The sequence below is a fragment of the Bombyx mori genome, chromosome 4 (genome assembly GCF_030269925.1).
Source record: "Bombyx mori chromosome 4, ASM3026992v2".
Taxonomy (NCBI): Eukaryota; Metazoa; Arthropoda; class Insecta; order Lepidoptera; family Bombycidae; genus Bombyx; species Bombyx mori.
The window spans coordinates 12215298-12427875 of NC_085110.1; the positions used below are offsets into that span (position 1 = coordinate 12215298).

The 212578-nt window shown below is 37.0% G+C and overlaps 7 protein-coding genes and 3 long non-coding RNA genes across 13 annotated transcripts; 7 read left to right on the plus strand and 3 right to left on the minus strand.

The window, feature by feature from the left end:
- The first annotated feature begins 8370 nt into the window (after nt 1–8370).
- LOC101739700 (large ribosomal subunit protein uL10m) lies at nt 8371–9643 on the plus strand. Its single transcript, XM_038010676.2, has 3 exons — nt 8371–8595; nt 8679–9185; nt 9318–9643. The coding sequence occupies exons 1-3, from the start codon at nt 8577–8579 to the stop codon at nt 9542–9544; spliced, it is 753 nt and encodes a 250-aa protein (XP_037866604.1). The 5' UTR covers nt 8371–8576; the 3' UTR covers nt 9545–9643.
- Nucleotides 9644–13489: 3846 nt separating this feature from the next.
- LOC101739555 (homeobox protein Mohawk) lies at nt 13490–29789 on the minus strand. Of its 3 annotated transcripts, none has more exons than XM_062668272.1 (5): nt 29603–29789; nt 16404–16521; nt 15663–15787; nt 15337–15496; nt 13490–14427 (listed from the first exon to the last, which is right to left on the minus strand). In XM_062668272.1, the coding sequence occupies exons 1-5, from the start codon at nt 29668–29670 to the stop codon at nt 13867–13869; spliced, it is 1032 nt and encodes a 343-aa protein (XP_062524256.1). In that variant the 5' UTR covers nt 29671–29789; the 3' UTR covers nt 13490–13866. The 3 variants fall into 3 exon arrangements, with proteins under 3 accessions (XP_062524256.1, XP_062524257.1, XP_004930972.1); XM_062668273.1 differs by having other exon boundaries at nt 15663–15921; nt 29603–29626; XM_004930915.5 differs by lacking the exon at nt 29603–29789 and having other exon boundaries at nt 15663–15921; nt 16404–17010.
- Nucleotides 20428–44041, plus strand: LOC101739424 (large neutral amino acids transporter small subunit 2). Its single transcript, XM_004930914.5, has 7 exons — nt 20428–21272; nt 27108–27406; nt 33029–33154; nt 34910–35051; nt 38738–38861; nt 39527–39727; nt 42446–44041. The coding sequence occupies exons 1-7, from the start codon at nt 21130–21132 to the stop codon at nt 42848–42850; spliced, it is 1440 nt and encodes a 479-aa protein (XP_004930971.1). The 5' UTR covers nt 20428–21129; the 3' UTR covers nt 42851–44041.
- A 1700-nt stretch (nt 44042–45741) lies between these two features.
- Nucleotides 45742–47273, plus strand: LOC101739282 (NADH-ubiquinone oxidoreductase 49 kDa subunit). The gene has a single exon (XM_004930913.5). The coding sequence runs from the start codon at nt 45858–45860 to the stop codon at nt 47232–47234; it is 1377 nt and encodes a 458-aa protein (XP_004930970.1). The 5' UTR covers nt 45742–45857; the 3' UTR covers nt 47235–47273.
- A 1472-nt stretch (nt 47274–48745) lies between these two features.
- On the minus strand, nt 48746–49985 carry LOC134198799 (uncharacterized). Its single transcript, XR_009972999.1, has 2 exons — nt 49837–49985; nt 48746–49638 (listed from the first exon to the last, which is right to left on the minus strand). It is a non-coding gene; the product is annotated as an uncharacterized LOC134198799 (long non-coding RNA).
- Nucleotides 49986–50759: 774 nt separating this feature from the next.
- LOC101739143 (sorting nexin-20) lies at nt 50760–58208 on the plus strand. The gene is made up of 4 exons (XM_004930912.5): nt 50760–51380; nt 52234–52455; nt 53205–53398; nt 55064–58208. The coding sequence occupies exons 1-4, from the start codon at nt 51165–51167 to the stop codon at nt 55185–55187; spliced, it is 756 nt and encodes a 251-aa protein (XP_004930969.1). The 5' UTR covers nt 50760–51164; the 3' UTR covers nt 55188–58208.
- Nucleotides 58209–66749: 8541 nt separating this feature from the next.
- On the plus strand, nt 66750–68005 carry LOC101738994 (uncharacterized). The gene is made up of 2 exons (XM_004930911.3): nt 66750–67089; nt 67730–68005. The coding sequence occupies exons 1-2, from the start codon at nt 66857–66859 to the stop codon at nt 67962–67964; spliced, it is 468 nt and encodes a 155-aa protein (XP_004930968.1). The 5' UTR covers nt 66750–66856; the 3' UTR covers nt 67965–68005.
- Nucleotides 68006–95907: 27902 nt separating this feature from the next.
- LOC134198800 (uncharacterized) lies at nt 95908–125614 on the plus strand. Its single transcript, XR_009973000.1, has 3 exons — nt 95908–96429; nt 96529–96707; nt 124109–125614. It is a non-coding gene; the product is annotated as an uncharacterized LOC134198800 (long non-coding RNA).
- Nucleotides 125615–140929: 15315 nt separating this feature from the next.
- On the plus strand, nt 140930–183905 carry LOC101738862 (T-box transcription factor TBX20). 2 transcript variants are annotated; one of them, XM_004930910.3, is made up of 7 exons: nt 140930–141623; nt 145579–145864; nt 170810–171083; nt 171356–171520; nt 181921–181997; nt 182461–182535; nt 182616–183905. In XM_004930910.3, exons 1-7 carry the CDS (start codon nt 141380–141382, stop codon nt 182989–182991), a joined length of 1497 nt encoding a protein of 498 aa, XP_004930967.1. In that variant the 5' UTR covers nt 140930–141379; the 3' UTR covers nt 182992–183905. The 2 variants fall into 2 exon arrangements, with proteins under 2 accessions (XP_004930967.1, XP_021206839.1); XM_021351164.3 differs by lacking the exon at nt 182461–182535 and having other exon boundaries at nt 140987–141623.
- LOC105842304 (uncharacterized) lies at nt 166518–168197 on the minus strand. Its single transcript, XR_001139999.4, has 2 exons — nt 168069–168197; nt 166518–167054 (listed from the first exon to the last, which is right to left on the minus strand). It is a non-coding gene; the product is annotated as an uncharacterized LOC105842304 (long non-coding RNA).
- Nucleotides 183906–212578: the final 28673 nt, after the last annotated feature.

The following is a 212578-nucleotide window of genomic DNA, read 5'->3' on the forward strand; positions in this document are numbered from 1 at the left end:
CAGCTCTGCTTTTTCGTCATCATCAAACGCCGCGAGTCGACCTGAGGGGCCTACGAGGGGGGGCATAGTTACAACCGTATCCGATTTGAGAGTACGAGCTAAACGGTAGTAAGACCTTTGAGAGGGCGCGAGTCCTTCTAAGAAATCAGACCACCTAGCATCTCGGATTTCGGCGATGCGAGACTTTACGTCGCGTTGTAGGGCACGCATTCGAATACGATTTTCCATGGTAGGATACCTATCGTAGGCGCGGATCGAAGCGTTCTTAGCTCTAAGGAGTTCCCTAATATCGTCGGGCAATTCGAAGCGGTGAAGGAAGTCCTCCGCTACAACTTGCTTCGATGACCTATCTAATGTCGAGGTAATGTGTGACGTTAGGATGTCTATGGCTTCAGCGGTATCCTGAAGAGACGGGGTAGAGTCCGGGCTAAACGGGAGCGATGGTGGATCAGATTCAGCCAGGCTGATGCCCAGCGTGTGCCAATCCACCACAGTCCTCGTGACGGGAACGGAATCGGGAGCGCGACCGAGTTTCATAACGACGGGACGGTGGTCTGAATCTAACTCTGAAACTACTTCGATCGAGTGTAAGCGCAGAGCTACGTTTTTTAATAACGCTATGTCGAGTATATCCGGGCAATGCGCGATATTTAGCGGGTAGTGAGTCGGGGTTAGCGGAGCGATGATATCGAAGGCGAGATCATCAACTAGCGCGTCGAGCCGCCTGCCATTAGGGGTTGTGGTGTGAGAATTCCACCTGATGTGTTTACAATTTAGGTCGCCCGCCAGAATGACAGAGCTTCCCATGCTGAGCAGCGCCTCGATATCACTGCTTAGAACAATCTTATCCGGTGGAAGATAAACGGACGCGATAACGATCGGCGCGTGTCCCGTCAGTGAGATTCGGCATACTGATGCTTCGATGTTAACGAGCGCGGGGGGATCGAGCGGGATGCAGTGCAAGGCTCTTCTGTAGTAGATGACGGTACCACCACCACGAGCAGTGAGCCTGTCGTTCCTAACCATGTTATAGTTCGCGATTTTAGGGTCGCGGCGCGCGGGCTTAAGTAGAGTCTCCTGTACTAAAAATATGTCAATTTGATGGTCACGCAAAAAATCACAAACCTGATCACGTTGATTTGCGAGACCGTATGCGTTAAAAAATCCTATTGTTACGGATAGGGGTTTCAGCCTACTTTTGTACGCCATTGATTACCGGCGGAGTGAGGGGAGGACGTACGTATTTAACGACGCGTATACGTCGGCGTATTCTTGCACAACGGCGATGAAGTGCTGTGCAGTGGAGGCGGCGCGGATGGCGTCACCTAAAGCGTTAACGCGCTCAAAGTTAATCGATTGAAAGAAGTCGATCGCTAGAGCAAGATTGTCGGACGCTGTCGGAGGGCAATTCGCGGGGGAGGGGCGTATCGCGGGGGCGGGACGAATCGCGGAGGAGGGAGTTGTAGCCGTGTTCGTGTACGGCAGCGGTTTCGCCCAGGCCGAGCCACTGGGCACCGGCGCCGGAACGAATGCTGGCTTAGCCTGCGACACAGAGGGTGCCGAGGCTTTGATGTCTGGGTGGGAAGCTCGGAGGCGGTTTTGGCGGGCGACGCGGCGATTTATTTTCGGGGCTCGGGGGCATCCGCGGTAATTTGCGGGGTGACCCTGTGTTCGACACAGGACGCAGCTAGGCGGTTCCGTCGCGGTTTTTTGATCGCGAGTGCAAAAGGCCGTAGCGTGATCGCCTAGACACTTGACGCATCGGGGGCGCGCGTGACAGTTACGGGAAGAATGCCCGTACAGTTGACAGTTATGGCACTGGCTAGGAGTGCCTTTTTTATGGGGGGCTTCGACGGCGATACCGGAGAGCCTACAGACGGTACGTATGTTAAAAATTTGCTTACCCTCGGGGGTAGGCTGGAGGGCGACTAGAACCATATTATATGGCTCCCTACCGCGGCCGGTGTGCATGCGGTGCACTGAATTTACTGGTAGGCCTTGTTCCAGAAGGTCGGCCTTGACGAGTTCGGCATCCAACTCTTTAGGGATGCCACGTATGACGGCACGAAGTTCGCGCTCCTCCTGGAGCGTATACGTATGGAAACTTATACGCTCCTTACGGAGGTAAGAAGAGAGGGCCCTATGGTCGTCGGGTGTTTGAACCTTAATTTGAATGCCGTTCGCGAGGTTACGGGCATTCGTGAAATTAATATTTTTGGCCTTAAGGGCCAGGGAAACTCGTTCCCAGGCTGCCTTCTCTTGAAGGATTACCGGGGGAGGGGCTTGGATTTTCTTTTGTACTACCGGGCGCGGCGACGGTGTAGCACGGGCAGGGGGAGCAACGGGGGTCGGTGGACGGAGGCGCGACGCGTTCGCGGCTCTGCTTACTTTGGCGGCCGCGGGAGCTCGGGCTTCCGCAGCGCGCCTCTTACCTTTTTGGACTACTGTGAATCCATCAGTCGAGGGGGCGGGGGAAAGATCGACCTCCATGTCCGACTCCGAGTCGGATGAAGAGGAGGGCGCGGGCGACCCGCAGGCGGGCGTTTTAGAGGGCGCGGGGTTGACGGTCGCGACGGAGGCCACGGACAATCGCTCGGGGGCAGAGGACGGCGCGGGCGCGATGGAGGCCGCGGATGAACGCGTGGACGCGACGTGTGCTGCGGATGAGCGCAGGGCTGGAACCGAGACCGCAGCGATCGACGCGGGAGCTTTGCTCGCGAGTATTGGGGACACGGGAGCGGCGGGCGCGACGGAGGCCGCTTCTGAGTTCGCGGCGTGATTGGCCTTAAATTCTAAAAATTCGGCCGATAATGTCGGGTACCTCAGACGGAGGAATTCCGCGAACAGATCGATCGTGGACTCCATTGTAACTGTCACGTGCCCAGGGGGGGCTACCCCGGGACTTTAAACACACTCGCCTTACGGCGAGGCCCCAAAACTATAATAATCACGATTAATTACGGCACACAACCGTCCGTTCACAAACGGGCCACTAAGTTGCCGAACGAATTCCAGGAATTTAGGGGTCCGCCCGTTCACAAACGGCGGTGCGACGCAATTAGCACAGGTAGTCACTTCCGAGAAAACACTTGGACGCCAGATGTGCCACGAACCGAGGTCGGGCGATCGAACGAACAATGAGCACGTCAGCACGCGGCGAGTGCTTGGATCGGAATGAATATTCCAAAGCTGTTCCTTGGTGGAATGCTGATTGTGACCGCGTAGTTTTACAAGCCAAAGTTGCTTTATTATCGTACAAGCATTATCCAAATATGGAAAACTATATTATTTTTAAAAAGCTGGACGCTTTGAAGAAAAGAACTTTATATGAAATAAAACGTTCAAGCTGGATGAATCTTTGTTCATCATTCAATCGAATGACTTCGAGTAAAATTATTTGGGATCACATTCGTAGATTTAAGCACGCTAAACTCAATAATATTTCTACGTCTTCAAGTTTTTTTCAAAATTCCGCTAATGCATCTTTGTTTTTGGATTCGATAGCTGGTTCTGAGAATGAAATTTCCGAATCTAAGTTACAAGATTTTTTTAACAGCCACGGAAAACCGGAGGCTCAATGGCTGGTAGACCCATTCTCTATGGGCGAATTTGCGACTGCGTTAGAAAATAAAAAGGAAACCTCCCCTGGTCCTGATTTCATCCCTTATAAAGTAATCAAAAATCTTCCCCAGTATGCCAAGGAAATTTTATGTCAAATATTTAATGATCTTTGGCAAAACAACTGTATTCCTCCGATTTGGAAAACTCAACATGTAGTACCGATTTTAAAGCTTTACAAGGATCCCAACTGTATCAATTCTCACAGACCCATTTCTTTAACTTCTTGTTTTTCGAAAATTTTCGAAACTATGTTAAAAAACAGGTTAGAGTGGTTTACTGAAAATAACAACTTAATACCAAGTACTCAATACGGATTTCGTAAAGGTAAAAGTACAATAGATAACTTAAGCTGTTTGATTGGCGATATTAAAAATAACTTCCTTAATAATCAATTTACATTAGCGGTATTTTTGGATATTAAAGGGGCTTTTGATAATATAGATCATTCCTACCTTATTGAAAGTCTACATTCTTTAGGCTTTCCAGGACATGTTCTGTTCTGGCTGTACAATTTCCTGAACAAGCGCTCTATGTTTTTGAAAATTAAATCTAGTTTATTTGGTCCTAAAATTTCTACAAAAGGTACTCCTCAAGGTTGCGTTTTATCACCTCTCATATTTATACTTAGTTTAGTATGTTTCACAAAGAAAATTCCAAATTCTGTTAAACATTTATTCTTTGCTGACGATCTTGTTCTCTATGTAAACTGTAATGATATTAAAAGTGGTGAATCGGTTATGAATAGTTGTTTGCGTAATATTTACGATTTACTTACAAATTCCCTAAAACTTGAGGTCAATATTTCCAAAAGTTCTGCAATTTTATTTTCCCAAAATGGATTGCATTACCCTAAAGTTGTATACAATTATGATATTATTCCTGCTCAATCTTTCGTAAAATATGTTGGTCTTTCTCTAGATTTTGATCTTTCGTGGAAAACTCATATTGATGTTATTTGTAAAAGGGCTGAATTAGGTTTGAATATATTAAAATCGCTAACTGGAATAAAATGGGGAGCTGATCCCAAAGTTTTAAAAACGATTTACATTGCAACAATCCGAAGCCATTTCGATTATGGCTGTATGTTCTTTTCGGACGCAAATTTTTCTATTCTTAAGAAATTAGATATTGTGCAAAATAGAGCATTACGAATAATTACTGGTGCTATGATGTCGTCTCCAATTAATTCCTTGGAAGTTGAGGCTGGTATTGTTCCTCTATTCATACGAAGAAGTTTTATATTAGATAATTATTGCCTTAAGCTTATTAGCCGTGATAATCAAGTAACTTACAGGTATTTGAAGTATGCAAATATTCCAAATTATAATTTAATTCCGCTTCCTAATTCTTCATCCATATCCAGTGCCTTAACGTACTTGAATTTTGAATTTCAGGATGTGGTATTTTGGTCTACTCTATTGCCTTGTTTCGAATATAACTTTCATGACATGTTGAGAGATGTGGCTGTTGATCTAATCAAGTTTAAATCTAAAAATGATTTTCTGGAGTTCCTTGAAGATAGGACTGATTTTGTTAAAGTGTATACAGATGGCTCTAAAACTAAAGATAGAACTAGTTTTGCATTTTTTGATTCGTCCATGAACATAGGATCAGTTTATAAATGTAGTAATTTTTTCTCTGTTTTTTCGGCTGAAGTACTAGGTTTTATATATGCTTTAGAGCACATTCGAGTAAATTACTCTGCAGGGGACAAAATTCTAATTCTATCTGATTCAATGAGCGCCTTGCAAGCTCTTAAAAATAAATGTATTAGTGCATCTGTAAATTATTTAATTTATAAGTTAAGAAGTTGTTTGAGTTCTTTGTATTTCAGAAATATATTTATTGAATTTTGCTGGGTGCCAGGTCACTCTGGTATTGTGGGTAATGAATTTGTTGATAAATTAGCCAAATCTACAAAAGATATAAATATTTCCGATTTTAAAGTTCCGTACTCAGATTTAGTTTATTCAATTAAACAAAATATGATGAAACGTTGGTCTAATTACTTGTCTAAGTCCAGAGAAACGAAAGGTAAATGGTTAGCTGAAATAGTCCCAGTACCTAGTACTAAATCTTGGTTTGATAATTTTAGTTTCTTCCCGGGAAGAGCCTTTATATCGATTATTTGTAGATTACGTATAGGCCACGGCCATTTTCCTGCGCATCTTTTTAGATTAAAGTTAAGTGAATCAGCTGCATGTACTTATTGTAACTCTGGCATGTGTGATCTAGATCATATTTTTTTTAATTGTCCTGAATTCAATCAACAGAGATTATTGTTTAATGCATTATGTAAAGACACAGGCTTAAAATCTATTCCTAATTCCATTCAAGGTATTTTAAAGCTTCCACAACTATTCTCAATAGTGTATAATTTTGTACTTCACACTATAGAACGACTATGAATGTATAATTCATGAATGTATCATAGGTGTCCTGCTTATGTGCAAGTTTAATTATTTTTTATAACGACTCATGTTCTTTTTTTGTTGTTTGTTGAAAGAAAACTTGTAATTTTTTATTTTTTTTATAGTAAGTTCTTGCAATTCATTTTGTCATTAATTTGTTGTTTTCAATGATTTGTAATTGTTTCTTGGTTTGGTTTGTTTCTTTTATTTGTGTTTTTATTGTAAGTTCTAGTTCATGTACTATTTTTTTGTAAAATTAGTTTAAGCTGATGGCCGTGTTGCCAATGCTTTCAATAAATTAAAAAAAAAAAAAAAACCTTTTTACCGCCGAAAATTTAAAACGGACAAAAAAAAAAAAATATATACAGTCAAAATCTGTTATAACGACATCGAAGGGACTGCTCATATTCAGTCGTAAAAACCGATAGTCGTAACAACCGGTGATGTTTAATGTGTATCGTGCAAGTACAAACAAATCGATAGGGAATTATTGGAAAAATATATTTACATAATACGCGATTTTTCTTCAATATTAATTTGGTTTCTTTTTCTTTGCGACATTTTGAAAGTTTCACGAATAACTCCACAAAGTTTTGGTGCGTCTTTTGTATAGATAAGTAACGAATTAACTGAAGAGATATGAAGAAGCGGGCTTTGACTCTACCGCATGCACGTGTTTTGTTTCTAAGAATTAGAAAAGACCCTACACTAAACTAAATCCTATTGTTTTCTTTCCTGATTTTAATAGCCATTGAAGGCAAATGTGGATACCTATTCAAATTGTAAACAATTTGAATAGGTATCCACATTTGTCTTCAATCGTCTATATTTTTCCAATAATTCCCTATCGATTTGTTTGTACTTGCGGGATACACATTAAACATCACCGGTTGTTACGACTATCGGTTTTTACGACTGAATATGAGCAGTCCCTTCGATGTCGTTATAACAGATTTTGACTGTATATATATATATTTATTTATTTATTTATTTATTCATTTATGTACACACAGAAAACAAGATACAGTACAGAGTAATGAGAAAATTATTTACAAAGGCATATAATGTGTTATCTTAGAACTGTTTATGCCGCTAAAACAATAAAAACTCCTATTGTTTCAACTGTGTTAATTACATAAAACACTATTTTACGGCGAAATAAAAAGGGCTTCTATACGGACTCCCTCTAACTCAAGAAGCCACATGCAGGAATATATTTTCATTTTCCTAAGCTTTCGCAAGTACTAAATTATGATCATGAGGCCACTATTATTACACGCTTAAACCCCAATACTGAACAGAATGAAATAATCACAACGACAAACTCTTCTTAAAATTTACAATTGGTGAGATCATTAACCGAATAAATTAATTCCTTGTTGGATAAATTTTGCATCTGGACTACTACGTTAGTGACTTTTTTATTGCCGTTCTAGGCAAACCTGCACACGGCCCACCTGAAGGTGCGTGGTTGTTATCATTCTGTCAGCACTGCTAAGGGCAGAGTCAAGTCGTTGCGTATCGAACCTATTTGATTGGATGATAAAAAATTGTTGTAAATAAAAAGTTGATCCGGAATGTATGCGAATAATATTCCATGCAAATTGGTGGTGTGTCAGTTAGTGGTAACGGAAAATAATGATCAGAATTCGAATTTTTTTTTAAATTCGACGAAACCTGTTTTCACTGCTTTTAACTACGACGTCACTTATAAGTTAGATCATCAATTTAATCTTATTGACCTGTTAAACTGTAAAAAAGTATTTAGCACCCGAACAATAGAAACCTATTGATATTGATTAGGAGTGAATTTGGTTCACAGAATCTAAATGTTCTACATTGAACCGAGAGTAGAGAAAGTGGAAACTGTGGCTTAAGTAATAGTGTCCTGTGCTGTGGCTTATTGTCATAAAAAATAGCGGCTTTTTGGCGGGAACGCGAAGACTGATGTTCTGTGATTTGTTTTATTTTGTCTATTTAGTGTTTCTTCGGGTTTAAATGTGTAATAACGGTGGTTTATTAACTGTTCAATATCTGTGAAAGTGCACAAATGTGGGAAAATGAAACAAAGCGGCTGGACGTAACTTCTTGGGATCCTCCAAAAAGCCTACTGAAGATATCTCAGTAAATGACCACCATTTTACTGAGATTATATGTCATCCCATATCATCTTATTTAATTTATTCCCAGTTGATTAAAGTCACAAATTAATCACCTTGATTTCATTTCATTTTACTCCGTAATATCATTTTTCATAGAAATAAGAATATAAATTAAAATAAGACATGACCTGGTATAAAGGTCTTAGTTACCAGGTCATAAAATCCCTTAAAAAAATAACTTAGAGGTTAGGTTGTCACTTGTCACTGTCAAAAATTTACGATATGTAATGGGTAACTGGAAGAAAATTGAGATAAATTCGATTATTTATAGTAATTTCAAAAATATTCCTGTTTGGTATTTAATAAGCACGTAACGCTCGTGTTTAGAACAATTATCCTCTAATACAATATCAACCCACATCTACAACCACTAAAACTGAGAATGTCATCATTAAAAAAAAGTAAAACAACTCATATTTAATAATGCCGAAATAATTGTAATAGTCTCGTAAAACTGCTATATATTATCATTCATAATTTTCAGTTCTTTTAGAGCCTCGAGCATGTTTAGTCACAGCAAAGAGGTTTCGAGGGAAAATAAATATTCAAAGGCCAAGGCTGCCTCATTTCGAACGGCAGCTACTACTTGATCTATCAAAACCTAAATATGGTCCGCCCAAGTACACATTACCCGACTTTTTACTTTGCGACAGAGGAGAGAAAAAGAATAAAACAGAAATTGACAATCCCTTCGAAAGGATTTTGGCCAGAGAATGTTTGGAATGGTTTAATACATCCAAAATGATTGTGTTCTTACATGTAAACCCAATAACAATGGAGGACAAGACGCCAGTTTACGCTGCCTTAAATAAGAATAAAATGTATTTAAGAACCTATGGAAAAAAAATTGTAAGCCTTGCGACAAAAGGAACACGCTACGAAGTTGTCAATGAACTGTTTACCTCACATCAAAATATTATATTCGGTCAACCTGAAAATGCTGCAAAAATGTTTAAAATTTTGAAAAAAGCTCCACAGTTGGTTGTCATGGGTATGAAAATTAATTCACTTTTAAAAAATTACAAAAAAACTGGTTGTAATATTATTGGTTTATATACACTGTTCCTTCAATTAAATTTTATATTTTCTGTAACTAAATTATATCATTTAAATTTTCTTTCAGCTGGTGTAGTACAAGATCGTCTACTTTCAAAGAATGAACTTTTAGAGTTCAGCCAACTTCCAACCTTAGATTTGGCCAGAAGTAAGCTGTGTCAGGTTTTAGACAGTGCAGGCTCAGGTCTGGTCAGTCAATTGAATCGGAGTCAGCAAATTTTGGTATCCCATTTAGACAAACATGTTGAACAACAAAATTCAAGTATAGAAAAAAATGAAAACCAAGAAAGTTAAACATTTATAAGCCTGTTTTAAAGCAAACTACCTTACATTTAAGGGGGTAATATTTCAATTACTCCATTTAAAAAAATATAGGATTTTACCATAGAATTATTTGATAGTTTGTTTTCATTTATTTAATTACAGTTCTCCAAATGGCTAAGCACAAAACATAATTAAAAATACTGTAGTAATCATTTTCAAATACAGTAAAATTACATATCGACGCTTGAAAGGCAAGCGTGTCTAAGCGACAATAACTGCTTTGTACATAAATGATAGGCAATAGCCATATTCGATGAGCAAAAAATATATATTTCTAGGTCTATTAAAATCATTTCAACCCTACAGCTAGATTCGTTAAAATAGAATTTTTTTCAGGTATTTCAACTTTAAATTAGTCTACTGCAAAGTTCACACATTGTCGCTTAGTCATGTTTGCTTTTCAAGCGTCGAATATTATTTATATCACTGCAAATATTATCAGAAATAGGTAAAAATTTAGCAAAAGCCTAAAAATTTTGTCAACAATTTACTTATTTCTTCTGGCTTCCAATGGAGTACTGTACCCATCTTTGGGTTGGGGGATACTGGTTATCAGCAACTTCCATTTGACTCTATGTAGAAGAGAGTCATTCGAATCATCCACAATCCCATTTTCATAGACTATTTGGAACTTTTGAGTCTATGGAGGGACATTGGTTCTCACTCATTCCCGATCCTGCGGACAGAATGGAAAGCAGTCGACGTCGCCCAAAACACGTCATCTTGGATCCTCCCGATCCATTAACGGTGCTTTTAGGTACTTCAAGTACCGGTCACCGTTCTCGTCGAACCCGTCGCTTGCGACGAAGGGCTCGACGAGTAAATTAACTCTCAGACACAGCCCACTGAGTTTCTCACCGGATCTTCTCAGTGGGTCGCGTTTCCGATCCGGTGGTAGATTCTGCGAAGCACGGCTCTTGCTAGGGTTCGTGTTAGCAACGTCATCAGGTTTGATGCCCGTGAGCTCACCTACAAACGTTTGGGTTATGCTGAAATAACCTCTCAAGGCTCTCAGCTTAGGTAGGAAAAAAAAACCAAAAAAAAAAAAGGTTCTCACTGTGTCTTTTACTGTATGTTTTATGGGAAGTGTTCTGAAAAATCATTTGAGATGATCCCATCATCTCGTTTTTGTCATTGCATAGATAAGTTCGCATATATACAAGTTCCGAACAACAACGTTCAGACCGTCGGTCTACCGAGCAAATATCACCCGCTCGGTGGAAGATCTTCCCTTTGTCGTATACTCCTAAAGTAATCATAATACATTTATTTATTCGAGTGAACAGGATAAGATATGGTATTATGATACTGTGAATTTCAGAATTCACGTGGGCTATGAATATGTCCATCACTCCCATCAAATTGAAATGCACTATCATTTGATATTGCACAAAGCAAACATAATATTAAAAGCATTATCTGAGATGGGAAGAGATAATGAATTTTGTATGAGCAACTTTGTTATAAGTTACTGATAATAATCCTATAATGTAGGAAAAAAATCCCTAGCTGATTTTACTCTCAGTGATCATGTATTACTATAAAAAAATTCATAGTAGTTTTTTTTATTATACTAATAATATACTGTACTCTCAAGTTAATAACCCTGGTCAAGGTTCTCGCCGAACCCATCGCTTGCGACGAAGGGCTCTGTGAGTAAATTAACCCACAGACAGCCCACTGAGTTTCTCGCCGGATCTTCTCAGTGGGTCGCGTTTCCGATCCGGTGGTAGATTCTGCGAAGCAAGACTCTTGCTAGGGTTCGTGTTAGCAACGTCGTCAGAATTGAGCCTCGTGAGCTCACCTACTAGTTAAGGTTATGCTGATATGGTCTCTCTAGATCATCAGCTTAGGTTGGAAAAAAAAACGTGTTTAACATACCCAATTCTTGCCGTAAATAAACATGCGCAATACGAGCACGACAGTAACTCATGTAATGATAGTTTGTATAGCAGCAAGCAAAAGAAGTAGGTATATCTATAGGGTCGCTATTACGAGATAAAGGTCGAGTCTATTCGTTCACACCTTCGTAAATGTTATTTTCATTTATGGCGCTAGGATAAGAGTATAATATTATTTTAACGAAAGTTTGACAATATGTAACGGGCGGATGACAAACGAAAGGGTAGGAAATGAGGTAGTAGGTAGAAATGAGGAGGATCCCTAAAATCGAAGTATAGAGTGACTCAAACGTGAATGAAGGTGAAACGGAGCGAGATATTAGGACTATTTGACCGTTATTCTTTCGATCTAACTTTAAAACATTAATTGATACAAAACTCGCAAGAAAGTTCAGATTAATTTTGTTTAAGGAATTTCCGTAATATATTAAAATAAAAAGAAATTTATTTAATTTTTTTAACAACGGATGCACACAAGAGTGAAAGGCGATTAGTTATTTACGCTATCAGTGTATTTATATTGCTATATTTATCGGACTTTTGAACGATTTAGTCCAAGTTCGAACTTTGAAGACCACAAAAAGAGCCAAACCAAAATTATCGCACCCTTAAAAAAAAAACAGTCCTTCAGTTAGAATCGAGAAAAATTCAGGCACGCGAGATTTCGGTTTTTACTAAGGCTGTAAGCGGAAAAAAGTAACAATGAAAAAAACTATTTTTGAATATAGTTCCGATAAACGAAACGATAAACTATACCGTAAACAGTGAAGAAGCCAGCAGGCATAAAGACAATACCGTCTTTACCATAAGGGCACACGGGGCCCGTGCCCAGGGCCCCCATTCTCAGGGGGCCCCGAAAGACCGACAATTTCTCTCACACGTTTATTCTCAAAACATTTTTGTCGGGCACATTACACTTTTTTCACAAATCAGTAATCAGAAGGTATTTACAAGGCATATACTATGCCTATAATAGAAGATTTTGCTCAACAGAAATCCCGAAAGAAACCGTTATCGAAATCGTAACCAAAAAACCAGCAGCATTCTAATATCATTAATGACATATTATATTCTATTTGATTACCTATAATAAATGGTCATACTCAGTAAAAAAATGTTATTATAATTCGCTTTTTTTACTTTCCAAAAGAGCCTCAAATTCATGTGTGCTCTAGGGCCCCATCCTAGTTTAAGACGTCCCTGCATAAAGAGCCAGTTTGGTTATAACCCTTGCATCATTCATGGTTGGCGAAAGTTTCAGATTCTGGCCCGATTGAGGTTTTTGTGAAATAACAAAAATCTCACCAAACTTTTTCACAAAAAACCTCAATGTGTGTTTTTGTGAACGAACGTCTATGAAAATACCTACAATCAATATAAAATATGTAGAAACTATTTCTCGAACAATGATCGAAGACAGCACTGCCTATTCCAAAAGTTTCAGAACTAGCTGGATGGAGCGATCCAGGAATCAACTAAATCAGGTACAATTTGTGGATTCTCCGGCTTTGCGAATCAGGCCTATGGAATTACACAGCTTGTAATATATTTATGACCGAAAACTTAAAATCGACTTCAGCAGAATGTGCAGTTTTTAACTTCCTCAACGTTGTACCTATCAATCTACATTCAACTACGGTTGTTTTCTTATACAGCATTCATACAAACATGAAAAGTCTGAAAGTATTTGTGATAGAACTTAAGACAAGAAAGATATTTTATAATGAAAATTAAGAAAAATTCATAAAATAAATAAAAAATGAACCGGGAAACATCTGTATTGCTTATTCTGTTTCCATCCATATGGAAACGTGTTCTAATGCTTACTATATATTAATAATATTTGTATAAGAAAAGAGATTAACGTACTATCAAAAGTCACATTACTTTTCCAACAACTATAAAAAAAAGTACTGCAGAGTCAAAATAGCCACTGAAAATATACGCTAATTGAGGAAATAAATTAAGTGCGTGCGTTTCGTCGTATGGGAGGATCGTAAGTAATAAAATTATATTTATGTGTAATAAAAAAACTTAATTTATTAAAATCTTTGGCAAAGGAACTAATTAAAACTAATTACAAAGAGATCAAAAAATATTAAAATCTACAACTTTTACATACCATAACATACTTTTTATTTGAAAAAGAGTTTCAAAATTTAATACTTATATAAACGTTAATAATACTTGAGCAAGATTCCAGTGTAAATGGTATGTGCTTTGGGTACAAAGGTTCCTAAATGGATATTAAATGTTGACTTTAGTTTGATTAAAATACAATAAGTTACAAAAGTAACAAGTTTTGACTAAGAATCTATACCAGGTTTAGTGGTTTTTCAACACTGTATCAACATAACAATCTTCGTACATAGTCATTTTAATTCGATCGCTTTATGGTGCTGTTATGCGCGAAGAAGCCGTTGCGAGGACCGTGAGGGCAACTGCTGCCTCGACCTCGTCTCGATCGTGTCGTATCATATTATTTAGTGCCACCCGCTGAGCCTTAGCTTCTGGTCGACGTCGTTTCTCGTCTGCCCACCACGAATAATTGATTTCGCTCGGTTGGAATCTAGCTGCACTTTCTAACCACTTACTTAAAAGAACGGGGCTCGTCACTGCCTTAGGATTCTTCTGAGGACTGTCGTGATCGAAGCTGTATGAATTATTGTTCAAGTTATCGCAGCGGTCTTTAAGTGCTGCTTCTGTTTCTTTTTCATAAAGTCCGGAACTAGGGCTGTCGGTTAAAATGACTTCGTTTTCTAAGCTGTTTTGGTCTGGACTGCACAGTTCGGGTTCGCTCCAGATGCTGTCGTCAGAACAAATACTAAACTGCTCAACGTTTCCTTGAGCGCGATCGTTGTAAGTACGAATAAGATGGCCCCAAGTCAAATGGTGACGATCGCCATTCGCATTCTTCAGTTTCCTTCGCCAGTTAGCAAACCAATTACAAATCTAAAAAAAAAGAGCCGTAAAAGAGTAAATCATTGTGTAAGTTAACATTATTCCGGGATATTGGGCACCCAAACACCCAGAAAATATAATAATCTATCAAGCTGATGGCAATAGGACGAAGTAGTCCTGCGTTCTAGTTGGAAAGGAACTTGTTTTGATAAAAATACTAGTGACATTGAAATATTTTTTATTTATTTTATTTATTGCCGTTGTAGGCAGACAAGCATACGGCCCACCTGATGGTGAATGGTTACCATCGCCCATGGACTTCAGCAATTCCAGGGGCAGACCCAAGCCGCTGCTTACCGCAAATTACATCAGGATATATAGAAATAATTTGTCCAAAATCAAGAGAGCAATTCAACAGTAACTCATAAGCACCATAGCTTACTCATTAAAAAATTATAGCAAATATGCGGAATGTAATCAAAATTCGAAAATAAACTTTTTCTCGCGAACTACATCAGCTAAATGGAATCTAGACTGTAAATCATAGCAGTGAATTTAATTTCAACAAAAATCTAATGAGACCAGTCAGGGTACGTATTTGTATTTTTTAAATAAAAATAAGTAGGAACATCAAAAAAATTCGATTATCCAACAATAGTGTTTTTCCGTTCCGTTAGGGTATCAACCCTAACGTGGGAGTCAATTTCTCAGAACAAACTACTAGGACTACTACTACTACTACGGCTTGGCAGTTCTCGCAAATTTAATTTAAGTACATCTGTTCACCACGAAGACGAGGAATTTAAATGCCGAAGGATCGACAAATATAGTGCCTCTTTATGTACAAAGAGCAATTTCTGGCAACTATCTAGATAGGTTGTTCGTAGAAACAAACACGACACCTGATACTCCAAAATCAAGTAAAAATATCAAACCGTACAAAAAATAATACAAACTCACTTGGATATATGTAAGTCCTGTTTCGCGTGATAAATATTTTTTTTCCTCTCTGTTGGGATACGGATTATCTCTTCGGCGTACCAGCCAGTCCTTCAAATACCTTTTTATTTCAGGAGTGAAAAGTCTCTTTTGTGGTCGATGCCCGGCCACGAAACTATGTCTGAAACATTTAAAACTATTTAGAATAAAAATGTGTTAACGTCATGAAATCAAAGTGCCTCAATAAATAGTTTCCTGTTTTCAGTGCAAAATAATTATTGATGACGCACAAAGACAATCGTTTACCCTTTCTTTCAGATTAATATGAGTCACATTACAACACTAACCTCGCATATCTTCTGTTCCTTACGGGTCTTGCAGGTTTCTCGTTGTTCTCTTTATTGGTGAGCCGATCCATTGCGTCAACCTTTGTATCACAAGATCGTTGGATGAGAGTCATCGGCTCGAACGACTTTAGATTAGAAAACAGTGAAGCTTGAAGTTATTTATTAAGTTGCCAAGTATCTACTGCACGTGTAGGGGCACCACGGATTGCGACACGACTCGTGTCTCGCACCACTACCGACGCGGGGGATGCTCCGTGATCTATTAAAAAATAAGGACATGATGACATAAATAGATCGTCTTTCGAAATAATACAGCACACTGTCTAATTACTGCGAACGGATTAGATAGGTAACAATACGCTCTGTACGTACGTTGATGTAACCGAAACATGACGGTCACATTCTTTGGTTCGCTTTTAGATGTTATTAGTCTTCGATCTGAACTAAATGCATGTAAATACACAGTATGTCGGCGAAATTGTTACATGTGTTTTAAGCTTTAAATTGGCGCTTTATTGTGGTGTTTTATATTCAGTAATCGTGATTGTGAACAAAAAACATGTTACTATTACGTGTCGTGTGTGTGTGGGTCATTGTGCTTGTTTTTGAGTGCTAGTCTTTTCCGTTAGAAATTACATCAACTACTGTAGTTTACGAACGGTACCGGTCTTCGACAATTTTATGTTTTTACTTTTATTTTTGTTAATTAAATTTTATTGATGCGAAAATTAATGTACATACCTGCGTGCGGGAAAGCTCGAAGAGTGTGAAAATGGCGGATAAGTGCGACGGTAGCGCCGCGGCGTGGGCGCATTCATGCCGCAAAACTGTGTTATTTTCAGGATGTCTCCCGCGATGTCTTCAAACATCATTACAATAGATAACATTTAAAATCAGGTAGGTACGTTTATTTTTATGTTTAGACGGAACAATAAGCAATAACTTTTAATTTACAGCACTGGTTCATTTCATAAAACGTTTGGTCCATTAAAAATGAGATCTATACTAATATATAAATCTACAGGTGTTTTTACGAATGTTCCGTTATAACTATTGAACCATGCATCTGATTGACTTGAAACTTGGTATCCATGTAGAAAATACATGTACGTACTTAATGGATAGGCTAATATTTAGAGTGTTGGACTCCCTAATAATAATGACAATAAATAATAATGCTAATTTCAAATGCCCAGCGAAGCGGGCGAATACAGCTAGTAACTTATAAATTTACGCAAGAAAATGTTTGCTGTAGGTATGAACTGAAAAAATAAATAAATGTTTTCTTCCACGTTCTAGTTAAAGTAGAGTCATGATTTAATAAATAAGATACCCAGCCTAAGCGTACCGGGTGAGGCGAATCTTAACGATTATATTTTTTTCGGAGCCTGGGAAGTCAGGTAAGTATCAATTTTTCTGTGCAAATATGTATGTAACACGTAGATATGCATGGGAAAAAAGGTATTCGCGAAAGGTTGTCTGGTGTAACACTGTAACACATAAAAAAAATCAAATTCGCAGTTTGTAAATAGAGTTGGTTTTTTAATGTGAGCCCGTGCTATTATAAATGAACTCCGGTAAAATGTTCAAGCTAAGAGGACCGTGTATTCGTCAGCTAATCAAATGGCTACTTCGATAAGGCTCTGCGTCATCATAATCGCCTTATCGTTGCGGCCGCTGACTACTCCCGGAATCCTGATCACGCAGGAGCAAGTCACCGTCGTCGCCCTAGACACGTCCTTACGGATCCATCAGATCGAATAACTCTTGCATTAGATACCTTCAGCTCTAACACTAGGAGCAGGCTGAGGAACCCCGGTAACCGTACTCGTCGAACTCGACAAAGAGGTCGCAACCTAACCCATGCATCAGCCCGCTGAGTTTCTCGCCGGATCTTCTCAGTGGGTCGCGATTCCGATCCGGTAGTAGATTCATTCGCGAAGCAATTGCTCTTGAGTTGTTAGGTCTCTTTCGGAGGCGCTCGGGCAGTTGTTAGCAAATCCTGGCTGAGCCTTTGCTCGCCCACCTGTCCTGGTGAAGCTGGAAAGGCCTCCGGGCCTCCAGTAATCTTTCAATCAAAAAAATTAAAAAAAGATATAAAAATAAATGAAAGTGTTAAAGAAGTATTTACCGTGGCCTAAAGGATACAAGGGCCGGTGTGAGTACTCTTATCAAGCGATGCGAATGTTCTCGAGGGGCGACCCCCACTGAAAAACGCAGCATGGGTAGGCCTATGGGTAGGACTATAGATCTACTAAATATGGCCCATGGGTAGGACTATGGATCTACTAAGGGTTGCGGCCTTGAGCGAAGCATATCTTCGCCTGTGATGATGATGAATAAGAGTGAAGTCAAAACAGTAAATTATATTTAAAAGAAAAACACAAAAAGCTTTCACAATGAAAAAGTAACAAACATATTACAATAAAATTGAAACCCGCCCAATATAATTAAGCATAATTAATAGTGGCATTGCGTATTCGGAAACTCTTTCATTGAATCCGGTCACTGTCCTCGCCGAACCCGTCGCTTGCGACAAAGGCCTCGGAAGAGTAAATTAACCCATAGACACAGCCCACTGAGTTTCTCGCCGGATGTTCTCAGTGGGTCGCGTTTCCGATCCGGTGGTAGATTCTGCGAAGCACTGCTTACTAGGGCAATTGTTAGCAACACACCAGTTTGAGCCTCTTGAGCTCACCTGCACGTCAAAGAGAAGCTGAAATAGCCTCTCAACACGTGTGAGTGTCGGTATTTATGTTGTGATGCTTATGGAGTGGCTGTGGAGCACTGGCTTCCACTGGACCTGGCGATAACTCATCTACTGCAATAAAAAAAAACAAAATCTATGTAACCACAAATAAATATGACCGTCGATATTAAGAGAAGGAATTCGGCTACGTCAACTAGGTACTATTACTTCGCATCTATATAATAATAATAATAATAATAACCCTTTTATTCCATACAAATAGTAGGTTGCATACATATTTTAAATATAAAGAAGAAAAGAGAAGAAGAAAAAAAGTACTGATGTTATTACACGTGTTTCACTTAATTTGCTTCCCTTCTCTCTCCCTTCCGTTTCCTTACAAAAGTATAAATCTAGACAACGTTTTAAAAAATATATAGTAGTTTGTTTGCATGGACCCCTCCTCAAGTGAAGGTGAAGGCCTCCTCTAAAGAATAACAGCTGTTTCATTATTAAGTTCTGACGTTGTAAGTTACTATGTAAAGCTGATCTTTCTTCTCTTTAGTTGAGTGAGATATTTCTTGGGTTTGTGTTCCATTTTCTTATTATTGAAGAAGTTTGAGATATCTTCCTTAGAGGGTTTTGGTCTTGATCTTCCACGGTGACCAGCCGGATTGGAAGATGGTTTTTGTTGCTTCGTTGAAATTAATTGAATGTTGCATCGTTGAGGGAGGGAGCAGTTGGTTGCTATGAATGTAAGTTATTGGTTGTATTGTCGTTGGTTTGGTTATGTGGTGTGTTGACGTTATTGCTTACTAAAATAGCTTAGAATACTAGGTTTTAGAACTCCTTCTGAGTCACTGTTTGATCTAGGTATAGATGAGTTTGCTTGTTTTATTTTGCTTTTCTTAGTGGGTCTTGTTGTACTTTTACGCACTAGTGCTTGAGAATTGGGATCTGACTCTAGTGAAGTCATCAGTTGTTTGATTTTAATATAACAAGTTTATCGTATTTTATCGTGACTTTATTTCCTATCTCGCGCTCTTTATTTGCTTCTTCCTGTAGTTCTTTCCTTTTTTCTAATATGTATTTAGGGTAATCTTCGTTCAAGTAGTATTGGGTATCTATTAATAATCGTCTTTGCTTGAGAATGCTGACCTTTGAACCAAGGGTAGAAAAGGTTAAAATTATTGGTCGCGGTTTATCACTTTTTTTTCCCCACTCTCCTTATTTCTTGAATATCTCTACAATCCAATTTTAAGGACAATTTTTCACTTATGAATTCGCATCTATCTACTTCGCATCTACCAACCGATAAATATCACATATTCGTGCATTCTACTGTATAAGGTAGTCCATCGAGTTCTCGGAACACCCGATATTCAGTTATACACCTCTTGAATAACACTGTCCACATTAGCACGTGTGTCACTGTAATTACAAATGCAATGGAAATTTCGGTTACATGTATCAACTGGGATGCCGACATGTTATATTATTATGTACGTGTGGTTTACGGGTTCAAGTTAAGTCCGCCTTTATACTGTCAAGTATATAAAGTTAAAAATAAATAAATAAATAAATAAAAGCGAGCACCTTATCCTAGTGTGTATTATAGTCTATATCAGTGATTCTTAACCTTTTTTTTGTTGCGGCACATATTTAACGATTTCAAAATTTGGCGGCACACAAAAAAAAAGATAAAAATTATTTACTTACTACAACACACTGCATAAATAGTTTATCAAAAAATTTTAATATTCGAAAGAAACTAAAATATACTTTTTTTTTTTTTGTGGATTTAAATATATATTCATTTTTAAAATATTTTTCTTTTAAAATGATATAATTTAATAATATTAACATTATTATATATTCGCAAAATTTGGCGGCACACTTTTGAAATTTGGCGGCACACAAAAGTGCCGCGGAACAGTGGTTGAGAATCACTGGTCTATATTGAAATTCACCGAAACATTTTCATACACTGTGCGAAACTAAAACAAGCCTAACTAGTGATTGATGACCAGTGATAAGCTAAATTCTGATAAGATAAATGACGGTTAGCCTATCTTTCATTTACTCCTATAGTAGGTCAAAAACAAATGAGAATTCACGAACCGTGAAATTCGTGAAGTTGTTATTTTCCAATTAGTTATAGAATGAAAAAACATTGATAGTTCTTGTTAACAAAACAAAAGAGAATTTAACACATAAAATTTCTTGTTCTTATATTATTTCGAAGAACATGATGCAACATTTTTTCTGTGTGTCATCAGAATTATTAGCTAAAATCAGACAGAGCAGAACAATTTTGAATTGTTGTAGTTAAGTGTAGTTATCGGTGTACCGAGGTGATCAATAAATGATTATTAAAGTAAACACGCATCAGGTAGTCGTCCGAAATTCATTAACTTGTGGAACTTTGTTTTGGCGTCGTCTTGCCATCCCTTTCTGTTGCTCTCGTAGTTGCGTTGGGTGTCTCTATCGGTGAGTCGCGGGCTCCCCCATGCCGAGCGTTCTATAAGTTTGCCGAGAGACATGCGCGGCGACGTCTGCTCCGATTGCTCGACCGCCGCGCGGCACTAGTTCGCTTGTCTGACGTCAGCAGCAATCCACCTATTCCAGTTTCGCAGGTTGATTATAACATGGTAACACAAAGTGATTCAGTCGAGTGAGATATCTTGTGGCGGTCTGTTCGGCGGACACAGTTGTGATAACGCGCGGCTCTATCCACGTGCGTGCGTTTACCGGCGTGCGCGATTGATTTTTTGCGGAATGGGTGAGGAATCTCAGGCCGGCGATGGAAAAGTCGTATTAAAACGTAAAATAACCTTATTTAATGGGGTGGGAATCATTATAGGAACGATTATTGGATCCGGAATATTCATATCCCCTGCTGGAGTTTACTTGTACACAGGGTAAGCAGAATTATTAAAAATTCCCGCTTTTTCGAACACAATAAAAAAATAGTGAACTGTGTGTATTTACTAGTTGCCGTGATTTATGAAATAAATTCACAATTTAGTAATTTTTTGTTTGTTTAAAACTTGTTTTTTGATCTCGAACGATTGATTAAATTAATTTTATAAAAATGCAAATTTTGCACGTGTAATTGAATTTTTCAAAACGGTTAAATGAATTTTTATTACCTATATTTAGACTTTAACTAAATTTGTAACTAAAATTAGGTTTATTTCTGGAAAGTTTTTATCAATCTTCTACTTTCAGGTATACATTATTTATGATCACATAATCAAATTAGGCAAAAATAAATGATATAGTGTGATAATCAGAAAGATCTAGGACTGGCGTAACAATGTTACTGAAATGTTATTCGTTATCCCAGAGTGCTTAGATTTGGTTTGAATAAATCATTGGCTGTGTGATGTGCGTGGATCTGTTATGTTATCCGAATCAGGCACATAAATTAGTGACAGACTCTGGTCAGTCGCTGTAGTGTATGATGGATAAATCTTGAGTTGTTAAGTCTCCTCTGGAGGCGCTCGGGTGGCTGTAAGCAAATACCACCCCTCCTGGCTGAGCCCTTGCTAACTCATCTGCCCTGGTGAAACTGGAAAGGCCTCCGGGCTACCAGTAATCTCTTAGTCATAAAAACAATGATGAATAAAAATTTTGACAGAAATAGAATTTGCTCAAAGATGAGCAGGTCTGTCGAATTTTAGAATAATCAATTAAAATATACACGTGAAACTTTATAATTTTCGGTTATATGTATTTAAAAAGTTTATGTGAATCTTTAAATTGACCACAATTATTTGAGAATTTTTCTAAACTTTCGCGGCTACCTACGTAAAAAACACTATTAATTAAAGGATTCCTAGCACTATTTTACTTTTAATGAGTTCTCGATATTTCGGCTGTGAGCTTGTTGATCACGGGAGATAAATAGTGCTCATTATGAAATGGTCTAATGCAGTGATTAACGTAGTGGTCTACGTTTGTTAATGAGGATTAGTCATTAAAACGTTGGTTGTAACTAGCAGTAGAATTAAAATCGAAATACAATATATAACCATTGATTGTGTGCTGAAGAAATATCTTGAAGATTAGAACGAAAGTAAAAAAAAAGAGTTTAGAAAACACATTTTACTTCTTTTCGATGTATTGATATTTGTTGTTCTTGAAAGCGTGGTAATTTGCCTTAAAAATATTACGAAGAGATGGATTTGGTAAACTTTACTGATGATACAAAAGCATGTCACATATATATGTTCATGTTGGTTCATGCTCATATTATGCTGGGCCTACTTTTCCTAAGTTATTTATTTTTACTCGCGTAACAGAAAATACAAGCTCACGACCTACCTACTTGGTATTAATTGGTTACCGGAGTCTATGGAAATCATACTATGAATATTGTTATCAACCTTGAAGCAAGAATTCGGTACAGAGCCCCGCGGCAGTCTGAGTAGGCGGCAGAAATAGAAATGTTCATTTGTTAATACCACCGAAAGCTACAACAACGGTAATATAATGCTGCCTTGTGTTTAATTTAATCTTTGAGAAACGTTATCGTTGCAAATTGACGTTAACACGGAAGTAATAAATACTATTTAGTTTTTTATACATTTTATTTTCCTTATATTATTTCAATGTCAGTGACGGATAATTATAGACACGCCTACAACCAATTTATGAATTTCTTTTAAAAGATAAGATTGCTGTACAATACACGTTATTTATGTATGTTTTGACGCCTGTGCTATCTGTAGAGTTATATTGGCATTTAAAATGTGTTTTAGTTGATGAATCAGTATTGTTTGTATATTTTTTATCTAATTTTATTAAGTGTACTAGTTTAAGGAAAATGAAAAGATAATTAAGGGTTTTAGATTGTTACTTTTTAAATTTTGCTCTCGACGCTTCGGATGCTGTGATTTAGCGGTCTCAGATACTCTAAGACGCATAGTCATCTAAAAAGGCGAGTCGTAAAAGTTTCCTTACGAAACTAAAACCTTTACTTTTATTTATCAAAATGAAATTGCAAAGTACACTTGCGAGACTCAGTGTTAAGCTGTTTAGTGGCAAGGCGATAAGGGGGCATACTGTCATAGAGCATTGAAGGTTTGCAATCATGGATTCGGTTTGATATCTGTAATGGGTCTATAAATAAATGTTATAACTCTAAGGATCAAGTCCTAGCGGCAAAGATCTCTAAATATCAATAACCTTCTAATAGCTACTAGTCTACTAATAGTTTCTAATGGTATTTATTAATTACTATCGCGATTATACTACATAATAATATTTATAGTATAGTAATTAGTAACTATCAGTTAGTCATATTATATTATTTTAAACGTATTAGAATGGTACACGAAAACCGGATTCAATTTTCATAATGTTGTGCAGGTCATAGCTAGAGAGTTGTTTACATGTTTTTGTATCTTTTTTTTAGCTCCGTGTCATCGCAATGACAGTGCGTCACTGTCGAGAATGTTTTTATGTACAAAACGTTTTTGTTACAGTGCAATTTGCAATAATAATTCTATCAATAAAAGTTATTCTTATCTCTTTGAATAAAAATAAGGGTGGTATTAATTTAACTGTCGCCAAAGCCCCTCAATGTCTTCGATAAATATTTAATTATTGCGTAAATCGTTGCGTTATTACGGTTTGTTATTTTATGAATTGTTTTAGGTCTTCTAGAATTATCTTCCTCTGACATTCTACTGCCTTCAAGGTCAACCAATCTTGATTGAACAGCTTCCGAAAGCGTTGGTTCAGCATGTCTATGATACAGTGCTAGTTTTCCTTCTTTTATTGGACTCCGGGCGACAGCCTGCATAAAATAAAAGTATGTAGTTAGTGTCACGGATATTTCTGCTAGTGTTACAGGTCTTCTTCTTCTTCTTCTTAGTCGAATACTTCATTGCTGAAGGTCGTGTCCTTGAAAGCCCTTCGTGGCTCTTTGTACCCTCAGTTTCCATTTGCTTCGGTTTTCGGCTTCTCTCAGGGCGTTCGCAACAGAGAGTCCAGTGAGCGCAGCTATCTGATCCGACCAACGGTATGGTGGCCGGTGGTGGTGGTGGTGGTGTTACAGGTATTATGGTATATATAGATGATAGATACCTAAGTGACTATACAAAAAATTGATTTACTCTAGATGTAAGACGAGCTTACGTGGTATTAGGTGTATGATAAAGATCTTTCGCTTCAAACTTCATTAAGAGGAATTACTATAAATTACATTGTTGTTGACGTCCACACAGTTATGAACCATAAATAAAATTATCGTGGTATTATAAAAATTATGATCATGTAAATCGTTGTTCATTCTATGGAGTTTAATTTTATAGAAATTAGAATAACAATAACGTGGTTAACGTTAACAATCTTCTTGCCGACGTCGAATAGTCAATCGATTGCACGTACGAAGCTGTAATGTATTCCAGTTTCAAGCGTGGCATAGCCATTATACAATAAAATTGAGTATTCGACCTCATTTCTATGGGTGGCGATGTTTGCTTTGATTTATCTATATTGGGTAAACGCTTAATCAGATGGTCAGTGAGATCGTCCTGTTTTGCTAAAATCGGTCGATAAGTGGGTTAATGGGTGGCAAAGTCTAGGCTGGTGTTAAGTGGTTACCGGAGTCCATAGACATCCACAGCATAACTGCCACCACCTACCTTGACACATGAATGAGTAAGTCTCAGTTTTATAGTACAACGGCTGCCCCATCTTTCAAATACAAATGCATTACCTATTGCTTCGCGATTACATAAATGGAATATTAATTTAGAGAAATTGTTAAATGCCCTATCAATCACCGAGACATAATCAAAGCTGTTTTATTTTCCTTTCTATAAAATAACTTTATCAGGCCAACAATGAGTTTTGTTCCCAGGAAATATTATAATATAACTATGATTTCTGGTTCATATAACCATAGATTATGTCAGATGACCAAGAGCCTTTCTACTTGCTGTCTGAATGACATTGCTTTCATTTTATTCAATGCTTCATGCTTCTATCAACACCGGTCAACGAAGTGATGCCGTGTGAATGAGGCTTAATAATAGTGATTGACATTATTGAGTTAATTTTCGAACCGCTTCAATACTAGAGAACCGTGACACTGTAACCTGTATAAATGCGTATAAATGGTGAGAAGGCGGCCAATCCACTCGAGTCAATTACATGCGCATAATAATGTGCAATGAACTGTAATACATAGGCAGTCTTTAGATGTATCCGTTTCAAGGAATATTAGTGGTAGGCCGCTAATAAATCGAATGCTCGTTTTTAACGGCGTAGTTGGTACGGAAAAATGATGACTTCCGAAGTTACATTATCTAACGGCTAACTATTCTGAAAATTGAGACTTTGTGTCAGAAAAAGGCTTAAGTTTTTCCCTTCCAATTTGCTGGTAGCCTAAAGAGTTATTCCAGCTTCGCACAGACGGGTCACCGTCCTCGTCGAACCCGTCGCTTGCGACGAAGGGCTCGACGAGTGAATTAACTCATAGATACAGCCCACTGAGTTTCACGCTGGATCTTCTCAGTGGGTAGCGTTTCCGATCCGGTAGTAGATTTTGCGAAGCACTGCTCTTGCTAGGGCCAGTGCTAGCAACACTCTCGGTTTGAGCCCCATCAGCTCACCTACACGTCAAAGAGAAGCTGAAATAGCCTCTCAAGGCTATCAACATAGGTAGCAAAAAAAAAACCGACGTGTAAGTGAGCTCACGGGCTTAACCTGAGAAATTTTGCTAACAGTGTGGATCTTTCACAGCCGGATTTTTTCAGTGGGTCGGAATAGCGACAACCTGAAAAGACCCAGCGAGAAACTTACTAGGCAAATGGTTGAACATTGGTTGATCTACTATAAGTTAACCATAAGTTGATTTTTTTTTAAATCTCCGAAATACATTTTACTATTATTTTCGAGCAAAAAACATTTAAACGAAGCGTTTTACGCGGGCCCACTCGTATTTCGTAGATAAAATAAATAAAATAATGAATTGTTAAATTACAAACTATCAGAAAATACGTGTAGATTCATTTTAAAAATAATAGTACTATAAATAAATTGTTATAATAATATAAAGTAATTGTTATATTGTGTTTTTCCTCAATATAATATTGCTTATTTAGAGCATGTTACATTCATGGAAATTGTTTGCAAAAATCTTACACTCGTGTGCGCGGTGATTTACAATCACATAAACTTCAATTGGAGCATGCCACATACCGTACGAAATGGGCATTCACCTTGTATTGCGCTGGCTGAGAAAATGGATAAATTTGTGTATTTCGGGTTCCGGCTATCGTAACGATAAGAACTTGACTGCCAACTACATTTTCAAGGAACCAAGAATTGATACTTTAAATACATAACTTAAGACGATATACAAATAAAAATGTCTATCACACGAATGTTTGCCTGCATTGGGAATCGAAACCACGACCCTTGTCTCGGACGTAGGAGCGTTAACTACGCTACGCTACCAAACTGTCATAACAGTCAAATTATATTATGACCTTTTGAATTTACACAAACAAATAAACTGAAAATTTCATTTCACTGGACATACACACTTCTGAATTTCATAAAAGTTTGTTAGTACCCACACAACGTAAGTATTATGAAATATGAACTCGCCAGAGTCAATTTCCATGTGCACAATTGGAAGTCTCTCGAGAAATAAAGACATGTAATATATCATGTCTTATCACACGACTACAATGAATGAGCGTTAATTATAATTTATTATATTTTCATTGTTATAGGTCAGTGGCTGCCTCGTTAATAATATGGCTTGCGAGCGGACTTCTGTCCACGCTGGGAGCTTTGTGCTACGCCGAGCTGGGTACATCGATCACAAGATCAGGAGGAGACTATGCGTACATATATACAGCCTTCGGACCGCTGCCGGCGTTTTTGAGGCTCTGGATTGCACTGCTCATTATCAGGCCTACCACCCAGGCGATAGTGGCGCTCACCTTTGGAAATTACGTTGTCAAACCCTTCTTTCCGGAGTGTGATCCACCGGAGAACGCTGTCAGACTCCTTGCTGCAGTATGCTTGTGTGAGTTCCCTTTACTAATAATGAACAGCTGTTTGTTTATACAGGGTATGGTTCTTGTTCAAAACAGAGTCATTTTTATGTAGGTATTTACCAAAATCAGTATTGTCAAGTTATTGAATATTAAGTGCCTATTTCTGCCGTGAAGCAGTAATGCGTTTCGGTTTGAAAAGGGGGGCGGCCGTTGTAACTATACTTGAGACCTTAGAACTTATATCTGAAGGTGGGTGGCGTATTCACGTTGTAGATGTCTATGGGCTCCAGTAACCACTTAACACCAGGTGGGCTGTCAGCTCGTCCAACCATCTATGCAATAAAAAAAAGTGCAGGTGGTACAGCTAGAATCAATTGACGGGGTCAACCATACCCTATGCCGAGCCTTAAGCGTGTTTTAAGCTTACTAAACTTAACCGCACTAAATGAAATTGGGGGAATCAATGTTGTTTTCTCTTTGATTGCATTATGTTTACCATGAGAATATTTTCCTTTAGTCCTGGTATGTATATTACATTAAAAACATATGAGAATGCTTGTAGAATAAATTCTAGCGTAAAACACTGCGCTCATTTAGTTATCTCTATGTTTTTTTCGTTTTCCTCAACGTAAGGGCTTTGTTGAGATTATTGTTCCACAAACGTGTTCGTGCTGGAACTTTCCATTTCACACCTCAATACGCTTTCTATTTTACTTTTACTTTAATTCGGGTTGTGTAATAACTTTTTTTAAATTACATATAATATAAAAAAGACAATTGTTTTTTGAATGACATTTGATTTGAAATTTTAAATATCGATTCTTATTTTTTTTGGAGGGCCTTTTGGCAAGCGATTTCTTAACAGAAAATAATTGTGAGTTAGGTACTTGTAATGTACTGTCAGATATGGTATTATGTAGTCACTTAACTACTGCTACTTGACATTCGGTACTCACCATTGTTCAGTCCAAAGAAAACCTACATAGTTGAAATTTTACGTAGTGCTTCTCATTTATAAACAAAAAGAATAAAGTAGAACATTTGAAATTTACGCGGGAATACTGAGATTTTTTTTATTATTATCTGTAATCTCATGTAATCTGGCTGGCCATTACTATAGATAAGTTTTATGTTTTTTTATTATTCTCTTGGAATAGGTCGTGAAATATATCGACAGGAAAATTAATGAATTGCGCACTTTACTACAGTGTACAGCGTGAGATGATGGACCAATTTATTATAATGCAGCATTGTTTTGATACCATTGCATGGATCATCGCTAAAAGCGTCTACAATTTTTTTTTAGAGAATACTTAACATGACGATGTTATGATGATATTGTAACGAATTGAGAGATAACGCCTACATCTAGGGATGTAGATGTTTGAAACTTGTACGAAACGGATGTGAATTGATTAACTTATAGGTGTGCTAATTATTTTGATAATTTTAAAATCTATGCTAAATGGGTGAATGTACCCATGATCCGCTTGTTGTTAAGAGGTTACCCAAGTCCATACACATCACAGTACGAATACCGCCATTCGTCTTGAGACAGTCTTTGAGACTTAAGGTACCTGCACATGCGGGCTAACAATACGCTCTACCATCGTTATGCAGATTGATAAATTGTTCGCATTTGTTTCACATTTATTTTCTATGAAGAAACTATTGTGTATACGACAACTACATCATGCAAATATGTAATTCATGTGTTTCATCAAAAGAAAAGTAATAGTGTGTTTTGTTATTTTGCGACGAAAATATGAAATGCTATAATCACTTTATTGCACTTAGGTACATCAAAATAACGACAATGTATAGATAAAGTCAATGAGAACAATTAAACTTCTTAACCTAATAGGTGTATGGCTCTAATAAAGAACAAAAAAAAAAACTAAAGTACAATGAGCGGGTTCATCCCTGAAAGAAAAAAGGGAAAGGTTATTGAATCCAGATGATAATAACCTTTCCCTTTTTCCTCAACATTGACATAATATATTTCATTATTTTAGACAAGAATACTTAAAAATTTAAAATGATCTTAAAATTTTATTGTAAACGTTTTAGATAATATGTAATTAGACTACAGAAGTTAGATTCAATTATTCTTATAAACGAGGCCCAAATTTTGACAACCAAGAAAACAATTTTATTGAAAAAAAAGTAACATTCTTTTCGCGCGTCGCTGTTTTTTATGTTAAGGATAGAGAGAGAATACTCACGTCCAGGTGACAGAGACGGTCATCAAAGTTTTTACATTATTATTATATTCTTTTTTGTAGGCGAACATTAATAATTGAAGTACCTTTTTTAACTGACATAAAACAAAAACTAATTAAATAAATCGAAATTTCTCATATATATATGAACAATAGGAATACGTTGTTGGCAGTTAACATGCAGACCACAATGATAAGATTTCATACAAATTGATTGAATTTCAACCGAAAACCATCATTTAGCACGTACAATTTACAGTAGGTCGACAGTAGAGAAAATATTAAAATTCAGCGGACTGTATCCAATGGAACAAAATGTTTCGGAATTTGAAAACATTTTATACGCCTAAAACAACTTTTGTCTAAATAGATGTGTGAATAACTAAATGCCTTTGTAAGATATGTGAATTTCCGCATTCATAACTTATTATAATTAAGTGTAAATGGACCTATTTGGTACAATGACGTCAGCGTTCAAGAGTGCGATACTTATACTATACGAAAACTGACGATCTGCTACCAGCTAAGCCCTTGAGTTCGCCCTTCTTCCTGTTGAACCTGAATAGATCTCCGAATCTCACCATCAACCCTTTGATCCTAAAAAAGGCGCATTCAATCCAAGGCCTCATATATGAAGCTATCATCGTCCATAATATCTGGAACCGCTTCGTTCATTGATAGTGTCCAGATATCTTTTTTGCCATTTAGCATCATGTTTTAGAATAAACTCCCCACCACGGTGCTTCTCGTGTGCTATGACATTCCTTCTTTAAACGAGGCTTGTGGAGAGTACTGACTAGTAGGCAGCGACTTGTCTATGCCCCTGACATTGCCGACATCTATGAGGGACATAACCACTCACTAACAGGTAGGACGTACGATTTGTCTGCCTTTGTAGGCCATAAAAAAGTCGGTGTGCTCTAAAATGCTCTGGTAATTCCACCAAATCTGACGTCATCTTACGGGCCTTTTGCTTGCAATATATATAGAAAAACGATTTATACCCAATTAAAACAAACCATATTCAGGAAAAAACATCAAGGCTAGAATGAACACAAACAGAGTAGAGTACTACTAGTGAAGTAGAGTACCTACTAGTGTGATACATATATACATATGTATGTATTATACTGATTATACATTACAAGTTTTCCTTATTTCAGCTTGGTTAAAACTCATTTAATGATCTTCTGCACGTATAAAATATTATATTCACCAATCACGTAGAGCAGAAACATTATCTTACCAGCAATCAACTATCAAGGATAAACCTAACCTTATCATAAAAACCTCTCCGTGTCATTACCTGATCTACTGTTTTAATTTAACTCAAGTCTCGAAGTGACTGGTTTTATTTCAACGGAATTTGACCCTCGATTAAACTGTGCGGGCGACCGTTGTCTCTACATACTGCAATGATTTAGTGTCATTGGAAGCTCTCGGTTCGTTAACCAAGAATGTCTTCTTGTGGAAAATAACCAAATTAATACGATTTGGATTATTAAAACTAAAATGATTACTAGCATAAAATGTTTAAAATTTGTTTAAAATTTACTTTTAAATTGTTTAAAATTATTCACTATAATTTGACGTTTAGCAAAAAAAATCAAGCAAAAATGAAATGGAAGCGAATAGAGGGAAACTTAGACTGATAAACTTTTCATTATTCTAGTCTAGATAAACGTTTATCACTACATAGTATAAAACAAAGTCGCTTTCTTCTGTCCCTATATCTGTCTGTCCTTATGTATGCTTAAATCTTTAAAACTACGCAACGGATTTTGACGCGGTTTTCTTAAATAGATAGAGTGATTGAAGAGGAAGTTTTATATGTATAATAACATTCATTAAATACTGGAAAAATCAATAATAAATTACAGTTTCTGAAGCGAAGCGAGTGCGGGTCGCTAGTTAAGCCATAAACGGTAAAAAGAAGCCGATATCCGGTAATTCACAGATAGCAGCGTCTCCGGCGGGATAAGAAACGGAAACTTCCACTTAGCCTAATTATCCGGAACAGGGGCGGCCACTCCGCACACTAACTAAACCCACTTCTCAAACTAACACAATTGTAAATTATAGAATATTGTGCATTAGAACACGCTGATTTGCTGCTTTATCAAATTGTCAACGTTTTTCTGTTCGGGCGCTTAATGTGAATGTATATTAAAAATGCATTAGATGGCTTGGCAACAAATTATTATTACTATTGAAAAAAATTCTGTATCAGTGTCTATAAATTTCCATCGTACATCTTGACCTTGACTTTACCGCTTGGCTAGGACAGGTTGATATTTGGATTGTGCGATTGTTATTAGTAAATTTGAACTTATTCCTATTACATATTTCAAAAAACTACCAAAATCAAAGTCGGGTCATAAATTTATTCTTTTTACAAGGAATTTATGTTTCACAAAATCATAAAATATTAGTAGCAAATCAAGTTGAAAGATACGACGCACCACAATAAAACATAAATATCATGAAACCGCAACGAAAACAATTCCATTGTCCACGAAGTGAAATCAATTAGTTCCAATCACTTTGTGGAGTGAAGACCCATAATTTACTCATTAATGGTGCAACCAATTACTGTAATGTACCTAGTTATGTAATGGTGGCCAAACAACTGTTTCCTGTTTATGAATATACCTACAAATACTTGACCTTTTCCCCAATAGGTTTTATTACAGAAATTTTAGGCAGACTATCGTGTTATTTATTTTTAGAAGTGTTGTTTTTCACAAATCTATGTCAATGTCTATCATCGGTATATTCGTATCATAGATATTTGCAATGTGTTCTAAAGTCGTATGACAAACTATGTTAGTAATGTACGATTTCTATGTATAACCTTTATATACACTTTATCATTATACACTTTATAATTATTGAGAAGATTTTGTATACACGTTTTAGCAGGTTATTAAAAAGTTCATCGTTCGTTCGTTTTTGAAATGCAAGTTCGCGTCAGTGCATTTTCCAATTAGCTGTCAATATCAGAACCTCAGATATTACTATATAGGTCTATGTCAAATATTAAGTGATCTATGAACAGAACCTAAGCTCTGCCATTCATCTTGAGACACGAAATCGAACACACGATTGAGATGTATAATATCTCTCTTTGACTTTGAAGCATAGATAATACACTTAATATTTACTTTGTAGCATAACGCGTGCCGGATCGGGGGTAGGGTGGTGGTACCCACCTACGATGCGGTGGTGCGAGCATCTTTCCTCAATAGAAAATATCCTCTAAATATTAAACGCCTCATTATTAATCTAGGAGTAGTCTTAACGCGTTTTCAACAGTCCACTTCAAACGGATGAAAACTGGATTTGAGACCTTAAACTATAATATAATATTCAGGTTATAATTAACAGATGTTTGAATGATAAAAATTAAACAAGTTTATTTTTGTTCAGGTGTACTGACTGCGATAAACTGTATCAGCGTGAGATGGACCATGCGCATCCAAGATGTGTTTACAACGTCAAAGCTACTGGCTCTAGTCGTCATCATTATTTCGGGACTCTACTATATTTGCATAGGTACGTATTGTGATTATGTACGGGGATTTCTTAGAATATATTTTCAGTTGAGTTCATGATTTACTTGGTCACAGGTATCACGATTTCAATGCCGCTGGCTTCCTTCAGACATGAGGTCTGATTCTCAATTGTATTTTGCGGTGACGTCACACGTTTCAAACTGGAATGAATGATGCCAATAGTACCTATTATGAAAAATTTTACAAATTAAATTTAACCGAAATACAAAAAAAAAATTAACCCGATGTACTTTATTTAATTATTGCGGTAGATGAAGTTTTGTTAATTTTTCATCAGGTTTGAGCCCCGTGAGCTCACTTACAAAAGTTAGGGTTACGCTGACATAGCCTCTCAAGGCTCTCAGCTTAGGTAGGAAAAAAAAAAAAAAAAAAAAAATGTTAATTTCTGTGTAATCAAACGAAGACAATGATCGAAATAGTTTCGTAGTTCAATTAATAGTGACCGCAAAACTAAAATTATGTATTTGAAACACCCAAATTTTTATTCGAAGTGCTTACACAGACAGTTCGTGCTAATTAAAATTTTTGTTCATACTTTTTTATTTATTCAACTTAGCATTATTTATACAGTCATAGTTACTTTTAAAATTTATTTAAATAAGTCACATTCAAATTGAATATCTTTTGTTTTTAATTGTAAATGAGTTTTATCATCGAATTGAAATAAAACAGTTTGATATCGTTAAATACATTTCTAGTATAGAGTTGTGATGTCAGAATATCAGAATCACAATTCGAAGGCAAACATCTCTTGGACAAATAAATCATTCTTTGTTTTTTTTATCTCGGAGCTGCGAGTCCAGATGTCCCTATACGTCAATGGAAAGATTTTTTATTAATAGATTTCAATAAACTATTGATTTATCGTATATTAAAATGTGGGTATTACTAAATATAATTATAAGATGCCATTTTCATCATTTCATTGTAGTGAGATCTGAGGAAATTGAAATATCCGTAATTTTTTCATGTATAATAATTTAACTTCTCTAATTAAGTTATAAGGTAATGTTAGGAGATTACTATATCACATCCACGGTCATTAGGTACTATATCTATACTTCTATACTAATATTATAAAGAGGAAAAATTTGTTTGTTTGTTTGTATTGAATAGGCTCCGAAACTACTGAACCGATTTGAGAAATTCTTCCACTGTTTGGAAGCTACACTATTCCCGAGCGACATAGGCTCTAAATCTTTTTTGAAAAATATTTGGGATCCTTACTAAAACTCCAATAATGTAACCGAAGGTGTAAAAAAATTACCTAAAATATTCTTTATATCGCGTGCCCTGCGAAAACTATTGATAATAGAATAAAATAATGTACTACGACTTTGTGAAACACATTATTATTTACAAAAAGTGCCGCGGCAGTATATGTCTAACTAACTATTATAGTTATGCCGCAATAAATGTTCTTTTAAAAAAATAAAACAACGTCAAATATCGTTGAAATTTTTGTTAAAGACCCGAGCGGAGTCGGAGCGGGCCGCAAGTATATATATGTATTTTCCCTACCTAATCGTTGGTAGCCTAAGGGGCTATTCCAACTTAACGAGGACCGGTAGGTGAGCTCACGGGCTCAACCTGAGAGAATTGCTAACACTAGCCCTAGCAAGAACGATGTTTTGCTGTATCTACTACCGGATCGGAATCGCGACCCACTGAGAGTACAATATAGTTTACTTAATATAGTATACCCTACCCAATTCAATAAGAAGTCTGCTTTTAGGTAACACACAAAATTTCGAGAACGCATTTGCTGGAGAATATAGTGCTGGTAATATTGCGCTAGCCTTTTATTCGGGCCTCTTCGCTTTTGGAGGTTGGAATTATCTCAACTTTGTAACCGAAGAACTCCAGGATCCTTATAAGTGAGTTTCGTTAATTGATATTATGTCTATAAAATTTGGTGGTGGTCATTTTATAGGGTTAACGTAAAGGTTTTCCAAGGGTGGTTTAGGTAGACTACTGAATTCTAGTTTCAAATTATTATTGAAGTACTTACCTACAAGTTGTGCTCCTCGGTTTTACCGGTGTTAAATTTGTAATTTACAAAGAAGGACACATGAGGCAATGTTTCGCGGTAAAGCGTTGCTTCTTTCGCTACATAATTGATTCATAAAATACTAGTTGATTTATAGATATGTTGGTACGTTATATTATGAACCAGTGGACACATTGCGCCATATTTACCTATTATAAAAGTCGCCCGGGTCACTTACCATGATAAAAGTATATTTACGTTAATCCAGATTATTTATAAATATTAATTTATGTCTGTGCAACCTTTATTCTGATCCGTTGAGCCCTTTTGCGTAATTATATACAAACTTTCACAGTTAAAATAAAACATTAGTCTAGAATCCGAGATTTATCGAAAATATTTTCTGCGCTATTTAGGTTTTGGCCAGATTTACGAACAAAAATATATAGTCGTAAAAATATGCATGGTATACACCTAACGGCTCTAAGAAAAAAAAGGCAGCATCTCTGTACCTAACAGGCATCATTATCTTTAAGCACGTCTCTCTCGTTTGTATAAAGAAAGTTGACAATGCCTTTATGGGATTATTCGACAAATTCAAACTCAGAATCGAGACAAAGCTGTAGTTTCTTAAAGTACATCAGTATTTCCGTGTGTCTACCTATTGAAAGACTATGTGATTCTTTCACATAAAGATGTCAAGGACGACTCCAATTTGTAATAGTCTCGATTACGTTAGATCGATTCTTAAATCCTCTGCGAGTGGTTTCGTCGAGAGAATGACAAATAGCTTTTAGTTCATTCAATGTGTACAGAACTGTTATCGTCACAGGCTATTTCTTCTTGGGCAAACACTAAATTGAAGTGTTTTACTCAACATAGTGGACACAGGAGAGAAAAGTTTTGTGTAAATTCTCCAAAAAATCTCGTTTTTAAGGAAGCGTCTGTTTTCTGTTTGGAAAAATTTAGCAGTTTTTTTATATCCTTCGCCTCGAAAATTAATTAATTTGCGGCAATAAAGCGGTACTTCTTAATGTTTTGGTCACGTTATCATTGGACATCCGTGATTATGCGGTAATCATCTTATACGCTACGGTTTTTTTTTATTGGCACCGTAGGGCAAACCAATTCACCGTCCCCACTTGTCATTGATGCCCAGCGGTACCACAGCCTCGTTGCCCGTATTTAGACGTGAAATTGATATATATGGTACAATGGCTGTTCTACTTTTTAAAATCGAAAAGCATGACTGCTTCGCATTAAGAATAGGTACAATGGTACAGACATACAAACGCTCTAATTACCTATAGGTAGAAATTAAGGGGCGTATTAGACTGAAAAATAAAGGATGATGAATTTTTTTTTTATTGCCTAGGTATGTGGACGAGCTCACAGCCCATCTGGTGCTAAGTGGTTACTGGAACCCATAGACATCTACAACGTAAATGCGCCACACACCTTGAGATATAAGTTCTAATGTCTCAGTATAGTTACAACGGCTGCCCCACCCTTCAAACCGAAACGCATTACTGCTTCACGGCAGAAATAGGCGGGGCGGTGGTACCTACCCGTGCGGACTCACAAGAGGTCCTACCACCAGTAATATAGATGAATATTATAATACATAGTACCCAGCAGCTCCAGCTAGCTTACCGGCTACTTAGCGATACCTTGCTAACCCGTATTTTTTGCTTTGCTGTTGTTAGTGTTTCTCTATCTGTACATATGAGAAATAATACATAATATATTATATAATAAATATGAGAAAGCGAGATAAATGCCGTTTGAAGGAAAATAAACGAAATGCTTTTTGCTTTATTGGATGAGATTCTTTATTCCCGCATTCATTCGCACTCTCCCTATTGAATGTTTTATTCATAAAGGAATTTATATTACTCTTGACCGGGAATGTAGTGAGGCTCATTTTCTCAGCTCGTTGTTTGGTAATAGAGAGAATAAAACAATGTCGACTTAGGTTCACGATTTTTCATTATTCAATCTTTATAGATTTTTGTAAAATTAGATGAGAAAACGTTTAGATTTTGTTCTTTTAATATAGAAAATAATGTCAGCATTTTTATTTGAAGTGTTTATCTATATATTATATGCTTTTCAATCCATAATAATATCATATCATATGCGATTACAATTTAAAGACACGAATTAAAATGCAATATCATTTTTAAAAGCTTTAATTACAGTTTAAGACGAAGAATTATCGAACACAAGATAGGTGCCTACCAAACCCATTGCAACACAAATTATTAAATTTAAATTGAATTAAACATAATCCTGTTTCGATTTTCCGTAATTTACAATTAATACTATATTAATGAGGTATCATTATTGAATGAAACACAGTTTTTTTTGTAATCATGGTTTAATAAACTCACCGCCCTGTGTTAAATTCCTGAAGCCCATAGATATAATAGATCTGAATACCGCTACCCGCCTTGAGACAGAAGGACGAATATTCTACGGCTATCGTATAAGAACTATCCCACCCTTCAAACTAGAACGCTTAAGCGATTCGTGGCAGAAACGGGCAGGACGATTGTACCTATCCGTGCTGAACTACATTACGAATAGATTTACAGAGCACATTAGGTAGGTATACGGGGTGTGCTGCAAAGGTTTTCGGAAATGAAAACAGCAGAGGGGTAAACTGGTAATTTTCTAAAATATAAAACTAGTAAAATCACAGTCCAAATGTTGTAATTCCAACAAACCTACCCGTCTCAATTTCAATAAAATCGATTTGTAAATTTGCCATTAATTCGGCAACTTTTTAAATTTTCCTAATCTTGAATTCGGATTAATATGAACATCGAAATGAAAAGTCAAATCGGTAAAGTTGTTCTAAATGAAGCTCTTACCAATAAACGGCATTCTCTTAAAATGGATTAGCACTTTTAGGTACGTAGGTACGTACGCTATACGATCGGATCTGTCAGAGGAAGGTTACTTTCGCATTGGTACCAATATTCCAATATTAAACCTGTAAGAGTTAAAGATTAGCATACTAATTAAACATTGATTTCCGGTTCGTAATACATCCTGTCAAACAATAATTTTAATGTAACATTTTTCATGCGGTACCTAGATAGGTTGCAACTTTGCGATGCGATAGCTTGTTTTTTAATTTAACATCAAAAATTCGAATACAGGTTGCAATAACGACGCGAACATTATCGTGTTAATTAAATAAGTAATATTACTACATAAATTCAATTATTAAAACAACACAGGATAACTTTGTTTATGAAATGAACTAGGTTATTTTTTTAATGACTACCTATTTGGTTTCCTGTTAGATAATATGTGTATACTAGCCACAGGTTCTAGTGACGTTTTGGTAAAACGGCTTATTTTTGATTAACCAATAATTTTTTATTTTAAATTTGACTAAAACGTTGTTAAATTTGTGGTTTTACTAATTATTATCATCATTATTATACTTAGAAAATGTATTCATGTTTCCGTTGTGTGCAAGATGATATGACATGCCACGATTCGTAATGGCGCTGGCAATATAGATTAATTAACGGGTTTCATATTGTGATGACATTTCAGGAATCTTCCTCGCGCGATATGGATCGCTTTGCCTCTGGTTACGATTATCTACGTCATGGCAAACTTGGCCTACTTTGCGGTCGTCACTAAAATGGAAATGATGGCAAATCCAGCCGTTGCTGCGGTGAGTTTTTATGATGTAAACGGCGAAATGTGGTTGTGGGGCGAACTACTAATCAGTGTTACCAGAGTTCATAGATGCCAAAACATGCATAACACCATCTATATTGACAAGTGAATTTATTTTCTCACATTTGCTGTATTAAAAATTGTTTTTCCAACTTTTATACAGTAACGAATTAACACACACACTTTTATTTATTTATTTCGCAAGACTTTTATCTCTTATTCATTATCTTTATTCATGTTCATCAGTCGATTATAGAATTGTAACTTGAATGATAGGATAATGTAATATTTCTTATCAAAGCGATGCGTTCACAAGGAACTGAAATGAATTAATGAATATTGGTTTGATTAAATAAAGGTTGAATTCATCTCTGTCTGTGATTTCGCTGTCATTCGATTACACCTTTTGACCTAATAAGAAAAATAAACCCACACGTAAACATTGAATAGGTAATACGTCTGTTTATTCAGATAATATTATTATTTGATTGTAGAGATTCTTAAATTACCCTTATAGTAGGTATGTACACAATATACTAGTTCTAGTTCTTTTAGTTTCTTCTTGTTAGCGTCTATGAGGTGTACTATTTAATCAAAAGTAACAAGTTTAAGAATTTTGTTTTGGGTACAACCTTACATGATTTTTGTAATGAATTTCAGATATTCGGTGATCGCCTCTTCGGAAACTGGAGCTGGGTGATTCCAGTGTTCGTGGCGTTGTCCACTTTTGGAGGCGTCAACGGTGTCTTATTCACGTCAGCTCGTCTATTCGCCACCGGCGCCCAGGAGGGACACATGCCGGCGTTCTTTTCACTGTTCCACGTCGATAAACAAACTCCTATACCCTCTCTTATATTTACGGTAAGTTTTGTTGTCCCGGTAGACTTTTTATTTATTGCGGGTCAATCGCAACAGCTATCTGCGGCTGTTTGCCTCGCGGATGGATCTGGACTGCCCAATGATGCAGCACTGGACGCGTGTGCATGTTGAGCGCTCTGGATCCAAACCAGCCTTTAGGTTAAGATAGTTTTGATGTTAATTTTGAGTTTTTGTTTTATTATTATTATTATTATTATTATTTGATTTTTTGTTTTTTATTATTATTATTGCTTACTTATTATTATTATTGCTATTATCACTTTTATTTTATCCCGAGATTGTGGTTATTATTTTTATTTAATTCTGGTATACTATATGAAATATTAATGAACGTAATATGGATGCAAAATCTGAAGCAATTGAAATAAATCAATAGGTAGACGAACTCTCGGCCTGCTTAGCGTTAAGTGGTTACCGGAACCCATATATGTACATCAACAACTTAAATGCCAACCGCCATGAGTTCTGATTCTCAGTTTTACAGTACAACGGCTGACCCACCCTCCAAACCCAAACACATTAGTGCTTCACGGCAGAACTGTTTCTGCCGTGCACCTGCAGAGCAGGGTGGTGGTATCTACCCATGTGGTGTCTCACAATATGCTTAACCACCAGTATCACAAGACGCCCTGCCATCATTAGCATAAACCACAGATTATTAAAAAGTTTTTTTTTAACTTTTTTTGCACTGCTTGTACCTAGATATATATGGTCTCACGATCTACTTATTGTTAGATTACTAGATCCAATAAGTTACCTTTGAAACCCGAACGTAATAATGTTTCGCTTGAATAGTACTTGAGATGAGGCATCGGTTTGGGCTCGAGTTCGTAATAATATAATAGAAATAGGTACGTTTGTCCCTTTCTACATGGCAACCATGAGTACTCAGGAATACTCTACGTTATGTATTCTAAATAATTTCACCGAGAAAACTGAAACCATAGACAAACATGTGCTTATTCTCGAATCTGAGATGAATTTAAATGACACGCACGCGCGATACCGTTGAGAAAGGATTCCGTTGTTTCTGGGTTTCTGTGTTTGTGTCATCCTGTATGATTTAAAGGATTCATTAGCAATGTAGTGATAATAATAAATACATTAGTAGACGCAAGATCAAACCATAAAAGTAGTTTTAAACACGTCTGTGACTTGCGAAAACCAAAGAAAGTACTTTAATACACTCGTAGTTGTTATGTACAGTAGTAATGTTAGTGTGTCAAATTGGAAAACCTATAATTCTACAACTTCTTGTGTTGCAGTTGTTGTAGTAGTAAAAAGCAGATTGAAAGTTTTTTTTTTCAATTATTCGTATCGAAAGATTCATTATTAATTCAGGAAAAAAACTGGTCACATTATATCAAAGATATTTTTATCTATGTTTAATATCAGTTTAAAAATACGCTGCATTGAAAGATCATTGGGCGTTTTTTACCCGCTTTTTTTAAAGTCGCGAACATAAACCAAAACACTTTTAAATCATAGTGCTTCCAATCATATTTAATATTATGTGGTTATTTTAATTCATAACAATGGGAAAATGGAAATAAAAGTAAAATGAAATTCATATTTTAAGTTGACTATTTGTCCTAATTACTAAATATGACCGCTCAGTAAGTTAAAATATCTATTAAGCTATTTTATATTATAAGCTATTTTTATTTACCTTGGGAATATACCATTTGAAATTGGCCAAATCTTATTGCCATGAACACATGCGGCCAAACGGAGTGTATATAATGGAATTATACCATCGCAGAGAGTTGGTAGAAAATAAAATATTAATACGAGGCAGAATACAGTCTCGTCACATAAGAGCAAAACGCTATTATACATATATACTAATAAATCCGGCATTGCAAGGAAGACAAAGCCTCGAAGGGTATTACTGTTCCTGTATACACGGCCGCCGCACTGTAGGGAGTTGCGCGCACATCGCCAGTGTGGTATACTTTTTATCTTGGGCTATATATCAAGAAGAATTTCACGCACCTGCGGCGTTTTTAGACGAAACTCTTGTAGATTTGGATGCGGCAGAATAAAAGTAAAGAGAAAAACATGTTTTTTTTATTCCTTTTTTCCTCTTGAATTATTGCACAAAAAAGTAAAAAAAAATATATTTTTTTAATGTCCAGTTTCTCCTTATTCCCACGGCTCACAGATATGGGACCTATACCATTGTAAACTAGATTCAATTGCCTATCCACCAGACCTAATTTCATTTTTGTTCGCTGTAGGTAAGTGTCCCATACAAAGGTGCCCGATGTCCTTTGAGCTCTAAGTTTTTGAATGTATTTGTACTTTCAAGTATTTTCTTTTTCGAATAATTTCTCTATTCTGAATTTATTCATTTAAGACTTTTTTTCAACATGAGCGCCCCGTCATCTTTAGACGGTAGAGTCTGCGAAGCACTGCTCTTGCTAGGGCTAGTGTTAGCAACGTCGTCAGGTTTGAACCCCGTGAGCTCACCTACTTATTAGGTTACGCTGACATAAACTCTCAAGGCTATCAGTTTAAGTAGGATTTAAAATAAATAAATAAAAACTTTGGACATACATCATAATAATAATATTGGTGAAATCTTATATATATATCGAAAGTGTTAAACGAAAAAAATTATTGTGTTATTAATAATTGAATTATTTGCAAATGCGTTACAAAACGGATACCTATTTTATTAATATTGTTTGTTTTCAGTGTTTCTTCTCGTTACTCATGTTGACAACTAGCAACGTTTTCGCCCTTATAAACTACTACTCGCAGATACTTTGGCTTTCCGTCGGCGCATCTGTCGTTGGAATGTTGTGGCTTCGACGAACGAAACCTGACCTGCCTCGGCCAATCAAAGTCAACATAGTTATACCGTACATATTTCTCATCGCTATTGCGTGTTTAGTTATAATTCCGGCGATTGTACAGCCCAAGGATACTGCAATAGGTATTGTTATTTTACTCTCTGGCATCCCTGTTTACTATTTGTGTGTAAAATGGCAAAGGAAACCAGAAGCGTATCATTCGTTCTCCGGTGGCATTTTGAGGTTCCTACAAAAAACATGTTCCTGTATTTATCTTGATTCCACAGAGAAATTGTCTGAGAGTTAGGTGAATGTAAACAGAATAGTTTCAAAAATGTATTTCTCGTCACGTAGGCGGTGTTTACTCGAACAATGAACCTTGAAAAATGTATAATATATCGGCTGTATTGGACCAATATTGTTATATTATTTAAAAGTGTTAAAAGAAGAAAAAAAAAATGCTTCTTGTTTGTGATCTTCGTCGTATTTAAAGGAGTCAGTGATGTCAACCGCCCTTTATTAGCGGGAAACATAAAATAATGTTGTCACTTCACTTGTCTATTTAGTACATTTGCTCTGTCTGCTTAAAAACTGTCATGTGTACATATAAGTTATTTTTTCTTTTTTAAATAATAGAATATTAATAATAATATTATCAAATTAATCATATGTCATTATCATTAGTGACTTCTGTTTGAACACGCATCGACATTCTTGCTGCTTATGATATGGGTTAATGGCATGTTTGGGATATTCGGAAATATACCAAATGTTTGGACCAAACACAGCGGCACTGCTACTCATGTACGCTATAAGTGAAGTGCCATCTAAAATAAATATTGCGTATTTGAAAAATGTACCACTAAAGGCTAAACTCCTCAGTATTTATACATTTACGATTATAATGAGCTTAAGTATATTTTATGAAACGTTTTAAACGTGTATGTACTCTCATTAGTATTTTGTAATTATTCAAACTATGTTTAGAGGTATGAATTATAATTTAATTTTTTTAAAATTAGTATTACTTATTTATTAAGTTAGACTGATAATAATTATCACATTACAATCAATGGTTTTATTTTTAACACGCTTTTATTACATAGCTTGACCCGTGTAACGGAATCTTTCACAAAATTCAAGGCTTTCGATTAATTTGAAAATTTTAACTATGAAAGACCTATGATGAAAATAGTTTTTAATTTTGCTTCCTGTTAAAGCGTGTTTTTATTCGTATTTTTTAAACTATATTTTTACTTCTTATCTTAATTTAGACCGACGTATTTAAATGTTTTAGTGTAGAAATTTTCTGTCCACATTAGGAAGCTGGAAACCGTTCGAAGTAATCCTAATAGCTCTCTTATATTTCGTAAAGTGAATGTGATTTCCTATAACCTATAAGTCCTATTTATTGTGAATAATCTATTCAATATAAAGGCGCATTTAGCCCAATTATGGAATAAAACAAAAATAGCTATATAATAAAAATTTGACTGCTTTTCGTTGTTCGTTATTTGATTTCAGTTCTTTTATAAATACATACATATATATATTTTTAATGTACTACATACGAAGCCGATTTTACGGCCAACAGTGTGAAGTGTTATATGATCTCATAGAAAGCGTAAACTGAATGCCATCGTGTTGAGACATAAGGGCACTCACAATTGAATAAAGGCTGTCCCACTCTGTAATTTGAAAAACATGAGTGCTTTGAGAAGAGTGCTTCGAGATGATCTCTTTAGCTCTTTTATACCATCACACCTCCCGTCACCGGAGGATGAGGCAGAGTTCAGAGGCACCTGGAAGCGCTACATTCATCGACGGTGTGTTTCCAGAGATCTTTTCTGCCACGTACCATCCGGTTTTGGAATGAACTCCCCTCTACGGTATTTCCCGAGCTCTGTGACATGTCCTTCTTTAAACGAAGCTTGCGGAGTGTACTACTGAATGGTAGGCAGGGACTCGGTGGTGCCCCTGGCATTGCTGACGTCCTTGAGCGACGGTAATCTCTAACCATATTCGCATAAGGTGGTCCGTACGCTCGTCTGCCGACATAGGCAATCTAACTCTATACCTATATAAAAATGAATTGCTGTTCGTTAGTCTCGCCAAAACTCGAGAGCGGCTGAACCGATTTGGCTAATTTTGTTCTTGAATTATTTGTGGAAGTCCAGAGAAGGTTTAAAAGGTAGATAAATATAAAAATGCTCGGAATTTAATAAAAATAACAATTTTGTTTTCTCTTTGACGTGTCCCCCGTCGGACGGATTTCTTTCTTTTATTTATCGATTGATGCACTATGGAGTCTGCCGGGTCAGCTAGTAGGCAATAAATAAGGCTTTTTTGCGGCAGCAATTATTTGCTTCGGCTTGGAGGGTGGGGTAGCTGTTGTACTATAAAAATTTAGACTGAATTCTTGTTTTGTTTTTAGGTACCTCAAGCACCGGTCATCGTTCTCATCGATCCCGTCGCTTGCAGCGAAGGGCTCGACGTAAATTAACCTACAGACACAGCCCACTGAGTTTCTCGCCGGATCTTTTCAGTGGGTCGCGTTTTCGATCCGGTGGTAGATTCTGCGAAGCACGGCTCTTGCTAGGGTTCGTGTTAGCAACGTCGTCAGGTTTGAGCCCCGTGAGTTCACCTACTAGTTAAGGTTACTCTGATACGGTCTATCTAGACCATTGGCTAAAAAAATGTTTTGTGGTGGATAGAGGTATTTACCTTATTAATGTCTATGGGCTCTGGTAACTACTTAACACCAGACGGACTGGAGGTACGGCCGCTTCTCTATAAAAAAACGATAGTGGTACGCACACGTGCAGTTTCTCAATTTACCATATTACCAGTTAGTTTTGAGAAGCTGCCGGAAAAAATATAATTACGTTAAAAAGAGGATGTTATGAAGACTAACCTAACTTAATAGGAGCTCAGGATTACGATAACAATCAAGAAAAATAATTAATATGTACCTATATAAGTTAAATCGCATCTAGTATGAAAGAAATTATTTTAAATTAAAAATTTTATATTTCGGTTTTGGAATTTTATTGAATTTTATTTTCAGTTTGTTTTTTAATCATATTAAAAGCTTTGGGTATTGTGTAAATTCAAAGGACTCGATAAGTACCTACTTATTACGAAAGCATGCCTTTTTTAGAAATAGTTATTTTGTGTCTCTTTGTCATACTCCTGTCATGAACTCGAACAGTCAAACGTCAAACGCAATGGTTTTGACTTAATATCAAACTCCATCAAAGATTGTTGTACAACTATTTTCTCTGAGTAGTTAATTATATAATATTCATTGGACAATGCTTAATCTTCGTTTCTTGACAACGTGTAACAGTATCTTTAATTTTTCTAGAAGAAACATAACGTTTTACGCACCGCTGTCTGCGCACAGGTGGTATCCGGATCCTGAGTTTGTTAAGCAATTCAACGGTCCCGTCATGTATCCCACACCAGAGACCAACAAATTTTATAAAATGATCTACAATTCTAAACTAAGGCCTCTGGAACGGAAACTACAGAATATGTGGATAAATTTCGGTCCCCAACACCCCGCGGCGCACGGCGTACTCCGTCTCATACTGGAGCTCGACGGGGAAATGGTTGTACGGGCCGATCCCCATATCGGTTTTCTTCATAGAGCCACAGAAAAATTAATGGAATCCAAACATTACAACCAAAACCTGCCCTACATGGATCGATTGGATTACGTATCCACGATCTCCAACGAAACATGCTTCGCTCTAGCTGTCGAAACGCTCCTGAACATTGAAGCCCCCCCACGTGCCAAAGCTATTCGTGTTCTTTGCGGTGAATTATGCCGCATAGCTAATCACATGCTTAACGTATCAGGCACGGTATTGGATGCTGGAGGTATAACTCCTTTTTTTTGGATGTGCGAAGAAAGAGAAAAGATTTACGAATTGTTTGAAAGGCTTTGTGGCGCGCGTGTTCATTGCGCGTATGTTCGACCTGGGGGTGTGTCCCAAGATTTACCTATTGGGTTTCTGGATGATGTCTATGAACTATGTATGAAATTGGGTGAAAGATTTGACGAAACTGAAGACGTGGCAACGGGGAATCGATTATACTATGCTAGAACAGCTGGGATTGGTGTACTTACCGCCCACGAAGCCATGAGTCTCGGATGCACAGGTCCGATGTTGCGATGTACTGGAGTTAAATGGGACTTGAGGGTAGCGCATCCTTATGATGATTACGACATGTACGACTTCGATGTACCCGTGGGAACATTTGGAGACAGTTATGATCGTCACCTTTTAAGATTGGAAGAAATGCGACAATCGCTACGCATCATCAACCAAGTATTAGATACAATACCGCCAGGGGAAATTAAAACCGACGATTCGAAAATATGTCTTCCTTCAAGAGTCGAGATGAAAACATCCATGGAATCATTAATCCACCACTTTAAGCTATGCACTGAAGGATACCCGGTTCCGCCAGGAGCCACATATACTGCTATAGAATGTCCAAAAGGCGAGCTAGGACTGTACATGGTGGCCGATGGTACATCCAAACCCTATCGGATTTTTATTCGCCCTAGTTCTTATACCCATTTGATGAGCCTCTCTTTATTAGGTAAAGGTTTAATGCTTGCCGATATTGCTGTTCTCATTGCTACCGTCGATGTTGTGTTCGGTGACATAGATCGCTAGACGATCGATTTAACTTTAAATAAATAATGTTTACTGACAGTAGTTTTTAACAATAATCATTCGAAAAGATTGCAAATCGACTTTATTTGTATTTAAGTTGAAGCGGATAAAGGTTTACATTAAACAGATGACAAACCACACCTCTTCTCTTGATGGTTTCCGGCCATTTTTTCCTATTTTTTATTGGCAGTCTTTATTGCGGCTGGTTTTGCCCAAAAGTAAAAGTTGAGGGATATCACACGATACACATTGCATTACCTGCGAGCTAATCCAGGCTTCGGTAGGTATATCTAGTCTGTAGAGATTGACTGCCCTTCGACCATGGTTTTTTTACGAGCTTTCTTGTTAGGTAGATAGGTAGTCAACTTTTCAGCTTCGCTGATTAAAAAAATAAAAAGTTTTCTTCGTTTTGTTTTGATTCATACTTTTTGGCGGGAACGTGAGATGTCAGGTTAATTTACAAATGTAGTACTTATTTCTTATAATTTAGACGAGTAATAAACGTGGCTTTGTAACCAGTTAGTATTTGTGAATGTGTATCAGTGTTGAAAATGAAGCAAAGTAGGTGGATGTAACTTCTCGGGATTCTTCCCAAATGCTCACTGCAGTTTTAGTACATAATTTCCCTCTATTTTATTTCACTTCAGCATATGCAACCTCTACTCGTTTTATCTTATCTCATTTTAGTCTATTTCATTCCAAATCTCATGGTTGCATTTTTGAAGTGAAAACTTCTTTAGAATCGTTGTGATTTCAAACCGGATGCAACGGAAAAAACGACAGGTAAGAGACACAAATACAAAAATGTGTAGGATGAAGCCAGCAAAGAATGAGACAGAAATATACATACTATTTAATACAGCGCCATCTGTGAGATTTTTGAAAGCTCTTGTAGTGATCTATGAATCTATGAAAGCTCTTGTAGTGAATTTTAATTTAGGATTATACGTGAAATATATAAATTATACGTATAATATAAAATATCAATTCACAGAGGGCGCTACCTTTCAATTATTTACTAATGACAAAATTTTACATATACTTAAGACGTTTCGGATAATTGTATTTTAATTTTGGAAGGTTTCACTTCTACCACGTGTGAATTGCACACATGTTTTTTTTTTTTATTGCTTATATGGGTTGGATGAGCTCATAGTCCACCTGGTTCTTATGTGGTTACTGGAACCCATAGACATCTACAACATCAATGCGTCACCCACCTTGAGATATAAGTTCTAAGGTCTCAGTATAGTTACAACGGCTGCCCCACCCTTCAAACCGAAACGCATTACTGCTTCACGGTAGAAATAGGCTAGGTGGTGGCCTACCCGTGGGGACTCACAAGATTTCCTACCACCAGTAAAGTTCAGATTTTTTCAGTGTAGTTCGTTTTTTTTTCGTACTTACTCTTCGATCAATAATAGTACTAGATTAAGGATCAGGAACAAAAATAAGACGCTCCAGTGGCCACGTTTGCAGACACGAAAACATCTTCATTTCTTAGAAAAAAGTTTAATAATGTTAACGACTTCAGTTTATTATAAACCTTAATGCTTAAACATAAAGTTTAATTACCATTGCAAAATATATGTATTTAGGTCCTTTCGTCAGAAAAAGAATATTATGGAATAAATTTAAAATGTCACTTGAACATAAAAAGTCATCAGTACAAAAATATTTATTCTAAAATGATACTTAAAGCCTAATTTATAAGGTTAAAAATATTTGTTTAAAATTTCGTGCTTATTGTATTGTGGAACTAGATGTAGTTCTTGGTGTTACATTTCAATGCTCAGAACACAGTAAGTATTGAGAGACATAGAGTTGCAGAATATACATATTTGTTTTAGGTTTGTTTTGTATGGTCGCAACTATTTTTGACCGATTCAAAAAAGTAGTAGATAATATTTTACATTGCCGCTATTACAACAAATAGGTGATAAAAAATAAAATTGAATAAAGTAAAAAAAAATTTGAAAGGAAACACGAAACATGTTTTCCACGTATTCTTTACACAGAAGTAATTAAAACAATAATGTAGGTTTAATTATCTTTAAACAGATTCAGTTTGTTATAAAGCTGTCTTTTAGAAGTCATTTTTATATGAGCGGTTTCTTTTTTACAAATATAATGTAATCTTATATCAATGAATTTTTCTATAATCAGTTTAATTTAGGCTTATTTTATGGCTGTGTTCGTTTCCCCCAGAAAACAAATCCTTTTCAGCATATACGCTTCAAATATTTACACATACATATAAAGTTTTTTTAATACTTTTTTGCATTGATTTGCCACCACCATTGAACAATTCTAGAATTTTTATAAAAGTTCTATATTTCTTCTCCTCTTTCTTTCACGACAATATATATCCATTGTGCACAGCGACAAGGGGCTACTAGGAAATCTACAAACAAAAATAACATTATAAAATAACAAAACTACTCTATGCATTCCCTGTCCAAGAATAGGTGATGTTTGTTACAATAGTTGGTGCCTTGTTGCAAACTTTGGCCAAACAATTACAATATTCGTAAATTGTGTTTTATTTACAATATAATTGTGTTTATTATTTTATGAAAAACACTTAATAATATAAATTTACCAAAAAAAGATATTCCTTCCAAAACCTTGGTGTTACGGTGGTTTTTTACTCAGTTTTTGAACGCGCATTGCAGCGTTTGACGTCTTAGTCTTGGCTATGATTGGACCATACTAATTTGAAATAAGACCACAAATTTATTTGTGGTCTTATTTTTCGGGCCGTTTTTGAAGCGCTAATCGCGAATCTAATAGTATTATTGATCGAAGTACTTACTACAAATTTTAATATGGCTCCAATTTTTTTTAACAAGACGTTTGGCTGTACACCTCATACCATTGCCTTTCCTGCATTGAAAAAATAAAACTACAAAATATGTTTTTTACCTTTACTTCAAAGAAATGACTCAGCTTAGAGTTGTGCTAGCAAAGGAAAAACACGACTCGAGTTGATTCGATTTGAAATAAACGTAGCCTTGCATTGACCGGCCTAATGGTATAATAATATATTTTTTTTCTTTTATAACAACGAGAGGCATACGAGCAAGACGGGTCACCTGATGGTAAGTGATTCACCGCCGCCCACGGTCACCAGCGTTTACGTCAGTGCGTTGCCTACCCTTCAGGTAAGAATATGCTCTTTTCTTGAATATATGTAGTATAAAGTCACCACCGCTTATGGAAATCAGCAATGCCAGCCAAGCACAACCAAGCCACTCCTATGAGTTAGTATATTCCTTTTTTAAATTTATATTTCATGTAGCCCTCCGTTTTCATTACAGACCTACTCAACTTAGCCGGTAAGATTAAAATGTAGTTCAGGCCCTGGTATTATTTTATTGTGGAACTATTTTATTTTATTTTAACCAATATTAATAAGAAAAACTAACAAAAGCTTACCATAGACAAGCGCTTCGCTGCGGCGTGGTCTCAGAGCTTAGGGAACTGGTCACTACTCGTCAGCCGTACTGCGGGCTATCGAGAGGATGCGATCCTCGAGGATAGGGTGAACCACGACCGTGGACTTCTCACCTTCCAGTTGACGCAGGTGCTCATGGGTCAGAGAATATTATTATGCCTATGGCAGACTTAGTATCATCGTCCCTGTCATTTGGTTGATACATTTACGGGAATATAAAATGCCGAGACGAGCTATAGTGCTTTCGCTTACTTGTATAAATCGTTCATTATCAGTGAACTCAAGCATGAATTATCGAAAAACCGATTCGAGATTACTCGAACTACGCGTAACTCGAGTTAGAAATCGAATTGAACAATTGCTAACTAGCGCAACATTTTGTTGTTTTCATTTATCATTGTTTTGTTTTGCTTATAGTGTCGTTGTATTTAAACGCATATATTTTCTATTATTAATGTAACAAAAGATTAAAAATGTTGCGATTCAAAATTATTTCGTCACGGACAGTGGATAGTTCTGAGACCGAGAAGAAATTTGTAGCCTACATGGTACAGGTGAATCGAGAAACGGATTTGGCTGATCAAGATCCTGCGAACGTTGAAAGAAGATACACCCATTTTTTGGATCTATATAATGGTTTAAAAAAGGAACAACCGACGCTGCTTAATAATTTATCATTTCCGAGAAAGGTAGATTGTTTATTTGGTTCTAATACTGTGTTGTAATTAAATATTACCGTATTCTCTATAAGTAATGCGTCTCGTGAAATTGAAAATCATCCGAAAAAGAGGCGTGTTTGCGTAATGATCTCATCAAAATGAAAGAACACGTGAATCACAATAGCATTAAACTAAACCAAGAATATTCGGCGTCCTTACAAAGTGTAAATTTACCATAAACAAGGCTAGGTATGGTTTTTTTAGGTTCGGGGCTTACCACTAAACCATGATTCATTTTATTTATTTGGAAAATGATTCATTGTGATGCTAATTGCCTACATACATTTACAATTTGCTTAAAGTGTTAAAGGAGACATTTTAAAATCCTGATGGCAAAATACATAGTTTTGATAAATATTGCAATCAAGGATGAAACAAAGCATTGTAATTGTAATCACATTGTGTAAATGTCACATGATAAGGAAGTTCACTGAATGATTAATTAGCAATAAATATATATAGTTATAGTTGATAAGTTTTACTGGTGGTTGGGGGTCTTGTGATCCTGCAGGTCCACCAACCTGCTTCTTTTGGGTGAATCAGTAATGTGATTTAATAATAAGGGTGGGAAGGCTGTTGTAGTGCATTGTTGATGTCTATGGGCTCTGGTAACTAAGCAAGCAGTATTAAATATAATAATATTTCAAAAGCTTACAGTTATTACAGTTTCAATACTTTTCAGAGATTGTTTTTTATTAACTAGCATAGGGTGTGTTATGAAAAATATAAAGGTATAGATATACTAAGATCACTGAATCTCTGTAAAGTTTTATAATGTAAAAAGAAGTAGAATTGTATGATTTTGATTTTAACTTCTTTTCAGACTGTAGTAGGCAACTTTGATGCCAATTTAATATCTACTCGTTGTGCAGCATTTGAATCACTGTTGGATTTAATGAGCAATGACTCAAGACTCCGAGATTGTCCGGCAGCAATCACATTCTTCCAGGATGTGGAATTGAGTGAAGCCAAGAGACTAATTAATGAGGGTAAATTTGACCAGGCACTGTCCATACTAGAAACAAGTTTCAAATTATTAAATAAGGTAATCATTTTTTTGCATGCTTTTCTTTCATTAAAAAACAATATTTTCTTCTATATTGTGGGTACACATATGGAACAAAAACAAGTGTACGAAAAATGAAATAACTAGAGAAATATTGACTGTCATTGTGAATTAAATCGGGAACCTGGACTGGACTGGACTGTACAGAAGTCAGTATCTGATGGTACAGTACTACTTACTACCCACTAGGCAAACAACCTGATTTTGCAGCCAAGCTATTCATAATTTCATTGAAACTATTGTACATTTATTAATATTTTTATTTAATTTTGTTTGAAGTAATTAGTATCAGTATTAGCTTACATAGCTTACTTCTACAATTTAGAAATTGAATTCAAGTTCAAAGGATTTTTTTATGTTACATAAGTAAAGCTTAATCTTTTGGAACTATATAGGTTGCAATATTTACACTAGTCTATGAGTAATTGCCAAATACTAAAAAAGTGACAATTTTTACTGAACAGATTTTTAAATCATGAGAAATTAAATTATATTCATGTAACAATAGTATATTTATAATTATCTGTATCATTTATGTACTTTTCATATAATTTGTGGACATTGTGGAGCTTATTCGTTACTCATTAGTTAATTGTTGTTTACAGTTTTGTTCTGTTTATAAAAAACAGGTGTATCAATTTCAGATTAACTACATTCCTAAATCAGATTGAGCATATTTATAATAAACCTTAAATTGTATAAAGTCTGTTTCAAACTATGTGTTTCAGGTTTATACAGACAGATCAAGGGTGGTGCTTTGTGCTCTTTGTCGGATTGTGGCATGCGCTGGAGCTAGTGATGGTACATTAGCAGGGCCAGTGGAACGGTGGGCACAGCTTGCATTACGAAGATACGAAGCAGTCAGTGATTCTGATTTACTCCTGATATACATACCATTGCTTCACACTTGCATAAACATTTGGTAAGACTTGAATTGTACCTGCTAAATATTTTCTTTTTTTTATTGCTTAGATGGGTGGACGAGCTCACGTCCCACCTGGTGTTAAGTGATTACCGAAGCCCACAGACATCTATAACATACATTTTCCCAATTTTCTATGAAATTTGATTCACAAAAAGATTGTCTATTATCGCAATTACTATCTAGATCAGGCCTGGGCAAATGGCGACCTGCGGTAGAACTGTCTCTGGCCCGTGAAGCATTGTATATATTATTATTAAAAACACAAATATTAGTTTTTGTCTATCATAAATTTTCTTTTCAATTTTTTTATTCATATGACTTGATAAATAAGTATTTTGATTCAAAAATGTTGGTTTTAAAATTCATTAATTGACATCCTTAGCAAAAACTATAAAATTTTCATCTGCAATGCGGCCCGACTATCAAAATATTTGCCCACCGATGATCTAGATAGACAAGCCCAAATTTTGATAATGTGTTAATTTGAATTTGTTTGATTAAAGCTTCTTGCTAGATAAATTTTTGGGAACTAGGAAAAATCTATTCGTACAATAATAGCACCAGTTTTATTATTGTAAAAAATGTATTTAATTAAAACTGTCAACTGATGTCCACAGTCGAGATTCTAGCGTGACTCAGAACTACTTGACTTGATTGACTTCGATTTGGATTTACGAAATAGGTACTTCCTGAACATGACAGTTATTGTCAGTAAAACTAATGAGTGAATATAGATAATAGCCATTGTTACAGTATGTAACAAAAGTAGTTTTTCGACTTTAATAATTGGAAATATGTACCTACTTAGTTTGCCGTATATTTAAATATTGTTTATTATATTATCATATTATATGTGATTTAATTGTAAATGTATTGTTCAATATCAATGTCACTGCATTATCATTAACTTAACTGTATTTTTACATAGAAAACAATAATCATAAACACATTATAATTGTATGATTTGAAAGTATTTTACTTCCATTTTTCATCCATTTACAATAATTCATTAATATATCATCTTTAGTACATTGTGTACCAAGGGAGAAAAGTAGGACATTTCCTCCAGCGTGTAAAATGCAAAAACGGGGCATGAGATGTCCTACTTTTCTCCCACGGTGCACATACTATTTTTTCTCCTACCAGGCCCAAAGTTCGTGGAGTACCGAGCCGGGCTCCAGGGGCGAAGCCCTGGCCGGCGGTAGAGGGGGGGCCAAGCCCCCCTATTCTCATAAAAAAACAATTTAACTGTTTTTTTTATTTTTAAATAAACTACTACTAATTGAATAAGAACTGTCTGATGAACTCATATTTGTTTAATACTTCACTATTAAATTTTATTGCCTTTTGTTTTTCACTTTTACACTAAACACAATAGTGCAAATTACCCGAGCACAACAATGACGGAGAATTTTAGGTGCGTGGGAGCAGACGTAGACACTAACGCGCATGCGCACTTGTACCCAGGGAGGAAAAGTTAGACTTTCTTCCCTGTACAGCGCGAGGAAAACCGAACTTTCGGCGTAGGTAGGAGAAAAAATGTATTGATAAATAAACTTAGTGTTAATGTAGTATATAGTATTAAATAGGCTAACAGTAAAGTAATTAGCATTTTACCAACATTCATGTTCTATTAAAAAGCTTTCCTTTCCTTTATTCCAGGGAAACACTTGGTAGAGATAAATCGAAGTTAGTTGAAGAACTAAATGACCTTCGCAAACGAGGAATGAAGGTGGATTCCGTGCCCACATTAATGGAAGCAGTCGACACTTTAGACACCATGTAATTATTAAACATCAATATATAATGACATATACCGAGAGGTATTTAAAGGAATCATCATTATTATTATGATTTTAATGTTCGGTAATGTAGACTCCAGCTTTGATGTAATTATGAAAGTGTCCTTTGTTATTTTTTGTGTTCAAATATGGCAACCTAATTTTGTATGGTGATGAATAACCCCGCTGTAGTCTATGTTTGAATTGCCTGCCACGTTCTCTATTGTCTTCGGCATATAAATTTATCTCTAAAGGCTGATTGATATATATATAATATCATCTCACTGTAGCTTTCAATATTACTATACACAAGTAAATTGTATTGCTTCCTAGTATAATATTATTGTAGCTATTTACAATGTAAGAATAACATTTATTTTTATTAAGAAAACTATAAAAAAATTACAAACACACAATGCGATATTAGTTTTAAGGGATTGCATATATCGAAGTTATAGTAGGTAATTTTTTGACAACTATTAATTTTATTAAGTTTTTGATGAAAAATAATAAAGATTGACCGATTTTCATTCGAATTGAAAGTCTAAATGAAATCGAATAATTAATGCCACGTCTTTGCGCCCAACCTAATGATGAATGAAATATGTAATGCACCGGTCCTTTGACGACTCGCTCCTCATCTATTGTACGTGGATAGAAGCCAGGAACCTTACTCTTAAGTGCCAACTTTGACTGTGCAAAGTTTTCAACTATTGCAGCTATCACACGAAGAAATTAAAGAACCTCTAAACATAAACATATTAGCTGTACCCGTCCGCTTCGCTGGGCATTTAAAATTAACATTATCATTTCTCACCCCCACAAAGATTCTCATCATTAACGCCCCCGCAACTGGTGTAGGGAGTCCATCACTCATATAATTATTAGCCTATCCATTAATAACGTGTATTTTCTACATGGATACCAAGTTTTAAGTCAATCGGATGCATGGTTCAGTAGTTCAGGAACATCCGTTGAAGTCGTCGTGGCCTAAAGGATAAGACGTCCGGTGCATTCGTGTTGAAGCGATGCACCGGTGTTCGAATCCCGCAGGCGGGTACCAATTTTTCTAATGAAATATGTACTCAACAAATGTTCACGATTGACTTCCACGGTGAAGGAATAACATCGTGTAATAAAAATCAAACCCGCAAAATTATAATTTGCGTAATTACTGGTGGTAGGACCTCTTGTGAGTCCGCGCGGATAGGTACCACCGCCCTGCTTATTTCTGCCGTGAAGCAGTAATGCGTTTCGGTTTGAAGGGTGGGGTAGCCGTTGTAACTATACTGAGACTTTAGAACTTGTATCTCAAGGTGGGTGGCGCGTCTACGTTGTAGATGTCTATGGGCTCCAGTAACCACTTAACATCAGGTGGGCTGTGCGCTCGTCCACCCATCTAAGCAATAAAAAAAAAAAAAAAAAAAAAAAATCCGTAAAAACTACTGTAGATTTATATATTATATATTAGTACTAGCTGACCCGGCAGACTTCGTAGTGCCTCAATCGAAAAATAAAAGACAAAGTTTTGTATAAAATAAACTTAAAACAAACAAAAGGAATTTGTCCGACGGGGACACATCAAAGGAAAAACAAAATTGGTATTTTTATTTAATTCCGAGCATTTTCATATTTATGTAACTTTTAAACCTTCTCTGGACTTCCACAAATAATTCAAGACCAAAAGTAGCCAAATCGGTCCAGCCGTTCACGAGTTTTAGCGAAACTAACGAACAGCAATTCATTTTTATATAAATAGATAGATAGAAGATAGTTAAATAAATAATTGATTGTCTACCATTTTGTTAGTTTTTTATACAGACAAAGGATTAATTTTGACAAAAAATAAAAACATTCACATCACAACAACATTCACACGTGGTTGAAGTGAAACCTTCAAAAAATTTGGCTTCAAGATAATGAGACGAATGTAAAATTTCGGGAAGAGGATAATTATTATTGGACGTTTTAGTAATGATCATAGTGATGCAAAGTTTGATAATTATTTTGCATTTTATTCGTATATATTACATATATGTATTCAGAACGTAATAAGTACGAATATCAGATACGAAGCAGATCACAAAGAGAACCTTTTTTTGTGTTTGAGAGAGTGGCAGGTGGGCGAGCACAAAGAGATACACTAATTTTAGAAACGCTTTATAATGTTTTCTATCTCATTTTCTCCCACGTTAAATCATAGAATTTATGTGTCTGTCTCTTTTTACTGTCGCTTTTTCGTTTCATCGACTTTCAAATCACAACGATGCTAAAGAAGTTTTTACTTCAAAAATCACGTTACCATTCATAAAACTCAATCCGTAATGCGTTAGGTTTTAATAATATCAAAGAGTGGCAGATCAGTGCAGTGATTGTGTTAATTAATTTTAAAATATGTAACTGTCAGTACACCTTATGTTGTTTAAAAATTGTTTTACTGCAATTCTTTATGGTTAACCATATATTATAATTTTTCAATAGTAACGAAAACGCTTTAATTATAAATTTGATAATAAATACGGTTTTAAACTCAAGAATATTTTCTAATCGGCTTGCTATTATAGTTGAGTTCTTTTTGTGTGATGTTCGAATTAACTGTTTATCTCAAAAACATTAAAAACCTTTGTCTTCTTTTGAATTACAAGGCTTATGATGTAATAGAATTATATTATTTACATTCTTATTGTAAAATATTATACAAATTGTCTAGTCTTTGATAAAAGTTTATTTTGACTCATAAAATCTTTGAATCTTTTTATAAATTATGTTGATCAATTTGTTCGATAATGTGTATATTTGTTTTGAGTTTATATTTAAATTAAAATCTTATACTGTATCATAGAATCTGTGTATAAATTTTGCACGTTTGAAAAATAATGAAATATATTTTGTAATAAAATTAAATCATAGTCAATTTATATGATGCAAGTATTGTAGCGATATTATTGAAATATTTATTTGTGTAGCTTCTAAGTAAGGTGACTGATGTTTTATACATTTTAGTGATATTATAATAGTTTAAACTATTTGATCAATTGTTTTATTTGTCTTAATGAATTATTAAAACGTTAAGTCTCTCACAACGTTTACTCTGTAACGACCATATGAATACAAAGAGCAGTTAGATATAATGGACGATAGTTAAAGACGGAAGAAATAAATAAAAAAGAAAGCAAAACAATCTTAGCCGATGTCAAATGCAAAGAAAAAAATAATAATTAATGAATAGTATGTACCTAAATATGAATTACCTAAGGTTTTTTAATAAAGGCTTCTTTATCTTTATCTTTATGGTTAAAGACGGAATGGCGTGAAGTAGACTAAGTATATAAGATTATTTCGTTCGCCCATAGGGTTAGGTACTTACGGTTAGCGCCATTATTTTCTATTCAATAGGTTGCGACTTCCAACTGTCACTATGTCGTAATTAGTTTCTCCAGAATTGTTGCAGAAGGTTTTAATTGAGAGGTACTTACTGGTGGTAGAACGTCTTGTGGGTCTGCACGGGTAGGTACCACTGCCCTGCCTACTTCTGTCGTGAAGCAGTAATGCGTTACGGTTTGAAGGGTGACCTTAGAACTCGTATCTCAATGTGGGTGGCAGGATTTACGTTGTAGATGTCTATGGGCTCCGGTAACCACTTAACACCAGGTGGGCTGTGAGATAAAATGTGAGGCAAAAATTATTAAATATATTGAATTTTTTTACTGTACCTAAGTAATGTGTGTTAATTTAATTCGATATATTTAATCGAAGTATTGCCCACTGTTGTGAAATTCGTTCGCTCGCAGTAGAGGCATGCTATATTTTAATCCCTGTCTATTCGCTGGTAGTTTTAAGAGGCTATTTCAGCTACGCCCGGACGGATAGGTGAGCTCACGAGCTCAACCTGAGAAAATTTGCTAATAAGAGCTACACTAGCCCTAGTAAGAGCAGTGCTTCGCAGAATCTATGACCGGATCGGAATCGCGACCCACTGAGAAGATCTGGCGAGAAACTATGTGGACTAAACCGTTTTCCATCGTTTTGGGTGGCATTTGAAAATTTTCTATAAAAAAAGTTTCCCAAATTCCGTAAAACCGAATGGAACAAAGTCCATCCATACCCAGGTGGGTATGATGGGTGATGGACAGTTTTCCGTTATGACTTAGTTTGAGACGTTCGCTCTGCGGTGTGTTGACGAAAGGAACAGGAGCTATTGACGAACCTTCGTTTGTCAGCGACCTAGTCCATCGCCACTTGCAAATTATTCAAAAAACATATACCTAGCTAGTACAAAAAAAGCTTGAAGGTCCCAAAGAAGCAAGGTAGAAGAACTAACGACGCAAATAGGAATATTGAATTTCCTTCATACGTGCTTATGCGGCTACAGTTTACTAATACCGGATGTAAGGGAAAATCGTTCCAACACGAAAACAGGTAAGGTGGTTCCGTGTACAACAGAAAGTTTAGATGTTTTTTGGACAGCACCAACTTAAACATTAACCCAAGAAGGTGGCGGACCGTAAGAGATAGCTCTTCCAGCCCCACGTATGCGTCACTGTTGAGTCAAGAACAGGTGGAGGGTTTATTCCAGCTCCAGTCCTGATAAAAGGCAGCTTCCCTCAGTAACAACTCGAAACGATGGGAGAGTTCAATGGCGCGTGGCGTGATACAAGCATCGGCGTGCCGCATGTTGATTTTACTGAGGGAGCACTTGGGGGTATATCGTCGTTCTCTGACCCGAGAGGCTGGTTGTAGATTCGTTTTCGCCCACGACTCGATCAGCGATCACGGTTCGTTGTCTGTGATTGCGTCAGGAAAGCCGTTTAGTCGGTGGTTTCGGTAGTCCCAACTACACCGAGTGCCCCCTCGCCGCCCCTACCTTGTAGGAAATTAGGCCTTGGTAAAAAAGAAGCGAACGTAAACTTCTTGTGCTTTAGATGACCGATTCATAAAATATTAACTTCTTGAAATAATAAGCAAAATGTAGATAGATGGACACTGATTTTAGTTACAATGACTGACGTGAACATATAAATAGGTAGGTACGTATAGTTTTATTAAGTTCATCTAAGCCTCAATCACATTGACTCACTCTGCAAAGCGGAACGCATGGCTGCTTTGCGGTATAAATAGTGGTACCCACCCGTGCAGGCTCATACGCTCTACAGCAGTGAAACTTGGCTTTTTACATTATACATATAATACATAAACGATATGTGTACTAATTTTATCGTATATTTTTTTGAAACTAAACAAATTATAATGCTGCAAAAGAGAAACGTCTCTCGTTTTCATGTTATAAATTTGAAACAATTTATTTGATTGATTGGGGATTCACCAAAGCAATTTGCCGTTAGTAATGATGCATTATATCCCGGTTCGTCACACGACATCGTGTTCGCGTTGTGGTGGCTAACGAATCGACATAATATACCTACCTACGTTAATTTCAATGGAAATTTCAAGATATTTTATTATAGTAAATGTTTTTATTTTCTTCGTATTCTTCTTCTTGTCTAGTGAAGTAAGCAATTCAGAAAATGTCTATAGAAATCGTTATAGATAGATAATTTTTTTCGAATTCAGACGAGTATCAACTGCACCTAATGGTGAGTGATAATCATCACTCTAGAAGATCACTAATGCCAGAGCCCAGACCTTCAAACCTCGTTTGAAGAAGGTCAAGTCATAGTACTCGGTAAATACTGTGGAAGAGAAAAAGTTTTGCATGGAAACGGATGAGCGGTCTCATTGAATTTAGCTACGGTGGCGAGCGGTGCGATGGAAAAATGGAGATGAAGAGATTGTCTTCAATAATTCCTCAGCTCACTCACTACCTTTAAGAAACATTTGGCATTTCAAAGACAGCGAAGTTCACTTTGGATGGTGGGCTTCCAATGGCTCCGTTAATTGCAATTATACTGTCATATGACAGAAGTCTGATTGCTACTAGGTAAAAATTAGGACGGCAATGAGGACTAATGAGGGCTCATGCCGATCAACTATCAGTATCATACGTCCTTTTAGCTAATTTAGTACCCAGAAACAATAAAGAAAAATATTGATCATTCTACAATATCGTAAAACCATAACGCTAAAGTACACAATTGTTATTAAACATAATAGAGGTGGGTGGCACGCGAGGCAACCCTCAAATCACCTAATTGATTCGCGTGGTATGTCTCCTTAAGACGGTCGCTTTCAGTTATAAGGCTTTAGGGAATTGCCGATACGGGACTCCCAACCTTGTTAACTCCATGACTAACTTTATGGTATGCGGCACGCGATTTATAAGTATTGTTAAGTACTCTATTAATGAGTGAAATTACAAAAAAATCCAATATTCTTTTAAATCTTGAATTTACCTAAATTAGACCGTACAATTTGAGAGAGGAATGTAGTTACGAAATTGGTTTTCGTAGTAATTTACTTTTCACTTCCAATAACCACATAAAAATCTAACCTAAAATTAACAATAAAGAATAAATCAGTTCAGAAAATTATTCTCGAAATGCAATGTTAAGGGTGTTTAGATGTGGTTTAGATAGATAATATTTGGAGGTATTTTTTTTTTATTGTCGTCACTTGGAAGTACATGCAAAGGAGTCTTTAAGGAACAAACTTTGTTTTAAGCGCGTCCCGTGCCCGCTATAAATCAGACGTTCAGAATTTACGAGGGCCCTCCGCAAATCGGTTTATATTTTCGATAAATAAAATTGGCGCGGGTTTTGCGAGGTAAGCAGAGGCCGTTAGGAGCGCGTCGCCTCCCGGTGACGCCAGCTGCCGCGTGCACATAAACCCGACTACCCTCGCGTTTTCTTGCTGACAATTTTTTCCCGCTCCGGTCATTACGCAGCTGGGCCCCGAGACAAAACGGCGAATCGTTTAAGCCCTCTCCGGAGACCGTCCAATTTTATTGTGTGTACCTAGTCGAAATTGATATGCCACGCGAGCGACGAGTCGTCGGCTTCGTCCGTATGACGGACACAGGTTCCGCGCCGGACCATTTGCTGGCTCGCAAGTCAACGACAGGAAAATTTACATACTTCCATATTGGGTTTTTAGACAAGAAAAAGGGAAGATAAGAGAAAAGAACCAACGACTAATCTTGATAAGCAATGAAGTAACGTTGACAATTTAAGGAATACATGACACGTTTTTAAACGAAAGTTCACAAGTTCACCTACTGGTCATAAAATAAGTTTGGAAAAGTCGCAGTTCCAAAAAAAAAGATTAAATTTAAAACGTCGTCATCAACACACTTTTAAGCTAGCTTTTTCTATAGCTATTAATGCTAACGTATCATTCCATAGACACAGCCGATTGAGCCTCTCACCGGATTTTCTTTAATTTCCCTACCTATTAGTTGGTAGCCTAAGAGGCTATTACAGCTACGCTCGGAGGGGTAGGTCAGCTCACGGGCTCAACCTGAGGGAATTTGCTAATCCTAGCCCTAGCAAGAGCAGTAATTGGCAGAATCTACCAGTGGATGAGTGGGCAGTTTTCTTTTAAAAACACCACGGATTTTCCACTACCATTATATTTATATACATTATTTATTAGTATTAGTATTTTAAGGCCTACGGCTCAGATGATTTATGGTCAGGTGTAGGGTAGCAATCCTAGGAACATGGTCGCTTCGGGGCGACCTGAGGAGGCGAGGACGTGCGGTGCGCCACCAGCACTCTGGAGCGTTGCTTGAGTGCTGTTGTACAGAACTGCTGCGTTGAAGAGCGGTTAACGGTGTATCGCTTCCGTCCTGGCAGGTTGGTTCTGGTCCAGCGACGTATTCCGAGACACCAGCCTAGGGCAGCCATACCTTGGTGGATGACGGAAAGTCGTCGACTATCGCTTTGATAACTCTGTCGGCCGGGCGTTCTCGGTGAGTACGCATTTGGTTGTAGTGTAAACCGCGGTATCAAATCTACCTTGCACGGTTTTTGTCTCGGACGGGGTTCAGACGAGAGTGCAGGGGAGTCGTTTATTATTCATTGTTAACATCTACGGCCACCGAGACCTACATATCCCGCGCGCCCCTAGGTGCGGGAAGCACGCAGAAGATTTGACCAAATAAACCAGGTCATGCCCTTACCTAACGCCGAAGACGCTCTTTAAGCCGCCATGTCTTAGGCATGCGGCCGTAGCGTTCGGGAAATATCTTGAAAGGAAGTTGAAGAAAAACTATTTCTGAAAACACATTTATAATGCAGTAGTTCTAAGAAAAAGGTATGATCTCTGCTCCGGTGCCGGTAGTGAGATATTTAAATAGAATTAATGAAATTATTATTAATAAATTGAAATTGGCGGTAGTTCTTTTGACGTTCAACAAGTATGTACTTTCATTTATGTTGAATACATTTTTTTTGATTTCATTTGATTTGATTTGATTTGAATAAATTGCCTACATTGCTTAGTTAGGCATTATCTATCTATATAACTAGTCAGGTCATAAGTATTGTCACACAGTAAAAACTTTTCTTTTAGAATGCTGGCCACAAAAAAATTTATTGAATTCGAATTTCGAATTGTTCATGAAAATAAAAATGTATACTTTTAGAATTTTACTCATTTTTAAATATGGAGTGGACGCTTAAAGAAGATCGTGTTGCAGTTATTGCGTTGCATCGTTGCGGTTACGCGCCAATTCAAATTTTTAATATACTGAAAAATTTGAATATAACCAAAAGATTCGTTTATCGTACCATCAAACGACACAATGAAGACTCTAGTGTAGATGACAGGTCAAGAAGTGGTCGCCCTCGGTCTGTTAGGACTCCAGCAGTGATAAAAGCTGTGAAGGCGCGAATTCAAAGAAATCCCAAACGTAAGCAGACACTGTTGGCCCTTCAGATGGGGTTAAGCAGAACCACGGTGAAAAGGGTGTTAAATGAAGACTTAGGGCTTCGGGCATATCGAAGAAAAACAGGACATCGTTTGAATGCTCGTCTAATGGACCTGAGACTGAAGAGAGGCCGCGCTTTGTTGAAGCGGTACGCGGGAAAAAAATATCGGGAAAATCTTTTTTCGGATGAAAAAATTTTTACTGTAGAAGAGAGCTACAACCAACAAAATGATAAGGTGTACGCACACAGTAGTGAAGAAGCGAGCAACCGTATTCCGCGTGTCCAACGAGGTCATTTTCCATCCTCGCTCATGGTATGGTTGGGAGTTTCTTATTGGGGCTTAACAGAGGTACATTTTTGTGAGAAAGGTGTAAAAACGAATGCAGCTGTGTTTCAAAATACAGTCCTGACGAACCTTGTGGAACCTGTTTCTCATACCATGTTCAATAACAGGCACTGGGTATTCCAACAAGATTCGGCGCCAGCTCATAGAGCGAAGAGCACACAAGACTGGCTGGCGGCGCGTGAAATCGATTTCATCCGGCACGAAGATTGGTCCTCCTCCAGTCCAGATTTGAATCCGTTAGATTACAAGATATGGCAACACTTGGAGGAAAAGGCGTGCTCAAAGCCTCATCCCAATTTGGAGTCACTCAAGACATCCTTGATTAAGGCAGCAGCCGATATTGACATGGACCTCGTTCGTGCTGCGATAGACGACTGGCCGCGCAGATTGAAGGCCTGTACCGGTAAAATGGGGCGATTAGGGATTGAGAGGCGAATCGGGAAAAAACCGGGAAAATCTTTCGACGCTCAATATAAGTTTTATATTCGTTGCAAAATCTTCCATTTTTTGTAGTTTAATAGTAGAATGTTGAAAGTTCACAAAACAACTCTGAATATGCATGATAATAGCTGCTAACTTATAAAAAATCGCGTTTCAAATTAACTTCCTGTGGTGGTAATTATTGTAGTGCTAGAAACTTTGCTCTCTTTTATTTATTTGATAATAATAGAAGACGACTATGATTTATAAACGTTATTTAGTGTTTGAACCAGCATATATATTAAAGGTAAGTCTCAGTTGTTATTGGTTTTAATGTATTTGATTAAATAAAAATACATGTAAAAATCTGTTGTTTTTGGGGATATTGGGGACGTCTTAGGTACAAATAACAACGAAAAAGGGGTCAATTGGGATGAGAATACGTGAAATGGAAACGACCTAAGTATAAATAGGTACAGGTTTGTAGGGTTGTCTATGTAGTTATAACAATATTTTTTAAATTTGTTGTTAAAAATCTGGTTTATTCGAAGCGAAATTGGGAATAAGTCTTTAGTTGAAATAGATAAGCAATTTAATATAAGTAAGTCGATTTTGCAGAGATATGTAACAAGATCAATGAAATCTCAAGGTGGACAAAAATGTCTAAGTAATATATTTAATATTTGAATAATAAATATTTAATATTTGTTCAGAGTGGGGGTATTCATCTGATTAATCCATGGAATAACCGACACGACACACCTAATCTCTTAACCCAGATAGAAATATCAGCACTGTCGATTGCACCTATAATTGAGGTGATGTCTGCCATGTACTTTTGTCAGTTTTTCAATTTTTTTTATTGATGATCACTTTGTTGTTGCAACTAAATAAATAAATAAATTAAAACTATATATAAAAATAAAAGTAGTGCCAACCCTAGCAAATTTCTCATTTCGTCCCAATTAACCGCAATTTTCGGGTAAATAGGGATTACACCTATTTTTGCATTTTTTGCTTAAACTGGAATGCTAGTTGCATAATTTTAAATTAGACAACAAAGATGCCCCCAAGACTCAATCATTTTGATCCTGATATAGCATTATATACATCAACAACTACCTTAAAATTGCTCATAAAGTTGGAATTTGTCCCTAATCGCCCCATTTTACGGTATTCAAAATCACGGAGGTCATTTTGAATAAACTTTAGTGTCATAAGAATCTATGTTTTGTTAAGTTCATTTTGGTATATGAATGGTTACTTGAGTCGTCTATTATCAAAGGTGGCAATCTGTGCATTTGGAGAAAATTTTTTTATTGATATGTCAATACAGATTGATTTGAATATAGTCGTCTCCTTCAAAGAATACGGTTCAAAACCTGCATTAAATAAAGGTTAATAGTTAACCTGTTATTTATCTAAGATGTCGTTCCGAAGAGTTTTGTGACTGCCAATGAAATACAAAGTCAATAATTAGTTTTTCTGATTTACCAATCATTGTCCAAAAGTCAGATTGCCGGCTTTGATAATAGTCGACTCACTTAATGAATAAACTTGTTTCAATTATTTTACATTAAACATGTGACAGAATTTATGACCTGACTAGGTATATATATAAATGAATTGCTGTTCGTTAGTCTCGCTAAAACTCGAGAACGGCTGGACCGATTGGCTAATTTTGGTCTTGAATTATTTGTGGAAGTCCAGAGAAGGTTTAAAAGGTATAAAAATATGAAAATGCTCGGAATTAAATAAAACTAACAATTTTGTTTTTCCTTTGATGTGTCGCCCGTCGGTGTTTTATTTATCGATTGAGCCACTACGAAGTCTGCCGGGTCAGCTAGTAGTTTATAAAATAGGTACGTATTTTACGAACATTGTGCAAATGAAATGTGTCTTTCGAGTCCCTAGTTTTTAGCCACAAAACCACGAAGAAGGCTTTAATTTATTTTTCTACGAAATTCTATTTGTTTTGGAGTTTTCTGACAGCTTTGTCAGATAGAGTATTTAGTGGTTTAATAAATATAATCATAGCTGTTTAGAATGTTGGTCTCAAAAATTACGTTTTTCATTAATTATGTCTGATAACAATGATTGTGACGCGGCTGCAGTGTTTCTAGCCGTGTTGGTATTTGCATTGCCGCTAACACTTTTGATCCCAGGGTTTTCAGTGTGGAACGTGGTGCCCAAGTTTCGAGTGACCAGGTTCCATTTTGTTAGCCAAGATGTTACCTGGTTACAAATTAATGCCGGAATTATAACAGTACTAACCATTTTCTTCTGCCTGTATCTTGAGATACGGAAAAGAAAGTAAGATTTATAGTTGCTTAATATTAATATTCACGGTCATTCATTTTTACTTAGTACTCTCTCTTTACTTAGTAGTCTCTATTTAGTAATTATAAGATGTCCGATTAAGTTGCAAATACACACATATCAAGAACCGATGACTATACAATATTTTCTTTAATTTTGCCTGATATATCTACTGACTAGTGTTGGGATCAGTAGTATAAATAATTCATTATTTGAATTTGATATTGGAGTGAGTTTTTTTTTGTTTTTGAATCTTCTGGATTTATAAACAATCCTCTACTTGCTTTATTATACGCATTCCATTTCCGAGAAAACTGTTTGTGTTCGGTAATGTGGTTTAGGTTATATTAGTTGTTTTTTGACTATTGAGATTTCTGTTTATGTACAAATCCACAGCGTCCCTCTTGTTAAGTATTCGCCGGAATTTATAGACATTAATTACTAAATAAGTAGTAAATAAGAAAATTAAATTGATATGAAATCATGGCTGCTTTGCACTTTTACGCCAGAGTAACAATTTTGGAGACTTAATCACCACAACATGCTTTGGGATCGGAACGAATATAATCTGAATAAAACTTCAATTAATAAAAAAAAAGATCTACTAATGTGTTTGTGATGTTTTATTATTTAGATTAGACGATATGGTTGAAAATGTTCTTACGGTGAGCCAAGCTACCGATGCCACATTGGAGGTAGAACGTGGTCGTCAAGCCGCGGCGGTGAAGGTCTGCGTGGAGCTTCTCGATGCTTCCACTGAACATTACGAGCAATTAGCACTGCTGCGAGATGAGCTGCAGAAACGAAATGTAATGAAAAGGCAATACCCACCCGCCATCGAACTGAGTTCCTCAGAAATGTGTGCATGAAATATTTTGAAAGATTCGAATAAAATTATGATTTAAATTAACTTATTTTTCTTCTTCTATGTTATAACCAAAGCCAACTTATTGCTACAGTAGGCTAGGCTTTACCGGTCCATCCATAATAATATGTCAAGTGATGCTATAAATAATTGCAGCTCTTCGAAAGCAGCTATGTCACAAGCTGTGCCTATGTGAATTGTGCGAACATGTAATTTTGTGCTTGGAAAAAGTGTAGCATAGCACTACCCTTAAGCATCAAACAATCGTCCTCGCTGGAAATTTTCAAGTTCAGATTAAAATCGCACTACCTTGCACAATAATATGGCTCCTACGATATAACTGTACAAGTTGCTACTTATTTTGTATTTACTTGCATATTTTTAGTATTTATTTGTATTTGTATTTTGTAGTCGTCGTGGCCTAACGGATAAGACGTCCGGTGCATTCGTGTTGAAGCGATGCACCGGTGTTCGAATCCCGCAGGCGGGTATAGTAACCGGCAAACATCGTGAGCAAATGACCTTGACTGCGCAGAACCGAATTTTAGATCACTTTGGTGGTGAGGGTGAGGCGCGACGGCAAGGGAAATCGTATCGAGCGCGTTATTGGTAGATCAGTCGAACCTTGCGTCCCGCACCTCGCCTTCGTTCCGCTTGCTCCCAAAAGTACGCTTGCGTACAGTGAAAAGTCTATCGTTACTAATCGTTAAGTTATATTTTGTTATAATTGCTTGTTGACTTTGTTGCCATTGCTATTTGTTGAGTGTTTGTTGATTTTTTATAAAAAATACACTATGCCGCGACAAACTGGTGTAGTATTCAAAAGAAAGGGTAGAAAAATTGTGTACGACGTATATTGCTTCATTATAAAACAGGGGAAGAATGATATTATGGAAAAAGTAAAACAACTTCGGAAGCAACAAAAACATCAGTGAGTACTGTTAGGTGCATTATTAACGAAGCTAAAGGCTCTGGCTTGCTCATCGTGCTTGGGACTCCGGGTAAGAAAAGATCAGGGAAGAAGAAAGTTACCGGAATGGATAGTTTCGTTCAATCTGTAATAAAAAGATGTAATCATAATAACTACATAACAAGCAGCGAAACTCCGTACCGTAGAAAGGCTTCGAAAATTTTAAAGAAGATATACATTTTAATGGCTCGGAATGAAGTTTACGACGAATTATGAAAGAGCTAGGCTTCAGATGGAAAAAAAAAAACAGAAAATAATCGGAAGCTGGTAATTGAAAAAAGTAACATTCGATTACTACGAATCGAATATCTTCAAAAAATAATTAATTATAGACAAAAAAGAAGATCGAACCGACCGAGTCGTAAACTACACCGATGAGCCCTATGTCGACTTATCACGATGATGGCGACTCGGGTGATGAAAACAGTGATGATGATAATGGTCAAGATTATGATAACGAAAAAAAATTACAAATACCAGCTTCGCTTCAACTGAACGAAGACCTGGCAACAGCTCTAGTTTTGACTTAATAGAAGGAATATCTATTTTACCCCAAGACTAAATTATTATAATTATTAACCTATATTTTTTGTTGATGTTCTAATAAATATATAAATAAATACATATGTTGATTTTAATAATTTAATTGCATTATGACGCAGAGTAAATAAGGTTTTTGCGCGTGAGTGTACCATGCGCAAACTTACCCCCACTACGTCAACAAATGCTCAAGAAGTTTGCCGGCTATTATACCAATTTTTCTAATGAAATACGTACTCAAGAAATGTTTACGATTGACTTCCACGGTGAAGGAATAACATCGTGTAATAAAAATGAAACCCGCAAAATTATAATTTACGTAATTACTGGTGGTAGGACCTCTTGTGAGTCCGCGCGGGTGGGTACCACCACCCTGCCTATTTCTGTCGTGAAGCAGATGCGTTTTGATTTGAAGGGTGTGGCAGCCGTTGTAACTATACTTGAGACCTTAGAACTTGTATCTCAAGGTGGGTGGCGCATTTACGTTGTGAATGTCTATGGGCTCCAGTAACCACTTAACACCAGGTGGGCTGTGAGCTCGTCCACCCTTCTAAGCAATAAAAAAAAAAATCGTATGTAAGTCCATCTTATATTGTATTTATTTTTCACATGTGTATATAACATGTAAGTATAAGTGTAATGTAACGTGTAAGTATATATTTTTATGTGAGTTTATTAAGATAGCACCGTCCATGCTAGTTTGCTTATTCCTCTCCCTGCAAGGTTGCCTGGAAGAGATCGCTTTCAGCGATAAGGCCGCCAATTTATGTCACCGTCTATTATTTGTTTTATATGCTTACTCTGTACATGTGGTGTTAAATAAAGAGTTATATTATTATTATGCTTATGTTTGTTTGTGTATGTGTGTGCCGTTTATTTATCCATGCACTTACCTTCTTGGCATTATTTTTGGATGACTGATAGAGAATTACTTAGGCATTATACAAAATAAATAAATAAATTGATATACAAAGTTGGTTGTATTACGTACATACTTATTGGATTGAGTCTAGCCATTGGCAGATAGAAGTGTTCATTTGAGCTCCCGAGGTTCCCACGGGACATTGGCGACGAGAAAAACTAATCTAGAGCTGGCAATTATTGCAAATGACCTAATTAGACGATCTTGGTTCGCCAGTATCGTTATAGGAATGGTTTTTTCCCGACTTTTTTTGTTGTGATGTAGATGGCCAAATGATGAAACCGTATTCACGAGTATGCATTTAACTTAGCTAAAAATATTGTGTGAAAATGATTAATATCAATTGTTCCTGAAATCAAAAGAGAAAAAAGTGTATTTTAACATAAGTGGTGTATAATCTTTATTTATTAAGCTGTAAATACTGATGGTTTTATGACGAGATTATAACCACGCGTCATGTGGAAACCTTTTGCAAGTGTTTACGCAGTCATTATGCCTATTTTTGTCACAAAATAAGCTTGCTTTTCGATCTGAAGAACTGAGTCTTAAACCGCATATTTATACGTACCTAAGCGACGACATGTTGTGGTAGATTCCGTCAGCTATAGAACCTAGTGAGCGTAATTTGTCGATCTAAAAGCATTAGAAAGAAATGTACTTTACTAAAAGGTATAAGAACAATAAAAACTTTATTGATTTAGTTTTAAAAGTGCGACCATTCGCATTCGTCTCTGTGGCAGATATTCGTTTGCCGGTGCGATACGTTTTGCGGTAACACGTCTTCCTGTATTTTCATTAGTCGGATCCGGTGGGACCGGATCAGGCGCTCGCAAAAATAAATAAAACTGTTATTGAGATAAGCATCTGCGCTGTGAGGCTTTTCGCTAAGTCCCGCTGTGTCGCGTCGAGCAAAGTACCGAGATGTGTTCGGATTACAGCGCGCCGCATCTACGCTCTCCTCGACTGGTTTTCTTCAGTGTTTTGCAGCTGAAACTGTTTTACATAAAAATTGTACTAAACTATTTCCAACTCAGATTACAGTATTCAATAACGCTAATGTTTGATGGGGTTTTTTTTGTTGCTTAATGGGTGGACGAGCTCACAGCCCATCTGGTGTTAAGTGGTTACTGGAGCCCATAGACATCCACAAAGTAAATACGTCACCCACCTTGAGATATAAGTTCTAAGTTCTCAAGTATAGTTACAACGGCTGCCCCACCCTTCAAACCGAAACGCATTACTGCTTCACAGCAAAAATAGGCAGGGTGGTGGTATCTACCCGCGCGGTCTCACAAGAGGTCCTACCACCAGTAAAATTACATAAAAATTGTATTAAACTATTTCCAACTCAGATTACAGTATTCAATAACACTAATGTTTGATGGTCTGTATAAACGTGTGTTTAAGATTTTAGCTATGCAGTAGGCGCTTTGAATAAATGTTGTACTTGTTGGAACACAATCGATTGTTACCGCTAACAAGATCTACCCACGCAAAGGATCATCTATGTATTCTTTGCCATAAAAATTGCATCGGCCCTAGAGCGTTTCGTAAATTGATACTAATTTGGTGTAAATTATACCTAAATGAAATTTAATAAATTAGATTTTTTGCCATAAATGAGCTTGATGTATAATTGAGGATTAGGTTGCAATTTGGGTAGACGCTCTAACTGTTTGGGCGGCTTATGGTGGCGGGAAATTGGTCGAGCATACCACCTGCGACAACCACCTGGATTAATTTCTCATCACAATCCCGCCTTCCCAAGAAAATAATGAAGAGGACATTCTTAAAGAAAAAAAATATCCACTAAGCCCAGGAGGACGTCAGTTTTGTTGATTAATAAACTCTCGGTACGGCTCTTGTACCGCAGTTACACTTTTTACGACACTGGTTTACGCTGAAATAGGGACGAAAAAATATGAAACGAGTCAAGGAAAAATATATCCATAGACATTTCCCGGGTGCATTGGGAGCTCGCCTATTCGCCAAAACAACAGATAAAACTCCAAATGTGATTGTTTAGAAACAGTGTAATAAGCAGTCAACAGCGTTCGCGACAGAAGGAACAATTTCACGGTTCACAACCTCTTACCCTGCAGTATCCCATATTGTTTTTTATTACTTCGAATCATCTAAGTGAGTGCGAGACGAGGAAAACGCAATCTAGATGTAGGTGGTACATGTATTAAAAACCAAAATGTTTTTTTTTTATTTCCGAATAGAAGAAAATTTGTTATATGATTATGAGAATGATAGGTAGTACAATGGAATTTTATGTGATCAAGATAATGATCAAAACTCATTTTGTATATTACCTACGCAATTTAAATACGGTTTGGACGTAGCCATGATTGAGCTAATTCGTTAAGTTTCGTTCGTCATCACATTATTCACAAGATAGTTCGACTTTGAGCGGTTGCCGTAATTTTGGGCGCATTAAATATTACCGAAATTTGATTTTAAACGGCGATATTGTGACCGCAAAGTCACGAACGCGACATGCGATACTTTTGTCGCGGCCACAAGATTGCCGGGAGCATCTGTCGCTTTGTCGCTCTTTTCATTTAAATTACAATTATTCTCTATACCTCATTGTTGCGGTCGCGGTGGACCTATGTTTACATGACACTTTCTTTTTTATTTTATTAACACGCAACAATGTAATGTTTTATAGAGAAGTACAATATAAAACTTGGTGTTGTTATTCCGTATAGAATGATGGGTGTCGTAATGGCTATAAATTTTCATAATAATAGTATGCTCTCCACAGATCCGTGTCCTTAGCACGAACCAGCGTCGCGAGTACAAATCATTCAATTTAAACATGAAAATGGGTCCTAGAGAACAGTGGCGGGTATGGTGTATACCTATAAATTTAAATTGTCTTCTGTGCCTGTACTGGGAAGAATTTATGTCACTATTTATTGTATTAACATAAATTGGACATGAGTTATTTTATTAGGTTGAATGTAGTGGATGCTTTGTACAAAGGTTTTGATTGTGTATAGATCTGTCATAGATCGTAAATGCTGCGTTTGTTTACCCGAACGTATCTTGGAAGAAGCGAGAATCAATACATTTATTATTTAACATCACGATGATCTCTTGATAATAATAGTGGATCATGTGTACGATACATTAGTTTTAATGGGCTAGTAATTAATCAATTCAAAAGAGCCGAGTCCATCTGTCCCGCATGGGTTGAGCATTGTCAATGGTCAACGTTATTGTTTCTACTGTGAACCATATACGGATGGCGGGCCAATAAAATTAATTATATTTCTTTGAATTAATTTTAGCCGTAGCTTTAACATTGATATTAACAGCGATTCTTCAACTGTGCTATGATGGCAGTTAATGTCATATTTATCTTTGTTTATATTTGCTATTTTAATTCCATTGACGAAATACGTTTGAGTGAAATTCCTTTTTAATTTAATTAAAAAAAAAGTTGCTATACCAGACTTCCATTCAACTTTGGTGGTTCAATTACGACATACAGCAACTTTTGTTGTTAAATAAGTGTTCTGTATTGTAACATGCACTCGATCATTCTTGTCCAAACATTGAAAGCGCTTAATTCCTTGTGGTTCTGTTTAATAAACCCTGTGGCTGCTGGACTGGACCCAAACAGCAGGGGGCCAGGGCTAAACGATGTCCCTAAATTTAATTTAATAATCGCATAACTGGCAACACCGGTACACATTCAGTACGGTACCATATTTGAATACATTGACAGGATTCAAATAATTTCGATCGTTTATCTTCGACAGAGTAGTCCGAAGTCTGTTCGAGAATCAAATAGGTATTTCTTAAACTAAATATGTGAAATGGGCTTTTCGTTTGCCCATACACTCAATAAGTGACTCGAGTGATTTGTGACCTAGCCTTTTTCATGCGAAAAAACATTACCTAAACTAGGGCTTTTAAAAAAATTAATGTACAGTCGGTTTCTAAACACATTAAAAGTATTTTGATAATTTAGAAAATAAACATTAGAACTATTTATCGTTTGACTACTCTGTGTTATGTTTAGTATAATGGTGTATTGTTATGGGAACTGGCGCCATTGGGACAACTGATATCCTTTAGATATATGCGCATAGATGTCAGATGTCCTGTTGATCTAAACGTCATCTACAAACCAATAAATTCATCATAATATTTCAAAACATAACAAATACGATCTTGTTACAGATAACGGTAAACTATGTACGAGTACCTACCAGTAAAAATCAAAAATGTATCTACTAATAAAATTTAAATGTAAATAACATAATAATAAACCAGCTTCGGACATGAATAATCTTCAAATGTCTCTATAGTGGAGTACCCTCATTTCGTTTCATCGTTAACGACAGGGCACCAACAGCTTCAAGCCTTTTCATCTGTCAAGTTGTAACTGCCATGGCATCGGGTCATAATTTACGATTTTATCTTGTCCGGCACCCTGCATAGGGGCAGCGGTCAGCGCGGTGGCCAGAGAAAAAAGTCGCAGTGGGGTGATACTGATAATGGTCATCGGTGACCGCCCGCCACGCCTGCTCTGTTGTTACTTGCCAAAATAGAGTCGTAATAATGAGAGATGAAACCCGTAAGCTGCTAGCTTATTTAGTGCGTATTCCTAACGAGCGTTGAGGGTCTTTATGTAGCTGTTTGTGTGGTAAGCGCCTCCCTTATACTGTCGATACCGGAATGGTTCATGTTAACTATTATTATCAATTTTACGTCCACTTCGCGTTGTCATGAACACCGTTTAGATGTTTAACAAAAAAACTAGGGTGAGCGCACAAAGGCGCATTGTAAATCATGAATGATTAAGTTCACGCTAAGCCGAGAGTCTAGATTGATACTGGTCGCTCGCCAGGCCCTGACAAATAGTTGGTCTAACTGAGGCGTCTGAAGACGTCTTCCCATAAATAAGGATTACGTTTCTGACCACACAGTCTTGGGGAGTGGACGCAAAACGGCCTCTTGATGGAGCTCGCCACCACTCAGACTACGAGTTCACGTCAAACGTCTCTTAGTCCGCTCGATTAGCGAGAAAATCATTGAGATTAAACAAATGACATTACGTAAATTTTGGGAATCCCCGCGTCGTTGGATTGTATCAGAGTTGCGAATTTGCGTTACTTCGTCGCTTAAGTATCGCGTCAGGAGTTGGAAGACGTCAAGTTCGGGGAGGGAAGCGTTAAGCCAGCCTGTTTTAGGCTCGGCGGCGATGTTTCAATCGCAATCGGGCTCGCGGCTTATGGGCTCACCCCGCCAGTGAGGAGTCGTCGAAACGCGTCAAACCCCCATTTCACTTATCCTGTTCTCTCTGTATTTGCTAACGTTTCCAACTTCTCGACAGTATTGCCTCCTAATGCTTATCTCTACTGTTTGTAATTTACGATAAGACGCATTTCGAATGGCGCACATTTGTGTATTTTGCGTGAATTTGACAAATTTTTTATATAGGTACATTCATTTGTATTTCGATTGTGAACAGGCACAAGTTAAGCGCTTTAAAGCTCCTTAAAGATTTAAATAGTTCCATCGCACTTAATTACTTATATTTAGTTTTTTTTTATAATTTCCAATTTTTTGGTTTCCTTGTACAACATGAATAGTCATTAAGTGAAAAATTGTACAATAGCGGTGTAATCGCGGGCTTTTGTAAGTGCAGTTTAGGGATAATGTAAAACAGTTAATGTTATATAATTTCGTCTACGGCGGGACGTTATCTTACGGCGCGTACGTGTTCACCCTATTTCATAACCAGGAGGTCGTAGTGTTATCTCGTGAAATCTCCAATTACGCAGATGCGGCGGCCGGTCAGGTCCGGACCGGATTAGCCGATGGCCAGTCTTCTCACGTCGTGCCGACCGCCGGGTTTCAATTAGTGCAAACTGACCACCACCCGTCAAACGACAATATTGTTTTATGAGTATCCCCTATCTCCGCATTATAAATACACCAGTATTATAAATAGAGAATCAAACAGAGAGAACTAGCTACAGAGAATCGTGTTTTGTTTTTATTTTTACTTTAGGTGTTGGTGGTAGGACCTCTTGTGAGTCCGCGCAGGTAGGTACCACCACCCTACCTGTTTCTGCTGTGAAGCAGTAATGCGTTTCGAATTGAAGGGTGGGGCAGCCGCTGTAACTATACTTGAGACCTTAGAACTTATATCTCAAGGTGGGTGGCGCATTTACGTCGTAGATGTCTACGGGTTCCAGTAACCACTTAACGCCAGATGGGCTGTAAGCTCGTCCACCAATCTAAGCAATAAAAAAACTGTGCCTTTCAGAAACGTAACGTATTACTAGCCTTATTTGAATTAGAGTAGTAGCAAAACAGAAACCTTGTTACACGTATTCAAACGTTTTCATAATGAACAAGAAATAAAAAAAAACATATTATGTATGTATAATCTGTGATCGTTCTTTATGAAAAGCGAAACAAAATGTGTCAGTTAAAAGGGTAGAGTGACACCTACATATTGTAAATTCGTTATTTTTAAATGCTTTAATCACGGATCTACATAATAATGTGGAACGGGACTTCCCTTCCATCCGACAACTTGATTGATGTGCTTTCCTAGATTTATTTGCCCGAAAAAAGAAACACGCCACACGTCCGCAAAGCTTTTACGATACGAACGCGGCATCTGTAATACCTTTGTTTTTTCTTTTTTGGTTTTGTTTAAATTCGGTCCTTTCATAATTAGCGTAATACATTATAAAATGATAATAATTCGAGGGCCGTTCTTGTGAAGCGATTTAATGCCGCGCGTCGGGGGGCGCCGCTGGCGGCGACCGCATGTCAATCACTCTCCGAATGTAGAACAATTCTTATTTTGAAAAAGAATAAAAAAAATGCCTATCACTTTTATAGTCCGTCCTTTTCGATCTAATCCTCGTGACAGTCGAGCGAACGAAACAGGCAATGATATCGGTCTTATGGCAACATCTGTGCTTAATAATAGACGCTTACGTAGGTTTCTTTTCGGGGATTCAGTACGAGCCCGGTGGGATCGCTTTAACATGATTGATCTGTTTATTTTACATTTTAAAGGAGCATTTTTACGGTTGCTTGTCAACTTAATAACAAAGTGTTTTATTTCATTCGAGACACATTAAGTTCGGTTTTATTGATAGGTTTCTTTTCGCGTTTTTTTTTTTGTTTTGGGTTTTTATTGTTGGAAGATATGACGCATCTTAAACGATTTGAAACTGTTTACGTAGGTACAAGTTAATAATAATTATTTAACATTTGATTTCAAACCGGGGATTCTGAATAATAAAATAAGATTTTAAATACGTTTAAATAATATAACGTATTGAGAAAAAATTCTCAATATAGTGTATTAAAAATTCAAGTAAAAATTTACTTAACCCAAAAATTAAGATGGTTTTAAGTATCACACGCCTAGGCCATTGTTGTTTAGTAAAACAGGAGTTCATAAGCTTAAGAGCTTCTAACATCCGAAGAGGTTTAAAATTAAAACTGTGTCAAGTGAAGTAGTGTAGAAGGCGCCAGACGTCACAAGTGCTACTGTTTTCGAAGTTAAGCAATCGGTTACTTAGCCGCAACTTAAACCTCTTTCAAGTCGCCGTCGGCGTTCAATCTGTGCGTAACACTTCTATTGCAGGTGGCGTTTTGTTTTTAAGCATTTGAAAGACTTTATCTATAAACCAATCTGGCTTTAGAACAAATCATTGCGTTGCATTCTAGCTGTGTAGGTATATACGATTTTATCGATATAATAAAGCTATACTGTGGTACGATCGAATAAAAACTTTTTTGTTTATTTTGTTCATTTTGTTCTTCTAGCTTTTGTTATATTGTACGTGATTAAAACAATCGTGATTAAACCTTTTAAATTGTGTAATCGAATTTAGAATATCGATTATTATTATCGATTATTAGTCATATGTACTTCGTTTTACTGGGTAAAAAAGCGGGAGTCGTTCACCTCGATGCAGTGTTTGTATTGAGACAGGATCTTTAAAACGACGAAGGCGGTAAAAAAAACGAGAGAGTTACCGAGCAGACGCGCCGCCTTATCGGAAGCAATTACACGTTGTTCACTTTATTAATTTCCATAACTACCCTCGTGACATCAAAGGATGCCGCCGGCTCGTGTGCTTCGTCTCTCTAGAGTGGCCCAAGTTAAGTGATTCAAGTGAACTGATAATAAAATAATTGATGGCGTCGCTCTGTTATAACATTACATAAAATACGTTACATAAAAAACGTTGTGAAAGTCATCAAAGAAATTTCGATTTAGAAGTAAATTCAACAAATTTTAGTTATAATATCATATTATTATGAAGCGATGAAAACAATGGATTGTAATGAGTAGTAAATTTTACTAAAACTAGCGATAAAGTATTATCATAATACTCTTGCAAGGCCATCTTATGTATTATGATTTAACATATATTTTTATTGCCTTTATAGGCAGACGAGTATACGGACCACTTGATGGTGAATGGTTACCGTCGCCCATGGACTTCAGCAATCCCAGGGGTAGAACCAGGCCGCTGCCTACCGTTAAGTACTCTCTACATTCCACGTGTAAATAGTAAAACGTAATTTTATTTTATTTTATTTTTATTGCTTAGATGGGTGAACGAGCTCACAGCCCACCTGGTGTTAAGTGGTTACTGAAGCCCATAGACATTTACAACGTACATGCGCCGCCCACCTTGAGATATAAGTTCTAAGTTCTTAGTATAGTTACAACGGTTGCCCCGCCCTTCAAACCGAAACACAATACTGCTTCACGGCAGAAATAGGCGGGGTGGCGGTACCCACCCGTGTGGACTCACAAGAGGTCCTACTACCAGTAATTATGCAAATTATAATTTTGCGGGTTTGATTTTTAGTACACGATGTTATTCCTTCACCTTGGAAGTCAATCGTGAACATTTATTAAGTACGTATTTCATTAGAAAAATTGGTACCCGCCTGCGGGATTCGAACATCGGTGCATCGCTAGATACGAATGCACCGGACGTCTTATCCTTTAGGCCACGACGACTTCAAATAGCCGCGATATAATGAAACATGCGATCTTAAAAGTGATCAGACTAATTATATTTGTGATACACGCTGCCGCTTATGCCGTGCACCAGAGTCTAGGCTACTGTTTACCGCGCTGAAACCCTTGAAGACATTTTAACAACACTCTTGCTCTGGCACATATCGTCTTTGATCTTCCGCGAGACTTGTCATCTTCTTCAGCCTTTAAAACATGTTTATCACTGCGTTCGTCTTAATTGCTACAAAGTAATAAGTATTTAAACATTCAAATACATATACCATAAACAACATTGTTAGTATAATAAAAACACATTTTCAGGTAATCAAATAATAAACGTCTATCTATAAAATTATAAGCCTTATAAAGTAGATAAAAAAAAGGAAATGATCGAATACGGAAATACGGACATACAACGTAAAAAAGCTGAAAATCCTTGGAGTACAATAAATCTGTTTTCCAAAACAACGGATATTTGCATGCATCGCAAGAGTTGAACAGCGGAACAGAAGAGAGACTTATCTCGCTAAAACGATTCCCACATAAATAAAGCTCATCGGATATGAAACTGTATTTACATAAGAAAAATATAAAGAGGCCTAAACGATAGGTCCATAAGGGCGGCGCGGGACGTATCGAGCACTCGGGGACTCAGCTCACGTCCGCGGGGAGCGCTGCGCCTTTAATAACAATACGAAATATCAGTTCGTTCCTCCGATCGCAAATCTACGTCAATAACATATCCAATAGTAGCGCTCAATTCATTTCGACATAATCTAATATAGCGGGGCACGTTTCCCGGCTAAATCTCCCGCCACATGTCGCCAAGATGGCCGTCCAGCCGAAACGCGAAACTAAACAAAAAGGAGATCACGAATCGGTAATATCTTTCGAGTCCATAAACTTAAACGTTTATTTGCAGCGATATTTTGTCCTTTTGCGGATATTGCTTTACTGTGTAACCATCGGATCGGTTTCAGATTATTGTTAGTGGAATATTGGAGTTCGAAAGAATCGTTGTTTCTGATGTTAAAATCCTTATGTCGTTAGCCTTAATAACGCGTTTATTATTGAACATTGAAAAATGTAAGACGAATAGATATTCTAAAGGGGAGATTAAAACGCAACTCCAACTCGTGAAAACTCAAGAAGATACATACATAGATTTTTGTTTAAAAGCAATGCTTTTCTAAAATTCTTAACTGATAGCACAATTATTTAAATTTTTATATAAAATGTTAGGGGCGTGTCGAAGTACGCATAGCGAACTGTATTTAACGTGAACGTTGAAGTCTAAAATTCAAAGTAAAAAATGAAGTTACATATTTATCTGTGTGCCTTTGCTTTAACCGTGTGTATAACACGTAATTGAATAATCTTATCCGACAGCGAAAAGCTGGAATAACCCTTAGGCTACAAGCGATTAGGTAGGGCAAAAAATATATAAAAATTTAATAATCTCAAACATCTGAAAATCTAAACATAATAATTCCTTCGAATCCATTTGCGTAATTCCAATTACGTACGTATTAAAATTACGTCATTATAATCTCAAGCTTCGATTGCCAAGCGAACTCTAAAATAGTAAAAGTTACATTAATTCTGGAAAATTTTACCATTTTCCATTTAATATCACCGATGTAATACGTACTTTAATTTCGCTATTGGCGAAATACAATACGAAATCACAATTTGAAAACATAATCGGGACATCAAAATTAAGCATCAAGAATCGTTTTCACGTTGACACGAATAAAATAATAATAATTGTTTTTCTTTTTACTTTGAAAATCCTTTTTTGTTCCATCCTTTCTTTGGCAAACATAATTTTCCTGATCGTTTAGTTGATTGTTGATAACAACATGATTAAAGTGGTGGGTATACTCGTAGTAATGTCTTTAATGACAAACGCTGTTGAATTAGTGCTAATGTCTTAGTTGCGTCGGCACTAGTTTGGTTTATGAATTTTTTAGTTTTTATGTTATGTAGGCAGGTGAGCATATGCTCCATCTGATGATGCATTGTTATTCAAGGACAGCAGAAATACCAATGGTATATTGAAGCTGCCGTCTACCGTTTAGAATACCGTGTAGGGGAGTTCATTCCAGAGCCGAATGGTTTAAGGCATAACAGACCTCTGAAAGCTGTGAAGTCTAGTATTTCCAACTATTGTGGATGAGCTTCGATAATGTTTCAATTCCAATTTCAATTCCAAAGAAATCCTCATGGAACATACCGTACAAAAATAGGGACAACCGGAGTCCTTCCATAGAGTTACCTGAATAGTAACTGGAGGGAGTAAAGTGACAAAGGTTGTGAACCCCAATACTTTTAACAATAGTTAGACAGAATACTATCATTGTCGGGGGTCAATGAAATATATACCAAAGCTAGGGTGCTTTGGTACATACATACTTACATAGAATCCAAGGCAATGACTGTCGTATACAATCGTATAATACGACGCAAACATAGCCGTAAGGTAAATTACAGATAGGTGTAATTTGGTTGGCCGACTGCGGTTGTCAGTACAAATAAACGAAATTGCCGCGATTAGGCGGCTTCCTAATGCATTGATTGATCAATCACCGACCACCGGTAATCGAACGTGCCTCTTTGTCTTTGTAATGCCGCATTTTCTGCAGACGTGCCCTCTCAAACAACTCATAGAGTAAATCTTTCATGCAAAGTTTCGTGTTTTTTTTATTATTACAAAAATCAGATTTATTGAAAATAGCAATGAACATTTCCATTAGCTTCGATTTTATCTACTTTTGCGGAATTTAATAAAAATGTTATTATAGTACACCTTTGTAGGTACATTGACGAATTTCATAATATGTATAAATACGAAGTGGTGTTCGTGTACGTATATATAGGTACATACGTAATTCAATGTATCTAAAATCATCATCATTTTTGTCAGTTTGTTTTAACGTCACCTAAATAGCAATTTTGATAATAGACTTTGATCTTAATAATGGCGAGGAAGAGTGCGATGACTTGCGAAAGATTGGCAATATTGATAAGAAAGACCGAAGACCGGACTCTGTGGTGTAAATTGGGAGAGGCTTATGTCCAGCAGTGAATGACTGTGGGCTGATGATTATGAGGAAGGTGGCTGGTGGTCTAGCATTATAATAACATATTTTTCATATCAATCAAATGCCAAGTTCAAAAACACTGGACTCCTAGGCACGCCTAGTGTGTCATTACCGGTCACGGCCCTTGTCGAACTCGCCGATGCCGACGAAGAGTTCGACGAGTGAACTAACCCACAGACACAGCTCACTGTGCTTCTCGCCGGGTCTTCTCAGTGGGTCGCGATTCCGATCCGGTGGTATGGTGATGGTTTCTTTGAACCACTGCTAGGAGGGTTAGTGTTAGCAAATTCGCTAGGCTGATCTCCGTGAGCTCGCCTACACGTTCGCTGAAGCTAGTGTAAGCCCTCAAGGAACACAGGTAAGCAAAAAAACATTAGGGCTAGTGTTAGCTAATTCTCTTAGGTTGAGCTCCTGAGCTTACCAACCCGTCCGGGAGTAGTTGGAATAGCCCTTAGGCTACCAGCGAATAAGTAGGGACAAATAAAAAAAGGGTTTATGAATATATATATTTTGGTGGGTGAACAAGCTCAGGACCCGCCTGGTGTAAAATGGTTACCGGAGCCCGTAGAATCACAACGTGAATACCGCAGCTGACTTGAGACCTCATGTTGGATCAGGCCTGAGTCTCAATAGTACTGTATAGCGACTGGAGCATCCTTCAAACAGGAATGCATGAGTAGGTACTTGGTGGCAGAAATTGACTAGATGATGGGCCCTACCACCGGAAAACTTGTTGTTTGAGTAATATGCAAATAAGATTGCTTTAATTTGTACACAAATCGATATTGAGCGATTCTTTCTTTTAAAAAATTGACATAATCTATATATCATGCTATATAATACATATTGTTCTAAGCTGCTATACTGTTATTTCAAACATAGATATTAATTCGTCTTATAAAAATTTCAACATCGGTTTAATAAAAAACAGTACATTTTTAGTTAAATAGTTTTGTATCGTGTGTGAATCTTAAGATAGTTGTACGAGTATAATGTTGAATCACACATATCTTTTATTTAATAATATAATCTATGTTATTGACACGATTTTGAAACTGCATTTAAAAAAGTCATACTGAAGTTGTGTATATACGTATATTCTTTTTTTTTATTGCTTAGATGGGTGGACGAGCTCACAGCCCACCTGGTGTTAAGTGGTTACTGGAGCCCATAGACATTTACAACGTAAATGCGCCACCCACTTTGAAATGTAAGTTCTAAGGTTTCAGTATAGTTACATTTAATTTATTCTAATTAAAGTTATTATACTTAGTCTGGCCATAAATACTGTTACAATTAATAATAATAATAAATCTATTGCAAATAACATTTATTACTTTTACAGTGTGTTAGTTTAATACATAAACATAAAACAATTTAAAGTATAAAAAGCTTATTCAAAGTGGTCTCCATTGGCTGCAGTACAGTCCTTTAAACGTTGAGGCCAGTTATCAATAGAAGCACGCACTCTTTCCATGGGAAAATTTTTCACTGCCAATCGTACGGATTGTTTTAGGGACTCCAAATTATCATGGCGTTTAGAGCAAGCCGTACTCTCTAAAACTGACCATAAATCATAATCCAGCGGATTAAGATCGGGACTAGACGACGGCCAGTCTTCAGCTCTGATGAAGTCCGAAACGTTCGTTTCCAACCAAGACTACGTAGACCGAGCTTTATGACTTGGCGCTGAGTCTTGCTGGAAGGACTATTCTTGATTATTGAACATGATGTTGTTAAGGGGCTTCACTACCTTCTCAAGAATGGTATCTTGATACACTTGTGCCGATGTTTTGATACCTTTTTCACAAAAGCATGGCTCAGTCACTCCTTCATAGCTAATACCCCACCAAACCATCAATGAAGTCGGATAGTGCCCACGTTGCACTCTGTCGACTAATTGGGAAGCTTCCTTAGACCTTTGAGCATAAATACTCATCCGTAAACAAAAATTTTCTATGACCTCCCTTTGCGTACCGCTTCAGTAGTTATTTCGATTTTATCACCCTATTCTCTTTTAAATTATCAGTTATGAAATTACCAGTACGTCTCTTATAGGCTGCAAGTCCTAAGTCATCTTTTATAATACGCGACATGGTTCTAGGTGCTATCTTCATCTCCCGAGATAAAATCTTTTGCTTTCGGACAGGATTTCTTCGAATTCTTTCCCTTACTGCTTTGATCACCTATTTCGTACGAACACTACGAGGACGGCCAAATCTTTTTCTGTCACAAACAGAGGAGGTCTCATTGCACCTATTAATAGCCCGGTACACAAACATTTTACTAATACCAAGCGTATGGAGAGTTTTAAAAAATGCATTTGGCTCCATACCTACTTTGTGTAATGCAATCACAGCGATTCGGTTCTCTTTATCACCCCACTCCATTTTAATATCGCAAAATATTGTACAATGTATTGGCTCCAAAATGAGAAAACTCAATGAGCAATCATATAAAAATTACAGATTCCAAATTCAAATGTAATATTTTGTTTATTTTTAATTGTAACAGTATTTATGGCCAGACTAAGTAAATAAAAATAATTTTAATTAAAATTTCGATTAAATGTTAAATAGAATTCGGTAATCCAAATAATATTGTTTTATTATTACGCATAAGTTGTACCTTCGAGCGAGAATCAGTCGGCAAGACGTAAGGGTCGTCGTCGGTCACGTTTTGCGATTTCTATTGATTTCCATTTAATTCAGAGCGTGCTCCCGCTGTCCAGCGCCTACTGGTGGTGCTCATCAAACGAAAATTGCCGCTCCGGCCTTCATTCCGACTGATTGAAGGGCGCGTTCGTTGCATGGCCCTGCAATTTGGGATCATCGTTATTGAAGTCGCAAGACTGTAGCTGTTTCTAAGTAGTTTTATAAGTAATATAGATATTTGCAAATCTTTTTTTGAATTTGAATGGTGAATTACAAAAATTAACGATTTTTATCTATATATAAATACGTGAAGCAAAAACTTTGTATCCCTTTTTTTCGAAAATTGCGCGGACGGAGGATTATGAAATTTTCCACACTTATAGAGAATATAGAGAAGAAGTGCACAATGTTAATTTTTTTTAAAAATAATGCATAAATGATACATTAAATCAATAAAGAAAACATTACACACACTACCATGTATTTGACGCACACACGCATGCATACTATTTATTTATTGTCAAAATTTTGTTTATTATTAATTATATTAATTATTGTCGAATTTCGACTACCGGGCGAGCACTTGTTAAGATAATGAGACGAGTCGTCTTCGAAGAAGTAATAGAATGCATGATTCGATATTGTGATTCCTTCTGTTTGATACGCCCATGTTGCAATGATTATATAGAATTGCCTTGATTTAAATTGAACCATTGTGTTCGATTACACGATAACTGTTGGCTTTTACAATATTTCTGTTATATTCATAGAAAATTACTAACCGGAAAAAGAGCAAAAAAATCGAAAAACTTCTGACAAAACCTTTTTCTTGATCAATTACGTTTTAGAATAAATTGTTTTTTATGGAACTCGGTAAATTTCGAGATGGCTTACGCTGCCCTAAAAATTAATTGATCGGATCTCGTTTCTCAGAGGAAACAGCGCGGAAGAGTTTTAATTAGCGAGAAAGAAAAAAAAAAAACACCAAAAAACTTCCGACGTAAAAAACCGGGAGACAAGGGTGGGCGTAGCGCGGAATAAAACTCTCCCGCTCGTAATGCGGGCAACATTTGTGTGAGGAAGAACTCTCGGTAATGGAAGACAAATTTCAATATAATTTGCAATACATAAGCGTGTTACTTTAATAGCCCAGAACCACCCTTCAAATTAAACGGGGCTTAAGTTTTATTTTTTTCCTCCTCTGTTTGATCGTGTTGCGGGCGCAAAGCAACCACGGGAGCTACGGGGAGCATCGCGGGACTCGCACAGGGCGCTTCCAGAGAAAAAAAATATAATCCGACCAAATTAATTGCTCCTACAGGCAATAGTGGCGAGGCTGCGATGCCGCCAAATCAAATTAAGGACGCGCTATAAAAACCAAATTAGTGCCCGCTTTAACCGTGAGGGTATTTAGTTACAAGACGTTAGTTCAAATCCCACCATTTTCATTAACAATAAATATCCCCCTGCAGCCGCGCGGAATCCTTATTGTTTTACTTTTTACACCCTTGTGTCCCGAGTGGGATATAGAGCGCAGACGACGGCGGTGTCTTGTACTGAGGCCGGCTAATTTGTTCTCTTTGTTTACTTACTTACCGAGCGAAGGTAATAAAAATTTGTGTTGCGCGAATTGTATGGACTTTAAATTTTATATAGCCGCCGGTGCCGGCCGAGTTTTGCATTTAATTGGGAAAAATTTAGGGTCGACGAAGAACTTCTGTGCGGATTCTTAAACTAATTGGATGGCCGTTACAAAGTTTTTTCGTTTTGAAACGTGTACGCAACGTGAAGTTGAAATAATAAAGTTTGGGGCTTATATATTTTTTATTATTATTATTGCTTAGATGGATGGACGAGCTCACAGCCCACAGCGGGACAGCCGTTGTAACTATAGTTGAGACCTTAGAACTTATATCTCAAGGTGGGTGGCGCATTTACGTTGTAGATGTCTATGGGCTCCAGTAACCATTTAACACCAGGTGGGCTGTGAGCTCGTCCACCCATCTAAGCAATAAAAAAAAAAACATGGTGTTAAGTGGTTACTGGAGCATATAGACATCTACAACGTAAATGCGCCATCTACCGTGAGATATAAGTTCGAAGGTCTCAAGTATAGTTACAACGGCTGCCCCGCCCTTCAAATCGAAACGCATTACTGCTTCAAGGCAGAAATAGGCAGGGTGATGGTACCTACCCGTGCGGACTCACAAAATGTCCTACCACCAGTACAAGTCGGAGTTTTTTTCCCGTAAAGTATATTCAAAGCGTAGTTCCGTGAATAGATTCAAGGTTTCTTGAAGACGCGTTCTGTCCGTTACTCAATTATCCGGCTCATATATTTTCATAGAGATGCAATTTATCAGAAAAGGGTGAGTTTGATGTGTTTTTATGTCGGGGTGAGCCTTAATTACAGGCGATGGAGTAAATTAGAGGGCGGCAGCGATCTAAAACAATAAGCACACCCATCATTAAGTCGGCGGCCGTCGCAGATTGCTGCACCTTCGTAATGTGACGACATTTATTCTCCCGATGCTTAATTTTGTATTTATGACCCTCAAACCTTAGAGATGTGATTACGGCATGGAAATATTATAGTCGCATTAATAACGTCGACCGATATAATGTACTTCAATTAAACATAATAGTTTAATTATAAAGTAAGCTTTATCGTTTGTATTTTACGAATTAATGTTTGACGGATATATTTTTTTATCTTTTAAGTTATTGCGTAGCTTTTATCGCGGTTTTTAGCGAGGCGACCGAATTAAGAAATTCCGTAACGAAAATAAACTCTAACACCCCCACTCCGCCTACCATGTAGATCGCGTTCAACACATTCACACGTTGCGCTTGTGTAGTGTTTGTAAATAAGCGCGCGGCGTGACGTCGCACTACATGCGCATCTCTCTCTCGCGCGGTCTAGCTTATGAGTGTGAAGGGGACAGTTAATGTTTTGCTTTTTTTTATTGCTTAGATGGGTGGCTGAGCTCACAGCCCACCTGGTGTTAAGTGGTTACTGGAGTGCTTAATGTTTATAAATATAACGTAGTTTTATTTTACTGTTATTGTTTTAATATTAAATTATTATTGTCTAATTATAATTGCATAAGTTGATAAAAAATGCTATGCTATAGCTTTACCGCGGCAGTCCCCGAGTGCCACACGTGTTTTTTTTATTCAGTTTATAACAGAAACACTGAAACAAGCATTTTCGAAATTCTCTCTAGCATTTAATAGATTCGTCAATCGTAACAGTCCACTGGAATGTTGAAAACTAAAAGAACACGAGTTATTTTTCTTTAAATTTCGATACGGCCACACAATTCATTAATGCTATTTTATTTCAATAGGTATTACATTTTTAATTTAAGCACCTAACAACTGGTTGTAGGCTAAAATGTCAACGCCTGTCACATCGTATTCATTTTTCTGAAGTACTTTATTGTATAAAGCTGCTTAATTAGCACGGGAGAGCATTGACGATCGATTTTTGTATGTATTGTAAAATGCCATATTTAAATGTAGTACACAGATAGTTTTTTTTTTTGTATTGCTTAGATGGGTATACGAGCTCACAGCCCACCTGGTGTTAAGTGGTTACTGAAGCTCATAGACCTCTACGACGTAAATGCGCTGCCCACCTTGAGATATAAGTTCTAAGGTCTCCGTATGGTTACAATGGCTGCCCCACTCTTCAAACCGAAACACATTACTGCTTCACGGCAGAAATAGGCCCGTTATACCCGTGCGCACTCACAAGAGGTCCTACCACCAGTAAGTAAGTAGATTGAAGTATGTATGTTGATGTATGGGCTTAATTATTTAATCTGCTCAGTATAAAAAGCTTCACTTGTCGATTTATTAAGTCGTTCTGAAATACATATGTACACACGATACATAACACAAGCCAGTCTAGATTTTCAACTGTCATGAGATCAATCTCTACATACGGTACTCAATCATAAACTGCTTTTAATATTTTCTTTTCTATAAATATTCGTTTTAATAGCCCGAAAGCACCGATACAGGAGAATTTGAGAGTTATTTATGAACTAACCAAATAACAAACGATAATATAAGTAGGTAATTAATGATCGTGTTAACTTTTGACAATTGCTGAAATGAATAGTTGCAACGTAAAAAAAATGATTAAACATTTTTTTTAAAATTCGTACTAATATTGTTACGTTTCGTATTAATTCTATTCCTAGATTATTCCTAGATTGTCATTTGATATTAATTAAGACTGAAACTTGTGTTTTTGATAATGACAAAAGACATTTAAAATATTCACATCGATGTTGATAATCTGAAAAAAAAAAAAAAAAAAAAAAACGAAGTGGAAAGCACTATGCAATACATTGTGTTTCGTAATCGTCAGTTTGTTTGTGTCGACGGCCATTACGTGGCCGAAATGCCGAATATCGTAATTATATTATTAAAATTACTACGACGATTGCAGGAAACATGTTATTTAACGTTAGAGCGATAATATCTTATCGACATCGGATCCTAATACTGGACGTGTGGATATTAACGTATCTGACGAAATCGACCGGATACATTGGGGATATTCGACGCATATGCTCTCCTCACTTATATTTTTATAGGAGGTGTTTTTCAACATTAATTACCGATTAAAAATACGATTTTGTAGTAGCCCTTGCCGTAGGAGAGTAATGTTTTTCGAGAGTATGTATATATAACTCATAGGCCCGCTCTACAGTCTAAATCTTTGAGCGATTTCAAGATACCTATAAGGGAATGAAAAAATAACAAAGAAATGTGGAATAAAATATGTAGTTTAATCTACGATACAAATAAAATATGGCTGCGTTAAAAATATTAGCTAAAAAACAAAATATAATAATGAATAGACTGTAATATAAATCTAAGTTGAATAGTCAATGTATTTGTAGGTAAGGAAGACAAGCAAAGAATTTAAAAATATTGGTGTGTAATTTTAATGTATTCATTTGCTGTTTGGATAATATTTCTTTAATGATTCGGGTATATCGCCCATTACTAAGAGTGACGATACAAAGGTAATAAGTTCCCAGGCATAAACAATTAGTTCTTTTTTTTACCGGAGCCCATAGACATCTACAAAATAAATGTGCCACCCACCATGAGATATAAGTTCTAAGGTCTCAGTATAGTTACAACGTCTGCCCCACCCTTCAAACCGAAACCCATTAAGTACTGCTTCACAGCAGAAATAGAAATATTCGTTACTGAGTGAAATTTATGTTTAATTTGTCGTTTCTATATCTTAATTTTAATTACTGTTTTAACTAAATTTTAATACGTCTGGCGATTCATCAAAACGTCACGAAAGTGCAAATACAGGAACACGAGCAGGCGATTTTCGGAGCCGACTGTATAACGCGTTATTATCGAGACAATGCCGCCTGTTTGCCTATCACGATAATCTGTGGACTACTTACTCATTTCAATTCCGTGTTGTGTAAACGCCCTAATGGACACTGGTAATGTGACACGCTTGACGATTTTACTCACAAATTGTTGTACGAAACTCTATTACAATCTAATGACAGCCACCGTCTAATTGCAAGGTTATTACGTTTTGTTGTGCATGCGGCTTAATGATAGTGCCGGGTAATTATTGGGTGAGGTGAAACACTGAAGATGTGTTGAATTGAAATGGTGAGCGAGGAATGAGAATGCGCTAGATTGACTGTGCTTTAAATAAAAATTAAGAATGTATACCTACGTCATTGAATTTCTATTGTAATTATAGTTGCCAATCTCGGGACTTAAAAGACATTAGGCGAATTATGAAGGCAGGTGATAATTATGGAAAAAATATTTTAACAATATCGACTAGATGCTTTAAAAAAAAGTGGTCATTTTTTTAAGGTTTAAACTGCTGGTTCAATTGAAAAAATATTATTATAGCTCTCTGCTCTCTCCTTAAGCAGTTTATCTTATTGGGTTTACTGTGGGGGACAAACGAAGCGAAAGCGTGCCACCTAGTGGATGCGAGTCGCAACTACTCGTCAAACATCGGCTCACTTCAGGTGGTATGCTTCGGCAGAGTCGAAGTATCATTGCTCGGGTTGAATCGAAGCACATTCGTTGTCGGACTTAGGAAGAGTGAAGACGTCTCGGAGCTATCATCGTTTTGTGCTGCGCAATCTCTTTGCACGATTACCTACCATACTTGTTTGAATTAGGAAGAGCGAAAGCATCTCGAAACTGTCATTGTTTTGTGCTGCGCAATCTCTTTGCACGATTCCTCATTATACGCCCCCTATGTCATAAAATGGGATATCGGCCCATTCTGCGACATATGATTTCGTAATTTGAATTGCTACCTTGATTATTAGTGAAGAGCTCACGGTTTAACCGGTGGTGAGTCGATAAGCCCATAAACATCACAACCTACATGCCGCTACCCACATGACGTTGAAATCTCAGCCTGTATTTTATTACGGCTGTCCCACACTCCAAGGAAAAGGTAGCTGCTTTGCGGCAGAAATTGACCAATATGCCGAAAAAGGTAAGATGGTATTGCCTAGCCGTCAGAGCTCACAATACGCCCGAACACCAATAAATTTTAATATAATTTTATTTGCCCCATTCTTTTGATTCTGAGATGAACTCTCTTCCACGGCGTGATATGTCTGTCTTCAAACGAAGCTTGAAAAGTGCTCTCAGTGGTAAGTAATAGCTTGTCTCTGTCCCTGATATCCACGAGGAAAGATAACCACTCACTACCGCATGGACCGTCACGTCTGCTGCTTAAGGTAGCAGAAACATACACCAATAGTAATTTCAAGAACTGACAGATTTCTTGTTGTGAACAAAAGGTTTAATATTGTGTAGGAATTGTCGAACGCGCTTAGAATTTCGTGAATAGTTATAATAAGTAACTATTACGGCCGTCACAAAAAGCCACGCGCCATGAAAATGGAAACACGCGTAATTCACCATATCGGCACAATCGCGCTGAAGATCTGGAAATGTTTCGTGAATAATTTAACAGACAATGGTCTGTCAACAGTATTATCTTATTATCTCTGTGCGGTATTGCGATACGTGAAAGTGCCTTTGTTCACGACATTGTCACTAACATACCTAAGGGTTTTTTTTGTCTACCTATGCTGGTAACCTCGAGGGCTCGGTACAAGGTTTACCGAACGTGTAGGTGAGCTCACCGAGCTCAGCCTAACGAATTTGCTAACTAGCCCCAGTAAAAGCAATGCAGCAGAGAACCGAGAAGATCCGGCGAGAGACTCAGCGGGTTGTCTTTTTTTTTTTTTTTTTGTTGCTTGGATCGTTGGACGAGCTCACAGTCCACATAGTGTTAAGTGGTTACTGGAGCGCATAGACATCCACAACGTAAATGCGCCACCCACCTTGAGATATAAGTTCTAAGGTCTCAAGTATAGTTACAACCGCTGCCCCCCTTCAAACGCATTACTGCTTCACGGCAGAAATTTTTGTTTTGAAGTCTGTGAAAATAACGTTCAAAGATTCCGTTGCAAAGAGACATACCTACATATTAAAAATGTTAATAAAAACAAACAAGATAATGTGATATTTTCAATGCTTAAATATTTCTTAGTATTATTAATATATTCAATTAATTATTGTTGTAATTTCGCTAACGCCAGTTTATGCACTGATCAAAATAATAAACAGAAATACCAAGATTTTGCATGTACTTGTTATTGTTTTTATTTTTTTATTTACTATATATTAAGTTTAGGTATGGCTTAGTAATGTGATTTTCTATCTTGAGATATGTAGTCAGATTTAACCATCAAAGTCAATGTATAACGACTCTCTTTCAATATGAATGGCTTGCGGCAGAATTACGTTAAATGTGAGTTTACACGGATTCATTTATACATCCATGACGATCTGTAAAATCAAGTTTTATCATAATAAATAGTAAAAAACAAAACCGCATTATAACAAGTTGTATTGGTAGTTCAAATTTAACGTAATTTTTTATGTGATTCCTGATTTTTTGTGTTAAATTAGACCTTCTAGCGTCTTTGTGCGGTCAGGGAAAGCCGTGTGTGACCTTTTATTTTGTCGTGTCGCCTGAGACGGCCCGGATTGATTTAGTGTAGTGAGAGACGTTTCCGACCCGACCCGGGCTTACATCTAACTAAGCTTTGCGTCGGGGATTACGCAAAACACACGCCGCTACGCCGTCACGTGTGCCGAATTGAAAGTAGACCCACGTCGAGTAATGATGCCCCCAGTTCAGGGGACCTAAAAAGGCTTTCAACGAGACCGGACTGATGAGACAAGACGTTGTTGATGCCACGATGAAACACGTTCCGAGCCGTTGAGTTTGGAGCATTTACTCATTTATAATATGTTGTGTTGTGGCGAATTCTTGTGGTTTAAGTGACAGTTGAAGATTCTTTGAATTTTTGAAGAGTCATTACTAATAATCGTCAGACCGACGGTAATATAAACGTAGAACTTATGTTTCAAAGTGGAGGACAGCACCCAAGCTTTAAAGTATCTATGTAAATTTTGAAAAGCTTGTATGTCCTTCCGATGGAGAAAGCCCTTCCCTGTTGATTGCTTTTGATTGATTGAAAGAAACAATAACCTGTGACATTGTATTTGGAATTATAAAAATAAAGTGATCCAGGTACTCGCTGCCTGAAATGTATACCTAGAATATATTATATAAACAGGTAAAGATTAGTTAATAAATTGGCAACTAAGTTGTTTCTCAACCGATTTTTTTTCGTGGTGGTTAGCTATTATACATATTTTTTATGTATTTAATTCATTTGTCAATCAATAACAAAGCAAAAGAGAAAATTTTACATATAAAATGAATCTAAATTTTGAGATCCGTTGAGTCCGTAATTTAGTATTTTCTACGGTTTTCGCGAGAAATAGACAGTTAAAATGACTTTCACGATTAAATTTCGCGTTTATTATTTTCTAAGTTTCGCTGAAGTGGTCACCTAGGACAACTAAGGTGCTATTCATCGAAGTTGGAATATTATGCTAACTAGTTTTAAAAGTAAGCTTCGATCATTGGGCGAACACTAGTTATAGCAATTGCAAAAATATGTAATTTACTTAACTGCTATGATACACGTCTTATTACACTTAAATATCCGGTGTTTGTAATCTCCATTATCAATTGGTGAGATCGTGCGCGACTTTAATAAATCTTTTTTTATATAAGTTATTACTCCTATTAAGCGAGAACTAAGAAGACACGTCCTGCTATTAAAGGCACTCTTAGCGGCGGCGAGCAGAAGCACAGGATATTATCGCGCCGCTTGTTGCCCGCGTAAAATAATAATGGCCGAACTTCCGGTGCCGCCGGCGCGGAAAACTTAAGCGAAAAAGGCGGGAAACGCCCTCGGCCATAACCGCTAACTTTGCTAAACGCTCGGATGTGACGTCACTTAATTTATTAACACATTCCTACCTCCACGGAAAGGTAATTCCTGCGTTTTACGACATTTCTCCACTTTTCACTCAGTGTGCTATAATTTGACACACATGTCATTGAAGATACTTCTATCCAAAACAAATTTGTAGATTGATGTCAAATTTAAATTTGTAATATATCTTATTTCTTAACATTAGAAACAAAAGTTTCGGTGTATATTGTTTAAAAATTCGTATTCAATTCTAACGTATTCAGTTCTTTCTTTAAATTATTGATCTGACGATAAGCGGTGTGTACAAAATGTACATATTTTCACGACAGTATCGCGTCTACATATATCCGATCAATCCGTATTAGGTTTGGTAAGACATAACTATATCTATTTAAGTTGATTCGTTGTACTGGTTTTCCCCAAAATATTTGAGATCATAAAAATTTTGATTTCTTCAATGTTCGATTTATTGAGTCTAAATACAAATACTATGAGCCGTTCGGCTTCGTTTCACGGTGGTAGATGTATTGTAAGCGTACACGGATAAATAAGGTTTCCTGCCCATTTCTGCCGCAAAGCAGTTATGCGTTTCTGTTTTTGTTGACAATTGCGACTTCGACATCTCAAGATGAGAGGTTGCATTCAAAATGTCATGTTTCTGAGTTTTATTGACCACTTAAAACTAACCGGGCGGTGGGGTTCTTCGTTAATTTATTCAATAAAAAAAACGAAATCGTATTTTATATATTTTTTGGGGGTCTGTATATATTCGTCCTTGTATCATGCGTTTTCAGTAACAATCGGAGAAAACAAATTGGATTCCTTGGACACGAAACCCGTGTTATTTAAATTACGTTCAATTCAAAAATAGCCTATAAACAATCAACGGAAAATCAATAGCCAAAACCGCAATGAGAGCAATCGAATAAATACACCTCGCCTATTCAATAAAGCACGTGAATCGTTCACAATTAAACCTTTAAATCGGCAATAGGTGTTGCCATAAATCCGGCTGGAAAACAATCAGCGGACGCGCGTCGTTCGCAATTAGCGCTACGCTGCTCGATAAATTTACATTAATGCTCTCGAAAAATCCGGACAGCAATAATTTTAACGCGCCATGTCCATAGCGAGTAGTGCGGGGACGTATGGCACTTTCGTACCCAGCAGCTGTGTATCGCCGGTACCTGGTCCCCCGTTTGGCCGGTGCCAAACAATCTTTCACGTCTCAGCGTTGTTTATTCTAGGTCTCTGTGTATTTTTGTTGTTTTTGTTTTTTTAAGCAAACACGAAAACTTATGCCAAGTTTTGTTTGCAGATTTTGGAATTTATATCGCCACAAAACCTAGATGTTGATGATCTTTGGGAGTTTCAACGATTTTAATAGATTTTGGGATAAAAGTACTACGTTTTAAATACGGCTTAAGTGGAGGGAGATGTAGTACAGCAAAATCCTGGTGCGATTCATCAATAAAAATATGTAGTCGATAAATTGCATTTGTAATCATGACTTAGATTTTTTTCAAAATTATCCTATCTATAGTAAGACCGGGTTGCGGAATAATCTAGAATTTAACGTTTTAGTTTCTTATAGCACAATATTATTAAGAATAACGCACCTGAACTAATAAGAATGAATATGAACTATAAAATTATGGGCAGATGGCAGTTACTCAATAATATTGTTTCCTTTAAAATAAATTCGTTTTGCATTCGTTACATATGTACTGTTGGTACTTAAATTATATGCAATACATTACGGACTTATTGTGAATTTTCATGGCTTCCAGTCGGTACCACTGTCTAGCCTATATCAATTACGAAGCATTGGTGCCTTCGGTTTGGTGGTAAGTGTATCCTTGATTTCAATTAATTCCGCGACCCACCCCTAATTAAGACAGCAAACGGCATAAAACATCTATTGTTCACGTGTAAATATATTTCAGGGTTGTCGATTTACGCGGATACTCGCGTGATTTACGTAACGCACCCCGCCTCAGTGCACTTTACACTTTTGCAGCTCTGCTCGCACGAACGACTATTAATTGATATCCAACGAGACAGCTCCACTGGACTCCGTGAGTTGTTCCATGAAAATTCTGAAAACAAATAACTAACTACTAAGGTAAATTGAAACTGTTTATTTTTGTGTTGAACCGTTTCAAGGCACAGAATCTCAATTCTTCGTCTGTCGGCTATTAAATAGTAGGTCCCGTACATAAACAAAATCTACTGATATAATACTTGAAACAAGCCAGGTTTTTTTTTTTTTTTTTTTGTTGCCCTTGTAGGCAGACGAGCATACGGCCCACCTGATGGTGAGTGGTTACCGTCGCCCATGGACTTCAGCAATGCCAGGGGCAGAGCCAAGCCGCTGCCTACCGTTCAAGCCGCTGCTTACCGTTGTAAAAATAGCGTGAGCCATTGCTGGATACCGGGGCATTGCGGTTTGGAAGGAAATGAGAAGTAGCTGATAAGATAAGCTGGCCATAAAAAGCGCTGAGAGACTCTCGAGTGGTCCTGAACTGATTTGAGGGAATCCATCAAAAGCAGTTCATCTGAGGGGATTAAAAAACGTGCATATCAAAGAAGCTCTCAGTCTGTGTCCTAATAAGATAACTTATTGTAAGGACTGTAACGATGGATTCTCGGTTGCGAAAGCTTGTGTCCGCTGTCTGCAGATGCTGTGAGAAGGAAGAAGAAAATTCTCTCCACGTATTGTGGGACTACTGCGCTATAGACAGCAATAAATACTTAAGTCGGAAAGAAGATTATCTGCAAATTATCTGTCCAAGTGTTCCATCACGATGACTTTGGAGCTAGACCAGGATAAATGTTTCGGTGATCATAATAGGTATATACCTACCTTTATGGGTTGCAGTGAATTAAAGTGCATCCCTCCTGATCTCTCTATAAATATACCTATTATAATACTAGATCTACTACTCTATTATCATTCCACAGAAGCATTCTCCTCAACTATTTCCCTACGTACTTATTGTCAGTCCACTAGTTTAATTTTGGCATTTAATGGTATATGCCTTCGGGTTCGAAGGACGGGATAGACTTTATACTTTATTGACCCTTCGACCTCATGTTCCAATGCGGGAAAAGATATTGACATTGTGAAATCTGTGAAGATTACCAGGTAGCACTATACCTCATTTATGTTTTTTTTAAAACAATTTTGAAATAGAGCCTACTTACTTATTCTTTATAGATAATAATTTCCCTGCTTATTCTACCGCGAATCATTTTATATGGTGAGATGATGAGAGTATCAATTTGATACTTTAATCTTGGGTCTTAAGAGGAGCTAAGAGAGTCACGAACAAGACTACCAATCGTATTCTTTGTAAAATGTGTTCCGTAAGATGATTCCGCTTGAACATTGAAAAAGAATGAAATAATGTTAAACAAATTATACAAAAAAAAAACAGACGAACGATAAAAATAGAAGAAACGACACAGTCAGATCAGACATTTTAAATGAAATTAAGATTGCGTCCCCTACAAGTTGTGACATCTGTTTAAAACTATATGTTTTATCGTTTTTTAACAACTTTATTAACGTCTATTAATTGGATATCGCGTCGATGTATGAATATTTAAAAGTTTTATCGTTCACGATACGTAGGCGGCAAAATCAATTTGGCATGCTAATGAGGCAGCCTCCTGTAGAGCTAATGAATCTTGTAATTCTTTGGCGCCCACCTTTTATTTACACGCATCTACTTTACCGGTTCGTTAATGATTTCTACTTTATTCGATTAGATTATCTACTATAAATAGTTTACGGTATATCGCCGTTTAGTTTCAACGATACTAATTTGGATATTAAATTACTCTTAAACTCACGCTGAGATGCGTTTTGAAGTTCAAGTCACAGAATTGAAATTAATTAATTTTGTTCTGTGAGCATTTTAAATTTATTTTAAGAAAAATGTTCATTACTACTAATACATATTTCACTGTATCTAAATTAATTAAGAAGAATGTGCATCAAAATATAGTTTAAATCACGATTTAGCTCCCTTATTTCATACCCGATCCTGTAGACCGAATGGTAAACAGTCGACGTCGCCCAAAACACGTCATTACGGATCCTCTTGATCCATTAACGGTGCTTTTAGGTGCCATAAGCACCGGTCACCGACCTAGTCGAACCCGTCACTTACGACGACGGGCTCGACGAGCGAATTAACCCACAAACCCAGCCCACTGAGTTTCTCGCCGGATCTTCTCAGTGGATCGCATTTCCGATCCGGTGGTAGATTCTGCGAAGCACTGCTCTTGCTAGGACTAGTGTTAGCAATTCTCTCAAGTTGAACACGTGAGCTCGCCTAACCGTCCGTGCGTAGCTGGAATAGCCCCTTAGGGTACCAGCGGATAGGTAGGAAAAAAGGTGTGTTGAACATGAAACATTGGTGAGGAAACTACATCACTATGGTATTAGGGATGGTGCATTGGAACTTATTACTTCCTATTTATCAGGACGGATACAAACAGTAGATGTGAAAGGTAATAGATCTTCAGGTACCTTGTTGAAAATGGGTGTACCTCAGGGTTCCATTTTGGGTCCTTTTTTATTTCTAATATATATAAACGATTTACCTAGTTTTATTGAGTCCCGACACGAGGTCGTATTATTCGCAGATGATACATCTTTATTATTTAAAATTAAACGACAATTACAAGTCTATGACGAAGTGAATGATGCGATTTCGTGTGTGGTTCATTGGTTCCGTATCAATAACCTATTATTGAATAGTAAGAAAACTAAATGTATTAAATTTACTTTAAAATGTATTAAACCATCTTTAAATGTGAGACAAGTGGATAGTGATGTAATTGTTTCTGAGGAATCATTGGAGCTTGTTGAGTCAACCGTATTTCTTGGTATAACAGTGGACTCCAAACTGCAATGGGGACCTCATATTCATAAATTGGCGAGTAAGCTCAGCTCTGCAGCATACGCAGTAAAAAAAATTAGAATGTTAACAAACGCGGACACGGCTCGTTTAGTTTACTTCAGTTACTTCCACAGTGTCATGTCCTATGGCATTTTGCTATGGGGCAATGCGGCCGATGTAGAAACGATATTTATTCTGCAGAAAAGAGCTATACGCGCTATTTATAACATGCACTCAAGGGAATCCCTGAGGGAGAAATTTAAAGAAATTAAAGTTCTCACTATGCCATCCCAGTACATTTTTGAAAATTTGATGTATGTTCGTAAACATATTGAGGAGTTTCCTAAAAAGTCGGACATACATAATAGAAATACTAGGAACAAACACAAGCTTGTTGTGCCGATGAGTAGGTTACATAAGATAAGAAATTCATTCGGGTGTTTGTCTGTGCGCCTGTACAACAAAATCCCACAAGATGTTCAGAACCTACATATACATAGGTTTAAGAAAACTGTTAAAGAACATCTGTGCAATAAAGCTTACTATAAAGTCAATGATTATCTAGAAGATTGCACAAAGTGGGAATGAGTTGCTCGCTCCGGGCATTTCAATATTGTAGTAATTGTTACGTTATAATACTCATTGTAAAAAACTCATATTAAAAAAAAAAATGTAATATTAAAAAATTAATAAATAATAATTGCTTATTAAAAAAAAAAAAAAAAAAAACATGCCCGCTGAGTTTCTTGCCAATTCTTCTCAGGACGGAGGCTAGTTCTTGTGAATTGGCGGTAGTTCTTTTGACGTTCAACAAGTATGTACTTTCATTTATGTTGAATAAAAATTTTTTTGATTTGATTTTGATTTGATTTTGATTTGATTTGATTTGATTTAAAAAAAGATTTACATTCGCTTACGATAAATCGGTATCATGTCGTCGTCTCTAAAAGTATTTCTTAAATGTCGAGCGAAATCATGTATGTATGTAAAACTTCGCGTTACTTTATAGCTTTTTAATAGTATATTTATTTAAAACGAGAACTTTTCGATATTTGTCTCAATCGTTAACGCACAAACAGAGACTGGAGAGAGGGAGACAGGGTAAAAAAAATATATCGTGCTGCGCTTTAGATATTTCTTAACTTAAAGTTCCTACTAACGTTCGACCATTGAATTAAACAATTGTGTTATTTGAATTCCATTGATCCGTTTCAAAACTCTAGGAGACCTCGGACCTGTCGTGCGGTCAGGATGTCTTGTGTTTTATAGTAATTTTAAATTATTGGACGTTTTATTATAAACACCCATTGCGTTTTTTATCATCCTAATGTGTTATTCACGTTGTATATTTTACGACAGCGCAGTCTATTAATAATAGTCTATTGTATAATTTAGAAGGATCTTGTATGTTAATGGTTATTAACCAGATGATACGAGTTTGCTGTTTTTAAGGATTTGTCTATGTGAATCTAATGTTTTGATTGCGGGCCGCGACAAGGTACACCGAAAAAAGTGTTACTTTAAAAAAACGGCCCCCGTTTGCAGTGATTTTTGAGGTACTTCGAAGTTACTCAGGAAACCGAAACTTTTTTAATTAACTGAATTTCCTGTCAATTTGGAGATTATGCAAAAATATTTCATAAATTTGCAATAAATTAAATAAAACAGTAAACAATTTTTTTTCACTAATATATATCCCACCGAAAAAATATTCGCAATTCAAAACTTTACTTGCATTTATGTATATATTTAATGTTTAATTATTTTATATTGACTTTTCATTTTTTGTTTAATCATTATGTACGTAGTAATAACAGACACAAAAAAGGAAATCCGTTCCAACCGGGTGTGTGTAAAAAGCTCTTTCTTTTTTTTTTTTTTTTTTTATTGCTCAGCTATGTGGACGAGCTCACAGCCCACCTGATGTTAAGTGGTTACTGGAGCCCATAGACATCTACAACGTAAATGCGCCACACACCTTGAGATATAGTTCTAAGGTCTCAGTATAGTCACAACGGCTGCCCCACCCTTCAAACCGAAACGCATTACTGCTTCACGGCAGAAATAGGCGGGACGGTGGTACCTACCCGTGCGGACTCACAAGAGGTCCTACCACCAGTAATTACGAAAATTATAATTTTTAGGGTTTCATTTTTATTACACGATGTTATTCCTTCACCGTGGAAGTCAATCGTGAACATTTGTTGAGTACGTATTTCATTAGAAACATTGGTACCCGCCTGCGGGATTCGAACACCGGTGCATCGCTTCAACACGAATGCACCGGACGTCTTATCCGTTAGGCCACGACGACTTCTAAAGATACTAAGCGGTGGATATATTGACATCACAATTTGAATACCGTCACTCGCCTCGTCACTCTCCAAACGTGCGGTTAAAGTTGCAATTGGAAAACCGCATAAAGTGGCAGAAAGACACACTCAAAGAGCGCTGTTGCTAGTTCTTCGATGACTCCCTCAAGAAGACACGAAAGTTTTAGTCTAGTCACTTCAGATCTAACTCATAAGTTGAGCACTAGTAAGAGGGCATCTTGTGTAAGGAGCGTGGAGATTTACGTTATGATGTCGCAGAGCTCCAATAACAACTTAACACCAGATGCGTCGTGAGTTCTTTTACGCGTCTACGCAAAAATAAAAAAAAGCATGATAAGGAAAAATAACGGTAGGCAGCGGCTTGGCTCTGCCCCTGGCATTGCTGAAGTCCATGGGCGACGGTAACCACTCACCATCAGGTGGGCCGTATGCTCGTCTGCCTACAAGGGCAATAAAAAAAAAAAAAAAAAACTTAGACTACTTGAGTTTGTAATTAGATACAATTGTAATTGTATCTATGAGTTTGTAATTGTATCTAATTACTAGACTACTTGAGTCTAGTAATTAGATACCCAAGTTACTGCTCCATGGAATACGGGCCAAATTCCCGATGTGAGCATTCACAAAGATTATATCCTAGGGCCGCTGGGTATTGAAACTTGAACTTAACTTAAGCTTTCAGTTTGACGCTAATAAAATTATACCGTCGATAAAACCCAAAACCGTAGCATACCGTACAATAATACCGAAATAAGTTTGTGGAGACGTTAACAGCGATATTAAATAACATCTCTATTATCAATAAAAAAGTGTCATAAAAATCACAGTCATCCGTGGAAGTTGTAAAGTGGGGACGGTGATCGGACTGCGCGCCGGAAGAGCCTCTCCACGGGGCAGGCTCAACTATTATATGAAAATATTCAATTTTATAAAATTCCGTAGCGATAACATCTTCCTGTCGATTTGATATTTTCGGCGGTAATGTGTATGTGAGCGAGTGAATGGAGAATGAACCCACGCTGCGCGCACGCTAACCCGCTCCGCGACTTGACACTTAATCATTTACACGGACACTTTATAGTGTCGTGTAGCGTATGTCTACTTCACGTTCGGTACATAAACTCAGTCTCAATACGTACGATCCGCACTCGAAGTCGTTATGTTTTTTAATAGTTGAATAAATCGGGACTTTACGCCCATCAATCTGATTTGAAGAATTATGTTGCGGTAACGTAAGGTTTTGTGTTTAGCTTATTCACAGAGATCTTTCCGATCTTTCAGAGATACTGCGATATTATTGCACTAGAATATATATATTTTTTTATCGAATAAAAACTTTTTCCAAGTCCGTTCACGCTAATATAAATATTTGAGGCAATTTGATTTTTTTTTCCCTACCTATTAGCTGGAAACCTCGGGGGCTATTCCAGATACGCCCGGACGGGTGGATGAGCTCACGGGCTCAATCTTAAGATATTTGCTAACACTGGCCCTAGCAAGAGCAGTAAGTACTTCGCAGAATCTACCACCGGATCGAAAATGCTACCCACTGAGAAGAACTTGCGAGAAACTCAGTGGGCCGTGTCTATGGTGCAATTTTTACTATTTTAGCGACGTATTGAGATAGCTCGTGTATTTTTTGTTTCATTAAATTTATTCGGAAAATGACACAAAAAAATATTGCATAAACTTTAAAGCACAATTGCAAGAACCTAATCTAACTTCGTTTGTAAGGAGGAAAATATGACGTTATACCATTTAAAAACTTTAATTTGTCAAGAAAGTTGGGGACTTGTGAGATCATAATTTATTGAAACACTGGTGGATTCATGTATTAAACATGGCACTATTAATTAAGATATTGCAAACATACATTGCATCGTAGAAACATTAGAAGTTTACAAGTGTATATTTCTCGTTCAAACAGGATTTAGAAGGCTTTAGGGCAGCTCGTAGCTGATGAGTCTCTGGCGTTGCGAAGCAGTACCTAGTAAGTAGAGTTTCTGGGAGAGACTGCAATTTTTATGGAGAAATACATTAATACGAGTTCTTTTTCATAAATTTATGAGTTTCTATTCGGTAAATACAAATGTAATTTAGGATTTTTTCCCCTACCAAATCGTTGGTAGCCTAAGGAGCTATTCCAACTATGTACTCGTGGACCGGTAGGTTATCTCACGGGCGGGCTCAATCTGAGAGAGTTTGCTAACACAGGACCTAGCATGAGCAGTGCTTTGCGGAATCTACCACCGGATCAGAATCGCGACCCACTGAGAAGATCTGACGAGAAACTCATGGGTGGATTGAACATGAATCTAGTTGGCCGCGAAAAGCTTGTGAACTCCTGAGGTGTAGGATAAAAATATTAAAATCTCACTGGGTCTTCGACCTGTCTTGAGTGAGCAGTGGGATTCATTTTACGTACGACACCAACTTATCCGTGACATAATAAAAAAAATCGTGAAATATTTTTTAAATACGGAAACCTCGGTTTCATTTTGCTTCAAGAAAATCCTAGATTGACATAGCAGACATTATGATTTATAAAAAAAAAGTTTTATTTGTTACATTGACCAATTAAGTTTCAAATACAGCCTATCGAATTGTAGGGTTGTTGTTTGAGGTCTAATAGTTTATTGTATTGCGGACAATAGTTTTAGGAGATAAATAAACTATTATGTTTGTAACCCTAAAGGTAGATGTTGTTAGCAGGCCGCGTCATAAGTCAGTCGGCTGAGTGAGGTAGAATATAAATTAGAGACGTATTGCCGCCCGTTTCTTGCCCAATGTGTGGGCGACGCTGCGACAGAAGCTGTATCTTCATTCATATTCGTTTATATTCAGATACAAGTTGCTAAATTAAAATTAAATATTCAATTTGATAAATTAAATGGATTCATATTTCATGAAATTAGATAATGAAGGAAAAGCTGAAGGCCTATAGTAGAATTATCGTAATTAATTATTCAGGGTTCTCACTAGTGGATAATTTACTTGACTTTGTTTCAGTTTGAACGGTAATGTCCCCGTCTTTGTGGCATGTTAATACTATACCACGTAATCCGTTTTGAAATCAGTATCGTTCTAAGCACTACTATCAAATTTTGATGACTTTTATCCCGTAACATTACTCTCTGCTTAAAGTGGCGGCCAATTAAAATCGCATCTGAAACCCACGTGCCATAATATTATCCATACCAGAATTAACAACCGTGCAGCATACAGTGGCAGGTTACGACTCCAAGTACAAAAAGGTCGTTAGTCAACGAACCGCTACCTACCACGTAAGCCCATAACGCAGTTCATTATTTATATTAACAGTTTAGCAGTCAGTGGCCAGTTCTTTCGATCCGGACTTATGGCCGCGTGAATGTGCGTGGGCATTATTTGTACCCTTGTTAAGCGCTGAGGATATTATAAAAATGATTCCTTTATCCAAGCTATGACACTTGTTGGAAATTGGTCGTTTAATTTATGATGATCATAAAAAAGGATTCCGGCCGCGCGTTTGGTATTTCATTCACAACAAGCAGAGGCGTTCGGGTCTTTATGGATGGATGTTTTCATTAATTTAACTTGGATCCGGTGGATGGCACAGAGGTGTCGGGTGTCATGTGACAGCGGTCACCAGATCCGGAGATAGCGAGGCTCGTGCGGCGACTACCGTTCAGCTGATCATATTCGTCATAACAAGCCTCGTAGTGCTTATATCATTGCCCGCAGTAGTACTTAGTCATAGCCATGGTCCGTTTAAATAACATATTTTTTCTAAAGTACAGTCAATCGACCGAGCCTAAACTGTTACAAGAACGAAGAAGTACATACGAATCGTGATCAAGTCCCGTCATCGTAATTTACATATTAAATCAAACATTCCTAGAGAGTCGAGCGCGTGACTTAATTTATTATTACCATCAATAGGATAGTGACGTTTTCAGAAGATCTAACTTAATTTTCGAACGCGGAAGTAGACTCTAGTAGTGTTGGAGCAACTGGGAGGTTAAGCAGAGCGGTGGTGCTTTTCATTAGGGATGCGACGCGGGCGCATCAGATAAACAATAAGTCGATACACAGTCCATATAAGCCGGCAACGCATTAGTCATCACGGTGACCGACCGACACCGACCGCTCGGCTAATCCACTCAAAACATTCGGAGACATTTGTCGGGTCGCGCCGGGGTACCGGTGATCGATAACGCGACTCGCCACAAAACGATAGATAAAAGCCGATAAGTCAGATGAAATATGACGCGAACAAAATCGGGAGACGTACGTAATAAGATAAAAGTCAAACAATGATTCGACCGCGGATTCGCCGCGGCATAATTTATGTGACAACGCGTGATGGACGAGCGGCGACTTTTGGTAAACTATTTACATACGGCGGCGGCCGCGCTGTCGGATTGGGTTCCGCTTGTGACAGAGGGTGGGGCTTACTACCGAAAACAAATGTCACTGTTATTTATTAGGTTACAGTGCTATTAAGCCTAAGACGGGTATTACGGATCAGGGTAAAGAAGCAATGGACATCGTCGTACCATAAGGTAAACAAATCCAAACGTTTCAGTTTCTTGAATAATGACTTACCTTACCGGTGATGGATTTACGCCTAGGTCTGGGCCTAGGGCTGCATAATTTTAGGTGTCGCAAAACTTTTGAAATGTAAAATATACAGAGACGAAAAAAATAAAAACAGTCTCCTTTGAAACTGATGAGATTAGTTTATATAAAATTAACATAATATAAAGTTATTTTAAATAAAAAAAAATATTGGATCAAAACTAATCTTTTTTTTTCTAAAATTATTGGCGGCGCGATATACAGGGCCTAGGGAGGGCGGCATCATGCCCAAAATCCGCCACTGCACCTTACACGACTATTTTAATGTGTAAGCGGATTTGGCAATTCGTTTATTTACTAAACACTTAAGTTAAAATGGTCGGTTAACATTGCGCCGTTGCTAGTCGTGAGAGGTCGGAGCACTGGTATAGTTCTAATTGAATTAGGAGGCAGTCCCGCCGGCGGAGCGGTCGCCAATTCCCTTAACACGTCGTGTTGGATTGTTTCCTGTTACTACACAACACTACCGGCTTGAGTTGAGCAAGACGTGAATCTCTTAGAAATGTTATTTCGGAGGGTTGTGCGGTTTTACAGTCACTTTATTTTAAATTTGTTTTAGGTTATTGGATATAAAAACACGAAAAATTATTAATATAAGCCCGAATATTTATTAACTATTACATTTGTTCTTTAAAGCTGCAAAACTATAACAGAAGTATCTGTATAATGAAGATGTTAAATCAGTTGACAAATGGAAAAAATATAACACACAAAAACATATATACATACATAGGTACGTAAAGAATGTAAAAAAAACTAAAGATTTAAAACACTAAATGTGCAAAAACTTGAAAAAAAAACTTGTAGTAATAGTAAAAATTGTAGTACTAAATGTAGTAATAAATACATATAGTGATGTGAACGTATTGAAACAATAATTGTAAAATTGTTTGAGTTTACCTGACACCACTAAGAAAAACTATTGAACATTTTAATTTTTAAAATTAATAGTCGAGTTAGGAATGAAGTCATCTACAAAACTAACTCATTTTGAATTATTGTCGAAAATAGTGTGAAATGTTAAAATATTTGAAAACATAATCAAATATCTTTAGATGTATTCATTAATAAGCTTTTATTAGCTTCAGAGGTATGTATGTTTGTAAAAATAAAATAAAAAAAATTTTGAAATTCAACTAAAAATGAAAAATATATAATAGTTTCAAAAAACTAACAAAATACGCTTTTATAGAAAATCCGCTTTTTTTAGTTGGATTTTCTATAAAAGAGTATTTGTTAGTTTTTTGAAACTATTATTTATTTTTAACTCCAGTTTTTAAATACTCTAATGATAAACCATTTAAAAGCAAAAATCATATAGATTTCTACGATTCGTGAAAAATCGAAGAAAACTCTCAAAAAACCATTATTGTTTTAACGCTGTCGAGCGTGTCTGACGCCGCGTCCGTGTCGAGATTCAAATTGAGTTGGTGGATACAAAGGACGGGTCGTAGGTGAAAACATTAGACGAGCGACAATCCCCGCGGAGACAGCGCCGAGGCTGGCTCGGTTTTTATCTACGCGACTCGCTGCGGCCGCTCGACCGTGTAATTGGATGAGAACGGCGCGATCCCAATAGCGCGCCCTTATCTGCTCGCGGCGAAGCCTCCCCGCACGCCCCCGCCCACCCCGCGACGCCTGCCGAACCTCCGGCAATAAGTTTTTAGTGAGTAATTCAAGATAACCCCTTGATGTTGTTCATTTTCACACTTCCTTTCGCGAGAACAGCTCTTTATTGCGTAATATGTAACTGTCTCGTCGCCGACGGCCGTCCCGGGGGGGCGCAGACAAACTTCGCCCCTTTTATGATGTTAATGCGATCGTCTCCAACCCTCCTATTTGGATAATGATAATTGCTTTTTCCAAAATTATTGTTTGATGTTGTCGCTTAACGCAATATCGGGGAGTTACGTAAATGGACTTGACTTCGACGTTAACAGATAATAACTTTAATATTCCATAATTCTAATGATAGATAATTTGGCCTGATTTGTCATAATGCGATTGTCATAATACATTATAACATGAATTCCTTAATTTTTTTTGATGTAAATGAATTATAGATATTTTAAGAATAGAATTATTTATTTTATTATGGCAAGTTATGATTTTGCTAATGTATTTTTGGTGGCAAAACTATACAAGTTTTATTTTTATTCTGGAAGGTTCTCTATCAGAAGACTGCGAATTGTCGTCGTATTAGTCGGTATCAGATGGGCGCCGACCATCGTCCTCCCCCTTAACGTATCTACTGCCACCTCTCACAACTACGAATTTGCAGTTTCAACGTGAAAACGTAAACGAATTCATCCCTTGAAATCGGATTCCCAATAGTTCTATGTATTTGTAATGAATGGTATTTGAAAATGATTAGAATTTAACCGACGATACTTTTTCGTGTTATCATTATTTTGAGAAAAAGTGTGATCATTCTTTTGCTTCACCGTTTTTACTATTTCCAGGTCCAAATATACTATGATATTAATTAATAACTGAAATATTTAAGTTTTAAAACTATTTTCATAAACAGTTTAAATCGTAGAAGCGTACTTCTGTCTGAGTCAAAGTCACTTGAAAGGTTAGATTTTTTTATTGTCCTAACAACTCTCAAAGAGATTTAAACAAAGAACGATAAATAAGAGGCAGAACTAAAACAGTTAGATAGATATCATTTTCTAAAGATTTTTTTGTTTTGTTTTGCTTAGTAACTTTTACAAGCTTTAAGATTTTTGCATATATTGAAATTAGACATTCTAAATATTGATGACAGAACAAAAGAAAAATAAATAAATAAATATTTTTAATCTTTAGGTAGTTTTCACTTTGGTCGAATTTCGAACAGTATAGTAGTAGTACATTTATACTATTCTTTAAAACAGCAGATTTTTTCCTTTGCATGGATGAGCGAGCTCATTATGTGAGGTATCAAGTGGGTTCCAGAGCCGCACTTCACAGGCATGTAAGAGTAATAATAATAAGTAAGAGTTTGAAACCTCAATTGTAACCTAACCTTTAAATCTGATTAACTTGTAACCCTGTCTTTAAAATGTTCTGTCTGTGTTGCCATTTATCTACTTCCGGACGGTTAAGGTGTTTTTTTGTTAGAACGCTTTTTTTATTGTCACAAATACGACTTCTTCCAAATTTCGATGAAAATATTCATTAATTTGAATTAGATTACTGGTGGGCAGGCGTTTTTTTTAATGAATGAGGTATTACTGGTGACCCATAGGCCTTTCCAGTTTCGCCAGGACAGGTGGGTGAGCAAAGGCTCTGCCAGGGGATTTGCTAACAGCTGCCCGAGTTCCTCCAAACGAGACCTAACAACTCAAGAACAATTACTTCGCAAATGAATCTACTACCGGATTTACCCTCGGAGAAGATCCGGCGAGAAACTCGGCGGGCTGATGCATGGGTTAGGTTGCAGTTCGAACTCTTTGCCGAGTTCGACGCGCTACTCGTCCAGGTACCGTGGTCCCTAATTCTGCTCCTAGCATTAGAGCTGAAGACGTCAAATGCAAGAGTTATTGAATCTGATGGATCCGTAAGGACGTGTCTAGGGTGTCCACGGTAACTGGCTCCTGCGTGAATAGGATTCGGAAGTAATCGGGGGCGTTGGGAAGGCGTCTGGTGGGCCCGTAAGGGTAGGTACCACTAACTTATTTCTGCCGTAAAGCACTAATGCGATTCAGCTTGAAGAAGGGTGGGGCAGCCGTTGTACTGTAAAACTATTTTTTTATTTATTGCTTAGATGGTTGGACGAGCTCACAGCCCACCTGGTATTAAGTTGTTACTGGAGCCCATAGACATCTACACCGTAGACGCGCCACCCACCTTGAGATACAAGTTCTAAAGTCTCAGTATAGTTACAACGGCTGCCCCACCCTTCAAACTGAAACGCATTACTGCTTCACGGCAGAAATAGGCAGGGCCACCACCTATCCGCGCGGACTCACAAGTGGTCTTACCACCAGTAGAACTTGAGACTTACAACACATATCTGAAGGTGGGTGGCTGCATTTACGTTGTTGATGTCCTTGTGCACTAGTAGCCACTTGACACCAAGTGGGCCGTGAGCTCGTCCCCCATTTAGGCAATAAAAAAAAGATGTATAGTGTATTTACACTTTTTATCAATTTTACAACACAACTTCGTTTTGGCTCTTTCATATTTCGAACTACCCGCTTTCATGAATATAAATTCTAAGGTTAGAATCAGATACTAGACATAGAGGTAGTTTGTTTATCTTTATCGCAGAGCCACACAGGGCGGCCGGGAGCTCGCGAACTGTCGTCATATTCCAGCGCTATCTGATGGGTATCCGAGGACGTTCCTATCTCCCGCTCTCGGCACAACCACAAGGTGCACATACCGACAAAATAAACTACCCTTTGTTGCACAAGATATATAGGTTCTTAATTTGTCTCGCCAAGTTTTTTTTTTTTTTTTTGTTGCTTAGATAGGTGGACGAACTCAGAGCCCATCTGGTGTAACCCGTGGTGTTATCTGGTGTTAAGTGGTTACTGGAGCACATAGACATCCACAACGTAAATGCGCCATCCATCTTGAGATATAAGTTCTAAGGTCTCAAATATAGTTATAACGGCTGCCCCACCCTTCAAACCGAAACGCATTACTGCTTCACGGCAAAAATAGGCGGGGTGGTGGTACCTACCCGTGCGGACTCACAAGAGGTCCTACAACCAGTAATTATGGCCTTTATAGTTTGGTAGGACAATTTATATTGTACCTTACGGTCCGAAGATCTCATAGTTCAGAACTGGTGTTGTAAGTTTACTGGAACCTAAAGATATCATAAGATGAACGCCGGTGCTAATTTTAAGGCACGATGGGAGAAGTTTTCGTGCACGAATGCTCCATTGAAAACTTCTTACGACAGGCTACAACACTACTTATTGGTTACTTAGGTGAGCTAGCTGCTTAAAATATATGAGCTTAATGCGAGTTCCTTAACGTTCTCGCTAGCGTAAAAGTTAACCCAACTGTAACTGTACACAGTTGGAATAGCGCCTCTAGCGGCAAACGTAGGCAAACGATCCCATTCCATACAAATTAGAGTTAACTTCTTCGTTATCGAGAACGTTAAAAAACTCGCACTAAGCACAATAGACAACGAATACATTTCTAATGCTGGGCGCGTAGGAGCACGCTGCGAGTATTTACAAAATCTTCAATGTAATTTCGTTGTGAATCGATTGAAATTAAATAAAGGTTAAGCTTTCAATAAAGGCAAAAGCAATTTATAAGTTCGTAGAACAATTTCGCCGATCAAAACACGTTCCTACAGCGGGATCAATACGAGCAGGCCGGAGACGTACGGCTCACGTCGCCGGCTCTCATTTAAGGATCCGCCGAAAACTTATTTTTATTGTGTTCATTATTTTGAGTGAAATTGCGAGAGCATTAAGTTGAGTATAGGGTGGGACGCGACGGACCTATTACGTACCGCCTTGTAATCATACGCGCACCGCTCGAGCCCCGCCAACACATGCCGAAGCACGTATCATTAATTTATTGGCGAATTCTTCTTCACTTTCGTAAAACGTGAGATTATCGTCACCTTATTAAGTTTTGTTTTCGTTATATTGAACGTTACTTTCCCTAATACGGTTTTTAAAGTTGACAGAAACACAGTCATTGTTGTGGACATCTTATTGTATCCTAATGTGTCTTCGGTTATACCTGTGTGTGCGGCATATGTGGCCACTCGTCAAAAACTTGTCTGCCCAACTCTATAATTTGCTCCCTAATTATCCCATTAGAAGCCTGTGATGGAAATCAGGATTTGCATAAAATTGTTAATGACAGTTCACGTATTTTATTCGGCGTGTCAAAATTGGCCTCTACCTATTCTAATTTTATTATGGTTCATATTATCGCCGACATCGTTCAAAATCGGTTTCGAGGGGGTAATTTCGCCTAAGCATTTGGCTGAGCAGAAGCTAAAAAGTTAATGTGAACGATATTAGATTCGATTTTTGTAAGGCCAAGCACGTTTGCCTTAATGTGAAATAAAAATGAAAACAATAATAACGTATCTCACGTTCACTATGTATTCGATGCGTTCAAATTTACCTTGTGAAGTTTAATCTGTTTTGATTAAGTTAAAACCGACTGATAGGTAGCGCTGCACATTGCAATACAATTTAGGTGATTCTGAAGGTTCATATGCCATTAAGCAGTGATGAGATCGCAACGAAAAATTGTCATATTTAAAATTTTACTCTTATGCTTGTTATGTGAATGTTATAAGTATACCTGGTCCTAATGGCCATTTTCATTTACATTTACTATTAGACCTAGACCCAGCGAACTATGTTTAACTAGACCGATCCCTTCCTTTCCCGCTCAGGCGTAGTTGGAATATGCCCATAAGCTACCAACGATTAGGTAGGGATCTTCATACCTGCGCTAAATAGAAATAGAAAAGTTACCGGGCCATTGCGTTCATCGAATATGCACCCGAGATAAATATCAATAAATTCAATACGCATTTGAAAATTATATTTTCCAATTTAAAAATATCGATACAAATTACAATCGAAACCGTGAAGCCAAAAACCCTATCATTCTATGACCCAACTGGTGGCAATAATTGCTCATTCTAACACTTTATTATAGCTAAATAATGATTATATGTAGTGTGTAAGCGACCTCGATCGGTGGCGTGTCCTCCGCGGTCTGTAATCTTGAGCCGACCTCCAATCACGCATTTCTCACCCGAGCGCGTTGAAAAAATAATACCTCTAGAGATTTGTCTATAATTTGCCGACGCCGCACGGTAAACGCGCGTGCATCGCGCGGCGGTCGCCCCACACCGTCTCCGAACCATGCCGTAACAGCTGAATCACAATACCTATCTATTCTTTTGTTATTTTATTTAGACAGTAGCTTTCTAATATATCTACACTATAATTTTGGGCGTGTAAGTATAGCCGCCAGAAATGGGAGAATTGTGTTTTATTTAAACGTCACGGATAAATGGAAGTACCGATTCCTATTTTTAACATTCGATCCTTTTATTTTGTTAATTTACATCGTCTAGTTTTAATTCATTTTTATTTTAGTAGTCTTAGGCTGTTAGTATTATAAATTCATATAAGCTATTAAAAATTATAAAAAGGACAAAGAATTTCAAGGCAAAATTCTCGTTAAAATGTTTCTGTTATTTAGCAAAAACATTCTTTATTAAACTAAACATATCCCAAATTCTTGTACAGTTGCGGTAAATTAGGCGGGTAATTCACACGAATCGGTAATATTTTGACATTTGAGTGACAGTTACTTTCAATAAACTACTATACCGTGTCTGACAACTGTCACGAGAGATCAGTCATACTAGGCTTTTGTGTATTCACAATATAAACACAGCGATAAGTCGCCATGATGCTTAACGGACAACATTGCCCCAAAAGCAGAGGCTTAAACTGTTTTCAAACAATGTTTCATGGGTCCTTATTACTCCTTATATATATATGGGTGTCTTAGCGATTACTGCTCATTAATTATTAAACGAAGATAATCTGTGGCGTGTGTACATAGATTATAACAATGTATAATTTTTAGTTTTTACTTCATGCTAAACATAGTGTTGTTCCATATCGTTTTTTTTTTAATGTTGAGTAGACTAAGATCTAAATAATTCTAGTAGTTTTAGTTTACTGACAGGACAGATTTAACTTGGGGCTTAAAACTGACCACACACCTTGTCTGTCAAAGTATGACCGATCACATCCCTCTTTTTATATCAGTTTGTGTCAATTCAGATAAGACAACTTCGTGTCAGAAAATCGATAAAATCTTTGTATTTTTTGATCATTCGACATATATTTAAATATGGAACACAATACAATTTTAATGTACTAAAAACGACTATGTGAGAAACGCTTACAGATTTTTAATCCGTATTAATTTATTATTAGTATCTAGTGCAGACTATTGACAGCGGTGGCGCGCGGCAGGTGAGGGTTTGCTACTGATCGACGCTCGATATAAACTGGATTGACAGCCGGTGTGCAAGGAAAAGTTTCTGCTGTGTCTGTACTTCTATATCTCGTCTGAACTGTGGCATCCGTCCTATCGGGAAATATATCGTTACGAATTTCATAAACCAAATTTAAACTGTCTGAATAGTTTTAATATGGTTTGCTGCTTAAAGAAGAGAGACAATTTGCTTAACTTTTTATTATTATTTTAGGATGACGACCCTGATCGAATTAAGTCTAGAGCTCAGTGGCAGATATAGGAAATGTACTATTTATTCGGCAGTTCATGCCTATCCCTATGAACTGATTATTCAGTTATTGTTTAGGTCTTAATAGTCGAAGTGGTTTGAGTGGTTTTAGAGACATTATTACGTCTACATTCAGATAAACGTTACTTAGAGTCAGATGACAATATTGAAGTGAAACTTCCTTATCGGCGTTGGAAAAAAATTTACCGTCACATTTTTCGGTTACGCGTCACATTTTTCCGTTACGCGCCATCTTTTAATTAACGGCTGTATGTTCTGAAGTATGGATGCGCATTTGAGAAACCGACCTCATGTCTCAAGGTGGGTCACGGAATACATTTTGTAATTGCAATAATCCCAGGTAACCCACTTAATATCACGTGGACCGTGCTATTATTGTTATTACGTAAAATAATAGGAAGAAAAGTACCAGGGTATTATGATATCAAAGAGATGTATTATTATAACTTTACTCTGACGTACAGCCTTCTTTATTAATTAACGGCTGTATGTTCTGAAGTATGGATTCCGATTTGAGAAATTGACCTCATGTCTCCAGGTGGATTACGGAAATCATTTTGTAATTCCAATAATCTCAGGGAGCCCACTTAATAATATCACGTGGACCGTGCTATTTATTACTGTTATTACGTAAAATAATAGGAAGAAAAGTACCAGGGTATTATGATAGCAAAGAGATTTATTAATAATTAACGGCGGTATGTTCTGAAGCATGGTTTCGGATTTGAGAAATCGACCTCATGTCTCAAGGTGGGTCAAACTTCACGAACCTCAGGAACCCCATTTAACACCACGTGGACCGTGCTATTATTATTAATTTATAGGAAGAAAAGTACCAGGGTATTATGATATCAAAGAGATGTATTATTAAAATGCTGTAATAATCTTAGTAGCAAAAAGGTAAAGTGAAATAATTGTATTATTTGTATTCATGTCTATGATAATAAAATCCTTTTGTTTAAACTTTATCTAATTTAACTTTATTTAACCAATTTCTAGAAAGTTGCATGTAGATCATTTTTCGAAAAATAAGGCCATAAACAAGTTTCACTTCTTACGTGTGTACACTAGTACACGCACACATTTTTTTTTTAGTTCTAAGCAATTAGATTTTTCCTTCCGTGCTACCTGTGAGAGTTGCCTGTTGTTGTTAATTAATTATTAATGAAACCTATTAAATAATATTCGATTTGGAATTAAAGGATTTAATTAATGTCAATTAAGAATTGAAGTGGTAACAAATTGCTATGAACTTATGAGTATGAACGAATGGAAGAAAAAAGAAGTTACCCTTTGCAATGATATTTCGTGAACCCGCAATGTAACGTAAACATCAGAGTTCATTCAGCACCATTGATCCCGTCTAATCTGTTGATTTCGATTGTATATACATATACATTGCGTGCAGTATGTATATATATTTATTTAAGTACTATGTATTATGTATGTTATATATACACATAATATATGTTTAAGTAATATCCCCTTCATACTACACCTACCAAGCTTCATCTCTGCACTCCCCTATGGTAGACTGTTAGAGAATGCCTATGGCATTAAGTCCGCCTTTATACTTTCTAGTATAAGAAGTTATAAATAAATAAATAAATAAATATTTTCTCATTCCGTATCTCTGTTTTATAGACTCTGAAACGTGAACAGTTTAAATTGTAATAACGAGAGTATCTGAATCAGGAGTAGTAGTCTCGGTGGCCGGGGCGAGTTCACCACGTAATGTCCCATTGTGTCGCCGTCAAGCGGCCGCGACGGCTGACGGATTACCGAGCTCTTTAGCCGCTTATTGATACATGCGGCTTTTGTGCCGACGCCTTTGGACATGGCCGACATTTGTCGCGGTGTTTCGGGCAAATGTCACTGGAGAGCATAACGACAGTATGAACATCCGATTGTGATGATGAATGGATATTGAATTAAACGATGGGGGATTTATTTTTACTAAATATTTTAAAGCTTTTCAACTGTTTCGGTTTGCCTTAGCATGCGTGTGGCTTGTTTAGTGTAATTTTTTTTTTCTACCGAAACTTGATGGTTTATAGTCTAGAGAGACCATATCAGCGTTGAAAATTATCCAGCGAGAAACTCAGTGGGCTATCAATGGCCGTGGTCGGCCCTTCGAATGTTACCGAAGTTCATAGATACTAAAACGTGAAAGCCAATGCTCATTGTTTAACTAAGATTGAAACCTCAATTGTATTGGTACAACAGCGCTACGTCTGAATTTTAATAAATTGCTCAAATAATGACGATTGATATTTACATTGACGAATTAACTAATATGATGTAGATTATATTGAATTTTCTGAAGTTTGAAGAAGCCAAAAACATAAGACGTCCGATGCAGGTACCCGTATGGTACCGACTATACCAGTGTTAAATCCTGCAAGCGTATTTTTCTAAGCTTCCGGCTTTTTCTAAGGTGACACATATGAACGATAAGGTAGAATGATAAGGTGAACATGTATTCGTGGACGACGTCCACGATGAAGCAATAATATTTTGTACCAAACATCAAGCTCGCAAAATTCATAAATTTGTAATAACTGAGGTGAGGTTTTAAGGTGCTATAATACCGCTTATTTTTGTGGCGTAGTAGCGATTAATACTCTTGAATAGTAGGGGTTATTCTATTCAATTGAGACTTCGACCACATGCTTCAAGGTGAGCTGAGGTAACCTCGTCGGAAGGCCTAAATGCTCCTGCCAGCTCTCTAGACCAAGTAGGTCATTCGTCCATTTAAGCAATAAACAAGCAATAAGCAATCCATATATCATTATAAAAGTGAGAGAGTTTGAAGTTATCACTAGAATCGTCGCGGAAGGTAAATTAAGTCACGTACAATTTAGGTGCAGATTAAGAGTTGTACACCAATGACCCTAGCGATTAGTAGTTGGAGTAGGAAGCGGTCTACGGTTCGAAACGTAAAGCTGCCAGTAATTGCGGCTTCGTCGCTATCCCGTGGAATCCTCACTTATCCCCGTGGATGTTTGTCAGTGACGTCTAATCAATACTAAGTCGGGGAACTCGTAGCTGTGGGTAGAATGCTTGCACACTACCAATGACCACTGTTCGTATCGCATAGCATCGAATCTGTGAGGTTTTTTGATTGGTAAATTTTATGTGATTTGTTTTTTGTTTACAATAATTTTAATGAAATAGACAAATTAATAGGTAATCCTTCCGGGTTTAATTTGTGGTTAATTTCTCGCATGATTGGATTGGACACTGGTGGACAGTAGCTGGATGGGGGTGAGCGTGTTAAATATTCTCCTTTCACTAATTATTCAAACCGAGGAACATGAGTTAAGACTTATGTCGGTAAGCCGAAAAATCCGCATGTAAAACGTACAAAAAAACAAAAAAATGTACTACCCAAAAATACAAGTATTTCCGCGCGGATCGGTGCCTATTTCTGCCGTGAAGTAGTAATTCGTTTCGGTTTGAAGGGTAGGGTAGCCGTTGTAACTATACTTGAGACCTTAGAACTTATATCTCAAGGCGGGTGGCGCATTTACCTTGTAGATGCCTATGGGCTCCAGTGGCCATTTAACACCAGGTGGGCTGTGAGCTCGTTCACCCAACTAAGCAATAAAAAAAACGCTGAAAGTTTAAACAAAAAAAAAAAACAATAGCTGATAAATTATCGAACTAAGTAACTAACTGAATACCGGTGTCATAGTTTTCTTTCACCGGAGTGCTGCTGCGGGTACACGGCTGCATACGACGCGCAAGTCATCCAAAAATCTCGGCGGCGATCACAGATTACAAACAAAAAGTTAGGCGCGTCCTAATCTGACGTCGCATCGACTGATCATCGACTGATCATGATTTACGAACACGCTCAACGCTGATTCGGCTCTCTCAGTTAACAATTATTGACTTTTGTTTATGAACTCGGCTGAGATCAGATTCTCTCACAGCTCGACCACGAGCAGAGCAAGACGTGAGTACCTAATAATATACAGTTCTGCGGCTAAGCAAATGAGTTTATGATAGCCGTGACGCGATCTCAGTTCGATACTAAAATGCCTTGATTCTGCAATAGGTCAGACTACTTATGGAATTCGTAACGAGTTGTGATTTATTATTTCGTTACGCTCCGAATTGGTCGAGTTTTCGATTATAATGGCAACCAGGTTCGGTCCGGTACTGTCAAGCTTGCATTACGAAATACGTAATTGTTTTTTTTTTTGTAATGGCTATATTTTAAAGACCTTAAAAACTAATCCATCAACGTTGTGTTTCAAGTGGTTTTTTTTTTGGTGCGAAGCGAGGATATTGATCGATCACCACGCGACTTTTGTTTAGTGTGCGAGTTCGTGGAGTTAAGACAGCCATATAGCGCAAGCCGCGCCCTACGTCAGCTCACCTGTCCGATTAGCATCACCTCTTTTGTACGGGTCATTTGCTCACCGAATACCACGTCACAAATTAAAATCTGTTTCGTTATGCCATGTCATAGAATCTAGCTGACGCGTAGACATTCCTGCGTGTTAGATGGTGACTAATAGCCATAAAAATTCAACGTTTTTAATGTTGACAGGAGTTGCGTGATACCGTTTCCAATTAGATCGATAAGCACTCAACAATATCGAATGTCCAGTCGTTTTGTTAGATTACAAAAACAATTCGCCGTCCGCAGGGAAGCCCTTGCTTCCTGTGTTCTTGGGTATGTTAATCCAAATTAAAAGCAGCGATGGGTACCAAATGTCGAGCATTAAATGAATGGCCCTAGAGACTCCATTACGGGCAATAAAATGCCTATTATTATCGAGAGCCGAAAAGCTGATGCACGCGATGCAATTACTTGATTGGTGGTGTTCTGGCCGGCTCGGGCAGAGCTGTGATTGATGGTGTACATAATTAGAAAACACTTCAGCGTATGTCTTCATTGAAGCAATCTTAATTGCCAGCAGCACTTACCTCGCTGACTCAAACAGCACACGCTACCGAAATTCAGCTTTATGTTTTTCTTATCGACCGTTTCATGTATGAAAAACACGTTCGGTTTTATACAGAGATAAAATTATTCTATATCATAGTGCCTAACGATTGGCGGATTGGTACGATAGTTGCAATGTGTGTTCCAACAAGAAACGAATTCAATAGTTTTACTTTTCGCTACGGCTTAATGCCTACAATAAAGCGATGATGATATAAATTAAGGAAACTTCTTTTACGGCTTACGGTCTCGCGTTTTTAATTGTCACAATATATTATTTCCGATGTTTCAAACACTTTATAGTTTTCGTGGTCACATACTACTACGATTGAATTTTAATTTGAATAATTTAGTTCAGTAATTTACATTGCTTAGATATATAACTTTAATATCATTCTGAGAAGAGACTAAGCTGGTTTTGCATATGATACAAGCCATCGGGCGGAGAAAGATCTTGATAGCCGACATCGCGCAGATTTATAGCGTTCGAACCGATAACGCGGATATTTCCGGACAATATTGATATTTTCAGCTCGCTACGTATCTGGCTATTAACTTCCAACGCGTTAAAGTACTTTGTAAAGTGTACGCCTGAATCATTCGAACGTTTATTATAAACACATTTTGGTGCGTTGCGATAAACAGTTGGTATTCACAATAAATTGTTATTGGAAAGTTTTGGAAATATTACAGTGGATATAAAGGAAAGATGCACTCGCAATGCTGAGTATTCTTCATGATTTAGTGTATAAAAAACAAAGAAAAAAAACCCAATCATAATAATATTAGGAGTAGCGTTATCTTTATCGCAGTGCGTCCAGACAATCCTGGACGACGCCGCCACAGTCGGCCCACAAGTAATCAACCTATTAATAAGGGGCTCAGTACTAATGCGACCAATTAAAACAGCGACTTCCGTCTTGAGACGCCCGCAGTTTTTGGGTTCGTTCCAGCCGGATTAGGATAGCTTTGTAAAACTTACGATGTATTTTAAATGGTACCGGCCCTTATTCGCACGATTTGGTTTTATTTCGCGTCAATTAGAATGTGCATCTTTATTTATATTATATTTATCGCTTGTAATTTTAGCCGGGAGCGAATATTAAATTAGGAGCGTAACCGTGTTGACAGTACAGAAGGATGAAGCGACGTCAGTGCAGTTTCTTTGATAAATCAAAGGCGTCAGTATATTCCATTGCACAGTTTACGACCAGAGACGCGGCATGCTCTCAGACTAACTGGACCATGGACGCACAACTAAAGCGACATATGATTTTCAAAAGGAATGAATAGCTTAGTATCTTCTTAGGTTTTCGCGAATAACAGTCGTGCTCAAAGTTTTCTTTATTTTAATTTAGAAGTGGAAGTTTTTATAAAAGCTACAGTTTTCGTGGTCAACAATCACACTTTCAAAACGTACGAAAAACTGTAACAGTAATGCATCCGTGATGGTGCGGCAGTGGAAATAAAAAAGTGGAATTATTGAACGCAAGATTACTAAATCACTTGGTAGTTTGTGGTTAAATGACTTTTAAATTTAGAGATCCTTTAGTATTTGTAACAAATTTTCATTAGCCTAATCTGTATCTATATATGTATGTAACATTTCCACAAACTTCAAGTCGTCCGATTGCTTATATTTACACAATTATCAAGAGCTGATGATAATTAATAATTTTATCATTTTGATCCAGGCTCCAAGGGAAACAGCATCAAAAATAATTATATTAATTCTTAGGCTAGCTATTGAAATGTGTTATTATTTTGAAGTATCTAATTGATTGCAACGGTAAAACGTTCAAATAATTAAGTGGCGTGCTGTTTCTGGAAGCAATACATTTAGACTTATTAAGAGGCGATATCGTTTATGCATTATAATCGGACTACCGCGAAGCTCCAACTCAAAAACATGATTCCATCAACGCGGCCATATCGAGGCACGTCACTTTCGATTGCAAATAAACAGACCTTTTTGGTTCTTGCACGTTTTGTGATCATCATTCAAATGTATTATCTATATATATATTAATACGTGAAGCAAAAACTTTGTATCCCTTTTTACGAAAATTGCGCGGACGGAGGAGTATGAAACTTTCCACATTTATAGAGAATATAGAGAAGAAGTGCACAATGCTAATATTTTTTAAAAATAATGCATAAAAGATACATGAAATCAATCAAGAAAACATTACACACACTACATACCATGTATTTGACGCACACAGGCATGCATAGTATTTATTGTCAAACTTTTGTTCTTGACGTCTGTTGTCAAATTGAGAATAGATTAAATATTGTTTGTCTTTATTAATATTTTTTATAGCCTTGGCAAAATTTGTGATTATGAAGTATAAAATACAATCATAATAGTGTAAAAGCTTACAATTCCAATTAATTATAGTCGAATTTCGACTACTGCGGGACCACTAGTCTATACTAATATATAAATCTAGTCGTTTTTACGGATGTTCCGTTATAACTACTGAACCATGCATCCGATGGACTTAAAACTTGGTATCCATGTAGAAAATACGTGTACTTAATGGATAGGCTAATATTTATATGAGTGTTGAACTCGTTACACCAGTTGCGGGGGCGTTAATGATGAGAATCTTTGTGGGGGTGAGAAATAATAATGTTAATTTTAAATGCCCAGCGAAGCGGACGGGTACAGCTAGTTTATTATAACTACGTTAAAATTTTACTTTTAATTACCACATTCTCGATGAGGTTTTCGTTTGAATACATCGTTCTATAATAACGATGTCATGAGACCAAACATCTGCTCGGAAACATCTTTCTTCGCATAAACGGTTGGTGATCACAATTGTCACCAATTAACAGCGTGTGGGCCAACAAAAAATCAAGACCACCTTAGTAGGAAGCACCTTGGTTAATGTGCCAGTTGACAAACCGAAGTGTCGAGGGCGAAAAAACAGTTTCGCCAACCACAGACAGGGACGTGCCAACTTAGCGGCTCATCTGTCCAAACATATGGACCGCCAACGGTGATTCGAAGAGTTACACATTCTGACCGTTTTTTTTACTTTTTTTGCTTCATGTTGTAACCTTATGTCTGGAGCTGTTGATAGACTTCATATTGACTCACATAAATAAAGAATTCGATGTTTCTTGATAGTTTTGAGTTAAGCGAATTACGCGAATTACCTACATGCGAATTAAATTCAGTAGAATTTTCTGAAAATTTAACATTACGCTTTGTTTGTATTTTATCTCTAGGTATTGATTAATTTGTATTGTTTTTTCTTTCATATTATGTTGGTTTAATTTATGAAATCCCAATTTGTATGTTATAGTTTTTAAATACAGCTGATATTTCCTAAAATATATATAACTTATCTATATATTAATACGTGAAGCAAAAACTTTGTATCCGGACGGAGGAGTATGAAATTTTCCACACTTATAGAGAATATAGAGAAGAAGTGCACAATGCTATTTTTTTTTTAAATAATGCATAAAAGATACATTAAATCAATAAAGAAAACATTACACACACTACATAATATGTATTTGACGCACACACGCATGCATACTATTTATTGTCAAACTTTTGTTCTTGACGTCTATTGTCAAATTGAGAATAGATTAAATATTGTTTGTCTTTGTTAATAGTTATAGTGTAGTTTTGGCGAAATTCGTGATTATCGAAGTATAAAATACACACATAATAGTGTACAAACTTACAATCCCAATTAATTATAGTCGAATTTCGACTACTGCGGTACCTCTAATAAATTAGTAATAAGAGATAACGTGTCAGTGAAATAATAAATGGGCACTAAAGTGATTCTTCCTTTAAAATTCACGTTAAATTGCACACGATTACGTTTTAAACGAAGACGTGTCTGATGCTTTTTCAATTGTTCGTAAAAAAAAGTATTTTCAAGTCATTGAACAGCTATTCCTACGACGCAGGGAGTCCGTGAACTTGCAATAAAAATGAGCAATTTCTCTTAAGTCATCGAATGAGCCCACACGGAAACCGACCGCAAACACGCTTATTGTATGGAACGAACATTAAATTTATACTAGGAGACGCCCACGATAACTCACTATTACCTACAATGGGTCTCGACTGAAAACGTCTTAATAGTGTCGCGAGTGAGTTGCGACCCAGTTGCCGTGATAAATGGCCCGCGCCGGGAGCTAACGAGCGACGTATGACGCCGGCAGATGTTGGACACTTCAGGAATTTGCGGTTCCGCTACTAGCTCGTAACGTTTACCCCGAGTACTAGTTTATTTATGGTGTTACCTGCGGTTCTATAAGCGATACTCTCACGACTGCGATGTTTGTGAAGCGATTTGATTAGAATTTTTCATTTTTAGGATGATGGTTATTTTACCAATATCTTACTTAATATAGTTTCAGAGCGAGAGTAATATATTTTCCTTCCGCCAGAGACAGAAGCAGATGGAGAAAGATCGTGCAAGAGAAAGTGATACAGAAGGGTGGGCACGACCCTCAGTATTGAGGAATACGACACAAGGAGGAAGAGGAGGAATATACTTTCATTTTTTTCCACTAGTTAGGAAAATATGGTTAAATTGTGAAATAATTACAAATCCTCATGTATCGAATGATCAAATGAAAATACTAAACAATGCTCTGGATTTAGTGGCAAATCGCTAGTGTTTTTGAAAATAAGTACCTAATTAAGTATCCAACCAGATTTTGCAGAACATTATTAGTCTGAATCGATTTTCTTGTTAAACTCAAATACAAATATGGAATGTGAAGCGTGTACATTGGATGTAGAGACCGAGCGGACTAGATATGTCTTCGTCACAATTTACATAAATGATATATGTGATCCGCCTAATGCTGTGCAGTGGTCATTTATTAAGCTGTAAGAAGGCCAAGTTGTGCTCGTCCCGCCGCATAGCACGCATGCCGGGCCGCATACGTCGACAGCGCTGCAGACATCGGACCACACTGAAACGGACACAATACTAAGGCCTCATCATGAATGAATGCCATCTTTGTTTCTGGGTCGACCTGTTGACACATGTAAATGTGCTCGAACACACGATCGAGATAAAAATTTTCAAGTTATCTTCATCAAAATTCTTTGTTGAGACCACATTCTTTCAAAGATGATACAATTTTTTTTTGTGCAAAATTTATATGTGAATCTCAACAGTTTGTTTGTGTCCACGTGTAATCGCACACGCCCTTCTGAAGTCGGTGGTCGAAGTACGGGTGGTCTCTATGCGTGCCTCCCGCGGGCGGCGTCAGCTTCACACATCTATGAGCTCTTTCACCGAAACGAAACGATTAAAACTCAAATAGATTTTATCTCTCTAGTCATAAGATACAATTTCGTTCGAGACAATAACGTTTAGATGTAACCTTTTCAAATAGTCGTTGCATCGAGCAACTCATTAAACATGATAGCGGGTCTACCGAAAGTAAAGATTTGGTCATAATAACGGATGGGTGTTAATTGCTATCCATAAGGCGTCAATAATTGTTTTTTAGCCACTAATGGCAATGGAAGTTCCGGGTTTTGAAAGTTTTTGTACAGTGTAATCAAGCCGTAATCAGCGGTTTGGTTGGAGCGTGTGAGCTACTCACGACGAGCGCTCTTCTTTGTAGAAAAATTATTGTTTTGGTTATTCTATTCGGGCGCGATTTTGACGAGTCGTGTGCGCATGAAGACATTAAAGATCTATTTGAACGCCTCTGTGTGGGCAATCATCACCATAATGTTCGTTCAAATTATGAGCAGCATGCAGCTTACGCTTCCTGTTCTAAAACTAATTGATTTTCAGAATTCATTGATTTATATTGGATATTTTTTTTTAGTCCAACTATTTGATAAATTCGAAATGCTAGCAGAGGAAAATTGTTTTTTGTTTTTGGAACGAAGTTCCTTATAGGACGATGCGGAGGGAATCCACCCTAACCGGGAAAAAACGTCCGTAACATAAGATTTTTATTAGTTAGTTATGTATAGTCTTAGTATGATGGCTATACAGTGTCTAATGTATAGTCTACGTGATGACGGTTATTATTATTATTATTCATATAAATATGTAGCTGTTTCTTTGTATATTATTATTATATATTTTTTATAAATCATTGTGAACAAAATAAGGTTGATAACTTTGTAATATTTTTTTTTTAAATAAAAAAATCATAATAAAAACTGTATACCCGAATAATTATTTTCTTTATACCTCGAATAGAATTTAAAATTAATATTTTTATAAAAAGGAACTTCGTTTCTAACCGGTGTCCCAAGACACCACACATCGTTTTTTATTGCTTAGTTGGGTGAACGAGGTCTCGGCCCATCAGGTATTAAGTGGTTACCCGAACCCATAGACATCTACAACGTAACCCACTCCGAGACATGAGTTCTAAGGTCTCCGTTTTTACAGTACAACGGTTGCCCCGCCCCTTCAAACCGAAACGCATTACTGCTTTACGGCAAAAATAGGCAGGGCGGTGGTATCTATCCGTGCGGACTCACAAGACTTCCTATCACCAGTAATTACGCAAATCATCATTTTGTGGGTTCGATATTTTATTACACGATGCTATTCCTTAATCGTGGAAGTCAATCGGAAACATTTGTTCGGAAACATATTTCATTATAAAAATTTGTACTTGCCGGGCGAAGAAAGAAGTCATGGCTCCGGAATATCCGGGAGTGGACCGGTATTGCCTCCGTCGAATAGCTGTTCCAGCTGGCTGCTGATAAAAATGAATATAGGAAACTAACGGCCAACCTTCAGGATTGAAGAGGCACTGGAAGAAGAAGAAGAATTACTTGCAGGCGGGACTTAAACACCGGTGCATCGCTAGGTATGAATACAACGTACGTCTTATCCTTTAAGCCACGACATTGATGGGTTTTATATATCAATAGGCCACGACGATGAACCATTTTATCTAGTAAACGTTAATAAAAAACAAGTAAGTACTTATCTTGCGTCGCAAAAAGACCACCGACGACCTCACTGGTGGTAAGTGACCTTGACTTTTACACCGCGGTATCCGTGTTCGATTCCCACTGAGAGTCAATATCTTTATAACAGATATTTAGTATCTTTTGATTTAGATGAAGTTTTTGTGACGTACATAGGTGTTTCCGCCTCTAGTGGCTTCGAAGGAGGTCCCATTTGTCTCCGCGGCTACTTGTTCAAAAGCATGGAACCAATTTTCATACAGACAGAGTTGTAAATGAGAATAGCTGTGGTTTATTACATACAAATTCTTTGGAATAAAATGGTTGTGCTAAGTAACTAAGTTAGAACTAAGTCGAACTAAGTGCCTGGTTCCCCGCTGAACGAGGGAACCGGTGGTCGTGTCGCTGAGGCCGCCGGTCCTGCGTCCGTGGGACGGTGGGATGGATGTAATGTGCTCTGCGTCAACCCTGTCCCGCCGTTTCAATAGCCCCGACTGGGCTCCGGCCCGGTCCGAGGTAGGGCGCCGGTTGTGAGAGGCAGGAGTTTTTAGTGAGGTTCAACTCCCACATACCCCACCTGCCGCGCGGGTGGGGATCCGGCGATTTTCTCCTGTGGAATGAAAAAAAAAAAGTGCCTGGTTCCAACCACCGACCTGTCGTAATGCAGCTCAGTTGTCCCTACAATTCAGACCCAGTCCACGGTGGACTGGTAGAGGCTGAGCACCAGCTTGACCGAAGCCACTCCACCAATCCTCCCCTGTGGCCCAGATTCCACCCTGCCCGTCCAGGACACCGTTCTATCTTCCGCGTTAGAAATGTCATATAAAGAAGTCGAAGTGGAGGACTGCATCCGCCGTATCTGAATATCCCCGGCGCTTAGGAACCTCTTAAGAGTTAGGAACGCTGCAATCTGGGGTTACGATCGATACCCCACAGAGTCAAACCGGAATGATTGCTTCATCTGCAGCCGGATGTTAAATCTCACTTAGACAAAGCCCAAAACGATAAATGGGATAGTTATTTATAAGAATTCCCACCCTCACACCAAGCTTACTAGCGACTAGCTAAGATCCTCAAGTTTTATTTATTTATTGCTTAGATGGGTGGACGAGCTCACAGCCCACATGGTGTTAAGTGGTTACTGGAGCACATATACATCTACAACGTAAATGCACCACCCACGAAACTCAAGTCCGAAACTATCGCCACTATGCCACCCCACGTACGCTCTTGAAACCAACCTCTAGCTTACAATGACAATGAAAAGACAGAGTTACTGGCCGATACAAGAACATTGCCCCAGCAGTACTCCGCGGACTTTAACACACCGAGTTAGTCGACAGGGAGGACGATAGTAGAGCTTCCCTGCCACCTTCCGACGTGTTGCCTCTTATTACCACTAGGGAAGTCGTTGAAGTAATCGAAAGCTGTCGAGGTCTCTGGCCCCGTGACCACGCCTACACGTTCGGCAAAGCTAGCATAGTCTCTCGAGGCAGCTAGCAATAGGTAGGTGTTTGAATTCGGAACGTCAAAGGCGTCAACGAGCGACGTCCGTTATGACGCTTTACCCCTTTCCATTTCCAGCCGTCAAGGGCGACACATCTGTTTCTTATTTCTTATAGTAATTAATTTTAAATTCTTTATTATGTCACTTATAGATAAATAAAAATATCAAACTAATAATACAGTCCACTCTTATTCACAACGCAACAGTAGGCAAAAAAGGAAGATTGTAGTCTACAAGAGCATAGTAGCAGGCTACAGACTTAATTAGCAAGCACAAAATTGAAATGGAGGATCCATTCTGCACATTAACTGAAAGTGTCAAGATGTATTCAAATTATGAATTGCCTACTGAGTTTATCACTGGATCTTCTTAGTAGGTCGCGATTCCGATCCCGTGGTAAATTCTGCGCAGCATTGCTCTTGAAAATTTAGAAAATTTAGAAAGTTAGAAAAATTCTTTTAGGTTGAGCCAGTGAGCTTACCCTTCGTATCTGGAATAGTCCCTGAGGCTGCCAGCAAATATGTAGGAAAAAAAATATGGGCCGTTCTACCGCACCACAGGAATACTATATATACTATATTAGGACTATAGGAATAACATAAAATTTCTAGTATCACATATGATATAATAAAAAATAAAAGAAATAAAATAGCCTACAAATAATATGAAGGGTAAGGGAAATAATCTTACAAACAAAATTTCTGCACAGCGAGGGCGGAATCCGATAGATTCTATCGCAAAACCCACTATTTTCCATCGTATACGGCTATATTTTTGTCAATTTTTCGTCTGACATATCTCATTTCCTATTCAGAAAAACACGGAGTAGACGTGAAGTTGGAAAACAAGGGAAATGGAAAAAGAGCGTCTCGTTCAAAACGACAGATAATCGTGTTAGCCGGCCGCACCGGAGAATAACTGATGGGAGGCGCTCGGTGCACCGAACCCAATGAGATTGCGCTGTTTTTTCCGCTGAGAACCCAACGAGACAAACAACGGATGCAAATTCGTGTTGACACCACGATCCGTCTTGTTCGCCTCTCCGGAGACTAGTTCCTGTACAAATAGAACCGTGATTGAGGCACGCCCCAGCGCTTCATTTCTAAGTAACAACGTTTCAGTTATTTTTCTGGCTACAATACGTAAAAGTACCTATTCTGTTTAAGCAATAAATAAGCTTCAGTGAGAGGTGAACGCTAGCAGTTTAGTTTCGCTTAATCTTGAAAACAAACTGGCGTAGTATCGTAAAATGAGAGCGACACGATAGCACGGTCTGCAGCGCGCAGTTGCCGACTCTGCGATCTGTGACCTTGCCGGATGATGTATAGTTTTCACACAGAGCACTTTAAAAGGATGATCTCAATTAAGTTTATTGTTTACTAGCGATTTTTATGTTACTCGACGTTATAAACAGAATAAAGTTTGGTTTAAAAAAATATTCTAAATCATTTTCTTTCTATTCTATTATTGATGGCAGCATTAATACTATTTAGAATCTGTGTAGTGTACGAATGATCCAGAGGTCGTGTCTCTGGATGCGGCACCGTCCAATAAATATATTGTTTCGCGCAGAGCCAGCTCAGATAAAGCAAGCTCGCGCCTCGCTCTGCCTCGCTGCCTTCGGGTGGGGCTACACGAACAGCGACAATCTAACTTTTTCTATTTCATATAAATCATAAAGTCGTATCGTATAGCTTGTTCTGTATAAAATTAATATTAATAAAACACAAATCATACTGTAGAAGAGTACAATCTCGTACGGCATATTTTTTTCAAGTATTTTAAACACAATAATGCATTGAGAAAACAGATGACTGGAGTTTATTTATTTGGTAGTACGGGTTCTATGAAATTCAATTGTTAAATTAACCTAATAATAACACAAAAGTATTGAATGTTTAAAACTATGCAATATTGTGATAACCGATTTTCATTCGACTTTAATTTTCACTCGTAAATATATTTTGTTGAGTAACAATTTAGTTTAAAATAAATTTGCAACAAGTTGAAAAAAAAATAGACAACACAATTCACTCTAATTCCGTAATAAACTATATAAATAATTAATATTTTTTATATACTGCTTAGATTAACGTATATGTTAATCATATTGAGATCTTATAAACGGTGGAAACTTGAAGAGTGGTTTTAATTAACATCATTGTTCTTATTAACAGCAAAAAGTATTGTTTTATGAAATCATACTTCATACCTCTTCGACTTTCTAATGTAAAACAGTTTTTATACTTCACTTAGTTTTTTTTTTCGTTTAGCATCAGTACGAATACTTATATTACAGTAATTACACATCATAGTAACAATAATACAGCCGAATTTCTTCGGACCTTATCAGCGGGTCGCGGTTCCAATCCGATAGTAGATGCATTCGCGAAGCAGCTGCCCTTGACACGTTAGGTCTCCTTCGGAGGCGCTCGGGCAGCTGTTAGCAAATCCCAACCCTCCTGGCTGAGATATGAATAAATTGACTGAAATGGCTAGGGTGACAGAAGATACACATGCGGACTTACGGAGTAAATAGTCAGCAATAGATACACCTTATACCGAAACTTAGCTAATACCTAACAAGATAATTATTGTAAAGAGAATAAATATCTCCGCTGTTAGAAGGACCACAATGTTAGGTCCCCGTCCGGAACAGTGTCAGCCAAATGCGGAGAGCTTGGCGTTTGCACATTATGACTGTGTATGCTTATATTATAAGGCCTTATTTTTTTTTAATTTAAAAATTCATAATCAGAAGTTTGTAAGCGTTGAAGGGATTGGTTTATTGGTTGACTCAAATATTTAGGAGCAAATGAGTATTACTTTCTTATATATCAATATAATAATTAAGACTAAGTTTAATCTAAATTATAGGACAACGATATATGAATATATCCTATGGAGAATGTATGTACGTTAATTTATCTGTGGTCCTTCATTATTGTATGTTATTTTAATATTTTTTATATAATCATTCCCTTTAAAAATAACACAATACGAATACTTTTTTTTACTGATCGATAATCTTTATCAGGCAAATAAACACAACAGACCTCTTTTAGAAGACATGAAATAAATTTTTCAACGTCCCACAAAAGCCGATTCACTGGTTTTTTCTTCTTTTAAATCTTTGTTTTGCATTGACGTCTCCCAAAAGGATTGCTTCATTTGGAATTGCTGAAGCCACGGCTACATTTTAAAAGCAAGGGAGCGAACAAACGGAGCCTTAGAGAAACCGATACGATTTAGCAGTCCCGGGAGAATGTCCGCTGAACCCGGAATGTATTGTCAACCTACGCTACAGGCTTAAGTACATACGGAGAATTTAATTTGTCGAAATACTACATACATAGTATTGTTGGGCTAATTTTATATTAACTTAATTTTGTATTTTTTTTGTTGTCTATATCTAATATGCAAGTCGTCACTTTCTTTTTTTTTTTCCTCCTACCTAAGCTGATAGCCTTGAGAGGCTATTTCAGCGTAACTTTAACTAGTAGCTGAGCTCACGGGGCTCAAACCGGAGTGATCCTAACACTGACCCTAGCAAGAGCAGTGCTTCGCAGAATCTACCACCGCATCGGTAACGCGATCCACTGAGAAGATCCGGCGAGAAACTCAGTGGGCTATTTCTTTTTAAGGTGTATGTCCGCTATTAAAAGTTGGCCATTAGTACTGCAAGCTTGTCCTTATCTGTCGCAAAGCAAAACATCTGATTTTCAAGCAGTGGTGGTCCATGTGTGTTCTGAGTATTAAGAAGAGTAAGTACGTTCTGATTTAAGAAAGACAAACACGATCTTTATATTCTTCCAAAGACAATAGATTTGCTTTGTAAAGTAAACACAATTTGTGGTGAGCAATAAACAGTCCATTTAGTGATCCCACTTAGATACGCATCCGAAAGCTCTTAATCACGATAAAAGTAGTAGCGTCAAGTGTCACACATTAATTAAAGTCCGACCTTCGTAATTTATTCATGTGATACGGAGAAAGACCCACAATTGTATGTTCTTGTATACCGATACTATTAGGTATCTATAGCAGCATATATTTTTAAATATATACGTTATTAAAATGTGTTTGGTAGTTGGTCGCTGAACGATTTTCAAATATTAAAATGAATGCTTTTTTACTGGATTTGTTAATAAAATATTGGTATCCATAGATCTCTCTAGCAACACATTTAGATGCTCTAGAATTAATAGGAAACTACCCTCTGTATTCCGACCTTTCGCTCAAATCCAATAGTTTTTAAATTAATTTGTCTTGATGATTGAGATTTTGATCTGAACTTTCCGAAATTTTAATCAACCACCAGGAATCATTTGCGGAATTTAACTTATGATTTAGTATTTTCTTTTTTTATTGCATATGGGTGGACGAGCTCACAGCCCACCTGGTGTTAAGTGGTTACTGGAGCCCATAGACATCTACAACGTAAATGCCGCCACTAACTTAGATATGAGTTCCAAGTCTCAGTATAGTTACAATGGCTGCCTCACCCTTCAAACCGAAACGCATTACTGCTTCACGGCAGAAATAGGCAGGGTGATGGTACCTACCCGAGCGGATTCTCAAGAGGTCCTACGACCAGTAAAAATCTTTAAATATTCGTAAATACATACTATATCTGACCTAAGCATACATATTAATTATAGTGTATTGCATGTATATTCAAATTATTATTCCTTAAGTTAATTGTTTTTGGTTTAGTTGTATTCATTTCTAAAAAGGTTTTAAGATATGTCCGCGTATTACAAATCTTACCGGAGTTCTACTTACATTGTGTTTAAGAATAGTTTTAACTTTTAAGTGCCGAAATGTCACTGCAGTCCCACGACAATTAAAAACCAACTTTCACAGTGCCAAGAATTTTTATTCGTTACTTTGACTATTTTTATTATTCTAGATGCTAAGTAATGTAGCAGATGTAGTAAAAATATAGAATGAATGTTAGTATATGTTTTTTTTTTGTTACCTAATGATTTATGTGCGTTTTTTATCCGATTGAGTTGAATTTTTGTAGAGGTTTTCATACTTCAAGGTTTTTTTTCGTGGTACAATCAACACAGGATAAGTTTTTTTTTCCTACCTATGCTGATAGCCTTGAGCGGCTATTTCAGCTTCGCCCTAACGTTTGTAGGGCTCGCGGGGCTCAAACCGGAGAGTTGCTAACACTGACCCTAGCAAGAGCAGTGCTTCGCAGAATCACCACCGGATCGAAAACGCGACCCACTGAGAAGATCCGGCGAGAAACTCAGTGGGCTGTGTCTATGGGCAGGATAAGTGGCGAATATCATTAACAAATAACTATTGTTTATATATTCAGCGATTATTACGATGAAGTGTTTTCATTTTACTGGTTATAATTATTATTTTTATTGCTTAGATGTGTGGACGAGCTCACAGCCCACCTGGTTGTAAGTTGTTACTGGAGCTCATAGACATCTACGTTGTAAGTCCGCCACCCACCGTGAGATATAAGTTCTAAGGTCTCAAATATAGTTACAACGGCTGCCCCACCCTTCAAACCGAAACGCATTACTACTTCATGGCATAAATAGGCAGGGTGGTGGTACTTACCCGTGCGGACTCACAAGTAGTCCTACCACCAGTAAAACAACGTTGCATCGTTCGATATGAATGCACTTTTCCTTCGGGCAACGACGACTTCAAATTCCAAAATATTTAAATTAATAGGCAAATTTCTTAGTATATTTCGTTTTCGACGGTAAGATTACTTATCATCTATACTAATATTATAAAGAGGAAAGATTTGTTTGTTTGTTTGTTTCGAATAGGCTCCGAAACTACTAGACCGATTTGAAAAATTATTTTTCCATTAGAAGCCGACATTGTCCCTGATGAACATAGGCTACTTTTTTTATATTTTTTTTTTTTTTTTGTTTCATGTGTGTTTTAATGTTTCCGAAGCGAAGCGAGGGTGGGTCGCTAGTCTTTCTATAAAGTTACAAACTATACTTCTATAAAGTTCTATAAAGTTACAAACCATACTTCTATAACTTCTATAAAGTTCGAATGTAATACGTGTGCTTACTTGAATAACTTAATATTAAAGTACAGTTGAAATGTACTGGGTTCGTGCTCAGTAGTATCTATCTATCCGTTATGATTTAGCTGTTTCAATAACAGGATGGTGCTAAAATTTTATTGTGGCGGCACAAGCAGAGTTATAAGATGCAGCTGTCTTTGGGATTGTACGTAATAGAATTGTTAGAACAATGTTATTGCCTTGTATCAGTTGCAGAAGTTATAGTTACAGGTGTAATATGTTAGTCTAAGTTTTTGATAACGACATTGTATTTAGCTTCGCGAGTCAGAGGTCACTATGAGAAAGTTCAGAATCTCAAAATGCCTGTTTTTAAACAAGCATTTGTTGTTGTTTTTTTTTATTTTTTTTTTGTTTGTGTTTTCTATACTAATAATATTATAAAGAGAAAAGATTTGTTTGTTTGTTTGTTTCGAATAGGCTCCGAAACTACTGGACCGATTTGAAAAATTCTTTTTCCATTAGAAGCCGACATTGTCCCTGATGAACATTGGCTACATTTTTTAATTTTTTTTTCATTTTTTTTTTTTTGGTTTAATGTGTGTTTTAATGTTTCCGAAGCGAAGCGAGGGCGGGTCGCTAGTATATTATAAAGAGGAAAGATTTGTTTATTTGTTTGTATTGAATAGGCTCCGAAACTACTGAACCAATTTTAAAATTTCTTTCACTGTTTGGAAGCTACACTATTCCCGAGTGACATAGGCTATAATATTTTTTGAAAAAAATTAGCGATCCTTACTTAAAACTCCAATAATGTAACCCAAGGTGTAAAAAAATTACCTAAAATATTCTTTACATCGCGTGCCCTGCGAAAACTATTGATGATAGAATAAAATACCTACCTAATGTACTACGACTTTGTAGAACACATTATTATTTACAAAAAGTGTCGCGACAGCATATGTCTAACTATTATAGTTATACCGCAATATGTGTTCTTTTATTTAAAAAAATAAAACGTCAAATATCGTTAAATTTTTTATTAAAGACCCGAGTGAAGCCGGAGTGAGCCGCTAGTTTGAAATAAGCTTGTGTTAATAACGAAGCTTAGGTTTCTAATTTTTCTGGAGTTTGTCATCGTTTCTTATGCGAAAATTATGAAGAATTACTGTTATCATAAATTGAATGTAATTTTATATAATTATGCATTATTTAAGGTGCATTCACGACTAGTTACGACTGGATTTTTTTGCCTATGTTTATAATGGTTCACATTTCTAATTTAAGGTAGACCGTTTACTAGTTCATCTGTAGTTGCAATTAAAATAAAAAAATAAAAGACATGCCCACTGAGTTTGATTCACCGGTTCTTCTAATGACTGTGGCTCTTCTTAGAACCGATGGCACAGCTTATTTCGAATTTATTTATATTATAGTACTAGCGGTCCGCTCCGGGTCCGCTCGGGTCTTTAACAAAAAATTCAACTATATTTGACGTTGTTTTATTTTTTTAATCAAAGAACACTTATTGCGGCATAACTATAATAGCTAGACATATTATTATGCTGTCGCGATGTAAAGTACATTTTAAGTAATTTTTTTACACCTTGGGTTACATTATAAGAGTTTTGGTAAGGATCTCAAATTTTTTTCAAAAAAGATTATGGCCTGTATCACTCGGGAATAGTGTAGCTTCCAAACAGTGAAAGAATTTTTCAATTCGGTTCAGTACTTTCGGAGCCTATTCAATACAAACAAACAAACAAATCTTTCCTCTTTATAATATTAGTATAGATAATTATTATAACTGAGAGTTCAATTACATCAAAATTGAAATATTTTTTTTATTGCTTAGATGATTGGACGAGCTCACAGCCCACCTGGTGTTAAGTAGTTACTGGAGCTCATAGACATCTACAACCTAAATGCGCCACCCACCTTAAGATATAAGTTCTGCTTCTGCTCCTGCTTGCCAAGATTGCTTCACGGCAGAAATAGGCAGGGTGGTGGTACCTACACGCGCGGACTCGCAAGATGTCCTACCACCAGTAAAAACCACCAGTTGGTTTTGAATGTGTAAAAGAGCATTTTAAAAACATAATTAATCACTCAAATCAGCTTCTAATTAAATTCTGTCGACGCAATCTTAAAAAAAATGTAACGTAGAAATGAAAAAAAAAAAGCTCACTCTGCTCGGACAGTACTTAGCGAGAATAACCTCACTCCCACGTCAACTTGCATTCAATGCACCGACAAGAGCAAACGAATACTGATCCTTACGCTCCGTGCTTAGAGTTGGTATTCATTTACGACATCTTTGTCCCGCCTCTAAGGGGCGTAATTCCCCCTCCGGTCGGTGGACGAGTGCGTTCACACGACTTGTTATTACTTTTAAATTTTAATCACAATTCGTTGGTTGATTTCGGTAAAGAAAAACTGAAACTTTGCCTGACAAGTTTCGAGTCGAATTTCGCGACGTGAATCGGGAATTGCTGTTACGACATGTTAATGGATTGTTTGTATGTAGTTAACGCGAGTAAAAGTCATTTCGAAATTTTTAACCGGCGTCGTTATTATGATTCTTTTGTAGCAATTGTAAGTTACGTCTTTAAAATTATTGACGGGATTTATTACAAAACTTAAATGCGATTTTCTAATATTTATGAACTGTATAATAATTAATAATAGATAATAATGAAATAAATATTTAATAATCAACTTTACAGTATAGATAAATCAATGGCTTGTTGAAAGATCACTCAATAAAATCGTGTTATCATCCGAAAGCGCTGAGAAACGTTCGCTGTTGTATATTATTTGTTATTCGTTACAATAGGAAATTTATTTTTTAGCTAAAGTTATGAAATGTTGAGGAAATTATTCTTTCGGACCTTGCCATGAACAGACGAACTTATGATACGCCGGCACTCTTTTCAACTTTAAATTTACTTCCGAGTTTGCTTCGTGACAGGGAAACGCAAGATTACAAGACCTTGCGTTCACAATTTAAGTATAATTACAAGTAAATAATTAAACATTTATGAGGCAATGAGCAGGCCATATTGGCCGGACAAATTATAAGCCTAGGGGCAAACATGTTCTTGAGTGGAGATCGTGAATTGGCGAACGTAGTGCAGGACTTTCTCAGGCTCAGTGGAGTGGCGATCTATGCTTTTTTTTTCTTCTTACCTATGCTGATAGCCTTGAGAGGCTATTTCAACTTCGCCCTAACTTGTGTAGGTGAGCTCTCGGGGCTCAAACCGGAGTGTTGCTAAGACTGACCCTAGCAAGAGCAGTGCTTCGCTGAATCTACCACCGGATTGGAAACGCGACCCACTGAGAAGATCCGGCAAGAAACTCAGTGGACTGTTTCTATGGGTTAAAAAGATATATGCAGGGGATGGCAAGCCCTGCATGAGAGTAACCGAGGATCGTGCTCAATGGCGTGCAATTGAAGCAACCATGTCCAGCAGTGGACTGCAACAGGTTGATGATGATGATATATTTAAGTAGCCTAGTAGATGAGAATACTAAAGAAGCAAGTGACACATAGTGGCGTCTTCTGTTTACTGTTATCATGTACGTCATTTGGCCGCATTTTCTGAAATCATAATCAGTGGCAACTGTAAAAATGAATAAAATAATAATAATAATAATATAATACGTAGAATAAAATGACAGTCCGATAGTAATAAAATTAGGAAAATCATGGAAGACTGAGTTGGGTGAAGATAGTCGCATGAGTATGTAGGTATTTAATAAGAATGAATATGTATGAATATATTGGTTAATAATGGACGTTTGAATTATTATATCAAAATTAACAGGAGAGAAAAAAGCTGCAAGATGCAGTTACAGTTCTTATTTGTTTGGTGTGTGTGTGTAATCTGGATTCAGTGCTAATTGGAATCAATGCAATTGAATTAGAATGTGTAGATATACCGAATCTGAGATATAACGATATGTTCGGACTATCTAAGCACACGTCCTTACGGATCCATCAGATCCAATAACCTTTGCATTAGACGCTTGCAACTCTAACACTAGGCTTAGGAACCTCGCTAACCGTATTCGTCGAACTCGACAAAGAGTTCGACGTGCAACCCAACCCATGCATCAGCTCGCTGAGTTTCTCGCCGGATCTTCTCAGCGGGTCGCAATCCCGATCCGGTAGTAAATTCATTCGCGAAGCAGTTGCTCTTGAGTTGTTAGGTCTCCTTCGGAGGCGCTCGGGCAACTGTTAGCAAATCCCACCCCTCCTGGCTGAGCCTTTGCTCGCCCACCTGTCCTGGTGAAACTGGAAAGGCCTTCGCGCCACTAGTAATCCTAACATCATTTAAAAAAAAACTAAACTAAAATAATGAAGAATGTAGAACTTCACTATAATTTAGATTGCGAACCCATCATTAAATATATGAGTCAGAATCACGATGGTCATGCGACAATAAACGTCCTAGTTACCGCGCTAGGAAAAGCGTAGGTCATCGTGTTCAACGAGGACTTTTTCTTAACGTCAGCTCATTCAGTTTCTCGCCGGATATAAGAAGGTCGCGATTTCGATCCGGTGGTATTAGCATTCGCGAAGCAGCTGTCTTTTAGCAGTTAAGGCTGCTTCGGTACTTGAGCAGTATTGACGATGCCAAAACCATCGAGTTCTTTCAACCGTCTTCTTGAAGCGGAAAAGACTTCTGAGCGAACAGCAACTCATGAGATCCCTAAGAGCTCTGAATTAAAAAAAAAACTTCCAAAAATATTGCTTTAAATAAAGGTACCTACTTATCAATAGGGTCATTGGTGTATCACTAATGTAGAAATATTAGGTTATTAGAAAAATCAAGGTAGTGAGCAACGGCTTGGCTGTTTGGTATTGCTGGAGTCCATGAAAGACAGTAACTGTTTACCGTCAAATGGATCGTATAATCGTCTGCCAATAAAGGTAATAAAAAATAAATAAGTTAATGTTTTTTCAGTTGACTTGCAAATTATTCACTTTGTGTTTTTATATACAAAGTTAATTGATTTTAATAAACAAATAGGTATTCAATTGATTTCCATCAATTTATTTATCAAATATTAATATTACATTTGATTATGATGAAACTTCTGAATTTCTATTAAATCGTGTACCTACCTTTTTTTTAAATTTTTTTTTTGCTTAGGTGGTTGGGCGAGCTCACAGTCCACCTGGTGTTAAGTGGTTACTGGAGCCCATAGACATTCACACCGTAAATGCGCCACCCACCTTGAGATATAAGTTCTAAGGTCTCAAGTATAGTTACAACGGCTGCCCCACCCTTCAAACCGAAACGCATTACTGCTTCACGGCAGAAATAGGCAGGGTGGTGGTACCTACCCGCGCGGACTCACAAGAGGTCCTACCACCAGTAAAAATGGTTATAATAGGTAATTACACGTTCAGTGAATATGTAAAAAGTAAAGTAAAATGAATTGAAACGGTACGTAACGTACGGTTGCATTTCTGAAAACAAAACTGTAATTTTAGAAGATATTTTGGTCTTTTGGAAGAGTCGATAAAATTTAAAGAATCGTGTGATTCAATTAAAATAATTATTACATGGATTAGTTATGCAATTTGTCAATCTTATATATTCAGTTTTAGTGTTTTTTTCCAAAATTTACTTTTGTTTGTCTATTCAACAGAATAATATTTCAAAAACGTTGAACATTGAAGAAATGCATGTAAAAATAACCACATACGTTTTGTTTCCGTTTAAAATGATATTTAAACAGAATAAAACTTCTATTTATTAAAAGAAAATTATGTTTGCATTGTTCAGCTCACCCTCGACGGAAATCAACAAAATAATTAATGCGATTCGTCACAATTCACGTATCGGCGGCCATTTGTGCGGCCATTACCGACTTACCGTCGATAAGCTTTACTGCCAAACGACATGGTTAGTTTGAGCTCCTGGCACTTAATAAATTATAATAAATACATGCAAACGAAAGAACGTGCGTTTATTAATTTTCCGCAAATTTGATCTAGCGCTATAAATGCGGAGGCAATTTGTGATTAGAAGCACTGACTCCTTGGCTGGTGGATTCATTTGTGTTGAGTTGGTGAACAGGGCGTAAAATATATATGTCCTTCCGAAATACTAAGTTTAATTTTTCCATCGATACAACACGCTAGTTGCTATGTTTTTTTTATATAAGAGCTTACGTGTGAATGTTATTGTGACGATAATTATAAATTATCTCATTTTATACGTTAAAAATACTCATATTATTAACCTATAAAGGTAAATAGCATTCGTTTACTTAAATAGTGATTTTATTCAGTAAAAGTTCATGCGTAAGATGGTAAAAAAGATAAACTACATTCTCAAGCTATCGTGTCCAGCATTAAGCAGTTAATATTTAGCCCTGAAGCGAACGCGTATCGACGTCAGAGCCATTTGCATCGTGCACTTAACTTATTTATTTATTCATGGTATAATAACCACGAAACCCATGTAAGTAATCGGATCGGAAACGGCCCCATCGGCGGCGGCAAGTTCTCACAGTGCATAAACAGCGATCGGAGCATCAGTGCTTCGACTAAAGCGAATAAATACTTCGATACGATCGGCTCACCGTTTAACGAGAGGGCCTTTTCTGCGCCGCGGTGAGTCGTTTAGCGAATTTCAATAGTTATCGCGCGGAGAAAAACTCGCGATAGGGACGGGCGCGAGCGGCAAGCCCGGCGGGAGCGGGACGGAATTCACAAGAAAGAAGTAATAAAAAGTGATGGTGTGTGCGTGGTCGGAGTGTGGTGGCTTGGGCGGTGATGCAGGCCCCTCCCTGTGGCGGGCCGCCGGCCGCCTCGCCGCCGCCTCAGTCGAGTCGACAGCGCTCCAAGCCGCACCGGTCCGCTCTAGCCGCGGACGCGTAAATAGCGCGCGTAAAAAGTTTCTTCTCGCACTTCGTAACTTACGAACAGTCCCACTACATTCCTAAACGCATCGTAAACAATTAATATCAAAGCCTATGCTTGTATTATGTCAAACTGTTCACGTTTTGTGTTACGATTTTAAAACGAAGAAAGTGTTTTAGAAGAGAGATTTAACTATTTGCTTAATACGATAAAACTCATTTCGTGTACTTGTTTGAAGACTTTTTGTTTTATTCGAGATAAAAAAAAAAAAAACTAAAGTGTAATTGAGACATTTCAGTTTAAAAAGGTTTATTTATTTATTTGTAAAGTTGGAACGATTATGGTCCACTCCACCGATGGGATGTTCGGAAGGTGACAAGTTGTGGACTCCGAACGGCGGACTGGGCTCAGAGGGGACTAACTTGATGCTGCTACAAGGCGAGGGTCGAGATCGGCAGGGGCACGCCATGGAGGAAGACTGCTCCGCGCGCCCCTGTGCTACAGACTTCTCCATCGCAGCCATAATGGCAAGAGATAGACAAGAGCGAAGAGAGAGGCGGAGACATAGAGATCCCCGAGAAGATACTCTTACTCCACTAGGTATAACTTTTACATACATACATTTCAACGTAATCATATTCATATTACAAAAACATTAAGCGACATAGGTCTTAAAATGATTACATTTCAAATAATTTATTAAGTACTATGTCATTTAAATCATTTTTAGTAATGTACTATTCATTCATATTTATTTATTGATCGTATTCAAAATCACTTTAATGAAGAATAAAAACTGTTAATTATTTTGTGAATCGCAAGTCACTACCCCTTTAATGGGTACATGAATATTCGACTAATTAAATAATAAAAATAAATCATCCAAGTACAATTAATTAGAACTAATGAAAATTCTGAGTTTTTAATTTACATAAAATAATGCGTAAAATATAATACCCGCCCATTAAATTTTTGAAGAAAATCTTCAAAGTATTATATATAACGAATTATGTGTTACATTAATGTCTTAAAGTCTTCTATAAATCATCATTAAATCTAGCACAAAAACAAAAAAAATACACATTAAAATTATTATTTTGATATTAAACCACTTTTATCTTTACATTATTTTAATTAACTTGTTCAAGAAACAAGATTCTATTTTTTAACTTGTTGTCACCATTAGGATTCTTGCACGGCAGCTTAAAAAAAATTTGTATTCGATTAAATTTCTTAATGAATTTATGATTTAAGTAAACATATTTGTGAAATACGTAGGTATAGCGTTTCACCTTTTTTACGTTTCACGTTAATTGAGAGTGAAGATCAAGGATCAAGACAATTTAATGAAATATATTCAACTATTTTTTATAAGCCTTACCTTTAATACCGAGCCTTACAAAATCGATCTATCTATATAATATATAAAAATGAATTGCTGAGAAAATATAAAAAAGCTCGGAATTATATAAAAACAAACAATTTTGTTTTTCCTTTGATGTGTCCCCTTGATGTGTCTTTTATTTATCAATTGAGGCACTACGAAGTCTGCCGGGTCAGCTAGTAAATAAATATATGCTTAACAGCAATAAAATTATTCATAAAAATATTTATAGAGGAGCATTGAAAAGATGGTGTCTGAAGATAATTTCGAAGGCACTTTTATTGTGATTTTCTAGATCTCATGGTTTTGGTTATCATATCAATCAATCAAATTCTTTCAATTATTTGGTCATCAAATTCAAAATATCAATCAAATTATTGCTGTAAAACCGGTTTTTTGAATTATTTATTGTGATGTTTACATATATATTATCTACATTATTTGTTTTGTTTGATTTTTGCGACTCTTTGCAGAAAGAATCTTACAATTCTACAAATTTCAAATTGTATTGTTCCGAGTCTGTCAGTGAGAGTTTCTTACAAGTAATTTGGTCTCTATCTGAATAAGGCAGGTAGGTCATTTCAGTCTTCTACTACTAGCATTTTTCATCTACTTTCGTTTAATCTCTACGTAATTCTAAATTGATTATAATTGGATTGAAACGTTTTTTACTAAGAGTCCAAGTCATATCAAAGATACCCTGTTGTGAGCACGCATGATAAGACATTCCCTTTACACGAGAAAATATTATTATTCGTTCCAAGTTTTAAGGTTCCAATAGCTACTGTTAGGTACAATGCAATTCAGATTTCAAACTCGCATGTCGCTTCAAGCTACGGTAGGTAGCGGTACGTTTTGCGGTAGGCAGTAGCTTGGCTCTGCCCCTGGCATTGCTGAAGTCCATGGGCGACAGTAACCACTCACCATTAGGTGGGCCGTATGCTCGTCTGCCTACAAGGGCAATAAAAAAAAAACTACCTGCAAGGTAGGTGGCGACTAGTGGCCTTTATGATGTGATTGTTTGTTGATTGGTAATTTCCTAATACCATGGGTTATACCCGTTTACGCAAATCAAAAATAAATAAATATTAACCGCTTCGTTGACATCGTAATAGATAATTTAAAAAAATACTATTTCTGTATTCATCGTTGTTCAAATATAAACAGCATGTCTATCAAATTAACCGACGGAACTTAACGAACCAAAAAACACTGCTATATTTCAGGACAATATGTATTCTATACATCACTGATACTTTATATCAAATTAGATTTAACAAATATTTGTAATCTCCAATAGTTTCTCTCTCGACACGAATTCAGGAAATAGATGTTTTAAGAAATCACCAAGTGTATTGGTTTTGTTCTTCCGCTCGACATAGAATTAACTACACCCGATATGCTGATCATACAATATTAATTACCTTCACTTTTGGATCTGTAAGAGCTTTTGTATAGTGTAAAAAGCTATTATAGCTATATTGTATTATATATGTACCTTAATTCCGAGAATATTGAATAGAGGCTTAAAGCTAGAAAGAATCCAAAAATCTAAGTGCTGATTGATGATCGTCGTGATTGTAGTTTGGAAATAAGTTACAGAATCGAACAAACACAGATTCTCTTTTAATTAAAGACCATTTGGTGTGACAGGCATCTAAGCATTCAGCCCCGCACTAACTGGCAAGTTGCTATATAATACCTACCTATTGTTTGAAATCTGGGTGTAGAAACTTATAAATATCGTGCAGTAAACAAGGTCTTGAATGTGGACGCATTTCGACCTGTTCTTAAAAGAATAGAATAACTAAACGTTGAAAAAGAAATAAAAAAAGGTAAAAAATAAAATGGGTTATTATGGGCACAAAATTAGAGTTCCTAAATAAGAATTGTCTTCGTTAATAGTCGGAAGAATGAACGTTTGAATAATAGAGGGAGAAAGAGAAATAAGAAAAGGAATCTTGACAAAAAAGTCTGCGCTAATGGTCTAATAAAGACACCACCCATAGACACAGCCCACTGAGTTTTTCCTCGGATCTTCTCAGTGGGTCGCGTTTCCGATCCGGTGGTAGATTCTGCGAAGCACTGCTCTTGCTAGGGTCAGTGTTAGAATCACTCCGGTTTGAGCCCCGTGAGCTCACCTACTAGTTAAGGTTACGCTGATATAGCCTCTCAAGACTATCAGCTTAGGTAGGAAAAAAGAAGACACCTGAGATCTGTATTAAGAGATCTTTGTGTTTAAGATTCAGGGCGTCTTAATGAGCCCGACCTTCGTTAATAGATGACGTTTGAAGAAAATTACTTTGAAGAACAGGCCTTCTCTCTAAAAATGAAATTAAGTCAATGAAACGCCGAAATATATTCAAAGTTTGGACATACATTTGTACAAAATGTATTTGTTGAAAATAAATTGGGAATTTAAAAAGATATTCTTTGACAACTACCTCATTTATTATTCGGAATGTACGCGGGAAAATATTTATTTAGTGTGGGATTTTATAAAAATATTCTTTTGATCTCGGAAGATAGGAAATCGGTTCGCGATGATAGTTAGAATGAGGTAACTAAAAACTTACCTAAAAATTGGTGCAGACGCCACGTAATTGGGTGCGAATAGTGTGTTCATGTCATAATTTATTTGTGGTTTTTATATCTTAAGAAAAAAGTATAGTAATATCTGTGTTACTCAATTAAAAAAAATTCTAAATCATTTAGAATAGTAATGCGCAAATGTTCTAAAAATGAAATACGTATTCCGTCCAAAAAGAAATGTTTTAATCAATGATTAGTTATATCTACTATTATGATAGATAGTAATTCTATTAATGTTTCAGTTATTATGCTCAATATGATTTCAAATGAAGCAAGTGTTAATTTGAATTAAAAAAATAAGAAAAAATAAAACGATCTCTCCCAATGATATCCATTTTCTGGCTTTGCGGTTGATGCAACCGCTAACGCGTCTATTAAGCGTGTTTTAACTTTACTAAATTTTGTTGTTGTCAAAAATCCAAGTCTCTTTCAATACAATGATAATTTATTTTTAAATTAAAATAGCTTGAAGATAAGATAATGACATAGGTACAAAGTTATAAAAAAATAACGCGTTAACAATACTTATGTCCTGAATCTCAGTGAGAATTATTTACGATAGTGCTTGTTCTATTACAGAGAAATTCGTAGACGCGACAGCGTCTGCTTCAGGATCGCCGTCACCGCCTCTGGTTGAATTCGAGAGAGACTCTCCGGTGGACGTTTCCTCAACTTCCGAGGCCGGGTCTGCCAGTGGTACCGCTGGCGGATCGAGAGCCGTCTCACCCCCTCCTCGTAATCCGCAGCTGGTTGAGCGATGGTCCAGCGAGGAGATGCGCCACATACAATGCCACCTCGAAACTAAGGAACTTTGGGACAAATTCAACGAACTCGGAACTGAAATGATAATCACGAAGACTGGAAGGTGAGCTGCTTGCTTTCACTTGACACTTGATTTTAGTAGTAATCACTACATAGTATAAAACAAAATCGCATTCTCTGTCCTTATATCCCTATGTATGCTTAAATCTTTAAAACTACGCAACGGATTTTGATGCGGTTTTTTTAATAGATAGAGTGATTGAAAAGGAAGGTTTATATGTATAATAACATCCATTAAACTGGAGAATCACTGGAGAAATCAATAATAAATTACAGTTTCCGAAACGAAGCGAGGGCGGGTCGCTAGTATCCAATAAAATGAGTTTTTAGTCGTAATAGTCACAAAAAATATTCTCTACTGTTTTAACCCGTATATTGATGCACATATCGCGAATTGTATATATGGAAAATCAATGATGGCGGTTCGTAGATAAGACAATATTGTCAGAATACAGTGCTTACGTTTGTTTATGCCTGAAGAACTCAGTGTGCATACGGTGGATCACACAGACATCTCAATGTGAACGTTGCCATCGATTCTAAAATATGAGGTCAAAGTTTTGAGATATATTGCATAATTGCTGTCCCACCCTTCAAAGCAGAAATGTTGACAGCAGGATGTTTTGTGAGCATCAGGTATTTCTATTTCGCCATTCTTACCGCGACGTAGTCATGCGTTAAACACTCATATCTCAAGGGAACATTCGTCTTGTGATATAATCACCGAATATACTTTTTAATTTTATTATTCCATTATTTATTGAATCAAATAAATCTCGAATTGTGTATGACAAGTTCCTTACTCACTCGTATTCAGTTTTATACAGTTTTTCCCTAATATTTCAAATTAGTATTAAATTAAACTGATACTTATCAGTAGGCAGCGGCTTAGTTCTGTCCCCGGCATTGCGGACTTCCATGGGCGACAGTAACCACTCACCACCAGGTGGGCCGTATGCAAGTCTGCCTAAAAGGCCAATACAAAAAAGTACAAAAATATAATCGCTATTAATTGTTCTGTTATACCTATATATGTATGTAGTATGCATCAATCATTAAGTTTAATGTGTCAGACCGCCTGGATAGCTATATTCTTCTGGCCCTGTAAAATCATGAGATTTACAATCCTTTATTGGCAATCTAATTGCTCAATACTTTTACCGTTGTACTTATTAAAATATGACTTTACGCCAACTAATTGATTGCGATCGTAAATCCGAGCTCCTTTTAATGTTAAACATGCGTTATTGAGTTTCAATTTTCATAGCGCGCAGTGAATAGCCACTTAACTTTTGTAAAGAAAAATTAAAACTCTGTGGTAGGTAGGTAATCGAATCCGGCGGTTGTTTCGAGATCAAGGTAATAATCGGCAATGCGTTTCGGTGGCGATAAGGTTGGTAGTACACTGGCGACGTCAGCGGCGCGAGGCGTGTCGGTCGCGCTGCGCTGACGAACAATGGCCAATCGAGCCCGCATTGGACGTTGCACGGTCACCGTGCTTTTTAACTCACGAATCTCAGTCATTACCAGCGCGGAAAGGACCTGAATCTACATTCAAAATTGTACGGCTTTTTTAAGGCTATTTCAGCGTAACCTTAACTAGTACGTCATCTCACGGGGCTCAAACCGGAGTGATGCTGACCCTAGCAAGAGCAGTGCTTCGCAGAATCTACCACCGGATCGGAACCGCGACCCACTGAGAAGATCCGGCTAGAAACTCAGTGGGCTAATGTACGGCTTAATCACTGTTAATCAGCTCGAATGTTCATAAATAAACCGAAGTGATGCTAACATTGACCCTAGCAAGAGCAATGCTTCGCAGAATCTACCACCGGATCGGAAACGCGACCCACTGAGAAGATCCGGCTAGAAACTCAGTGGGCTAATGTACCGCTTAAGCACTGTTAATCAGCTCGAATGTTCATAAATTACCAACTGACGTTGCTTATGAATTGAATCGTAAATCAACGGCCGATAGGAGAGCGAGCGTCGCAAATTTAACAAACCCAATCTTTTGATAACGTCGCCCTTTTAAAACAGAACAAACAGCTAAAACAAGAGCGAAACGTCGACGATAAAACTCATTGGTTCGTTACCGATGTTTACTGATGAAATTTTATTTAATATCAAAATCTATAAAGAAAACTTTGGCGATGGCCAAGCGTAATGCCTAAAACAATGAGCCCTGTCACGGACTATAAAGCTGTATTAATACCGCAGTTATTTATTCGTCGTAATGTTCTCGAGTTAACGACGCCTCGGGCATTCGGTTTTTCTACCACGCACCATAAAATACAACAACGGGAAATATACCCTTATTTGAAAACTAATCGGTCCAGAACGATTTTTGGAATGTTTGTGCCGAGTATACTTTGTAATTGCAATATTAAAGTAAGCCTATTTAATACGAACACCATAGGTCATGTGAAGGTTTTTTGTGCTGGTACGTAAGATAAATCAATGAAATTAAAAGTTAGGAGTATCTAAAGGAGTATTTAAAGTTCTTAAATTAAAAAAAGAGAAAAATCTCGTATTAACTATGAGAAAAGTAATTTCAATGGTACAACGGCAGCAAAGGGAAGCAGCAATAGAGATAATTTGTCTCATATCGTCACGCGAGCTTATCCGGCTCGGCCCGGTCGATTAACATAAATCTCGGCAACTAACCGTCACGAATGTAGGACTGGCTAGGGACGCGGGTAACGGCTAAACAAACTGACGCGAGCGTCGATGCGATCGCGCGACATTCGCGTGTCGCAGCGACGGCCCGCGACGAATCGCGACCGTTGCTAGCCAGCATAAATCAGCATTATCTCGCGAGATAGCCGCGCGTTTGGACCCACCCCGCCATATCACGCGGAGCCCTGTGTCGTTCGAAAAAATTAATGACTCGGAAAAACGATTCGCTTATGAGGGATCTTTCACTGTAATTGAATTGCTCCGCAGAGATCGGCCGTACTGTCGGGAAAACTGCGAGAATCATATATGTCCGAACAAAACGTGCACTCGGTTCTTTTCGACAACTTCATCAAGAGGAATGATTTTTAGAGCACTTCCAACAGCAGGCTTCTTTTATTATTGAGCTATAATAAAACTAATCTTGCCTTAAAGATGTTTCTCGAATTGTTTTCTAGAACAAACTTATTGAAAATATGTACACTTGTTTAATCTGCGCGCATTAGTTGCATTCGCCCCTTCCAGATTAACATAACAAACGTAATAGAATAATTTAAATTATTTACTTTAGTTCGTCGGTCGTCACACACTAATAGCCCCCAGAGCTAACGCGTTAAGCTCCGTTTTTGAAACAGGACTGATCGTTACACGTAGTCTATTCAATTGGACCCATTTTTCATTCGTTCTACAAATATTTTGATACATATCCGATACGCGGATTATTTCTTACTGGACTTAATACATTAAAAAAAATGCATGTGAAAGCGTTTATTTAAAATTAACGTTTTTTGGAACACCAAAAATGTTCTTGATTTTTTTAGAAAACAAAACGCTAGTACGTTCCGTAAGTAAGTGCAGATCTATAAGTGAATTTTTGCAAGTCGCCACTTGATGTTTGAATAGAATTAAATCAAAACTTTAGTCCAAATACTACCCTACTTTTTTTTTTAAACCTGAGCTTGACGTAATCTTAACTAGTAGGTGAGCTCACGGGGCTCAAAACGGAGTGATGCTAGCACTGACCCTAGCAAGAGCAGTGCTTCGCAGAATCTACCACCGGATCGGAAACGCGACACACTGAGAAGATCCAGTGAGAATCTCAGTGGGCTGTGTCTTATCACTGTATATCTGGTTAATTCGCTCGTCGAGCCCTTCGTCGCAAGCGACGGGTTCGACGAGGACGGTAACCGGTGCTTGTGGTACCTAAAAGCACCGTTAATGGATCGGGAGGATCCGTAATGACGTGTTCTGGGCGACGTCGACTGTTTACCATTCGGTCTACAGGTTCGGGTATGGCCACCCTACACAATTTTTTTATTTTTATAGCTTAGATGTGTGGACGAACTCACAGCCCACCTGGTGTTAAGTGGTTACTGGAGCCCATGGACATCTACAATGTAAATGCGCCACCCACCTTGAGATATAAGTTCTTAGATCTCAGTATAGTTACAACGGCTGCCCCACCCTTCAAACCGAAACGCATCACTGCTTCACGGCAGAAATAGGCAGGGCGGTGGTACCTACCCGCGCGGACTCACAAGCGGTCCTACCACTAGTTATTGTTTGTATGGTAAGATACCCGCCACTTAAAGGTTAAATATACGTTTCCCTACAATCAAATACTGCCAATAGAATTTAAATTAACATGTTTTCGTAACACGATCTATCGACGGCCGCGAACAACGGGATACCTAGTGAAGATGTTTTCTGCGTATTACTTGCCAACGCTTTAATCGTTTGATCGCGAAGTTGGCACGCCGATGCCTCTATGATTTACATCTCACCGACTATCTCACAATCGTAAATTTAAGGTATCATAAAACGTATTTCAACTGCCGCGACTTCTCTTTGTTGTTCGTGATGAAGATGAAAAAAAAACTGGATCGTTTAGCACCTAAATCATCAAATATACTATCAAAATCACAGTTATCTTACGAAAATTCACAATGAATTATTGTTTTCTATAAAATATATAACAAAGTTTTGATCGCCGTCATTATTGTGAATAAATATAATGATAATAAACGTTAACTATATTGAATCAGATTTTCTATTAACCGCTTTCTTCTTCCGCATTTAATTCAAACAGCTTAATTAAAAGTCGGTTTTTGTTTGATGAATATTTTTATCAACCGCTTAAAAATAAAACGGATCAATGTAAATTTACATGTCTATTAGATAAAAACTGCAATAAAAACAACGCTTTAATGATAGTTTGTTTAAAAAAAGGTTGTTTATTTCGACCGCACGCAAAACAGAGCAAATCGAATGTATTTACGTAGTTGTAAATTATTTAAGTTACTTCTAACTAAAATACGTATTATTTAATCTTCTTCTTCTATATATATAAAAATGAATTTCTGTTCGTTAGTCTCGCTAAAACTCGAGAACGGCTGGACCGATTTGGCTAATTTTGGTCTTGAATTATTTGTGGAAGTCCAGAGAAGGTTTAAAAGGTAGATAAATATGAAAATTCTCGGAATTAAATAAAAATAACAATTTTGTTTTTCCTTTGATGTGTCCCCCGTCGGACGGATTCCTTTTGTTTGTTTTAAGTTTATTTTATACAAAAATTTAGGTCTTTTATTTATCGATTGAGGCACTACGAAGTCTGCCGGGTCAGCTAGTATTAAATAGTTATCTTATACCTTTAAACGAGCAATTCTTGTATGTTAATATATATGTATAAAATCTGAATCTCGGAAACGGCTCCAACGATTTTCATAAAATTTAGTATACCTACAGGGGATTTCGGGGGCGATAAATCGATCTAGATACGATTTATTTTCAGAAAATGTTGTTGTATTCGTGTTTTCAATAATCAAATCTTACCGACATCTATTGGCAAATAATAATACTATTTTTCTTAATTGAGGGCAACTAACCGCTTTAAAGACATAACAAGATGGCGTTATAAAAAAAAACCGGTCATCATATAGTTATTTAAGTTAGAAATAGCTTAAATAATAAGAAAGATGGAAATAAATTAAGTTTTTCGCAGTGAAGGCTTTGCGGGACATTCAGCGGCTACACGTTCACGGGGGCCAGTTCGCAATTTGTCGCACTCGCGCGATAATTGTTGATATACGATCTCTATCCGACGCTGTAATTGTCAACGTTTAATCTTCTAATTGGATCGCATTTAGCAATGCCAGTGCGTCGCTCCTACCTATTAGGAACGATAGTTTTGCAATTTAAAATAAAATAAAATAAAAAAAATAAAAATTAAACCGTCTTTCGGTAATACTTGTAAAACATAAACCGATGGAGCCATAAAAGCCGGTGGATCGAGCGAACGAAGTCGGAAAGCAATTTGCAACGCCAATTTCAAGAACAGTAAAAAGTGCGATTCACAAGTGCAACTTGAGACGGCGTTTAAGAGCGAACCGGGGCGGCGCCCACCGGGGGCGAGAAAACAATTTGGAATTTTATCGACGGCTAGGAGGCGCGGGGAGGCCGTGTTACCTCTGATTTATGTTCTACATTAGACGCGAGGTGAAATAAACTCGCGAAATGCATACATCCTGAAACATACATACATGCATACATACTTTTACTGGTGCTAGGACCTCTTGTGAGTCCGCGCGGGTTGGTACCACCGCCCTGCCTATTTCTGCCGTGAAGCACTAAGGCGTTTCGGTTTGAAGGGTGGGGCAGCCGTTGTAACTATACCTGAGATCTTAGAACTTATATCTCAAGGTAGGTGTCGCACTAACGTCGTAGATGTCTATAGGCTCCAGTAACCACTCAAAACCAGGTGGGCTGTGAGCTCGTCCACCCATCTAAGGAAGAAAAAAAACGTTCGTTACCATACGGTGTTACTTCAGAAAATTTGACAATAGAAACCAATAACTTTCATAGTTACATATATTCTTAATGTTTTGCTCAGCAATTTGGCAAAGACAACTTGGTCTGCCGACGCAGTGGTTTTGGTGACGACAATATAAAAAACAAAGGATGTTGTTGACGAAATTTCATAACACATTTTCACGGTCAACAAATATTGTTTTGGGGCTTTTATTACACGACGCTTATTCCGAGGAAGTATTATATTATAGAAATTAGTGCCTGCCCGCTTAACTCGAATGGCGGTATAGTCGCTTTTTTATGATTGAAAGATTACTAGTGGCCTGGAGGCCTTTCTAGTTTCACCAGGGTAGGTTGGCAAGCAAGGGCTCAGCCAGGAGGGGTGGAATTTGCTAACAGCTACTTGAGAGCCTCCAAGGAGACCTATCGACTCAAACGTAGCTGCATCGCGAATGAATCTACTACCGGATCGGAATCGTGTATAGTCGCATCACATCATCATATAAGAGTATATTTATATTCTATTGATAAAACCTTAAATCTCGAAAATAGCTATAAAAAAAGTGGACAGAAGATATTGAGCTGTTTTGTTTTTGGTTTTTTATTTGTACATTCCTTTTTTTTTGTAGGCAGACGACCATACGGTCCACCTGATGGTGAGTGGTTACCGTCGCCCATGGATTTCAGCAATGCCAGGGGCAGAGCCAAGCCGCTTCCTACCTTCTTATACACTTCTCGTTAGTCTGCTGAAAGAGATTTGTAACATACTAAAGTAATAAAAATGCCTTGGTGCTCAAATTTCAGTTGCTATATTTTTCTGCGTAGATATACAAACGCAGAAAGAAAATTATAACAAAATTTTGTGCAATTCTAAAAGTTATAATTACAAAATCGAGGATTAATAAAAATCATAACTTCAACACGGCATTACCGACTAAGCCGTGGTGTCTTTCAAATTCAAAAGTTAATTTCCCTAAAACATCAAATGAATCGAGTTGCCCGAAGCTCTCGCGTTATTTAACTTATACAAAAGTTTAAATTGAAAACGCTACCAACTCTTTGCGGAGACGGAGTCAAATTTTGAACTTTGCTACTGAATCGGAAATTTCTTTATAAATATCTTATTAGGCTTAAATTCAGTTGGTGTCACGCTGCTGACATTAATTTTATTCGTGAAAGACGGGAACGGAGCGCTCCCGGAGACCTCGGCTTCGGGGAGCAGTGAAAATGTATGCAAACGGCAAACGCTGTACTTGGCGGGCTGAAAACGACAAAAGAATTAAGGAGCTCTCAGGGCTGCCACGTACAACAACGTATCCAGAACAAGTCGGCGCGGTGACACCACCCACTACTAAACGCGCCTTTTCTTGCTAATTCACAATTAACTTTACATTCTATCTTATTAGAGATATTGTGTGTCAATATATGAACGACCAATTTCATTCAACAATAAATTCTATTTTATGTCGACGGTTCTTTGTGTCTGTTACAAAGAACGCCCTAATCACTCACTCAACGAATGTACGATATGAAAAGTTCCAAGACGTGTAATTATACCGGAAAATTACAAGTTGAGAGCGAACCCTTTCTGTTATTTTTATTGGCCGTTTTTAATTTTCCCTTATTTATTTATTAGCGCAGCCCTATCTTTCTCGGCTATCTAGGTTATGTGAATAGAACACATGCAGCTTATTCGAATACAGGTCGTTATAGATGTGTGATTCATGTAAATGCACGAGTTTACAAATGTAGCGAGGATATCGTGAGCTAATCTCGTCCCCGCGCGACCCCCCATGCTTGCCAGAGGGCAATATGCCTCCGGGTCTAGGGTGGTAGAACTGCTCGAGAAAACGTGTAAACTAATTATGTACATTTTCGTGGCCACTTATTTACATAACCACGGGTTGAGGCCCGCTTTCACCGTGAATATTTCATTTGTAATCTTTACTTTGACGGTTTAATATGACAGCTGTTGTTTTGTTTTGAGGAAACTTTTAATTTTTGTCGTTCTCTTCCGGTACAACCACCCTTTGTGTGCTGTTTTGACGCCTACTTTAATCATAGGCGGTAGTCGAAGAAGTTTTATACAGAAACATGTCTGGGAAACATCGACTGGTGGTAATTTCCATTTTTGATAATTGTTGTTTTACTCAACAAGGCGCTTATTAAACAGATGACTATTTTTTTCATCTAACAAAGATTAATTTAATTTATCCAGCCGTTTAAATATCGATAGATCGACAAAGCTGCGATACATATAGCGGACAATGTTGACATTTGCCAACCATGTCGCTAATTTACAGGAAGCCCTCAAGTAAATCTATTAGTAGGTAATGAGCGAATAGGGCTGTGCGGTGGTGGTATTTATACCGCGCCTTCGCGGTAGCTAATTTATGGAAGCAAGTACGCGGAAAATGTTTAAATACGGAGTTGAGACCCGTCGCTTTGTGCTGTTGACTTAAGGTAGCCATCCAATACGCTGAGCAAAAAACAAGCCGTGAATAACTAACTCATATATAAAATATCTTCATAACGTCACATATGTACACTATTACACTGTATGTGGAACCAAAAAAATCATTAAATATGAACTCTTGAGTTTTTTTATCTGCTTCTAATATATTAAGCAGGTATCTTCTCTATATATAAAAATGAATTGCTCTTCGCTAGTCTCGCGAAAACTCGAGAACGGCTGAACCGATTTGGCTAATTTTGGTCTTGAATTATTTGTGGAGTCCAGAGAGAAGGTTTAAAAGGTTTAGATAAATATGAAAAAATCCCGGTATTAAATAAAAATAACAATTTTGTTTTTCTTTGATGTGTCCCCCGTCGGACCGATTCCTTTTGTTTGTTTTGAGTTTATTTTATACAAAAGTTTAGGTCTTTTATTTATCGATTGAGGCACCATGAAGTCTGCCGGGTCAGCTAGTTAAAACTAAAAACAATTGAACCTTTTCTTTTATACTAAATTCTTAATAGAGTTAGTTTACGAATTCGAAGACTACAAGTATAGAAATTGATTAGAAACAGAGATTATTTTCGATGATTTTTGTATTTATCTGAAAAACACTCGGTTGTTTCAATAAGCAGTTAATATTAAAACAAAGAAACAATTCAAGACATTGTAGAAATTAACATACCTCTGTCAAATTTTTACTAGGTTTATTCTCTTGTTACGACTACTTTCAATTTAGAATATTATGTAGTTATTTATAATAATGCTAATGAAATTAGAGCTCATATTAATGTCATCTATCAAGCAAGTCTAAAAAAAACAGATTCGTAGATTTTCATTTTTTTTTAAAGAAAACCTCAAGCTACTTACTCTTAACACCACAGAAACTTATTTTATTGTTTCATTAGAGTACCTATAAATAAATTAAACCAGATATTACCTATGTCGATAGAATATTTGCCCCAAAATTTGGAATACGGTGAACATCGACAATAAGGCGATTGTCAAAATGAGATCTCTAAACTAGTTTGACCCGTAGTTTGAGATATCTTATAGGTCACGACATTATCACAGAACCTCTTGCCGATTATGGCTCCACGACCCTCCTCCTTCCCTCTCCACGCTGACGTCTAGCGTTTTAACAGCCACTACGTGATCTCTAAAATAGGGATGTCAATATACGTTAGTTATTGTATGCTCTTAATTATTATAGATCTTACATTATAACTGCTCAGGTCTGACAATTGGAAATTATGCGACCCTAGACATCTCAAGCTACTACTATACTAATTTTTACTAAAATTACTATTCTGTAGTAGAAGTATTGAGTATTGGAGCTCTCACCTAAATTTCTACCATAAGTAATAGTTCAAAATGGCTTGTCATTATTGCTTCGCATATAAAATTCGCATCTCACGTCTTAAAGTAATAAAAAAAAGTAAAGGTCAATCACATCGCGCTTTTTTTTATTGCATAGATGGGTGGACGAGCTCAGAGTCCACCTGATGTTAAGTGGTTACCGGCGCCCATAGACATTTACAACGCAAACGCCGCCACCAACCCTGAGTCATGAGTTCTAAGGTCTCAGTAAAGTTATAATGGCTGCCTCACCCTTCAAACCGAAACGCATTACTGCTTCACGGCAGAAATAGGCAGGGTGGTGGTACCTACCCGTGTGGACTCACAAGAGGTCTTACCACCAGTAAAAATCTGCAAAAAAGCTGCAGAACTATTGCGTAAATGACGTTGCATAGATATAATTATACCACATCATAATATACCTATAATCATGCCTTTTATGTTCTTAATAATGCAAATATAAATGTTTGTTTGTGTGTTTGTTCTTTATTTGTTCTCAAACCATTACGACGGTGATTGAATTTGGTATAGTTTATGTTAACACATCAAGGAAGGTTTTTGTCACTGCACCTTCACAGTACGATAGGTTATACACGACTAATTTCAACAAACCCATCTACTGGTGGTAGGACCTCTTGTGAACTGGTGGTAGGACCTCTTGTGAGTCCGCACGGGTAGGTACCACCGCCCCGCCTATTTCCGCCGTGAAGCAGTAATGCGTTTCGGTTCGAAGGGTAGGGTAGCCGTTGTAACTATACTGAGACCTTAGAACTTATATCTCGAGGTGGGTGGCGCATTTACGTTGTAGATGTCTATGGGCTCCAGTAACCACTTAACACCAGGTGGGCTGTGAGCTCGTCCATCCATCTAAGCAATAAAAAAAAAAAAAAAAAAAAATTCATAAATTAGTAATAGTTAGGTACAGAGGAGCTTTCTTGGGTTTTACTACGGAACTATTGAACAAATACCATTTATAACAATTAATGCATAAACCTTTTGTTTTGGTGATATCATTTTCCGATATTGGGTTGTAAAATAACATTATAGATCCATGCGAAGGCATAAATAAGTCGACACTCACACTGCGCTATTTTCCCTGAGTCATATAATTTCTAAAAGAATTATTCTAGAACAATTAAAGGTTTTTTGGGGTTAGTCTAGATTTTACTAAACCATCAGGGAAATCAGTACGCGTATAACCTACTGAAAATCAAGAATTTCTCGGAAAGCTTTTATTGTATTGCTTTAACGTGTGAACGGGCACACGACCCACATAGTGTTAAATAATTACCGGCGCTTATAGAAATAAGCAGCGTAAATATCGCCACCCAGCTTGAGAGATTAATTCTAAGTTTTTTTTTTTATTGCTTAGATGGGTGGACGAGCTCACAGCCCACCTGATGTTAAGCTGTTACTGGAGCCCATAGATATCTACAACGTAAATGCGGCACCCACCTTAAGATATAAGTTCTAAGGTCTCAGTATAGTTACAACGGCTACCCCACCCTTCAAACCGAAACGCATTAAGTACTGCTTTACGGTAGAAATAGGCGGGGCGGTGGTACCTACCCGCGCGGACTCTCAAGAGGTCCTACCACCAGTAATTACGCAAATTATAATTTTTGCGGGTTTGGTTTTTATTACACGATGTTATACCTTTACCGTGGAAGTCAATCGTGAACATTGTTTGAGTACGTATTTCATTACAAAAACTGGTACCTGACTGCGGGATTCGAACACCGTTGAATCGCTACACACGTATGCACCGGACGTCTTATCCTTTAGGCTACGACGACTTCAAACTAAACGGGGTGGTGCCCTATCAGCTGTAAAGTCATATATTTTCACATTTCGATAGCTATTTACAAAAAAGAAGCGAATGAAACGTCAACCCTATTCGTAACCGCCCAGCTCTGGTCACGACAACTGACGACATTAGCAGCCGCAGACACAGGGCACGTCCCGACAAGACGTTCGCATACCTAACTCAAGCACATTATGTCTTATATAGATCAACGAACTGAACACGCTTGCGAACGTGAGGATGTTACATTAATAATCTCCAGAGAAGGTGCCTATACGATGAAGCGAAAAACATTTCATATTATTTTACTATTGAGAAATATTAGTTAAGTAATGTAGAAAAATTCATATGAATTACTTATTGATTTACGATGTACAAGTTTAAATAAGTAGTTAGTTTTAATAAGTTTTTTACGGTAGACAATCTCACGGCGTATTAGATGGTATTCGTTATCCTTACTGTTATCGTTACTGTAGTTTATAGACACCGCGTCCTAAATGCCGCGTCATTTACCTACAGAGAAATAATAAGTAATGTAGAAAAATTCATATAAACTACTCCTTAATTTACGATGTACAAGTTTAAATAAGTAGTTAGTTTTAATAAGTTTTTTACGGTAGATAAGCTCACGGCGTATCAGATGGTATTCTTTATCCTTACTGTTATCGTTACTGTAGTTTATAGACACCGCGTCCTAAATGCCGCGTCATGTACCTACAGAGAAATAATAAGTAATGTAGAAAAATTCATATAAACTACTCCTTAATTTACGATGTACAAGTTTAAATAAGTAGTTAGTTTTAATAAGTTTTTTACGGTAGATAAGCTCACGGCGTATCAGGTGTTATTTGGTTACTGTAGTTTATAGACACCGCGTCCTAAATGCCGCGTCAAAGTCAATTTACCTACAAGGGACGCGTGAATTCCTTGCTACAGAAATAGACAGAACGGTTTTGTGACAAAATATTTTATTCGAAAACCATAGAGAAACGCGAATGATTATAATCAACATCACCTTGACCGCTTGCGGAAAGATTGCAACATATAAACTATTGAGTAAAGCAGAGAAATAATCTGATTATTTGCGTAATTTTGATCTTTGCTTAAGTTTGATGTGCCCTGAAATTCCAGTGGTATAAATAAAGGAATGTTTTGTAATAAACGTCGCTTAAGTTTCTGATTTCGGTGTCGACTCGTGAAACTTCTTAAGTCTACGCCTCGAGCTAAGATTTGTTGGCAGAAGCACACAGGTTCTAACACATATGTATTTACTTTGCGAACGTGTTCCGTAATGTTACATTTGAAACACGGGTTTTAATTAGAATACTTCAAGGCTCTTTAGAAACCTGAAGTGGGAAAAAGCGTGGTTAGCGAAAATCGAACATCCTATCGTAGCATACAGTACTCTGTTCCACCATTATTGATGAACACCATTATTGCAAAGTAATTGAGACATCGACCTCATGACTCAAGATGAGCTGTGGCATCAAAAACGCCCGTTTGTTCTATATTACATTAATCACATCAATAACAATCGAAAGGTTCTTCAAACCTATGATAATTTCGCACTAAAAAGAGACAGCACTGCCTTTTCTCCCTGTCCCACCAGTATTTAGACTGTAATAATGTGTAATCAGGGTCGTTTAGTATTTGTAAAAGCGTCCAATGGAAATTGAGGGAATGAAACGAGATCGCCGGACATGGCTTCTCTGGAAAATTGAGATGATTATTGAAGACCATTTAGTCAACCGACTAAGTTAGATCGAGCAGTCAAAAGCTAAAAGGGCTAAAAAACATTAAAAAGTTATGTATGTAGATACAGAAAGTATTATTATTTTTTAAGCTAAGAGTCTAAATCCGCATTAACTACACATTCATTTTTTATATTATTTCGATCAATAATATCGGACGTACAACAAAAATAAAACGGTACAAAAAAAAAGAAAGAAAGAAGTTTGAGCGTGTTCCAGCGTCGTTCGGTGTGCAAGGCGACACCATTAGCGCGAACCAACCGAATAAAAACAAAACAATCCCAATTTAACGCGGCTTGCATGTGTTACAGGAATTTAAGTTTTTGCGCGCAAAATCAGTGGAATTTATTCCATACATCATGTAAGTTAAATATTTGAAAATATGTAAATTTTTGGAAATATTCTTACATGGTATCTCTATATATTAATACGTGAAGCAAAAACTTTGTATCCCTTTTAAGAAAATTGCGCAGACGGAAGAGTATGAAATTTTCCACACTTATAGAGAATGGAGAGAAGAAGTGCACAATGCTAATTTTTTTTTTAAATAAAGCATAAAAGATACATTAAATCAACAAAGAAAACATTACACACACTACTATGTATTTGACACACACACATATACTCTTTATTATTGTCGAACTTTTGTTATTGCTTAGTCTGTAGTCAAATTAAGAATAGGTTAATTTTGTTTATCTTTAATATTACGAGTATTTGTCTATAGTGAAGTCTTGACAAAATCTGTAACAATAGGACCATAATAATCTTGAAACTTATAATTTCAATTAATTATAGTCGAATTTCGACTACTGCAGGACCACTAGTTTCTTTAATTATGGGCAGGTTTTTGGTATAGCTCTACTTCTTTCTCACTTTTCCTTCATTTTACTTGGATCACCCTTTAAATACCTACCGGTAGTGAGTTCTGTTTTTGTTTGCAATTAGAACCAACTAGTTTCACATTGAGCCGCGGTATTGACGTTTACGTGTCTATTTGAACACCAGACGAATCGATACTGGCTTTCTATTTAAGGCTAAAAAAATTTAAATGCATCAATAAGGTACGACAGAATAGTATCAAAAAATTAAAACCGAATGTTTTTTTTTTCATTTATCATTATCACAATCATATTTATCATTATTCCGAATACGGTTTCGCCATTGAGAGCAGTCGGTTAGAAATTAATTCCCTTTTACACTATACAAATGTACATGAACGGTCTCATACCGAATTTCCGTTAAGCACATGAACAAAGACAAGCAGTAATTCAATTCAATGTGTCATTACTTCACTAGGTACTATCTACATATGTAATTATATTTGCACACACACAAGTATTATTTGTTTAAATTCACTAATTAAGTCGCCAGTAATAAATACTTGCACTCAACATCTGCTGTGAACTAATGGCCTGGTCTGGTAATGCATTGTAAAAATGTTTTGTTTGATACGCACGTCGCATATATTTATTTGTTCTACCATATGTATATATTTTTAAAACTTACTATTTAATTACGTATTCGTATTTTGTTTTAATGCTTATTTTAAATCTATCTATATTCTATATATATATATATATACATATAAAAGAAAGTCGTGTTAGTTACACTATTTATAACTCAAGAACGGCTGAACTGATTTGGCTGAAAATTGGTGAGCAGGTAGCTTAGAACCAGGAGAAGGACATAGGATAGGACACTTTTTATCACATTCCCGTGGGACGTGACATAAAACGTGGCATAACAAAACGCAACTGATATGGAATAACAAAACGCAACTGACAGCTAAATTGAATTGACATATTCTAGGGTTAATTATGGTAGAATTTTGAAGTTGACCGGTTGATGTGTTTGAAACAAACCGTGTGGCGGAACAAAGTTCACCGGGTCCGCTATTTTAAATATAAAGCGTAAACAACATCGCTCGAAGACTTCAGAGAAGCACATACAAAAAGCGATTCCATCAGGTTATTTTTTTGGCGTGATTCGTCTGTATGACGGCTCCACACCGAGCAGTGGCCCCTTATCGGAGATCTCGCGTCTAGGCCGGCCCGACACAGATATTAATCAATCGGATTGACAAAATCGTGCGAGTGTCGAAAATTTGACGCGGTGCCTAATCCGGACCTCCCAAGATGACGATATTTCACGCAGCGCCGTAGCCGCCCAACCACGCCCCTGTGCTCATTAGGTGCCTCTAATTCACATTAATCTCTTACACTTTCTCCCATAAACAAAGAATGCTCCGATGCCGAGAGTAACATGATGACATTTTTTTTGTGTGTGTCATTCTTAGCTTAAGTCGTTTATTAACTCCATGTAAACACGTGTAAACTGTACCGAAACGCAAAGCTCCTGCTCGTAATATTGTTGAAATTATATTTAGTGGTTAATTTAATTTTAATACAAGGCAATAGATCTGTCTACATGTATAGAACGGATTCAGAACATTTGCATTGATCCGGCGGGTCTATGTGCGTTCATTTGTCATCATGTCAATCAGACGTCGGAGTTGCTGATACGCCCTTTTCCGTCGTGATCCACACTCGAACTGCGACTGAAATATTAAAATTTTAATATTACGCCACACACTGCGCCGTGTGTTCTATTTCATAGATATAATCCGGGCTATGAAATTTACTCCTCGTAAGATAAGCTTCGAAAAAGTAAACTTTATTTTTTGCGGCATGAAGTTGTTACGTTTATAAAATTAAATCATTTGAAGAAGCATTTCGATTGTAAAGGACCTAGTAGTAGTATAAATATTAGTAGGGTGTACTCCGAGCCTTAACTTAATATATTTGTATAGCCTTGAAATAAATAAATATTTTATCTCGCTCATGATTACGCTTGCCAATCTATTTCCAAAATCGCCAGTATAAAAGTTAAGGCAGAACATTAAGGGGATGGTTTTTGGGAAATTGATATGCCCCGCATTTTTATTTATGTTTAAATTCCATGCCCAGTGTAGCCAACACGGCTGTTTGGAACGAGAAATTAGCTGCATTAAGTGCGTACGAATTATTTGTTGCAAATTGTCGAATTATTGCTCCGTCTCAATGTAACGCAGGACAAATTAACAATCACACCCCCACAGTTTATAATTGAAAGACACATTCAACTACGGCCTATTGGAAAATACCACAACTATTTTTCAAACCGTTACAGTTATGGGTCAACAAAATTCATTCACAATTCCTTTATTTGTTTCCGTATCTTAAATTATGATATGATTATTTTTTAATCTTTTTCGTATCTTTAACTCAGCGATTGATTAACACATTTTAATGCATAATATCTTTTAAATACTGAAACATATCATGAGGTTAGTCACGAAATGAATTGGCGATTAGTTTTACTATCTTCAGCGTTACTATTTGAGAATATTGCAAGACGCAGTTTAGTGTTTCAAACGGAGTCATATCGTAAAATGTGACGAGTCGTGACCGTGTCGTGATCGTCACGTCGGATGACATCTATATGTGATGCCCGCATCGGGGAATCTGTCACGCGATGACAACCGTGACGAATACGACACCATAGTCTCTTACTGCGCCGCTTACTCATTAGTCCAAAGATCTCAAGTTCTGGATCAGATCACTCGACATTCGTCTTGCTCTCTTTTACACTAATAATTATAGACCAAGAACAAAACGATTCCTTAAATTTTGTTTTTTGTATAGTTGGGTATTTATCTACATAAATGCAGATTGATATGAAATTGGAATCGTTTTGTTCAACCGTAAGAGTCATTTCAAATTTGTGGTTGAAGAAATACTATTGATACCGAAAACATTGAACAAGGAGAGTTTAAGATTAAGTTGGTACGGTGTAAAATCTATGGAGACGCAATGTGAAAGCAGAGTGAGTGTGATGATACAATAAAAAAAGAACCCATGGCACACCCGTGGAACATACAGTAACATATTTGCAGAGATAAACCTACAAAGATTTACTATTTAAACTCAGGTACATTTATCGCAATAGAGTCTATCTAAAACAGTCAGCCCAAAAGCTCGTCCTACTAATATGACGATTATACAATTAACATAACAAACATAAAATAATTCCGAAGTTGAACATCGAATCATTTTTAATAAAAACAATTGATTTTTTTGTTTAATTTAATAATGCGAATTAAAAGGAAAATATAGCGTGAGTGCTCAGCCTTATCTGCTTCTTGTAGCGTTTAACTAGCGGTGATCTGTTAATCGATAGTTAACTATGAAAAATCAAGATAAATGCGTCATTATCGTTCATGAAATATTCATTGGCCACCGACACGGATTGTTCGCGGGGATTACCTATGCAGAAATCACTTAGTTCAGAAACGGGCTTTGAATTGCCGCTAATTCGCTGTAATGACCGACTGTGCCTCATCTCTGTGAGGACAAGTATCGTAATAATACCGGGTCGTGTGTCCCGCGCATATATAATTTCTAATAATCAATACTGATTCGATTTTACTTAACAAAACGTGTTTGTTTTCCGTTACGGAAATTAAGTTTTCAATATACTAACTGTTAATATCGAGTCGAAGTCGTCGTGGCCTGAACGATAAGATGCTCGCTGCACTTGTAACAAGCGGTCCGACAGTTGCCTGTGTTCAAATCCCGCAGACAGGCGCCACTTTTATGAAAGAAATAAGTACTTGGCGCAGAGAGGATATGTATCTGACTAGGAGATGGTAATGCAAGGTAAGGGGAGAAGAGGTCGACTGAAGAAGACATGGGCGGAGTGTGTTAATGACGATATGAGTGAAAGAGGAGTGAGTGTTGAGAAGACCGCTGATAGAGGTGAATGGAAAAGAAAAACTCGCTTCGCCAACCCTACCTAGTGAGATAAGGTGGAGACAAAGAAATAATCGGCGCTTCCCTATGTAGGTCTTTTAGGATAGTGGAGTAATAATATGAATCAAACTTTATCAATATATTTGAAGCCATCGTGTGACGCAGTCATGCGTTAGTTTGAAGGGTGGTACAGACGTTATGCTATATAACATGAGACTTCGACTTCAAGGCGTGTGACTCCATTAATAGTGTTTTATATTAGTTCCGATAACCACTGAACGTCATATAGGCCGTGTGCTCGTTCACCCATCTATACAACGACAATAATCAAATATTGCTATTATTTCTTCCAGTAACATATTTAACACCGTACCAAGACTGTACGCAACTCATAAAAACTAAATACGGTAATAATTATACAATTTCAATTCGATTTAAATAAACGGCCTCGTTTTTATGCTATGAAACGATTTTTAGAATAGATTGGACTAAACAATGAATCGAATGGCCACCGTCAAAAGTACGCTAATGAGGGCTGAGTCGCGATTCGCAATCTCACGCCATCTGTGTCTAATCAACGTATTCAGTTAATTAAATCGCGTTTGCAATATGGCGGCCGGGTATAATTGCTATTAATAAAGCATTTCCCTGTATAATTAGACGGTGGAGAGCAGGGATTGGCTGCACGACGGGCCCTAATCACAACTTGATAACAGACCTCTAATAGTGTGCAGTGAGCAGTGATTTGTATTAATCAATCACATTTTGTTTACCTGTTTGTGCATAGTTTCGAAGTTTCTAGATCAAACTTCTATACTTCTTATGATTTGCATAATGGATACATAGCGTAGTTTATAATAAATTATGGTAAATTACGTTTTCTAAAATTTACTTACTACTACTTAAAATTTACTTTTGAGGTCGTCGTGGCCTAAAGGATAAGACGTCCGGTGCATTCGTACATAGCGATGCAACGGTGTTCGAATCCCGCAGGCGGGTACCAATTTTTCTAATGAAATACGCACTTAACAATTGTTCACGATTGACTTCCACGGTGAAGGAATAACATCGTGTAATACAAATCAAACCCGCAAAATTATAATTTGCGTAATTACTGGTGGTAGGACCTCTTGTGAGTCCGCACGGGTAGGTACCACCGCCCCGCCTATTTCTGCCGTGAAGCAGTAATGCGTTTCGGTTTGAAGGGTAGGGCAGCCGTTGTAACTATACTGAGACCTAAGAACTTATATCTCAAGGTGTGTGGCGCATTTACGTTGTAGATGTCTATGGGTTCCAGTAACCACTTAACAACAGGTGGGCTGTGAGCTCGTTCACATATCTAGGCAATAAAAAAAAAACTTAGTTGTAGTTTTTTTTTTTTACAAATTTCGTATTAATGAATTGATCTATTACAAGTTTGATCTATTGGCTCTAATATGTTTTATGGTGTTACTGAATAAAGTAATGGCGTTAACTTGCAGAACTAAAGACTAAGACATGAGGATGTACGCTCGATAAAACTGTTATGATCCATAGCACTATTATCCATCAATTAATGCGTGGTCGGAGGAAACAATGATGGACGGCTTCGCACCCCGCATCGCGCTTCTCTAATTAAGACGACATGCGTTCGCGCACTGCTGCTAACTCTTCGCGCTCGTTTAACTCCCAACACCTACTAATTTTACACCAGCGACTTAGCTACACGTATTTAATTACTTTAGTATTCAAGCTTAAATTTGGAAATATTAATTTGTTTTTTCCTACCTATGCTGATAGCCTTGAGAGGCTATTTCAGCTTCATCCTAACGTGTGTAGGTGAGCTCACGGGGCTCAAGCCGGAGAGTTGCTAACACTGACCCTAGCAAGAGCAGTGCTTCGCGGAATCTACCACCGGATCGGGACCGCGACTAACTGAGAATATCCGGCGAGAAACTCAGTTTGCTGTGTCTATGGGTTAAAACGATGACCGGTGCTTGTGTGTCTAAAAGCACCGTTAATGGATCGGGATGATCCGTAATGACGTGAACAATATTCATAAGAACAGACAACAATACCACTAGTCAATTTTTTAATTTACGAATTTACGAAATTTCAATGTACATATATACTCTTTATGATTTCGTTCCATTTATATCCCTTTCAACAATGTCGTAAGAACAAAGCGGTATTGTAAGCTCATGGCCTTTATTTCTGTCTTCGGTATCTGCTCATTAAAGTGTCTCAACGTCTTTTTGTTCTCGGACAGTTTTCCGCTAACTTTTGGGTGGTAGAATGATAGACGACGCCGGTGGCCATATATCATTGCGGCAATATATCCCGCGCTGCGCCGAGTGTCGCCATTAACGCATGCGTGCAATTGCTCGTTCTGTGGACGCATGCAGCCTCGTAGATGCTATAAGGAGCTCCGCACAAATCGACGCGCGCAACCACAACTAAACGTGCATAAATCTTATTAATGGTATTCTTATTTTCGTCTTCACTCCATCTTGTAAAATCATTAGAAGCGAACGTCGTCGTGGCCATTTTGCAATTTAGCTTTTGTTAAACATTCCACGTACCATTTATTGTACGCCGGGGCATTAAAGTTTCTAGGAGAAATCGACTTAATCAGAACGGTATTGTAAATCATAATGGCTGTGCCTAACCTTAAGCCGTTTGGGTGGTCTCCTGGCATTTGTTATGAGCGTTGTTGTGATGTTACGCGGGTCAGAAGCCGAATTCCGGTTACGCATTGCGCAAGCACCGGCGTACGATGGCGAATTGTGAAGCCGTTATTCACGGGCACATAGATCGAGCCTCGATGTGGACAAAAAGTGAGAGGCCAATAGACGAAGCGTCTCAGGTTACAACTAAATAAACGTTATTTCCGTTCTCGCCGCCTCAATGACTACCATTTTTGTGTCGATTGGAAGATAGTGTTTCACGCGCCTGCTACCGACAACAGTTTTTGTGACACTCCTTTCTCCGCACAACGAGTTTATTATAGTTAATGTTTTTTGTCAGGAATTTTTACTTTTATTATTATAACGACTCATCCTTTTTTTTTACAAATGGCAAGTTTGGTGCCAGATACGATGTGTATGTTTTTAATTATTTTCGTCGGCCACAAACCAATAGGCAATTGCGTTGTTCTTAAGAATAACAACAGGAAGCCACAATAGTATAAGATGGTAATAGGTGCTATTACGTCAAACGACCGCAAGTAATGTCAGTCAGTGAACAAAAACATACACCTCTACAAAAATGTGTACCCATTCATCTTTCTCCAACATGAGACATTAAAGAATGTCTCCGTTAAGGAGGGGAACGAGCACGGTCGTTTAGGATCAAAATTGCGTGGCATAACACACTCTGCCGGTTCCCAGCTCTCTTCCAATCACGAAAATGCGTAACGTAAATTCAGCCCTAATCGTCAGTTCGGTTAGAGGTTTTTATTATTTTTACTTAAACATATATTATTGCTGAGAATTTACTTGTGGAGGGGAAGTAGATATAAGAACATACGCCGACCCTCGCGCCGACTTGTCATTTTGAACACAAATACATCAACCCAAAGCTAGTTGGAAATAAATATAGTTTTTTTTTTAATGAATATTACATACCTCCTAAAGCAATTTATAACAGAAATAATTGATATTTATTCTTTTATCATATTATACAATTATGTATTAGAATATTTGATTGGAAGTAAAAAAGAGATAAATCGCTATTAACGCCTTTTGACAGGTAGGTAATCGATTTAGGTATTTATCTGTGCACAAATAACAAAAAAGTTTGAATGTCATTTTAAGCACCAGAAGTACAATATAGGAGATACTTACTATCAACTCTAAAGGCTTGGACCAATCTGCACCAAATGGATGTAGAATTAATCAGATGTAGAATTAATTAAGAATGTAGAATTAACAAAATCAATTGCGATAATATTAAAAATTCATTTAAATTATTAGCGGTTAGAAATTTTATAATCTGATTCCAAGAGTATTTTTTATTTATATAATTTTCGTAGATAGTATTTATTGCGTCACTGCCAGTAGTATGCTTGTGATATAGATGATGAGACGTACCCTCTACGTTCACTCTTTTCCTTACTTGTCTATCTTTAAAACACAATTTAGTAGTCATAGTATCATATTATTATACAGGGAATTCAACCTACAGATACAACCCACTGAGCTTCTCGCCGGATCTTCTCAGTGGGTCGCGATTCTGATCTGGTGGTAGATTCTGCGAAGCACTGCTCTTGCAAGGGCTAGCGTTAGCAAATTTCCTCGGCTGAGCCCGTGATCTCACCTACCTGTCCGAGATTAGCTGAAATAGCCCCTTAGGCTACCAGCAAATATGTAGGGTACAAAATATAGGGAATATACCAGTGTTATTTCCAGTTTAGTATTAAAACTAATGCTCCAATATGCCGAGAACATTTTTAAAATATCTAGGAGGTATTACAATTCACCAAGTACCAATCTACCTAAAAACAAAACAAAAAAGTGCGTGCGTACAAAGTACACATGTCAGAAGTGAAACTTTTTTGGCGAACTAATTTATAAGTCTTGCTTATATTTATACAAATCTAAAACTTTAGATTTCCAAGACTTAGAGGAAGGGAAAAAGGAAGATATGTTCCCGCCAAAAGTCTGTCAAATGTCAATCTCAAACCTCAGTGTTGACAGACACATTATGTTTAGATTTCTAAATTGTAAATGACTAATATTTTGCCAATTGAATTGACCAATTTAATTTCATGCTATTTGATTAATGTTCCAAATTCTTTTCATTTCATTTCAATTCCTATTAACATTTTTCACAAAATTACAAAATATTAGGCTGTATGGTATGATACATTTGCCTTTCCAGTTGGAAAAATACAACAACTACTACTACTGACATTTGACAAGTACTTCATTTCAATAGTAGTTTGATGTCACTTCCGTTGCATACCTGCGTGACGTTCTGTAAAAATTTTACCCTGATGCGCGTAAAGAAGTTTCACTTCAAAAAGAGACAATTTTTTTATAATAGAATCACCGATAATTCATGGTGAAATTAACTAAAATCAGTGGGGATACCACATTAATAATTTAAAAAAATCGTAGTTTTCCTAACACACACTGCCTTGATTAACTATATTCCGGTCGATATTGATTTACAAAATATTTCAGAGCAAAACAACTAATTAGTGCGCGGATAAAAAGGTTTTAGGTATTGCCGAAGCGGTAATATGAATTGTATTTGTTTACGAGCACTTGAGTGCTAATTAGGTACCAACGATAACCTGCGATATGAAATCCAAGTGCTGGCCTTAATGAGGGAAAGACGATTCGCGACGGTCACCTCACAAAGCGATAGCCTCAGTTCAACCAAGTAATTGTCGAATAATTGCGTTAATGTGAAAATATACGCTTTGACATAACAATGCAATGGGGAAGGCGATAATTTTATTATGAGAAATAATAAAAAATTTACAACTTTACCGACCTTTTTTTTTATTGCTTAGATGTGTGGACGAGCTCACAACCCACATGGTGTTAAGTTGTTACTAGAGCCCATAGACATCTACAACGTAAATGCACCACATACCTAGAGATATAAGATCTAAGGTCTCAGTATAGTTACCACGGCTGCTCCACCCTTCAAACCGAAACGCATTACTGCTTCACGGTAGAAATAGGCGGGGCGGACCTTAGCGGGATAAGGAGAAAAGAATAACGCTTACGTCGCTTTTTCAAATTTTATAAAACACGTTGAATAGTTTACGTTTACTGCTTGATTAATCTTGTAAAAGTAGACGAATTACATTTGAGCTATGAACATCGATGATTTTTCTGTTAGATACTTACTGAGTCCGCGCGGGTAGGTACCATCACCTTGCCTATTTCTGCCGTGAAACAGTAATGCGTTTCGGTTTGAAGTGTGGGGCAGCCGTTGTAACTATACTTGAGACCTTAGACCTAAGCTAGTCCACCCATCTAAGCAATAAAAAAAAGATGTGTGGTGTCGTGGGACACCGGATAGGAACGAAGTTCCTTGTTATAGAAATATTAATAATTTAAAGTTCTATTCGAGATATAAAGAAAATAAAACTGGAGGTTTCGCAACAACTCACGGTCATTCGGTAACGTGCCTCTGAGATTGTGGTCAATGAATGATAAACAAATATGTTATTTTTTGTAGGTTATTACAAAGTTAAGTCATACACTGTGTGCATTACTAATAAAAATCTTACGTTACGGACGTTTTTTCCCGGTTAGGGTGGGTACCCCGTCGCATCGTTCCATAAGGAACTTCGTTCCAAAAAAATAGTTCAAATCTTACGTAATGTCATTCTTTATGTTGTTTAAAGGCGAATGTTTCCGACGGTGCGCGTGTCGTTCGCTGGCTGCCGGGCGGAAGCGCGGTACGGCGTGCTGCTGGACGTGGTGCCGGTGGACGGCAAGCGCTACCGGTACGCGTACCACCGCTCCTCGTGGCTCGTCGCCGGCAAGGCGGACCCGCCAGCACCCGCGCGGCTCTATCCGCATCCCGACTCGCCCTTCTCCGGCGACCAGCTCCGCAAGCAGGTCGTCTCTTTCGAGAAGGTCAAACTCACCAACAACGAAATGGACAAAAACGGACAGGTTTGCAAATGCTACAATTTTATAACTAAAGCGAACCCGTAAGTCGTGATCGAAATACATTTAGTACCTGGACCCAAAATCTTATAGATCCAACATAGGCAGACTCGTACTGGATACTTGATAATCGTCTTAATATCGAGAAGAAAAATACGGGGAAAATACGAAACGCGAAATCATTTCTAGTTAATAGGGCATTAGGTACATTTAGTTTCTGATTTTCGTAAAATTTCAATATATACGTAACACATAAATAACTTTTTGTTTTGTTACAGCTAGTACTAAATTCGATGCACAAATATCAGCCTCGGATTCACTTGGTGCTCCGACGAGAGGGCGCCGTCAACGCGCCCATCACCGATCTCGAACAAGAAGAATTCAAGACCTTCATATTTCCCGAATGCGTCTTCACGGCTGTCACAGCGTACCAGAACCAGCTCGTGAGTACCCGATGTGATTTGGCACCGGCCATGGTTGAAAGCGGTTTATTTGGCATCACGAGACTCGTTCTTATTTCTATCATTTGATTTCTAAAATAGATCAGAGAGTCCACTGTTCGAAATCGCATAGCTTCGTCTGTCGACTATCGACGGTTGCTATTTCTGCCACACTAATTGCATCTCGCTGAAAGGTATGTCCAGTCTGAACAAAGGGAGGTGACACATAATTTTTTGTGTATCAGGCGGCACACGCGGGCGACGCTGACGACAGACGGACAGTGCGTCTGACGCGTGCATCGCGGTGACGATTTAAGTTTTCAGCCGAGCTATAAATATAAACTAGACGATAGTCGTTCGACATCAGTGTCCACTAACATATCGGGGATTTTTTCTATGTTTAATGTTCAAATACAAATACCTTTTATTACTGGTGGTAGGACTTCTTGTGAGTCCGCACGGGTAGGTGCCACCACCCCGCCTATTTCTGCCGTGAAGCAGTAATGCGTTTCGGTTTGAAGGGTGGGGCAGCCGTTGTAACTATACTTGAGACCTTAGAACTTATATTGCAAGCTGCAACCACTTAACACCAGGTGGGCTGTGAGCTCATCCATCTATCTAAGCAAACAAAAAACTACTTATTAAAAAAAAATACGAATTACCATTTGAGAAATTTAATATTTCTTCAGGAGAAAAATACGGTATTTCAAGATAGCGATCCGTTTTTCGTATGAAAAAATAAAAACAGTTCGCTCTAACTGCAAGTGCTTATTCATAAGTTGTAAGTTATAGATAGATTGGTATCTCGCTCCGCTCGTGAGCCCGCCGAGAGAGTGCCCCAGCCTCCGCCGCATGTGTCGCCACGCGCAATTAATTCTCTGTCACAAGAGCGTTTGGGCGTCTCCGAGTTTCTCGTTTTGTTTCATCTCCCGTTGTAAAATAATTAGGACGTTTTGATGTTCATAAAGGAAACGTTACTTTATATCGACAGCGCGGTACATAAATCTTTATTTGTTCGTTAATTAGATGTCTCGGCTTTCATGTTAGTACGGCGTCATTTAAATTTCATAATAGTTCGTAGTTAAAATAATGCATCAAGAACGTAAGCATTTTAGTATCTTGTTCGGTTTTCGTGAGACGTAGACATAATTAAAGCTTTACGTTTTAATGTCGCTTTTTCTTAATTGACATAACCTTACTTCAGGCGTTCGAACAGTTTTCTTGGTGATGAATGTAGGAAAGTGCACAAATGTGGGAAAATGAAACAAAACCGCTGAACGTTACTAACTTCTAGGGATCCTCCAAAAAGTCCATTGAAGAAGTCTCAGTAAATGACCACCAATTTACTGAGATTATATTTCATTCCATATCATCTCATTTCGTTTTCATTTCATTTCATTTCGATTTCATTTCATTTCATTTGATCCAATCTTTCATATTGATCAACTTCATTTCATTTCATAATATCATTTTTCATATAAAAAAGTTTTTATTAAAATTAAAATAAGACTTGACCTAAAGGTCTTAGTTACCAGGTCATAAAATCCCATAAAAAATGACTTTTAACATATCATTGTTTATAAACGTGCAAATCTTTATTTTTGCATAGTTTTTCGGCGTCGATAAACCGATATTCCGATATTGGAGTGGCGTCATAAATTAACCTCAACGACGCATAGAGCTATCGGCCGTACCTAGCTTCCACCTTCGCAGCCAGTAATGGATGACTCCCCGGGGCCGAAGCTCAGTGATTTCTATTGATTCTAACACGTTACTAGATTTACTGTTGCTGGCCGATGACACTGTCCTCCATAGCTTCTATTATCAGATAGATGCGCATCGTAATATACACGAACTTTCTGAATTCAATCATGTTGTTCTAGATTTTTACAAAACGAAAAACAACGTTTTATGTATTACTAAATTTCGATCGAGAGGTAGTCAGCGATTGGGTGACTTGACTCGTTTTGGCTGACGTCACACCTCTGACAGCCCAAACATTTGTCGAACGGCGGAGATAGTGTCACTGATAACCCAATCCCTTACAACAATAACAATACACTTAGCATGTTTGCACCTGCGCGTCGATGCCGGCTCTCAAAGTTGACTTATAGGTTCCCGCATAGCTTAGCCTAAAAAACGATCAAGGTAACAAAAACGCGCATAATTTGAACAGAGCGGTCTCGGCAACGCGTTGCTCTCGATCGAAAACAACGGCTTAAAAATGTCAACGAATTTTCATGCGCGCGCGTCTTTTCTGGCGTGGAATGAAACATCATTATTGATGCTTTATCATATCGTAACGTTGATATAAGCGATAAGGGATCTTATAAAAAATGTGAATAGTGTTTTTTGTATGTGAATCGCGGTGTGAGACAGTGCGACGCCGCGCGCGCGCCGCGGGGCGTTTTCCAGGGAGAGCGCGCGACCTGTTTCAATATTTAAAATCTTACACCCACTATGCCATTGTCACCGGACTCGGATCCTATGAAACCCTTTGTCCGGAATTCGTCTCACAGCGAGGCGACAATGTTTGTTAGAGTTTGCTCGTCCTTATTATTGCGCACAATGCATTTTTTTATTAGCCGATGACTTGTGAATTTGTTTTGATCGATCGGCCCGTCGAGGACGTGTCTCGAATAAAAACTCGCAGATAGCGACCATACCCGTTTTTTATATTACATTTGAAGAGTTTGATCGTGTTTTGACTTTATAGTAATATTTTTGCAGCGTATTTATATCTTGTGATGGGTGACTTGACTGAAATTATATAACAAAAAAATAATAATAACGAAATTGGAAAACGCTGTCAATTGTTTTGTTGGTCACTGTACGACGCCCTGTTACGTCGTTTGAGGAGATAATCACGAAAATAACTGCGTATTCTCAGTCACATATACACGCGAACACATTCAATAGACGCTTAATTGAAATTTATATCTCATTTCTCAGTATCAACAATCAATATTCTAAAATCTCCGAAGCTATTCTCACATTGAGCGTCCACAAACGAGTTCCATGAGAGTATAATCGAACAATATAATGAAGGAGTAAAGGCAAACACAATTTCAATAACAAAAGGCAGCCATGACAAATAAACATATTTCACGGGCCAAAATGGCTTCGGTCAGGTGTCAGAGTCCCTCCCGCGCGCTGCACCACTGTTCCATTCTTCGTCTTCATGCTCACCAATCGATACACTCTTTTCAATACAATCTTCAACATTAAAATTTGTTAATTTATAACTTTGTTATTTTATGTTTCGAACACGTAGGAAAGAAAGTTTTGTGTTTTTGTTTTTTACCCGTAAAATCATGTTTATCGGCTGTTTATATGTGGGTGTCTTTGCCCAAAAAATATGGATTTGGATGAAAGGACTGTTCGCAAAATTACTAAAAGAGCAATTGCAAACGTCTTTTATAAAAACAATTATTGATTACTTTTAGGCAGTGTTACAGGTGATTTGCAAGAATTTACATAATAACAAAAGAAAGATAGTAAATAGTATATCAGATGCATAATAGATACATGATACTTTAAGCCACATAATTTAATAATATATAGTCTTCGTTTCTTGCATATTTCATTGTTACATGTTACGGCAAATCCACTAAATAAAAAAAAAATCATCAGATAACAAAACAATCTCTTTAATACGAAACTAATATTAGTCAAAAATACAAGGAGTCAATGTACTTCCTAAAGAGTAGTTAGGATTGGATTTAAAATAATTTAAGATGGAATTATTTATTGAGCGCGTGTCTCGCTTTAGTACGTTCAATTTAATCGTTAACTTGTTGTTGCTATCTCGTTCTTATTTGCCATCGATCACTGGAGGTGTGACGTCACGCAGCGCCATCGTGTGCGGCCTGCCCAAAATTTATTGCGTCTACGCATTCAAACACCAACAAAATATTCTGGAATTAAATTTTAATTGATACCTCAAATGACATGTTTGTACACTAAAATATATGATTGAAATCATTTGGAAAAAAAAATGCATTAGCGGAACATAATAAGAGAAGATCATAAATAGTATTTAAATGACTACTTAGTAGCTAAAAACTTTTTAGAATACTAAATGTCACGTTCGCAAAACTGACATTTACCTACAGTCCATCAAATTCCAGTTCGAAACCGATCCAAACCAACTGGCGTTCGTTGAAAACGGCATTTTAATCGGAAATGTGGGAAATAGCTTATTCTATACTGTTCCGAATTTACAGTCAGAATTACGGACACGAGTGCAAAGTGGATCTCATAGTAACCGTAGGACCGATCCGGGATCTACTTAGCAGACTGAACAGAGACACAATCCAGCCAGTGGCACGGGCGACATAAACGATTCATAGTCTGCGATGTGGATGTGTAGAATGCTAATTAAAATAGTGACACAAGTGGCTGAAGATTTATATAATTTGCACGCAATCTCACTTATATTCTCGATGGGAACAATCGGCGACAGTCTGAGGTTGATCGAAATTCTAGATGAAGATGATAATATATGAGCACTTAAATGATATATTCTAGATACAATTATGGACTATAAACATTATATTAATTACAGTGAATAATCAAACGGTGTCCTTATTCAAATCGATACTTGAGTCGTCTATTATCAAAGGCGGCAATCTGTACATTTCGACAAAAATTTTTTATTGATATGTCAATACAGATTTATTTGAATATAATCGTCTTCTTCAAAGAATACGGTTCAAAACCTGCATTAAATAGAGGTTAATAGTTAACCTGTTATTTATCTAAGATGTCGTTCCGAAGAGTTTTGTGACTGCCAATGGAATACAAAGTCAATAATTCGTTTTTCTGATTTACCAATCATTGTCCAAAAGTCAGATTGCCGCCTTTGATAATAGTCGACTCACTTATAGTAATTGCCTGCAATATTCGTCACCCAAAAATATCCAGTAATTATTTCACTAGAAACTACATTAGGTATATCCGTATTGCGTTCAATAAACAAATAAGCTCTCCAATTTAAGATCGACGCCGCGTACTTCTGGGAATATTGAGATTATTAACACCCTCAGGACCGGTGTTGCCACATGCAGTGTTCATTACTTCGTGCTTGCGAATTATTGTCCATAAAGCTTCGTTTACTGGAAGCAGATCGCAGCTGTAGGTCGTTGCGGAGAATCTTTGTAAGCGTGTCTTACAACACTCGTTTATGTAACCCTCCCTCTCCGGCTAACAGAATTATCGCAAACATGATAAACTTATTTTATATGAAACAAAGATATTAAATTAAAAAAAAATCGTAAAATTTTACGGAAACGATATCGTCGTAGTCGCCGCGGTTTTGCGTGGGATAGGTAGGTATATTACAAGTACTTTTAAATCAAAATTTTTGTCAGTGTGGATTTTCAATTAAAGAACGCAGACAAATATTCAGTTATATCTGAAATAAATTTATAATATTATTTACAATTTAAACAATAAAATATTTGCGAGTACCACAATTTTGACATCTTTTAGTTTTTGGCGGGCTTTTTGTTTACCATAGACTAAAGCACTGTGTTTATAGAAGGCAGTGCAATGGTTATAGATACACCTACAATTCGTCACATATTTGTAATTCACTTTTAAAATCAACCTAATTTATCTTTACCGCACAAGATTACAAACTTCAAATATAAAGTAAATATATCTAAGGTTAACCAAATAATTCAAAGCGTTTTATAATGAAATACAATTATATGAAGCATATCTTATATACCTTTAAACGAGCAATTCTTGTATATTAATATATAATTATATAATCTGAATCTCGGAAACGGCTCCAACGATTTTTATAAAATTTAGTATACAGGGGATTTCGGGGGCAATAAATCGATCTACCTACGATTTATTTTCAGAAAATGTTGTTTTATTCGTGTTTTCAATAATCAACTCTTCCCGACATCTATTGGCCAATAATAATACTATTTTTCTTAATTGAGGGCAACTAACCGCTTTAAAGACACAACAAGATGGGTCATCGTCTGTTTTTTTGTAATGTAGCAAAATTCTTCTTTCAACAATAACTTCGTTTTAATTTATTGACAACATAACAATAATAAATAACCAACTGTGAGCACTCGTGAACATACTTCATTTTACGAAAGCACTCTTGAAGCATATGACTCAAAACGATATAAATTCTTGAAACAATAAATAATGTTAATAGTAATAGGTACATCGGTAGCGTGGTTCGTTCTTAGTCGCGTATCAATCAATGCGCTTCTCTCCCGCCCGAGCGCTAACGTGACATATATTTATTCTGGTGACTGTACCCCGTCACGTTCCTATCTCTGATGTTTACATCGCTCTTAATTAATTTATTACGATTTGTACGCACATGTTACTGTCTACCTCTATAAATGATCGTCGGTTCGGATAGCATACGTTTTGACCTACCTTAACATAGATATTGAATTTGAATAATATTAGTAGAAATAATTGTATATTTTAATACGCTTTTATTAGCTTCAGACGTATTACTATGTATGTTTGTAACGGAATCTTTGAACATGATTTTGACTCTCTTCAAAACGTCGGATTAACTCGAAATTTGGTATACTTATTAAGGACCGATGACAATTCAATATTAAAAAAAATATTGAAAAAATTGAAATTGAACTAAAAAATGTAAAATAAAGAATAGTTTAAAAAACTAACAAAATACGCTTTTATAGAAAATCCAATTAAAAAATAGGTGCTTTTCAGGATATTATCAATATAACCCCTTCTACAAAATATTTATAACTACATGCACACCACGCTATTTTTACAATAAAACCTTTTTTTTCTTACACCATTTTTAATTCAAATTTATTAAGATATATTTTCTATATTTTAATTGAATTTTCTATAAAAGCGTATTTTGTTAGGTTTTTTATACTATTATTTATTTTTAGAAGTATTTTAAGCACGTATTAAGGTCTGATTAATGTTTAGAGCTAGCACGATACACATAAAACTGCAGACAAGTTTTTGCTCATCGCAATCGATGCGGCTGCGAATCATGTGTGAGACTTCCATAAACAATACATCACCGCCCAAATAATTAGAGCGGCATTTCGTGCGCGGTGCTCGTTCTCCTTGACGCCTTTTTGTAAGGATTTCTTTTTTGTTTCCCGACCGGGAATAATGTCATTATGGCGCCTTTAATGTTGTCAGTGTACGGCAGCCGACGCCGCCGCCCAAGGAGAACGTTTGTTGATACTTAAATTAGCTTGTTTTGACACGCCTCGTTCTTGTGTGTTTGTACTAAATCTAATAAACGTCACAATAACATAAGACATGGTTTCGGCTTTACGATCAAGAACAACGAAGACGTGGCTTCGGCCTTTAAAACTACCAAAATTCTCAATTTATTACCAAGAACAAGACCTGGCTGTATGGACTAAAGTCCTTTGCCTTTCCCATTAGTTAGGAATAAATTAATATCATCATCATCTATTAAACGTCACTAGCAGTATAGTATTTCATTCACTATGGAAACGTTTTAATAGTTTTGTGTTATTTCGTCTCCGGGCTATTGTCTGCGTGTCGATCAAGACCGGTATAGGTTAAGAACACTAAATTTAAATAACAAATATGGAACGTTGAAAACAATTAGAGGGCGTTCGAACGCAGTGCATGCATTATGTATGATACGTCAGCTACCAGTCGTGGATGTTGGAGTTGTCATTACGTGATGCGCAGGCGCGAGAGAGTACAACTATGATTGAAGTCAATGGTGGTCTTGAAAAGGGCGTGCAAGCTTAAGTAGTTGACATAACATGAACCTCAACCCTCCGGTTGTTTCGGTACACAAATAAGAATGATGGACATGTTTTCTAAGCGTTTTTAATTTAAAATAGTCAACGTAACAGTTTTAATTAGTAAGATTTTACATTACAAATTGTATAAGCAGCTTTCTCAGTAACATTAATAAGTAAATTGCCTGCGTCTTCAAAATAATCATCAATAGAACAAACCGTCTGTCTAGTTTCCTTGTAACATATTTTTTTAAATCATTTGTCACCGTGTGACACGTTATTTGAGGAATTATTCACGAGAAACTGAAGACACGTGACGGCTCGGTCAATATATCGTAATTTTTATTATGCTCTTTTGAAGCAGAACAACTTAGCTCCGGACATATTTATCAAGACGTTTCATAGATTAACGCGCCTCCAATGAACCACATCAAACGCACGCATAAATATCTTCAACAGAAATTAAGAAGTTAATTGTCGGTACAATGGAATTTATAAGAACTCTCTTGATTTACGCAATCCAAGCCACGCGTAATAAATATAAAATCAAATTTACAACTGTTTTGAATACAGTTATCGTTCTGGCAATAAGTGCCTATTACATTGAAACTGCATAGACTTATAAGTCTACCTGTCCAGTTGTAATACGAAATCTGTCAAGAGTTCATAGTCCTACTTATTATATAGGTGCTTAGTGTGAATTAGTCGAACAATGAGCAATTTGGCACCGTGTAGGTGTCAGACAGGTAGAGCTGACGGCGGAGAGCGAACTCAATCGACAAGTAATTATCGTCAGCGAATGAACGCGACGATAGATCCACACAAACATTCCCTTGATCACTTGTTTATTGCGTAAATGTATATAAAAAATTTACACCTTCTCGGACCCCTTCGTAAAGCTGCCAAGAAGACGGTGAAATTAGTGTGAGCATAGGTTTAATCCGTTGGGTTATTAGACGAGCGGACACTGTTTAATGATGACTCGTTTCCGAGGAAGGCTTTATCGTAAATATTATGCACAAATTGTGGAGCCACAGCGGGAGCGCCGCCACTCAGCGAGGGGGCGATTTTTCATCGACTGCTTCACTCTCCCAAACATATTTTTAACACCTTGTGTCGATATTAAATCAAATATTTGCATTATGAGAGCAATGACTTTTTCTTACTGGATTTTATTAAAATTAATTTTCAAATAAAATGTTTCTTAATATGATGCAGATTAGCCAAGTAGATAAGACGATGTAGCTTTGGAGATGGCGATGATTATCCAATTACAAATAAAGTTGTTTATTTGCCTTTTTTTTCTTTTTTCCCTACCTATGCTGATAGCCTTGAGAGGCAACTTCAGCTTCTCCTTGACGGGTAGGTGAGCTCACGGGACTTAAGCCGGGAGTGTTACTAACACTGGCCTTAGCAAGAACAGTGCTTCGCAGAATCTACCACCGGATCGGAAACGCGATCCACTGAGAAGATCCGGCGAGAAACTCAGTGGGCTGTGTCTGAGAGTTACTGGCCCTAAAAAGAGCTGTGCTTCGCAGTATCTACCACCGGATCGAAAACGCGACCCACTGAGAAGATCCGGCGTGAAACTCAGTGGATTAAAAGCCCTATTATCGAATGATTGTCGTAAAATAATTATTGTGCCAACTTGGAATAAATTTTGTAGTTAGGCTTTGAATTTGTTGTTGGGTCGATCGCAATATCTCGGCGAACGTACAATGAACTAATACAGAGCGTTCTAAATGGACACTGGTAGGTACCAACCCCCTGCCTGTCTCTATCTCTAAGAAATCTTATTTTCCGGTTCGAAGGGTAGTGGAAGATGTTGACGTGTAATTATATAAGGGTTGGGAATTCCAGTACCTGCTTAAAACTAGGTAGGCCGTCACTTCAAAATTAAAACAATATAAAAACAATAGGTTTTATCACACTATCCGCTCTCGAAGATATAAAATAAAATCTTAAAATATCTAGTATATCTAATATCTAGTATGTCAATATCTTATAATATCTAGTATTATGGGCAGAACGGAAACATATTGTATCGTAAATGCCCTATTAAATTGCATTTCGAACATAAAACGAACACTGAATTGTATTACTCGCGGTCAACTAAAATGATAAACCGATGTGGAATGTCGTCAATAAGTTAACCTTATTAGTCGGTGTATACGGTACTCCGCGGGTGGCACATCTCTAAGGAGACTGTTCACACAGACGCGTTACTTGCACGATCGTCCTGATCGTTTTAAACTGTAGCATAATGATACTAAGTCGCCAGTTATGAACAGGTTATTATGATAATCCTCGGCAGTTCTCCTCGTACAATCTAATTGAAATCGTGCTATTACTTGGTTATGTGTGACTAAATTCATTACACTCTATTATTATACTTCATAAAACTGAAACATGCTTAGCGTCTATTTAGCTTTGATAAACGATATTTTACAAGCTTTAAATTGTTTCAAATAACTCTTTAAAATTATTAATTTCTTTCTCATTTCTAGATTATTAATGGCTTTCGGTGTTAGATACTTCGCAAAGATTCGATCTTTTGTTCGAATTTGTAACTAAAATGGAGCAATGCACATCTTTCGTCACTTCAAAGTTCGAATGTGGATCACAGTATCCGTTTTGTTTCAGATCACGAAATTGAAAATTGACAGTAATCCGTTCGCAAAGGGCTTCCGCGACTCGTCGCGTCTCACTGAATTCGAAAGGTAACTATAATAAACTTATTTCAACAGCCTTTATTTACCCAATACAAATGTCTAAAATTAAGTCATCACCGTCATGTGAACTCACCAAAAATAAACATTAAATCGAGTTATTCTGTTCAGCTGGTCATAAAAGCGATCATTAATGTTCATAGCATAAGACGGAATTCAGTTAATAGTGTATTGGACACACTCGCAGATAAATATCTGATGTTGATTGATACTTCTGTGTGTAGCGCAGTTATGTTTCGAGTTTCCACAGCTTTATTGCGTTGTGCTCAATCGAATAGGTTTACTACCAATGCGTTCTAATCTATTTTACTAGTGTAGGATGTAATTTGTTTTCATTTGTCTCGCTGTGTTGTTCCCAACAAAACATCCCAGTCAGCAAGACCAAGCTCCATTCGATCCCTTATGTATTTTCTTCCATTCGTGCAAATGTTCATTTCGCTTTTCTTTGTTTGAGATTCTATATCACGGGAGAACACGACCGAATGTCAGTCATCTCTGACGAGGCGCGCTTCAATGCAGTCAATCATAGGTATATACCAAATCATACACACGTTGATCGTTCGTTGTCGCGATAATATATGGCGTAAACCGACCCGTCCGTGTTTCCAGGGAGACGATGGAGTCGATGCTAGCCGAGCAGCACTACCTGCGGTCGCCACTGCGGCCCTTCGACTTGGACCAGCACAACAACAACTTGACTTTGGAGGAGAAGGCGATCCTGGCGGCCCGGTCGCAGCTGTTCTTGCGCGCGGCGTATCCGCTGTACGGGGTACCGGCCGCGGCGCTTTGGGGACAGTGGGCCTGTCTGGCGCCGCAACTATTGGCGCAGCAACAGCTAGCAGCATCAGGGTCGGGACTGCAAATGGCGCGACCGGCGTACCCTGCACCGCATCGCTACTCTCCGTACCCAGCACGACGTTCCCCCCCCGCCTCTTCGCCCGAGTCCTCACCGCACGCCGCGCATCCCCCGCACAGCCCTACTTAGTGTTACTCACCTCACTTACCTCTCCCTACAAGTCCCCGTGGTTTGTCTGCGCTTCGGTTCTCTCTGGTATAAGACTGGCGAGTAGTACTGATCGTATCCTGTGTGCTTAGTGCGAGTTTTTTAACGTTCTCGATAGCGTAAAAGTTAACTCAAATTTGTAGGTATGCAGTTGGAACAGCGCCCCTAACGGCAAACGTACGCAAACGATCCCATTCCATACAAATTTGAGTTAACTTTTGCGCTATCAAGAACGTTAAGAAACTCGCACTCAGCTCACTGTTATTCCGCGCTCCCTGAAGAAGAATTATAGTCTTTTAATATTGTACAGTGGACATTAAAGTTTCTCTTCGTCGACGTGAATACGAGTTACATCTGCGGCTCGTCCGTGATGTTGTATTATAATGTAAAGTGATATTTGACGACGAACGATTTAATTTAAATGTGTAACTGTTGTTATATGTTCCTAATAGTTTCATCTAGTAGTGACGGTTGCGAAACTTCGTGTTGTAGCTTTAGTGGAATAGTTTTATGGTATCGGTGTAGCACTATTATTATCTGAATGTTGGTATTCGTTGATCTCTGAATCAAGTATTGATACTCAATAGAAGAAACCTTGCCGTCGGCTAATGACCTATCTATTATATGTTTTAAATATCCAAATTCATATTGTTTGGACAGAATGTGCAATACAACGGGAAACAAATTTGATTGATAGTTAACTTAAGCTTCTAAATTAAGTATTACTAGTTGTATTAATAATAATAAAATATGATTATATTTGCTGTCTATGTATAATTTCCACGTTGCGATGGTCACATAGATGTACCCGAACGGCGACTTTGTAGTTAAATTATAGGTAGTTATTAAAGATAATATATTGATAAATAATAAAAAATTAAATGTTTGTTAACGTATGTTTGGTTTTATTTATGTATTTAATTCAATTTCCTTTACCTGCCAACCTTCCTTGTCAGTTAAAATTAAACCTTAAAACAAATCCTCACAACTCATTTAATGTTGAGTGGGCTATGACCATGGTAAAATCATGCAGATGGGCTTATTCTTATAGAGTGACATAGAAGGAGCCGGTTTGTGACTCTCAAGCCAGAGAGGACAACAGAACTCCGCAAGAGTCTAGACCTGTGCTTTGTAGAGCATAAACATTTGTACAGACGTAACGTAGGGCTTCGCCTAATTATCTAGTATCATTTAGGGTCTGGGTAGCGACTTCAGATTCCCCGTATCTTATACCACATGTGAATTCCATGGGAAGTTCCCTAAGTCCTCAAATGATGCCGCCATCTCCTTTTCATCATCAGCGCACCCGTCCTGCCAGCGGTTCGCAAAAATCCAGTGCAATCAAATTTTGTTTTGACTACCCATTAAACTACCAGTGCATTATCGTTGCTTATGATTTTATTTATTTTGTGTATTTTTATGGGTATCATTTCATGTTTCTTTATTAAAAAAAATATATACCTACCTATTTCTTTTTTGTTAAACTATAAAACTATGAATCTTTAATAAATTGCCAATAATATTTTCAAGTACATTTAGAATCTTTATTTGACATTATTACTTCGCAGGGCACAGTCGCTTAAACTTTTAGGCGTCTTAACTAAACGTGGTATATATTAATTCATCTGCATCTAATTAGCGGACACAATATAAAAAATGAGGCATGAACGATGTCTCTGCTTACCTAGTTGAGAACAAGCGCCATGAGCAAGCCGACCTACGTACCTGTTCTAGTCATACGCATCAACGCTAGATGGCGTTACGAGGGCTATGTTTGAAGCGTAGTCATAATTGAAATAAAAACTACTTGAATGTGAAAAACTTTCATATAATAAGTAATATTTATTTTAAGTGTAATTTACTTATCCAATTGCAGACGTTAAGGTTTGTTAAAATAATGTATGAGCTAGATACAATAGATAGATACACAAGGTCTGTTGTAAGCTTGTCCGTTTGTTTAATGGAATTGAAAAGAGAAATTCGAAAGTCCTTAACGTAAAGATTTCACCTCAAGGTTCGTACGAGCCAAAATAAGTTCAATAGTGTCGAGAAAATTTATTTTCTAAGCATACTAATGTTGAAAATAAAATCGGTACTTTAATGTTTGCGTGTAGGTATTTATGTTGTATTTTAACATATTGCATACTTTTAGAATTGAAGTGGCTTAACTAAAAAAATAAAGATAATTAGTTGTATACTTCAAACGACTTGTAAACATGTATTTTATCAGTTTATAAAATTAGACAATCCCTTTTAGTCTAGAAAAGGAAAAATAACTCTTTCCGTTTCTTTCAAATAAAGCGCATATGTACCATAAAGTATTAAAATTTAAAAACAAAAAAATGACAAATCGTCAATTACATTTTTGGAGTTAAATGTAATTGATGATTTGTCATTTTTTGCTGGTGGTAGGACCTCTTGTGAGTCCGCACGGGTAGGTACCACCACCTTGCCTATTTCTGCCGTGAAGCACTAATGCGTTTCGGTTTGAAGGGTGGGGCAGCCGTTGTAACTATACTGAGACCTTAGAACTTATATCTCAAGGTGGGTGGCGCATTTTAAGTTGTAGATGTCTATGGGCTCCAGTAACCACTTAACACCAGGTGGGCTGTGAGCTCGTCCACCAATCTAAGCAATAAAAAAAAGTTAAATAAGAATTTTGGATTAAGCCAATTCAATTCTAAAGGTGCGAATTATTTTACCTTTATTGATACATTTAATAACAGTGTTCGATATTGAATTGTAACAGATTTGCGGAATTGTTACAAATTAGAGAGTCACGGTCGGCGATTATGCAAAGCGACCATAAAGTTATCTTTAGCAAAACAACGGCGACACCCTCCGCGCAACTATTCAATTAAAATGAAGCAGTGTCGGGACATTCGAGTCACATAGGGGCGGACGGGACTCCATCGAATTAGTTCGGCGCGTGGCCACATTACTGGGACAAATTTCACGTCCCATGGGTCGACCGAATCCGGGGACGCAACGCTAATCTAATCTGGATTGTAGCTAATAAATGTTGTAGCCGGCGACTCGGGGGCCACGATTTATTGCTTGTAAAACTGTTTCCAATCGGAGATATTGTTAGGATGACGCCACGTTTTTGATACGGCCCGATTGAATTTAACGTGTGACTGCGCGTTTCGTTCGATCTTAATGTTTCGTGTTAATTAATTTAGATTACATTAATTGATTTTTTAGATGATACGATGATGTGAGTAATTCAATTAGTGCCTACAGATTTATAATACAATATACTACCAATTGAAAAACCCTGTTTTTGTTTATTAATGTATTTTATTTAATCATTTAATAAATTGATATGTCGTGAGCCCGCAATGCAAAGCAAAGGCTACTGACGGGCGTCCAGTGCAAAGGAAGCACTAACACTGTGCACAATCTTTATATTTATTGGCTTACGACGCCATGCGCTATATGATAAAATAGCGAATTTGTTTTGTAGCTGCCTCAGGCACTATAAGTGCTATTTTTTAGTGCGAGCTTTTTAACGTTCTCGATAGCGTAAAAGTTAACTCAAATTTGTATGGAGTTGGAACGCTACCTACGTTTGCCGCTAGGGGCGCTGTTCCAACTGCATACCTGCAAATTTGAGTTAACTTTTACGCTATCGAGAACGTTAAAAAACTCGCACTAAGCACACGGTCTGTCCACAAAACTGTCGTTCTTTCCGGAAACTGTTATCAAACGACCGGTCTATAAATGGAAATTTTGAGCGAAGCCTTATTCAGCCAGCGTTATTGGCAGTGGGTCCTTGATCTGCGGCGGGCGTGGGGCTTGTAATATCGTGTCATTGGCCACTCGGCTCATAATCCCCTTTTAACTGCGGAGCCCGAGCGGCGTGAACGTGCTTCGAATCTTTATACGCTGCTTCTTCTGTTTGTGAACATTCGCACTCCTTGCTTCTAACATTGGAGTTACGAATATGTTCAACGTTGTCAGCTTAGAGACACGTTATAGCTTCATGACATTTAAACATAAATCAATAGCTGTTTACACCAAAGTTTGTACGAAAGAAATCTTAGTTTTTACAAAAGTAGATTCCAGCAGTAATATGTCACGTTGACATATCTTTGAGCTTGTGCCTGTAATATGCTTCGTTACTACTACATGATCTATGAATGAAAAAAAAAAGACAACAATGAATAAATAATTTTAAATATATGTAGGCTTAGAGCAATTTTTATAAGCAAACTAGCTGACCCGGCAGACTTAGTAGTGCCTCAATCGATAAATAAAAGACCTACATTTTTGTATAAAATAAACTCAAAACAAACAAAAGGAATCCGTCCGATGGGGGACACATCAAAGGAAAAACAAAATTGTTATTTTTATTTAATTCAGAGCATTTTCAGGTTTATTTACCTTTTAAACCTTCTCTGGACTTCCACAAATAATTAAAGACCAAAATTAGCCAAATCGGTCCAGCCGTTCTCGAGGTTTAGCGAGACTGACGAACAGCAATTCATATTTATATATATAGAGATAGATAGATTTTCCGATCTTCGAGCTTTTTCGAAACTTGAAAAAATCTATGTGTAAGAGTAGCGCATATCGAGAAATGTTAGTAATCATAGTCGATACGAAAATATAGGTGTCGCTTAAACGGTAAACAAGACATCTCTATTCTCAACCCTTTGTCGCGCGCATCTGTAGCAATAACAGATGTCGGTATAATTCTTGTGCTCTAATTTATTCCAGAAGAACAATGTTTTATGTGAGCCACATAAAACTTGAACGGTACATAGGAGTACTTACGCATACAAAGAGGCGGGTAGGCAGGGGAGAGGCAGCCGGCGCTAATGTCGCCGCACCGAGCCCACACATCTCCACATTTCAGTAAAACTGCAGACGTAACAGGGTAATAAATTCACGTTTATTACCGCAAATATATGTACCTCTTTCCGTGGCGGTTCGCTACCGGAACAAATCGTGGGTCCGGCGCGTTTTCGTGGAATACGCGAAACGTGCGTTATGAAATATTTACGTAAACCTGAAGGTTACAGTGGAACAATGCATATAGAGTAGGCACACGGGCCTTCATCGCTAAGGTGGCAACATTATCGAAATATCATAGTACGTAATAAAATCGAATGTTACTTTTATTACCGCAGATATTCATTGGAGCGCGTCGCTTAGTCGTATATAGCGATATTATGGGTATAGATTTGATGGCCAAATATAATTCACCTACGTATTTTAAACTAGCGACCCGCCCTCGCTTCGCTTCGGAAACATTAAAACACACATGAAACCAAAAAAATAAAATAAAAAAAAATTAAAAAAAGTAGCCTATGTTCATCAGGGACAATGTCGGCTTCTAATGGAAAAAGAATTTTTCAAATCGGTCCAGTAGTTTCGGAGCCTATTCGAAACAAACAAACAAACAAATCTTTCCTCTTTATAATATTAGTATAGATAAGGTACATACATTTGGATATTTAATTTGAAAATAATAATTTATGCCTATTTTTTTTTTTTTAATTGAACATTGTCAATGTTCATGCTGAAATTGCAACATTATTTTATTATAATACTAGCGGCCCGCTCCGGCTCCGCTCGGGTCTTTAACAAAAATTTCAACGATGTTTTATTTTTTTCAATAAAAAGACACTGATTGCGGCATAGTTAGACATATGCTGTCGCGACACCTTTTTGTAAATAATAATGTGTTCTCCAAAGTCGTAGTACATTACTTTATTCTATCATCAATAGTTTTCGCAGGACACGCGATGTAAAGAATATGTTAGGTAATTTTTTTACACTTTGGGTTACATTATTGGAGTTTTAGAAAGGATCCCTAATTTTTTTCAAAAAAGACTATGTCACTCGGGAATAGTGTAGCTTCCAAACAGTGACAGAATTTTCAAATAGGTTCAGTAGTTTCGGAGCCTATTCAATACAAACAAACAAACAAATCTTTCCTCTTTATAATACTAGTATAGATAATAGAACCTGCAAAGAGTGTAATTTCATAGAATTCAATTACGGATCATTAATGGTTTAGCAATTGGGACTTCGACCTGAAGATGGTTGTTTGAATGTTTTTGTATCTATGGGCTAAAATACCCTTTAACGTGAGGTAACGATTTTGGGCTTATCTGTCTATCTATAGAAGTAAAATAACAGATAAGAGTAAAATAAAACAGAGAGCCACATTTAAATACACTGTAGTATTCAAGAAGTCGCACTGCCAACCAAAGTAACCAATAAAGCTATTTTCGTTCAATAACGCGAATGATCTAACTTCTCACGCTTTCGCTCGAACAACGTCCTCCTACAAACTCATACTCACTCCTCTCCCTCCTCTCCCGACCGCCCTTTGCGGTGCAAAGTTGAGGGCATTAGCGTGTTATCGGCGGCGGCAGCGTGAAGAAGGCACCCACCTGATCCCGGCATTAAAACCCTCAAAACGACACACCGAAGTACGACGTTACCAAACATTTCGCGATCCATCGCCGAGTCCGTTCTCGTCAATAACAATACCGTCAACCGTACGCCTCTATGAAAATTGAAGTATAGTAAATGTTGCACCGCGTCAGAGCGCTTAATAAGTGTAACAGATACTATCTATAAGCGTTGAGATGTGGGGATAGGTGGGAAACGTGAACGTGTTTTGCAAACCAGCCGAGGAAATAAGGTGTCCCCAATTTTACTTTGTCGACCGCCACTGATAGCAGATAATGTAGTGTTACGAGGGAACTTTGTAAATGGCCCGTTTTTCGTTATGTTTTATTATAGCATGCTATGGTAATTTTTCGCTTTCGTTCAAGGTAAGAGAGCGTCTCTTTTTATTGTAGTATCTTGTTTAATCAGTGACTTGATCTTCATAATTTCTCTGTCCTTTTTTTTTAAATCAGATACCCTAATGAGATGAACTGATTTTATATTCATCGAATAATCAATTCCCTATGGGCACAGAATTAACCGCGAACCTGTATACAATTCAACAAGAACAATAGTTGTGTTTAAAAAAACTAGTAGTCCCCCGGTAGTCGAAATTCGACTATAATTAATTGAAATTATAAGTTTGTACACTATTGTGATTCTATTGTCAAAGAATATGTATTATCCTTCCCTAATCACAAATTTCGCCAAGACTACACTTTAGACAAGTATTAATAAAGATAATCAATATTTAGTCTATTCTCAATTTGACCTGAAACTATAAGCAATAAGAAAAGTTTGACAATAAACAATTATTATGCATGCGTGTGTGTGTCAAGTACATGGTAGTGTGTGTAATATTTTTTTTATTGATTTAATGTATTTTTTATGCATAATTTACAAAAAAAATTAACATTCTGCACTCCTTCTCTATATTCTCTATAAGTGTGGGAAATTTCATATTCCTCCGTCCTCGCAATTTTCGTAAAAGGGGTACAAAGTTTTTGCTTCACGTTTTAATATACTTATAGATAACAATTATTTGAGGTTGCTTTAAAAAAATCTAAAATATTTAATTAATTGTACGAATATTCTAATTTAGCGCGTTACTAATCGAATCCACGCGGTCACAGCTATGTACCCGAGCAACACACTTGCGATCCCCAAGGGGTCCCCCCGGAGTGAGACACCATTGACAGGTTATTGATACAAATAGTCGTACACCTCCTCCTCCTCGTCCCTTCCGCGCCCCCGCACCAGTCCGACAACACCAATAAAACCTGATTGATATTGTGTAAGTGCGCCTGGAAAATGTGGGAACTCGATTGATGTTACAGCCAAATTCGATTGGAGGAAAATTGAAAAGAATTCAAGCGATCAAACAATTTGTATCCTTAGGCCACGGTTAAAAGGTTCAGATTCTACAAACTCGGTGCATGTAGTAAGGACTTTTTGGCATAGTTTACAATGTATTGATAGTAGTCGGAGGCGTGAATAGTGTTGCCTAATGGTGAAGGTACACGTGCTATGTATATCGCTGCGGCATCCAATCCAGTCCAAATCGATTCAGTATTTTTTTAAATATTGATTACACTGTCAGTACGATGTGTCTATTCTTTAATTATAGGTACCTATAAAGATAAAACTAAAGCTATGAACTACATATGTCTACACATAGAGACTACACATAGATTATATTTCTGTTCACTACTTGAGTACGTATAGGTACATATCGACGCTTGAAAGGCAAACGTGACTAAGCGACAATGCGTGAACTTTACAGTAGACTAATTTAAAGTTGAAATACTTGACAAAAATTCTATTTTAAAGAATCTAGCTGTAGGATTGAAATGATTTTAATTGACCTAGAAATATATTTTGTTTTGCGCATCGAATATGGTTATTGCCTATCATTTATGTATAAAGCAGTTATTGTCGCTTAGTCACGTTTATCTTTCAAGCGTCGATATGTAATTTATTCCAATTTACTGATTTATTTATCTTTTTGTTTTTATAGCTTATACTTATGATAATTAGAAATAAATAACATGATAACCCAAATAAGATGAAATATCAATTATATACATTTTTTTTATTGCTTAGATGGGTTGACGAGCTCACAGCCCACCTGGTGTTAAGTGGTTACTGGAGCCCATAGACATCTATAACGTAAATGCGCCACTCACCTTGAGATATACGTTCTAAGGTCTCAAATATAGTTACAACGGCTGCCCCACTCTTCAAACCGAAGCGCAGTACTGCTTCACGGCAGAAATAGCCAGGATGGTGGTACCTACCCGTGCGGACTCACAAGAGTTCCTACCACCAGTAATTACGCAAATTATCTAAAATTTTATAGGTACGAGCTTTCACACGACAAAATCTGTTCTGCTATTATCTCAACCCCTATCCTTGCATACTAACGCAGTTTAAAAAAAGGACATTTTATAGAAACCAGTGGTCCCGCAGTAGTCGAAACTCGACTATAATTAATTGAAATTATAAGTTTCAACATTATTATGGTTCTATTGTTACAGATTTCGCCAAGACTACACTATGGACAAATACTCGTAATATTAAAAATAAACAATATTAACCTATTCTCAATTTGACTACAGACTAAGCAATAACAAAAGTTTGACAATAAATAAAGAGTAGGTATATGTGTGTGTGTCAAATACATGGTAGTGTGTGTAATGTTTTCTTTATTGATTTAATGTATTTTTAATCCATAATTTAAAAAAAATATTAACATTTTGCACTTCTTCTCTATATTCTCTATAAGTGTGAAAAATTTCATACTCCTCCGTCCGCGCAATTTTTGTAAAAAGGGGTACAAAGTTTTTGCTTCACGTATTAATATATAGATAACTCACATTACTTACATATAAAATTTAATATACATACATACATTTAAGCTATAACATCTTAGTAAATAACGTTTCGAGGTTAAATTGAAAGTCATTAATCTATATTGAACTATAAACTTTGCGAGTACGAGGTTAATGATAATGTTAGGCCAAGGTACGAAAATTTGCATGAACTAATAATAATACGAGGATTAAAATCTTGGCAACATGTTAAGCTTGGCGACACATAAAATTTAGATTTTTTTTATTTATTGCTTACATGGGTGGACGAGCTTACGGCCCACCTGGTGTTAAGTGGTTCCGGACTCCATAGACATCGATAACCTACATCACCTAAATGATACTAGTAGTCTCACACTACCCATCTTGAGACATGTTTTTTTTTGTTTTTTTTTTCCTACATATGCTGACAGCCTTGAGAGGCTATTTCTGCGTAACCTTAACTAGTAGGTGAGCTCACGGGGCTCAAACCTGACGACGTTGCTAATACGAACCCTAGTAAGAGCCGTGCTTTGCAGAATCTACCACCGGATCGAAAACGCGACCCACTGATTGAGACATGAGTTCTAAGTCTCAGTTTTATATTACAACGGCTGCCTCATCTTTTAAACTGCAACGCATTACTGCTTCAGGGCAAAAATACGCATGGTAGTTGTATCTACCCGTGCAGGCTCACAACACGCCTACTATCAGTAATTATGCATAAATTTTTGTGGAATTGATTTATACTTCACAATGCCATTCCTGCATCGCGGAAGTCGTTCCTGAACATTCGTTAAGTACGTATTTCATTTAGAACAACGGCAAAGTCGCATCACTCGATATGAATGCACTGGGTATCTTTTCGTTTAGGCCACGACGACTTCATCTGCCAAAATTTCAATTATATTCTGGCGTATCCAGTTCATCTGTATCTTCGTCAAGCCACGCTTATATAACGTTGGTCAGACACTAATGAAATGTGGGATTTATCGCTTGTCAAACTTCCGTCCTGTAAAGCCGTTAATGGCCTCAAGTCCGATCTAAACTGGGCCTAAACAAGCGTAGCGATAGAGCCGCGGGCACTTACCACACCGACACATCGCCGTGTCCGCGTAGGTGACTGTTTGCTATCGATACTCGATAATTCGAACAGAGCACTTGCAACACGATTTCCAGACAGGCCAATGCCGTTTGACAAGACAGTAGTGAGTGGGCGGCAATTAACAAGCTTTTGGCGGACCGAGATATGTTTGACGTAATCAAAAAAATATATCTGTAAATGTATCTACAAGGTAATCGTACTTAGGAAGACAAGCAGAAGTGATTTTGACAGCAATACAATTAATCTTAGTTATATAGGCGATTCACGTTGCTACTAAAATCTTTTATTCATGGAAAATGTCAAAGTTTCGCAAGATTCTCTATGTGTTCTATCAGTCAATACTTTACGAAACCTGGCCTTCTACATAGGCTCATAATGATCAAGCTAATCGAACAGCTTACGCCCAGAATGTAGGTATATGACAGAGGAACGGAAAATTCTAACTAAAAAGCGAAAAACAAGACATGTTAGTTAAAATATCGAAGGCGGAGACAAATAAAAACATAATACAGATCTACAGGTTACATTAATATTATAATAATTTTCAAGTAAAAAGATTTCTCAATAAAATAACTGTATTGGTTATTAGAATATTTACTGGTGGTAGGATTTCTGCCGTGAATCAGTAATACGTTTCGGTTTGAAGGGTAGGGCAGCCGTTGTAACTATACTGAGATCTTAGAACTTATAACTCAAGGTGGGTGGCGCATTTACGTTGTAGATGTATATGGGCTCCAGTAACCGTTTAACCAACTAAGTGGGCTGTGAGCTAATACACCCATCTACGCAATAAAAAAAATTAAGCAAATAACTGAATAAGTAAGTAACCACCCCAAATCTAATAAAAAAAATACATTTCTGATAATGTTAATTAACCGGTGAACGCCCTAGAAGAGGGTGAATTATGGAACAACAAATAACCGAATCGAACACAAATGTTGGCATCGAGTGAGTCAATCGAACAATTTCGCTTAGTAAGTCTTGGGGGTCGGGTGAAATTTTGTTAAATGGAATTTATGCGTTTCCGATCAGTAACGTTTTTACGGCGCTCTTGAGGGTTAACGGGTGTGAATGGCCACCCCATTGTGGGAAAATATCTATTTAATATTTATGAAAACGTTGCCGATCTCCGTATAACTTTTATCGACGAAACGTAATGTTTGCTGTAATGTGCTGTGCGAGTGTTTTTATGGCTCGTATCTACGAAGCGATATTGATATCGTTGGGTGCTCACTCTGAAGCATTTAGATATCGCCTAATATATACCTAATACATTATTACGTATTAACTTTATACGAGTGTTTGATATAGTCTTACAAATACTAGACGTTTTTTTTTTTGATAACGCCATCAACGCCAGGTTAGTTGCCCTCAATTAAGAAAAATAGTATTATTATTCGCCAATAGATGTCGGGAAGAGTTGATTAATGAAAACACGAATAAAACAACATTTTCTGAAAAAAAATCGTAGCTAAATCGATTTATAGCCCCCGAAATCCCCTGTATACTAAATTTTATGAAAATCGTTGGAGCCGTTTCCGAGATTCAGATTATATACAAGAATTGCTCGTTTAGAGGTATAAGATTAAAACATAACAACGATATTTCGACGTAGGGGAACGCGGACTTGTAAATGAATAACTGGATTTATAGACTTGCCTACGAATAGTTCAAAAAACGTTCCGATAACAGTAACAGATTTTGGAATTACAATAATAATGATTGTAAAATAAAGAAATAATAGAAAAGTCGCACAAAAGTCTAAAGTAATGGACGATCGTGCCCCAATATCCAGCCGGGGTGGCAGTAACGAACAAATCAATTATACCGACACCCGCCACGACAATTACACTTGTAAGCTTGTCCTGTGGTGATTTCACTCGCACACCCACCCCAGCAGAGATACCAGATATACATTAACACATCAAACACAAGTCCAGGGAGGCACTGTACTATGCTATAAAACTTTTTGAATGGATTGGTTATGGTCCAAGAGCTTCTCGCATCTCTGTCTTGCTAGCTGTAAACAAAACTCTATCAGTGATAGAAGATTGCGTATAATTACATTATTATTTATTATATACTAGCTGACCCGGCAGACTTCGTAGTGCCTCAATCGATAAATAAAAGACCTAAGCTTTTGTATTAAATAAACTTAAAACAAACAAAAGGAATCCGTCCCACGGGGGACACATTAAAGGAAAAACAAAATTGTTATTTTTATTTAATTCCGAGCATTTTCATATTTATCTACCTTTTGAACCTTTCCCGGACTTCCACAAATAATTCAAGACCAAAATTAGCCAAATCGGTCCAGTGGCTCTCAAGTGTTAGCGAGACTAACGAACAGCAATTCATTTTTATATATAGAGATAATAAAATTTTACATTTTTTTCATTGTATGCTGCAAAACTATTAATATCCGCTATAAAAGTCTGGATTGTTCTCTGATAGGTCTTGTAATCGACAAACTGGTCCGAAAAGTATATTCGGGATTTGGTAAAGCGTTAATTTCTATTGAAATTTGTGAAATAGTCAATTGTAATACGACTTCATGTAAAGAATAACAAATCGTGACTAATTTTAATGTTAATAAATTAAAATTTGCATCGTATTTAAGCCTTAACGTTTCTAAGTCTTCGTAATAATAATTTGTAAACAATATTTCACTACGTATTTATTTTTATGTTTTTGGTAGTTATTTCGAAATTATTTAATCCACTTTTATTTTTTAATACGCTGGATGAAGCATTTAACACAGGACCGGTCATTGACCTTGCAGGAAGCCTATTGCTTAAGTGAGTTTATAACCTAAGCCAAGATTCACCAAAAAATTTTATGTTATTATTAAATAAATCAATAGATTAGCAAAATTATAGTGTGATTAGCAATATTATAGTACTATATATATATATAGTAGTGAGCGTCTATGAGCTGATGGATAAATAGATAAAGGTAATAAAACCTTCAATTATTATAAATTATTTACAAAAGTGAAATTACAATGATAGAGCAGCAAGCGGTTGGTTGTTTTATCCCAAAAACAATAATTTTATTGTAACGTCTTAAAAAATATACCTAAAAGAATATCTTTGGTGTATTAGTGCATTGTTGAGCCATAGATTTTAAACAAACAACAGAATGTCTATTAGACTCGTGTTTCAGACTCTGACTTTTCAGACTCAGACCTCATGTTTAATACTAACCCAAATTTGACAGATAGAACTCAGATATAAACAACGTAGATATGTTCACAATATTTGGACATTGTATAGCGCGGATGGTTAGCGTGGTATGAACATGTGATGTATAGAGAGAAGATGCATGTGACTAGGAGATGTATGGAAATGGTAGTGCAAGGTAGAGGGGGAAGAGGTCGACCGAAGAAGACATGGATGCAGTGTGTGAATGACGATATGAGAGAAAGAGGAGTGAGTGTTGAGATGACAGCTGATAGAAGAGAATGGTAGAGAAAAATTTAGCTGTGCCGACCCCACCTAGTGGGATAATGTGGAGAAAAAGAAAAATAGATACAGCGCGCTGTCGAAGAAATACCCCACAAATTTATCTGACCCCTGACAACTGCAATCACAAGTGTATCACTGTTTCAAATTACACTCGCAAAGTTTATGATACCTCAATCACAAGCCCCTCCGATTTGGGTTCCGTTCGGTTCGGTACAATCGAAACGCAATTTGAACCTTACCGTGAACGCATTAGAGCGTTTATTACTAGAAACACAACTGAAACTAGTTTATTTAAGAGCAAATCAATTAAGCAGTCGTACGCGGAAATTTGTTGCTGTGAGTAAGTAAGATCATTTGGTCCAACACTTTAGCAAATTTTAATGTTATTGTTTGTTCAAACATGATTAATTTCGCTTACAATTATTTAATTAGTTCTGTTTTAATTCTTCTAGGGTTCGTTTTTGCGACAGACGGATGGATAAATTTTTTTTGCCACCTATGCTGATAACCTTGAGAGGCTATTTCAGCTTCTCCTTGACGTGTAGGTGAGCTCATGGGGCTCAAATCGGGAGTGTTGCCAACACTGGCCCTAGCAGAATCTACCACCGGATCGGAAACGCGACCCACTGGAAGATAAGGCGAGAAACTCAGTGGGCTGTGTCTATGGGTTCGGATGGATAAGTGGTTACCAAAGCTAATATAATGAATAATATAATATGAAGTTAGAATCAACTGAATTGCTATAATTGTCACAACAGTGTGTCAATAAAAATATTACTACCTCTTCTCTTACATTAACCCACATAATATGGTATAACAAATTAATAACTACCAAATACTATAATATATTACTACACTACCCGAAAATAATTATACCTATTTTTAAACAAAAAGTAATATTTATTTATTGGTTTAGTTGCACCAACAAAGTGATCATCAATACAAAACATTGACAAATTGACAATAAGTACATGGCAGATGTCACCTCAATTATGTGAGTAGGTGCAATCGACAGTGCAATAATCGAAAAGATCATGAAATTAGTAAAAGTAAAAATACAATAATTTTAAGAAATATGAAATCCAGAATAATACTTTGTCACTATGTAACAAAATATTTAATATTTAAACTTATTAGAAACTATAACTTGATTACATTTGATTAATTATTAGGTTATATTTAGTTAGGAAATGATATATGTATATTATAGTAATATAAATCAGTCGAGTCGACGTTGTTTTGTTACTATTCCTTTAGAGTTTCACGCCAAAACCGATTTCGTTAAAGCGTGTGCTTAACAACTCATAATTGCAGTTAAAAATGGTAATACATTTTATTTCTCTACCGTAATGGGAGTCGGAAATACAACAATAAAAGTGTTGTTTCTCACATCAAAACAAATCCAGTTTAAGTTGAACTCTCCTGCACGCGTATGAAAAACGGAGGCGGATGCTTTCGGTCTCTTAAATCGTAACCATAACATTATTAACGATACAATTATATAAATAGGCAAAAACAACATAATTCAGTACCGTTATCCCCTCTTTTTTATAATAGATTTTGACGTTGTTGAATAAAACAACTAATAATAATTGAAAACAATTAATTTGTTTGCCTTTGCAAGAAAACAATGACAATAACTAAAGAAAAGAGAAAATGTGATACATAAAATCAATCTAAATCTTCATATGTATGATATTATAGTCGAATTTCGAGTACGGACTGAACAAAGATGCGTATTAAGTATTATTTTTATAGCACAGATCACTGGCCCGCTTCATATTGAGCGGTTCCCTAACTATTGAGCGGTTCCCTAACGGTTAACTTGCGCGGATAGAATCTACCATCATACCTGTTTCTATCGGGGGCCGATATGCGTTTGACAAACAAAGACACTAAAGACTCATTCATCACCTGACTCAAAACTAGGCTCCGATCACTCAACACCAGGCGGACCGTGAAACTGTGTGCCCGTTTAACTTATCTAATTAAAGTTAGCTTAATTACTTATGCTTAAAATTAGAAGCCGAATAACAATTCATTAAAATTATTAACACTTGCTTGTTTGGCCACTGAAAATAAGACGTGCCAGGGCCGCATTGGCCAAGGTTAGCGAGAAAAAAATACTTGTCTAAAAATAGAAAAGTTTAGTTGAACTTCATTTGAATGAGTCACTGGCGCTAAATATTTCTGAGTACAATTTACAACAGAACTTCACCGAAAACTCACTTCACAGATCCAAACGGATATTTCCTGTACAAACAACATTGTATAGCGCCGAAGTTAATTATAATATAAAAATACACTAGATTTTGCCCGCGACTTCGTCCACGTGGAGTAGTTATTTTGGCATGACGCTAAATTTTTACCTGCGACTTCATTTACGTAGAAAGAAAAGAGAACCCGATTTTGAAACATTATTTATTGATGCTCCGTTTGTATTGGTCTTAGCGTGATGTTATATAGCCTTCCTCTGGCCTTCCTCAATAAATGAGTTATCTGACACTGAAAGAATTGCCCGGTCATCGTTTTCGTCGAACCCGTCGCTTGCGACGAAGGGCTCGACGAATAAATTAACCCTCAGACACAGCCCACTGAGTTTCTCGCCGGATCATCTCAGTGGGTCGCGTTTCCGATCCGGTGGTAGACTCTGCGAAGCACGGCTCTTGCTAGGGTTCGTGTTAGTAACGTCATCAGGTTTGAGCCCCGTGAGCTCACCTACTAGTTAAGGCGACGCTGATATAGCCTCCCAAGGCTATTAGCTTAGGTAGGGAAAAAACAAAGGATTTTTCAAATCGGACCAGTAATTCCTGAGATTAGCGCGTTCAAACAAACAAACTCTTCAGCTTTATAATATTATTAGTATAGATCAGTTCTGTCGGATCGCATGATCCGTTTTCATTCTGGAGTGGATTCGAGCGTATCGCTGTTTCGTAGAATTTTATTGGCGTCTTGGCAATAAACGGGGAGACTGAACGCCCGCCGTCCAGACACTTTGTTGCCGTCACTTCATCCTCACTATCAATCCACATATCAAATTTCGCTGTATTTTATCGAGCACAGTTTAGCACGCCGCTTTTGCGTTAACGTTTTCAAGAGGAACACCAACCACACTTGTTCGATGGCTTCAAAAGATATTAGTTCTGCAAGACTGCATCGGAATTATTTTTAATGATGATTTGCTATTTTTAATGATACATACTCCAAATCGATGTTGTGGGTTATAAAGGAAATTCTGATTTTTTTCTATTGCATAGATTGGTGGACGAGCTCACAGCCTACCTGGTGTTAAGTGTTTACCGGAACCCATAGACATCTACAACGTAAATGCCGCCACCCACCTTGAGATTTGAGTTCTAAGGTCTCAGTATAGCCACAACGGCTGCCCCGGCCCTTCACGCCGAAACGCATTGCTGCTTCACGGCAGAAATAGTTATGGTGGTGGTACCTACCACCAGTAAAAGTTCAATTCATTAGAATCCACCATTTTAATTATAAATTGAGTTAATACAGCTAGCTAGACAAGCTCACAGTCTAGGTGACGGTAAATATTTGTCGGGACATTGACAATGTGACTACGGCAGTCTACCTTGAGAGGTGAATTTTACTCAATGATATTGGAAGAACGTTGTTCTCTTCGCATACATCTTCGCATAAAAAACGCCTACAATAGTAATAAAAAAAGAAAAAAAAAAGTTTATTGTATCCTTTTAATCTAAATGCAAGAAAGCTACGAATATCGATTAACGAATTGTATCGAAACACCAAAACGTATTAGTTCATAACAAACCTTAATTTCAGCAGCTAATAAATTACAACCAAACTTTTTAAACTCACGAAAAAAAAAAAAGTTTTTTTTTCTTCTGCGAACACCTAGTCTGTGCGCAAGAAAACGCGCTCGTGATCGACGATGCAGTGATCGTAAAATCCGAGCCCCCTCCGGAATGTGACCGGAATCTATATTCAACGCGTGTTTGAATAATAACACCTTTTATTTTATAGCAGCACTCTGTTGACCATTCACCGAGAAACGTTCCACGTGTGCTCAACTCGACTTGACTCGACTATAAAATAATATTAAACCATATTTTCCTCAGCTTCACGCCTGTACCTGGTCGTGGCACTGTTATCGAATGTTCCAGAGAACGGTTACAACTAATCGTTGTTTATAAATTTTTGTAAATTATTACTAAGCTCTTACATGTGAGACGTATGTTCATTTATAAATGGGGTTTAATAAAGCCATCAAAAAGTCATCAGCCAAATAATAAAGTCAATCGAATGACGAATTATGATGATTCATAGTGAATGGTAAGTGACCGGCTTTAAATATGTCATATTCAAATTCAAATTCAAATTCAAATTCAAAATCATTTATTTCAACTTAGATGTCAGTATGACACACTTGTTGAATGTCAAAATACAAATAACAATGTTAACTCTACCACCGGTTCCAAAAAAAGCCACAGTCCTGAGAAGAACCGGCGAAACAAACTCAGCGGGCTTTTTTTTTTTTTTTGTTTTTTCTCAAATATTTTCTTTTTTTTTAAATAAATAGAAATATTCACAATAAAAGAAAAAACAAGTCAAAAAAATACAATTAAAAATAATAATAATAATAATGAAAAATGAAAAGGCCAGGAGCGAGCGCCTCATTCCCACGTAGTGCCATCTAGTAAATAATCCTTAACTTTATAATATGCCTTGTTGCACAAACGTTCCTTAACAGTTTTCTTAAATCTATGAACAGGTAGTAGTTGAACGTTTAGTGGGATCTTGTTGAAAAGCTGTACACCCAGCCCCCTAAAAGAGTTGCTTATTTTCTTAATTCGAGCCGCCGGCAACGCAAGCCTATGTTTGTTCCTAGTGTTCACATTGTGCAAATCGCAGACTCTGGGGAATTCTTCAATGTTTTTACGCACGTACAATAAATTTTCAAAAATGTATGATGATATATATGATGATATATTGATGCGTTTTATAAATTAAAGCATTATCCTAACTAACTACCAAGTTTTTAACCAAATGCAGGATCGATAATGGCAATATGTATCCGGTGGCTTCATCTCTGACATTATCGACGATGACATGAAATACTAAAACAATATGGCGACTCATTTCTTTGTAGTGGTTTATAATACAATCCAAAAAGATCCAAGTAGATTTACAAGATTTTCAGAAAAAATTACAAGCATTTGTATTAGATAAGGCTTACTACACTATGTCAGAATATATAGACGATAACATTAGATAATTTAGATGATAAAGTAGAATAGAGTTAAATAATTATAATTTAAGATTAATGTTTTTATGTAGATTATACTTAAACCTAATATTTGTACGTTTTACTAGCAGGACATAGTGATGCATTTATTAATATTAAGCACCATCTTTGTTAACCTATGACCACAAATAATAATAAGCAAACAAAAAAAAAGACATTCCATCCAACTGGTATCGTTAAATTTTCGACATATTTATTATGTATTAACACGTGAATGGATGTGGATTTTTTTTATATTATTTATTAAAGTTTTGATTGTGTTGATGACCTCTTATAGTGTTAGATGGTTCGGTAACCATTTATAAACATGAAATATGAATAAAGCTACACATCTTAAGAGTTCAGGTCGTAGTCTTAACTGTATTACGACTGTCCCCTCTGTCAACCGGAATGCGAGTCTGCTTCGCGGCAGAAATAAGTAGTATGGTTATGGGGTATAGGTAATACCTACCCGTGGGTACATTACACCCTACCACTACAAACTACCGGTCCTGCATAAAGTGGGCCAATTTTACATAAACATTACCTTATCTTTGAAGCCGTTACAAGAGGCGTGTCCTTAATTACTCGTAACACAAACGAAAATTGACCCGCGAACTTTGCAGAAACAAACTAATTACACTTTTAATTAATCGAATGCCGGTAATTGGAGGTTCGCTGTAAAAAGTAACGTATGTATTACTTTGCGCGGTAAGTAGTCAACAAATGTTCAGTAAACAAATTTTGTAATTTACTTATTATAAATTAGAAAAATATTAAATAATTTATACCTAGCTTTATAGCGATGAAAACATTAAAATCTCAAACTGCAGTAAATTAAAAAAATAAATTAAGAAAATTCAAATATTTTTGAGGAACGAATATCTATAGGAATAACAGTATAAAAAAAAAAAAACATTGACAACCGCTAAACTCTCGAATACAGAGGTCTTAAATCTTGAACAATACCTCGCCGTGCGGCTTCTTTTACAGGATTTACTGTCCAATGATCGATTGACAAGGAGGGACAAGTCTCTTTGGGACTGTCAGTATTCAGAAGGGCGCGTAAGATCTTACCATTAGATTCGGCTGAAGTTGCGTTGTCACCGTGGATGGCATCTCCGGCGGAAAGTAAATTCTGTGGACTATGCTTTATGTCAAGTTTGATGTAAGGATATATTAAATTTGCTTACTAAAATATTTATTACAAATAGTGTTCACCCTATGATCGAAATTCATCCAAAATAACTGACATTTTATGAACTATGTTTTCTGTTTGATTTTGTTACTGATGTTTTGAAATTAAACTGTTTCAATAAATTGTTTGAACACAATAAAGCCCAATAAGTAAATAGATAATTATTTTTATAAATGATGATGCATAGAAACAATCTGTGAAAATATAACGTTTTTTTTTTTTCTGTATTGCAAACTTAATATAGATAAAACTCTCCGGTATAACCAAAATATAAATAAATCTATTGATACTCTTACTGTCTATAAAAATGTATGTAATTTGTAAATCTATTAATATGAATAAATAAATAACTAGATAAAATAAAAAATAAAAAAGCCTTTTATTTCGTACAAGTGACATAAAAACAAAAATTAATGCTATGTGATCTATGCTATTAATTAACTAATAAATAATATGTTTGTTGAATAATATTAGGTATTATTTCCTACTTGCAAGAACCCCTCTTCGGGTAAAGTTCTCCTCCTAGGATAGTCAATCTTCCCTAGATTGGGCAATTTTAACCCAGTTTGTAGTTGCTAGTTTCTTTATATCGTCTTCCCATCTAGTATATGGTCATCCCCTCTTTCTTATGGATATTGGATTCTAAAATTTAACAAAATTTAGTGGTATTACATGCAAGTCCTCCATAAACGTCCTCTTATTGACCGGATAAGCAAATCAAATTAATACTTACGAGGCGATACTTAACGTATCATTACCGATATTCTAGTTTAAGTCCTGCCTATTGTATCCACCTCCTGTCTCGTGACATCGCCCATTACGAAGCCTTTCATTATACAATCTTCGTCAGCCAGTAAATGCTTGTGCTCGCATCTCACTGTCTACACAATTGTGGAGCTTGTGACAAGTTGACAGATACATGACGTTAATCGACTCATTAGCGGCTAACGAAACCTGGGCCCACATCCTCCGGTTGCATTAGCACAACCTGAAATACAAGAATTAATTTTGCGCTCTGGACAGGAAAAGGGTAGGCGCAACAGAATGTTTTACGGCTAAAATAAAAACCGCGGCTAATGCTAATTAGTCTCGACTAGATTTTAAGGACGTCTTACTTATTAATTTACGAAGAAGAGTTTCTCGAGTCAAATCATTTTAGTACAATATATTTATATATAAACTATCACGTATTAAAGTCCTTCAATGAAATTGGAAGTCGTCGTGGCCTAAAGTACCATTCGTATCTAGCGATGCACCGGTGTTCGAATCCCGCAGGCGGGTACCAATTTTTCTAATGAAATACGTACTTAACAAATGTTCACGATTGACTTCCACGGTGAAGGAATAACATCGTGTAATAAAAATCAAACCCGCAAAATTATAATTTGCGTAATTACTGGTGGTAGGACCTCTTGTGAGTCCGCACGAGTAGGTACCACCACCCTGCCTATTTCTGCCGTGAAGCAGTAATGCGTTTCGGTTTGAAGGGTGGGGCAGCCGTTGTAACTATACTTGAGACCTTAGAACTTATATCTCAAGGTATGTGGCGCATTTACGCTGTAGATGTCTATGGGCTCCAGTAACCACTTAACACCAGGTGGGCTGTGAGCTCGTCCACACATCTAAGCAATAAAAAAAAATGCAAATAAATCATATCATGAAGATATCACTCAAGAAAGAAGTCAATCGTATTACATTGTATTGTATTCGCGAACTAAACAACGCTACAAACTAATTTTCAGTTGTGGCAGGGGGCTTTTAATGACAATATTGTAAGCACATATTCAAATATGAACCTGAAGAACTCTTAAATTTATTTACTGCTTCCTTAATCTACGTGCAATGAGTTTCGATAATTAATCATAACACATTGCAATATGGCATTGCACCAAGAGATAAAAGAAAATATATTTTTTAATTAATGTCTTTAAAAAATTGCGTTATCTATACATATAAATAAAATTGGAGTGCTTTTTTCTACATTTTTTAGAATTTTTTTCTGTCTGTTTGTTCCGACTGATCTCTGAAACAGCTGGACCGATTTTGACGAGACTTTCACTGATAGGTAGCTGATGATATAAGGGGTAACTTAGGCTACTTTTTTAGGCTAGCTTCGTCCCGCGGCGTCACCCGCGGCACGATAATCACCGCGGGTAACATCGCGGGAGTCAGCTAGTTTGTAATATATCTGTAATGTATGTATAATGTGTATAAATTGCATTTATATATATTTTTTAAAGCACGTAGGTAATGTGAAGCAATAAAAATCTGGAGAGGCGCTATGAATTCAGTTTCGTGTGTGGCGGATGGGAAAGATGACATAGTTTGAGACTGCTGGTTTACGTCAAATTTACTAAGTTGACAAACTTATTTTATGGTTAGTCTTTTTTCTTTTTTTATTGCTTAGATGGGTGGACGAGCTCACAGCCCACCTGGTGTTAAATGGTTACTGGAGCCCATAGACATCTACGACGTAAATGAGCCATCCACCTTAAGAAATAAGTTTCAAGATCTCAGTAAAGTTACAACAGCTGTCCCTACCCTCCAAACCGAAACGCATTACTGCTTCACGGCAGAAATAGGCAGGGTGGTCTAGGGTAGTCTAGCTTAGTTAATTTTACAAATTAATATTGTGTGATCTCAAAGAGCTTGTTTACGACAAAACGGTTCCGCCTACTTAGTTAAATTATTTTAACTTTAATACACCTCATTAAAAACTGAACCGGCAATATATTTTGACATAAGTCAAAAAATAAGGTGTCCAATAACATGGCGTTATTTTAAAGCGTCCGTTAATGAAACAATAGATTTATCATTACGTCCCGGATGCACTAATTAAACCATCACAGTAAATTCAATATTTATTACCAAAATTCGACCCTCTTTTGCAGATAGGTTGTTGCTATATTGCATTGCTATTTTTGGATTAGGGACAACTAAAAAATATGTATTTTTTAAAATTATATTGAAGATATTGAAAATTGCCATTTTTAAAACGAACGAAATACAATATCCTAGATGTTTAGCTAAAACCACACCTCAATTATTTTGAGTTATTTAGAAGTTATTTTGGAGATAAGCACAAAAGCACATATCTACAAAAAAGTATTTTTTATTCGTTAAATCATTAACAGTTTTATAGTATACTGTCATTGCAATAAAATTGCATAAATATTGTATACTTACAGATTGAACTATGAATATCTATAATTACAAATATATAAATTTTCTATAAGACGTGAAAGATTTAAAAATAAGTTTCACTCCTAAAAATAAAACATACCTTTTTTAACCTATTCTAGTAATATAGAGGGGTTATACTAGATAAACTGAGTGAGGTAGGTAATCCTAAAAAGTATATTGTGTCAATGTATCATATTTTTTAAATGAATTCGTAGTATGTATTCTAGTATATATACTATATTATGTATTTGTTTTTAATGAAATAGTCTAATCTAATAGGAAAGATTTAATTTTGTGGGAACTACCTACAAGCGAAGTATAACCATGTTACGCTTCTGTTGCGATGCTAATGTATAATTTGAAATAAATAACGCTTTATGCAAAAAACTTATTCATATAACTAACGTAAATTACTTGAAAATAGAAAGTGGCATCGCGGCTGAAGTGTAGAAACAGCTCAACAAAATTTCGCTTCAATGGTTCGAGACATAAAGTGCGATTCGTGCTAACGAAAGTCGTAAATGTTGCATTGTTGTTTGAACTTAAAATAGTTAAAGTTCAGTTCGAATTTAAATATGTTTGGTAATTTGCGATATGGAAGAATTGAAGCCGCACGGTACACGCGATTCTTATTCATTAGATCATCTGCTATAGAGATACAATTGAGATTTCGCGCTCACCAGGGCTTAGAGTAGTATTCAACAACATTATAGTTCTTTGTGTATAAGTATACTAGATCGCGATAGCAAATTCGTCAGTTTAGAGCCCCGGGAGTTTACCCACTCGCTTGTTGAATCTATTATGAACCCTTGAGGTCATTAGAATAGGTGGGGGAAAAAACTGAGACAAATAGTCGCTGGAACTCATATCCTGATCAACGAATTTTATATATTATGGTGGTAGGATTGTAATATCTAAGATGACATTCTCTGATCAAAACCGAATTGGTTCCAGCTGCATTGTAATTAATGCATTACATCCGTTTCTCGCAAAACTACAATTATACCTTAAACGTTTAAGAATTACAAGAAGGAATTACATTTGCTCGACGAACTCGACTACTGGTGGCATCGCAAATTTTATTCAAATTTGAATTTTTTTCTCGGATGTTAATATAAATCTCAGACGAGGCGTGGCCACGAGATGTTATCGTCGCCATTAACAAGTCGCGCGAGCTGTTATCAGCATTAAAACGCATTTTACAACTAACGCACAAGAAATGAATGAATGCGAAATTAATTAGTGCTTCGATTACTTATGCGGGATGTTAAGAAGCAGCTCCTGAAGCCGAAATGGGCATAGAGTTAAATCTGAACGTGAACAAAATTCAATGATCATTCTATAATTTTTAATTTTAAATTGCGTCTAATGCACAAAATATTTGTATTACGTGATATATCGAATGTGACTTTTTTGTTATCATATCGAAATTCGTCGGCTGTTCCATCATACAAACGGAAACGCACAGTAGAATTAAGCAGAGTTACATTCATCGGTATGGGCTCACAATATCCCCTAAAGTCATACTTATTGAGAGGCGGGCAGACTTCAAGGTAGGCAGCGACTCAACGGAGGCAGCGGCTCAACGGAGGCAGCGGCTTGGCTCTGCCCCTGGCATTGCTGAAGTCCATGGGCAACGTTAATCACTCACCATCAGGTGGGCCGTATGCTCGTCTGCCTACTTTTTTTTTAAATTTTTTTTTTGCTTAAAATGAGTGGACGAGCTCTCAGCCCATCTGGTGTTAAGTTGTTAGTGGCGCCCATAGACAACGTAAACGCGCCACCCACCTTGAGGTATAAGTTCTAAGATATCAGTATAGTTACAACGGCTGCCCCACACTTCAAACCGAAACGCATAACTGCTTCACGGCAGAAATATGCAGGGCGGTGGTATCAGTATACCACAAGGGCAATAAAAAAAAATATTTATAAAACTGGCCAGTACGATTCTTAAGACACGATTATTATTAACTAAATCTTCATCTAGGAAGTCTTTAGTGGACTTTACCGTTTTTGTTCAGGTAAGTATTTTCGTTTAAAAATAGTTCCTGTCTGCGAATTAATATGGTCGCTTGATACAAGTACACTTTGCATGTTACCTTTTAAAACTGAACGATCAACAGAACATACGCGTTAAATTCCTGTATTTGAATTAAAGGCGTTCCCATAAAGACGGTAGTTATATTAAATTTCCAAATTCTATTAACTCTTAGCCAAATAAAGGTCATATCACTTATTGACAATTCGTCGAAAACTTCAATGAGCTACATTGTATACGTATGTATCTAAAAGTGGGTCGGATAAGTCCGGTTATTTAGGGAACAGATATTATCGCAGACGGTTCGTGATTCGCGTGATTCGTCCATTTATTTTGTATGATGATAGTGAGGATCAAAATGGCTTACAGGGTTATCAAGCATTTTAATTTATCTTATATGAAAATGTTATTTATTATTTATGTGATTTTTTTTAATTTTTTTATTGTCATTGTTTATTACCAGTTACTGTCGCTCATTGAGGTCTACAATGCCTAGGACACAATCAAGTCGTTGATTACTTCTGAATAATCTCCGCAAACCAAACGAATAGGTTTCTGTGTAATATTAGCTTCAGGTGACGATAAAAATTTATAAACCATAATAACGGAATATATTTGATTAATATTTCTACGTTATATACATAATATACGTTACTCTTATTATGCTTTTCGAGAGGAAAAAGTAATCTACATTCTATAAATAGATTATTTCAATAAAATTAACAAAAGCCTCTGATCAACTAGAATGATGTTCTACTGTATCGTTCGCATTGTGACTAACAAATAACTAAGTAGTTACGTTATTTTTTTGAAGTCGGATAATTTCTAAAGTATTCCGTGATTTTTGACAGCCCTGCGTCATCAAAACTTCTGTCATTCCCTCGTTAGATTGTCCGAGGAATGCTTCAGTCGCGGCCGGCGTGTGTAGGTGCCTAATGCGTTTACCATTGTGTAAACCCTGATATCAATCTTGCTTCGAAGAAGTGTATAACATTCATAGATGAAATTTGTTATCAATTTTAAAGAGTTCTGCTTTTAAGGATGCTCTGAGCCGAGAATTAACTTTAAACTTTGCAGCGGTAACCCTAGTCGCAGTTTTGAGCATTTATCACAGATGTAACTTTCAACTATGAAAGGCTAGCTTGGAAATACAAGATTGTTCGTGTCTAATTTGTGTTTCCGTTACCTGTAGCACAAGAGAATATTCTAACTCTGGGTAATTGAATTTGTACAGTTTGTTTAATTATGAACAATGGCAGGCAGCGGCTTGGCTCTGCCCCTGGCATTGCAGCAGTCCATGGGCGACGGTAACCACTCACCATCAGGTGGGCCGTGTGCTCGTCTACCTACAAGGGCAATAAAAAAAAACAAAAAAGTGTTTTTTTTCTTTCAGTGGCTGTGGATAGCAAGGCAAGGATGATAAAGATAAAACAATCTATGCTAATTTTAATTTTGAATAATTTTATGTTTATGAATATTTGTTACTCAATCACGCAAAATGGTTGAACGGATTCGGATGAATTTTCGCAAAAAGATAATTTATAATCTGACTTAAGACATAAGATACTTTGTTTCGTGGAAAATGGGATGACCCGGGCAACGTCGGGTAGCATTTGCTTCATTAAAGACGTTTGCTGGCGCTTTGATATTTTATTCAAATATATCTAGAAATTGACTGGTACTTTATGGGCCAGAGAATAGTTACAAGCAATTTTTACGTCTTAAAGCGGATAAAACTTCACGGCACGTCTACTAAATGATGAATAAATACACTCGCCTATCGTCGCAAATCCGATCCCAAATCACCTTATTACGTTTGGTAATGAAATAAACAAATCCTTGATGAGTAATATAATGCCAGAAACTATACCGTCCGGTATATTTGTATCGAATTATAGTTCTGCCGTCCGAATTGTTATCTGAATTGGAATCAACGCGCTGTTTGATACATGAAACTTATCGAAACGTGTTTCCGTAATGAGTATCTGTTACCGTGGTGCAGTTAGCGCGATAATTGTCTGGATTCTAATTGTATGTAACATCTGCCCGGTAATCGCACGAATTGGTATTCAACCATTTTATAATTTCTGCATCGACACACTCACGGAATCCATTTTATTACCTAAAGTATTACTAGCGTTTTCATTTATGTGGTGCAAATGGAAATTCAATGTTTTGTTCTAATTCTATGATTAACCAGTACCTATTTTTTGCGAGTTTTTTATTATTTAAATCTATAATTTTAAGTCTTCAACTGCGGTTACTGATTTTGTTTATTTTCTTAGACCTACAAGCTATTTTTAAGATAATTTAAACGGGTTAAGTATATGTTTAGATATTGCGGTAATTATGCACGTGTATATGTACCTGCTTAAGTCACGTCGAGGCATAAAACAAGATACAATCTAATTGTACGAGCTGTTCCAAGGCAAGTTTATAATGTACTTGAAGTATGAAACATCAGTTATTTACGATAGTGTACGCTTCCTTCCTACGAGCCGATATCATTGAACCAAGATCGATATCACCAGCGCAGCCCAACGTCAAATAGCAGGAATTTATGATTCGCGCAGCAGAGTCCGCGGTGCAGGCGTCGTGACCAGCCGCGGGAGACGGGGAAGGGTTGTCGGCGAGAACAAAGAGCTACAGTTCAAACGTGCCGCCGCCGTGCTCGCTAATAAGCAATAAACAAGGGGGCGGGGCTGGAGGGCACCTGAGGGATCACCTCGCGCGCTGCCCCAACGGCCCGGAATCACTGCGCGAGAGTACGCGACTACAATCATGATCTTCTATTGGGATTGTACTTTAATATTCTTCATACGCACAGCCTTCAAGTATAGAGTTCTCTTTATTACACTTTAATATAATCTTATTAAGAATCCTTTTTAAGCGAACTTGACAGTAATCATCCTAATCGCAGTAGTAATGCTATTGGCAAATGCATGTTATGCTGATCTAAAAAAATATGTCTTTTGTTATGCTAAAAGTTTATCGAATTGTCTAAAAAATTATTAAAAAATTCTCTTAAGTTAATTTTATGAATGTTTGTTCGAAGTATAAAAACACCTAATCACATATACCTAATCCTTGCGCATGAATTAATTATAAACTTTGTATTACAGGCAAACACGCGTTTCCAAAGAAATCGGTTTTAATTACCTAATTGTTTAGTTAATTGGCTCTACAAAAGAATGTAGGTAGTATGTGTTTAATATTTACTTCAGTACTTATATGAAATAACAGGCATCGAGATATACTTACTTGCCTTGAATTATAAAAGTGTATCATTAACGAACTCCTGTATTAGCCTCGATTAGTATTATTAATTAAAGAATTGTTTTTTTTATATTTACGAGCGTATGAACTGCCTAAGGGTTAGACAGAGGCATTAAACACGACAATGAAGAAATCAGCGGACCGTGTTGTGGCCTTTCAAATGTAATTAGTTAGCAATAAAATTCATAAAAGTACAAGCCGTCGGCGTCCTACATTGTAATGAAAACCTGTATGCTGAGAAATAGGATTGTTATTCCCATAAATATTAATACGTGAAGCAAAAACTTTGTACCTCTTTTTACGAAAATTGCGCGGACGGAGGAGTATGAAATTTCCCGAACTTTTAGAGAATATAGAGAAGGAGTGCAGAATGCTAATATTTTTTTTAATTATGCATAAAAAACTATTAAATCAATAAAGAAAACATTACAGTGTGTGTTAAGTGATTTAATTTAAAATATTTTTACTTAATGTTAATATAGAGCAAAAATTAAGCGTCATTACTGGTGGTAGAACGTTTTGTAAGCCCACACGTGGTACCTACATGAACACCGTCGCATTTGAAATATCTTGATACAATTTAATTGAAAATCCTAACTTATGTCTGAAGGAGGATGGTGGCATTCACGTTGTTATGTCCATGGGGTCCGGCAACCATTTAAGCCGAGGTGCGTCGTCAGTTTTTTCTTGTTTTCTTTGATTTTCAGTTTAGCCTTATACATAATTTTGAACTACTTTTACGACTTAATCTCGCATTACTTACTTTCCATTTATTATTTTCA

Coding starts and splice junctions, on each gene's coding strand:
- LOC101738994 (XM_004930911.3), top strand. CDS start 66,857: ATGTCTGATAACAATGATTGTGACGCGGCTGCAGTGTTTCTAGCCGTG. Junction 67,090..67,729: donor CTTGAGATACGGAAAAGAAA/GTAAGATTTATA, acceptor TTTATTATTTAG/ATTAGACGATATGGTTGAAA.
- LOC101739282 (XM_004930913.5), top strand. CDS start 45,858: ATGCTTAATCTTCGTTTCTTGACAACGTGTAACAGTATCTTTAATTTT.
- LOC101738862 (XM_004930910.3), top strand. CDS start 141,380: ATGGGATGTTCGGAAGGTGACAAGTTGTGGACTCCGAACGGCGGACTG. Junction 145,865..170,809: donor ATAATCACGAAGACTGGAAG/GTGAGCTGCTTG, acceptor TGTTGTTTAAAG/GCGAATGTTTCCGACGGTGC. Junction 171,084..171,355: donor AAATGGACAAAAACGGACAG/GTTTGCAAATGC, acceptor GTTTTGTTACAG/CTAGTACTAAATTCGATGCA.
- LOC101739700 (XM_038010676.2), top strand. Junction 9,186..9,317: donor TCCACAGTTGGTTGTCATGG/GTATGAAAATTA, acceptor ATTTTCTTTCAG/CTGGTGTAGTACAAGATCGT.
- LOC101739555 (XM_062668272.1), bottom strand. CDS start 29,670: ATGTTCGCCTACAAAAAAGAATATAATAATAATGTAAAAACTTTGATG. Junction 16,522..29,602: donor ACCGTCTCTGTCACCTGGAC/GTGAGTATTCTC, acceptor TGATGTTTGAAG/ACATCGCGGGAGACATCCTG. Junction 14,428..15,336: donor CAGGACTTACATATATCCAA/GTGAGTTTGTAT, acceptor CTTTTTTTTTAG/ATTTGTAATTGGTTTGCTAA.
- LOC101739424 (XM_004930914.5), top strand. CDS start 21,130: ATGGGTGAGGAATCTCAGGCCGGCGATGGAAAAGTCGTATTAAAACGT. Junction 33,155..34,909: donor ACTCTACTATATTTGCATAG/GTACGTATTGTG, acceptor GTCTGCTTTTAG/GTAACACACAAAATTTCGAG. Junction 35,052..38,737: donor GAACTCCAGGATCCTTATAA/GTGAGTTTCGTT, acceptor ATGACATTTCAG/GAATCTTCCTCGCGCGATAT.
- LOC101739143 (XM_004930912.5), top strand. CDS start 51,165: ATGTTGCGATTCAAAATTATTTCGTCACGGACAGTGGATAGTTCTGAG. Junction 51,381..52,233: donor ATTTATCATTTCCGAGAAAG/GTAGATTGTTTA, acceptor ACTTCTTTTCAG/ACTGTAGTAGGCAACTTTGA. Junction 52,456..53,204: donor GTTTCAAATTATTAAATAAG/GTAATCATTTTT, acceptor TATGTGTTTCAG/GTTTATACAGACAGATCAAG.